This window comes from Dromaius novaehollandiae, chromosome 5 (assembly GCF_036370855.1).
Source record: "Dromaius novaehollandiae isolate bDroNov1 chromosome 5, bDroNov1.hap1, whole genome shotgun sequence".
NCBI classification, from domain to species: domain Eukaryota; kingdom Metazoa; phylum Chordata; class Aves; order Casuariiformes; family Dromaiidae; genus Dromaius; species Dromaius novaehollandiae.
The window spans coordinates 40,284,853-40,528,645 of NC_088102.1; the positions used below are offsets into that span (position 1 = coordinate 40,284,853).

Here is a 243,793-nt window from a genome sequence, read left to right on the forward strand (position 1 = left end):
CACTCAGCACATGACAAGAAAAAGACCAGCGATTCCAGCATGGAAAATCACTAGGACCAATCTTTCCCATACAAGAAATAGAAACCCTAGCTTGAATGCCTGAGATTACCACTCCAGAAAAATATCTCTAGACGCTACAAAAGTCAAGAGACTGACAAAAAACATTCTTTTGTGTGAGACATGCTGTTTTCCATGTGGCAATGAACAGCATCTCTTTCCTCATCAAACAGTGGAACATTTTGAGGCATTTCCATTGATACTGTTCATGGAAAATAAAGTGAGGGTGCCACTAAAGCAATAGACTTGTGTATGCTCTCAGCACTGGAATTTTGGGGGTTATTGCAGCTGCTATGGTTACCGGTCATGTGGTTGGCCACCTTCTGTAGTAGAAATGCAGAGTGATTATACTGTACACTGTGTGAAGAAGTCAGATAGACCTTGGGGGTGTGTGGTGGGTGTGAGTTTCCTACCCACTGCAGAAAGAGCAGGAACGTAAGTTCCTTGAAAGAAGTAAATTGCAATGCTAATACTGCCTAACTGCCTGTAAAGCAACTGTCTTTAACTTTTCCATTATTTCTTCTGGAGGAAAAAGTAGCAAACCAGATATCCACAAATAAGTGATTGCTCTTGTAATTTAAGGGAATTAATGCTGGTCTTTTTATGCTTTTGATGATACAATGACCTCACTGGAACTGACAGTATGTACATTTACCCTGCTATTCAGGCTACGTAAGTATTTCCCCTACCTGACAGTAGCCTCCTATAGGAGCTAAACACTGGAGAGACTTCATACAGTTTATAGGGAGTTCTTCATAGTCTTGTTTTCATGTATGTTCCCTCTCTCACCACAACCCACCTTTTGGTTAGGTCAGCTGTATCTCTCCAAAAGACCTATTAAAAAGCATGACAATGCAGAAAAGATACTACACAGTGTACCCAGGAAGAAGTACTTATCTACTTACGTATGCAGTTGATTCCCTACAGTGAGGTGTATGAAATCTGTGCTGTAAAAGACACTCATGGGTTAGCAGATGGTTACAGCTAGTAACTACTTAGCAATGGTCAGATAATCCTTCACTTTAATGTAGGAGAAGACCATATTTTCTGAAGTCAAGCCTGTTGGATAGCAGGTGCATGCTGCAGAACCACGAGACTGAGATGGTTGGGTCTTGAAACAAAAATTGTTCCTCAGAGAAAGGATGGAGTGAACTCTTTCACCACTCTGTTGGATTTCCTAATTTTGCTGTAAGTGTTTCTGCAGTCCTGAGAGCCTCACTGCAGAGGCTCTGGAGTTCCTGCAAAGTGCTTAGCATCTCAGTTTTGGGACCACCTCAGTGTGACATGACACTGCACCATCATAAAACAGATAAACTGGCACAGGTGTCCTTCTACCAGTCATTCAACAATTTCCCTTCTTTCCCTTACTTTTTCTCAGTGTAACTAGTCCAATACAGCCCTCTTTAATAGTTCTTTCTTGTTATAAATAAACTGCTGATTCGCTGCTTTGCTGACAAAGGTCTGCTTCTTCTCCGGGCCAGGACACTGCTGTCACCTTACTGACTCTATTACAGACATGAAAGCGTATTCAGGACTAGCCTCACGCAGTTTGCCAGCTCTGCAGAGGCAGGAGGTTCTACTTCGGCTGGCGCTTCTGCAGAAATGCAGTGACAGCTTCCACGGCGGCTGCTGGAACCACTTCTTTCTTCTGGGTTGACATAGTCTCTCCTGCCTTTGTACTGTGACACCCCCTCCCAGTTAACTGATTTGTCTCCCCATCTACTTCTGTTTTGGCAACCAGTCTCAGTTATATCTACAGGAACTTTGAGGCTAGGTGTTAACTAGATCTGTAAGAGACAACTAATGGGCTTGAATTACCTTTGATTATGTTAGCATCTCTTTGGGTGTGCCTTCCCTTAAAATGAAACTGTCTTTGATGGTGTCTTGTACCTCTGTGAAGATCTATTGCAGCTTTCTCCTCAGGAAGCAGCCAAGGACTTTTTGCTCAGGCATCATAGTTAAAATAGCTGTGTTAAAAGAGCTTTTCACTTTGCCTTCCCATGGATGTTCTTCCTGACCTTAAGCTGGCAGTACACAGTTGCTGATAGAAACTTGAATTTCTTCTTCTTGATGATATTGCAGCCATTTACAAGATAGGCTATTTCTAGACAGTTCAACATCCTGTCTTTTGTTGCCATGAACAAACGGTGCTGACACTTGTGCAGCATTGACTGAGCTTTCACAAAAGCTGTTATTTTGGATGACACTGCCTTTGACTACTTTCTTTGTCAGTGATACCTGCTTGTGGTTTTTGCCTCTGGCTCGTAGCATTTCCTTGGGTTGCAGTGGCCTTCACCCAAGTCTTACACCTTCCATAACCTAAGTTCAACTGCTAGTGATGGCTTCTGTGAGCCCTTTGCTGCCAGCAGACCCTCCAAGCCTCCTCACGTGTGATGACTTCCCTCATTCTTCCCAATTCACTCTTGCATTTCCCAGTCCTCTGCTGGTAAATTAACTGAGTTAAAATGGCTGTATTTATTAGACTGCATCACATATAAGATGGCAAACAGTAATGGCTTGAAACCTTTTAAAAGGTTTTTTGCTTTCTTACCCTACAGAGGATTATCCCCATGCACACACACCCACAAGGGTATGATTTTATTAACACTTCCATACCTGCCTGATAATTAAAGTCAGGAAACTTAAGGTAACCTTGCTAGTATGCATGTTATCTAGGGGCTTTATATTCTAAAGGAGATCAAGGCAAAAATGTAAAGTTATGTCAATACAAATTGGTCAGGCAATGGAGTAGCACAGAAAATGTTGAGAGGGAAATAGTAATAAATCCACAATAAATTCTTTCATTTGTGAAAAACTCTCGTATATTCATCTTGTCAGTTTCTTTCCCCCTCCATGAGGGTGAGAAAAATCCTTCTTTTTAAAAATTTCATTCTGCAAGTTTATTTTCAAAAAGGCTGCTGGCAGGTTGTCACAGAAGGGGAAGATTATGATTAACTGAAATGTCATCAGCCTGTTATTCTCCACAGAGGCGATATGAATGGGAATTAAGTAATGAACTTCTGCAAACAGATGATAGGAGAAGGAGCTCCAAGTAACAGGCTGATTTCTCAGTTAATGCAGGGCTTTGCTGAAGCAATGGAAACAGTGAGTTTTCCTTTTCTCTTCTTACACTTCATCAAATCTTATTACCAGAAGAAGACAAACCTCTCTCTTGTCCAAAAGAAATCTCTGATATCATATGAAAAGGGAAGGGTGAATTATTCTTTATTTAACCAAATTTCTTGCATTTCTCAGCTTTGGGTTTTATTTTAGTATTGCTGTGGTGTACATGCTGCTGATCCTTTTTTTTAATTTTGTGTGATTAGATCATTGCGGTGGTAACTGATGCATTTCTTTCCACAGCACCAGCAGAGTGCTGCTTAATTTTTTTTCCCATGGAAAGCTCATGCCTGATTCAGTCAGGCCTCCTTTCCTTTTCCCTTCCCATTTCCCTTTTCCCTTTCCTTTTTTTTTGGTTTCAAAGGAAAGATAGCACATTGTATGTTAGTCCATTATGTTATACGTTATAACTAGGGATGAGTCCAAGCCATGGAATTTAGATCTAAATTTCAAATGCCCCGTACAAAGAGAAAGGCCATTTTCATTATGCTGATCTGGATATATTATTGGAGTATGAAGTGTTTGGGTGTTTAAGATGTGAAGTCACAAGAATAGCCTGCCTCTCTTTATAGAGGAAGATACCCAAACTCAGCAGGTGCTGCAACAGACACAGTAATCCAAGCATGTAGCATATGATGGGGGAATAGTTCTCATCTTGAATGGCGGTAAAATTGCCTGCCCACCAGAGGTTAGCAGGTGTTTGCAAGTCATCGCGACAAGTCAGTGTTTACGTGAGGGAGTCAACTGCACTTCAGTACACTTCCAAAGCTCTGTGGTGTTGGGCGAAGGCTCAGTCTTTTGGTATGTGACAGACACAGGCCTGGGTCCCAACAGCAGTCTGCTAGGCAGAACAGCTCTATAGTCAAGAAGGAGCATTTTTTCTGGCTAGGCAATAGGGGTGAAAACCACTCCAGTGTGACAACGGAGTGCTGTGCTAATGAATTGGCTGCAAGATAAATACTGAAGGTTAGTATTGATTCTCATTCCAGTCCTTCTGGGGGAACCGGTTTTAATACATATACAGGATACGCCATCTGCAAGACCACTGATAGCATTTTCAAGGTTACAATGCAACACTCTGGGAGTGGAAAACTGATAGAGTTGATTCTTGTGACTCTCCCTGTTTTCCTGCCCTCGTAGGCAAGTACCTTGTGCATGCTATGTTTTTGACTGCATTCTTACTGCATTTTTGCACCAAACCCAATTAATGCATAGCCCTTTGGGAATCAGAGTTGATGAGTTTAATGCAGTGGGGACCCAGGTTTGCTTTGCCTTCCCTTGCTCCTTTTCTTGTGCTGCCTTGGTGATTCTGTGGGAAAAGCACTTCTCGAGCTGCAAGCAGAAGCAACTGGGTTTCTGTGTTGCTTTTCCTAAGTTTTTCTTACAGCAGCAGAGTGATCACTGCTGCTGTCCCCACCCCTGTGAAACACATATCGCGGCCAGCCGGGGCACAAGGAAGCAGCTATAGCACAAAATGGATAACCCCAGTGTGCAGCACTGCTGGGTTATACTTGAACTGCTCTGGATAAGCAAGGGGTGGCAGACCTTTATGAGGGCTTCCACACCTCCAGTATGTCACTGAAGTGACAGGCCTGGTTAAATCACTCATTTCTAAACCTTCTGGGCAGTATCCAAGGATGTATTGCAAATTTGTAATAAGAATGTAATATTTTTTCTCTCCAAGTTGAAAGTACAGATTTTTTCAAGATCACAAGTGGCCTGTCAGGTCAGAAGCAGGTCAGTAGTGACTTACGTTGACACAGTTAAGAGAATTTTGCCCTAACTGTTTAATATAAAACACTATTAATATTATTTTATATAATAAACTCATATAATAATGCTCTCAAACCTTAATGGATTTAAGTGCCCAAATTCCATAAAAGGTCATTTTTTCTCTGTTGGTTGCTTTCTTTTCTTCTAAGCTGTGGTAATTAGAATCTAAAGTAACTCTAAGCTGAATAGGGGAATGGAAATCTTACAGTTTCTCACAATCACATTTCTTAGTGCTTTGAATAAGCCAAATCAATTTCTGACAATGTTGTCTTTGTGATCTCTCCAAAATGCCTTCCCATCCTGCCTCCAACCCTAGCATAACTCTCTCCAAATATTTTCATTTTTTTGTCTGATAAGTAATTTTACATTCATTGCCATTGCTTGCTTGTAATCAGAGCCATTCCAGCAGCCAGCAGATGTTTAGAGCCAGTGTCTGCCTCCTGATTCAAACTGGGGAGGTTTGATTCCAGGAGATGTCCTGACAAAATCACTGGGACTGTCTGCTGTGAAAGAAAGGCTCAGTGATAAGATAGGTAACTCTGAGCTGCAGAGATTTCAAAGGAGTTAAGCAAGTATGGAGAACAAATTGGCACAAGCTGATTTCACAACAGTAACTTGCTCAATTGTATTGATGTGGGAAAGCATTTCAGATGTATCTTGGAATAAACAGATATTGGCAACATTCGTCTCTGCCTCCTTCTCGTATGCTGAAATGAGAGTAAGATAGCTTCTGGACAAAGAGCTCCAGTTTTCTATTTCTGTTTCAGGTCCTGTAATATGACAAAGGACAGCATACTGTAAAATAGTCTAGAGCAAGGTCAGGTGTGGGGTTTGTGGTAAATAGGGTTCCAACTCCGCAGAACACCCAAGAGGGATGTACTGTACTTTGATACCGTGCGTGGCAGTGTGCTCGGTAACAGGGCTCCTAGCTAGCTGGCAGTCGAAAAACTTCATTCCTGTGGTTAAAGTTTGTAATGTGCAGTGCATTACCAAGAGCTGCTTGTGTACTTTGATTGGTTGCTGAAATGCATGATGCCATAGAAAATTTTAATGATGACACCCATCAACATGAAATGAGGGATTATCACTCATACTAGTCTGGAAGGCTCAAAGAGCAGAGGAAATGAAATGCTATCTATCTCCTCTGCTGAACCTGCTGAGATATATTTAAAGCCTCCACTAATATGTTACACAGATGCCTGTTCCAATCATTTATAATCATCCCCTGTGGCTGATAGCATCACTTTTCAGGAATGTGATGCCCACAAGAGGTTTTCTTTGAGATGAATGGGATTTCTGTTAATCCAACTTCATATTAAAAAATGTTTCCTTTGTTGATGGCATCATACATGACAAAGATGCCAAATGAATAATCGCTACATAAATTTTACTATCACCAGGTTGCAATATACAGTTTCAAAAGCTGTTTATTCAGATTTACTTCTTCCTTATTTGCTTGTTGACATCTTTTATTGTGATAACCAGTCACCTCCTCGCCTTGCTGTCTCTCTCTCTTCTGAGGCTTTACTTGTCTAATTGAGGTCTTCTAAAATTTTCAAATCCCACTTTAGCGTCTTGTTTTAAGTCTAGGCATCAAATGCACATTTTGGGCATGCCTCCTGTAAACAATGAACCGCCCTTTTACAGCACTCTGGTAATATCACTTATTCCCACTTTTCAGGCTGTCAGGGCCACAAAGGTACCTTTGTGTAAATGAGAATCAGGTCCTGCAAATCCAAGCGTGAAATCCTTTTGGCTATGGCTGCGTTTTTAGCAGTATGATAACACTGATAACATTAAACAAAATGAGCAAACGTTGGCTCATCTAATGTCACATAAGCAGCTCTTTGGGCTGCTGTGCAGGAAAGCAGGATGTTGGGGAGACTGAATTTCAGAGTAGTGGGAAGCCAGGCTCATCAGGGAAGACAAGTGATTTAACATGGCCCTTCATGGTAAGTGCCTGCAGTTAACTGATTGCTAAAGCAGCATTAAGAGTATCTGTAGAGGAGATTACACAATCAACCAGGCCAGCTAGCAAAAAGTCTGCTGTGATGGCAACAGTGGTAGCAGTTTCCATTGGAAAACAGGCTGACTCCTGCTAGTAGTGCTGTTGGACCTCAAAAGATGACCTAGAGTAAGTATCGGTTTACCTTGTTCGGAAGCTTTCTCAGTTCGTTTTTCTGTCTGTCCAAAGAAAGCAGATTATTGCTACTTTACATGCCTCTGCCAGCAATCTTAAGATGAGACTTCACCTTTCAACTTCACAGAGTGACTTGAACTCTGAGCACCTGTGTTGTGAGTAGGACTGATATTAAATTCTGTGGGTCTACTCATTATTAAATTTAAGCAGGTGTCTATTTTTTTGGGAAAGGATATCCTTTCAGACGTATGAGAGCTCGTATTTGGTCAGCCAATAGAAGTAGCTGCAGAGTAGCTGTTCTTCAGGTAGCATTCTTAAAATCAAATAACTGAAATTGAACTTAGCTGTAGCTGTACAGAATGCCATCAGCAGACCAAGAGGCCAATCCATAAAAACAAAGTTAATGACAATATTTGATTTTTTTCAAACTTTTGTTTTAAACCTCCAGCCATAAAAGATAATAGTCTCAATAAAAAGGAAATACAGAATTTCTTGTTCTTGCCCTGTCCTGAGCTTTGATGTTGGAGTGACTAGCAAACAATGCTTTAGGGTTACAAATAATATAAAAGAAATATCCTGATAGAGTCAAGATTGGTTTATTGGAAGCTTCAACAGCAAGGTTACTTGTGCCATATAGCTTTACCATTTTACCTAAAAATCCTGCTACTGCCAATAAGAAATCAATGTAAATGGTAAAGGTGTGCCAAGAACCAAAGCACTCTGCAAACCTGATCCCATTCCTGTCAGGGCTTAGATGAGTAGTGACTCCCACAGAATTGACCTTTCATGTTCATTAAGCTGTGACAGTATGTGCATATTGACGCAAAAAGGGCCTAGATCAATATTGCCACCTCCAAAATGAAGGGTACAGCCCGATACAGAACATTATACAATGGAGGAAAGGAAATTTGAGCCAAATATGTTAGTGCAAACACTGAAGACAGTCAGAAGAGTTATGGGAAGTTTAATATCCACACAGAACACAGCACTACCATTCCAAAGGCCTGCCTGGAAGATAACATCAGGAATATTTCATTGGATGTACTTGCATTAATTGCATGTTTATGTTTTTAAAAAGGCAGCAGGGACCTATCTGAAAGCAGAGGGAAAAGAGTCTTCCTCTTGCAACCATATCTTACCTCTAACTAAATGTGTTTCTCTGCTGTTAGAGTAGGAGTCTGATTTCTGTTAAACCAGCATAAATCACAACAAACTTTGTCAGTCAAATTTTATGGTGGTAAGGGATTTCACTGAGTAACTTTTGTCCCTCTGTTTGTTAGAAGTGATAGAGGAAAAAAATTACTGGAGGATTTGCAACAGGAAACAAACCTGTGAAATTATTGCATGTGCATTTTCAGTTACTATCATCATGTACAATCATAAACTATTTGATTCCTTGCAAAAATATGCACAATGTTATTTGTTCCTTCTTCTATGTGTAATTGTGGTGTTTGTTGCATCAAGGCTTAAAATCATTAATGAATTTTCAAACCCTGACTGCTACTTTCAGTAGAACAATCATCAGTTTAAGAACCTGCTTTTTAGGCTATGTGTCAATAAATTATAATGAAGAGGTCATAAAGACAGGAAATAAAGGGGGGGGGGTAATAGAAAATGGAGTACATGACACTGATTTCTTGTCATTTTGAAAGTCCAGTCTCAGTAAAGGCCATGTTAGTATTTAGGGAAGAAATGCAAGCTAGGAAACAAGCGTTACAGTGTTTATAACCGTCCTGTTCAATTTGGAGGGCATTGCCAACTATGCCACTTACAGAAAACTTTAACCGGCTGATTTTCTAATGACTAACCCCCAGCAACTACCACAGAGAACAGCCACGTCTAGGACGTCTAGACATCTAACGCTTACCTCATTTTCACACTATGCTTACATTTCTATTGAGTCTGGAGATCACAGGAGGCCAGAATATAAATGTTACTAATCCATTAATGTTCCCTGTTTGTTTCATGCAAGGGCTGTGAATTGTTGCACTGTTGAAATACAGTGGCTTTAGGGGTTATCAACAGATGTCTCAGATTAATATGACTCATAGTTACCATGATTCAACTAAAGGTCTTTACTGAAAGGAGAAGAAATTAACTCCACCATACAATATCATACAAAAACAATTTAATTACTGCAAATTTAACAGAAATATTTGCCTAATAGGGCCAGAGTGGAACCCGTATGTGTATTCCAAGTAGAGAAATACACTGTAAAAAATAAAATTGTGAAGAAATGCAAAAAACTTTAAATTTGCAAGGAAAATGTCATGACAGGAAGTCACTTCATCCATATGCCTCATAAATAGATCAGCAAATCTATCTGTGTCATTAGATGCCTTGAGGGACACAACGACGGAGCCAACAAATATTATTCTGCTAAATGGCATATGAAATCATTTTTTTAAGCCAAAAAGCTTAAAATTTGTAAAAGAAGGATAATATTTTATTAAAACTTAAAATACCTATAAAACTTGCTGAAGGTATTTGGTGTCTCAGGCCATTCAAAGCAGGGGAAAATGTCTGGAGAAGGGGTGTGCAATAATGTCACTGGGATGTCTCATTAAGATAAACAAAAAAAAAAAAAAAAATCCCAGAAGGGTTTCAGAAAACTGAAAAAGAAACATAAGGATTTATTGACCAAAAACTGGGACAGAGAATTCTACAGTTATGACAACAGCCTGAAACACAAGTGTGTCAGTTGCTCTAGACCTGAGCTACTAAGAATATCATGCACTTTCTGAGAGTTTTAATGGAAGGGAATGTATACACACATATAAATTAGCCCCATTAATTTCTTAGATAAGTTTTGTTGGGCATTATTTAGAGCTTCTACCTTTTCTTTAGGTGAAAATTAAAGATAACCTTTCATTTAGTTTTAAAAAATTTTGACTCTTAAAATCAATTGTTTTCAATTTTTGAAAATGGAAAAAGATTGAAGTATTTTTCCTCTCTGTTTTCACTGAAATGCAATGCACATTTTGGCAGTCCAGGTTTGGCTGAAATTCTAAGATCTAGCTTAATAGTCCCCTGGCAATTGCAGAGGATTTTTTTTTTAAAGGTGGTCTCCAGGGATTTTTTTTTCCTCAGCTTTCTTTCCCAAATAATTGCCAGAAACCCAGTTTTACAAACCCTGGTGTATTTTTTCTGAACTTCTAATGTCACTGGGATCTGATAATCTTAAAATGTTGTCAGTATCTCAGGCTCTCAAAGCCCAAGCCTGGTATTCATGGTCAACAAGCTCTGTATCACATCCATCTAAGGTTTAGGAAAATATGCTTGGGCTTCCTCTTGTAAATAAATGTTTTATGACTATATAAACTAATTTTAAAACCATTCATCATTCAATGAACAGTTGTACCAACAGAACGGATTCTGTACTCTGAAACCACAATTTACGATAAAAAATTCTATTTTATTGATCCTACTTGTGAGACTTCTGTGAAAGTAGAATAAGGATGGATAGGCAAGATAAAATTTCTTACCCTTGAGAAGCAAAGGTTTATCAAGTAGCAAGAGGATCTCCCCAGAGAATATTGTTTTCAGGCTGACTAGGAGGAGCTCTGTGCTAGGTCAAACCTTTCTGTTTTCTTCTTTACCAGCAAAAATAAAGCTACATTGGTGCACTTGCATTATTGAAAAGTAATACATCATATATTCATTGATTTACTTTAAAGAACTTCTTAGTTTCTACCATTTCCCTGGCTGTAAGTATATGTTAATATAAATGTTCTCACATCATGACTAGTTAATAAAAACCTTGCTAGAATGATACTCATATTTGTAACCTTAAAGCATGTTGAAGAGTCCTGAGGTGAAGTTCTACGGCACAAGATAAAACTGCAATTCTCCCTCTTTCATTTATTTCCTAGGAAATATGAACTGCAAAGAAAAAAAGAAATGTGCACGTACCCTGCACTTTTTCTTTGAACATTACTTCATTTTCTAGATGTATTTCCTATTTGTTCTTAAATTGAATTCTTATTGCAGTTCTAAGCTGAATTCTAATTACAATTGAAGTTCTAATGTGCTCCTTTTTCCGTGAAAGTCTCCTTGGCAAAACATCTGGAAGACGACCTCAAATCAGCTGATGCATAATGTGCAGCAAGTCCCAAGTCAAGAGGAAAGTGGATACTGAGTTTGGACTGTGAAAAGTGATCTTACGAGATCCTAATTTATCATCAATCTGTTGCAGGTAAGGGTTGCCAGAACTTCTAAATGCTGTAACAATATTTTCAAGTCTCGTCAAGGCAGAAAGGCCAACTGGAACCTAACAATACAAGAGCGGTGGCTGAAGGCAAAGTCACCCTTTTTAGAGAAACCCTATGGAATGGCTACTGGGAGTGGGGAAATTCTTTTTTTTCAGAGTATCTGAGTGAAGTAGTTCTGCAGAGAACTTATGCTATTGCTAATGCTAGAAATCAGAACTCCAGAGTTTTATAGCTGTCTCTGCAACAGATGTGCATAATAATCTTGGGTAGATTACTTAATTTCTTCATGCATCAAACTCCTTTTTGGTAAAACAAGGAAAATAACATTAACTTATCTCATAGACATGCTATGATCTTTCTTTACATTTGTGTGGAAAAAGTACTTCACAATCCCTAGAACAAAAGTGCAACAGAAGTACCTAGTATTAATAACACTGCTGAAAAATACAGAAAATGGTTAGGCCTGTACCTTTGGTTCTGGTGTCCTCTTCTCCTTTCTGAAATATGGCTCAGTAAAAATGTTGCAATCAGTGGGATTATATGACCCAGACAAATTATCAGTTCAGAAGAAATATGCTTACATTTTTTCAAAGTTATATTTTTCTGCAATGAAAGATTTATAGGACGATATTGATAGGGAAAAGAAATGTTCACAAAATCCTAGTAATCACATTTCTATTCCTGAAACAACTTTATCTGGCTTATGGTCCTAGAAGGTCATAATTACCTGGTTGTGTATAACACACTCAAATTCATTCTTATCCACAGCATTCTCCAGCAATGGGCATCAATGGACTGATGTTGAATCAGCCAGATCTGGAGAGACTAAAACTGCTTTCAGCATCATTAAAGAATATATGAACAGAATTAGTAATCATGCTCAAAAAGGTTTTATTTTCTCTGTATTAAGAGGTAAGCTGCCTTAGGGAGAGGAAAGAACTAGTGAGATTTGCTTATAAGAACTGTCACTTTCAAAATGTAAAATACTTTTTTTCTATTTCTTTTTTTTTGTTCTGAATGCATTTGGCATTTCTAAGAAAATTAAGAATCTGCATTCCATAATGCTATGGTTTATTGTGCTAGGTATTCCCATGTACATCATGCTGATGCTGTAGGGGGACTATACGGTTGGATTCACAGTGTATCTAGTTCACTCTGTAATTATAACATTGATTTCAGAAAATGTCTGGGTTTTGATGAGGGCATGGATACTTTCAGCTCTGAGGAAAAGGAGCTGCGGTGAATAATTCCAGAGGCATGACATTTACACATTGGTATGTAGTATATTAACTGCCTTTGATAGGAAACTAAAGCATCAAGATAGAAGATTATTCTGAAAAACACTCCCTCTACTTGTATCTTTCATGTTATATTCTTTATTTTAAAAGGCTTTTCAGGTAAGCCACACACATCTTCATTTGTCGTGGAGATGCAATCACTTCTACTAGTGACCATAATGATACGATTCTAGCTACTGTTCCAGGTAATGGATTATAGGAATTCCCATGGGATTAGTAGGACTGCCTTGTACAGATTGCTTGATGTTTCTGGTACCCACACTTCAAAGAAACAATACTTGACCATTTCCGGCCGGAAGTGAAAATTCCATTGGAAAAGCAGAATCATTAAACCAGAATCATTATAGTCACAGTAACGAAGATGAAAACTGCAGCTGCTTGAACTAGTCTAGTCTATGGCAAGCAAAAATTGTGTAATAAATTAAACTGTTATGACCCAAGTTTCCTCTTGCAAGTTACAAGAAATGCTTGTTGATTTCAGTAATAGTTACCTGGATTTTGCTTGGTAAGAGGAGGTCACATATTTTGTTTGTTTTTAATCACGTGCCTTATAGCAAAATCTAAGATTCAGAAAGCTGAATTTGTTGAAAGGGCACCATCAACTTCAAATTTTAAGTTTACCTCTGTACAATTTTTCTAAGATAATGCAGTACTGAAAATATAAATTGCTGCTGCACCTATATAACTGATGCAGTTATAGTAAAATAGAAATATAGCCACTTAGCGTAACTTGCTTTGTTGAATTCACACACTCTGTCAGTATAAATATACTTATATAATACACACAATAACTATAGGGGGATTTTTAACTCTTTCAAAAAAGTGTGGAAAATAATTTCACATTTTAGCCATACTCCAGAATCTTTTTGTCAGTTTTTGGATTTCGAGAATCACAAAGTATTTTCCCTCTTCCTCTTGCTATATGAAATACTCAGACAAACAACATAATGACTAACACTCTTTGCTATGGAAAGAATGAAATTGAGAATTCAGAGATATGCCAAATGCAGAATAAACAAACTGATATAACCATTTCCTCCTCTCTATTATGGTGATCTTTAGTTTGAGTGTTAACATCAGTAAATAGAGAAATCCTCAGACAGAACAGATTTCCAAACCCATAACATCTCTTTAAATGTCATACTAGAAGAAAACTTATTTTGCTGAAAAGTCAAAGCCACTGATACCATAACATTACCTTCCCTAGGAAACAGTACCATCTTCTTTTCTACAAGGTAATTGTTCCTTCCATAACAATTTAAGCAATGGCAGTGACAGCAATTTGTGATTCTAAAAGAGCACTCGGAGTACCCAGAACCCAGGGTGATTGGCAGCTCTGTAAAAAAAGTGATAGCTAGCCCAACTATCCATCAAACAAATGAGTGGTAAGTCATTTGGAATTTCTCCCAATGTTATTCAGTTTTCTGTAGAATTTAATTCTGTGGTGTGTAGGAGAGATTTCCCAAAGGTTAATAACTGTGTCATTTTATATTTTGTTCAGAATACTGAGAGCTAGAAAACCATATTCCAGACTAATTGCATGCAAAATAGTTTAGAAAATAGTCATCTTGAATTATACACATTCAAAAATGAAATGTATCTGAAGGCTTTTTTATTTGATACTTTCTTTAGAATGTATCATTCAAGTTTGAGAATTCTGCTTAATGTAACTAGGCATCACTAAGGGTACTGGGTTTTGTTTTCCTCTCTTTTTAAATAAGTCAAGTATTAAAGTCTGAGATCAGACCAGGCAGTGCCTCCATTTCTTAGTATTCAGAGCCTGGAATTCCTTGCTGTAGATAGATGCGTATGACCTTCCTTTACAAGTAAAATGGAGAGGTCAATCTTTTATTCTGAGATGTCAGCAGACAGGGAGCTGCCCTTTTCTGCCATAGGGGACAGAAACTTGCCCAGGATACGGGACACTTGGATCACATTTCTTTCTGGACCAGATGAGACTCCAACTACAGTTCTGACCTCCCAGGCCCATGCCCTGAGCATGCTGTTGTGAGCTGTTCTTGGTGGGAACATCTCCACCACTTCTGCTGACATTCTGCCACTGCCTAGAAAAGGATACAGGATTTCTTGTGCCAGAAAAAGAGCAGAAAAGTCAGACCTGAGCTATCTTTTTTGGTCAGTTTCTGAATATCATCCAGAAAATGTTCTTTAGAAAAGACAAAAACAGCCCTTAGATCAAGGTCTAAAAAACACAACTTCTTTTCTGAGGATTATATAGCTGTCTATGTACTAAGTGGTTCCCATTAGCACAGTTTCTGAACCTGTCCTCATTATTCTAGCGGCTTGGCAATCCATTGAAATGCAAAAGAATGATGCAGATCCTTGCAAATTATGAGAAAGAGCCTACTGACTACAGGGCAGGACAGACAGGTTTGGCAAGAGAAAGCTGAAATGTGCATGTGTGCCTCCATGATCCCACTTACAGCTGATAAGTCACATTTTTTGCCTGTTGAACTTGACACTGATCATTTATTTTCATGCTTACTACTTAACAGCCCCTTTGCACCATCCTCCATGCTCACCCTCCCACTTTCTCCCATGCTGCTGCTTTGTTTTAAATGCCCCTGCATCTTATCTTGCTTTTCAAAACCTTTCTTGAGAGAAATCCTTCAATATTTATACGCAGAGCAACATGCCAAAGTCAGAAGCATTTCCTTGTATTCATTAAAATATCCTGACTTTTTTTCACTTCTAGATAATGTATATTTTTCATCTTGAGTTTTAATTACTTCAAATACTTTAAGCCCAGTTATTTATAACCCATGGCAATTAAATGAAGCAGATTTTTTTTCAGGGTGAATTTATTTAAGCTAGAGAGAGGGTTGCTTTAAAGTGTCTGTGATGTCCCTTAAAGAGTAGAGTTCAAAGTTGACAGTATTGGTTGCAAAGAGTTATAACTGGTGCAGTCAGACAGTGTTTCTATACTTCATGTCAGAGAAGGCCTGTTAGTGGAAAAAAAGAACATAGGAGTTACAGCTCATGAGATACTTACTGCCTTTCTGCCAAAACCATCTTAAGAAGTTGCTTCTCATTCCTCTCCCCTGCACTGTAGTCTATCTTTTGCTACAACAGCATAACTCTTTAGGTACTATAAACTGGATCACTGAAATGATCCATATTAAAAAGAACCCTCTAAAACCCCAAGCCGATAATGCTAGACAATACTCTTAAGACCCTAAAACCTTCACCAATTATACCGACCTCCTGGAATTATGAATGAGAAGATGGACCTTTTCTCTGTCCTGAAACTCATTGATCTTGGGTTCCTGCAAGTCCTCTACATGTGAATTACCTCATCTAGCGCTCTGGTGCATTGTATATATGTGTGCTATATACAAATTTTCACGTGTCCATTGTTCATGAGTGAATAAATAATGCATTCTCTTGCAGGGTGGTTCAGATTCTTAGTCAAATTTTCCCTGTGCTCCCAGGAGCTCTGGCCAGCCCTAATCAGAAATAGTCCTACTACTTACCCTTTCATAACTCCAAACCTTCAGAGAGCAACATAAATGTTAATTAATTAACTCTCACCTCACTCCTCTGAGGTAAATAACTGTATCATTTTCCCTTTCTGTTTAAATGAGAATATTAAAACAGAAATGAAGTGACTTGCCTAAGGTTACACAGAAAATTAGTGGCAGAAGAAAGATTAGTATTCAGAAATTCTTAGGGCTTTTAGGACTTGTCTACAGAGGGAAACCGACTGAAACCACTACTGTGCATCATTATCCTACAGCAGCTAGTCCAGGAGAGGCATCTGTGCGAGCATTCTATTAAAAGGAAGAAAAGTGCTTTTATTCCAGCATTAATTGTGCATTATTGAGGCAAGGTAATTATTTTGGAATAAACCCCCTCTTAACCCACAGTAAATGTCCACTCAGCGAGCTGTTCTAGACTAGTCGTTCTGACAATTTCCTTATATAGGCAAGCTGTAAATGCTAAACTCTTCTCAAAAAAGCAATACAACCCAAAATCTAGTTACTTATTACTTAATTGTAAAGGCACCAAAACGTTTGTACTTCCACATATGGAAAATAAATGAGTCTCGGATACGCTGAGGCCTGTGAGCACATGCATTGTTCCTGAGCGTTGCTACTCTCCTAACTGTGCTCCAGCCCCTGAGCGGGGCAGAGGCAGGTGAAGTGCCTCGCATGCTGGCAGCCCCACCAGGACCCTGTGCACTGCTGGATGTTGGCCTCTTTGACCCGTGATTCAGTGGAAGATTTCAGGGGCCCTGGAGCAGGAGCAGGTGGCAGCTGTACTGCAGCCAAGGGTGTGGGCCGCCACCAGGGCCCTCCGCACAGATAGCACATATGCCAGGCTGGCGCTTAGTGTCAGAGCCTCTCCCTCCCTCTGTGACCCTTGTGGATATCTCCCTTATCATGTGATCTGGCACATCAGACGTGTATGAAGAAAGATTATAGGAGAGGTCTGGGAATGTACTAGCCACTGAATCTCATTAAAGAGCTTGCAAGCCATAGCTTCACTATCTGAATTTATTTCAACCTGGTTCTTCTAATGGAGACAAATTCAGTAATCATGCAGCATGCTTCCTGATGCTGTAATCACATCTGACACTGTTGTATTCATGTACGTGAAGACCGTAAGCCTGTTTGGAGTGGGACCAAAGTTGCCATTTAAAAACTTTTTCTCTTCATTTATGTAAAACATGTTGAGCTTTTCAGATGGATAAGTGTATTCAGATACCTAAAATGTTCCCATTCATTCTTCTATATTGTTAATTCTCAATTTTTTCCACACCAGAGCAGCACTCAGATTGTTTCCTCATCCATCTAGAACATTCTTCCTGCTTCACAATATGAGACAGGGAGTGTTTTTGCAACCCCCATAACACCTGCTGGAGTCATGACCTCAAGCTGGAGACCCTATAAGATAGTGATTACTCTCTGGAAATCCATCCAGGTAATTTTAGAGTACCTAACACAATGGTATTAAACATCAGTGATAAAGATCCATCAGGAAGATCCTCAGAAGCTCGCACGCCATTTGGATACATACGTAAGTGTCGCTGGTAGGTCTTTACTGCCCAAACGTTCCTGGAAAGTGAACGTGGGTGAAACGAACGTCTCGGCAAGCCAGCAGCTGCTCGCCACAAGTCACTTGCTTCAGCTATCGCAGTGTTGCACGCTGCTGGAACGTGGCCAGCCCAAATCTGAGATGTTTTGAGGGAGTGTCCTAATTTCAGAGGGAGCTCGGGGGAGCTTCAGTTGTGTGAATTTTACTGACATTGTTAATGTTCTCAAGGCAGGGATGGTAATGACAGTCCCTGGAGGAGCCAGAAAGGGTCACCTACAGCTGACCACGTTCAAAGCTCTGGCCATATGAAATGGGAATAGCTTTCCTGCAGAAAAGGAGGTGACGCTGATGTACGTTGATTTTTCTCACACGCCCACCTGTGTCATTAACTCGTTACCTGAATCCTCCCACTAGATATTCAACACAATTTCATTTGAGTGGCAGCAAAAGAGCTTGACGTAATGCTGTCTGTATAGCGCTGGGAGGTTTTGTCTGTGGGTCCATCCCTGCTCCCTGCGTGCCCCAGAAGGCTGGAATGTGCTGTAATGATCAAAAAAAAAAGAGAGAAAGAAAAAGAAAATCGGGGTGGTGGGGGGGGGAAGCCTGAGATCTGAAATGAGCCCTTGCTGTTCTGGGACCTCTGTGACCTTGAGCCGGTCACCTTGCTTTCGGCTGCGGCCATGACAGAGGTGGCATCAAACCTCACCGAATAAACCGGCGGGTTGGAGGAGCCCAGCGCCAGCGCCACCAGCGCTCCAGCCCCGCGTGCGCGGCCGCGGCTCCCCGGGGGGCACCGGCTGCCGACACGCGCCTCAGCGCAGCCGCCTGGGGCAGCTCCGCGCCTGGAAACTCAGAGCGGCCCCAACGGGCCGGGCCGCGCCGCGCCGGAGGGCAGGGCAGGGGCCGAGGCGAGGCGGCTCCCGACCGCGGCGGACGCGTAGGCGGGCGAGCCCTGCGCTCGGCGCAGGCCGCGGCCGCCCGCTAGGCCCGGCGCTTGCCCGTTGCCAGAGCGACGCGCGGGGGCCGCTCCCCGCCCCCTCGGAGAGCGGGCGGGCGCGGGGCAGCCGCTCTCGCGAGAGCTGCGGCGGCGGCGGGCGGAGCGGGGCGGGCGGCGGGGTGAGCTCATCCCGGGCGCGGGCAGCAGCAGCGCCGCGTTTAGCCGAGCCGCGCCGCGGGCGGCCGCAACTTTGTTGGGTGAGTTGGGAGCGGGAGCGCCGAGCCGGGCGGGCGGGCGGACCAGCGGCCCACTCCTCCGCGCTGCCGCTGCCCGCGCGGGCGGGAGCGACCCACCCCCGCAGCCCCGGCGCTGCGCGGCGGCGGGGTCCGGCGGCCGCCCCGGGCGGCGGCGCAGCCCCGGGGCGAGGGGGGTTCCCCCTCCCGCCGCGGCGCCCCGCTCCGGAGAGCCGGCGGGGCGGGCAGGGCGCGGGGTCCGGCCGCCCGCAGCCGCCGGGCGCTGCGCTGCGCTGGGTGGGGTGGGGTGGGGTGGGATGTTCCGTATTTGCGTGTTTTGTCCCCAGAAAGGGCAGCGCGGGCGGCGCGGGCCGCCGCGGCTCGGAGCACCCTGCGGGTCCTCCGGGGCCGGGGACGCGCTGCCGCCCGCCCGGCAGCGGCGCGCTGCGTGACTTCGGGACTTAATGCATAACTTATTGGGCGCTGTGAGTTTGACTTCGCGTTCACTCATTTATTTGTTTGGCTCCTTTTGCAGCCAGCGGGGGTGCAGTCGTTTTGTGCGCGCCTCGAGCCGGTGCTGAGACCACGGCGGTGACACCGGTTGGGTCATGCCGAGGCAGCGGCGGCGGGGAGGCTCGGCGCTGGGCTCCTGAGGGGGAGCGAAATGCTCGGGGGTGGTTCGCTTCTTCCCTGGGAGTCTGGAAAAGTGAAGAACAGGGAATGCCTGAAGCTGGGTCTGAGGGAGAGGGAGGAGGAGGTGCTGGGGAGGGCGGAGGAGAAGAGATAACCTTCCTCAGCTGAGTTTGTTTGCTCTTCCCCCATTTTATATTTCATGAAGTCTTGGCGCTAGTTTTCTCGTGCTGTATTTAAAAATAAATGTAATATGTGCACGGAACGACTGCGATGCAGATTCAGCTCATTTAACGAGGAGTTCACCCGTTCGTGTCTGGTAAAGCAGTGAGACAAAATGGGAATTGCTCAACTTAAATGAAGATCTCCTTGTGTAACCTTGGCTACAGCATCAGTATGTTTTAGATGGAGGAGGCATGGTTCTTAATCCCGAAAATGTCTGTGTGTTCCTGTTCAGGAATGCTACTTACAAATTGTCTTTTAAAAATATCGCATGCATTTAACATTTTAGCAATACTGTTTTAGTGAGCCCTTTACCTCATGCTGAGCTAAGTGCATCTGCGAGCATGGAGCCTTCGCTGATAATACAATGCAAATTTGTTTCCAGGGTAAAGGTGTCAGATTGCATTAGGTTCCAGATTGGCACGGATGAACTAAGACTGGCACTTTCTTTAGAAAGCAGTCTTTTGGTGGTGGAGTTCTGATTGAGGTCCTTTTCTTTCCCCCCTTAATTGTGGGAATTAAGCATTAGCATCCTTAAAATTAAAGGCTTAAAGCAGTTTTATAGATGGGAAAACAGTTCCCCCCCCCCCCCCCCATGGTTCTTGCCTGTTGTCAGTGTAAGTGCTAACCAGATAATGTGCATCTGTATATTCTCTGATGGGAAGTCTAGCCACTATTTATGTGGAAGGTAGGGTTAAGCCAACCTCTGTCTCCCTTCAGATGGAGTGGTGGGAAAGAAAGGTGAAAGTGCTAAGGTAGAATTTAATGACAGCTGTAACAGATTGAGAAGTTGTGTTTCACTGCTAAGGCTTTTGTGCCTTAGGTTGTCAGATGTCATGCCAATCACTAATCCAGAAACACTGTGGGAATTTGAGGATTTTTTTTATACACTTACGAAAACATGTTGCATGTTCTACTTAGGTGAAGTTTAAAAACAACTTTCATGATTGAATGTTTTATGTAAATAGGCTGTCTCCTGTTTATTGGTGGGTAACTAGGAGCAGAAGAGCTCTTCCCTTTAGCAGGGCTGACTTGTGGCCAGTTGATTAAAGGATGTGCCCTGAGTTGCTCAACAGTGCACAAAGAAGGTGTTACTGCACTAATAAGGTGCTTAGTTCTAGCATAACTTCTTGGGATATGCACACTTTGCTCTCAGCTGTGGTTCAGAGAACTTTTTAGATCATAACATGAGAAGCAAAGTGGGGCGTCAACTGTGACTTTATTGTAAGGTTGCAAAAAGTTGGTTGACTAAGACTTGCAGGTGTGGAGGCAGGCTCTGATGCAGAACTGTAAAAGGGAAGAGCTGCAATAGGGAATCGAAATTCAGTATGGAAATATGTAACTCAAACTTCTTCTATAATGTTTGATTGACACTTCACTCATGCATGGTTCGTGCCAGCGTTTGAGTGTTTTTCCCCTCTGGTATTTATTTCACGTGCTTTGATGATTAAGGTTTGGGATTAACTTTTGGATAGCTGTTGTTCTAAAACTACATCCAAATGTGACTTCCCTTTTCAGGTTTTCAAAGTGCTTTTTTTAATCATCTTACAAGTGTTCTGCTACTACCTCAAAAACTTTGTGTGTAGCTCTTGTCTCCTCAGTTTTGTAAATGTGTCTCAAGCATGTTCCTTAAGTTTTTCCATTCGTGTTCAGAATTATTAATTCCACTCTTATAAACATTTTATTTCTAAGGTGAGAATATTTTATGTTCTTCAAACAGTTAATACAGGTTTTGTTCTCCTTTGAAAGCCTATTGGTTAGTTTAATTTTTAGTGAGATCACATTCTTCCAGTAAAGGAAGATAACTTTGGAAATACGTTGGGAAAATGAGCTAGGCTAGTCAGAGAAAGGGTTGAGGCCCATTTGAATTTCTTTTCTGTTCTGCTTTCTGTTTTGTCCTGTAGCATGCCTATTGTAGAGAAGAAAAAAAGAGCAGTTTTCTCCGTATCAGTAGCTTAATCCTTTCAGCAAGGGGCTGCTGCTAACTATTCAATTCTTACTACTACTGGTTAGAAATCCTGGATACCCTACTGGAGTGAAGAAGCAGTTATATTCTTGCCTCATCAAAATTTCGGTCACACAAGTTGGTTTCCCTAATGCTGACATTTTCAGAGGTTTAAATTTGTTCTCATTGAATCTACATGTTGGCTTGTTGGCAAGCTGTTTTGATCTGTTGGTTCCTTGATTTTTCTTAGTTTCCCCCCAGACTCCTTTTATTGCTCAGCAGCTCCTTAATTTCAATATTAAAAAGTTGATTATTAAAAAGTTGATAAAGTTTGATTTCATTATCTTTGAATATCTTTTGTATTTTGCTTTGTCTGCTTCTTTATCAGTCTTTAGATTGTTTTGTTCACTTTCATAGGAGTGGATTTTCTTCCAGTCCATAAGATACAGTATTTTTCATTGTTTTATAGATTGGACTTTTACTATTCTAGCATTTCTTTTGCTGAAGTGAGATTGCTTTCATGTAATTCCTTGGTATTAATATGCAATGAATTTTTAGGTTGTTTATGGGAAATTGTCTGTATTTTTTTTTCTCCTGGTTTTCTAAAAGATGGAAGATTCTGAAACCTGTTGGTTTAGCTTTTTGTTAGTAAGTCACCACATGCATGTGTCAATAATAAATGCAGTCAGTCACTTTTATCAGTGAATGTATGTATATTCTAAAATCTGTTAGGTCTGACTTATTAGTTTTATATGCCAAATCAGTTAATATGTTGAATATCTTTCTGTGAGCGAGGGCAGAAAGTGTTATATTGTTCTGTATTTTATGTTTCCAGAGAGATATGACTTCGGTGCCTTGATTTCAAGCATACCTCTCTAAATAGGAACTTTTAAATAGTCTAATCGTTAGATTTCACGGAGTACAGCTCAATATTTGAATGAGGGCTATCAAGCTGCATGGTTTTTAAAATGGCATTTTATGGCTGTGTAAGAGATGAGATAGTTTTTCATTAAGCAGAGACTGTCAATGTTCCCTGTGTCTGGAGCCTTACCAGGAGTGGTTAACTGAAGGCACAGTTGTGAAGCTGAGGAACATGGCCGTTGGTGAGGCTGAGTGGCAATAGCATAGTGTTTTTGACTTAATTCTGTTTTTCAGTCCTTTAACAGCTGGCAGTACAAGACTGCCATGGCCTGCAACAGCTTCAGTGTTTGATTTTGTTAGTGGTTTTGTACTCTGAGGTTTGGGAAACCCTTTAGGAGTTGCAGAGACACTAAAACTGCTTAGTTATTTTACTGTGTATTTGAACACAAGTGCACAGATAAAATGGTTAGCTGTCTGTCTTTTTACGTGGAAAGTTAAGTATGAGGTCTTGGTCTCTTTATCTTACATTTTTGGTAGGTGGGTTATCTGAACTCTGATTTGTACTCTACCATGTCTTTTATGTGTAAAGTGAGACTGAGCATTTACAAGCTTTTATTTTCTTACTGGTAGTCTTTAAAGAACACTTCACTTGAATGTGGCGACCTCACACTTTTTCGTAGTCTAGATAGCTGGTGAATTGTGTGGTCACTGATTGAGTATTCCTCAATATTGCTAGAAAGGTCTAAACCTGCAAGAGATGGTCCACTTACAAACCTGTGTTTGATTAGTAGGATCAGAATCAATCCTGATCAGAATCAGTTGTCTCTTTGTAGTACTTAATCTCATTTCAGATGCTGCAGTGCAGTCATGGTGTTTCGCATCAAGATCTTCTTGTTCCATGTGCGGTTTATGCATGTCTATTTTGAAGAGAGACCAAGTTCCCGAAATGTGCAGGATTTTATAGAACTGCTCTGAATGTGGGTTATTAAAAAAAGATAAATCCATACAGAAGAGCTGTAACTGCGGGTAGTGGTTAATGCTTAGGACTGAGCAGTCCCAAGCACCAGTAAGCTGGTAGTTTGAATTTTTTTGTTGAGGTGAATGCTCTTTTGCCTTTGGTCTCAGAGTCTGTAGAATGGGAAGAGTGTTTTCTTCAGATGGATGTTTTTTTAAATATTAGTGAAGTGTTCTTGAAGACTTTAATTTTTGACAGCTTGTGAAATAAAACTTAAATTCCACTAGCAAACTAGGTTTGTTTTAAAATCGGATTGTTCTTTGATTCCTTATGGCTTGCCTTCACTGCTCAGAAACATTTTGGTAGTTTTCATTTCATTTGTTGATTTTTGTTTGTTTGTTTACCTTTTGAGGTAACTTTTTTCAAAAACTTATTTAAAGCTTGTAGTGCCTCATTTTCTCTACAGTTTTCAGAGAAACTTGCTGATGTTGAACTGGTATGTTAATATGGGCTTTTATCTTAATAAAATCATTTCCAGGTGAGCCTGAAAGGTATCTTGTTTCTCCTAATTGTTGATGTTATAATGAATTAAAAAAAAAAAAACCAACTAACCACCAGCAAGCAGGCTTATTCCAGGCTGCAGTAAAGCACGGATCAGAAGTTGAGTGCAGCTTTGGGATAAGTTGCTTTTTGAATCTTCTTGGAAGCCCTTGGTTATGTTCAATATGCTTGGTTGGTATCATTTTGTCAATTTTAATGCTTACTTGGTACTTTCCTCCACCTAAAGAAGTATCTCCCTTTGCAGCTGCAGCCTGCTTTGCTGGCTGGCTCGGTGCAGCCTGTGGTGGGGTTCCAGGGGACGGTGAGGGCTGCTGTTGTAGCATGGCTCTACTCTCCAAATTTGTCTCAAGTCACAAGGCATTTTAAAGGCACTTTACAGCACCATCAGCTAAATCAATTGTCTTTTGACCTTTGAATTCAGATGACAGACTTACTGTATGCTGATGTAATGTGAAATAGGATTAATATGGAACTCTTTCTTTTATAGTTGCAGATAAATATCTGTAAAGTAACTGCTGCGGTAGCAGAACTTCTGATACGCCAGCTGTTCATGTCAGTAGCTCTGATATATATTTTAGGATTTTTTGTTAGTGTTAATGCAAACATCTCTAAGATTTAACAAGTATTTTTAAACATCTGTATATTGCTGATTTGATCAAAAGTTACATAATCCCAAGAATGTTTTTGCTACTCTTGAAACTTTTTGATGATAATTGAAATTGTATTTTCATATTATCTGTTTCTTTGTTTTGTAATAAACTGCTGGTCTTCATGTGCACTTGCAAAAATCACCCCTCTCTGTATATTTCACGCTGTCACCTGAAGTACTTAGTGCAGATCTGTGACAACTTGTATTTTAAGAGAGACTGTAGTTCTTTGTTTTATAGCTTTCTCTCTGTTTCAAAAAGTTAACCGAGTTTCAGAAGTGGTATCTGTGAGGCTTTGTCACTCGGCCTCTATGCTTGCAAATCATTTGGCAAACAGAATTGGATCTCTGGGTGAAGGGTTTGGTAGTAAGATCCCCAAATCTATGCTGCTAGAATTCCAGTAATACTGCTTCAGACAGAATTTAGTCTGGTCTCCTAAATAGGATGTTTCCCTCACAAATGTGATTTGTTGGTTTGGACCTTTATGACCACTAAGGATTGGATCACATTTGAAATTTCCAGTTTAGTTTCCTCCAGAAGAAATATAGCTTATGTACACCCAAATTACAACAAAAAAATCATTAGGAGAGTGATTAAGCATTGAGCAGGCTGCCCCAGAGAGACTGTGGAGTGTCCATCCTTGGAAGTTTTTAAAAGTTAACTGAACAAGGCCATGAGCAACTCGATTTGCTTGGAAGTTAGCTGTGATAGGAGCAGGAGATTGGACTCCCATCCTGTTCTTCACTTACTTGGTGATCCTGTGCTCTGTGTTAAGCGACAGTAGCTGGGGAACTTCTTCGGAGTGTGGTACTGTTCAAAATGTTGATGCAGTTTAAACTGTCCTTTAAAAATTAACGTCCTGGTAGCAGGATTTTTGTGACTGACTTGAAATGGTTTCTTGTTTGGTTTGCACTACCATCTGTGTCAATTTATCACAGTTCCCTAATTTTGGCTATCAGATTGCAAACCTGTAACAGGAAACCTGATTTCCTTTATCTGTGAGTACTCAAGAAAGGGAGGAAGCTTTTTCTTTTTTTCCTGTGAAAGGCCAGTGTAAGAGGAAGCGTGCACATCTTGAACATTTGTTTTTGAACAGGGCCACAACATGAATTTCTTCTTGCTGAAGAAATTGTTTGTGACAGAAGTCAGACTTTTTTTCAGTACTGAAGTGTGACATGACTTTGTCTATACCTCAGAAATGGACAATTAGTGGACAATGAAACTTAAATTGAAGGCTTAGCAAGCATGTTACTGTTGCACAAAACCACTGCAATTTTTATCTTTGAACCAGCTGAAAATCTTTTTATTCTTTTTTCTAGACAAGTCTTCTCATCTTCTGAATTACCAATCTGATTTCTTTAATGTTCTAAAAATGAATGTCTTGCCCAGTTAACAAGAAACATTGCCAAGATTAAATCTTTCCCTGTATGCCGTAGGCTTTACAAACCAATATTTTAATTAAAATGTTTGATGTTGTTGTGGAAGTATCATTGCATGTGCCTAATAGAAGGTGATACTAGACCCTACCAAATAAATCTTAAGAGAGCCTTTCCTGCTTCTGCTGGAGGCAGTCGAGGTTTCTACCAATGTATGTTGGTTTTGTGCAAATTGGGAAGACTGAAATGGTATTTTATACTTTCATCCACGTTGAATGACAGTGTGATTGTGCAAAAGAAAGTCATGTTTTAACATTCTCATACCTTGAAAATAAATTTTTATCTTTATGAATGACATGACACTGGCAAAGATTGTTTACTTTGCAAATGTATTTAACAGCTTGTTGCAGGAATCATGATAAAATAGCTTAGTAGACTGTACTGTATTGATCATACAGGAGCCTGAATAAAGACTGAAACCTGATGCTTTCTCTCAGCTTTTGCTAAAGCAAACATTTAGAAGTGAGAAAAGAAAAGAGGTATGTATGCAAAAGCTGTTTAGTTTGTCTTCAGCTTGGGTGCTTTTCTCATTACTCTTTCCCCTGCCCACCCTTTGCAGTCGTTGAAGAAGGCCATGCTGACAGGAAGGCAGTTCTTAAATGTCCCACTTGGATTTCTGCTTTGTCTTGCCCAGTTGCTAGTGACCTGTACTTGACATAACTCTGGAAATTCCTGTGATGTCCCCAATCTAGTATTATTTACTGCAGTACCATTCAGAGATACCACAGAAGAATCCTTGTTTGAATGCCTTTGTTAAATATCCATGAAAGTAAAATGCAAACATAGTCTTAAAACATGCTGTTCCTTCTAAAATGAAAAGCTTTTTTTGGAATTCTGAGTTATGTGTTTTTTTAGGGGAATTCTGTGCAATGAAATGAACTGCCATCCATACTCTAGAGTAGTTCCTGATAGAGAGACTTTCTCCCTGAGCTAGAAGCTTCATGGGATAATTTGGGAGCTGTGAATTAGTTCTTGCCTTGTTGTACAACTGCTCCCCTAACTAGACAAAGCCAGAACACCTGCAGAGTTACATTTTTATTATGTATTAAAATTGTCAGGACTTTCTGTTTTAATTCTGGACTACTGTAGTTTACTTCTAGCCAGAAAAACTTTAAGGTTAATTAATATGCTAAACAAAATTAGGAAATAGAAAAGAGGTTATTCTGTTCTCAAGTGGCAGTGTAAAAGATTTGGGTATGAACATGCAAGTGTGTTGTGTATTCCAAATTTTACTTGTATGCGTATTGTGCTTTAAATTATCAACAGATTTGAAAGTTGTTACTGTATCAACATCTCCAGTAAAACAAAGGTATGATAATAAACAGTAATTAAATATTGTGAAGGATTCTCATCAGTTGTATTTTTAGCAGAAGTTGGTCATTATAGGGTGATTGCTGGCATCGTTAAATCTCAGTTTTTTAGTATGCAAGTCAGTGCCTACATGCCTGAGCAGCTGAACTGAGGTGTGCCATCCTTGCATAGCTGAAGTATCTTTTTGTTCTTGAATCTTAAATACAGTGACTTACCTCAAACTGCCAACAACTTTATGCCTGCCAAGGGCAAGAGTGTAAATGCTGTGAATGTGCTCTTTAACTAAGTGATATAATACATCTCTTCTGGAAATTGGAAAACACAGTCAATGCAGTTCAGAACAACATAACAATTGTGCAGAACCAGCAACCGGAAAAATAATCATAAGCAAGGTAAACTGTCCTCTTGTACATGTTGGAGGAAAAAAAAGAAATGCCCAGAGATAGAAAACTGAAGTGCTGGGGGAGGGCGACTTTTGCTCTTCTTCAGTTTTTGCAAATCTACACTTTATTTAAAAACAGAAAACCCAAAGTTATATTTTGTAATTGCCTTATAGTCCCAATTTTGGTGCAGTCTAACTCTAGGTGACAGGTTTCCTCACGCTCTTGAGGCAGAGGATCAAGTGACTTGGGGAGTAAAAAAGACAGGCCTCACAAATTGATAAAAGGAGAGAGATTGCGGAGCAGAGAAGGGAATTTGTATTTTTAGATAAAATTCCCATTTCATCTTTCAGTTATGCATAATAGGAAGATGCGATCAGACTTATCAAGGACAGAACTTGAAGAAATAGTTGATGAAGTAGCGAGTTAATGTGTAGTTTTAAAACAAAGTAGTGCTTTGGTCAGTTTTTTGTTTGAAACAGATTGGAGGGTAGTGGCATGAACAGGGAGGAAACTGGAGAGGCTGATCACAGTAGGAGTTGTTAGATTACTGACCATTTAGAAAAGGTTGGTGTCAGATGAAGAGGAACTGTGAGTGATTGTAATGTTAATTCCTGTACAGTTGTCAGTTGCTCTGATGTGGAGAGGAGAGAGATTTTTGGCAGAAAGATGAGCTTTCTTTAAGACTGCGTTAAAACATCCAGGACAAGCAAGGCTGATGCTTAGATTTTGGTAGATAGTGCGGAAAAAATGTTTTGAGTTGTTTAAATATTGTAGCTGAGACTATGAACAGTGATTCATATCCTCTTTGTTTTACCCTCCCTTCTTCCCTTTTTCTGAGTGTTGTAATTTAGAAAAGAAGGGTCCACAGATGTCCGTGATTCTAACTTGGAAAGTGAGAGAAGAGCTGAAGATGTATTTGAAGAGAGGTGGGAGAAGAATCTGGACAACTCTTAAATGAGTCCGAGTTCATTAAATTTTGACTAGTTTCTTAAATTTGAATCCCAATTACCTCCAGAATGACTAGCTTCTCTCCAGGCATTATCAGAAGACACAGCTAAGATCTGGCTTTGTATTACAGCTACTTGCGACATCAGTGGGAGATGTCCTGTGAAAACTGTTAGTAAACAAAGACAGGTATTCACTTGAACACAGCTTAAAGGTTTTAATTAATTCTTGCTTGAAGCTTAGCTGGGAATTAGAGACACAACTTTACTGCCAGTGCCAGGTAAGTTTTATTAGGATAGTGTAGACAGTGTATCTTATTTTGCATGGTCTTTCGTACTTGCCTTTTACATGGAGAAAGAAAAAGGGTTTGTGGAGCAGTGCTGCACTGTTTCAGTAACATTTTACAGGTGGCAATAAAAAACTCATGGCTCTGCTCTAGTGTGTGGGTGTTACATGCATATGCTTGCAGCTAAAATACTTTAATGTTAGCTTTTAATAGTACTTTTGAAAATGAAGTAATTATGTATGCACTATAATGCAAAAAACCCTTAAATAGTGGTTGGTGTCTGCATTACACTGTTTTCTTCTTGCTGATAAAGGAGATACAAAAACCTTTCCATGTTAAAGGTTCAAAGCAATCTTGCCAGGTGGGAAAATCGTCTTGCTTTTTTTTTTGTTTTGTCTTAGTGCTGAGTGACTGTTCTTGCACTGTTTCTGGCTTAGGAATGACAATAGCAGTGGCTATCTTGCCATAACCCCTCTTTGGCATCACCTTTGAGCTGAGATGCCAAAAGCTTTTGAAACATACAGAAACCTCGGTTAGACTCATCACTTGAATACTGTACCCTGGGTCATCGAGGCAATATGTTATTTGAACATACTGTGTTCAGAAGTTGAACTGACTTGTTACGGAACTGTTGAATTACCACTGCTGCCTTCAGTTGATCACCATGTTAATTAGTCCTAATGTCATTAAAATGAGCAAATGCAGTGTTAGTAAAACTTCTTCTGAAGTTGAGCTGTCATCGGATCTTATTGAATAGTTGTACTGGAAAGTTGCTTGTCTTTTCCTGTGAAGAAAAGTAATTGTAGAGTGCTTAAACTGTGGCCATAAGCCATAGCTCTCCCTTTAGGATGGATCATCTGATCTGTCACCCTCTTCTCTGGGAGACGTATGATTAGTCAGAGATCTAGCTGCAGGCAGGGGAGACTGTTTTGGTAGAAGTATACAGCTCAAGAGCACTCTCTTCTCAGGCCCTTTTCTTGTCATGTGAATGAAAAACATTTGTCCCGATTTCGTGACTGTACGTGAGGAGGGAAAAGATGACGGGCTGCTGGATGGCTGGGGGCAGACTGGTGCTTCCAGGAAAGTTGGTATGGTCTGATCTGCACTCTTTCTGCATCTGAGAGGCTCCTGGGGGAAAAAGCTATGCAAATTGTTTCTGTTTGTAGCAGAAAGTGATTACTTTGGGGATGGAACTCGATTCCCCCCCCCCCCCCCCTTCTGCCTTACAATTTAGTATAAGAAAATAGTACCTAACTAGATTGGAGGAGGAAAAAAAAGTTATGGGAGATGAATTTAGCAGGATAATTACAACACTAACACTGGAAAAGTATTTTTATATTAGCATCTGTGCTTTCATGGCCTGAAAAGGGCCAGAGCCCTCATTTGGTGTCTTAGGCCACGATATGGAATCATCTGCAGAGCTAATGCAGTGCAGTGTGGACTCATGTTAATTGTGCTGTTCTTCATTGAGTGCACTCCACTTTGTCCATTTATGGGAACTAATGGCACTGTCATATCAGTGCCTTGCATTCATTTGTTAGTTTACTTCAGCAACTTTGTGAAATGAGGAAGGGCAGATGTCTTTGAGCAAGGCGTTTAACACAAATACGAGAAATCTGGGGTGGTGTTCAGAATAGAAGTCTTGAACTTTGGATTTTATCTCATTATGGGCTGATTTATACATGTTGTAGAAGTGTACTGGAGATTCTTGAGCCACCTCTGAAGCAATCTAGTGTCTACAGCCATACTTGCTGTCCACAGCCCACTATCGGCTCCGAAGAGTGGTGCTGCACAGCACAAACCCTTACTGCTTCCTGGGAGCAGTCTCTAGCCCCGTGGGGTCTCCTGCGCTGTGCCCGGCATTGTCCGAGGGCTTGTTAGCAAGCCTGGAACAAAACCAGGCCAGGGAATGTGCTGACAGCTTAGTAGCACGGAGGGTTACAGGTTAGTGCTCAAACCTGTGCCCTGGCCTTGTTTTATGTACTATTACAGCTGTAGCTCAATGTGCCTACGTGGCAAAATGCAGGACTATGCTGAGTTTGTAGCTTGCATCTGGATAGCGTTTAATAGCAGTAGCGCAGCCTTGCGTATGAGCTGTGTGTCCTTCCTGTCCAGTAGGACTATTAAGTTCAGAAGCAGCATTGTGCTAATGTGGCTGTAGTGTTTCTGGTTCTGGTGTTAGTCCGGTAGTCTCAGCATGAAGGTCAGAAGATTAATAGTCACAACATAATAGGTGGTGTGCAACAAATTAATAATGGAATAAATTGCTTTGGATTTTTGTTGCCTGCCTCGTTGTCTCTATCTTAGTAAACATGCATCTAGACCTGTAGCAATAAAATGAGAGAGATGGTCTGTAAAATTGCAAGAAGAATGAAATGGACTACACACAAAATGAGTTAATGCTTATTTTTAAGAAATTGTCAAATCTAAGGCCATTAGAAATAGAAGTTAAAGTATTACTTTAAATCTGGGTTAGTATCTAGTGTGGATTCTGAAGTTGTGCTTGGGAAGAATTGTATTTAAAGTTACATTTGAAGTACTGTCTGGCTGCACTGATATGTGCAGTCTGTTCTCAAATCTCTCTGCTGACAGTTTGTCTTGCTAGAAATGGTGAATGTGCCTCACATGGTTACTACAGCATTTTCCCCATTTTTAGTTTTATCCTAGTTCCAGCAAATGCCTGGATAGTGTTCTTTAGCTTAAAGCTAAAGACTACATCACTACTATGTGGCAACCACTGCTGAGATTGCACTGTAAATGTACCTTCACGTTCTGGTGATAGACCTAAGGCAAGATTGCCTCTCTTAAAATTTGGTTTCCTGTGTGGTTTTCTTTTCTGTTTTTGATAGGACAAATCACATTGTACCACGGAAATGTCTTTTCTTTTTCTGATGAAGTATAACTGTGTTGCTGTCAAAAAATGGAGTAGTGATTACCAGTACCTTTCTCGTAGTAGTTTCTCTTAAGAAAAATCTTGTCCGAGCAGAGACGTGTGAATGTTCTGAGGCCAGACTCACCCTGCAGACGCCTGGGTCTGTCAGAGGAATACGAGCACAATTCAGTTCCTGCTCACTTGACCCAACTCACCATCACCAAACGTGTATGCTTTCATCTCTGAAAGTAGGAGAGCAGTCTGGTGCTTACCGGGAAGTGTGTTCTCACAAGGCTTTGGTGAGAGGAGATGAGGTGATCAGCATGTGAAAGATTTTGTTCTTTCTTCTGCTTGTTTTACAAATTAAAGTTTCACCATTTTTTTCCTCATTGTTGAAGAAGGCTAGCGGGTTCGTTTGATGCTTACTCAAGGGATGCAGGAGCTAATTGCACTAAGTCTCACTGGATAAATGGTGGGGGAGACTTCTGTAGCATGAGGTCCATCAGAAGAGGACATGCTAAAGTAGCTTTCCTGACTTGGAAAAGATGTTGCATCTTCTGCACTTGTAATGCTTTTGAATGTTGGAGAATAAGGCTGCAGGTAAAGTGGGAATATTGATGATTTATTTTTAAATTTTGGATCGATAAGAGAGGTTTGCAGTGTGAGATCTACCCCTTTTTAGAGAGGCAAAGCAAGGTGTTTATCATCCATCTGAAGGGGAAAGTCTTTGAATAAGCTACATACTGACCTCAGTTGTCTCTGTGACAAAGGCCCAATAACTGAGTTAGACCTTTCCTCTCTGTTTTATCCTCCCCACCTAAGCAACCACCATATGTGTAGTCTGGGTGAAGCAAGTTGCTTCTTCCCTTCTTGTCACTGTTGAGCCTGGAGATCTTTGTTTCTTTTATCCTTTAAGAGTTGAGGAGGATACTGGTATCATTACCTGCACTGACTATTTCCAAGGCCTAATACGAGGCTGCAGTGATTCATGAATCTTCTGGGATAATAGCTTTTCTTTTTTGGCTGCCTTCATAATACAGTTCTGCAGTTCAAGTGACAGTCTGTCATAAAGTCGGCACCTTTGTCAGCTGCTCAGCACGAATCAGCACTGGAGTGTTGGGCTGTAGAGCTGCAACACATAATGCTTTTCTCTTCTCTGCTGTTTAAAAGAAGAGAGGAAAAATAGCACAGAGTTGTAATCATTTGGTGGGAAGAGTATCTAATAACATAGCCAAACCTTTGTTCATGTTACAAAGCCAAAACACTGTGGTTCAACGATGCTACAAGTAGGGCTTTAGGACTCCCAATGCGTGGTAAAAAGTGTAGTGGCCACATCATGCAAAGTATTGAGCCAGTATAAATTGTTCTTTTTTTGGGGGCGGGTACCAGCATGCTTTATTTGCATTAGACATTTTCTATTTAGACCACTATAATTTTATACTGGATTAGATATTATGCATCTTCCCACAACAGATACCAATTTGGTATCATTTTCTGGCACATTTGATAGAATGTGTCTAAGACTAATTTGGATCGAATTAATTATGCTGGGTGATGTGGTAGTACAGAGATTTGCTAGTAACTGTGAAACCATGATTTCAATCTAAAACTGACTTTCAGACAACTTTACAAGTGTTTGAAAAAGTTTAATTTTTAATTTTATGCATAACTTAAAATACTATTTGCTTTTGTTCAGAGCTTGAATGATTAAAATGTTATTTGGCATGCATTTTACAACCACTATTGTCTAAAGTTATGGAAGTATGTTTTTAGATGTGGTAAACGCTAATCTTCATTACATTTATCTTCATTTTGTTCATCATCTGTTCTTAATGCTATGCCAAAAACAAGTCCCATTTCTAATTCTGTAAAGGGAAAAAATGGTTCAATCCTAGTGAAGCAGATTTTTTTTCTTGAATTCTCTTTAAGCTTTTTGATTACAGACTTTTGGTTTTGTATACAGAGAATGTTTAGAAAAAAGGGGGGGCATAGGGGGAAAATATTTTAATTGCATCATAAAAAATGGTCTGTTTTCATCTGTCTTAGTACACATGGTTTGGAAATCGAATATGTAAACGGCTTCAGGAGGAGGTTCAAAGCTTCCAGTAGATGACCTCTCATTTTACCATAAGCTGCTATTTGTGTTTCAAGACATGAATTAGTCTTGTCTTTTAAAATCTTTTGACCCTTTATTAAAAATCTTTTGGAAAAGGGAGAAACATACTTTTTAGGGTTGTGACTGAGCTTTTTAATTTCACATAAAATTTGGGGATAGTTTTCAGCTGAATAGGAGATGCCAGTGGTTCCTACATAGTGTCCTGGATGCTGAAGAATATGTTCGACTTCGCTGTGTTGAAAAGTGCTGGGTGGGAAACTTAACAAAATACTTGAAAAGGATATGGCTTCAGATACAAGCTGCTGTTTTTTTCTTTTTAAAATTTTCTTATAAAAGCAGGTTTTTTTAGTTTTTCCCATGTGCAGTGCTCCTAAACAGGAGTGTCCTCTGTTTACATTTTCTACAAGCTGAGGAGTCCTTCCATGGCTTGATTATTGGGTTTCAGTACTTTCATCTATGTTTATGGTATGATAGTGCCTAGAGCCACATGCAAAAAACACAAAATACTATGCACATATAGCTGGGATTCTGCAGATGGATGTGAACATATAGACCCTCATGTTTTATGGAGGCTTACTACCTTCACTGACTTGGCACATTCTGTTACTGAGAACACAGAATCATTGAGGTGTGAGGAGACCTTTGGAGATTGTCTAGTCCAACCTCCCTGCTCAAAACAGGGTCAACTACAGCAGGTTTGCTCAGGACCTTGTCCAGGCAGGTTTTGAATATCTCCAAGGATGAAGATTACACAACCTCTCTAGCAACCTGTTCCAGTGTTCAGTCACCCTTTCAGATTTTTTTTCCTTGTGTTTAAGATGACTCTTATGTTTATAAGCTGTTTCTGATGTTTAACATGTTGCAATTTTAAGTTCTTTTGAACACTGCTTAAACACACTGCCTTTTGAGTCAGAGAGAAAGATTTTTCAGGATACTATTCAGAAATTGTCTTTCACTATTTGATTTTTCATCCTCTTTCTTTTTGTGAGCCGCCTAGCAAGTGAAAGCTAGAGCTCCTCAGTGGATATCGCCACTAGATAGTTAAACAGAATGACAAATTTATTTTTTGGTCTACTTCTCTGATGTTGCACTTTACCTAATACAGTGTGCTTTGTGAAAAGCTATTAAAGAACATCTTATCAATTGCGACTTGCTTGCCTGTAGAAGCAGGTGATGTAGTCCTTCTGAAGGTACACAGAGAAATGGCCAGTCTTTGTGGGACATGGACACGCACATCCTTTGTAAGAGGAGATGATCCTGATCTGTAATTTGCATTTGAAGAATTAATTTTCATGCATACTTTTTTTTTGAAATTGAACATCCCCTTTCCTATGAAAATTGGGAAAAATACATAGAAGGCAGTTACCTGCTTTGTCACTGCACTTCTGAAGAAGCTTAGTACCATAGTGTGAATGGTACTTCTCAAGGGAACTGTTCTGTGTGCCGCAGTGTTCATTAGTCTTCTCTTGACTACACTTTTAATGGTAGGTAAAGCGCAACTAGGAGTTACAGTAAAATTTACTACTTTATTTTAGATGGTGTTCTGTCAGCTATGAGGATGCAGAACTGGTTTAGAAAAACTCCCTCATTCCACACGAAGCAAGAGTTCTGTCGATACCCGTCTCTGTTGCGCTGTAGTAACGTGGCATGAGTTCCAGTAACTCCAATAACTAGAAAGCAGCATCAAAAATTGGGATGAAGATTTAGATGGCTGATCTCAGAGTCCTAAACTGATTTAGGTTGAAAGGAACCCCTGGAGGTCATCTGATCCAACCTCCTCAAAGCATGGCCAACCTAAGTCAGGTTGGCTACACCCTGATCTGCTGGAGTTTTGAATATCTCCAAGAGATTCATTAATTTCTTTGGGAAAACTTGTTCCAATATTTGACTACCTTCACTGAGGAAAATTTTATCTTAATATGTAGTTGCAGTTGCCCTCGTTGGGACTTCTGTTGCCTTTCTTTTCAGAGACGTTTAATGATAGGATGAGTTTAGCTTAGTCTTTGTCATGACCTTCCTTTAGGTAGGTGTAGACAGCAATAAGACAGCCGCCCTTCCCTCCCCCAAGCCTTCTCTGGGTAAAGGGTCCCTTCCTTCAAGGTAGGGTTGGACAAGCACTGACAAGCGCTGCAAGGCAGTTACTCAGTCATTGTTACTCAGTTTTTCCTACGGTTTGAGCTGGTGTATTTTAAAAATGGCTTTTTTTATTCCTAAATGCATAAGGCACCTTTGAATACTTTTTTTTAAAACCATATTGCTGTTTCCAGAAAGGATTATTTACATTGCCTAGCATGGTGTAGATTTTCTAATTTGCAACCAGACTTGAGCTTCATGCTGGAGGCATGAAACAAACATGTTCATGCCACAGATTTAATCAATATATTTCTCTGCACTTTGAAGTTTTTTTTTCCTTCAAAATTGAACTGGGGAATCGCACCTCATTTTAGTTACTGTGCTGATGTGTGTTTTTGCATTGTGTGACATGTTAAGTTGGTTTATATTGTATTTCTTCAACATAACCATCAAACAAACCATTGTGGTTGTCTGTGACTTTCAGTGGAAAAAATAATTTTCTGCCTACTTTATTCTTAGTATCAACTTTCAATTTATAAGTTACCATTTGTTTGATCTGCCTGCAAGGTTGCACTTCATGCCATATTTTAATGTGTTGTAGTTAAAATCAATAAAGCTTATGACAGAATAAATGTCCATGTGAGAAATGTGAAAGCAGCTATTCTCGGAGGTAGTGAATAGGGGAATGAGGTGGAGGGAGAAGAGATGATAAATAAATCTCTGTCCAGGGTGGTGACTCCATATGTATCAGTGAGAAAAGACTCTTTGTGCCTGGTGTGGTAAGGCTTCCAATTACAGGACTTTGATTTTTGCCAAAGACTGACTTCAGCTAAATTGCTGAAGGTTTAAAAAAAAAAAAAAAAAAAAAGGGGGGGGGGGGGAAAGCCTGCACAACAGTATTTTTGGCAACTGTACGACTTTTCCCAAGGGCTCCCTGCTGGTTGGGTTGCTAGCTTCATTTGTAAGATATTCTATAGTGTTTCAGAACATAAGGACAATTCGGCTTGTAGCTTATACTTGTCACATGGCCTTGCCTTTAACCTCATGAGAAAGGATTTATCTCGGGTAATTGTGTCTAACTGAGCCACTCTTGCTATCTTGCCAACCCTACCTGTTTCTGTTAAACTGATCCAGGGTGGACATCGATGAGCGAAGAAATATAAGCAGTATGTCTTTGAATGATTTCATGCTAATCAGATTATTATTATTATTATTATTATTTTTTAATCTGCCATTAGATTAAGTGGTGCATAACATGGAGCTTCAAATAACTCTGCTTTCCTACCTCCTGCAGTTTATTTTTCTAGCATGAGGAAGGTTGATTTGCCATCTGTATGGGATAAACTTACTTTTGTAGTGGACCTGCAGCTTGCTTTCTGTAGTTGCATATTACTTTTACAAGCTTTTGCTGAGTGGACTTTCTAAGCTAATGATCTGTCTTTTGAAACAACTCGTTTATAAGACTGGTCTGTGTTAATACTGCAGTCAAAGCTGTTTTTGGGCAATTTTTCTTTAAACCGTCAAAGCAGTGGTTGTCTACCCTTCTCTTTTTCCTCCTAGTTCATTCCTATGCCAGCTTCACACTAACGTAGATTTTCCTTGCTGTTTTCATGTTGTTGCCTGAAGAAAAAGATACTCCAGTGTGTTCATGATTACAGACTTTGAAAAGTCCGAAACTATTAAATGCATTTCTTACAGAAACTTCACTGTCCAGGAGCTTCTAAAATAACATTGGATATAAACAGGCTTGTCAGCTAAGATACTACTATAGCTAATGGTTGTGTAATCTGCTTTTTAAAAATGTATTCCATTTTTGTTGTTCAGACTCCTAGCCTTACTGCTGAAGTAATATTTATACTAGACTTGATTCAAGTAAAACTCAAACTCGTGGCAACCTACTTTTTTGATTGATATATATAATTCATGAACATTTCAGGAGAAAGCATTGCTGCGTATTTGGGTGGGGAATCTCCATCTGCCTTAATTTATATGTAATAAGTGTGGCTTTTATCTTGGAAGCTGCAAAGGCTTTTTTTTTCTGGTTGAAGATCTGATGTCCCAGATCTTGGATTACCAAATGTTATTCATATTTTGAGGACTGATGGATTGGAAGATGGAAATAAGAGGAAAGGAAATAATTTTTTACCTGTGAACTGTTTTACATGTGGAATTGCTCAGAAGACAGATAAGAACCTGATGAAAATTGCACTCTGGTAAACTTGAATTAATCTTTTTTTACCTGTAAGTGCATTGTTAAAAAATTTATTGGAAAAAGTAGATGTTCTTAGTGACAAAATATTAGAATGGATAGAAATATTTGACTTGTATCCTCAGTCAACTTTAGGATGAGAGAGAAGTTTGCCTGTGTGGGGGGAATGATTTGAAAGCTGCTTTCTATCATTTGACTTCTTCCTTCTAGGACTGGCCTACGCTAGATGAACATCTAGTATGTGTCTTGATTGGACTTCTTGTGTTAAGTTGGCTGATTTTTTGCTTTTGCTACGAAGGTTACTTCTAGAGATCTTGCTAGCTGTATTTGCATTTCATTATATATGAAATACAGGTTTAATTATAGAAATTAAACTTGCTTTAAAGGAACTGCAGCCAAAGTGAATTCAGACCTGGTTCTCTTTAGTCCCTTGTTTTCCAACTGGCAAATAATCACAAGTTTTTGGTAGGCTTTTAGATCTTAATGATAGAAGGTGTGATTTTTTTTTTTTTTTCCTTCCCCCAAGCAATATTCAGAGAAAAACAAACTTGCTACCTAGGTGGTAGGTTAGTTCTAATAATTACTTTAGTCTTCTAAGAGACCATTGGTTATTTCTGTTAATAAACATATGGATCCGGCCGGAGAGGTCTGCTGTTTCTTTGGTAGAGCTGAATAGTTCAGAGCCATGTTACTCCTGTGCTTGTTTAACTTACCCATTCTGATCCCCCAGGAAGAACAGTAACACTATAACCGGACAAGTGTACAAACTGGTTGTTCAGTGAAAGAAGGATCCTGCCAAGAGGGCTTTTTGTTTTGAATGAATTGCACTAATTAATTCTCTTTTTATAGCTGAAGGAATATTAAAGCATATGCTGCATCCATATTTAGACTTGTCATGTAGTTTTATTCAGTTAATCTCTTTGCGCTGTGATACACAGTGAATTGCTTGTATGTTACAACCGTGACTAAAAATTCCTTGGTAAGGTTTTTAGAAAAGGCGAAGAGAATAGGTTTAGAGTATTTATTTTGAAGAAAAAGGAACTTTCGTTTTGAAACTGTTGTAAAATTGGTTCTCCTACTTTTGATATATTTTAGGTGAAAAACTTTCTTTGGACTTGGCCAGAAATTAACTCTGATAGGAATGGAAATATGAAGATTTTCATGAACCTACAACTACCTAGAAGAATTGAGGAACAGGTAAGAATTCATGCTTCAGTTGTATAAACTTTACTTTTGTGGATATTTGGCTACTAAAGTACACAGTGTTTGACATTCCACAATGTGAGTGGAAAGAACAAAGGAAACTCTAAAACGTAACGGCAGGAACTGAATTGAGTCTTTCTCTGGTCCAGCACAGGGATGAGTAACATTGTTCATATATATTACATCTAGAAAATAAAAGTGTAGCAGATGTGAAATGCTTTCTACACTACAGGTATATGGCCACAGAACACTAAATTTATTGAAGGGAAAGTAGATGTACTTTCTGGCATCTTTTTATTTTCAAATCTGCTAATATGAAGTGCAGCACAATATTGGTTATGAAATCAGTTGGAAGCAGAGCATTTTTTTAAACTAGATTGAGTATATGGAGGTCATGATCATTAGTGTAAAAAGCAAAAACTTAAGGTAGTTGTCTCAGATTTAAAATATCCTGAAATGCATTTAACGTGAGTTCGAAAAGGTATTTTTTTTTTCTTGTGAGATATTAAAATATTTTGTCTGATAACTTTTTGACATGCTGTGGACAGCTCATACTGTAAAGAAGCTTGAGCAGAAGTGGAATTGAGAACAAAACCTCCTGCTTCTTCTGGAGACCTATTCCTCAGTTAAACCATGTCTGGGTTTTGTGTGATATTTCAGATAACTTCATTTGCTTCCATGATCATAGCTGTAGGTGACTCATTGTAGCCATTTCTGTTTTGTTCTTGTGGCACTGAGTTCAAGGCTTCAAAAGTAGAATAACTTTTTTCTTTCTAAATTCCTAAAATGTATTTTGAATGGTCTTGATGTGATAGAAACAACCATCCTAGGGCAAAATTGACTCAGTATAGTGACTTTAAAGCTCTTCTGTTTCTACCAAAGAAAATGTAATTACTGTAATGCAAAGAATCTAACTGCAGATGATAGCTTTACCTGCTAACATGGATTTGGCTTAATTTTTTTTAAATGTGAGGAGTTTCTATGCTTGACTTGGTGATGGAGCAGAGGAGAGTACATTGCCTGTATGCAGGTAGATTTTGTGTTTAGGCAGGTAGATTTTTGAATTACAGTTAAGCTAACAATAGTTGAGGTTCTCTTTGCTCTCATTGCTTGCCGTTTAGAAGACTATTAAAATGGTAATAAGCTCTTTTTCCTTAGTGCTGCCCTTTTGGGGAGTACTGAGAAAGGCTCTTCAGTGTATTGAATTTGGTCATGCTTCCCTAAAATGATTTATGCTTGTATTTAATTGTGGTCTGTGCTGTTCCAATAGAAGGGTATTTTGTGAATTTTCAAGACCTTTTAGGTAATTGCCACCTAAGCTAAACTACCTAGAAGTATCCTAATTAATTCCTAGCATGATGGGTGGTTGGCTTTCTGAGTGGTAGTGAGCCAATTTTATGTGCCCAAAGGAACAACACATGGGCAAGACAGAAAATTGTTTTTTGACTTGTAGCTCTAGCCTCACATAGGCACCTAAGGTTGCAAAACATGCTTACATGCAGGTTTTAAAGGTCAGGATTTCACTTGCTCCCTGTTGTATTTTTGGTGTTGGGAAATATGTCTCCCAAATCTACTTGCTGAGAGCCCAGGAAAGGGACCAGTGACTTGGTAAGTACACTTAGTGAGGAGCAGGGTGCCTTACTTGTCAAATCTATACCTAAAACTGCATTATCACTGGACTTTTTTGCTGATGGTGACAGATTAAGGAACACAGGCTTTCTCCCCACTGCTAGTTCTTGCTTCTGGGTGTCCCTCCCAGGCATGTCACTGCAACACAGGTCGCCGAGTCAGTTTGGCTCCCTGCCGTCCTCCCCTCGTCCGCGCTTGCACAATTGAAAGGCAGCAGACGGGCAAGAACCTACACCGAAAGAATTGCTCATCAAACCACATCCTGACAATAGCATGGCAACTTTAGCCGTTTCTGGGTCTGTGTATGTTGCCTTCTCTGAAAGACCAGCAAAACTAGTAAAATATCTTGAAGAGCAGCAAATCAAATGGGAAAAGGGACTCACCTAAAAGTCTGAAAACTAATACAACTTTTTGTCCATAAAACAAGCAGATCATAGGCTGTAACAATACCAGCTTTCCCAAGTGTAGTGCAGCTGTGCTCTCATTCTGAGAGAGTTCGGGGCTGTGGTAATTCTTCTGTAATTCTGTTGTTCTTTATATTGCATCTTCAAACGAGGTTGTTCACTGAGGCTGCTAGGGGTCGTGTGGGACACTAGGAATTGGTGTCAGACAGACTCTTCACACAATAAAAAGCTGTTGGATGAGAATAACCTACTTAAGTTTTAAGCAGCATTTAAAAATGAAATCTATAGGTGGCATTCTTTGGTTTTCCTTTTTGTTGAAATGCATCACTCATTTCATTTTGGAGTGAAATTCTTAACAGGGAGGTGAATCCGTACAATATCTGTAATCTGAGGGAGGGGTGTGTGTGTGTGTGTTTGCTGCTTTTTTCTTCCGTGACGAAATTTAATTCTGCTGTCTTCTCCTCTTTCAAAGCTATATTACAACTACATGGATATCACTGCCAGAGCTATATATGGCAGATTGCTTCTGTCAGTGCATTCCGACAGGTGTGTTGTTCTTGTTTTGTTTGCTATCCATTTTGCAATTTGGTATGAACACAATACTTTACATCTCTCTCTGTCTAGTTCCAACAAGTTTAACTCAAGTAGTGGTTGAGTTGAGGTTTTGATGGAATGATTGTTTGGCAGACTATGTCTGTAAACACTTTGGCACTTCCAGCATGTAATGTTTTTGGGCAGTCATAGTGCAATTGCATAATCTTAAATTATGTGCTTTATGAATGTGAGGTGATTATAAGGATTGAAATGCATGTGTGAGCAGTTGGAAATTTGGTGCATGAGAAATAATTAAATTTCTTGTCAATGTTCTAGGGCCTTATTTTAAAAAAAATGGGGAGGGTATTTACAAATGCTGCATGTACACTTCAACCTGATATGAAGTGAGTATGAAGTGAACTTCCTGCTGACAGAAGAGTGTGTGGACTGAACCTCAGATAGTTGTTCCAGATTTTGTAGGGTCCCCTTAATGAAGGACATTGTTCAACTTTGGTCACTAATCTGTAGTTTCAGATAATTCATTTCTGACCCTTGTGATTCCCTCCCCTCCCCCCCCTTTGATGTCTAGACAACTTTGATTTATTAGAAGAAACACAAGAGAGAGTTCTGATAGCATTCAGCAAACACTGAATAATATATATGCTTAAAGCAAGAGAGGAAAATTTTTTTTGATAATCTCTAACAGTGAGTTAATAGACAAAGTTGTTTGATTTAGATACTTTCTAGTTGAACCCTTCTTCATGTGTCAGTTTTAGAGGCTGTTAAATCTTAGCCTTAAATGATGTTAAAACTCTGATGAGCTGTTCTCCTTTTTCTCCACTCTTGAGAATCTGTGCTTCCCCTCCACCCACCTGTATGAACAAAAGCATCTTCCATTCTGAGCCAGAGGAAAGGTCTACCTAGCCCTATGTCTCATTTTCAGCGGTAGGAAGGTGTGGCTGCTTAAAATGGGGGGGGGGGGGGGGTTAGGGGGAGGGGGATAACAAATGCTCTATTACAAACAGGTTGTTTTATGATATTTATTGGATTTAGGACTGCCAGAGTTGGAGACTGTGTGGGGTGTTGCACTGAAAAGCACCTGATCTTCCATGAATTTGCCCCATCAATTCTTGAATCAAACTGATTTTTGGCTTCCGTGTTGTTCTGTGCCACACAACTGGTTTGGCTTTGTGGGGTGGGGATGGAGGAGTTCTCTTAAAACTTCGTTTTTCAACTCTAGTCATTTTATTGGGGTTTTCCAAGTGCTTGTGTTGTGTAATACTGTGGAGAATCATTTCCTGCTTGTGCTCTTCATGTTGTTCATGTTTTTAATGATCTTTCTTATCCTTCCAAGGCTACGGGTTTCCAGTAATTCCTTGTATGGAAGACATATTGTACCTCTGATCACTTGTCACTTTTCCCTCTCTCTTTTTGAGTAATGTGAGTAGTGACATACAGTAATCAAGAAGTATACATCGTGGTAGATCGTGCTATAATGATGATTTCTACTTTGTTTTCCTTTCTAAAATATCCCAATTCTTTTCATTTGCCTTTTGATTATGTGGAATTCTTATTTTCAGAGAACTGTCTGTGGTGGCTTCAAAGTGTTTTCTGAGGCATTAGCCTACATAATAACAGACTTCATATTTGTTATTTATCGTATTATTTTTCTCTCCTCGTGTTTCACTGTGTTTACTGACACTGGATTTTTTTTAATGACACTTTATTTCACAATCAGTCTGTCACTGAAAACTCTCTGTAGCTATCCACAGTGAGTTTCAGGCTAGATTATTCAGAGTAATTCTGAATATGAATAATCTGAAAAATTTTGTATCTTTGCAAGTTTTACAAAAGTGTATGCATCTGTTTTCCTCATTTTTACAGAGCAGTGATACACGTATTTACCAGCATAGGTCCAAGCATAGATCCTTGGGAAAGATTATCAGTGCATCATCTTCTGTCCTTTCTCTCTCCCATGCTTAGCATTTATGAAAGCTTATTGCTTCTGCTTATCTCCTGTTTCATATTTGTTGATGGGTTATAATTCCCTGAATGATTTTTCTCTCTAATCCTATGATAACTTGGTTTCTTTAAGACCCTTTGGGAGATCTTGCTAAAAGTTTCTCCTGAAGTTCTGTGTGTGTTATTGAACGTTCCAGGTGTGTTACACTGAGTAGTTTGTGTGCGCTCATTGTCCCCTTTAGCGAATCCTAGATGTTCAGACATCCCTCTCTGAAAATGTGAATGTTTCACTGTACTGTAAAGAAATGATGATGCTCATCTTTGAGCACGCAGGTAAGGTAAGATGAATAATAGAGTATCTTTAGTGGAGCCAAGAGGCACACCTTGTAGTTGTGGCAGTGGCATGAGATAACTCTGAATGCGTTTTAACCTGTTGTATTATGCTGCCCCAAGCCAAGCGGCTGCACGGTAGAACTGGAAATATTTGAAAGACTCGCGCTCTCTGCCAGTCGCGAGGCAACCACACCCTGGCTTGTGCGTGCTGCACCTAGGAAGGTGCATTTTCAATGTATTGTAAACAGTTCCTCATGGTTACTGTGTAATAAGAATCTGATTTAATGAAGTGTTTGAAAGGAACAAGTAGTGTAAATCTCAGCTTTACCTAACAGGTTCTTTTGTTTGAACACTTTAAATTGTTGAATAAAATACAGCAGAGGCAGCCTTCTGTGAACTAGGAGGCTGCCAGAGTGCCCTCCTCGCCCCCAGCAAAAGGCAGCTTGAAGTGATGGGGAAGTGTCCCTGCTGCGCCTGGAGGCGGGAGCCTCGCTGACCTGCCTTGCGCCTCTTCACCTGCCGGGTGCATGGGCCTTCTGCAAGTGCGGAGGGGTAGGTTAGGCCCGGCTGACGGGCAGAGTTGTGCGATGCAGAGACATGGCCACTGTGCCTGTCTTGAGAGCCAGAATACTGATGTGAAGTCTTCGTTTGCAGTAGTTCTCGAGAATAGCTGATAGGCACCGTGTTACACCTTAGCAAGGGAAGGATGCTCGGTATAATTCTAGTTTGTTTTCCCCTTTAAAAATACTTTTCTGAGGCTTCTGGATTACATTTGGAAAATCTTTGACTGGGCTCTGGGGTTTCAGATTGCCAAAATAACGCTTGTGAAACAGTACATGAATGAGTGATTTCTGATAGCATCCCAAATGCTCCAGCTTAATTCTAAAATAGTATTCTGAAAATTCACATGATATTTCTAGTATAATTGTGTCATGATATTCTGTATAAATTAATTTTGATTTTGAAAATTAATTGCAAATACAGATGAAGTACAGATGAAGGCATTAAGAATTTTTAAGCATCTCCCTTATAAACGCATAGGAAATGATAAAAAGCTTTTCAGCTCAGTTTGTCTATGGCAGAGTAACGTACTGTTACTACCTCTAATAGGACCACTGGCAGGGTATAGTAACATTAGATGAAACAATACATAAGACACATCCTGTTCTATTACTCAGTTCCTCACAAGCTGATTCCCTGAAAACCAGTATCTCCATACAGCTATAAATTTAACTCATAGCTTCCAGTGTTGTTCTTTATCGTTTTTTATGAACCAATCTCTATTTTTGCTCCAGATTTAAAAAAAAAAAAAAAAAAAAAGGAAAAAAAAGCACCGCTCATAGGGAGCAATGAGCAAAAATAGACTGAAGATTACAGTGTAAGCTGTCTCTCTCATGTCTTTCAAGTAGTTATTGCTTTCAAAGCTTTTTATCCATTTTTTGACATCAGACAGATGAGGAATTGTATTTTCTTCAGTCTCTAATAGTTTTTCTTTTCAGTTAAATTGAAGTGCAGGGTGATAGAAAGTCTGGAGGAAAAAAGAGTTACAAGACTTCTGAAGACTTGAGTTACTTATTAAGTGAAAAGAAATTTCAGAGTATGGGTTCTGATGCTTGCATACATTTTGTATATTAGGCTTCACTTTGGGCTAATATTTTACTGGCTTCAGTCACTGTGTAGCACAGAGACCAGCCTTGTGAGGAGCTCTGATTCCTTTGTAGCCTGCCAAAAAACCTATGTGGGTTGGCAGCATGAATGCCCTCCTTTGGATGAAATTTTTTGATGCCCAGGATTAAGCCACAAAAAGTGGAAGGAAAAATCCAACAATATTGAGTCTGTTGTTTAAAAAAGAAAAAAAATAGTTTTCAGTGTAGAAATATTGATACATAAAAAGCAGCAGAGATTGCTTGATGTTTCTTCACATTTAGTCTGTAACCTTTTTTTAAAAAATTTGTGGGGGGGGGTTAAGGGATGAAAGGAATTTAAACCTTTCAGTAATGTGCTGAATAAGCAGGAACATCTGAAAGTGAATATTATCTCATGAGCTTATATTCTTTGGCCACTATTTCTTTTTTCAGTAGCATTTTACAGAGTTACCAGATGCTTACTAATTCAGTGTTTGGTTTGCTGGCCCAAGAAGGAATAATATTGAAATCATTGTGTTCCTTGTCACAGAGTTTTGTGGTAGTTGTATAAGGTGCTTACTGCTTGTGAAGGGAAGAAAAAAAAAAAAAAAGGATGAAAGGTGAATCACTTAATTTATTTCACAAATGCAATGGGCTTTGTGGTATCAGAGAAAATAAAAAGTTTATTATATATCCCATTTCCTATTGAATATGTATTTCCACTATGGGAATTAAAATAAAACACATTAGTCTGAAACCATGAGCAAAAAAGTAATTTAGCTAGGATTTGGTTGAAGAGTCCTAGCGCCACCCCCCCCCCCCCCCCCCGAGAGGCTTAGTAAAGAGTTACTTGTGTTTAGGTTGTAGTACAAGAAAAGCAAAAATGAATGCAGCTCCTAAAAGCTAAATTTACAACCCCTGTTGAAATTGAGACTTCTACCTTTTGCAGTAGGTTGCAGAACTGATTGATTCTAAACCTTCTCTAAATGTGCATAATCTATACTCAGAAAACAGCTACTACGGTGTTCACAGATGAGAGAATGCCCTGTGTAGTTGAACTCAGGTTGCACCAAAGGTAAAACAGGATCCCCCTCGTAAGGTGAGGCTTCATGGTGGAGGCAACTGAAGATTGCACTGCTCTTAAATCAATGGTGTGATTTTTTTTTTTCTTTCTTCCAATGCTAAAGCATCGTGTTTTTCTTTGTAATAGTATTAAAAGCTGTATGTCTACACAACGAATTGGATCAGCTCATGGATCTGCAGAAACTTTCGGTTTTTGCCTTTTTTGTTTTTGACTGTCAGCCAAAGTGGCAAGGTGTCCAGCTTGCCACGTGCAAGGGAGGGTTGAGAGCGTGGCTGCGAGGAGGCAGCACAGCACCTTTTAGCAGCAGATGTAGTTTTGGATGGGCCTAATGCAATTGTGAAATCTCCGTATTTTACTGTTTGTAGTAGTACAGGACATAGCTTTTGAAAATGGTCCTAATTCATTAACATAATCTAGAAGGACTAGTTAGATTTAATGTTCATATAATTGTCTTCTGGAATGTTTTCTAGAAAAGCCGCTTTCCAACTCCAAATAACTCTTTTCCTTCCTTCCTCCTTCTCCTTTATAAAAATAATCTGAACTATATTCTGCAGTTTCATTGCATCAGCTTCCTTTCTGTGTCTGATCATTATTTCCAGAAAGTAGAGAACTGCAATAGGTGGGTGTATTTTTTAATTAAAAAAATTAATATACAAGAAAACAGTGATGTGTTGACTTGATAGGGCTTGTGTAACTAAAGTAAAAGCTTATTTTCCATCTTGAACTAGTGACAGTCACAGTATATCAGCAAGAATGAAATCCAGAATTTCATGCTGATGACAGTATATTTTTCAGTGATCATCTTCCAATTAAAGTCATGTTAGAGTTGTATGAAAATCTTAATCTCCTTTTGGAAGGCAGCTAGGTTTTTCTGCATATTTAATTTTTTTATACTCTTGTTTGGCATTTTGTTTTGCTTGATATACCCCTGTAAAAGATGACTGTATTATGCATTCACTAGACAGTAAATGTTGCTTTTTATAAATTGCATTGTGTAACATGTTTGTTCTTTGACTTCCTTATGGAAGGAACATCCTGTGTTTGTTTATATTTGTGGATTGCCATACTTTCTTGTAAATTTTGTGAATGCCATTGAATTTAATACTCTCATACCTATGTACAAGATAAGACTGGCTGTTGATTAGTGAATTATCAGATTGTCACTAAATGGTTTGAGGACAAGTCCAAGACTAGAAGCAAATGCGAAGATAAGTTCGCGGATGCTTCTGAAATGAGTAGTACGTTAGACTTGTGGGGTGTTTAGAATGTGTGTGTGTTTCCTGCGTAAAGAAAGAAAAGTGTAGAACAGACTAAAAGTCCTGTTTATAAAATAAATACTGTTAAGGGAACCTGGTGCATGCGTAGGGACCATGTGTGAAAAACCAAGGGGTGCAACAGTGCTATAATAATATTGGATGTGCATCCTTGTTCTTTGCTGTTTGTCCTTTTAAAAAAAAGTCATGTGGCCAGGCTCTTCAGTAGAGTTTCTTTTAGCCACTGAGTATGCTGATCTGGAAAGTAAGATTGAAAGAAGGCTGCAGTTTTGTGTCAGTTCCTGTGTCCCTCTCTTAAGGTGGTGATTATCAAGAAATCTTGAAGTCCTGTGCCTCTTAGAGATAAGACTAAACCATGAGTGCTAGCAGTTTACCTAAGGCTCTAATGTGAAATTTAATTTCAGGTTGTGCTTTACAAAAAACAGCCATATGCTGAAAAATGTCAACACATGTTCAAAGAAATGAGTAATTATGAAGTGGAACTTAATCGCTCTTAATGTTCAGATTATTTTTTAAAAAATATTACTTCTCAAGTAAACTGTCAAAATTTTTCATCCAGTACTTTACTAAGTTTTGCAATAGATACCGAATAGCACATTCTCAGATTATGAAATAGATAGGGATGTTTCCTAAATGAATATGATAAAAATCATTTTCTGGAGTATGGGCATGAGTGCTGTTGTGAAGATCATGCTGATAATTGGACTATTGAGCACAATGCATTTTTATCTTTTTTGTTAAAAAAAAAAAAGGGGGGGGGGGAGGGCAGTGACACTTGCTCCTTGCTCTGACACTAGTGTTGAAAGCACTGTTGCACCTGGAATTCACAGAAGATTTGTCTCATGATTTAGTAAGATCCAGGGCTTTAGTAGGTCACAGACCTACAGAGATTGAAGTGACTTTTGGATCGAGTGGGGCAGACAAGACTGTATCCAGGGTCGTGTGGCCTCTCTGGGGTATCTCGACCACACACTCTGTAGAAGGGTAACAACTGCTTTTTACGTCAAAGCATTTGTAATAGAGGATGGGTTTGGTGTCAAACCTACTGCCTGTTTTGGAACTGAGGCTTGCCTCTGCTTAGTAACTCACCTAAGCCTGAATACTTGGATTTTGTGTAGATAGTTTGAGTCTCCACCTGCAAACAGATAAGGAGCAGTGGTGAATGAAATAAGGATTTGGTGCTTAGGCTTCTTCATGAAGTGCTTGTGTTCATAACCATTTCTGTTTCCTGGAGTGGTACTCGTGTTTTAACTGCATTGTGTTTTATCATGGAAAGTATTTCTAAGCTCTGGGTAGGTATATTACATCTTCAGCTACAGTGCTAGCATTTAATTGCTCGGGCTTGGACTTCAATATAATGAATGGTATAAATTTCATTATGTGTTTTGAAGTTTTATTAATTTGTTTGCCCTCTCTGTCAGGTCACCATAAAGAAAAGGGTGTTTCCTTTCAATTTTAAGTTTAATACCTGGTAAATTACTCCTTAGCATGGGGTTCTTTTCACCATTCTGTAATGTTTTATGCTTTAAAAAAGGAGAGTTTGCTTGTCTATACAAAGCTTTACTAGAGACTGCTTTTTGCCTGTCTTGTGAAAATCTTATGAAGATGGGAGGGATGATGCCAAGTGGTTCAAAGTGTTGGGTACTTTCATTAGAGTTATACTACAAATCTCGATCTTGTTCCTTTGTGCGAGTGAGGAGGGTGTTTACACCTGTTGATGCATGCTGTTGCAGTATTACTTCTCAGCGAAAAGCATAACCACTGCAGGAAGTCAGACCAAAGGTCTCTGACAACTGTCCTTTGCTTATTTCCTCCCCCCACCCCAAATAGCTCTTCCTCGCTATCCTTGCAGTTGTAGCAAGGTCTGTGCGAGCCCTCTCTGTCCATGATGCACAGAATTAGCTGGGCAGCCGTTTGCCTGAGCTGCCCGGCTGATTCTGCCTGAAGTTAGGTCTCGCTCATGTGGTCCTTGGTTGTGAGCAACTGGTTTGGGATGTTTGTAACTCCAGCTGACCTGACTGTGTGCAAAACCACAGTTTGCCCAGGATCTGAGTTTGTACAGTAAGATTTGCTTAGGCTTTTCCTTTCCATATATGCCTTGAATAGATCCTCCTTTAACTGCCTGCCCTAGCTCTGTAGGGCACTTTCATACAGCACAGCTAAATTAGCTTTTATTATATGCAGAGGTGATGGTAGCATTTCTGGGGAAGACAGCAAAGTACCTTATTCTTGGGATATAACATCTGCCTGCAACTGTTTTCAAATTCAGAGGATGGATTTAATACTCCCGGTTATTCATTTTTATGTAAAAAAAAAAAAAAAAAATGTGTTAATTGATTAATCTTCATCAGAATATTGCTGAAACCTGGAGCCCAGTTTTATGTTTCCTTTACAGGCGTATTTTCATTGTTGTAAGCCTTCAAGAAGAGGAAGGGGCTGAAATCTTAACTTTTATTTTCAAATGAAGTTTAGTATCTTTTTCAGCATGTTGAGTTCCTACAAGTCTTAGATGCCTTCCTGAGCTCAAAAGCTTGTTCTAGCTAGGCTGTTTTTTAACATTTTTCTGCACAGTTAACTAGAATGTTTTATGTATTGTGCCTTGGTGCAAATGCAAAGAAAAACCTGCAGCTGATTTTTAAAAACATGTTATCTGCAGTTATATTGGTCTGCCAAACACTTTTAAAGTGGTATAAGTGTACCTAACACTATGTTTAAATGCGTATGGTAAGCAGTTTTAGACGTAGCTAAGAGAGACGGGAAAGAACATCCAAGTGTGCAACTGGCAACACAGCGGGGAGGAATGGATTTGGGACATAATATTTGTCCTGTATCAGGTCACTGTCTGTGAATGTTCTTCATTTATAAAGATGTGAAACTACTGTATCTTTTATGGGAGAATTATAAGACCAAACTAGACACTTGTTTAAAAAAAAAAAAAAAAAAAAAAAAAAAAAAAAAAAGCTTGGAGACGCTTTTGATTAATGACTGTATGTAATATGTGATTATATCAGCACAGAATAATAGAGGGTAGGAAGAGAAAAATTGCCGATGTGATGCTTGCAGCATTGTGAAACTAAGGCTTTGTTCTTTTCAAATGCTGTCTTACACTTAAATGTGTTTTTTTCTTTTTTTTTTCTTACTTCTCCCTAATCTTTAGCTCCTCCAAATCAATAACAGAACAAGGAAGAGGCATATCCACCTTCAATAAATAATAACGTATGGGTTATCTGTATGCACTTTTGGCTAATTCATTTTGAGATATATATATATAAAAACTATATATTCGTACAATATTTTGCTTTCACCAACATTTGGGTTTTGTGTAGCAACTTGGTCAATAGCTGTCAGTAACTGCTGAAGTTGCTTGCAAGCTTTTTAATATCGGTTTCTCAACTTCATGCTATTGTACAACCACACTCTACCCCTCTAAATTTAAAATTGAGTGGGTATGTTTTTTGAACCTTAGACACTGATTTTCCCCTTGTTTTTCAGCTCCTCTTTTGCCATGGTAACCACTTGGCTAGAATTTTTTTGTCGCAAGACTGCTGTTGCCTTTAATGTGCGTCCAGCTTTTCGCAATAGAAAAGGAGCTGCTGAGCAGGTTCATCTGAAGAGGCTTCAGTGGCAGCTGTGATGGACAGACCCTAGGCGGGGATTTGGTGGGAGACTTCTTGGGAGCATGATGGAAAGACCCGCTGAGGGGCTGGGAAGCCTGCGCTGCAGCAGGCTGCCAGTGGGAAGGCAGCAGACGGATGGAGATGCTACCTCTGCTGTCCGTCACAGGCCACAGAGAGATGCCTGGGCGCTGAAGCGGATGTGGTAAATGTGTCACCTGAAGTAAGAGCGCTAGGTGGAATTTGTCCTAATGCCGGTCAGTGCCATTCAGAATGTTTTCCAGTTTTGCTGAGGAACCAGGGATGTTTTTTCACTTGTAATGCAACTGCAGAATTTAGTTTTGCTCTGGAGTGGTGCAGTTGCTTCACTGAAGAGCATTCAGCCTTTTCTGGTCCTTGTCCTAAACGCTGAGTTAAAGCCATGAGCTCCGGCGCGTTGCAGGCTTGTTCTGCAGGCCTGGCTCTCGTGGGGTGCTCAGGCTCCCCCTGCCCCGTGGCTTTTGCTTTCCTGAGGATGCACGAACAGTTTCTGTCAGTCTGATTGCAGCACTTTAAGATTCCCTTCTTTAAAAGCATAACTTTTGCTTTCAATTGTTTGAAATTAAAGCTAGGATCTAAGTAGCTGCAAATATGTACTGGAGGTAGAAGCTAGTGAAAAGTCTGGAACTTATCTAGGGAGATACAGACCCTGTACTACTTCCCTAGGCGGTTCTGCCAGGGAATAACACGTGGTTTGTCAAGCAAACGTAGATGGCTAACAAGCTTTCAACGTGCGCGTTGGTTTTGTTAGCAGCGATGCTGGAACGTCGTGAGGAAGGAGGCGGAGGGAAAGCAGGCTCGCTGTGCGGGCGGTGACTAACAGCACGCTTTTCTCCTCAGGAGATGGATCTGCCGCTTTGCTAGAAACATTAGGTTATTCCCCAAAGGCCCTGTGTTCAATTGCTTTTAAAATCCTGGTTTAGTTCCACCAAACAAATTTTTGCTTCCTCCAAGAAATCTGGTGCATTGTTTTGAGGAAAAACTGCCATGTGAGTTTTCAGAATGTATTTAGAAGACACCTTTGTAGCGGGTGGGAAAAATGAAGCCGCTTAAGTAGATGACCCTATTCTTTAAGAAACAACCAGCCTCCCCCCAGCCCCTAGCTCTTTCTCCATAGCTCACTAAAACTTGCTTTGCCTGAGATGAAATGTGCTTTGGTTTAGCTGTTTAACACTGAGCTTCATTAAGTTTCACAGGCTGTTGTGAGAGGGGGCTGGAGAAGGGTAGAAATCCTGTAAGCTGAAGATGTGGTGCGGTGGCGACCAGTAGATAATTTCAGGTTTTGTTTTGTTCATGTGATTGATTTCAGGAAAATCTAAATTATAGGATCAATCTTCCGTACGTGTGAAAACATACATTTCTTCAGTCTTTTAGGTTTGCCTGCTCCGTCTTTCCTCAGAATCTTAATAGCACTGAAGTTAAGAGTAGTTGCTTTAGCATGCAAGAGCAGTTAAACTGGAGATCTCAGTGTTCTTTTTTTCAGAAGTTATGACTCCATTATAGTGTATGCATCTGGCAGTACTTCTGCAGGGTTTTATAGAATGAAAATATGTGAGGCACCTGTCCCAGCTAGTTGGAAGATGTGAATTCCAATGCGTAGGATGTGGAATAGGCATTTCTCATAATGAGGAAAATATGGTGAGTGGCAGGACAAGATTTTTACAGTAACTACAGAAAAAGAAAATTAAATAAGTATAAGGAAAGGGGAGGTAAACTATAAAGCAAAGATGGGGCTTGAACTGTTCTAGAGCAACCCTTATGTTCAGAATCTCTTTATTTCAGGTTGTGATGACAATAGCCTTTTTTAATCTCTTGAATGAACTCCAAATGTTCATTAAAACCTATCCGTTATATTAGTAACAGACTGCTGAGATCTGCTGTTTCTACTATCCGATCATTCTTATTGCCTGCACAGTTAGCAGATTAAAAGAGGGTTATGGATTTCTTACAGATGGAAATGAAACGAGATTCCAGGGTAGATTCACATTTTAATCCATTTAAAATTTATTCTTTGTTGCAGTAGGACATTGACTGCTTTTTCATAATGATCGATACATTCAGCTGTAATGAACTGTATTTGTGGTAGAACTGAAAAACAGAATTCTCTGCTGTGCAAATACGTTTAAATGTGTTTTCTATAGTAAGGAAATTTTGGTCAGTGGCAGGACAATATGTTTACAGTAATTACAGAAAACAAATGGCATATGCATTCTCGATGAAAGAACCAGTGTCTCTTCAGATGTGTTGGAATTTTTAAATACAGAGAGCAACAGTAATTGCCAACCCCTTTTTCAAGTAATTGTGTAGCTGTCAATGCTGCCAAAGTTTAAAGGCTGGTGGCCAAGAGACAATTGGGAATTTATCACTAACCATTTGATTGGGTTAGCTTCCTTCCTAAATCCTGACTCTTATCTATTTTTTTAATTATAGCAGTTATCAAATTCCATTAAACTATCTTATCAACCTGTTCATTTACATAGCAATTTTTGGCTTCATTGCTCTGTGCTTTTTTTCCTTTTCTTGAAAACAAACAGAAGCAAAAAACAGTTTTCATCTGAGCTTTATTTAATTAAGTAACATAGATACGGTGCTGTAATTTAAGTGTTCAGTTTCAGTTAATTGAAATGGTCATTCTTGCTTAAGTCTAGCTGATGTTATGTAACAAAATGGTTGTGTACGGCACTAAAAACATAATGAATGTCCATTCCTTTTTGAGATATCTCCAGGTTAAGTAGAATCCAGAAAATTAACTGGGACTAAATCTCATGTGATATTATATTTTCTGAGTCTTAGCAACCTTAAAATAGAATTCTCTTTAGAATAATGGCTCCCCCCGCCCCCGAAGTCTATCAGAAGCAATGTTGCGTCAAATGTTAGGGTGAAATCCACTCTACTACTATGAGGAGGTGTGATGTAACCTGCTCCATTGCTGAAACTCTGGATGTGCACCAGTTACATGATTAAAAAAGGCATGTCAGTTGTCAGTTCAGATTGTAATAATGTATTAGGGCAATGTTATACAACTGGGGGGGGGGGGAAGGGTAAGATGCAGCATAAGTTATAAAACTTTATGACTTTTCATCATTACACAGGAAGTGTTATAATTGTTTATACTGAAATGCATGCTTTCTTGTAAATTTGAGCAGTTTTATAGGCTGAAATTCAATGCAACAAATAACATCAAGTAAGCTGTTTTTAATGAAAACTTTGCTACATGTGAACAGAGAAAGATCAGCTTTTCATCATGAACAACATGGGTATTATTGATCGAGTTTAATGCACCGATTTTTTTCTTTGCTGCTAAAGATTTTCTGAGGCCAACTTGAAAAATTTCATTATATCATTTTATTTCATCCTGTAGTCTCCAGCCATTTTTTGAATTGGAAAGATAATATAGTCACTTTTTAATGAACCGTGTTTCTGTTTCAAAATCAAAATCCTAAGTGTTTTTCTGTTGAAGCTTTTGTCCAAACAAAAGCCTATGATGCAATGGAGCCTTGGAAACACTGCATTTGCACACTTTGAAAGTAAATCAGAAAATTTCTGATTTTTAAAGGTGATCTACAAAAAAAGAGCCATAAAAACTGGACTTCTGCACTTTTAACTTGCTCTTTTAAAAACCCTCTTGGCTTTTTTTATAAAGCCTTTTAATGATACGAGGGTCAGCGTTGTGTGTTCTGGTTTCTTTTTTATTTGGGGATTATGTGCTTCATGTAGTCAGTCAGGTTTTACTTGTGACAGAGAGGGCAATGTACATTTCCCCAGAAAATATAGATAACAAAAGATGTGTAAATTTCCAATATTAGAAAGCAACAAGCCCCATTTTAAAAGAATTTGAAAAATCTTCCGTAACTACTTGTCCAACAGTTCTCTTTCCCTCCTTAACTTGTTCCTCCCTTCTGACAGCTTTAGCATATACTTTACTCTAGGCTGAACAGATTCAAATCAGAAAGCTAATCTAGGGCAGGGACATACATTTTCTGTCGGGTTACCAAGTTACTACTCATGGTAATAGCTAACTGTTGTGTAATACAGCTTCAATTTAACTTCACCGTCAGTTTGTGGCTTTTATGAGTTTAACAGGTTATTTTTTTATTCAAACTGATTTGAATGTCTTATCGAAGAGAAGAGGATGGTAGAAATGACTGCTCAAGCCATTATCAGAGAATTGCACTTTTCTGTCATTACAAGCATTTGAAAAGTCAAGATTGTAGCGTTATCTTTATTTACATCATTTATTTGCATCATTTATTATGGTTTGATGGCAAAAATATCTGCACATCTTTATAAACCTAGCAAGGTTTATCAATGTGCCATAATTTCAGGGAAATGCCACCTGCCTTCAAATAGTCCTGTCAGAAAAATCTTGGCCAGAGCTGCAGAAAAGCCTGTTTAGCATGTGCATTCGATATTGTTGATGGTAGTATCAGATAATGAAAAGACCAGTTGAATTTCCTTCATAGGTATGATAAAATATTTGATGGAAAAAAGAGGCTGTGCAACACTGTAATATAATTTTAGAAGAAGATATTTTTGCAGCTTGCTCTATTTTATATTGCCACTTTAAAATCACTTCACCTATTAGAATTCAAAGTAGCAATTAAATAATCTCATCTTTCTAAATTATTTTTTAAAAATTACAGCAATTGGAATTTGTCATTAAGTCTCATGTTTCCAGGTGAGGGAGCTCTGTGTTGCTGTTCTTAGGTGCCAGTTGTCCAACAAGATTGAAAGTAAGTTCTTTCAGATCTTTGCTAGGGGGTAATACAACATCCGTAAATCTTCCTGGCCTTTAGAAGTGTACTTGAAGTAAGTGGCACCAGGGCCAGAAGAGTATTTTAAGGAGCTCTGAGACTGCATGTGGAATTACATTGTAGCAGAATAACTGTTAGAAGTATTTCACTAGTTGTTTTGATTGCATATTGTTTCATGCACTGTGACTTGGTCAAACAATGCTGTTTGTGCATTACTTTGTCATCTTTGCCAGGTAATAGAGCCTTACAGAGAGTGTGTGTGTGAGAGAGATGGGGTGGAGGGGGAGGGAAAGAATCTCTGTAGAGGTGAAGTATATCCTAAAAAGTTCAAAGAATCCCTTTTGTAAGCATAGGTTAATCTGTTGTTTTCCCAGAGGGTAATGTGACTCTGTCTAGTTGAATGGCATTAGCCAACAGTGTTTATAGGACTCAGAACAGTATAAAAATTATAAAGCTCTTCTAAAAGGTTATTTTCCGATGCTTATCGAAAAGTGTCGAAGCACATGAAGTCTTCGCAAGCTTTTTTTGACCCTCTTAAAAAATATATTCTCCCACTTCTGTCAAGGTTGGTATATAAGCAGTCCCACCATGGAGTGAATAGTCTGAAAGATAAGTAGGACAGCTGCTACTTACAGTAGAGGAAAAACTGTGCTTTATAATTCTTGCATACATTTAAGAATTGGTTCATTGGGTTTTTTCCCTAATTAGTATTCTGAAGTGATTTGGCCCTTGGGATAATTTTAGGGGGTTTTAAATACTCAGAATATTTGAGTTGAAAGAGTATTTTTCATTTGTTTGCAGAACTAATTCATTAAATGTTCTCCTGACAGTTAATTTTTCACATTGTGGATGGTGGCTGTAATCAGTGTCTTGCCTTTTAGAACTACTGCACTGCACCCCTTTTGGAAGAAAACTCTGACTGAGTTGAAATAATAGCGTTCAACTGAGGAAGCCTCACTGAAAATTATATTGTTTGTTACAAAATAAATCTCCTTTTTTGCCTTTTTAGAAAAAAAATAGTTCTTTTAATTTGAATGACAAAAGAACAATTTTTTTTTCTTGGAAAAAAGGCTCTAACTTTGAATATTAGAAGCCAGCTTGAATAGGAGGTCTGTAGTAACCCATTAAAGGTGAGATTCATGCATCAAAACAAAATAGACTTCAGTAAAGGTTTTTTTTTTAGGGACTTCAGAAGGAGTCTGTGGTACTCAAGTGTGATGCTTTCCAACAAAGATGCATCCGAATCATCTAACCATTTTTTTGTTTCTCTTTCACCTTCTATTTTTAAACTATGTGGAAATAGGTGCTGCCAGTTTAAGAGAAACAGATTTGGATTTATTGAATGTATTGCAGTTCTAATGGATCTTTTTACTTTTTCAGGGAAATGTTAGCTTTGAAGCTCACCTAGCAACATCAGGAAGTGTGTGACATCTGAGCTCATGCTGTTCTTGTACTGATTCTCTCCTCCCCCTATATATATATGTGTGTGTGTGTGTGTGTATATATATATACACATATATTTATATACACACACACATACATACACTTTTTTATATATATGTGTCTATATGTATGTTTATATATTAAAAAAAAATCAGTCAAGGGGACTGTCTGTTAACATATTAAGATGTAGTCAGGGGACACTAACAGCTTTAATGTCCTGCCTGTATGTTAGCAGCAGTACTTTTAGGTATTTATTCAGAGGTGGCCCTCAAAGGGGGAGTTGAGGGTCTGTTCCTGCTGCCATAGTGAGAATTGGGCTCCAAACTGGAACTGCAGTATTACTTAACAGGCAAGACAGTGTGGTACTGTGGTGTAATGTGTTCGATTCAGGCAGGGTACTGGAGAAATCAGGTGTGATGATGTAGCCTTCAGGTATGCCCCTGAGTTACCTAGAGCTAAATTCCTCTGTAATAGACCGCTCTTTGATGTGATAATATGTAGGTTTGATTTTTGTTTTTTTTACCATCATCACCACCCTCAAGCCAAGATGGATATAGTAGTTTGACTACCTTAAGTTGGTGGAAAATGCTTCCGGTCATCGCTGGAGTGGAGAGTGCTTAAAAACCTGAGGCTGTGAATTTAGTTGTTTGGAGCAATTTCCTTCACAGATGGGCAAGGTTGTTTCTCAGTCACTTTTGTAAATGGCTTTTGCCTGCCTACGTTGCTGTGCTTGAGTCCAAATCCTTTCTAGACCAGGTATGTGTTACTAGGGAGACAACGAATTCTTGTGCTCTGGCTGCAACAGCTTAAACCGATTGAAATATACGGTTTTGCATACCGTATAATTAAATACTAACTTTACAGAATTTGTGCAGATCACATAGCAACAAGCAATCCAAAGAAGGAATTGCACAATAGAAAATGTAGTTGTATATCCTTAACTATATGTCATCTTTCTCTCTGGTTGAGACAATGCAGTGTCAATATTAATTGCCTAATGCTCAGAGTACACTGACTACTTCAGGTAATTATCTCAGGAACTGGCTTTGTATTTGATGTATCTAATGCAAAGTAGCCTCTAGTCTTGATTTAATTTGTTATGTGCTATGGTAATATAAATATTTAATAGTGTCTAATTCTTACTGTGTGTGTCTTAAAATCACAATTACAGGGATTTCTGTCCTTTGAAGAACATTTTAATACTTATTCCTGATGTCTGAATGCTATATTTCGTGATAAAACTAAGCACTTTATGCTACAACCTGTATTCCATGTAGCTATTGTTCAAATATGGTATTTATAGTCCTTAATTGTTCTGTTGTTATTCAGATACAACTCTTGTACCTTTTGCTCTCTAAATCATCTTGAGCTTGGAGGTTTTGTGGGTTTTTTTTGTTGGTTGTTTTTTTTGGTGGAATTCTGTATGATGTGGTATGTCAGAGCATTAATTTATCATCTGACCATCCTGAGACAGTAAGTTGGTCCAACTTGTCACATTAGACTTTATAGTTCCTCAGAAGAGAAAAATCATGGTGCGCTGTATTTACGCGCACACACATCCTTCTAGTATTTGCCACTGTGGTTTTATAGTAAGCTTCTTGAATTTTATTTGCACATTGATGTGGAGTTGGGTACTTCATTGCAGCCAGTTGGATTTAAGTAATAGCCAAGCCTTTCTAGGGTAGGGACCTGCAAGCTAAACTGTTCAGCAGTTGAAAGCAAATCTTTCCTCTTACTCCTTTTAGAGACTAGTTCAAAAATAAGAGTAGCTGGAACTTCAGCATTTTTCAGAGATTTTAAAAATAGAATGAAGAAAGGAAATCTCTCCTTGATCCAAAAGCTACATAAAAAGATTCTTCTCAAATAACATGTTATTCTTGACCTCTTTATTCAATGTATTAATGGTCAACATGAAAGATAAAAACACTGGATGAAATGGCCATTTAATTTATTTTGTATCTCATGACCATCAGAACAAGAACTAAATATAGTAAAATTTACTTCAGTATTTTCTCAAATAAGGTATTCATTGATTTCACTGAATCATTCAAAATTGGAAAATAGCTATATATTTTAAAAGGGGAGCCAGCCGTATTGGCTGGTGCTTGGTGCTCACAGGAAATGAAATCATGCTTAAGGCTTCATATAAACTTTCTCCCATGAGCTTTCACTAGAAGTGCCTTTTAAATAGATGTATGCGCAACTTTCAGGCAGCAAATGGTTGTGCCTTGGGAACAGAGAACTGGTAACTGGACACTAGCAGTTGGTGATACAAGAAATGCAAGCTGAAATTTAGTGTAGCTCCTGATGGCTCGAAGCATTGATTGTACTATGAATTTTGTGCTTTAAGATGACTGTTCTTTCCTCCTGCTATAAAGGAGGACCCCTAAGAGAGTGCTTTTTACTTCTGTTTTGTAAAGCCTAGAGAGCTTAGTTCTCCAGGCTAACTATTGTGAAGAGAAATGAGAAATACAAAAGAATGCCACAAGCTAATATGCTGGGAATCACTGTTGGGGAACACTTCAGATTAGCTCTGAAATCCCCCCTATACTTCCCAAGTTCTGAAAGCATTGTTATTTCTAAATTCTTACTATGGCCATCGTGCCTCACTTCTGGCCTTCCCTTCCTACTTATAGAAATAACATCACAGTAGTGCTCTTAATAATCCTTAGAGCTGATGCCCTCTTCCAAACCTCACAAGGCTTTACTTTCCTTTGTGCTCTTTTAGGAGGTCATGAAACTTATTCCCATCATAAAGGTCTTGCATAATACTCCTAGGGTTGGTTGGTTTGTTCTAGTGTCTAAAGCTTTGATTCTGGGTGTGCGGGGGCGGGGGGGGGGGGGGGGGGAAGATTGCACAGATTTGCATGAAGCCTGCAGCAATCCAGACGGAGATGAGTGACGCCAGTACAAGTTTCATTAATGCAGTGATTCTTTTAAAAGGCTAGGTCTTCTCTTGGTTTGTAAGCATCTATGCTTGATTTTTTTTAGATGTAAAACTCAAGATAGTGGTTACAGTTTTTGTGCATTTGTGAGATTTGTACAATAATCAGGTTGAGATGGCCTCATCAAAAACCTGTTGCTGAACATGTTGTCAAGTAATTCTCAAGTTTAGCCTTCTGCTGAAATTTCCATCTGAATCATCTATTTACACTTCCATGTCTAGAACCTAAACTGGAGCACAAGCCCTTGTTACCCTTAGTTAGAGAGGGGGATGGTGAAGTCAGTCTGGCTTCTAGAGCTGAATAAATGTGACAGTGTCAATGATACTGACCAAGATATGTTTCAAAGGAAAGGAAGCTGTTAAGCTGGAGAGCAATATTTAACTTGGCAATAAATGTTATGCTGGTATTTCAAGGGAACTATTAGCCAGTATTATGAAAACAGAAAAATGAAAGCAGTCCAGGAAACACATGGAACTTAGATCCTAAAACTTTGGAACTTAGGTGATAAGTATAATGCTAAGACAGACAAAATAACCTGTGTCATGAGACATGGGTGCCCAAGTCTAGATCCAGAGCGTGGTTACAAGATGAAAGAAGTTGTCTATCAATAACTCTGAAAGTTCAGTCATTTCTGTAAGTCACTTCTGGAACGTATCTCTTTAGCAGGTGACTGAGCCAAAGCGCTCATGTGTTCTGTTTTGAACTAAATATTGCAAAGATATTTCAATAATGCAAATTATATAGATTTATGGATACGTGTTAAACTTGTAATACTGGACATTACATACAATTTTAAAGAGCTTTGGCTTGCAACTAAATCTTTAAATGTTAATCTAATGTTAAAGCAGTAGATAAAATTGTATGTTTGAAACATTTTTTTTTCATAAAACAGTATGTTAAAACAGTGTATGTCTGGCCTTTAAAACAATCCCCAGTTTGGTGTGTGTGTATGTATATATATGTGTATATTATACACATATAAAAATAATAAGAGATGTTTTCTGTCACTATCCAAATGTGGCAACTCTCAAACTGTCAGTTCCTCCCTCTTTTTCAACGGGAGCCTTACTCTCAAGGCTTCTTGCAGTCATTCTTTTTGGTGTCAAATATGCTATTGAAACAGAAATGTGTAACTTTCATTTCTTCCGCTCCTCCTCCCCGCTTCAGAAAATGTTTGTTAGTTCCAGGCTATCTAATCTGTTTTTAGAGGAAGATGCACCTTATAATGAAGATGCTTCACTGTATTTCCTGCTTTGGCTGAAATTCTTTTTAATAAATATTCAGTTTAAGTTTATGCAAGTTTAAGGTTCTGAAATGAAAATGAAAGCAATTACAAATTAAAATTTTAGGTCTCTGGTAAGGCGCTGTCTTGTGGTGTCCAAACTGCACTATGCCTCAGTGTCTCATCAAAATATATCTTATACAGTACATTTTCTTGGTATACTTAATTTCAAAACTTTTTTTATGAATGGGTTGAATGTTTGGTCTGCAGATGAAAATTTGTGGGCTGAAGTTCGATATCATTTAAACATTATAAACATTTAAACATATGCTAAAAAGGGTTTGGGGTAGACTGAACCTACTGGTGGTTTGGTAATTTTGTGAAATCACTGATTCAAACAACTGAAAGCGATATCATATTTAAGTTCTTCATGGACAAAGCACAAAAAGAACTTTTTTCTTTGACATCTTTAAAGCAAGTTTGTCTGTATGCCCTAACAGTTGGCCTTATTGTAGCTCCTTTTTAAAGTGAGTTCTGTCAGTTTTAAATTTTCCTTCAATTTTTCAGTAAAAGGCATAACTTGCTGGTTACTCAGTCTGCGTGTGCTTTCCTCCCTCCCCCTGTGTGTTCTTATTTACTAATCATCATAAGCAAATCTTCTCAAGAATCTGCTTATCAGTAAAAATGCAGTACTGAAGGCAGGTGCACGTGCCAATTTGTATGGGTTTCTTCAGAGGGAGGTGGAAATACCTGCACTTGCATGGAAGGATGAAATCTGCCACAGTGTAGTAGAATGGCCATAGTAATGTCTGTGCGAGCAGGGTAAGTCCATATTTTAGGTCATTCCTACTGAATAGGTGAGAGCAGAATTTCTCAAACTTGAGGACAAAGTCCTTGGTAAGGCCAAAGTTAAAATGGTCTGTAGTATCGTGCATGGAAAGAATCTGAAATTGGTGGAGTTGTCAGGCTAGTTTTCTGCACTAATTAGTCTGCTTCTTGGGTATCACAATCAAAATGTGTTGGCTTACTTCACTTACCTGCATGTTTGTACTTTGAGCACTAGAATTCTTACGTAGATACTGATTTAAGTATTTTATTGTAAGGGATATTAAGAGGGCCACAGCAGGCACCTTGTTAAAAGTGTTTAAATCTCCATTCTGAAAAGTACGTGTTTCCTTTCAAAGTGAGACTGCAGTACTACTACACAGGCAGTTGATACCTAGGGCTTGGATTTATTTGTAGTCAAAAAGTTATATTTATTCATCTCTCTGCCCTGTTTGCTTTTTCTCATGAACAGGAAGGGAATTTGAAATGCACAACAATCTCAAGGAACATGGTGATTTGAGTGACTCATTTGTTTACTTTAAAATGTGCTGTGAATAGGTTCCTTGCTAATTGACAAGGTAGGACCTTAGTGAGATTCCGGCTATTTGAAAATCAAGGCCTGCATATCCAAAAATGATTAATTTGAGGTCTGCTTTTGAGTTTGCCTTGCATGCTCCACTTGTGGGGTGCACTGGGGGAACTTTCCCCAGTGCTGTGAGAGCACTCATGCTCCACTTCCTACCTCTCCCTCTCTCTGTTCCAAAATTTTCGAAGGGTGAGGCTACAAAAACGACTGTGGTAGTCTCTGTTGCCTCATTTCTGTCCAACCACAACGGTTCTGCTCTCAGATTTCAGATCCGAACGGCAACCAGAGGGAGTGCCAGATCTGACTGATGCGATGGACCCACCCAGGGTGGATGCTAAGGGAGTATCAGGAGTTTATAACTCTTACTCAGGATGTTTCATGAGTTTATCTTAAAATGGAAGAATAACTCCTAGCTCATCTGTTTTTACCCTTAGCTGCCTGTGCTGTAGGACTCAAACCTGCAGTTACTTTCTAGAAGTGTAAAATTTAGAATCAGTTCTCTGAAAAAACCTAACTAAAAATGGTATTAACTGCAGTGGCATTCAGCTGAATCTTATTTGTACAGGGTTGGGTGTAGCCGCCAGCTAGGGGAGAAGGTGGGATGAGGGGAGAGGTGCAGCTGTGCAGACATGAGCCAGAGGAAACAGCTGCCCTGTTGATCCCTGTGGGGCTGGCTGCATTAGCCCTCCTTTCTGCCACACTAGTGGACCTATCCTTATCTCTGAGAATACACCTGGGACCAATAGCAGCATGTTATCATGGAAAATAAGCTTTTTTTAATGATAAAGTTAATCTTATTTGAGAGGCTTGCCAAAGTGTTCTTGAGCAATAATGTGCTGCTTGTTTGGTCTGGTTGATGTTTCAGCTGCACTGGGGGAGGCATGAGAGATTTGGATGGGGAAGTGATGTTCCTTGCTTCATTTTTCAGTTAACAGTCACTGTAAAAGAGCTCTTTTATATTGGCTAAACAAGTCAGGAGCCTCTCATGAAAGACCCACCATTCAGTGCTTTCTCACAGGGTGATGTTTTCCTTGGACCACACCCTAAACTCTTCATTTGCAATTTGTTTACTGACTAATCTCTTTTTTGAAAACTTCATGCCTGAAAAAGAAAAACTAGGCAACATACTTCAGATGCTAAAAAAGTGTCAGACAAATTTATTTGGCCAGAACACAACTCAGTTTCTCAGACTGTTTGGACCTCATGCCAATAGCGAAGAAGTCGGTGGCTTTGTCCAATCACTGTCCAAGTGGGTTGGATATCAGTTTTTCCCTGCTCCAGGAATCTCAGTTCACTTGGTCCGTCTTTACAGCATCTCTTTATGCATCACTTGGTACATTCATCAAGGGTGGTATTGAGGTAGTATTTCAAGGGTTAAGTAGCATTGTTACTTAAAACTATTCCAGGTAGAAAATAATTGAAATTTTTAGAAGCCAAAGTTTGAATGAGAACTATTAACACTTTCTGTATTGTGTGCTGGTTTTGAGACAGTAGGACTGTGAAAAACAGCAGGCAAGCTTCAGTGGGCCCCTGGCTTCCCTAGTTGTGAGGTAGGGAGGATATAATCTACCAGAAGTTTTTATTTAATTTCAAGCTGGCATAAGCTGAGTGACCAGTTCTTCCAGCTGCAAGAGCCAAAAACCTGCAACAACCTTTAATCTATATTCACACATCAAAGCTATGGGTTGGGTTTTTTGTTTGTTTTGTGTTTTCTCCTATTTCAGAAGTTTGGTGCAAAGCTTTCTTGTCCTTTTCTCCTAAGATCTAGGAAATCCAACCTTTTATGAAGGTCATATGTTAAAAGTTAATGATCACTTCTTGGGTTGTACCTTTTATGAGTGCTCTCTTAAAAGCAGGAAGCTACCTATGATTTAGTTTTCGTACTGATGTAGCAAGTAGATTTGTCTATGTACTATTCTATAACTTGCTCCAATTTAACCTGCTTTTTTCAGGCCTGTCACCTTTTTGCTGCCCTCTGTGCACATCTTAACATGCTGCATGCTGGTTTTCTTTGAGTTACAGAGAGAAAGAAAAATCAGATATTTTGTTTGAATGGTATTTCTAGAGATATTGCAACATAAAAAAGTCTCCAAACTCTAGCAATCCCCTTTAGACTGAATCACATCTTTCCTTAAGCTTGGTTTGCAAAATGTTCCTTTGCAGTTCCTGTCTTTTCCCTGTTATGTGTAAGGTGTTTTTAAATTTCTGCTCAGATGACTGTGTTATTCGCACCAACAGGTTATTTTGTAATGGCAAGATCAGCATGTGGTAGGCATAAGTCTTCAGAGGCGTTGATATCTGTATTGTACAACTATATGTAATTTTGCTAAGCACAAATTTTGTCTACCTGGCTGCAGATATGTAAAACCAGGCAGGGTTGCATTAACTCTGATATCCTGTATAACAGATTGCCTAGATCATTCTAATTACACTAGATAAAATGTGTAAAGTTGCATATAACTCTATCTTTTAGCTACTGTTGTCTCTCTGAGTTCTTGGAGAGGTTTAAACTCCCTGATTTTTCTCAGCATTATTGGAAAGAATATTCTTGTTGCTTGTTCTGTCCAGACTCCACAGGCTTTGATTTACTTTCTCGTCTCATACCTTCACTTCTTGTAGTCTCTGTAGCCTGGACATCAAACTATGGCTTTTGCTAAATTCACCAAATCCAGTATTTGCTGCTATGATTTTATTATTTTGTTTTAGTTCTAAGATTGTACTGTTTAGCTTATTGAAGAGATGCATGGAAAACCATGATCAGCTAGTGTGATGCCTTTTGGTCTGGAGGTTGAGATGATGGCCTCTGCATGGCAAAAGTATACATTGTGAATAGCCACTGTTTTTAGATTTCCAACTAAAGGCTAGAATGACAGAGTCTAAGGCTAAAATCATCATGGGAGGTTTAACTTTTTGTTGATATTTAGCCTTGTTCTCTCCAGTGACAGTAACACGCCCATTAACGCAAATGCTTGACTTTGAGTAAGATTGGTTGGAGGGCATGAGAATTCACGTGACTATATTGATCCACCTTCCCCTCCCCCACAGATGGGGAGAAAGTCAATATAAATGAGCCACAAGTATCCTCCAGCGCTCTCCAAAAATTGTTATGAATTTGATTGAATGTGTCTATTTTATATGGCTAATTCTGTAGGTAAAAAGGAAGATGGCACTGTGCTTATCTATACTGCAAGAAATTGACTACAGCTAGAAGTAAGTATGGATTTAAATCAATATAATACAGTTTTTGGTTATATGAAAAAGCTGTAAAAAAAACCAAAAAACCCAAACTCTTTACTTAAATATATTTATTTTTGAATGTGAGAAACTAAAATAGTGTAGGAAGAAACTTATTTTTGTCAGTAGTTAACTCAAGTGATAGGTGACCAAGTGATGCTTTGTATTAAAAATGTGACCCAAGTTCATAGGTGTTTTTATTTCTATAATCAAAGCTCCTCAAGTGCAGCAAAGTTCTTCAGATCCTGCAGTTATGTCTAATAAATTAGAGTATTTGGACTTTTTTAAGATGGTTCTTTAATTGGGGTGGGTATTGCAAGGAGGGAATGTTCCAAACACCAGAAAAAGAAGTCTGAGAAGCAGAAAAAGAAGTCCGAGAAGCCCTCCTTTGGTTTACTTGCTGACAGTTTTATTTGTGAATGTGCTAATATTTCATTTTGTTGAATTTTTAAGTCTGTAATGGTAGTTTTCTCCTACTTTTTGGGAGGGCCTTTCTGTGATCCAAAATTTTTGTAAGAACTGTTTTTAATTACTGACTAGCCTTTGTTTTCATCTGAATTTTCAGAAATATATGTAGTAAACAGCAGGCTGCAATTTTAACCACCAAATGCAAAAAAATGGTTCATTTCCCCAGCATTTCAACATCTAATACATAGGAACGGACTCCAGCATTTGGGATACACCACTTTTTTAATTCAGATGGTGACTTGATTGAGAGAAGGACCTTGCATCTTTGCCCCTTATTTTCTAAGGTGCAGGGGTTACCGGCCTAAACATTTTTTAATTTATTACTGAGTAGCAGATACAGAAGTAGCTATACTAATTTCGGAAAGACAGCATTGATGTAGTCGAATTTAGTTGACTCTGTAGGCAAGGGCTGTTCTCAATCCTGTGACTGGCTGGCCTCTATTCCTGTGCAGTAAGAAAAGGCTGAGAGATTTCCTTGTCTTCTCAAAAAATCTAGTAATGTGATGTCTTGTCTTTTGACAAATCCTTCTCCTCCCTTACCTTTCTGGGATAAAGGGGAGTCCTAACTGATCCTATAGAGAATCAAATATCGAGTAGAAGCGCTCCCCTCAAACATCTGAAAAAGGTTGTCAGGGTGGCTTGGTTACTATAAATGACTCGGACAGCAGCGGTCACATGCAGTGTAATCAATTCCAAATGAGAGCTGCAAACAAAATGACTAGTGCATCTGAATCGAAAACTAATATCCACCACCTCTGGACTGACTTGTCAGCACCTTATATAAAAATATATGCAGGTTTGTGAATGTGAGCAAAAGGTATCTGAAAGAAACCTAATAATTGTTCCAGAACAGTGAAACTGGATATCTCCCTTTCCGTAAGATGAATGCTTCACCTCCTGAAAGAAATGAGAATACAGCTGAGCTGCAGCTTCTGTCTCACCACGAAGCCCAGACATTCTTAAGCCCAGACATTCTTGGCTGCTGCGTGCAACCAGCAGATCGTACATGTGACTCTCTGGTAAAATTTACATTTGAATTTACAAAGCTCATCTGGTATCTTCTTGTGCCCGGTACAGGTCCTTAATGCTAACTCCCCAGATTTGTTGTCTTGAAAGCAAAACAAAGCATCTGCTGTTTCATTATCAAATGTTGGATGTGAAACATCTGGAAAAGGATGTTAAAGCATACAGAACAAAATAGGAAAAACAAAGATTTGGGAGGGGTGACATCTGTTTTGTATATGCTGTAGCCTTTTTGGTGGGGGTGGGGTTTTTTTGTTTTAAGCAGTTCTCATCTTTGTAATAGGGCCCCCAAAGTGCCGCCTTTATCTGAATGAATTGCAATCGCTGTCTCTTGCCTGGAATCCAGCTGGGACCGTCTCGCTGACTCTCCTGCTTCATCCTTGCATGCGTCCTCTGTTCTGGCCAGGCCAGCTGCAGTAGGATGGCGTGACCTTTGAATGTTGGAGCAAGGCAGTGCAGGAATCTGAAGGGGCTTTGCTGAGATCTGGTAGTTTGCCTAGAAGACAACTTCCCAAAGAATAGCTTACTGTGGAAGCTACCCTTCCAGCTTTTTTTTGTATGACTGCATCTAGTGATGAAGTATGGCGTTTTCTTCATTCGCATGGTGTCTGTGGTGTTCCGGTATGTCTCTTGTCCTTCTGAAGCACTAGTAATTCACTTAACTAAACCTATCGTGCTCACTACTGATATACATGACGGTCAAGTTCTTTAAAATACAGGTCACTTCTTAGTGACTATCATTCTTTGCTAGAATAAACCTTTAGCTGAACATACTTACAGAATACTTTCTTAACTACTCTCCTATATTGTTATAACTTCGAAATATGAAAATACTGCTTTTTTGTTAAATGCTTTTTTCCTTTAGTTTTCCACATAGCTGATTTTCTTTCTCGTAAGGAGCACAGATGAATATAGGATTATATGTATGTATATGTATATGTTTTGATCCATGGGGAAAAATCCAGACCTTTGGTGCCCTGATGAAATAAACATATGTTCTGCTTAGATGGTCTTCCTCATCTCTACTGCAGCAGCAGTGCTCTCAATGGCTTATGTTGCAAGGTGTAAAATTTACAGATTAATTTCCTTCCCTTTGTTAAGCCAAGTGAATCTTTAAAAGAGTTAACTTTAGGGCTAATGATGTCTTCCAGATACTAGGGGGTTGACGTGATGTGACTTGCATGGAAACTTTCTCTTTTCTTACAACCCGTGTATTTTCAAGCAGGAGCCTGCATGTCACTTACCTATTTCATATGTCTATTGTTGGTGAAATCAGTGATAACATATTAAACTGTTACAAAGCAAATTGTGGTTCATTGACATGGTATTGCATTCTACCACTCCTCCCCCAAAATGGTATCACATCACTCTGCACCGTTAATAATTTGTGACCTCTTCAGGGCATAGTAGTCATTTGATAAGATCTGCTTTGGTCTACAGGGAAATTACTGGTATTTCCATCAGTAAAAGTTGTACCCAGCGAGAAGTGTACTAGTTATCCTTGCTAGGTCACAGAAAATTAAAATTCTTAATGTTATTTTCATTTCCCTTGTTTTAAAAACATGAAATTGTTCCCAGCAGTAAAATGTTAAATGTTTATAGTTAGTATGCTGTATATATGTGACAATTATGCTTATAGTCCAGATGAAGCCTCTTTTGGACCGGTTGCTGAAGTAGAGTCTTAGAACTGAAAACATAATCAAAGTTGAATTTAAAAATACTTTAAAAATTGCTGAACATATCACCTACATAGTTATCTTCATGGCTTTCTATATATGGTATTATTTTCTAGGGTTTCTTTTTATAAGTATATTATTATGACTTCAAAATGAAACAATTTTATGAATGAATACTGATTTTAAGGATCTCAGAAATAGCTTAACTTTTTTTTAAAGCAAAAAGTCTTTAGTAGAAGGTTTTGTGAGTAGTCACTTTATAGATGATCAAATCAAATAATCTCAGTTCATCATATATTGTAGGACTGGAAGCTACTGATTTAAAAAATATGCAAGGAAAAAATGAGTTCCACTGTCTCAAATCTGATAAAGGCCCTGCTCACCCTTTGCAGCCCAGGCTGCCACTACCTCCTTAAGTTTTTGACTAGAAGCGTCTGTGTTAACTGTGTTTCACATGGATCGTAGTCCTCTCGATCTGTGCTTGAGGTACTTGGATTGGGCTCTGGTTTAAATGGTTGTGTGGTGGATGTTTTGGGACAGGCCCTGGTGTAACTTTGGAAGAGGATCCTATTTGAAAATCTAAACCCAGTTACCTTGTTTAGGGATTGCTGGGCATCAAGATAATAACAGTTCTCAACAGGAACAGAAGCTCAGGAAAATTAACTTGTGGAAATGTAGGTGATTAATATTGTAGCTCCTTGGGTAATTTCAAACCAGCATAAATTAACTCAATTACTACAGAAACTTGTGGTCTTGGACTCCCCTGCACTTTCCCATGTCTCCTCCTGCTGCCATAAGCATTCTGGTAGCTCTGCAGTGAACTTGCCTGGAAATTGCTTTTGGTTAAAGCTAACCTGCAAAAGAAGTTTCAGCTTCCGGATGAGTTGGCTCTCTTGGTCAGGTTCACCACATCACCAACTAGCTGCTGGTGACAGCACATGAAAGGGTTCAGAGGCTGGGAAGGGATGAGACCATTTTCTTCAGCAGCTCCTAGTTGTTCCAGACTAAAATATTAGTGGAATTATGCCATAAGAGTTTAACCCTGAAGGGCAGAACTAGGGTTTAGTGGGTCAATCTTGGATGCACATGTCCAAGCTTTTTCTTTAAGCATATGAATTCTTTTGGGGATCCAGGCTTTAGCATGCTGGGTAGGGTTTTTGTTTTTCTTTTATTGTTTAAGGTGGTTCCTTTCTGGTAGTGAGTAATTGGAAGACTAGCTTAAACCTCATTAAAATGGAGTAGCACAAAATAAAGTGCGACTGAATAACAATGACAGTTAAGTGTGTGTATGTATGTATATACACATGCATATGTATGACGAAAACCCAAACCACTCTGAAGAGTAGTTGCAGGGTCAGCAGCATAGAAGACACAGAATTAGGCAGGGTTAGTCCTTACCACCCTCCGGGTAGCTTATACTCTCCCATTCGCATGCTTTGTACTTTTCCGCTGTGATGATATAAACTTTGCCTGCACGCAATACGTATGGCTTGTTATGCGTGCTTGCGTTTTTTTAATTAAGTGTATGGAACTGGGCTGTGGGCTGAGTGCCCTGGGAGTGCCTGAGGGGCTGGGCTGTGCCCGCTGAGAGACCCTTTGACTCTCAACTCTGTCTACCGCAGCTGTCTCTGTAAAATGAAATAATTTTACTTGTTTCACAACGGTGTGGTAAGAAGAAACGTTTGAAGACTGCAATAAGGAAATTACAAGTGAAACATGGATTAATCCTGGACTTTCATGTTGAACAGTGTCTTGTGTAACCCATGGATATCCAATATGCTAGTATATCTTTTGTTTTTCTGTCATTAGAATCATAAAGTTTATGCCAGTCTGCCTATGACTCGGTTAATAACAACTTAAAAAGCTTTCACTTTGTCTTAAAAAGAATATTTACCTTCAAAAGGGCAATATGAAGATAACCAGTTACTCTTAAGTAATTTTGTTCCCAAACTTTTAAGTCCTTGGTGACTGTTTACTCCAAGAGTGTTGTTGAGAATTACTATGCGTTGAAGTAACACTTAAATGTAACGGAGGTTAAATCAAGATTGTGTTTGGGGATTTAGACATAGATATATGTAAGAAGACACCTTTGCAGATGTGATTACAGGATCAGTATTTTGTAATGTATTCTAATAATTCTAATTAAAGTTCAGTATTTTGATTGCTAAAAGGCATTGTCAAATGTTTTTATTAAGGTACCAGCATCTCAGAATTTAGCCTATGAAGACTGATAAACATCCTTTATTATTGTAAACATCCTCTTGACTCTCTGCCAACTACTGTCTGAAAGGAAGGAAGAGCAAGGTAGAACCATTTGCTTGAGAGCTTGTTTTAAGGCAGATATCTCATTGTACTTTTTTTTTTTTTTTTTTTTTTACTGAGAAACGGAAGATTTTCAAAATCAGCTTAATAAAAATGCAGCAGCAAAAAAAATCCCTCTGTGAATTCTACAATGCTGTATTTGTTCTGTGAATGTAAGGATGTATAAAAAGAATACTAACAACTATAGTTAAGGGTAGTTTTGTTTGAAAGCCTTAATTTGTATTTTTCAAATTTTTTAGAATGTGTTCATAAACTTTTTGAAGTCCACGAAAACTTTTGTAAAAGAGAGTAGACTTTAACCAGTAATCTCTTCACCAAGGCTTGTGGCATCTTGCTGTTTTCCCTTTTCCTGCCCCCTTCTTCCAGAATTGCACATGGATACAGTTTTTGTTGGGGAATTAATGAATGTGAATCATAATCTGAGTTGATGATATTCGGACATAATGACCACAACACATATACAAGTAGACAGTTTCTAAGAGGAATGTTCCTATAATATTCTCCTGATAACCAGGTTTATTTTGTGTTCATTATTATACAGCCAAATTAGTCTTCCATTTCACTGAGCACAGTCTGTCTTGAGGCAGTGGCTGACTTAGAATAATGCAGCTCGCATTTATCTTGCGTAGGTGATAAGGTCTCCTCAGGCTCTGACAGGTGTGCCTGGTGCTTCCCTTTTCTGCAGCCAGTCAACATGGGACAGAAAGGTTTTAAGATAGGTTACATTCAGGACTTGTTGAGTGTTGACATCGCTGATCTGATGTTTTCTTTTTAATCTTCATTTTAAAGAGGTGTTTTGGTTGGTTAACACTGACATCCTTTATTTCCCTCTGGTGTTCGCGTTACAGCTAGTCTTTTTCCTGATACAGTCATTTTGCATGGACTCTAATAGATGTGTAGTCAGTTAAGACTGGATTTGCAACATATTAAGACTTATTTTCAGTAACTTGTATAACACAAAATTAAGAGACATGCTTGAGTGAGGAAAAGCAGCAGAATGCTAAATCTGAGCACACGTTATTCTGGGTGGAATAGTCTGGTGTAGTTAGTTTGCATTCTGAACGTTTTGCTGTGTTTATATTCCAGTCCTCTTCTAAGGGAAATAACATTCCTAAACTGCTGTCAGGTGCAGGGATCAGAAATAACGCTTACTGTGCATATGAGGATTCTTTTGGGTAAGTAAAGTCTTCCCTTCTGAGAAGAGCATTTAAACAAACACTGGGTTTTGAAGGCAGCTCGGTAGGAGGAGAGAGAGTTTGTTACAATCGTATTGAGTCCACATATGATGGAAAGAATCCTTCCTTTTGCTTGACTGATACCAAAATGTTTCAAAATGCCAGGGAATTGTGAGAAATACAGGGAATTGTGCGGAATACAGGAAATGCCAGGGAATTGTGAGCTTGAGGTAGTTCAGTGTTTGAAAACAACCTGACACTATAAATCAAGATCCTGTTAGAATGTAAGGGCAAGAATTGTGAGCAGTGCGGTGGAAGTACCTTCTCTCTCTGAAGTAGACTGTGTTCAAACCTGTTATTGACAGCTTTTCTGGGTACTTTGCATGCCATTTTGGGTAAATATCCAATCTCTGGATAGATTGCTTGCACTATAGTGTTTTTAAAATTCATGCAATACACTAAAAATCCATCTATCTATCTAGGGCTATTTAAACATGACGATTGCAGTCCTGTGACTCTTCCCTATGTGGTGGAGTGTCGTCTTGTGAATATTTCTGCTTTATGTGACCACAGTGGTTGTAACCCTAGTGATGGGAAGTCCTTTTAGGTCATTATCGTCCCAAGTATGTGCTACCCTCAGAAATCTCATGAAAATGCCCATTTTTAAATTTAAAACTTCCTTTGCCATGAAGAAACATTTCTGTTTATTCACTTAATCAAAACTTCAACTGCTGACTATTCTGTACCATAATATTTAAGTGATATGTAGGATGATGGATCACTTTATTGTGGATTCTAAATACCTTTCAGTAGATCATACTGATAATGCTATAATGCCCAAGTATTTGAAACCAGACAGCCAGTTGTTTTTGTATGTAATTGCTAGATTTCACCTTTCTAAAAGCTAGTTTAGCAGATCAGTTTTACGTTTGAATTACTTGCCACAGATCAGGAGAAGATGTATTTACAGAGTGCACCAGTCTGGACTCAACGCTCTCTCTTGGCAACTGCCATTTTAGCAATACTGGATTGGAAATTGTTGGGGTTTTTTAGACCTTTACTAGGAAACCCTAGCAAAATTATGATGTTTTCTTCATGAAACTGCAGTGTGTGGCTAGTGGCTGCTTCAGTCTGGCATGAATTCATGTGGCCCCTGGAAGGGATCATCTTGTTCTTCATCTTCCCACCCCAAATCAACTACCCCTTCCTTCTGACCCCTCACAGATGGTATTTTGTGTGTGGCTCACAGTGGGCTGAAGCAAGGAAGCAATCCTGCTGAACATGAATGCATCCAAAGAGAGGAGAGAGCTCCCCCACGACCAAGCACATGGTTTATACTGGATTTGAGGGACTCTGCATGTCCTTAGTAAGATGTTTCAGAAATCAGCTGTTATGTATGGCACATCTGCTTACTTATGCAGAGTTTGTTCAAGTTCTGTTTGTGCTCCAAGTTCCTGCTCTAGGTTATTTGAATTTCATCTGAATCAATTGCTTATGTTTTCTTTCTCATGCTCTGCCTAATCCCACCAGAAGCTAACCATCATGCATTTGTAGTAATGGCACTGTCATGTTGTTATAATTACCTAAAATCATTTAAGACCTGCCTTAGGCTGTTGATGGGCACTGTCAATGGAGGTTAAGAATCATGTCATAACCTTACAGATTTTCAGAATAGGTCTCCAAACGTATGAAAAAAATCTGTTGCGTTGTTGATTCAAATGGCTACAATGCAGCTGAGACAGTCTTTGTTCTTTGAAGTATTTTCCTATTTCAGAAACACTGTTTGAAGCTTTGTTTGCATGTTCCCAACACACTGCTTTTTAAAGTCAGTCTTACAATTGTAAAATAATTTTAATAATGCTTACATTGTTTCACTCCAGGCCAGCTTCTTTTTAGATAGACATAATGTGGACAGTATCTCGAACAGAATGATTACTTGTCACCAGGTTTGTTTTTGTTTAATGTAAGAGACTAACCATCTTTTTTTTAAAGACGTGTATCTATATCTAGGTATTCAAGGTACCTAATTGTCATGTGGAGTCCATAGCTTCTACTGAATAACACTAATTTGTAGCACTTCTGTTAGTATAGTTCAGTGAGGGAACTTTTTGTTGTCTGATACCCTTTTAGACAAATGTTTTTAATGGAAAAACTAAGGAATAACAGGTTAATTTTTGCCAAGATTGATAGTCACTTTTTTTATATCTACCAAGTTCAGCCGATGGAATGTAAACCTTTTCTGGCATGTTTATTTAAATGAATCACTAGAACAGGCTTTTCTCAAGGCTTTTATTTAGAAGAAGAGTTGTGTCCTGCCCTAAGGCTATAGGAAAGCAAATGAAGATTTATTTCTCTGTATTCTTGACTGTGATGGACAATAACTTAAATAGACAAGAGAGTAAGATGCTATATGGATTGTGCCATTTCTTGAAAAGTCTTCATTTGTAATGGGTACAATTTTTGTGCTAACTTATTCTCTTTTTACATTTGAACACTTTAGCCTGTCATAAGATTAGTGAAATTTCTCCTCTTTAGTGGAAATACCTAATCTACAGAGTGTATTTGATGAAGGAACTGACCTAAATGATGTGTAAGGGTAGTGTGCTCCTGCAGTTACTTTGAAGCTTAGCTACTGAGAACACTTTACTTGCTGCTGCAGGCTGGATATGAAGTATCTAAGCTTCTATGACTTTGGAAGATGCTTCAAAATCACTTTATTTTTAATACAAGAAAAAAGGCTGTGGACTAGATGGACTAGATTCTTAGCTATGTACAGTCAGTCTGGGCATAAATAGTCCTATAATAGTGAGACCAACTTAAAAATAGTATTTCAGTAATTATGTAATACATGGAAGGGAGCTGGATAGTTTTGATAGCCTTACGTTGAACAGTTAAAGCTAGGAATAGACTTTCATGAATCTTTAGTAGTTAACTGTTTTAATAGTCTGTGGATTCATGAGGTACTTTCTTACATTTCTCTTTTGGTTTGGGTTTATTAAAAGTAGTATGTTCAGAGTATTCTGTAACTTTCTTCTGTTCTTCTCATGGATAAGTGAGGACCAAATTCTCAAAATGTTACAGCTCATTTTATTAGTAAAAGCTGCTGCGACGTCAGAATGGACAAGAATCAAGAGAGATTCCAAAACTTGTCTGTTCAGATAAAAATCTGTGTTGAAGAGTCTGCTGCTGCTCATGGCTACGCATGTAGTTTTAGAGAAATTATATTAGCATTAAGTTTTCTTTACTTTGTATAATTTTGGTAATACTCTTGGAAATGCAAAAGATTTTTTTTTTTTAGGTTCAAGCTCTTGATGGAAATTAATCATTCTGACTCCTGTTGAAGTAAATATTATTTTCAGTAATGGGAAAATTACAGAACAGACAAGTAAAATTGCTTGTCTGAATTATGCAGAGGTCTTTGACTTGTGGTCAAATTGCTAGACTATGTCCATTTTCAATAAGTTCTTTACAGATTTTTTCATGTACAGTAACCTGCAATTATATTGATGCTGTTTAAGCAGAGATGCAGATGCTTTCTGTTCACTGATCAGTGAAGTGACCATGAGGATAACTGAAATGTTTAATGCTGATAAATGGGCTGCCTACTGAGAAGAGTACACAATGGTTTGTGATTTTCCCGGGAAACCAGGCAAAGAACCCTCTTAAATTTTTTCTTAGGCTGGCAAAGAGCAGGAAAGTCCTTAAATGAACAGAGGAAGAACCCACCCTAATTGAAACCAAGTCTGCCAAGTAAGTCCCATGGGTATGGAAATGTAAGACACTTGTGATTTATGGAATAACATATTGACTGTTCCTGTCTAATGCAAGTGTTAAAAGATGCATCTTCACTGAAAATGAGAAATCTTGGATATGGCCAGAGAGAGTCTTGAATTATTTCTATTCATCTGACTTAGTAGGATGGAAATAATGAATTCTACTTTGTCTTATAGATAGCATGGGTGAATGTCTTTCAGTTTTTCTTGATGGAAGGTTTGTAACACAGGAAAGCAGAAATTTTGTTACATGTATGAAAAACGTTGCAGCTAAAGAATTGTCACATCTGTCTTTTATAGCTTAATTTTGAATTAAGGAGAGAAAAAGAAATGATTTCTGAAGTGTGAAACTCTCTTAGAGGTTCTTAGAGGATTTCTTCTTCAGTTTGAGTCACTTTTCAAGCTTTTGAAGATTGGATAACTTCTGTTCAACAAAAAATACTCTTTTTTCATATTCTTTTGCTTATTTTGAAATAATAGCAAAGTAGTGTTTTTAACGAATTTTACAGGCAATAGACGTTTATATCGATTTTTACTGTGAAACTTCCTTTTGATACAGATGTGTGGTACATATTTCTGGTGTGCTCTGAAGGGTGTTGATGGAAACTTATAGAAGTAATGGGGGTTTATAGAAATGATGTTTACATAAATAATTTAAATCTGTTTGGATGTTCTTGGCTTAAACTTTTTTTGTGCTGAAAGGTCAAATAATGGAGCTTCCACAGTATGCCTGTGTATTTTGAAAACTGGAAAAGTTTCATTCCATGGGTTTTTTGTTTACAAATGTTGTTTCATTTCAGTGGAAACATATTGGTTGATCAGTCTGCATTGATGCCATTTAGGAAGGCGCTTCGTAGCTTGTAATTTAACTGTTAAGCAGTTCTCTGCATTCTTGTTTTGGGTGTCTGCTTTGCCTGGCTGGTGCATTGTTGCTTAAATTGTGTGTGTTATTGGTTCATCAAAGTGCTGATGGAAGTCTTCATATGAAGAGGAGTCACGGTTCTGCGCCACGAGTGCTAGATGTTGGAAGACTATTATAATTCTGGCTCTGCTGGTTGACTTTGAACAACTTTTTTCTTTCTCTTGCCTTAATTGCCCTTTGTGTTTGGTTTAATGATATTTACCTTATCGTCAAAGCCCTTTGAACTCTATCAGTAAAAAGCTTTCTAAGAGTGGTGTGTTTTCCACTGTGCTTCCTCTGTTCTGATTGTCAACACAACTTAAAAATTCCAGATACCTAAGTCAGAAGAGATGCCACTTCAGTTCATTTGTTTTAACAGAAGCCAAATGACTTAGTCACACATGAGAGAGAAGAAATAATAAAAGCAAATTGGAAGAAGAGTGAGCTTTCAAATCATGAATTTGCAAATATTTGCTGAACTCGCTACTTCCCCTCCTTCCAGCATGTTCTTCCATAGATTCAGTTCTGTGACGCACGGTTAGGCTAAAAATAGCAGGACAACTTTTCTGACAAGAAAAACCTGGCTTGTAAAGAGGGCATGTTGGACAGCAAAAAGGAGGGCTCAGTGCTCCAGGGGGTGGTGGGAGGGTGGGGGTGGACTCTGTTTGCATTTCTTGCTGTTTTTCTCCATTTCAGACTTCTAAGTATTTGCATTCATATAATTACTTTAAGGTGCTTACTGCTAATTTGTCTGTAGTAACTCTAGAGTCCGTATTTCCATGGTTGTGTTCTGTGAATTCCTTGGCATTTCAGTTCAGTATTGGACAAAAGTATTACTTCATAGATGAGAAACTCTTTCAAGTGAGCAGTATCTTCTTGGTACAGCTATTTTTACTTGGAGCATGTGAAATTGTATTCATGGTAAATGTAAAGCTGTTTATGCTCTAATACATCCTGTGGCTAGAAAAACTGGATTCAATGTGAAAGTATGTAAGCCTCGGTGGTTGTGAGTAATCAGGAAAGGGTACAGCTTTCTGCACTAAAAGGAGGTTGTGGAAATTATGTCTTTAGAATAAGGTTTTTGAGGTAAAATGAAATTAGATGCGACTTTGTTCCATGCCTGCTGTTGAGAGAAACTTTAAGAATGTCAAGAATTAAAGTGACTGACTGCTGTTGACAGGGCAGCAAAGTAACTAAGGAATTGAATGCAATGTTACTAATTTTGATTGCTACTGCAATTATGCCAATGATATTTTTGTATAAATCTGTATTAGACTTATAACCCCCCCGCTATGGATCTCCCTTCATTCCAAATTGATCTGTAATGCAGTTTCACATCTTTTTTTTTTTTTTTTTTCCTATACTGCTGTTATACAGAAAGTAAATGAGAAAGTAAAAAGTTTCACTAGTTCAGCATTCTTCATTAGCAGCGTCTCCCTGAGAAATTTTGTAGGGTTCTCAGTGTCCGAAAAGCAAAAAGTAAATATTCTCTCTCTGCATTTTGACGCTGTCCTCCGACAGTCATCAGTGCTGTTGTAGGGTTTTTCATTCCTTTTTCTTCAGGTTCTGATGCTGGGGAGTTTTATATGTTCTTCTGACACTCCGTCCTTCCCTTCCTGTCTGACCTGATAGGACTTGTGCCTCAGCGACTGGAGGAGCAACTGCCTTGTGTTTTAGGCGTAATCTTAAGAGCTGAGCTGTGACCTCGGAGTGCGCTGCTTTTGCTTGCCGAATAGGTTTGTGCAAGTCTGGCCTTGTGCTTTTTAACATTGTCTTACCCATGTTTCTGGCATGTGTGAGGAATAGCCATTGGTGCTTAGAGATCGAGTAGTTGAAAGATGTATAAAACTGGCGTATACTTTAGTAACGTTATCTGTGATTGTCAGTCTCTGGCACTGAGCTCTGTAGCTGGAGCGGGTGCTTGGCTGGAGACGAGCCTTAGGGCGCTGCAGGAGCTGTAGCTGGCTGTGGCTTCTCGGGGCGCCGAGGTGCCGCCCCGCTCGGCTCGGCGGTGGCTGCGCCCTGTGGGCGGCAGTTCGCTCACCTGCTCGCAGGGGCCTTCGCAAAGAGCAGCCCAGCCGTGCGGGGGGCTACGTGCTGAGCTCTGAGCTCCCTGCACCTGGGATCCTTGACATAGGTTGTAAGCTGGTACCCAAAGGCATGGGAGCAGCAGGGCTCCTCCCCCTTCTTTCCCCCTTCTTCTTTCTTTCTTTCCCCCTTCTTCTTTCTTTCTTTCCCCCTTCTTCTTTCTTTCTTTCCCCCTTCTTCTTTCTTTCTTTCCCCCTTCTTCTTTCTTTCTTTCCCCCTTCTTCTTTCTTTCTTTCCCCCTTCTTCTTTCTTTCTTTCCCCCTTCTTCTTTCTTTCTTTCCCCCTTCTTCTTTCTTTCTTTCCCCCTTCTTCTTTCTTTCTTTCCCCCTTCTTCTTTCTTTCTTTCCCCCTTCTTCTTTCTTTCTTTCCCCCTTCTTCTTTCTTTCTTTCCCCCTTCTTCTTTCTTTCTTTCCCCCTTCTTCTTTCTTTCTTTCCCCCTTCTTCTTTCTTTCTTTCCCCCCCATGGATGAAACTTGTCCTGGCTGCCTTAATGGCTGTCTTCGTTCCTGCGATAGTAATTAAAGTAATAATCAGCTAACGCACTTGCGTCAAAAGCCTTTTGTTTTTATTATGAAGGGAAAGACAGAGCTATTAAAAATATTTTCATAGCTTTGTGATGGCACGCGAACACTTTGTGTTGAGGTCTTCGTTTACAAATTCTGGTGCGTGTAGTTGTTGTCTTCGTAAAGAAAATGCCGAAGGATATTCTTCACAGAGGCTTGAGAGGCCTGTTTGCTTTTCTTGGGAGATGAATAGTCTGGAGGCTGTGTAGGCTAGAGAAGAAAATTTATTTTTTGAATGTATGTCTTTCAGAAATCTCTAATAACATCTTACAGCTTGTTTTTCAGGAGTTTTGAGTTCTGTTAGATTCCAATGAGAACGAATGCTACAGATTCTTAGTTTCTAGAAATAAGATTTTTGGCATGATCTAGATGGAATATTCTCCCCCCCCCCCTTTTTTTTGAAGGCTTTAAATATAATTTCAACACTTCCTAATGTTGTTAATTATAAAAGGCTTCTAAAGCTTCGAACTGTTATTCCACAGGTGAATTGCTGCTCTGAGAGCAGCTTTCGCAAGATACTGCAGAAAGATGGGGAAATGGACTCTTCCTTGTTCAGGTTGGAGGTTCTGAGCTCCAGGAGATAAACGTGCAAGGATTCTTCAGATTGCTTGTAGTGCTCTATTGACATCTGCTTCTAAGTGAAAAACAATCCTTTGAATTCTCCCCAAGTAATGCATTTTAGTTCTTTCAAGGGTGATGTAGGAAAACAGCCCTTTTCAGTAGAAACAAGTTCGTTCTTCCCTCCCCCCTTATGTACGCCTACACCAATGTGTTTTCAGCTCTGCAAGTGTGTGTGGTTTTTTCTCTTCCCTCACCCTCTCTGCTGTGTAGGCGGCCTTCCCAATCACAATTGAGCTTCACAGGCAAGCTTTAGAAAAAAAAAAAAAAGTCTTTACACAGCAGGTCTGTAATTTAACACCAAAGAAAAAGAAAATGGAGAGTCCTGATTTAGAATTATGATGCATCTCAGTAGTGGTTGAATAGGCAAAGAATTTAGCCCTAATGAAAACGAGCAAAACTTTTCTTGAGCAAAAGGCCACCACCTGTGGAAATTATTTATTCACCTGCTGCCCAAATGACTGTTTCCAAAAAGCAAGTAGGGCAATCACAGAAGTGTTGAAAATATTTTTAAACCTTCTACCTTCTTCATTACACTGAGCTGGAATCAAACTTTTTTTACCACAAAATTAGAACATCTTTCAACCTGAAAGAGACAGGCTCAGTTTATTGGTAATGCGAAGGTTAAAATGCAACTCTTCCTAGAATACTGTATTATTTTAGGAATGAGTTTAGTTTTCTCTACCTTTTGGGAGCTGCTTTTGTTGTACTTGCTCAGTTTTTTTCAAATGCAGCTCTTTTGATGATGCTACTATTTTTTTTCCAAAGGTCTTAATTTCACATCTTTTTGTAAACAAGCCTAAATCTACCTCGCAATAAGAAAACCCTGAAGACTATATTAATTGCTTAAATGAAGAAAGACTATAAATACTTACTTGAGCTTTATTGATAATGCTGTCTGTCACTTGTTAAAGAAGTTTCAAAAGCTGGTGGCAAAAACATTAGTATTAACTGAACTTTCCTAAACTCTTTCTGGTAATATTGTTGGGAGGGTAGCAATGAGCCAACTCTTGGTGTTGGAGAACTACAAATTATTTGTATAGCAACCTATCAAATGTCAGAGGTAGTTAGAATAAAAGAAACAGCAATTTGGGCCATGGTTCAGTACTGCAGCCGAAAGCAGCCATCCTTGCTTCGTCTGCCCTGTGCCTTCTCAGCCTTATGGCAGCACAGGTGCTTGTGTTGCTGGTAGTGAACTGCAACGGGGAAAACCAGGTTGGAGAAATGATCTAGGTCTCCTCCTTGTTTGTTCCCTTTATTTTAATTTGGGTGTTAACGTGGCTCTTTGGGGAGATGTGCTGTGAATGACGTCAAACCTTTGAGCTGGCCAAGAAAAGGCTTGGTGGGTGTTGGTGAGGACAGGTGCTCGGTGGCGGTGCATGGTGTAGCTGCAGCGTGTGTCAGTGTGCGCACACACGGGGAATGTAGTGTGAATCTCCATGGTTACATCTGTCTGCCCAGTCTAATTTTAGAGGGCTCCTGTCATCTCTGGATGCAAGCCTTTTGTGGTGATAGACGGAGGTCAGATGTTACGGCTAATGCTGAAACAACAGATTTGATTACAAAACATGGTAAAGTAGGAAATGCCAGCTTTGAAACTTTTTTTTTCCTGCTACTCTTGGAGGCTTCTTAGCAGACTGCAGTTGGTGACTTAGATAAATTCACTCCTGCTGTCCCTTGTGTTTGACGTGCATGATTAGCTTTCTGCTGATTAGTGAGGAAAAAATGGGCCACAGTGCTGCAAAGTATCTTTGGGGGGGGTGGTGCAGGTGTAACTGAGATGTCTCTAATCCCCAAATGTTTGGCAGAATGTGTTCTGGAGGAAAATCTGTTGCTTGAGAGAAAGGAGGATAAAAGAAAGGTTACTGTAAGAACCTCCTCATGTAGGAGCTCAGAGATGAGTAAGTCTTAGCTGCAAAAATTCAATAGGTTCAAGCTTTTATAAATCTTCGGTTTTGCTCCTGCCCTCTTACAAGCACAGTTTCCATAATATTTTCACTGTACAAAAAAAGATTTCACCCTTTCATTTCCAATTCAAATTTCATTCCTGTTCTTGGTCTTTCCGCTTCTAGGTTTCACTGTGCCATGATTCATCTGCAGCTGATAGTGGCAGCCACTGGGAGTTTTAGCTGAAGCTTCAGTGTCCGGCCTTCTCAGGAATTTGGCTAGGGAAGAGTGCACACTCTGTTTTTTGTGCTGTCTGACAGTCATCCTTTGGCGTAGTGCTAGTTGCCAACAAATCGGTATTGATTTTGTGACTAGTGATGATGTATTGCATTTCAAACAATGCCGAAGGTATGGTGTCTACCAAAATGGCTTACTCTGTTAGGCTGGCTACCTCTGAGTGCCAGACGGTATCGGAGTCTGTAGCTGAGTGCATCCTGGCCACGTGAGAGCTCTTTTCGGGAAGGAGGCATGAGGGGACCAGGTGGCCCTTCCATCTCCTTGGTGTGCATCTCATAAGCGTGCCTAGAAGCGGGTTGCACTCAGGATGCTCCAGAGTGCCAGGGTTTGTCCCCTTTACAACAGCACAGTGGTTCTTGTAGGCCATTTCTTTTTAATCTACTTGTTAAGCAAAACTTGTGTTGTAAGGAAGAAAGGGATGATTATTCAGCATGTGCCTGATTCTTGGTAGGGACTGGCTTTCAGTATGTGATACATCCTTTTACTAAGAACTGTGGTATACTTCCCGGGAACTTGTGAAAAGATGGTAAGGATGAAGTAAGTGTGAGATGCCTCAGTGCTGCCCATGCAGTGCTGCTGCCTGGCTTCTATCAGTTTGAGTCCTTTGCAGGTGTGTAATGATCCTGGTTCAAGAAGACAGATCAATTATTTCATTTTTTCCCCTCTCCTCTCCCCAGGGACGGGCAGAGGCAGATTAATTTTCAGGTGGATCAGCTCCCTGAAACTACATCACAACATAGTCACACAAGTCCTAGCTGTGTGAAGAGAGATGACTAGAGTACTTGCTACCCTAAAATACTAGAATACTTTGCAACCCTAAAAACTTGTTTGTCAGAAGTGCAGGCAGAGCCCCTCCACTGAAATTTTTAATCCATTTGTTGATAAACGTTGAAAATTACAGCTGGAGGATATGCAAAGAAGTCCAGATTTGGGAATGACAAACAACATAATAAACACTAATGAAGGAAGTCCCCCCCCCCCCTTTTTTAACATCACTGCATCAATTTGTGAGATATTTAAAGGAAAAAAAAAGCCTTCCTTTTTGAGAGAATTTTTTCTGTAATTGGTTGAAGTTGTGTTGAGTAATATTGTTTGTATTGAAAGTGTCAGAGTTTAAATCTGTTCTTCAGAAATGCTGTTTGCAAAGCTGCATTGTATTGGCAGTGGACTGCTTAGCCTCTGAGATTTGGTTTACTTCAGCAACAAAAACTCTCCTTCAGAGGATGTTTATACTGGAAGGAAAAAAAAATCTGGTATATTTGTTCCATGATCTAGAGAAACCCTTGAAAAAGGCTGTTTTAATTATTTTTTCTTTCCCTTAAATTATTTTATCTTTTCCCTTGACACTGTCTCTAGCCTTACGTGCAATCATTATTGTGATTTTCTTTGGTAGGTAGCCCTCAAAGTTACAGACAGAGGAGGAAGTTTTTGGTGATATTGTGTCTGTCTTTTCCACTGCACCATACAAAAGTATTTTTTGAAGTTTGTGATTCTGAGACACAAATTTTGATCCTAAATACTGTGTAGTAGGGCATGGAACTGACAGTGAGTTAGGGTTGTCTTGAGTGAGGAAATGAAAGCAGCTTCTTAGCCGTTAATCTAACTTGGTAGTGGAAAGTAAAGGAATAGCTTTTTTTTCCCTGTGACTTTTGGACCCTGCAGTTCAGCTTTGTCGTATATTTTTCCATCAACAATTGCATGATGTCCATGTAGTTAACCTAATTTTGCCAGTGACAGTGTCACCAAGCTATACCACTGACATACATGCAGTTCTTGTTCATCAGTTGAAATTGTTTCCCAGTGGAGGAGGTTTTTTTTACATGATCTTTGAATTCAAGCTTTTAGCAAATCTCTCTATACAACATTAATTTCAAACTGAATTTTTTTCATGAGTAGTTCCTCTAAGTTGTTTATGAGCTATGTTCCTTTAGACTCAGTCTTGTTTATTGAAATTAGTGCACAGGCTTTATGGACAGGGGTTAAACTTTCTAGTAAAGCGCAACCACATTAGCAGGTAATATTTTTTAGAAATAATGTGCTGCAGTAAAGCTAACTTTTGTTTGTTTCAAACAGAGAATCTAATCAGATATGTAAAGTTATTTAGGCACAAGATATTCAATAGCATTAACTTAAAATTTTGTTAGATTCTCCACATTCTTTTTTTAATATTGACAAAATAAAATTTTGCATACAACTTACTGGGAGACTGCTTATTTTTTCTTGACCTGCCCTTAAAAAGGGCTGGAGGGAGGGAAGAAGAAGGGGATGGTCAGTGTGGTTAAGTGGCTAATGCTGACCTTAAAGTTGTATTTTGTAGGAAAGTGCTTAAAGTTCCTGGTTTATCTGTACTATTCTTTCCCTGTTGACAGGTTGAAGCCCCATGGTTTCATTCATGCCTGAGGTCGTAAAGCCTAGTTGTCTGGGGTGAAGGGGGGCAGGTTTTGCCTCAGAGATTGTTGTTCTTTCATAGGGGTATATTTAAGAGTATATAGTGCTGTATTGCCTAAAATGGGAGACAGCAGCTGTGTGGGAAACATTTCTTTGTGAAATGACAATAGATGATGTACAGAATTATGTTCACTTTTTTATTTTGCAGTTGTTGGGTTTTCTCCCTCCTAGGAATTCTCCCAAGGTTTAGTTGGTGATTGTACAAAGTTTCTGTTGTTGGTATTGTACGTGTCTGTACTTTAACCTGTTTCCACTGAGGAGTCCAAAGAAAGTTAGAAATAACCTCTGCAATTACTGTTTCCAGAGCTACCCTTAAACAGAAAGGAAGGATGTTACTTGGGGAGCGTGTGTATGTACCGCTGTGCACGTATGTGTGCCTGTGTATGCATGCATGCATGCACCTGCAGAGAAGAGAGAGGGGATAGGAGTATTAGATGCTTTCGTTGATATATAATTCCCCCAAGTTAGTGATTGTCTTCCATAATGATTTTTCTATCCTAATGCTGAAATGATAACCACAGTTATCTTTAAATGGAGAAGAAATAGAAAGCACTTAGTGTATTTTTACCTTCTTTTACGTTTAAAAACGGTGCAGTGAATTACCGGTAGTTAATATGTAACAGGGAGATTTAATGTACTCCAGAACTTGAGAAATTGTAATTGCAGCCTTTGATTCAACAAAGCCTGGATCATGTTCTTAATAGTGAAATATGGCCATTATAATAGGAAGTAGGTGGTCATGAGGTCTCAGCCTCATTTCATTGCACATGAGACTGAAAGAATTACATGCTTATTCAGGAATGAAGTATATAGGACTGAATGAAAAGAAGGCCAAGATCATGTTAGATTTTGGTTATCTCTTTGTTGGTGAGGGTTTTGTACTTTGATCACTGTTTTATCTTAGTCTGGAGTGACTGAAGACTTTAGCCGTCTGGATAGTAGTGATTCACTTTCTTTGCTCTTGTGGGTTGAGTAGGCAGGCTAAGAATGAGGATGCCTATGCTATGTCCGCACACTTCCCAATTTCAAAATGGTGAGACACATCCAAGTTAGCATTAATCTAGCTAGCCTGAGGTTTAAAAACAAACAAACAAACAAAAAAACCCAGCCCAATGAGCGCTTAACAGCATGGATTTTAGCAAGGCCTGTTTGACACTGACAGGGAGCCCTGGGTGCTTAATCACTGCAGTCCTGTGCCCTCATTTCTTTATTGTTAGTATGTCTGTAAGCTAGTTTAGATCATAACTACACCAGAACTTTTATCACTTTGTGTCTGCAGTGTGGCCATAGGCCCTGTTGCTATTTGTATCGCTTCTTAACTGGTAAGAGTTATATTATCAGGTGGTATTGATTTTGTTCCCAAATACAGTGAGGAAATTGAGTTTTGTAAAACTTATCTTACATTTTACATTCCGTAGCTCGTGTATATGTAGAGAGCTACTGGTAGATGAAATACATGCATTGTACTATGTTTGAATTTTTCCTAGTTTTATTTTTAAAATGTGCTATGTAGTATAACTTAGAACTACTGAATATGATTACAAATGTACATTGATTAACAAATGTGGTTTTCTGTAATTGATATTGGTATATTAACGTTTTGTGGGACTGGTTGGCAATATATTGGCAACCCTGATATGTCGAGTTTCTACATGGTTCAGCTTGCGTATTGCTGAAGTGTATCATGCCGTGCTGCTTAAACTTCAATAGCAATAAATTTCTGCAGCTAAAATATTTCTCATTTTTGCAGGTTTTTAATGAGAATTTACTACTAAATCTGTGAGACACCAAACAGAAGTGGGATGCCCAAAACAGCAAAAACGTAAGTTCATGGACTGATGCATGTTTTTGAAGCCAGAAGGGACCACAGAGTAACATAATTGGAACTAGGAACTGTGAACTTCATTACTGTGCTGCCTTTGACTCTGCTTCTGGGATCATATTTGGCTGTTACTGCTATAACTCCATTGACCATTAGATTTTCTGAATTGATGTCTCAGGGCAGATACCCTGAGCTGAAATACAGCATTTATTTGGAAAATGTCCAGTTTCAATAAAAACACTTCTCTGACTTTGGAAATGAGCAATTCTTAAAAGATTCCGACTCTCTAAAAACAAGAAGCCTCATTTCTCATCTGAATTTGTTTAGGTGTAGTTTCCAGTCATTGACTCATTTATATATCTGCTAGATTAAAGATCAGATTCCTTCCTATGCTGTACAAATAGCTTCATCATACCTTCTCTTACTCTCTGTTAGTTCTATAGATGTGTGAATCATATTTTTTCCCCAGTTTTTCAGCATCCTTCTTGAACTGCAAAAGCAAGAACTGATCACAGTTTCTCTGTGCCAAGCAGAGGAGTAATGTAACTGCTTTGCTCTCTTATTTGATATTCTTCCTTGTTGAAATGTCAGTGTACTGCATAAGATTAGCCACCACTGTGTGTTGTGATCTCTTTATTGCATACACAGGTTCAAGGAAGGTAACTAGTAATTTGAAGTGATGCACAAAGCTGTCACCTCTGAAGATCAGAGTTCACACTTTTCACTTGAGATCAGAGAAGATCAGCTTGCTTTTCAGTCTAATTGTATTCACTGCTTATGCATAATGCAAGACCACAACCTAACTCTGCTCCTTTTGATGAAAGATAAAGATCTGAGTCTACCAGACAGTTATAGATCCCATCAGCATGAGGCATTAGTCATGTCTTTTTATGTATATAACATAGCATACATATACACAACATAAAGTACATTGTGAATGTTGCTGTATAGTTTTAGAATTAGTAGTAACACAACAAATAATGTTTCTTCTTCATCTTAACTCATATACTTTCTTCACATGTTGGCCTCTTTACTCTTACGGTTCTTGTGTATAATGTTAGGTAAATTTATGCCATCTGTCATAATTTATTCCCTCAATTCCATATTTGAGGGCTTAATACTAAGACAATATTTTTCTGTACCTTGGAGCTATGTTGTTTATTGCATTGACCTTTAATAGCAGCATCTTAATATTTTGTTTGTCTTTGAATTTTTTTAGAGGTATATAAGTAACGATAAATTTTAAATGAACTCTATAACTTGCAGAAGTTGCAAACAATTTTCTCGACCATCGGGATAGCTGAAAACTCAGCTTTGGTGCTTACGTATGGTATTTTTACAGGAATAAGTGGAATGTCTTGACATTTGCTAAGCTCCAAGCTCTCCCATGTCTGTACATCTCCAAAGGGAGTAGAAAGAGGGGAGGAGGAAGACGTCTCGCTAAATTCTTGTTTTTTGTGTCTGTGTATATTGGAAAATACGCAAGAGGAGAATTTCTTCCAGATTGTCAAACTTAGGGTGGCAGTGCTGGGAAATGGGTTGAATAGAATGAAATGCCATTTTGAGGTGTGCTGTGGTGCAGTTTTTGTTTTGATGATGATTGTTCGTGTATGTGTGTGTATGCACAGACCTTCCCAGGTGAGGATGGCCCCCTCCTTCATCCCTGTCAGTGTCCTGTCACTTGTGGGGCTGAGCGGCTGGGTATGCTCAGCTGCTGGAGGCATGTCCAGAACAGCGCTGGCCAGGCCAACCTTTACTTCCTCTGCCCTATATGCACACAATCAGGGCAGGAAAGCTGTTTCCTCATCTGCTTGTTAGCTCACCTGGTTTGCTTGGTCCTGGGCTGCTGGAGTTGTTTGGGAGCCCTGTTGGTTGGCTTCTGGTTGGACTGCTTTGCTGTACAAAATTCAGAAGAGGAGGAGGTCTCGTTCTTACTAGCCTCGTCTGCGCTGGTGGAGCGTGGCTCCTGAAGAGCTCCGCTTCCTGCTGTGACAATCGTCGCTTAGGGGGAGAGCGCCTGCTCGCCTCGCTTCCTCCCGCGGCCGTGCTGCCCGTGGCATGTGCAACGCGTGCGGTTCCTCTTGCAGGGAGATGCAGCAAGTCGTTTAGACAACTTCCTATTTGGCAGGTATGTGCAAGTAAGCTGTAGTCAAATTTACAAGGTTTTTTGCTCTCCTTACCTCCCACTGGCTTGAGGAGGCTGTGCCAGAGACATCTGGTTACAGCGTGAATTGAGTGAGTGTGTGCGAGAAGGGAGTGCAAGAGAGTAACTGAAGGTGTGGGGCAGAGACTGTTGAGGGAAAGAGAGGGAGAAGGAGGAGAAGGGGTGGAAGAGGAGAAACCACAAATGAACTGGCATGCAGATGCAGTTTTGTCACTAACTGTTACACTCTGTATAGAGCTAGGTGCTAGCTACCTCCAAATTATTCAGAAGATTATATGTACATATATGTGTGTATATAGAATAGGGAATAATGATCAAACTGGAATTTCTCAAATGACTATATATATCAGTATTTGATTGTATTGTCTTGAACCTTTTATATTTGTAAATACACAGGGAGCATAGAGTGCTGCTGCTGTTTAGGAGAGCTTTGTATTTGCTTCATACAGGTGTAAAAAAGAAATAGTTTTACGGGATGTGAAGAAGCAGTGGGCAGCAATTGTTTGAACTCCAAATTCTGCTTAATACCGTTCCTCTGTGTGCCCTTTCTTCTTTCATTTTCTTATTCTGTTTTTTCCCTTCATTTTCTTTACTCCTTTTAGGCATTTATTTTCTTCTCCTTTTATTCTTTTCCCTCTCCTAGCACCTGTGCTAGAGCTATTTGCAGAGGCTAGCTGAGAAGAGTTGAGAAACAGCTCATCCTTCCTCCTTCAGAGAAGGAACGGTTGCTGCTCTAGCCTGCCTCTTCTGAAAAGGATTGGCTGGTGCGAGGGGATTGTTTGGAAAGAGGATGAGCTGCAAAATGACTGGGGACTGAGTGCTTTCCTGGCTGGGATTAATTTAGAATCAGAAGTTCACAGCATTCCTTAAACATTTACGTGCTAGACAGCGAGGGAGTGAGGAGGGACAGACATACATTCCTTACAAATCTCTGCTCCTTACATCTGTCCTTGACTATAATAGGGAAGTAGGGATAGATTTGGTAGGATGAAAAATTTGAGAGAAAAGAGCAGGTAAAGGCTGTAGCTATTTAATAGTTTTGTCCTAAAGGAAATAGAGCTGTGGGCTGGGCAGTCGCTTCACTCCTGGGTTGCTCTGCAAAGCAGTTGTCATTTTTTCATTAGGTAAGGCCATCCAGGCTTTTTAGCTTTGCTTTTAGTAAAATGACTTGGTCATGAAAAAGAAATTAGAGATTCATCACCATCTTTATAAATACTTAAAACATGTTCAGAAGAGCAGGTTAAATATTTGGATGAGTTGGAAGCATTTTCTTGGGTATTAAAATACTAACTGTTGTCTTTCAGCCAGAAGTCAAATGTTACAGTTAGCTTACTGTACATCTGGTCAAATGAAAGCTTCATCTAGCCCAGCGGTGCTGCCTCTGACAGAGCCTAGCAAGACGTTCATATGGAGGAATATAGGACAAGTTTATAGCTGTAGGCTTTCTTCTACATATAGGTGGTGACCTGCAGCTCAGGCCTTCAGTGGTGGTATCATTACAGATAGTAGTTCCTGATGGCTTTATATTTATCTTCTTCTGGCACCCACCATAGCCTATGACAAGGAGTTTCATAACTTCAGTTAAATGCTGGATGAAAATCCGTCATCTTCTGTTTGTGTTTGGGGTTTGTTTGGTTTTGTTTTTTATGTGACAAATCACAAGCTAGCTTAATTTGCTGGCCTCTTAAGTCTTGTACGGGAAGAAACATGATGCAATTGCTCTAATTCACCCTCACAGCACCACGCATGATTTTATAAACCCCTGACATCTCCTTCTCAGTTCTTGGGTTTCCAGTATAAAAAGTTCCATTTTATCTTTGATCCTATGCCCTTTGCTCCTTCTTGTTGCCTTTCTCTTACCCTTTCTAACCCTGCTATAATATTTTTAGCTGAGAAGACCAGAACTGAATGTGGTACTCAGCACTGAAATTTCATATAGTGGCATAACAGAGGACCACTGTTCTTTTTGTAGTAATTCGTGATGTTCAGTGTAGTTTTTTGTTTTGTTATTTTTTTGCCACAGGGTTGGAATGTAAATAAATAGATGCAGATATCTCCATACTCTTCACTGTAATGAACTCCGCAAGGCATTGATAAATGTGATATAGTATTGGTATAATTGGGTCTGTGTATCATATTTGATTATCTGTTTGGCTATGGGTGCTTCAGAACTGTGAGTCGTTACCGTATGTAAAATTCCCCAGGATTTGGGCCCGTATATCCATGGTTCGGGTTTAACCTTTCCAGTGCTTACCCTGGATGAGTATCTCTACTAATATGTTCAAAGCTATGCCTGCTCCATTTTGATTACCCTGTTGTCACTTTTACCCCATACATATATATAAAATATATGCATATTATTACCCCGTGTATAATATATATATATATATATATGCATTATAGGTATGCAATTGCACAGCTATCCTAGAGCAATGCTGGCCAGTATATATAATAGTGTATGTGCAAAGGGAGTGCAAGAGAATCAAAGATGGCTCTGTCAAAATAGTGATGCTCTTGGTGGTAGAGGGGCATACATGCCTAGATACGGTTTCTTCGCAGTTTTATAGTAACAAAACTGTAAAGTATATTAAAGCACAGAGGACACAGAGATGTTTTTTTATATCTTGTGTTCCTAAAATGTTATACTGTATATTACGCAAAGAGGAGGTGTCTGGAAAAGTTTTGTTCCTGGTTTGAGCAACTGATAAATTCATTTTTCCCCCTAATTTTTGCTGCCTTCCAAAATGGAAGAATCTGCTAGCATTTTGAAATAATCATGAAAATACTGGAGGTAGTGTGCTGTTATGTAAGTTTAAGCATGCTCAATTAATTTATTTATTGTATAACATGTTTTTCAAGCTTTTATTCCTGTGGCTCACTTTCATTCTGAATCAACTAATTTCTAAAATAACAACAAAGAATTGCTTTCTGCAAGGCAATGTTTCTTAAAGAAGAAAAAGATGAGTATCTATTTTAATTGGAAAAAACAAGAGGGATCTTCGAGATGCTGTTTGGGAAGCAATGGGATGAGGGTGATGTTTGTGTGAGAGTGTCCTCTTAGCACGAGCTGCAGGGTGGTAGTTCAGAGGTGCCAGTGCTTGTGAAAGTCTGTACTACTGCTAGTACTTTTCTACTGATGGATTTCAGTTATTGCCTGGCACAGCTTGCTGCTTCTCTCTTTGCATTGTGAAGAGAGATGTTGCACTCAGTCTCTTGGCTTTACGATAGGTGTTCATTTGTATGCTGAAGGAAACAACAAGCTCCTATCCCTCCATTTTTTTCTCAGACTTTATCATGAAAGTATTCAGCTGCCATGCTGCTAACTTTATGCATATTTCATTAAACTACTTTAACCTTTTAATTGATGAGAAATAATTCTGTAAAATGTTTTTGCTGCAAAACAAGTGACTGTACACATAGAAATGTATCTGTGTCTGGTATGCAAAGAAAATATACAATTCAAATCAGAAGAAAATAATTGGAAGATGTTTGCCTTTTGTAGCTCCAGGGTGCATGGGTGTATTTGTTTGCAGTTTTACGGCATGTTACACAGGTAAACAAATCATCTTTGTTTGTGGGTCTTTTGTCTGATTGAGATATTTTTGGTAGGAGACATTAAAAAGTGAATGCTAATCTTTTGTGCTGAACAGAAATACCCTATTTTGTATGTCCATACTGCTTTTTAGACTTGTGTTAGTGATGTCTAGCCTTTCCTAACAGGTTTCAAACCTGCTGATTTCTGTCCAGTTTGATGGATGGGCCTAAGTCCCAGTGATACGAAGTTCTAAATAGTTTGTGCAGAGTGGTGGCTTGATGGGAGAGAGATCCAATTTATTGCCCTGATGGACAGTGTGGTATGAACCATTCTCAGTAAATGCACCTAAAAGTATTACGTTGAGGAGATGGAAGGTGTTTTGGAGCATAGGGCACAAATCAGTAAAACTGAGTTTTGCTAGTTTTTTGTTACTCCTGATGCGCTCTCTTATTTTCAATAATCTGAAAGTAAGGGGAGTGACATTGTTCTGTATGCAGCATGATGACTGAAATCCTAATTACAGTGAAATGTAGGTATATGGTTTCATATAAATTGAGTAGTAATTTCCTGTATTTGAGCAGGTACTGATTTCTAAATCCAGTAATTAACTTTTAATTGCCAGAATGGGGTCTAATCTAAAAGCATCTTTAGTCTAACAAAATACTTTGAAAGAAGCTTTTTAACTAACTAAAAAAAAAAAAAAAATCCCTTCGAGGAAGTTTTATTGATGATACTGTGAGTCTATATATTCAAGACTGAAATCCCTTGTGGTGATGTAGTACTTCTCTTCTGGACTGAAATGGATGTTAACACAGCTGTTTGTTCTCTTCTGTAGTGTGATTTTTTTTTAATTTATTTTTTATTTTTTATTTTTTGTGCGCTGTGGTTAACAGGATGGATTTTCTAAAGATTTACCTGATATGGAGACAAGACTCTTGTCTAAAAATGGAAATGTTGGACCTCAGGAGTCAGGAGCTTTGAATTACGTTACTGACTTTGCCACATTGATACTACTACTGTCTCGTTTAATCTTCAGTCTCTCCGTATAAGAGGTTTCCTGCCTTAAAAGTGTTGAGACTTGATGAATTTCTTTTTCATACTCGGAAATTGGTGGTTGCGAAGACCTATTGAGGAATTAGATTTGTGTTGCGATATTTATGAGCTCCCCACTGTTTGCTATGCAGACTCATAAGCACCCAAACGGTAACAAAATAATGTGGGAGACAAATACTTAGGGGAATGTTTTCTGACCAAAAATGCTATGTTAGGAGAGAGAGAGGTCTTCTAGAGGATGATGATAACATCAGTATTTCACATTTTAAATAGTACTTGTATCTTATTTCAGGTATAATGCTGGCTACACTGTTCAGTTGGCTGCTGGTCATTTGTTTTCTTTTATTATGTTTATCTCCAACTTTTTCCCTAGATTTCTGATGTTATTTCTGCTAATGCAAGAGTAATACAGATAGAAAAGATATTAAAAGAGGGTTTATTTTTAAAGACTTACAAAATAAATTATACACACCAAAAAGGTAATTGGAATGTTTTAAATTCTGTTGCTGAAAATGGGTGCTACTACGTAACTGAAAACACTGCATGCTGTCCGTAGGGTCAGGAAAACTGCTTTTTTTGTCCCTGTGTCAGTGGCAGCATTCTTTTTGCTTAGAGCACTGCAAGTGCTGTACCTCTAAGTCAGCTAGTTCTGCATTCCTGCAGGTTGGTGTGTGTTAGACCCAGAATTATTGTTCCAGTTTCACAGATAATTGAGAATAGTCCTGGAGATGTAATCAAGGGTTGTGTGGTTTTTTTCTTCTCCTGTCCTTCAGCAGACTTTCACATGATATATCAAGAGTCTGGAGTTTTCAGACTAGTTTGTGCGTTGTTCTGGTTTTTAGATCTCTGAACTATTAAAATGCATACACCTATTTGTAAAGGAAAAGGAGAATATGGTCTCTAGATTTTGGCCGTTATGAGCATGTTTGCCACTTTGTTTCCATCTTCTGGTTCATAGGAAGCTAACCTGTGTCCATGAATAACTTACTATTAAATCTCTAGCAGAAAGAAGTGTTGGCAAAAGAATCTGTGGGAGGTTAAAATCTAAACAAGAGTTACTGAAAGTCTGAGTTTTTTTAAATGGCTGCAAGATGGTGTCATACTTTGGTATATGCTATTAATGCTTCAGCCATGATAGATGCTCTGAATATCATTGCACTGATGTAAAGATAGGTCAGCTTTTGGCTACGTATGAGTTGGAATATTATTGCTATTTCATATGAAAGTTGACAAAATCAGAGCTAAAATACATGTATACACACACATACTTAGGTAAAGTCAAACTGTATTTTAAAGGTGTGAATACAGCATACACGTAACTTAGTGTCAGAATGTAAACCGTCTGCTTTATAAAAGGGAATAACCCTCTCATGGTTTTAAACTGGGTTTAAAATTGTCACTGCGTAGAGATGAATTGTCAAATGTGGAAAAAGCAGTAGAATTTGTAGAGATACCAGTGTTAGTATACTGTCTAACTTTTTTTAGCTGCACTGATTAATTCTGGTAAGTATTTCATGTCAGTGTTACAAGAAGAGCAAGAAAAGAGGAAACTGAAGTTAAGTTTCCTATTTGAGAAGGGGAGGTGAAGAGGAAGAGAAATCAGTTTACGTACTTTGTCACTTATATGTGGCAAAAGTATGTTTATACATAAAGACCGCTTCTTTTTTTTCCCATTTACTTTAAACACTTCTTAGAAAATTCAGATATATGTAACCATATGTGTTAACAAGATGAGCTGCTTTTTTCTGTTGCTGTCAGTCTGTTTTTAGTAACTTTAGAAACATATTTTAGTATATGTTCTTCAGAATATAGAAACATGGTTTACATAGTATTTCAAGACTTCGTGTTTTTGAGTACACTGAAATACTTACATGCTCACCTATTACGCTCAGTAGTCTGAATGCCTTCCAGAATGATTTTTGCCTTTCTGGACTCTTATTCAGTCTGTGATCCAATACGGCCCCCAAACTTCTTTTCTGCTTTACTGCTTTATTACTCTTTAGCCTGCTAATTTTATTGTTTTCGGTTGTTTAATTATTTCTTTTTAGATTTATAGTGTTTTGGTTTTGTCCGTATGGCATTTCACCTGCTTGGCTTTAGAATCTCTGATGTGTCGAGCTCACTTGGAATTTGGATCGTCTCCTTCAAAGTGCTTGTGACCCCTCCCATTTTGGTGGCATTAGACTGTATGAATGGACTCCTATTTGGTCACCCAAATCATTAATGAAAATACTGAATGAAACTGCCTACAAGAAAAGTTCTAGTTGTACCTACTTGTGTTTTCTTCTTCTTCATACATACATACATACATATATATATATATATATATATATATATATATATATGAAAAATATATAAATATATATATAAATAAAATACTGAGTCATTGTTTCCACTCTCTGCAAGCAATTTTTTAAAGTAGTTATCTTTGCCTATAGTGATTATTTCTGATCTACAATTTGCAGGTCATGTTGGACAGTGTCAGAAGCACCTTCAAATTTAATTAAAAAAAAATCCTTTTGAGGGGTTTTGATTTTGTTGTTTGTGAGTGCAGTTTGTAGCCCACTGCCTCCAAAACTATTTTGAAGAGCCTCGTCAGACTGGAATTCTACTCAGGGAAATTCAGAGGGAATTCTTGAAAAATAATTTTGTTGTTAATCTTGCTAAGCACCTATTGCATATATGATGTTTGTTTCTGCTGTTTCTGTCTGGGCAAGACTCCAGCTGACTAAAGATCTTTTTGCCTGAGTCTGAACAGCGTTAAAGAGAAGAGAAGGGGATTCTTAGCTTGCAATGAAATAAAAGGCCTGAAAAATGAGTGGTCTATGTGAATATTTTTGTTTACTACCTCTGTCATTTGAGCAGGCTTTTTATTATGTTGGGAACATAGAGTATTGCTAAGTATCTTGCAAAGGCACAGTAAAACACAGATCTTGGGACTGGCTGGCTGATGGGCTTCCCTGTGGTAACTGCAACCACTTAGCAAAGTACCACAGTGGGAAAATGCTACTAAAACAGCCATAGCACAGTTTCATGTGCTGAAAGCTGAAGCCATTGTGACAGGATGCTATCCAGAAATCTCTAATGTCTCTTTTTCCTAAATGTTTGCTCTTTGGCAGATACTACTTCTGTGAATTACTGAGTGTTGAGCATCCCTTTACAAGTCCTGCCAATTATACTAGTTAAAAAGTAGGTAATGTAAAAATTGTAATGGCACTTGATCAGCACACTGAAAACCCTTAGTCCAAAAAGATACTGTATCTCTTTAATATATTTCATCCAATGAAATAAACTATACTAGTGAAATCAGGACATTAAAGAGCAGCAGAAAGAGTAAACAGATGCAAATTCAACCTGGTTTAGTAGACCTTTCAGTGTATGTTTTCTGGTTATTTCTACTCAAAGAATGCACTTGTGTTGTAGCTGCAATGATTTAATCTCTCATGTTTGGGAAAGTATTGTAAGTGCAAAACAAGCAGAAAATTATTAAAAATTGCTGAAGGACTGAAAATGTAGTTGCACAATGAGTAGTGTTTATGTTACTTGGCCTTTTTTCTAAAAATCAAAGAAATTAAGGATATGTGCAGAAAATAAAAGTTGCAAGACCTAAAGCAATAGAATTGTTACAGACATTAGGAAAATACTACATTTTTGAGTTAAGGGTTTTTTTTTTTTCCATCTACCTCTCTCTCAGCCCCTCCTCCCCCTGAAATCATCAGTGGAATTAATCTCACTTGTGGACAGCTGTTAAAATAGTAAATCCTGCTGCTAAAATTGTGGGTACAGTTATTCTGCTTTTGTGAAAGTCCCAAACAGATTTAATAACTAGTGGTTTGGGGGGTGTGTGTGTTTCATTTCTTTTTCCCATCACAGTACAAAGTGGGGAGTTGATACAAGTTATAAATGGAAAATTTTTTAAGTTACCTAGAATATCCCTGAGCTTGGCGTATGTCATGGTTCACTGAACGCTTGCCAGCAGGTGCTGCCCCTGAGGGTGGTGGTGGCTGGGGCGCTCTGATGTGGTCGCTGATGGAGGTGGTTCAACCGAGAACGAGAGAAGGGAGGTGCGAAGCCTGAAGCAGCGCGTAATCCCTGCAGCCACGCGAGGCACGTGGTGCGTATCTCGTGTCTTCAGTTTGGTAACTCAAAGTTTGTTTGGGTTGTGTTACAGCACAGATTTTGGTGCCTATAGTTAGATTGTCTTGCACTTCCCGTTGCAAAACTACAGCTGAGCTGTTGAAACTCTCGTATCGGGGTTTGCGCAGATTTTGTCCTTAAGTGTATCCCCTTGTAAGAGACTGGCGATGGATGAGGGTGGCACCTCTTCGGCGGGCTGCCTGGAGCTGCCCGTGCTGCGCGGCGCTGCCAAACCGCCTGCCCGGCAGTCAGCGCCGGCTGTGCAGAGCTCATGTGGCTGGGAGAGTCTGCCCTGGGGGTGGCCTGCCCCAAGCTCCCCTCCGTACGTGTGCGTGCTCCTGAGGCATCAGTCAGAGCTCCAGGACTAGGTGGGAGGAAAAAAAAACAAATTATTTTGTTTAGCTTAATCTGCAGTTACTTAAATGAGTAATCGTTTGAGATTGAGGGGGACTGTTGTATTGCGGAAAAGCCTGTCCCATTTAAAGCCTTTTTTGTCCAAGCCTTGGGACGGAGTTCACACGCAGGTTAGGTTTACGTAGGGTTACTGGGGGTGAAGCTCCCTGAAGAGCACTCGTTTTGCTTCGGGGATGCTGCGCTGGCCCGCAGAGCCCCCAGCGTGCGCTGGGGGCTGCCTGGGGTGAGCCTGCTGCCTCCTCCCCTCGCTTCTCTGGGGCAAAGCAGGCGGCTGCGCGAGCCATGGTCGCGGGCGCGGGACTGCAGAGGCGGCCTGTTCTGTAGGCGTAGGGCTTGCCGTGCTGGCAACCAGCGTGGAGCGGAGGGAGGAGAGGACTGTGATTTAAATACCAGAGGCTTGAGGAGCTGAAAGGAAGGAAAGATGCTGTGCTGGGAGACTGAGGGCCAGGCATGCGGAGCGGAGGAAGGAAAAATATGAGAAGGATACTCTCTGAGAGAAAAGGGGAGGGAGAAACAGAGGTGGAAAAAGGAGGAAGGAATAGGAGCAAAGGAGAGCACAAGGTGTGAGTGGTTGACTTACAAGCAGCCGGCAGGAGCAAGTCACAAAAGGAGGATTCTCCTGTGAAAATACTGCTGTTTGATACCGCTGCAAATGCAGCATTCGGCGATTTTGGCGGGCGCTTTCAGTGGGAAGTTGTCTTTTCAGGAATGCCCTTCTCCAACCCATTGTGAACTGCCTGGGTCTTGAAGTTAGTTAACTCTGAACCAAAGTATTTTATCTGTGTTTTTTGTTTAGTTTTGTCTCTATTTTTCCAGCTGCTGCTACTTTGAAGAGAGATTCCCTGTGCCCTTCTTCAAATATCTGTGATATTTGCAAGAGGAACCTCCTTTGTGTAAGTGGAACACTTACGTGAATGTCAAATTCGTAATATGAGTTAGTTTGCATTAATGTGAATGTGTATGTGCAGAGAAGTTTGAACCGTTTAAAAAGTGAACATTTTTAGTACATAAAATCATTTGCCTGATATCCCTATTGTCTTAAAGAGAAATTATGTATGTTTTTTAATTGAGGATAATGATACATGCTCATAGGAAGCTCCTTTTTTTGGCTTTTGATCCTTTGAAGTGAATAGTATATTTCTAGTCTAAGCTTAGTGATAAAAGCAGTACTTGTCTCTGTCAAAATTTATTAAAAAAAAAAAAGTCTCTGGAGACTTCTTCTGAATGTTTTATTTAATGTTGAGAATAGCAAATCTGTCCTGTGCGGTGTCTGAGTGAGCTGTCTTATATCCAAACATTATTAATTGATTTTATACTTTACAACTGTGTTTTGGGAATAACTACTGGAATGAAAGCCAAATGCTTCCCTCTGGATTGCAAGAATCATATTAGAGAAGTGAGGGATTGACTTTCAGTTCAGAAATTTTGAGCAGGAGGGAAAGGGGAAACTTGGGTTGTCTCTTTAACCTGGTTTTCCAGCTGTCTTAGGACTAGTTTGAACGTCACAGGAGGATGGCTAATCAGGTATGCGTAAGTATCTAAGTGCGTAAAGATGAAGATAAGCATCAAGTGAGAACTTCATTTGCACTTAGATCCATTATTAATACCAAATGGTGAAAGTAGGTATTTACTGGGATTGTCAAAGAATTGTACATTCATTTCTGTAGGTACGAGTACTGTGAAAGATGGTCTTTAAAGCTTCTGTATTTTAGAAATACTGATTTTTACACTCTGGATTATATGTTCACTGTATACGTTCATCAGTGCCTTAAAAACATTCAATCTTTTGTCCGTTCTTTTTTTTTTTAAACTCCGTTAGCGTAAGGTCAGCACTAGTGAGGTTACTGAAATGGTGTCTGCAGTAAGGTTATAAAAGAATGTTTGCATCAACTTGAGGAAGAAGAATCGTGAGAGTTTTCACATGTTCCAGTTAGGAAAAAAGCATTTCCAGGGTAATAAGCAGCTCTACAAATAGCTGTGCGATAGAAACTTGGTTAAGTTGACATTTAAATGTACTTTGCCTTCACAGGGAAGGAATTCCTTTTAGTGTTTTAATGAAAGCTGATTTCAATTTATTTGAGCTGTGAGTTTTATATATAAGTGTGTGTGTGAGGTTTTGCTTTTCCTCGTCAAACTTGGAAGTCATACACACCTCCTCATAATTTTGGGGTGTAGTAGTTTCCTGAAAGTGTCTGTAAACTTAAATTAAAGGCTGACAGTTTCATATTAGGGCTGAGCGACATTCTGAAAGATTGAGGTCTTGCTTCTGCTCTCCTCTCTCTTTGCTCTTGCTTCTCTCCCTAGCTCTGGCATTTGTCTTACCATAAGCTGATCTAATGCACCATCCCAGCAAAAAGAGGTGGTTTTGTTTTTTCGTTACTGGGTTAGTTTTGTATTGGTTTGGAAGCTGAATGGGTTTGTAATGTGAGGAGATGAATCTAGGCCAGAAGTAGAGAAGGGAGGAATGGAACAGGAGATGAGCAAATTCAGTCTCCTGGTTTTGACAGTGGCAGGCTGTCAATTTGGCTCAAGTTTTAACATTAAATTGCAGCCTTGGGCTCCACGTAGGCCCATAGTTCAGTCCTTCTGGTCCTAGTAGATGTCAGTATGTCTTTTTTCCCCAGTATAGATTGGACCGATCGGTGTGGTGGCATTTAGAAAGCTCTAGATGACAGAATGCACACGTACAACAGGTGTTGTTTTGCAGCACAGAAAAATGTGAAAGTCTAGGAGGATATAGCTACATTTTTTTCCTTAAAAAATAATTCTGAGGTATTGTGCAGTAGCACTTTTTGGAAGACTGAAAGGCTGAATTCTCTGGAATCATAAGCCGCTAGAGGTTAAGACTGCATGTAGGTACTATAATTATTTCCTTTTGTGTGTGTGTATTATGATGTAGATGTGCTACGTTTTTCCCAGTCGCCATATGCTCATGAGAAAGTCTTCCTGATAGGATCCATAAAGCTGCTATGTTGTAGGTCCTTGAAAAAGAACCTAGTGCTCCTCAGATAAAGCAGCGGTTCTTTTACAGCAAGATGAGCCTATGTAGGACACGTAGAATGTGTTGGAGTAAGTGGATAAGAGATTTTTTTTCTCCTCTTGTCTTCAGCCCTTAATTTTTCTCCTCCCTGGAAGCCATGTGAAACATGTCATGTTACTCTGAGCCCGGAGAGCAGGAGACAGAGGGCCAAAAATTGGTGCTGCGACTGGTGGGGTTAGGTTAAGCAGAACCAGAGCTACTTTGGCTGGAATTACAGGGATTGGAATGGGCAACAGAAAAAGGTACAGAAGGCTTATATGGATTGTTACACTAAAATTGGAGGGGGTTGGGTGACTGGAGGTTATAAAGGTTTGGGGCAAGCCAGAGATAGCCCTGCTTTTCCATCCTCCGCAGCGTGAGGAGAAAGGTCTGAATGGAAAAGTCCTAGGAACTGGATGGCAGGTATTAAGCTACTACTGACTTGATGTTGTGCTGCTTCTGATTCGGATTCTAACATCTGCAGTTATGTGTACTGTATTTTTGTTCTTACCTTTTTCTAAAATCTACCCAATGTGTTTCTGCATATGTGCTAATGCTTGGAAATACTTGTTTGAATGGGTGGTTCTTTATCTAAATGAGTAATGGCTGTTCTTTATACAAAGATTTTCACATGAAAAAGAACAGAACACTGTTTGTTTGTCTTGTACTAAAAACAGGCTCTTGTATTCAACTATTAACTAGAAAAAGCTTTCATTCAACATAATGTCAATAAGCAGCATGAACAGCTGAAGTGAAGAGTTCATGCCACACCCAAAGCAGAAAAGTGCATCCAAATTGTCTAGAGAATAAGTATAAAATAGAATTTGAATCTCTAAAAATCAGTCAGCTTGCAGATCTTTCAAAACAGGAGAGGAGGAGGACCAACTGTAATAGCTATGCTTTGCTGAAAGGGGCTTAGCCCATGATAATGAAAGCAAGCTCAAAAATTCAGTAGTCAAATGGTATCATAAAAATGACAGTTGTGAACTCTTGCTCATTACATAATCCAAGTTTAAAAATTCTCATCAGTTTTATTTTCGTATGAATGACATGAATTGAGATTGATATAGTAAACCATCTAATACGATGGTTAAAAAACAGCAAATGATAGCAAAATTACTGAGCTCTACAACACAACTGCTAATCTATCTTTCCTCCAAGAAAAAAACCACCCCTTTTTAATCTGCCCTTATTTATGTCATTAGTGACAAAAAATAATTGACACCTTACTTATTGCCTTGATTAACATGATGTTGATCATAAGCCATTTAACATTGGCTTAATATTTAACAAGAAAGGATTTCGCAGTTTTAGAACACACAAGTGATCTGATTTTTAGATGTAGAAATATAGGATATAATTTGTGTGAAGAAGCTTGACCTAGGAGAGGATTTGGCAAAAGGTTTGCTTATAGTGCATCCAACAAATTGCAGACCTTGCTTTTCCCTACACCTGCTTTATGTAGACATTTGGTACTTGTTCCATTACTGTATTTTGCTTTCACAAGTATAATAGCCTTGCTTGCCTGGAATTTTATCTAATCATCAGTGTTACTTTTAGGTTAAAAAATGCACTAAATCTGTTTTTAAAAATTCAGACTCTTGTGAACATGAAGACATCGAAGGAGTAAATCAGTAATTGTGGAAACAGCCATACACAGTGCAAAATGTGGAATAACAAGAGAATAGGTAAGCATCTGTACTGTCACATTTCGGTTTAAAATGACTGGAGACATAAGAAAGCAAGCAAGTTATTTGATGGGTTAGCAGTGAGCTTTGCTGGAGCAAGTTGAAGAAAAGCAAGGACAGCCAACAGTTTGTCAGTTTGATGAATTACACCCCAAATTTACTTAAAAAGAAATAATTCATGGAAATCTATTGCTTTCATATGGCTTACCAGTGTTTTTGTTCTCAGTTTCTGGTCTGTACACCACCAGTGGAATGCCAAGCCTGTCTGTCATTTGCAAAGCAAAGTATTTTTGATAGCCATGCAATTGAGCAAGAGTGTAGGAATAAATCAATGTCTGTCTTACAAAATGCTGAACAAAATAATTAGAAAGAAAATGGAAAGCCTGGAGGTCAGTGAGAAGCATCTGATAGTCTTTTTGGCAGACCCCAGACTAGGCAGCATGACACTTGCTCTCCAATTTCTGTCTATAGGGACTGGCTCTCTGACCTTACTCATGAGCCTCCTTCCGTGTTTGTTCCTGCATCGTATTGTGCTGAACTCAGCTTGTGATCTCTGAGGTTTGCATGCTTTTCTGGTGTTCTGGCTGCAGAAGGTGTGCATATGATTGCAAATATTCCCCAAACCCCTTCCCCAAACTGCTTAAATCACTCTGGTGCTTTTCAGAAGTTTTACCTTAGACATTTGTGCATGATTAATGACAGAGATTTCAAAGCATCATGGCCGCTTTGAAAAGTTGTCTTGAAAGAAGGCAAGTAGATATTCATGAGCTGGTGCTAACTACCTATTTCCTCCCAAAATTTTCCTAGGAAAGTGGAACGTAACCTTCTGAAGTCAGACAGTAAAACAGTTTTTCAGAAATTGAGTAGCTGAATGAACAAAGCTTTAGGAATTTGTGACAGTCTTGAGAAAACTTTTCCTGCTGTTAAGCTCATGAAGATGTTAATGGAAACTGCCTTGCATACCAAGATACAAGTGACTTCATTTCTTTCTTTTTTTTTTTTTAATATGAATTGTAGGTATTGGTAATTCAGCTTTCCAGTTAGTGTTAGCTGTAATTTGCATCATCAAATACATGTTAAGGTTATGTAAAATTGCTGCCTGTTTAAGAATATGTAAACAAACTTTTCCCAGTGGGAGAGTCCTGGCAGGTACAGGAATCTGAAGACTTTTCATGACAAATAATATACAAATACCATTCTGAAACAACAGCAGTGAGAATCACTTCTGTGAAATTTATTCTGATGACTTTTTTCCCATCAGCCTGCCATTTAGTTTTGAAATTTTTTGAAAACTATGTAGTGGGTCTCTGCCATTAAAATTTCCAGTGTTTAGTATTTGGAGAAGTTGGGCATGATAGCCTTATATCAAACTGTCAAAGCACGGTTTAGAAAGAACATTTGCACCTCAAGTCCTTCTTTAGTGCTTAGCAGCAGCATTTTAAATTGCCTTGGAAAATGAAAACAGCTTCAGCGTTGTATTTTGACAATCAGGTTTACCATGATTCTGTGTGTAATTAGGTATAACCAAATACACTTGTTGTGTGGGTATTTCATTTGATCATTGTAAAATATTTTCTTCTTTACAAAGGTCTACTGGCTGTCAAAATGTTTTTCAGATTGCTGTCAGGGTATTGTCATAGCTCTTTTCATGTGTGCACATTAAAAATTGTTGTAGTAATAGGGAAAATATTTTAATTGGAGAATTATGTGCAGTTAATAAGTAGCCTCCTCTGTCCCTAAAAAGAGTGGATACAATAAGATATAGCTAAAGCAAAAATGTAGACTTGTTTCACCTAGACGTCCAGTCTCAATATTTATGTGCTGTAAAGTGTTACAGAATTTCTTTTGTGGATAATACAAATTTGAGAAATAGAACTTTTACATACTGTGCTGATGATTTCCATAGTGCTCACTTGCTTTTCTGTCTTATGGGCCACTATTACGAATGGTAGGGTTTTTTTTCCATACCTGTTCTCTGGATCCTACTTGGAATAGTATAGAATACTGTTGCGACAATTCCTTTCCTTACACTTTTGAGCAAAAGAAGTAATTACCAATAAATTTTTGGTAAATTACAGCTGTGCATAAATATTTGATATATTTTCTCATATGGCATAAATTCTATGAACTTGTATTAAAATACTCTGTATACAGCTATTTCCAAAATAGTAATAACTGTTTTTTTTTAGTTCAGAAAACTTTCTGTTAGGTAGCTGGCTAACAACAGCCATAAGAGCACTCACTGGGCCAGGCCGTGTGTCCAGCTACCTCAGCATCCGTTTTGAGATCATTGCTCACTCAGTATCAGATGTTTAAAGTCTAGAAGAACAGGGCAAGTATGCAATGATCTTGACACGCTCCCCCCCCCCCCCCCCCTTACTTCCTCTGGCTTTCAACAGCTTTAGGCTCCTGAAACAGAGGTGGCATCTTGTGCATAATTTGCTTTAATGAATTTCTCTTTTGTTAGTTCATGTAGTAGGTGATTTCTTTTCTTTTCTTTTTTTTGTGCCCACTAGTATCTTCTCACAGAGATCCATATTTTATGTGGTTTGTAAAGTTCCTGTCATCATTTTAAATGTTACCTGATTATTTTATTTGCCCTCCAACTTTAATATTTTGAGAAAAAGCAGATGATCATTTCCTGTTCATCTCTTCTGTGTTTTGCATGATTTTATAGACCTTCTGTTTGCTATCAGCTACCTTTTTCCATAATAAAGTGTTCCAGGGTGCACTTTTTGTGTGTATTTAAGCCAGGGCTGACACTGAAAACTACTTCTTTCTTTGTTCTTGCTTCCTTTGCTGACATAAAAAATTTATGCAGTCACAAAAAAATAGAGACTGAAGGACTGATCTAGGTGAAAAATGACTGTCTCCCCACCCGTAGGTACTTTCGCAGTTCAGTTCAGCCAGTCCATCTTGTTGTGCGGATGTGTGACTGTAGGATGGCAGGAACAGGAATAAACAGCAGGAGAAAGGGAGGAGAGAGAGCAGTGCGTGCTTAAGCACTGCTGCTGGATGTCTGACCGTGACTCTGCCCTGCGTGATCTCCCCTCGTCATCTGACTTCATCTAACATCATCTAACTTTTCTACTTTTGCCTCAGTACAAGGATGGGAAGGGTGAAATAGCCAAGAACTGCATGTACTATTCAAGATGCGAGTACATGATTTTAAAAAAGTGGCTTTTCTTCTTCCTTTTCTAATAATTCTGTTCTGCGTTTCCTAAAGGCTCCCTCTTGCTACTGAGAAGAGGGAGATTTAAGGCTCTAAGAAAGCCATGTTCTATTAGCATAGAATCTACTGATTTCTCCTATATGGAAAGCAATATTCTAGGAAACTACAAGTTTACTGAGTCTTTTTAAAAATAGATATCATATTTGTCATCTTTAGTTTCTCTGAAAAAATGAGGTAGCTTTAAGTAATTGATTTAAAATGCAGTTAATAGCTTAGCAGTTTTATAAATTTGGCAACTTAATGAGCTTAATTAATTTTAGAATTAGGTAAATATCCTCTGATCTTGCTGATTTTTTTGTTTCTATTAATTTTATAGTTTGTTTGTTTTGTAAAACCTATTGGCACTTAAGTTTGAAGGGAATTCTTCTGGCTTGTCCCTTAAAAAATTCCCAACATGGGAACCTCCTCAGACTACTGTTTTGTTTTGAATGCTTTTGAAAGTAAACATTATTTTGGATTTTTCTTTCTTGAGCAAGGGCAGTGAATCATATGGTGAACAAAATAATGTTACAGGAATGTTAGAGTCAATTCTGCAAGCTTATCAGTTGTGGTTTTTTTAAGATGGAGAATTCTAGATGCTGCTTTTTGATATTCTGCATCCTTAATTTGTTCACTTTGTACACAGTTTGTTTCATTTAATTGTTAAAGATCTTTTTTTCAGACCCTGTGTTTTGATCATTGCATGAGATGAATGGTGTTCTGTGGCTGGGGGTCTTTTTGCAGAGTAAGAAACCATTGTTCAAAGGATCCCTGTGGCGTTCCTTGTAAATTTGAAAGGAGCGTCAGAGGTAGGCAACCTCTGGAAGAAAGGGAATGGTCTCATGGTTTGGGAGGATAAATACTTCTCTGTGGATGTAGATTTTATTTTTGTCTTTGTCACAATTTTCATATGATTACTAGTCAAATGGCTAAAACCATAGCAGTGGTCAAAGCATACTCTTCATCTGGTACTCGATGTGGAATTTAACTGAAGAAAAAGCTATGCTGTGTTTTTTAAATGCATACAATGTTATGTAATGCTAACTGTTCTGAAGTGTCAGGCCATGAGCATAATAAAATGGGCACTAAATATGAAGATACTTTCAGAACTGTAATGAAAAGAGTTTCTGTACTATTCTGACCCTGTGCTAATGAGCACCAAGGAAAAATACATCTGAAAACAAATGATTTTGTATTCAAAGTTGTATTTAGCTAGGATGCAATACTTAATTTTTGTGATAAAACAATATTGAAAAAACACTTAACCTTTTAACAGCTGAGGATTAGATATGATACCATTGTATCAGTTGTATTTTTTTTTTTTCCTCCTCCTAAAGAGAAGTTTGAGTGAACATCGTTCATGGAGTTCTACGTTCAGAGAATTAGCTGTAAAGTTTGACATATTTTCTTGTGTTCAGGTCCAGGGACTTTTTTTAGTTACTTTCCTCACTGTTTGCGCAATCCAGGAGGGAAACATTAGGCCTGTGCTGGCAGGCGGTTCAGTGGGAGGCCTATGCTGATCACAGTCAAGTTTTTCTCTCTTAAGCAGCAGAGCTGGCTGCCCTTTTGAGGGCCTGTTATACTCATCTTCAAACTATGAAGTCATGAGGCTTCAGGGGCATTTGTAGGAGAACTTGTTCTTCAGCAATCTTGGATCTGTGGGATTTGACTGCGTGCAATCTACTCTAAAAACTTCTTGGACAGGTACTCTCACTGTTAAATGGGAGCCCGCTTGCTCTGCCATTTTTTGTGCTTTAAGGACATGCACAGAGGAACAGTTAAAGCAATAAATTTCAGAATTATGTTCTCTGACCGTTAAGGTCAAGAAGCTGAGTATAGGTAACTCACCATCCAGCAGTAAATGAGACCGCGATAGCTGACCAGTTGCCACAGCGAGCCTTCTTGGGAAGGAGTGAAGGCGCTAGAGGCACGTGTGCGCCGATGAGGTCCCCAGCCAGGCAGTGGCTGTGGGCAGGGCTGGCCGGAGCGCCCGGCCGCCGGGGTGGCGGGGACCTGCGCGTGGAGATGCTTGTGTGGTTCTGGCCAGTAGCTGGGTCTCGTGTAGCTCATGAGGTCCGTCTCCACACCGGTGCATCCAGAGCAATGCTGGCAAGATGAGAAGATGGGAGCGTGACAGTCTTTTGGAGGGGTGGGGAGGCAGGCATGGTGTAAAGGCAGTATTTGGAGGAGGGTAGGAGTGAGGCTATTGGACCAAGGGGTACACAAACATTGCCTTTTTTTGGTCGAGTGGGGTTTGACTATTTAAAAAAACGAGCTTGCAGTCCAACAGAATTCTGAGACAAAAGTTTGTCAGCATCACTTTGATGGGAAGCACCTTTGGAGCTATGTATAACTTTTGTCTTTAACCATATCCATCTCATTACATTTTATGGTCAGTCAGCCATGCTTCCCATCATCATACTTTCATACTCAGATCAGCCAAAGAAATACTGTGCTCCTGAAAAGCTGCCAATGGGATCATCATCTATTTAGACCTTTTGCTTTCTGTCTCTTTTTGCCCCTCTCCACTTACCTTCTGAACTATTTTGCCTTCTTTATTGTGTTCAGTAAAGAGCATGAGGAGCTTCCTTCCCCCTTAGTTGGCCATTTGGAGTGTATTTGCCATTTTTTTGCAGGCCTGATTTTCCATCACTTTTTCATCACTTTTTTTTTTTTTTTTTTTAAACGTAGAGTGCTAAGATAATTCCCTCAGTACTGTAATTAGCAAAATCTGGATTGCTGAGATTTATATCATATTTCTCCACCATCCCTCTACTAGTACAGTAATCTGCCCATGTGCAGTATAATGCCTGCGATCCATCAACATCTTTAGTTTTCTTTCAGTTTCCTCTTACCCCAATACCTGTATTCTTTCGTATATTCCTGAACTACCAAATGGTAAGATATATATGCTGTGGCTTCTTCCGAGGTGCATGTGCTGGCTGGCTAGCGAACAGACCAAACCAAGAGCCATCAATCTTATGCTACAACTTTCTCCTCACTGGTGACACTAATTTGGTCCTTTCTCATCTATCAAACTACCAATTTTCATTAAATTTGTAAGAATGCAGTATTTTTGAGACCCCACACCTTTGTTGTACTTGATCAGAATTGATATATGAAGGAAGGAAGGGTGGCAATACTGATTGCAGAAGTCTGATTTGCTTAGGAAAACAGAGAAGGAAAAAAGCTGAATTCTTTATTCAAAGTCACACTGCTTTTTTTCAGGGAACCCTTGCATGTTTTTTATTTTCTTTCCCTGTCTGTGCTGTTTTCTTCATTTCTCTTACCAGGCAGTGTCATGACCTCATCAAAAGGTACTATTGAAAATGGCCTCTAGCTTTTATCTGAACATGCTGATTTCTTCCAGTTTTCTTCTATAAATTTCGCTGTGCATCTGCAATAGCTTTGCTTCACAAGCTTAACATGAAACAAGGAGTCATTTTAGCTTGATAATCGATGTTTCTGGAGTTTAGTCATACTTGCATTTGGAGGACTTTTTAGAAGCCTCCTTTTGTCAGTATAGAGATGATGGAAGGCACAATATTCAGGACTATTATTTTCAGTAAGTGTGTCATATACCCGATAGCTTAAAAACCTGTTTAGCTCTCTGTTTTTGTTAATCTTGCTTTGCTTCCTTGAGGCCTCAAAACTTATTTATCAGCAGGTGGGGAAATTATAGGGTCATAGGAATTGCCATATTGGGTCAGACCATCTGTTCTTTAATTAGAACTAGTAACAGATGCTTTGGATGGTGGTGCAAAAAACCCTACAATAAGCAGTTACGATAAAAATCTGCCCCAGGGACTGTCTCTTTAGGTTCCTGGTCTTTAGGTTTGTGTCATAAAGCATGAAGACACTTGCATCTTTTCCAGCTTTTTATTTTTAAGTATTTTCTATTATAAGGTAATTTTGTTCCCCGCCCCAACCTTTAAACTTTAGGAAGCATATGGCTCTGCAATCTTGTAGCAGAGTTCCCTGCATAGTCATATGAAGAAGTATCCTGTTGTGTTAATAGTGGACTTTCCAGCTTCCAGTTTAATTGGATACCTTATCTTGCTCTAGTAGTATTCCAGGAAGGAAATTCTTGGTTTACCTTTCCTGTACCATTCTCTGTTCTATATTCTTTTCTTGGGATAAAATCGTAGTCTTCCTGATCCCTATTCGTACTGATGTTTCCATGCCTCTTGTTGGTTTTGGTGCTTGTGTCTGAAAAGCTTTCAGCTCAATTGCAGTAATTGGATGATTTAAAATTCCCACCATGCTTCAGCTGAGAAAACACCATTAGTTTCTAAAAAAGAGAATTTTTCTCATCTTACATTGCTGTAGATGTGTAATTCATAGGATGCACCTTCAGAATGCAAAGCTTTTAATCAAGCAAGATATGTTGTGTTGTAATAGTGAAAGTGGCATTGCAAAGGGAGTGTTGAGTAAATCTCAACATTGAGTGCTGCAACAAAATGTTTAATTTTTTTTCAAGGCTGCTTTGAGAACATGTGCCAAAGGTAAAATCACAAGAGTTAGCAACTGTTGCTCTTTGGAACAGATAGCAAAGGCAAATGCTTGTGTTACTTAGCAGAAAAAAGTACAGAATTAAAGGTTGGGAGAGACTCTTTCCAGGGTAGAGGTGTGCCTGTGTCTCCCCTGGACAGTCCTAAATCCAGAACAAGAGGTAGCATTTTTTTCTATTGCAACTGGAGTGGTGTTTACAGAGCTCTTGAACAGGGGGACAAACACTGTTTGCTGATAGTAGCAGTAGTATCATGCCTGAACAGCAATCCTCAAACTAAGGATTATGGTTGCTACAAGTGGGCATGGAACCCAAAGTAACTTATTCTGCTGTGTGGTGTGTGTGTGTGATTTTTTGGTTTTTTGTTTTTTGTTTTGTTTTTTGCTTATGTGATGCTGTGCTGATCTGAAATAAACTTGAGAGCAATTGGTCTGGGAACCAGGTGATCACAGATTGAGATTAGTGTGACATTTGTGTAAAAGGGACCTTAGCTCTCTATTCTTCCCTGACAGTGTTTTTTATGGGGCCTTATTTCTCAGTGGATTATTGCTTGGGTAGTGCCAGTCTCCTCCAATCACTCACGTTTTTCTGCATAGGTGCTTAGAGAACTAATTAAACCTCAAGGTGAGTGAAAGTTAGTTGAAGGAGAGAGCACGATTTCATAGAAAGGATGTAAAAGCAGGTAGGAAAATCATGGTGGGGCAGGGGAGAGAGAGATTATTGTTAGATACAGTAATAAAGAGAATTGAAGTGCTGAAATCCTATCCTGACTAGAAAAGGGAATGCAGTTCTCTTTCTAACCTGCTTCTAAGTATTAGAGCTAGAGGTTTTTGTTGCGTTGTATTCAGGTTTCCAAGGAGATGTGAGATATTTTTGTGAAACTGAAAAGTCATAGGAGGATGTTTTAAATTGCATGTCAAACCACAAAATGCAGTGGCAGGGAAGATTTGTAATATGAAGTACTTTAAGGGTAGATCTGAAATGCCATACAAGTGAAATTGCCTTTTGCACCAGTGGTAATGATTAGTGGTTAACTGAGAGCTATTTTAGGATGATAAACAACATTCTTTTCATTTTTTAACTGCTTGGAGGGAAGAATAAGTGCCAAGTAATAGATCCTATTTATCCCAAAGTCTGCAAGGATTTTTTTATTCAAGATTAAAAAAAACCTAAAAAATTACTGAGAAATTAAGAAGGCTTAAAAATATTGGAGATGTAATTCTTGAAATACCATTTCAGTTGAAAGTGTTTAAAGAATAGAAAATTCTTGGATTTCTCAACCTGCAATATCTATGTCTAGGAAGATAAAAGCTAGATATAAGTATATGAATTGCTTTAATCAACTTCTTGAGGAGGTTTGAAGTTTTCAGTTGACAAGAGCATGTGTGTAGGGTCCAACTTTATCTTGTGTGCAGAAGATAAGGCACTGTGGTACAAGTACGCGAACATTGGCTTCTGTTTAGGAGGAGTTCTGGCTGGTTGTTCCGAGTGCCATGAAGCTGGGAGTGTGTTAATTTTGCTAGTTATGAACCCATGCCATGTTTCTTTTGTGAAAGATCTCATTACTAATCAAGAGATGGACTCCTCTGAATGGGTAGTGGAGTGAAAATTAGTATGTTTTAGAATATTTTAGTGTGGCACGTTAAGATTGAATAAAATTTTGGCTACAGCACACATCAACAGAGACTGAGTAGCATCTATGGTTACCTAATGCAAGGTACATACTCTCTGCTGTATGGCCTGTGTCTTAAGATCATTCTGATCATACCTAGCTGTAGATTTGCTGTGGTTCCAGCTATATTTCTATTTCATCTTTTTAATTCTCTTGGGGTTTCACTTCTGCACCTATGCTATCACTGTACGTATATAAGAGGGAAAATGTGCTTTCTGCTGGAGTAGCGATCAGTGCAGCCCATCAGAAGTGAACATTTCCAATTCAGTTTCCTGAGCAAATGAGGTTTATGTGACCGTGGTCTGTGCATGTGTGTTTCTAAAGCGTGTCTGTTAGACTCCCATAATAAGTTCTGGATTTTTGCATCAAATATGGCGGAAATTAATATTTTTGTTTCTACTTCAGGTCAAAGGTATTAATTTACTGTAGATGTGCGCAATGTAAGCCTAGCGTGTTATGTATCTTCTGAAGTGATTTTTGGGCGTCCATTAGCTAAGTCACAATTTGTCTCTGACACCTTAGGGACAGTGTTTGGCTGCTGGGTTTGAAAGCCTTTAGCTGACTGATCAGCATCTGTGTCAGTCCGGCTCAGATGCTCTTCATGTGCCTCCTGTATGTCTGGCAGGCTGGACAGATAGGTAGGGTACGTAGGAGGGAATCGTAGGGAGCGTTCAGTAGAAGACTCAGTGGAAACTGAAGATGCTGCCATGTGGACTAGTAGTAGCTGGAAGCCTGGGGATATTGTAGTAGGGACTCTAGGTAGTATTGATGGGCAGAAAAGAGGAGGTTTAATGGTTATGGGAGCAACTTTGGCTCCAATTTAAGTGTGGTTAAGGTAGTGAATGAATTAACAATGAGCTACGTGTCTGCTAGAAATTAGTCCTTCTCAATGCTATTGTGCACAGAACTACTTGTTTGGGGGAGTCAGCAGCATAGCACTGTTGGATCAACAGCCTGTACACTTATGCTTCTTGTTTATTCCATAGGTTAATGAAAATTTTCTTTTCAAACAGACATTAATGTGTTTTTTAAACATACATGGAGTGCCTGATATTAGAAATTGTTTTTAGTGTGCATTTTTAGTACCTCACTATGTAAGATGGAAAACAAAATGCAAAGCATTGTCTTAACCTTCTTGGTAGAAGTAAAGAATCCTGTTCTACATTTTTATGTTTAATATCTCTGTTCTGCAAAATGTTTTTTGTTGGCATATTTCTTTATGATGGTATAATGGTGATTTTACTTTTAAGATTTCAGGCTTTGTTTAACTGAATATTCTAGAAAGAAATGTTCACCCACATTCACTTTGTAATGTGTCAAACTTTAATTTCATCCTGTCACTCACTGAGACATTTGGATGTAGATACAAACAAGCAGAAAACCTATAGAGTTTGTGTTAATGACACTATTTGTAATATTACATTTGCAAATACTGTTCTTTTGGAAAATTACTCAAAGATCAACCACAAAATCAGAAGAAAACATAATAAATTGCAGAAGCAGAAGTTTTTGAAGATTATGAAACTGTTAAAGGATGTTTTGTTGATGCGGAAAGGAAGACATCTTTACTAGCTGCGCCTTCGGTTTTCACTTATGCATTCTGCTTTTGAAATTAGCAGGCCTCTGAACTACAAAAAAGGAGTTTTGGCTTTCTTTGAATACCATGACGTATGTTTGAAACTAAGATAATAGAAAAAAGTGAGATTACTGGTTTAACAGTTAAAGGTTAAATAACTTAAAAGATGGAAAATGCAGAAGCTTTGGGGAAAAGTAACAGATATTACTGAAGATTACATTGCCTAGGCTATAAGGGCAATTACTCAGTTGTTTCTCACAACTGCATTTCCTGTTTGTGCTCATAAATTAGTTCATGAGTTTAGCTGTCTGTATGTGTGTAAATGGTGAAAGTGGGGGAAATTAAACAGGGGTCAACTGGTGAGAAGAATCAATCTCTCTCTCTTTCTCTCTTTTATGTGTTTTATATTTACACACATGTAAATATATATGTGTGTATATACACACACGTGCACTTTGGCACCCACATTACCTACTGCAGAGCTATTTCTAATGTCTCTGGGCAGCACTTTAAGTTGTGTAGACATGATTTCAGAGCTTTACTGTAGACAACAAAGTGGAGATTTTTCAGTATGTGAGGTGCCAGTGAAACCTCAAAGTCGAAAGGAATTTCAAAATGAAAATAAAACGCTCATCTGTCAGGAGGGACTCATTGGCTTCTCTTCAGAATGGAAAACTGGAAGAATGCTTGTGGCCAGCTAAATGAATATGAATGTGGTACACTAAATTATTTTGATTCATGCATGTTCCATTATGCATGGAAGAAAAAAAAAAAAAGATAAACATGACCACTGTTGACTAATGCCCACTTTATGTTTTGGAACTTTCCTGAAAGAAAAGGTATGCTTTTTAAAAATAGGTTTTTATGTCGCAGTTGTGAACTCAGTTTCTTTTAAGTAGATGATGAATTCTTGTCTCCCATACAAAACTTGCATCAAGTTTCATTAAAAGTATACTTCACTGCCTTCAAATATTTCGTTTGTGATTGCACAGGGGCGATAGCCCTTTCTAGGTGTAGTTCTTCAGTAAGTTTATCCCTGATGACCAGTGAAGCAGGGCATGTCAAATAGCATACGTATTGTCCAAGGAAAGGTCTTGACTATGCTATGTGTTTTGATGTAAAGACAGAAGAACTACATTCTGCATTAGATTTAGTGATGATAATAGTAAATATAATTCTGCCAAATGCTTTTATTCACTGCAAAAATCATGTGGTAAGTAAGACAGATTTTTGTAGGAAAAAAGTGCCATTTGAAGAATTATTTGAAAACTGTGTGTAATAATCTATGTATACGAGAGTAAAAATTGTCTAAGTAGCAGTGCAACAACTTTTCCAGATTTCTTTGTTTTATGATTGTGATGTCTTAAAGTTATACTTTATCATTTGCTTAAAGAGAACTGAAAGTGGATCGCAGCTTAGGCAGCAGCGAAATGCTGTGTTGTCATTCATAAAGAAGGAAACCTCCTGACATCCACTCTTTTTTCTACAGGAGATCTGAACAGTCTCTGCCTCTTGCCTACGTTCTGTAGGTGAATGGAAATTGGTATTCAGAATAAATAATGCCATTTCTATACTAACATATCACCTGCCCCGAAATCTGACAATTTCCCTGTTACTGTGTTCTCCTTTCGGCATGCATAAATGAACACATCCCCTCTGGTGACAGAGCTATATCCCAGAAAGTTCAGGGGAATGCAACAAATTTGAAAAATAAAGGCTTGACCTCTTAACTTATGAAAGTTATTACGCACTCCCCCTCTAAATAGAGCCCCAAAGCAGGCCTGTGTGAAATCTTAATTTGCACTGTAACTGGAAAACCTTTGAGTAGTGTAGGCTTAACACTGTTCACGTCTGTTATTTCTTGAAGCTATTGTGTGCCTTCATGCAAGCTTTCATCTTTTTGCTTGAGAAGTGACAGAAGGTGATTTGCTTTTCACCTAATTACATATGATACTTTATACAGTGACTCTGACTTCACATGGTATTTCCATGAGCATTTTAGAGGTGCATTGTGGCTAGCAATGCTGTTACAGGGTCATTTACTCTCACCTATCTTCTGTCTTCTCCTCTAAACTGGTGCCTGTGTTTGGGTGAATTGGATGAAGAAATGAGCCTAAACTTATCTTTAATTAGGCCATTAATTAAACCCATACTTTTAATCTGGATCAGTTTTTCAGTCCAGCAGTTCTTGTGGCTGATGGTAAGGGAGAGGTGATGCCTATTATTTGTCCTGTTCCTTTTGATGGTAATGCTAGTTTGTGCTAGTTGAAAGGGCGCTTATGGAGCGGCAGCACAAAGATCTCATATTTCCTCATTGATGGTGCTTGCTGAAATACAATACTGCGATGACCCTGGGAGATGGGAGAGGGATATTCACTAATCACCACACTGTGGAGTTGTTCAGCAGGTACAGCTTATATGCTACAACACCACACGAAGCTGCGAAAGGAATTGCAATAGGCAAAGGGTAGTTACTAGTGTTAAGGTTTGGCCAGGGCCCTGGAAAACGTCAAGTGGTTCTGAGCTTTTTGATGTTTTGTTGCCTTCAGAGCCTGTGGATGCGTACGCCTTGGAGGGGGTGTGAGCCTTTGTTCGGGATGCCTAGATTTTTGGTTTCATCTCCACTTACTGGGATTTGGGGATTACAGCTGTGCTGAGTGGGGATCACTTTCAGTCACTTTCTTTGTGTCAGCAAAAGCCTCCTTTTCCCTTCCTAGCTGTTAAAAATTTATTGCAGCAAGTGTCATACCTGTTTCTTCAGACCAGGATTTCGTTCTAAATTCTGATCAGCTGTAGAAACGTGATCGAGGGCTGGTATTCTGAAAAGCCCTGTACTGGGCTAAGTATAACTCCTCGTCTTTACTCCCAATTCCTTTTCTTTGTTGCTGTCCTTTCCATGTGAATCTTGACGTATTATGTTAAGGCTTTGACATCCAGACAAACAAGTCACTGTTTTTCAGAAATCACTCTATAGTTACTTTTTATTTGAAAGAGCAAGAGTTATGAGAAGGTGCCAAGGACTGACTAAGAACAGTATCAGTCCTCTCTCACACTTCTGATGGATGCTATGATTTTTGTATGTGTGTTTCTGAAGAAAGATTTGACCCTTATCCATCTAATGATTCTCTGTGTGCGTTTCCATCCCTGATAGAGGTGGCATTGCTGAAATTGTTTGTTATCTGAGGGAATTCTAGTTAGAAATGTCTGTGAATTTGGACTTGACACTTGATACATGTTAACATGCGTGCAGTTTGTCACTGGGGAAAAGAAATACTCACAGCTCTGCATAAACTTTCCTATTTCCAGTAAGATTTTCCTTAAGGCTGGACTTCACTAGATATTGGCTTTAATAAGAAAAAGCTGATGGATAATGAGCAAAAAGCAGAGAAACTTACCTGCCAACACAAGAAATATCATATGAAGTAATATGATAGTGTACTAGGGAATAGATGGAAAATGCAGTGGTGTGAGTTAATGCATGTAAAAATATTGGTAAGGCAATATTGCTTTCTTAATAGCACATTGGCCCTTTGAGATCTGAAAGGTGGACCTAACTATGCTGGCACAGCATCTGTATCTATTTTTTCCTTCTAATTCTCCTTGAGGCTTTTCATTACTATGCAGTTAAAAAGTCACCTTTATGGTGCTCCTTGTATAACATTACCAGTAACGTTTGCATTATTATTCACTTTGTAAAATGAGTACCTCATGGAAGTCTTTGGAGCTAATTAAATGTTTTTTTTTCTCAGGAAGCAATCCTCTGTAAGCAGAAACAACAGAAGCATGGTGCTGTGCTGAGTCCCAGAGAGGATGCACCATATCTCTAACTGCTATTTCTGCCTTGGCTAACAAGTTGTATCCATTTTATCAGTCATATTTGCATGTGAGAGCTCTAAGCAGAAACCTCAGGGTATAGTAGTGCTTGATGTATAATAAATACTATTGGTATTTGTTTAAAGGCTAAATGAAATGTGCATTTTAAGCTTTTAATAAGACACTTTATACATCTTTAGAACTCACCTCATCTTTAGTGTGTTTCTTAAGAGATCTGGTTAATAAAATGTATTTTCTAGCTAATGCTGTCACCCACAGATTTAGAAGGAAATCTGCTGCAGTTGAAAGCTGTTTAGCAGTTTTGTAATGGAGTGATGACAATAATAAAACAAGTATTCTAGCAGTACAGATCATTGACAGTTTTGGAAGGGAAGGGAAAATTAATCAGTGTTGCCAAATCCAGAAGATGGCTATATGCAACTTAGGACTGAGACATACTGGTGGGCCTTTGAGAGCACCTCGCACCGTTTGTTCGCTTGTTCCAACCCTCTCTGTTTCCTATTGTGTTACTCTGATGCTTACGACTTTGTGCAGCTGTCTGACCTGTAAAGGACTAACTTTAGCTGCTTTGTGGTATACGAAGAGCATGCCGCATACTACTTTCATTGTTTTTTCTTGTTTTATTTTATAACAAAATTGAGGAAGTATTTGACTAGCTCTTAACTAACTACTCAAATCTTTACATCAAAATGTTACTCACTGAACAAAAAGGAAGCAAGACTTTGGTCTAAAACTTTTCACTTGCCTATTCTGCTTGCACTGGTGTCTTGTTTGCCATAGGTCCTCCATTTGAAAGGGTATCTTTCAGCTAATAATATCCCGGTTGCTAATGTGAATAGACTGTGGAGTAAACATCATCTCCATCAATCTTCATCTATTCCTTTCTTTAAATGAAGAGAATTCTTAAGATCTGTATATTTCATGACGTTTTAAAAAATCCATACCATTTTTTTTCTTCCACACAGAAGTGACATTATCCTTTTCTGCTTTTAGTTCAGTCTCGTGCCCCTCGTTGCAGTCTTTGTAGGTGGCTCTGGTGGAAGTGTTTGTAGGACAGACCCTGGAACTTCAGTGGGTCCAGAAAGCATCTGAGAGCATGTTTCAGTTCTCTTTCAAAGCTATCAAGTGCTTCGTTCAGAAGTGTTTTTAGTGTTTGAACCTATGGGTTCTAGCAAACAAAATGTAATTCCTCTATTAAGTGAATAATCTCTATAATGAATGGCACGTGTTATGTCACAGTGTTGGGGAAAGCGATTCCACCAGATGCTCAGCTGTCTCCTGGCCTCCAGCTGCTGCTTCCCTTATGGTTCACACCCAAATTGCTTGGAAAGTATTTGTGGTAAAGGGAAGGTGGACTTTGTATTTCAGGCATTTTGGACTAAATAAAGAATTTATAGATTTCTTGCCAGGCTGTTTTGGTCCAGAATAGTTCAGTCTGAGCTTTACAGTTTTTAAAATGGATAATATTAAAAGAAAGACAGCAATAATAATGAAAAAGTCCATTTCTTTCTGATCTATTACAGAATTTCTTCTGACACATCTTATGGGATAATCCATTGTTTTTTCACATGGTTCTTCTGATTGCTACAAAAAAATCAGAGGTTAACTGTCTTTGGGTTTGGCTGTGTGCACAGTTTCAGTGTGGCATCTAGAGCTTTCTAAAATTTGCTTTTATTTTAGGGAATTTATGCTAACCTTCTTCTTTACTAAATTTCTTTACTGCTGTGAAAGTTTTGCTGTCAAGTGATGATTCTGCTTTCTTCTGACTCCAATTTTTTTGATATCTAATGAGCTGCTAGTTAAAATAAAGTTGTCTTTAAGAAAAAGTATATTGATTCTCTGTTACTCTCATTCTCATTTGTTATGTGGAGTGTTGGAGTAAACAGTTTAATCCCTGAAGATACATATACTATTAATAAATTCAGTGATGACTTTAATGATAGTACTGAATAGGCAAGCCTTTTGCAAGGAAATTCGGTTCAGTAGTACCAGTACTATAACTTTGTATTTTTTCCAGCTGTCTTTATGCACAGTACAATTCACAGCATGTTAGAAAAACTGAAAAGTGACGATAACTTGTTCCAGTGTAAATGGTGTAACAAAAAATTATGGTCCATGCCAAAATTTTTAATTTATTTCTTCTAAATATAAGTGTAAATAATTATTCTAAAATATGGCCAAAATGAAAGGAAATATGAATGAAATTACTTCAATTTTTAGTTAAACCTATAAACTTATTTCTTAGAAGTTCAGATGATCCTAAACTTTGGTAAATTCAGAGAGTTAACTTACTTGATTAAATGACTCTATGGTTTTGAGATTCAGCTTTTGAAAGTATCTATGTTTTAACAGATCTACCTAATTTTCTCTTCTGCTGCTGCCCTGATCATTTTTGGAGCTTTGTAGTTAAGCTGAATCTGCTTCTATTTCAGATCTCTGCTGCTACTGTTGTTCTAATACATATGGAATTGGTAGTTTTTATTACATGGAAAAGCCTTGGAAGGCAGCTACAGACGGGGTGAAGTATTTCATGTTGGCATGAAAGTAATACTGTATCTTCTAAATAAATCACCACCCAGCTCATTTCTCATTTTCTGGTGTGGTATTGCCATCCTGACTAGAGCAGAATGGATATTCTGGGTTAATAAGTTTGCTGCTTGATTGGAGTCCTGCCCTATTTTTCGTGTTACCATGTCAGTCTCCTATTTCCTTTACCACTATTTTCTGGATTTCTGTCTTTGAAATGCTAAGCTTAATCGTTTCTGTCCTTTTGATGATGATTACTTTTATTGCTCGTTTCTTGAGCAACAATGTCTGTCCATAAATATAGCATGTAGAATTGATGATTTTTGTACTTCAGCTCTTGCTGCTGCTCAGTGCTTTTGTAGAGTGTAGAATTACTAGGGCAGGCACTTGCCGTTTGGATGAATTCAGCTGCTTACTTAAAACATCAACTATCTGAGTTGATTTTTGAGTTTTCCAGAAGGGGTTGTTCTGTACTATGTTTGCATCTGTACACATTTTGAAAATCATTAGAGTACAGTATAGTATACTATTACTGTATTTCACGTTTAAGTGGGTAGTTCCTATTTTGTGTTCAGATCTTTTGCTTGAAAAAAAGTTAATTCTTCTGTAAACTGTCGGTAATTTGGCATCAGATTTAAAAGCAATTTCTGTTCCAGCCTTGCTGTGCTAAACTCGATCATTATTCTAAAAATGTGTTGTCTTTTTTGGAACATTAAAGATGATTAGGTGTTTGTATGTAACTATGGGTTGAAAAAGAAGATTGCTTTGCTTTTCAAATCTGTACAAAGTTATTTCAGCAAATTAAGAAAACTCGGGAATAACCTAGGAGCTTTGGCTCAGGTGTCTCTCATAATGCTATACTGTATAAGAGTCCTGTGGGGTTTTATTTGAGTGGTTTGGGGTTTTTTCTGCCTTGGATAAATGTCTGCTCACACTAAAGTTTTACGTCCTGTTCCTCATTTCAGGGTCGTCTTAGAGTTGTCTTGTTTTCTTAGTCACTTAATGGGATGAAGATTCACCGAGATTAGCACTGTTTTCATTCTGAACCCAGCTCCCCTTAGATGGTGTGGGTTTTAGTAACTGTATATTACAGAGTTTAAGAGGCTTACTCCTTTTCTCCTTATGGTTGGTTGTGTTGAAGTAGGTAACTGAGCAATGAGGCTGTTATATCACTCTTCTCTTTTTGGAAGTGGTGTTTACTATAAATGCTTTGCTTAAGAAAAAAATTAAATGGTGAGCAGAGTAAGGATTCTTATTTGGAATCCTTTAAATGAAAAATTCTATCACTTTACAAGTGATGGGAAAGTAGTAAAATACTTAAATAGAGTGTGGAACTGCATTGACTGAAAATGACTAGTCATAAAGGATTCTTTTCTAACCTAAATGGTGGACAGAAACCATATTATTGACTTTTTATATAACTGATTCTGGCCTTTCAGAGCTTTGAGAAACACCTTCATTCTTTCAAAGCAGTGGTTTTGTAAGATCGTGTCTTTGGGGAGCTTGGGTCAGTAGTAGTGACTCGAGAGAATATTAAGATTACCCAGTAACAGTTTAATGGATTGAGTTAAAACTTTAACAGACAGTGGGTTTTGCTTAATTTCCCTTGTGTAATTTAGTGTGTGTATAACGGTCTGGACCACTGAACAGGTGTCAAGTTATTAAACACTTGCTTCCCCCATCCTTCACTTAATACACTGTTTGAAATCCAGCTATGTGCTACAATGAAACTTAAAATTTTAGATTTTCAAAGATCTAGAAGGCCCTATTTAGCAGATGTAAAAGGGTTTCCAGAACGCTCTCATCTGTAATTTATTTAACAAAATTTGAGACAGATATTGATAATAGCTGTATTTCAATGGTCAAAGAATTTGTCCGCTTTTACAGCTGATGCAACATTCATAATCTTGTGAGTCCAGGAGATGGAAAATATCCGATGCTTTCTGTTCTTCAGTTTTGGGTTTGGTAATGCAGCATCTCAGCCAAAAGTTTGACTTCAGTCAAAAATATTTATAAATATATTCTTCAATAACAAGGCCAAGCTCTCGACACCTGTGTTATTACTCACTCCTGCGTCATTATCCTTTTCCTCAAGTATTTTATATAACCTGGGGCAAAATAAAGTGTGTAATAGTGAATGTAAAGCGTGAATGTATTTGTATCCTCGGTGAGTTTTGCACAATAGCTGTTTCTATAGAATTCTTAAATTGTGATTAGGATTATGGTCACATTGTGCTAGATGTTACTCTGCCATAAGGATGGAAGTCTTATATTTTCACTTCAGTCTCCAGAAAGAAAGGAGAAGAAAAAAACCCCAAACCTATATTCGTTTAAGGAATGATCAGGAGAAACTCCCTTCTGGTAATATCAAATTACCATTAAATGCTGCTTTCAAGTTCCTGAAGAATAAAGTCTTCTAGATACAAAGTGCTTGAAAAATATTCAGAATTTGTCATGCTCATCATCAATCTAGATAAAGCTTTGAATATATTGTTGATGTAAGTGGACTTTTACTTTACCGTTATTCTGTGTATTATGTAAACTGAGGTTTTAGATTAGCCTTCTATTAATAATTGTCTCATATTTTGAGGTTATATTTTTTATAAGCATTTTCCATTCTGAGCTCTAATTGCTAGAGTACTCTAGAAGGGTCACAATTAGGGATTTGGTCTTGTCTTTCTCATTTTGTAGTATATTTAGTACTGTGGCACACTTTATTTATAGTATGTGACGTTATAGAAAGTGTTTTAGAAAAAGCTGGTTTGTAAAGCATATGCTCGGTACTAGGTTAAGCAGTTAAACCTGTTTTACAGTAAAAAATGATTTACCAGTGCATTTTTTACAAAGTCAGTAATTTTGCTTGTTATAACGAGGTGTGTGTGTTGAAAAAAATATATGTGCCGTTCTTTAAACTGGAGACTATAATTGTTTATTATCTGAAGTTGGAGCTTAACATTAGGAAGAAGCTACTAGGGATTTGATGTTGTTATTTTCTCAATGAAAGTTTTCCAGAAATGTGGTCATCTTCGTAAGTCTTCAAAAAAAAAAAAAAAAAAAAAAAAAAAAAAAAAAAGAGAATGCTTGCATTTATTTACTCAGAGAGCCTCTTGAGCTGAAACAATACTGCAGCAGCTGCCATCTCCACAGATTGTTTTTGATTCCTCGTGTTGACCATACTGTTCATCTCATACCCTGTCCCCCGCACGCGGGGGAACTGGGGAAAACTTTCTTGATACATGCTGTGCAGATACATTTTCCAGTCATTTTGTAATGAGACATTTTCTGAAACTTACTTTAGAGATACCAAACTTAAAACCTAAGGCTTCCAATACCAAAAAGGACTCCTCCTCCTCCTCACAATCTTCGTAAACACTCAAAATGGTTTTGGATTGGCTAAAACCAGTATTTGAACCTATGCTTACTGCTTAAAACCATCAATTCCTCTCCCTATCCATAAGCAGTTGCTAAATATATATTGAAATAAACATCCTTGACTCTTTATCTCAATTCTTGCAAAGCAGATTCTTCCTTTGCTGCTCCTTTTGTTCCTCAGGTTTTCTTGGACTATCAGTATAATTTCCTCGTAACTTTTGGAAGCAGGGACATGGAGGATGCAAAGAGAGGTCTTGGCTTGTCCCTCTTTCCTCTGTGGAGTATCTGCAAGAGAATAGTTTTGCTTCCTTTCAGCCATGCTGAGTTTTTTGGCATTTTCCAGCTGTGGGTCCAGGGAAACTGCATGAGGAGGAGGAGATTCCTTGGGAGCCCCTTGGAGGGCACCATGGTGTCATGGAGCTGCCAGTGTCCTTGTAGAGGAATCAGATTTTGCTTTAGCTTTGCACTTCAGCGTCTCCATTGGTGTCTTAAAAAGTTTACCAGCATCTCAGGGGGGTGGCAATGCTTAGAGTGATACTTCCATCCATTCATTTATATCTACGGTGGAGGAGAAAAATATATCTGCAGAACTTGCAGAAGGATTTGCTGCTGTTTTTTCCCTTTTGTTCTTGCTTCTCCATACTGATTTAGTTACCATAACAACACCAGGTAATTGTTAAATGCATGCTGAGGGTTTTTTTTAGTTTCTTTGCTTATGTTTAAAAGCCCATAATATGTAGAATAAGACCTCCTCAGTGACTCAGGAACAATGTGATAATTCTGTTAATGGATTTTATTCTGAAACTAAAATATTGAAATGATAAACATGGTGAAATATTTAAGAATAGCATCTTCCTTTTTTCTTTATACTCAAACTAGCCTGTGATGTAGCACTTATTAATTTGTAAATCTGGATTGAGGCCAAGAAAGGACGTAGGAAGTCTCATGGTTTGGTGTCTGATGTCAGTCTTTCAGAAAAGTAAATTCCTAATCCATCTGAGATGCTACTAGAATTTACATAACCGTAACATTATCATATATTGCACCTTGAATGCTTAGCTCTGACTGCTCTTTTCAGCAGTGAAGATTACCATTCTTAAATACCTTTCCAAAAGAAGTGGTGAAGCAGCTTTCTAAGTATATGCCGTTTTCCATTGCATGTTACTATTTCCTGTGCCTTTTAGTGTGTTAGGGTAGAAACTGTAAGTAATTGTCTTTTACAACAGTAGACCTATTGTTGCTGGTCAGCAAACAATTGTGTTTACATGTTGAACTCTGTGTTTGGCACTGCCTTGTGAAAGCGAGGGGGAGCACAAATGTTTACCAGGTTTAACTTAATAGTGGTTTGTTCCAACTACTGTTGAATGGAGCACAGTATCATGGTGGGAAATAAATCTGTTTTCCTTTGTATGACTTTGTAGTGGATAGAGTGCTGTATTGGCTTCACTTCAGACTTGCACAAAGGACATAGCGTTTTGGCTTGAATTCTAACTAGCTAAGTTATTTCCCTATAAAAGAAAGAAAATGTTGTACTCTGATTAATGCAGAGTGCTGAAGCTGAGGAGCAGACATTTCAGCAGCAGAGTGATGTCTTCATAAATATGATGAATATGGGCTGAGTCATGTAATTTTCAGCTTCAAAAATTAAAATTAATCTGCTGTACATAAAGTTTGCCATTGCTGCCAACCCCTTCTGAGACTTAGTTATGCCATGTTTGGCAGTGGAATTGCAGTAGTTCTGGAAGTACAAGTTTCCCTTCCGTTTCTTATGTTAAATCACCCTTGCAAGTTGCATGCACCATTTTGTTTGTTTGAGAAAGGTTTACATGGGGGGTTTTTTGGCAGCTGGCAAATGGTTTGCATTTAAACCATCACAATGTCACCTTTCTCAGTTTACTATGCTAGCCCTTTAGAAGCTTCAGGCTTTTCCTCTTAGCATCCAAAAAGTTTGACTGATACTGAAGTTCATCAATTATAGTCACTTTGAGGGTTAACCGTAATGTGGATTTTTTTTTCCTTTTCATTCGGGGATATTTTTTTTTTTGACTTCTAAGCAAGCTTGCTTTGCTCAAAACATTGTATTTTGTTACAGTTCAGTTTTAGAAGGTGAATTTAAGTTGTAGCCTTAACAACCCCATCTATAAATGGATAATCAGTTTGGGAAGAGGAGGGGAAAACCTTGTTCTCTGAGCCAAGTTACTGGCTTTCCTGCGAGTGCTACTAGAGGAACACCCATGACATGGTATGGAACTGTATGGACTATTCCTGTAATCTGCATGGCAGAGGGAGACACAGAAAAGATGATTTGATGGTTTGAGATTTGGAATATCTGGTATAGGAAGCTACCTGTTGTGTTCCCATTGTTCTTTTCCTGAATTTGTCTTTAATCTTAAAAACCATAGTCTGGAGGAAATGTTAGCCTTAAGGATCAAGGTGAATTTATCTTTTTGCTTGCTCTTAAATTCTTTTGGCTCTGTCAACATTTTGGTTTATTTCATGTTCCACTTACTAGAATGATTCTGTTTTCATCTCGAAGTATTGAGAGGTCTTAAATTATTTAATATAATCTCTGATGATGCCACATTTGCCTAATCTATACAGTTGCAACATGGCTGGTAGAAGCAATGATGCATTCAAGTTCAAACTTTAACTTTTTAATTGAATTCTTAGCTATCAGCGGTAAATTTTCTTTTTAATTTTGCTATGAATTTCATTTCAGAATATAACCCATAGCTGAATGCGTGTCACATCTTACATAAGCCTTTCTGGTGCTAAGAGTCTGCACAAACCACTTGCACAGTGAAAATGTTAGAAGTAATTACTGTGTGTGTGTCTGTCATATTTCCCATGGTGTTCAATGTTAACTGCCAGTCAGTCTATAATCATAGAAAAGGTCTGATCGGAAGGGATCTGAGGAGGTCTCTAGTCCAGCCCTCCTGTTCAAGGCAGGGTCAGCTGTGAGATCAGGTCTAGATCTGTCTGGATCACCTTTGAGTGTATCAGCTAGATTTCCCCCCTGCCCCCCATTTGATGTCATTTGCAAACTTGACAAGCGCACACCTTGCTTTCTCCAGGTTATTGATGGAGCTGTTAAACAGGATGGGTCCCACGCTAGACCTGGCCATCCTCCCAGTTATATACTCGTGTCCACCCATCCAGACCATAACACGTCAGCTTGGATACAAGAGTATTGCAAGAGACTGTTGAAAGCCTTGCTGAAGTTGAGAGAAAAGGCATCTGGTGTGCTCTCCTTATTCACAAACCCAGTCATACCACAGAAGGCAATCAGGTTGGTCAGGCATGATTTAGCCTTGGAAAATTCATGCTGACTGTTCCTAACTGCCTTCTCCTTCACATGTCTGGAAAGGTGTTCCAGGATGACTTGCTTCACGATGTTGCCGGGGAGCAAAGTGAAGTTGACCAGCCTGTAGTTACCTGGGTTGACCTTTTGGCCCTTTCAGAGGTTGAGTGCAATATTTCTTATTCTCCAGTTGTCTGGGATCTCCCCCAATCTACACAGCCTTTCAAAGATGATAGACAACAGCCTTGCAAGGACACTGGTGAGTTGTCTCAGTGCTTGTGGATGCAGCCTGTTAGGGCCCATGAACTTCTAAGAGACAAGTTCTCTCAAGTAAGCTCAGACTTGATCCGCATCCACTGCTGGGGGAGACTGCTTTTGACTGTTGTAAAGTAGGACACCCATGATCTCAGTGCCAGGATGCACATGATATCAGTATTTTCCCAAGGCAGAGGCAGATTAGCTGGAATTAGTACAAGCTTTAGAATCAACAAATTATTTTTCATGTGTACTAAATAAATGTGTGGGAGCCATTCACTGCTAACAGGTTGGTAATATTCCCCTACACACACACACACGCACACGCACGCACGCAATTCTGGAAAGAAATTTCTATGGTAATAGGAGCGAAGCTCATCAATTTGGACTTGAATTACTTCTTCCTGTCACCTAAAATCTTGTCTGTCTTATTAGGGATTACAGAGTTATTCTATAGAGGATTTATTTTTATAGAGATATGAATAGTGGCCTTACAGGCCACGTACCTTGTGTTTTCCTGTTGTTCTGTGGATTCCATGTTATTTTTTTTTACTGTGCTTGAAGTGTAGAACTTAGCTTTAAAGCTTGATTGTTCTGTCACTTCAGTTGCATATAATTTGTACAGGAATTGTGTGTAATCTGTGGCTTATACTTCCAACTGTAGCCTCTACAATGATTTTTAATCAAGGCTGAAGAGATCAATAAACTGCTTACTGCCAAGAGGCATTAGTATGATACTAATGCAGATCATTTGGTTGTGCTTGCCTAAGTGTAAATGCTGAGGTACAAATAAATAACCCAGTAGTTTCTGTGGGATTGAAAACCTGCAGAGGTTAAATATCCTTCTTGTGCAATACCTTCATCTTTCATTTGAGGCTTGTCCCTAAGGAAAGATCCTCTTTCCATGATGTATTAATGATAAATATTCATTATTTTGTTTCTTATTATTTTTTAACAGTTTTCCATTTTATAATGATCTATAGTAGAGAGAGATCTAAAAGTAGTATTTGTTAGCTATCGGATTAAATAAAAGGCACTAGACAAAATGTGATATGAAAAATATTAGTATTCCTTTGTGTTTTAACTTACTGATTTCCACACCCCCCCCCCCCCCCCAAGCAACAATTATTAAATCAAATAGAGATGTGATACTATAGGGAAAGTTTCTTCAATCTGATGTTGTGCATCACACTTCAAGGCTGGTAGGGGGAGAACTGTGAAATGCTATAGTACCTCTTATTTAGCCTACACCTGCCCTGTTGGGGATAAATGGATGGCAGCAGTGAGCCTGAGTAACAGAAGCAGCAGCTGATCACCTCTTAGGCTTGAAGTCCTGTGAACTGTGCTTCTGACACCGGCTGGGATAGCTGGCGACGGGTTTCCTGCTCCCTGTGCTCCTGCCTGCGATAGCCTCTGCTGCAGTGCTCTGCCATCCCTGCGCGGAGCTGGCTCCGTGTTCACACGCGGTAGCAGGGTAGTGCTCTCTGGGAGCTGAACATCAATATGCAGTATTTGGAGTGTAGTCATCTTAGTGTTAGCTGCTCAAAGGCAAGTCTGTAGTAGTCAAGAACAATTCTACAGTATTTCATTACTACTTTATATTTTCTGTCTAAAACTTTTGATGGAGATGTGTGAAAAGCAGAATAATAATGAATTTTCAAACACATTTCAGTGTTATACTCGGTATGAATTTCTTGCCTACAAAGTGCTTTTGAAAAATCCTCAACCCTCACATGGTTTTGAAATGAATTATTTTTTTTCTTCTGAGGAAAATTCCTGTTTTATAGCATTATCAGTGTAATACAACAGAATTCCAGCTGCACGGAGATAAGTGGTAACATTTCTATTTTTAGTCAGGTGAATTATAAATTTTACTGTCTTTTCAACCCCCAGCACTTCATACTTTCTTCTACAGTAGGCGGTCTGTGCCACCCCCCAACCTACAGCTTTTTGTGTTCCCTTCTCCTTCCAGTGGTAACAGGCTTCTAAAATACCTGCAGGTCTCTTGCCCCATTCAAGCCCCTGACAGACTAACCTTCTTTTGTGAAATCTCTAGCGTTTTCCTCAAATATTCTGTCTGCTCTCATATTCCAACAAAGACACCAACAGTCTGTTGTATGCTAGGTGCACAGTTGGGTGTATTCATTGCTAATTGTGTCAAGCGTCTCAGTGGATATCCATGATGATGTCTCTTTTACTTTTTAAAACTTAAATTTATCTTTTCTTAATCTTAACCCACTTGCCTGGGTCGGACAGTAATCACTTTGTATGATGGGCACCATATTTTAAGACTAACTGTCTTGTGAAGCGTTTCTTCTGTGTGACATAGTTAAGCTATCTTGTAGATTGGAAGCAGAGAGTTCATTTGGCTTGCCTCCATGAAACAAAGTCAAGGTCGTGTTTTCGTATAAAGCATCTTGCTCATCGCATGGGACCATTTTTTTCTCTGTAGCTGAGAAAAGATAAGTTTTCTCTGTGTGTTTGTTTCCTTTTGTTAGGGTTTAATGTAAGGCAGAACCTTAGAAAAACCTGTATAAAATTGTTATCTTAAAGTTAGACTTTTTGTATCAGAAATGATTAACTGCATTATTTTTAAAAGTAGTTTCTCTTGTATATTGGTTGCTTTTATGGTCTGCTACAGTTATTTAAAGACTGTTCAGCTTTGATATAAAAATGATTATACTTCCCTTGGAAGACTGATCTGTCTTACAAATCTGTATCCTACATACAAGATACCAACTGAAGCTTTTGACAACTGTATTATCTTCAGAACATTTTAGAAAGTTATTTTCTACTCTTCCCCATCTTCCTCCCTCCCTCCCCTCCCCCCCCCCCAGCATCTTCGCAAGTCTTTGGATGCTAAAGGTGAGGTTCGCATAGTGATAAAAACGTTGTGAATTGTTGGCATTTGTTTTGTCTTCTGTTTTGTCATCTTGTGTCTCTTGACTACTTTAGCCTTTAGCTGTTGCTGAACAGAGAAGACTTGATGTTGGTACTGAACTATTCCACTATATAAAGCATAGTCATCACTATTATATGCTTAGACGCATAAAATAGTGAAATGCATACACACGAAAAATCATATCCTACCATTTTAGCTAGACTTCCAGCACTCTGGATATAAAAGGAAATCCATTTGAAGTAAAATCTGGACATCAGCACACCACGAGGTTGATTAATATCACCTTCTGTCAAATAGTGTGCATCTCAGGCAGTTCACTGTAAATGCTGATCTCCATTTTATTTTTAGCAAACTATTAGTCTCTCACAGGGGAGCGTGGGAGTAATTGTCAAAGCTAGCAAAGGACTGCTATTAAACCAAATTGCTGAAGCAGTTGTTGGGTGGGATCCCTTTCACTCTTATCGGTTGGCAACCAGTGGCTTTACATTTTAAAGATGTGTGAAAAGCAGTCCTGTCTTGAAAAGAGTTCAGAGTCTTCCTTTTGGCATTGCTAGACTGTGGTTTTTTAACACGATTTTTTTGTTCTTCGTCAACATACATGAATTTATACTATGTGAATCCTTTTCCCTGTTTTCTGCCTCACTTTTCAGGGGATATTTGGTAGGAATCTACCCCTAGCCTGAGATTCCTGAGGAAGTGAAGGCAATGTGATCAGACTTGCCTACCCATCAATCTCTCTTTACCCCTTTCCCCTCACCCCGAAAGAAAAAAGCCCCCAACATTTGGAGTGGTAACTAGCTGCCGGTTTTCATCAGTTTTGACAGGGGAGTAAAGTTCTCAAGATACTGTAAATTCTGGCAAGAACTGGTGGTTAAGTGGAGGAGGGGAAGGTTCAAACGTTCACCAGGAGGCAGCTAAGTAAAATCTAGTCCTTCTCTATGCTGAGTGGCCACAGTGGGAAGAGGAGGGCACGCACGGGGACTCTGCAGGTACATTGGGTCTATTCGTTTCAGCACCAGTCCGTAATGCAAGATAGCTCTGTAGGGAATGAGGTGGCAGCTTAGTTTCTTTCCATCCCTGTAAGTTCTCTTCTTACTTATGGTTGCTTTCTTCCTCCCTCTTTCCTTTCAGTTCATTTCACTTTACTGAACCAATGGTGTCTGAGGAGTTTGTCACTTCAGTTATTTTAAAAGTTGAAGTCTACAGCTTTCTATGTTTAAAAAAAAAAACAAAAAAAAACTGTTGCACAGAAACTCATCAAGTATCTTTGATTTATCATTAGTCACATTTAAAAAAAAAAATCACTGGATTTAAGAAAGAAAAGATGGCAGAACAAAGCAGAACATGGGCCTCACCTTAATTCCAGCTCCTTAATTTGCACATATCTATTTGTAGTCCTGTAGTTTATCCAAACTTCAACTACTTTTGTGGATACCCTGACTGTGGCCAATTATATTTGGCAGGAGACTTTATCAGTTCCATTATTCCTACCTCCTCCAAGACGAATGTTACACAGAAACAGATCAATACGTGTGGATACTGAGAAAGTTTATAGCAACACAAGACAAACCTCAAAATAACTAAAACAACGACAAAAAAAAAAAAAAAAAAAAAAAAAAAAACCTCTAAGTTCCTGCAGGGGAGCTCTTAATCAGAAGGGAAGTGAAGAAATCTTCTTGCTGTAGATGACTATGTGATGATCCAGCCTGCTCTTGGCAGTGGAATCAGAGCTAATTGGAATTAATGCTCTCCTGCAGAGCAGAACTGTCTCAACTTCTATAACTGAAAAGCAGCTGTTGCAGCACCATAAACGTTTGTTAAATAGTTGGCTTGCTGAGCAGTCCAGCTCCAGGACCTTGCGAAACAATGCAGTCCCATAAGTTTACAGTTTGTAAGAAAATGGAGAAACAGGGTATCAGACATGGGTATCAGACACAAATGTGGTTCACAAGTTTATTAGTGTGATGTAAACTTGGGTGTTACTTGGATGGCCAGCACCAGGGCTGTGCATTGGTTGAGTTTCATACTCATGTTCTTTGAATAGGGTTTCAAGGGTGCGTGGGACTTGTTTTGAATCTCTTGAATCTCTGTAGTAAATTTTCCTCTTGATTACTAACCCAGAGCAAATCATATTTTTCTCTACCTTTTGCAGAAGTATTTTGGTTTCATGCTGCTCTTCATTTTCCGTGTGGTTCCCCCTTCCTTCCCCCCACTGCAAATTCCTCATCCACTTATCCATGAATCTATTTTAAATATCACTATTTAAGAGCTTTCTTGTCTACTGTCACTTAAATAGCAGATACACTGTGAGAAAAATATAGTACAGAAGTAATAAAAAAGGAGCCTACAAATAACAAAGATGGCATGATATTTAAGAGCAGTAATGTGTCTGTTGTTGTAATACGATTCTTATTTTTATTTTAATTCTAGTAACGTATTAAAGTTGAAAAATCTACGTTTTCATATGGAATTGTTTTTCTGAAACAGGTTACAAGTTTTGAATCTTGTCAGGTTTATCAAATATGAGTAGTCACATGTTGATATGAATATTCACAATGTGTGCTTATCTATTGCAATATATAAAAAAATACCTGATTTTATAGCTGGAGACAGATTTGTCATTCTTGGGATTTCTTTATCCAGTTTATTCTGAGGTTACTAGGCTTATCTTTTTTTTTTTTCTTTTTTTTTTTTTTTTTTCTTCTCTCCTTGTGGGCTATTTTCTTGCGGGCCATTTTATAAAGGTTTTTTTGTTTGTTCGGGCTGTTTTAGACCAACAGAAAAGCATTCCTAAATCCTAATAATCTGGTGCTAGTGTATCCCAATATCTTTAGTGAAATAAAAAACATTCATCTTGTAAATAATAGAGGAGGAGGTTACACTTGGAATTAATTGCTCTGTTTTCGGTCAGCTACATAGTTGTCATGTGTCTGTTTTCATTTTTGGCTTCATAAATGAAATGGAGTAATTTTCTGTCTATTGCAAAGAGCTTTGATGTCCTCCGCTGTGCATTTCTTTTCGCTGGAGAAGCAGCATGCTAAGGAATACTGGTAGCTGTGCAGTTCCTCAGAGCCACTGACTAAACTTTCTGTCTCTTTTACTAGAATTGAATAAACCCCGAAGGTAGTCTTGTTTTATTAATGCTCTGTGCACACTGGGGTCTGCTAATTGCGTTTCCAGGCCATGATTATCCTATTTCTTCTACTGAGGATTAAGGCTAACTTCATAAAATATTTTATGGATATAGAGATTGACTTTGGCCTTTTATTTTGGGAAAGGAGAAGTACAGTGTTTTGAGGTAATGGGAAGACTTGAAAATAAATTTGTGTAAATATGGTGAAACATACCTGCATGCTTGTTTCTTAGTTGAAAGATAAACTTGCTAATCAGTTTGCACTAGATGTTCAGTCTTGTATGAATGGTTCAGTGTGCCTTCTGCACTTCCTGTTCATAAAGTAAAAAGAAAGGCAGAAAGGACATCAAACTTAGAGAAAGCCATCCTGGTAAGAAGCCTAGTTTTATTTTAGCTGGTGATTTCATCAGAGAAGCAATGCATAGCTTGCTGCATGCCATAGTAGCGTGTTCTCTGGCCAAAAACATAGCCTGTTGATCACATCAGCTTTGTAGTGATTAACATTTCTTGATCTGCTTAAAGAGTGTAATACTTATGTACAGCATTTTGTCATGGCAGAATCTGTATCAGATGGGGTCTAATGATGTACACGTAGCAGTCTGTACTGTTCGGTTTGGTTGTGTACAAAGTGGTTATTTCAGATGGGAATTTTGTTTGGCTTGAAATTCATCTTTGTCGTGCTAAAAGTTAGCTTAAAACTTTTTTTAACAATAGAAGACCTGTCATCTTCATCCAGTCCTCACATTTATATGTTAAGCGTTTAAAAAGTTGGAAAATAAATTGTATTTGTTCAAGCTCTGCCAATAAAGATTTTTTTTAATGCTGAAGAGTAGTGTGAGTATGGGTTGAAAACAAAGCAGTTCACTTTAAAGCCAAGTGCTTATGCGCCTAAAATTTTATTTGGACTTCTTAACCCATAAATTCCTAGACTCTTTGCATGATGATCTGCTCTCAAAAAGACATTCCTGTTTCTTGGGAATATATGATAACTAAGGTGGTTGAAAAAGACCACTGAGTCACAAGGCAGTTCTAAATATAAACAGAAGGAAAAAAGAGTCTTTATCTCTTTTCCTTCTCTTACCCTAAATCAAGGCTTTCAAAGCCACTTGTAGAAACTCTGCATTTTTGTGGTGTTCCACAGTTTTGTGGTCATCACCCTTCAACTTGCAAGCATGGGAGTAGTTGAGGGGGGAAAAAAGACTTAAAACAATTTCTCAAAACTTCTAAGGGGGCAGATGAGTCTTCTGAAGAAGCTTCCACACTGTATGTGAACTGAAGAAGCTTCCACACTGTATGTGAACTGAAGAAGCTTCCACACTGTATGTGAACTGATTTGCAACTACAAAATATTGAAGTTATGTACTGTCTGCTTGCTTACATTCTGGTTTGAATAGTGATATGGATAACAGTTTTAAACTATTTACATCTCTAGATTATGCATTTTTTTTTAAATTGTTGTCTCTGTGCCTTTTGTTTAATGCAAGCATGTTTTATTATGCGTAAGTATTTCAAGATCTGTGGTATTTCTCTATAGGCCCTAAAGGCTTCCCTCTGCTTATTTTCTCCTCTGCTGATTAACTATTGATCATTAGCTGCAGGAATTATGTGCTAGTACAGCTTCTCTGCGGGAGAGGGAGGCTTTGGGTCTAAAATAATATTTTATCCATATCCTAGAAAGATAGCACTTTACCTCTGTCACTTCCTCTGAATATCAGTCAGCATCTGTTTAGGCTACTTGTCAGGTTGTTATACCATTATATATTATTAGCAACTCAAAAAACAATGTAGTAATTCCTCACCCACTGATTCTGTGCTTTTCACAAATACGGATATAGTTCTTTGGGCATAGCTCCTTCCTGTATAGGAATGATGATAAGGTATTTTTGTGGTAGTTCAGCTACATCCATTTCAGCTGCTGGATTGTTTCAGCATATAACTATTTCAGTTAAAAAGAAAAAAAAGCAAAACCCATCTTTTTTATTTAGGAACATGGCTTTTCATGCTAGATTTGAAAAATGAAGCTGTTCTTTTTAGGTACTCACGTTCCTTCACTGTTTATATTGTGCAATAGATTATGAAATGGTATAGGTAAAAGAAAAAAAAAATAACCCCCAAACTCTAAAACTGTAGTTAGTTTACTTGTGTGAGGTTTTTCTTTACTGTTTGTTTTTTCTCAGTGACTATCTAGATAATATTGCATTCATTTATATGCCTGTACAGTAAATTATTGTATGTAGACCTTAGTGTGTTTCTTTGTAGATAAAGTGTATATTGTGGCAGTCTCTTGTGAAAGCTGCTGAAACACCATTACCATAGGCCTTTTTGCCAAGGTTATTTTGCTACTAGTAAGTTAATCGGCTGGAAGATGCTTAGTTACTGCATACTTCATGCTGCAGACAATACACATGGTATTGACAGGGCAATTGAGGACGCTTTTCAAATGTGTGTGCATTAAACTGCTTCATCAGGCTGAAAATGTCAATTTGTATTTGAACATACTCAAGTGTCAGACCTGCAGTATTGATAGATGTTCAAAATATCCTGCCAATGGCTGTACTATTTGAAAAGCTGCTGTAAGGGTGAGGCCTGGACTCCCAGCAGGGACAGATGCACAAACACAAGGCATACGATGATCGATGTGGAGCATTTATTACCTCTGCATCTGAATGGGGGTTCCCTGGCGTTTTCCCGATCGAGGCAATAATGGAGCAGGGGATCCCTGGCACCGCTGAGCGTCAGTCCAGGGTGAGGAACACCGTGGAGGGGGACACTAGATGAAGTTTTTATGTACCAAACACATGTGCAGTAAGCCTGTTGAGCTCATTGTAATTCTCGATTCAAAGCCCAGGTGCAGCGCCACCCTGGCACAGGCTCAACTACGTGACTATGGGTCAACATGCCCTGTTGATGCTCCTTTTCCCATGGAATGGTCTGGCTAGCTTCCATCATCTATCTCCTCGACATTCTTCCACACTTTCCCATACACCTGCATTTCTTTTAGAGGTCGGAATTTGAGACAATGGCACCATTCGAGACTAAGAAATGGCAAGTGATCCATTTGGAAGTTTGGAAAGTTCACATTCTTGAATCGGGATTCTCTTAATTTACTTGGGATGTATAATGTCAATGAAAACACAAGGACTGTCAGTGCTGAGTAAGAACTGAAGAATGAAAATAATAATGTTCTTGAAGAAAAGTTTTGCATCTGTACTGGGAGCATGGATATTTCACACAAACTTCACGTGTAACCAGGTTGAATCAAATGTAATTCTCGGAGGAGTAACAATTGTCCCATTTAGTCTATGAAATGGAATAAAACAGAAAACATTAACATCATATCACTGAGTGCATTGCATATTTTCAAGGTTATAGTCTTCCATGGTTCCCAGATGTGGTAATCTCTCATTGCAGCAATCATTTGCAGGAGCATTCCAAGGAGATCTGTTGACTATGCTTTCGTATTTGTTAGGGCTGATGCAACATCCTTTCCATGTGTTTTTTATCCAGCTTAGTGTCTTCCGTTTTTTCCCCCCCTCTCACCAAGCTTTCTTCCCTTGTTCACATTCTACATATAGCTGCAATTAAAATATTTTCTCATTCCATACTTAGAACTGTGGACTTCTTTTTTTTGCCTTTAGGTTAAATAGTTAGTGGGGGTTAATGCACTGACTTTAACAGTGGGAAGTTATCATGATATTGGAAAGTTTTCAAACAATTTTGTTTTGCAGAATGGCAAGATCAGTCTGTTCCAGGTGCACTGTTCATACACTTCATTTATAACACTTCAGTATCACTGCTTTTTAGGGGTTTTTTTTGGTTTTGTTTTGTTTTTAACTTATGCAGTGTTCTGGAATAGTAGCAATACACAGCTGTGTAGCGTCTCCTGCCTATTTAATACATGCTGATTTTTCTATTTTCAAGAGAGATACTGTTGATGATGTAGCTTTGTATGTAACATACTTTTTACCTAGAATCCAAAGCTTTCCTTTCTGTTTTAGAAGGGAAACTTTGTAGTAGCTTCACTATTTGCTACAGTGGATAAATGTTTCTTATCTTTAAAAGAAAGCTATTATGTTTCAGTCTTCCCCATCCTTTTTATACTTTATTTTCTCCTTATTCAGATCATCTCATAATTTTTGTCTAAGGAATTTTGTACCTTTCCTCTGTTCTGTTTCTGGTTTAGATTTCTTATTATCCCCTGCGGCTTTTCAGAAAGGTCTTCTGTTTGGGAGCAGCGGACGGAAGGTGCTATTCAGGACAGCTAGCCGTTAGCTGGGTGAGAGTGATTTCGGTAAGGCTTCCTCTGTAAGCAGTGAGGAGAGAGTCCATCTCCTTCAGCAGGCAGTTTGGAGCAGACCTAGTGGACCTCAGCACCTGCTAGTCCCTTAGGTTCAGCGAAGTACGGACAGACAAAGTTTTCTGGGAAAAAGGGGTTTTATTAGAATGGTTGCTGTCATAAGCAAAATCTTCCAACTAGCCATTTTCATCTCCTGTTAGATATATTCCTGTTATTGTGATTGCCTACATTTGCAGGTTGCCAAGATGTGAAAATCTCCTGTGATTTGACAGACAGTACTGTGTATAGGTGCTATCTGAGTAATAGGCATTAAAAGGGTATTTTGAAGTCAGCTTAGTGGTGAAAGTAAATTGGTTTCAGGGAGTATGGGTGAGCAGGAATTGCCATAAAAGCTTTACACTGAAGAAAACTTTGGCATTTTAATAGCTAATGCTTTGAAGCACTTCTGTGATCCTAGAAACCAGTGCTCACCAAGCAGTCTTAAAGGTTTTTTTTATTATTTTATTTTATTCCTCCCATCTCTTGCTACTCAAATCAATTTTTTGGCTCACTGGATTTGGAAGAGGAATGACTGCATGGTTAGTGTATAAGACAAAGTATTAAAAATGTATCTGTAGAGCTAGCCATACTATTCTTAGGTGTAACAGCTTTTTGCTGTGTTTGACCTACTCCAAATAGATTCATCTGCTGCAATCACGTTGCTGTGCTCAGGGCAGGCTTGAGGATTAGAGGAGGTTTAGTGAGAATTACAACCCAAATTGAACCAACAGGGTCTGATTTCTCTCCCCCCCCCCGCTCCCCTCCTTTGCCCTGCCACGGCCACATACACATTTGAGCTTAGTTATACTGGCATGTTTCTGTAAAATCCTAGAGACTTAAACTTATGTAGGTATTGAAGAGGATTTCCTTCAATGACAGGATAAATTATGTTTAAAAGCTCTGATTTCCCTATCTGCTTGGGCTCTTCGTGTGTTGAAAATCTTTATTTTTGTTGAGCCTGGGGAATTCTGCAGGTTCCTCCCCTTGAAAGTGAAGGTCGTCTTTCTAAGTTTGATGCCACAAGGATTGTTTTCATATTTCTGTCTAGATTCAAAGGTAAGCTTGACGTTCTGCGGCATACTGATGAAATAATGGCAGCAAAAAGCAATTCTGAAAATTGTGTAGAAACAGAATTCCAGAAGTCTGCAGGGTTGTACTTTCACAAAACGTTGATTTACATGTGACACTTACATATTTGCTTCTGTTCAGAACAGACGGGACCATGTTTTGGGGGTAAGTTTTGCTAGAGGATGTTTGTCAAAATATACTTTGCACTGCCGTTTCCTTAACCAACAGAAAATGTTGCTCTTATGGTGAAGAATTAACAGTGCTAATATATTACAGCTACTAAAATTGTCATAATTGGCACAGACGAGCATTTTTTCTTTTAAGATTGTCACCAGAAAAACTGTTTAAAGCAGTGCTGAATCTCAAACAAATCCGTTCATTTCAGCTGTTGTGGTGCCACTGAGCATAGTTTCCCTTAATGTGAAGAGACACAAAATCATTTCAATCTTTATAGGGTGAAATGAAGACCTGATTTATGCTTGAAATGTAACAAGCAGATTATGGAGCACAGATGCAATGGCTCTTCTGTCAGAAACATGTCTAAAATCATTTGCAATGCTATGCAATTGCTGGCATTTTCAGGTAGTTTTTAGATACTAATCTGCTGAATAATATGTGATACTGACAATATTCCAGTTTCAAGTAATAGCATATATAAAAACTAAGACAAGTAATATAAAAAAGCCTAAGAAAATGTAGGCTTTCCAACTGAAGAACAGTCATTTGGGTTCAAAGTGCTGTTTGTGTTACTAAAAGCTCCTGAGAATCCTGGCAAGACTTTCGATGGGGAGCAGGAGGTGGCTCTCCAGCTCGTGGAGCAGGAATCACTTCCATTTGTGTGAATGCACGGGGAGGGGACAAGGTGCATCAGCCTTCAAGGTCGTCTTTCCATGGAGTCTCCACAAGGAATCGTGGGTTTCACTAGCAAACTGAGTTCAGGAGGATTTGGCAAGTAGTTGCAGTCAGTGGAGCAGTGAGGCAGAGCCTTCGTATTTGTGGCCCGGGCCAGTCCCATGGCTTCAAGTTGGCTGTTGAAGTTTTTGGGGCACATGCCCACCTCTGGGGGAAAGCTGGTGCAAGAAGTATGCTTGCCTTTTTCAGAAGGGGTTAAGTTACTGAGCTGTTACCAGCATGATTTTATGTAATGAGCCATAATCAGAAATAGTATGCAGGGCTGATTAAAGCTGTTGATGCCGTGAAACAGGAATACACCCACACGTGTACTTTTTGTAGGTAATTTGCTTGTGAAGATTTAGTGTTGGAATCTAAATGACTTCAAATCTGTTTTCATTTTATGAAATGTTGTGCATGCATGTAAACCAGCAACAGATGTAGATATTTCCTTTTACTGACCATAGCTGGAGAAAATCACACAAGACAAATAGGTTTTTGCATGATACTTTGTAAGCTTTTAATGAAATAAACCCAAGTTGACATGCTGGACTGTATTTGGAACTCAGGAAGCAGTAGGTGCATCTTTCTTGTTTCTGCCAGAGTTTGTAGCCCAATTTACAAAAGAAAAAAAAAAAGCCAATAAATCTTCTAAACAATAAATTCCCTGGTTTTGGTGTAGAAGGGCAGCTGGAAAGAAATTTCTAGTGTGTTATAAAACCCCAGGTGTATCTGCATGTTCAGGTGGGCAGGTCAGAGCGCCCTAAGTTGCTCTGGTTTTGCTTTGAGGTCACTAGCAGTGTTCATTCACAGATTTGCTCTTTTGCGTTTCAAGATGCCTGGGTGAAGCGCCAGTGATGTTGGCCTTTGTGTGCGCTTAAAATAGACTGATTTTTATTTGAATTGTGCAGTGCGTTTCATAGGTGTCAGTGTCACCTTACACTTTCTTTTCGGTTTTACTTTATCAGCTTGACTGGCTGGATTCCTAGCTAGTGTTCCTTAGGCTGCTTCACCCTGAAAATACAGGGGGGAGTTAGGTAGCTCTGCCCAGTGGTTTTTACACAAATTCTCACAATCAGTCTTTAGGGGTTGATGTATGTGGCTAGGTAGATATAGAGCCCCGCTGTAATTTCCAGAGGTAAGTTTGTGCCTTCAGTGGGTGCTTCGGTAGGTATCTTAGAAACCTAAGGACCGTCCAACTCAGATGTTTTCAGCTGCTTTTATTCTATAGTGTATATTAGACCTATCGAATGTAATGCAGCTACGTAGACAGATCAAAGGGTGGCATCTTCTTGTTGATCATTGCTGAGGAATTTATGCAAGAGAGTACTTCTAATTAATGAAAAACCATTTCATGGTTTTCATTATGTTAAAGAACTATTACTCTGTTTAGGTCTACTGAGTACAACCTGAACACCCACTCCTAGTGCAGTGAAATGAATCAATGAAAATATTTACATCTAGCTTTTATTGTTTTCTAAACCATAAATGTTGCAATCCTGCAGCACACAGATTTCTGCTGAGTAACTGTATATTTTAGTAGGGCTTTTTCTCCTTCCTAATTATTTTATTCACCTTTCATAGGACTTGAGACACTTTAGATTTAGAATAATAATTTGATACGTACAAACAGTCTACCATGTATTCCCCACGTACATTCCCACATGGAAAGAAGAGTACAATCAGAATATTCATTAATTTAGTGAAATACAGGGCTTGCATAAATGTACTCTGTCACCTATGAGCTTTTTAGAGCTATTAATTGGTTTATCTGTCTGTCTTTCGATTTTTACATTGAAAGCTTCAGGCTACCCTTTCAGTTTTTAAGGTGATGTCATTCACAAATGTAGTATATTCAACTTTATCACTGGATGTCTGGTGCTCAGAAATTAGTTTCAGTTGTTTACAAATCACAGGCGTACTTTTTGCTAGAATTTCTTATCCAAAATTTTCTGAATGCTTATTTAAAAGCATGTTTGTATTAGTCTTAAAGACGTTGGAAGCATCTACAAGAAAATTAACAAGAAAAGTTATATAGGAGTCCTACATGGAGGTTGGGCTATTTATTCCTTTACTGTTGTAAAGATGGTGTTTTAGAAAATGAATGCTTAATATGGGTGGTTGTCAGAGGACAAAAAGCTTTATATGTGTTTTCTCAAAAATAGCTAACTGAATTCTCCCCAGGGATCTGTGCTGTCATGCTTGTTTATGTTGTATAAGAGCTGGAAGCCTAAAAGCTTTTTCTGGTGGATTTATGGTGCATCTTAAGTTTAGATATATACAGTATGGGTGTCAAATTGTAGCCTAAGATAGTTTTTCTTTTTGGTCTGTGGGATGATCCCCATGGTTGGTTCTGAGTGGAACTAACCATAACAAAAAAATATGTGTGTATATATATATTCTTCTAATAAAGATCACAAGCTTTTCAATTTTGGGATACCCGTTATTACTGGAGGACTGAGAGGGTTTCCACAAGCACTACTTACAGAATGTGTGTTGCCTTGCTGAATCGGTTGCTCTGTGAAAGGGTCGCCATGCCTTCTACATGAACAATTAAGTGAATTGTCTGAATGTAAACACTATTCCATCTGTTTATAGTTTTTATTTGCATATATGCATGAAGCAGGCTTAAGAAAACATAAAACTTGGTTTCAGAAAGAAGTTTACATGCAGTGCTGAGTTTCCAGAATGAGGAGGAGTGTATCAGAGAGAGCACTCTTCAGAGAAACTCGGCCTTCAGTGAATCCACCAACATCAGTCAAAACTGGTCTAAGTATTTGTTGGTCGTAAGAGACAATTAATTAGGGTCCCTTGCAAATTAATACTTAACTGGTTTTGAAGCTTGTTGGCTTAGTAATTTTCATTTTAATCTTTTAAGATTACTATTTAAATAAGCATACAGTGACCACTCTTTTACTTCAAACCTTCTAATTTAATGTAATTTATCATTAAGGTTTTTTTTTCCATCCATTCAACCCATTTAAATCAAATTCTTTGCTCTTGTATGCCAGGTTTTTGTTTGTTAGTTTTTTTGGGGGCTCAAAAGTAAAATAAGGTCAGTCTTGTCATTTAAAAGAGTAAATTGTCTTTGGCATGTTGTTCAAGAATGTTACTGAATTTTCAGGGTTTTTTAAATGGATTTGTAGTGGAAGACTGGAGGGCTCAGCACATTTCATTTTGAATGTTCCAGTTTGTCCGCAATAATTATTAAAAAACTCTTTCCAAAATATTATCAAAATTTTGTTTACAAGTCTGTATCTTCCTCTAAGATTGACTTCCTTTCTCAGTGTTGCACACTTGACTGTATATGGCAGTCTCTTGAAACAGAAAATGCTGTACTTCTTGCAAGGATTATGTGAGGATTATGTGCTTCCATATCTGTTTGAACAAGTAAGCTGTTTTAAAACAAACAAACAAATGGAAAAACCTACAAACACACCCTGTCTATTACTCTGTAACTCTTGTGTTACTTTATGGTCTGGATTATGATTTTTTTGTTCTTTTTATTCTGTCTTTATTTGACCAAAGTTTGACTAATACTAAGATTTCATACCTATACATATATTCCTATTGTAGAATCTATCCTAGGCTGTTAGGTTTGTAATTCAATATTTGCTTTAGAAGTGTAGAATGAAAATTTGGTGCTGTTTGGTTTAAATTTGATATTTTCATGCAATAGGAGGTGATTGCATATTCATTAAAAAGTAAATCTTTTGTAGTTGCAACAGAAACAATTGTTAAATGACATCAAGATTACTTTAAAAGTTCACTTACGTTGCAAACATGTACTCTTGTCTGTAGTATTCTCAAAACTTGTATGCAAAAATAAAATATACAATATAAAAATACTTATACCTGTACACAAAAATAAAATGCCTTTTTCAGGGCAAAGTATATTTTAACTTTGTGTGAGATACCATAGAAAATTACCATTTAGATAGATTAATAGTGTTTTAATAGGGTGACTGAGATTTTGACTATGCAGGCGATCAAGGGTCTTTCATTAGCTGCTTTTCCAAATGCAAGTAATTCTGTGGTATATTCAAAGCCTGTAGCCAGAAGGTAGGTCGTTGCTATATTTGAAAATCACCAAGGGAGAGCCTAGCTGTGAAAACTGTCTGGTTTCATGCTGCATTACGAGCTGGGCATTAGGCATCAGCAGAGGCTACTCTCTACAAATCATCAGTGGTCACTTATTTCCCAGTGCACATTCTAAAAGGAAAAAAGCTTTGCTATTTTGGTTGTCTGCCTTCAAAATATTACGCTTGAAGAATAACTTGGACTTGTTTTTTCACTTTTTAAATAGAACTTGATTTCTACCTGTATAACTTCCAATTGCTTTCTGTGGGTTTTTCTAATGTGCAAGGACTGTATGTAGAGTGCAATTATAATGTAATTTGTATTTTCAAAACAGGGATGTGTTGAATGTGTATTAGTTAACTGAAAGCTCCAAAAATGATATTTTCATTGATAAGATGCTCAGTTGTCTTTCGAGTAGCTTTTGCCGAGTGAGCAAAGGGAGGTCTGTAACTCAGATTGATGCCATTCATCCTGCTCTGTCAGGGGCTGCAGCCTGATTTGCTGCACGGCAAAATTGTCTGTCGATGTGGAAGGAAGGCATGGAGAGGGTGGTAGTGGAGAGAGCAAGCAGCTGGGGTTGGAATGAACTGGTGACGTGTGCTGGGGCGCTTGGGAGACCTGGAGGAAGGAGAAGGTGAAGTGGGGACTAGGAGAACCACTAAGGGCAGGGTCTTTGTGTTTGAGGAAAAACATGGGCACCTTAGGGAAGTGAGGGATGTGGAGTGATGGTCGTGCAGGAGTTGGGAACACGTCATGTGAGGATCTAGGGGTGCAGATGAGAGAGCAGGATCTGGGTGGCTGGGCTGAACAGAGATGAGAAATCACTGATCCTCTCTCTGTTGTTCATGGCTTCATTGCTTTGTAACGTAGTGAAATGTTTTACATTTGAAAGAGTTAACTAAGAAAAGTTGAGTTCCGTGAAGAGAAGTGATCTGCTAGTAATGACAAGAGATGGCATTTTTTCATCTTATCTTTAAAAGAAAATTGTTCAACCAGCAAGTTACAAAAAATGCTGTACAAAACTATGAATGTTTATAAAATGAAATATTGAAGCATTATTGTACAGAATACTTTATTTGCTGAGTGTAAGGTTTTGGAGACTTTCTTCATATAAGCTAAAATGCTAGTTGAAGTTTGGAAATTATTCCCAAATTGTGTATTACGAACTGCTCAGGATTTAGAATTACTTGTTTTCTAACAGTGTTGTAACGAGGCTTTGTTACGTCAGGAATATCATCTGAATTGCTCAGCTTTATCTCTGTCCTGTTCAGCCTAAAATGCCTAGGACAGTGGCTTGTCAGCCAGCATTTTTCATGCAAAACTTTTCAACTCCAGCTGTAGGTTAGGTGTAAAATTCTCAGATTTGGAGGTTGAAGTCCAAATAATAGAGGTTCTGAGGCTAGCAATTGCAATTTTTAAGGCTTCAAAGTTGGTGAGTTAAATCATAAAGCCTTGGAAAAAGTGTTGAAGCAGGTAGTGGAAAGGAGAGAGGAGGTTTATTTGAGGTGGTAAGGTCTTCATGATTTTGAACTGAAAGGCTATTACCCTCATGGTGATGAGCATATGTCTGGGCACGACAACCAGGTACAAGACTGAATCTGTTGTGGCTTGAGAAAGCTTAAGAGAGTAAAGCCAAAAGCCAATAGATTGTCATCCAGTGTGGCAGGCTGGGATGCACAAGATCACTTCATCAGTGTTGTAATAATAAACACTGGAAGTTCTTAATCCTTTGTGTACAGTCCCAAATCCAGCTTTTTAGAAACTTGGAAAATTTCATTAAATGTCAGTATAAATTTAACACTGAACATAGAAGATTTTCACCGTGAACAAATACTGAAACAAGCTGCTCTAACATATGTTAGAGTTCTGCCAAAAGACACCATGAGCAACCTGGTCTAATTTTGAGATTGGCCTTGCTTTGCACAGGGGGATTAAACTAGGTATCTTCCAGATGTACCTTCCAGTTTAAATTATTCTGTGATTCTCAGCTGTGAATCAAAGAATCAAAAGCCATTCTCTGAGCCTGTGAAGTGTATTTAACTTGCAAAGTACCAGAAAGCATCAGGCTCCAGGTATCTTAAATAGGACACCAATATTCTGGAATTCACTACATTTTCATCTCTCTGCCTTATTTTCTTAATTGTCAAAATCATGTTTTGGCACCAAAAAACAATCTCACCTCTCTTCCTGCCTCTCCACCCCCAAAATAAAGCCTTTGATGAAATTAACAATACTGAGTTGAATGTAGACTTGAATGAGTCAATAAATGAGATAGTGTTGTTTTAAAAAAGAAAATACTCAGTTTTCCTTTTTATTTCACTTCCATAGACTTCTCTTGCTCTGTTCCCAATATGCTTCAATTCTGCCATTTACATTCCTGCATTTAAAATATGCTGCTTCCTTCTCCCTCTGCAGTAACTGGGGGTTGTAGACCCTTAGGAGCAGTCTCCCTGCTCCTGATTTCTGATCTTCTGCACTGCAACAGTCTCTTTAAATCAGGAGCCATCGTTGCAGGAGCAGGTTCAGGAATGTGTGTGAATATGAACACTCTCCAGATGGTTATTATGAAGGTGGTTTGAAATAAAGCCTGTTAACTTTAGGTAAGATTTAACTTTGACTTCTGAAAAGCTGCTCTTGGTTTTCCCCTAGACACATGACTGTATAATCAATCAACCTATAGAGAAACATTAGTCTGCAAAGATTTGGAAATTAGATGACTTTTCATGGAGACAGCAAAACAACTATTTGCAGTTCTTCTGGCAAATCTTGAGTTTAGGGAGAAGCAACTGCAGTGACAGAAAAAAGGAATAAAATCGTTTTGGGAAAATATTCTAAATAGTAGAACAATGTTTTTATTCTTTTAGTAATCCTATTTTCTAAGTTAGAAAGACTTGGGCAAACACCCCTCATAGAAAAACTGAGCTTTAAGGATTGTGCTCTGTGATACTTGAAAGCAACTGAAAGTTTTAAGGTAGCAGGTTAGCACCTCTGTCCCCCTGTTCCAAACTGAGGTTTTTCAGTTAACTCTGGTGTTGAGGTGGAATGTCTTATAAATGTCACGTGGAGGTGACTGAGCACCAGAAAGCCAAGTCTGACCCCCAGGAATGTAGCCACTGGTGCAGCACAGAGCCCACCGGCTCAGCTCTGTCTCCGTGTTGATAGCAACGGTATGCTGGAAGCAAGCTTGGGCCAGGTTGAGGGTGGGGAAGTCCCTGGTGGCTTTGTGGAACGCGATGTATGAGCAAGGATAGAGAGAAGTACTCCTGTAGTACTCACTGTCGTATATGGCAATTACGTTGACCTGCCATGTGAAACACAGTACCCGTACCACCAGCTATCAGCCTATTTCCCTTTTTTGGAGCGGGAGGTGGGGTTATTCTGTGTGGCTTTGGCTTGTGACTGTTCATAGGTCAGTCTTGCAGTATCAGAAGTTATTGTCAGTGATTAACGGAGCCACTTTACAGATAAGTAACTCTTGTAAGAGTCCACACAGCAGAGAAGTCTGTTTCTGGACCCGTTACTGAGGAATGCAAGATACCATCATTATCAAAACAAATCAAGGAATTGGAAGAGAAATGCATAAGGGAAACATCTTAAAAAAAAAAAAAAAAAGTATCAGGAAGAGATAGTGGAACTCACCTGTGTAGTTGCTGGAAAAAACTTTACTTTCTGAAGAGATGGCTTCTGAGAGTTGGAATATTTTGCTATCGCATTTTAGCTGTGTTTTAAAGTTGCATCCTAGAGACCAAGCACTAGTGTCAATACTAGTTCATAAAAAATAAACCACTGCTGTTAACTGTCTTATTCCAGGACTGGTGTATTCCTAGTAAGAAAGAATGTATTATGCACAGAATACAGGAAGGTATCTCAGCATCTCTTTTTTCTGGTCCTGTAAATTAGCTTCCAGTAAAGGAATTCTGCTTTTACTTAACTAAGGAGGGATACTGCTACCAAAACAGAAAATGAGTGCTGAAGTTGGAATAACCACATAGTGTTTTCTCTCTTTCTGACTCGATTAAAAGGATACCTAACAGGGTATGCTTCAGCAACAGTTATCTGTGCCTCGAGTATTGTGATAGCCTCCTCTGAATTACTAGATTACAAAATTGATATAACAACATGGGACGTAATTCTGGCTTGAGATATTCTAGTGTTTAAGTCAAGAATAATGGAATTATGAGTGGAAGATCATAACTAAGCAAAATGTGCTCACAGGATTACCACCTCTGCCGCCTTACGTGTTTCAATTGCAAACATTTGCAATGTCTTATTTACCGTCCTGTTATGCCATACGCACTGTACCGCTGACTGACAGTGAGTATGACTATACAGTTGTGACTACGTTGGCTTTTCAGGCAGAGGTGAGCTGGCTTAAAGAGCCCTGAGCTGATCGGTGGTTTATGACCATGCCTAGTATGGCCCAAAATCTGAGCTAGCAAATTCTGCCGAGTGACTCAGTGCATTAGCTCAGCATAGGTGCTCTAAGAGGTCGCTGTTACAGTGACCACACGCTTTCCACTTGTTTCATAGTGTGGGCAGAGCAACCTTGTATTTGCCTGCAGAAGGCATATTGCAAGGCTGCAAAAGCTGACAGTAGCATCTATTTAGTAATTTCAAATTAATTACTACTATGTCTTAAGATCAGTTTAACCTTGCGTAGGTTAAATAAAACATTCATATGTTTTAAAATGTGAACCACAGCAGGGAACAAAGTTACGAATGAAGTGCTGGTAAAGCTCAGCAGATCAGCGCAGGTAATCATTCTGTATGTGGCAACAGATAGCACTGTATCTCCCAAGTACAAATGTTTTCTTCCTAGGATTAGGGCACAGTGAATTGTTCAGAGAAAAAGGTAGAAATTTAGAGTCACATCTAAGTTGGTGGCAAATTGCACAGAGCAGCATAAATCTGGGTGGAAGGAGACAAAGTTACCGTGGTAAAACACTCAGGGGAATCTATCTTGCACTCTATGCAGCTCTGACAATTTTCACAAATTCCGTTAACATAAACAAAAACCATCAATTCCTCCAAGTATAACAAAAGTAAAGCTGAGAAGCTAATAAAATATCAAACATTCAAATACCCTTTCAGTTCATGAAAACTTCGTCCGAGTGATGAACCTTTTAACTTGCCTTTGATTATAATGATGAAAATGTCAGAAAGAAAAAGATTGAGTTAATAATAGCTAACCGTATGAAGCCAAGTAGTTCTAATGATTAAATTGAATTTTTCTCCTCTGAGAAATTCTTTTTATGAAATTAGACATTATTTTCTACATACAATAACTTAATTGGCTGATCAGTGAATATTTTCCTCCTAGGATTTTGTTCTGTGTTATAATTCGGGTAAGAATTTGTGATACAAATAGTTGAAGCTTTCATATATGCAATATTTTTCATTGCTCTCATTTGTTTTTCTGTTGTCAGAGAAGCTGCTAGTTTTCAACTTTTATGGTTGGGCAAATTCTTCTACTAGGAAAAGTTAACAAGGATTACTGACATAACTTGTGTGTGTTGCACTGAGTTTCCCAAGTTGACTAAATTTCAGTAAACACTATGGAATAGAGGTGATTTTACTTAATGCTTAAAAATTACTTGATGTAAAATGCTATTCTGGACCTCCTATCCTGAAATAATGAATATTTTAAAATAAACCTGATAATGGAGTTACCATCATCTACTATATTTTACTGTTTGGTTTTGGGGGGGGGGTGGGGAGGAAGGTTGTAGAGGTTTGACAAAAGTGGGGCTTTTCTGGAATTCAAAAACAGATTCCCTTATTCCCAAACTTCTAATTATGAAATGACATTTGTTAATGAGGACTGATGATGAAATATGAAGTCCTTCCTCTGGAACATTATGAATCATAAATAATTTGGTGCTGAAAAATTAATCTCTGCCAACAGCAGAAAATTAGAATTGTTAGGATTCGTGATCTGACACTCTAAAATCCCAGCTGGCCCCAGCAGGTAACGGAGTACCTAGTAAATCTTTGCAGGTAAGACTAGGATTTGAAACTAAACAAAAACTTAATTGAACGTTGTATGGGAAATATCTAAGCAGGGTAGAATTGAAGTAGCAAAGTTAAACCAGATTAAAAAACAATTATTAAAGAGAAAATAGAAATACCAAATGAGAGAACAAAGACCATTCAGAATTTTTTTATTGGAATAGTAGGCTTGCAAAAATGGTATACCTTTATACATGAAGCTTTCAGGGACCACCTGTGATAGGGATTTGGAGGAAAAGGATGGAAAGGAGAACAGGTAACGAGGTGTGTTTATTTTATTTTTTTTTTTATTTTAATAGATTTCAGGATTTGTTATATAGACATACTTAGTACCATGTAAAACAGCCTGCTGTGTGTGCACAGCAGACCTCCAGAGCCACTCTAGTTTGCCAAATGTAGTTTGTACACTTACCATGCATTTTTGACAGTTCCGTGTAACTGCTACCTGTGCAGCAGATGTGTGATGCAGTTCACACGCGTGTGTGAACTGTATTTGTTTTGCCCCTGTGTGGTTGGTCTGGTGTGTAGAATCACAGAATAATTTTGGTGTGGTCTAACCTCTGCCTAAAGCAGTGCCAACCTTAAAATTAGGTTGAACTTTGAAGTTAGGTCAGATTGTTCAGGGCCTTGTGCAGCTGAGATTTGAGTATCTCCAGTGATGAAGATTTCAGTCTCTCTGGGTGACTAGTACCAGTGTTTGGCCACCATCATTGTGATCTTTTTTTTTTTTTCCACCTAATTTCTAATTGGAATTTCTCTATTTTTAACTTGGGCCAGTTGGCCCTCATCTTCTCACTGTGCACCTCTATAATATCTCTTTAAAATGGTTCTTGGAGCGTCTGCTCCAGCCACCTATCCATCTTAGCGGCTGCTTCTGCGTGTCAATCTCTCTCTCTCTCTCTCTCTCTCTCTCTCTCTCTCTCTCTCTCTCTCTCTCTCTCTCTCTCTCTCTCTCTTTTTTTATTTTTTATTTTTTTTTAACTGGGGGACCCAAAACTGGGCATAGTTTCAGATTCAGCCTCACAAGTGAGGAATTATGACTTCTCCTGAGCTGCTGGCTACGCTACTGCTAGTGCAAGGGTGCTCTGCTGATACCAGGACACCCATGTCCCTTTCTGCAGTGCTTTTTTTAACTAGTTGGTTCCCAGCTTCTGCTGTTGCATATACATCCCAGGTGCAGTACTTTGCATTTGCCTTTCCTGTACCTCAGGAGGTTGCTCTCAAGCATTTCTCTAGTCTGCTGAGGTCTTGCTCAGTGGCAGTCCTGCTCTCTAGTTTGGCGTCATCAGTGAACTTGCTAAGGGTGCGTTCTGCCCCACCATACAAATGCTCCAGAAGCTTTGGATCACCACAGTGTGTTAGAGGGGCAGCCGTCTGCCCAAGTATGGGAGACAGTGAGTCGTTTTGTTTATGACTCCCCCACACAGCATAAAAGTCATGACAAGCATCATTTAAGTTCTTTTGCATTAGGAAGACCAAAAAACTTGGTTGTGGGTAAAGTCACTGCTTGCTTGGTAGGGAAAAAGAACATGATCCGATATAAACCGGATATAGTGAATGAAGGTGTGTGGATTGATGCACTGAGTTTCACTTACTGAAATCAAAATTTGATCTGTTTTTCCATTCATCTGAATAAGTAGATTTTTAATTATCATATTTGGCTACCTGAATCCAAGATAAAGACTAATTATAGTGGGGGTTTTTTGACTATAGAGAGCTAATTTAGGCCAGACACTTCTTTCTGAAGTACTTGCATTTGCTTTTTTGTCATGAAACGTTTATATAGTTTTCTCAAAGTCTTGGAAGGCTCTTTTTTATTCAAAGGCTTCTGGATGAAATCTTGAATGGCAGGTTGTCATCTTTTTCCTGATGTCTAATTCCAATCACAAAGAATAAAGAATCAAGAACTCTTGGCTTATCTGCCTTTTCTAAAGAATGATGTAGGACTGCAAACTATCTTGGGATTCCTTTCCAAGGACTTTTTAAGTTTGACCCGAATGTCCTAGTGATTCGACTCCAGTTTTGGAGAAGGGAGCAAAATGAAGATAGGGGAATATATAGAAAGGGAAACAATGAAAATATGTTTCTTTGCAACTTGGAATGATCTGTAACAACTAGATGCAAAATATTCTGGTGCTGGGTACAAAGTAATGAATGTATTTCATCCTAGGGATTTGAGACTTAGAGCAGATCCTTGGCCTGCTTTACTATTTATTTGTCTGCCATTTGACAAGTCGATCATTTGTTTTCACGCTGTCCTCTCTTTATTGGTTTTTAATTGATATAATCAGTACTACATTTTAATGTCCCTCTTCTTGTAGTCTTTATGTGTGGTTTTCATTTAAGGCTTTCTATGTGTAGCTGAGTAACTTGTTGGCCTCCTCAAAAAAATGCAGATAGATGTTTTGGAGGAACATACACTTCCTTGCATATGTTAGTTTGTCCTCACCATATTATGTTCATATAGCTATTTATAGCACTACCTTGAATTACATTTTTTTTGGCAGGTTGAAATAGTAACAAAATAGGAATTGTTACTTTTCAGAATTACTGCTGTGATCTTTAGAAGTAGGTACAATGCTGTCTATTTTCTAGTTGTCACTAATTTTAATAATTGACTACATATTTTTTTACTAGCGGTTCCACTACTTCATTTTCTTCATCTTTCTTCAGCATAATATCATCTGGTCATTAATCAAATAACTGCTCGTCAATTAAATCCAGCTTGTTTCACCTTGTGTTTGCTATCATGTTTTGCAAGTAACAAGGATGAGAAACTATCTGAGTATAGATTGCTGCTATTGTTCCTTTTCCATTAAATCTGGTGTCCAGTATATCCAGTACGTATACTTCCAGTGTTTAATATTATAGAAAATAATGTTTTATTAGCAAAGTTTCCCTATATTTTGGGTGGAGCTACTCAATATTTATGCAGATCAGACTTTTGTGTCCCGAATTGGACACCGGGGCAGAAGCGGCTCTAGAGGAACAACAGCAGACAGCTAGTTACTATCTCAAAACCCCTTCGTTTAGGTGATTTGATTCATATCAGCTAGGCACAGGCAAGGGAAGAATTCAGTTCTTCAGAGTAAAATATTAACTATTACTTTAATCATTTAGTATCTGTGTTCCAGCTGCTACAGCAGATGAAGCAGCATGCTTGTAGAAGACTGCAGAACATGAAATAGCTGGTCCTCAGAGTAATACATCCTTGGTGCTGAGGAACAGGAAAAATATTTCCTTTGGAAAATGTACTGTGCGGCTGTATAACTAATGGCTGTACCATATACACAGCAGGGCAGGAATAAGTTCCAGAGAGTCCTTACATATATCGTTAATTATTAGGGAGGTTGTCTCCAAAATTTAAAGGAATTAAAAAAGAAAAGTAAATAAAAAAAAGACTGATATCATTGGGATGTTTATATGCTTAACACCAAGTTTGGGAATCTTTAAAAGAACTGTGTGAACTTCTGCCCTTGAGTTAATGAGTACCTAGCAGTAGTAGGTTATCAGTTTCTGTAAGGACTAGCACTTGAGGGGGAGGAGGTGCATGCTTTACTTTCACAAATACTGGTGGTGGAGAAGGAATGATGATGGACAGAAATCTCGGGCTTTGTTACAGGCTATGAGGAGGAGTGTGTGGTAGTAGACATTTGTTCTTCTGCCTGTTTTGTATTCCATTCAAAGCTTGGCTCTTTCTTCCCTATTTCTTTTAGCCTGTTTTTTCTCCTGCCCTAGATCTTTGAGTTTTCATTCTCTTGTTTTCCTTCCATTCTCCCTGCAAAAGTAAATCTATATAGCTCTTTGGAAATGACTACACAGTGTTCCCATCTCATAGAGCTTACTACATAAAAGTTATTTGCTATGCCGTGGCTGAAAAGTGCAGATAAAACTTTAGGTTATGTGAAGGTGTGTAGGGTTTGCATTTTTCCATCCCTGATCTGATTTGTACACAAAAGTTCATCAGCTTGATTAGTTGTTAACCAGAATAGTGTTTGAATTGCATGCAAAGTTAAAAATAATAATTGATACAACTTAAAATTCAGGAGTTTTTGCAACAGTTAAATAGTTGGACAGCCTTTTAAAATTATTCAAATTCTTTAGGGAGGAAAAAAATATTTATTGTTTCAACAGTATTGTTGTAGCAGACTTACAAGGAAAATAAATGCATTTATGTAAACAGCTGTACAAATACAGAAACCATAGATTGTACTGTTTTTGTCATCTATCTATAAGGCACTCAGCTTACATTTTAAGTATTCCTTAAGTGTTCAGCTCTATATAAATAGCAACTGCTATTTCAAAGCAGTGCTATTATGGCAAGTGAAGTTAAACTTGCTGCCTTTGGAGGCAGAAAGTATTTAATTACTGTGGAGGAAGGTATTCTATAGTTTTGAGAAGAGATTGCAGAAAGTAACAGTTTTCCTATAAGCATTAGAAAGCCTTGATTCATAGACAATACTGAACTGTCAACGTGGTGCTGGTTCAGCAGCATCTCTCCGCACGCGTTTGGCAAGTATTTAAAGGCCACATTTTGTGTAATCAGTTCAGCCTTTGAAAATTGTTAACTCCTTTGTGCTAGAGATTGTACACAGCAATGCAAGATTTTATCTTGACAGTCTCATGTTTTTTGTCTTCTACCAGCCAGAGTATATCTGTAGGAATTTTTTATTTTATTTTTTCTTAGCTCTTCAAAGGATATTATAAGGCTTTGGTACTGATGAGGTATGGCAAAGCATTTAATTTCCATGGCTTTGTGAAGAGGAATTACAGAGAAGCTGTACTTTCTTAACAAGGGAAATAAATGGAACATTTCATATCAAGTTATTTTAAAAGTGTGTGATGCCATTTAGTTTGTGTTTATTTACAGTGTGAAATCTGTGCTGAGGGAATGCATGCTTTCTGGAGTATTCAGCTGATCTGCAAATAAGGCTGTGTAAAATGTAGAATAAATACTATTGACAGCCATGATCTCTGCTATCACTTTGTAATCTTTCTGCCAGTTAGCTTCCTCCCCTTTTTGGTTAGCATTTCAGTTATTTACATTAATGGACTACTTGAATAGGCATTGTTAATACCTAACTGCAACCAAGGATGCATGCTAGTATTGCTTTAAAACCCTTTAAAGAATTTTGGGCTCCTGATTTGGCTCATCTGTTGATGTTATGGTAAATTACTTGTATGTGTCCTTCAGCTGAGGAAATGTGCTCCGTGCTTCTGATTTGTAAAACTCTCCACTAAGCAAACTAAAAAATGGCACTAGTCAGTTCATAAGGAAAAGTTTGTATGTAGGTGTGGAATCCAAATGTAAAAATATTCTTTCAGAAGGCAAATCAACAAATATAGTATCAAGAAATTCTTCACCACCATTACACTGTATTTTTGAGATATTGGCCAATGAGATTTAAAAGCATGTTTGTTAGAAATCTTAATTACTTTGATAGCATCAATTATGAAAGAAGTTATATAAAATGATTAATACTTTTTATCTCCCTTTTTCTCTATTCTAGATTTAAAAGAAGCATAAATGACTGGTTTATAATAACTCCGATGTTCTGGAGTGCAAGTGATGCTTAAACAATTTGAAGATATTGGAGCATGGCCACCTCTTAAAATGCGAAACTTAAAGGAAATTACTGCTTATCAAATCCTACTGAATATCTGAATTCTCTAGATACCTTGCATTTAACTGTGTCCTTAAATGTCCACTATTAAGATCTCATGCAACCATTGCATATTTTGGAGACTATTCTCCAAAAGAGAACTGTGCATTTAAAAAGCAGAAATGACTGTATTTTCTTTTGGAACTTACTAAGGCTGAACACACTGAAAGATCATGACCAGTTTGAAGCGGTCCCAGACTGAAAGGGCTGTTGCCACTGGGGTATCAGCTGGAGCAGATGGCACCTCAAAAGTCCACTCGGATGACTTTTATATGAGGCGCTTTAGGTCACAGAATGGTAGCTTAGGATCTGCAGTCATGGCTCCAGTTGGACCTCCTCGCAATGAAAGTTCCCATCACCTTACCTCTACTCCTGGAGTCCCTAAAATGGGGGTCAGGGCAAGGATTGCTGATTGGCCCCCGAGGAAGGACAACATCAAGGAAACGAGCAGATCTAGTCAAGATATTGATGCATCAAGTTGCCTTGACAGCATGTCTTCTAAAAGCAGTCCTGGGAGTCAGGGAAGCTCTGTTAACCTGAATGCTAGTGATTCTGTCATGTTAAAGAGCATCCAGAACACACTTAAAAGCAAGACCAGACAATCTGAAAATCTCGACTCGAGGTTTCTTACACCAGATGGCTACCCCAGTTCACCTAGGAAAGCTCTTCGCAGAATAAGACAGCGCAGTAACAGTGACATTACCATAAGTGAGCTTGATGTGGATAGTTTTGATGAATGTATCTCACCTACTTTTAAATCTGGACCGTCCCTGCACAGGGAGTATGGCAGTACATCTTCAATAGATAAGCAGGGAACTTCAGGGGAAAGTTTTTTTGACTTACTGAAGGGCTATAAAGATGAAAAGTCCGATCAGAGAAGCCCAGCCACGACTAAGCTCAGTGAACTCCTGATTGCCAGCGGAAGCAAGGGTTCAGGATTCTCTCTAGATGTGATAGATGGGCCTATTACTCAAAGGGAGAACCTGAGACTCTTTAAGGAAAGGGAGAAACCACTCAAGAGACGCTCAAAATCTGAGACAGGAGATTCATCCATTTTTCGTAAGTTGCGCAATGCTAAAGGTGAAGGAGAGCTTGGGAAGTCTTCAGATCTTGAAGATAACAGGTCAGAAGATAGTGTCAAGCCTTGGACTTGCCCAAAGTGTTTTGCTCACTATGATGTACAGAGCATATTATTTGATTTAAACGAAGCAGCAATCAACAGGCATAATGTTATTAAAAGAAGGAACACAACGACAGGAGCATCTGCTGCTGCTGTAGCATCACTTGTGTCTGGACCCTTGTCCCATTCTGCAAGTTTCAATTCTCCAATGGGCAGCACTGAAGATCTGAATTCAAAAGGAAGTCTGAACATGGACCAGGGGGATGATAAAAGCAATGAACTTGTGATGAGTTGTCCTTATTTTCGTAATGAGATTGGTGGGGAAGGGGAGAGGAAGATCAGCCTTTCCAAATCTAATTCAGGTTCCTTCAGTGGATGTGAAAGTGCCTCATTTGAGTCAACTCTGAGTTCCCATTGCACAAATGCAGGAGTAGCAGTTCTAGAAGTTCCCAAGGAGAATCTGATTTTACATCTAGACAGAGTGAAAAGATACATTGTTGAACATGTAGACCTTGGTGCATATTATTATCGAAAATTCTTCTATCAGAAGGGTAAGTAGATCTGTTTCTCCCAATGTTAGTGATCTTCTGTTTAATCAAAATATAAATATAGTTGACATATAATAGTAATATTTGCATGAATTATAGGTTTCTTACTATCAGTGCTTAACCACATTGTCTTATCCATTTGCTTCTTTAACCAATACATTTTTTAATAGAACTTGTCACTGTCTTAGGGAGGGAAAAAAGCTATTGTGGTATCATTATATCACGACTGGTTAGCAAAGACTACAAATTGTGTGTGTCTTGAAATGCAGCTTTGGTATCCATTTTGGGGAAAGAGGGGGAGGTTTTGATACTTGAAAGTTTTGTGGTTTTTTTGTTTGTTTGTCAAACATTAAACTAAAACTAAAATGTGACAGCTTTCTTCCCTCTACAAAAAGAGCTGATGCACTAAGGGTTTAGTGGGAATGTGCAGCTTGGAAACTTAAATGTCACTTGCAATATTCTTCAAACTTTTTAGTATCTTAAAAATAAACTACCCCTCTTAAAAATAAACATGTAAGACTCTTTTCCTGACTTACGTCTTTCATCACAGCCATCATTCTAGAAAGAAAATTCTAAATTGTCAGTTCATGAAAAATTTCATGTATAGGTATTTTTCATATTGGTAGTTTCATATTGATATAGGTAACTTTTTATATTGGTAGTTTTAAAGAGTATGAATAGATCAAAAATGAGATGTTGCAGCTGATTTTAGGGCTGTTTGTTAACCTAAAGGGCTATTTTAGATAGGCAGAATGAAATTTCTGTAGAACCAATAAGGAAGGGGGGAAAAAAATGAGTTTCACATGTTTCTTCAGGGAGATTTAGTATTTTAAATAAGCAATATATTTCAGGCACGTAAGTGGGAAGTTGAATATAAAATTGTATTTACATGAGTTTGCAGGTATATACTTCTCTAAAATTTAGTAGTACTTCTACAATCTGTCATCTGTACCTGGCTCTGAATGGAATGCCCAAGAAAAATTAGGCTTGTGCATGAAGGTCTCGGGGGTAGGGGGTGGGGGGGAATTTCCATGTTGCTTTTTGAAGCACAGCATTAAAGATATGCATATACTTAACAACGTAGAATGTAGTCAGTAAAAACAATTGCAGGCACCTTAGCTTTAGGTTTGGAGTTTTCAGCAGAATTTAAAGGAAAACACAAATTATTTCAGTCAGTATAGTAATTGGAATTGAAAAAAAGGAGGGGGGAAGGAAAAGAAGGAAAACCCATAACCGCTACCTTATCTATCTGTATTATAAAGACAACAATGTATCTGAAAATAAAGAACACACTTATCACATGGTTTTACTGAAACCAAGGAATTTCATTTTTATTGGATATATGGGGGGGGGGGGAAATCAGATCAGTTTTTTGATCTACAGAAATGAGCAAAACCCAAACATTATTCAGGTATGCCTCTCATTACAGTCATTCTAGCAACATGAGACGCAAATCTCACTTTTCATGATCCTGAAAGGGAGCAAAAAGAATTACAATCCAAATTTCTGTGAAGTTTTAAAAAAAAAGTTCTGTGTGCAGCATCATGTCGCTTGCTCTTCTACCTCCTGGTAGATGGAGCTGGTTTAATGACTGGCCTGAAGCATGTTTGTTCCTTGGGTGCCAGTGATCAGGACTGTTTATCTACTTAGTGAAAGCAGTTCAAAAGAGCTTGTTTCTGTTAATAAAATAATAAGGGCTTAAAGTAACAGGGCTGCCTAGCTAAAATGAATGGATGGTCAGGCCGGAAAAACTTCAGCTCATGAGCTCTGACCCTCATCTCCTCTCTTTCCCTACAGTGTCTTCCCTCAAAATGTCTCTTTCCTCTTCCTGCATCGTCCCTTGGTTGGGTGGCTCTTGTCACACCTCCCATAATCTCCTCTTTTGTGATCTTTTAGGGCTGAAAGGTAGCCCGTGCTGCAGGGCTTGTAAGTGGTTGATCCATGTAGTTTAGAGAGAGAAATGCGGGGAAAAAAACTGAATTCTTCTGCACAGTATACAGTGAGGTAAGTTTGGAGGAGAGAGCCTGAGATTAGAGAGCTCTGGCTGCAATTACCTTCCTCTCTGTCACCCTTTGGAAGGATTCGATTCCTTATTGCCCTGCTGACTTTTGCAACCAGCAACTAAAGCTTCAATTTCATGTTCCAGCTGACCTGATTTAACAGCATTTCTGCATCAAAAGGGGGAAGACCGTATTCCTCCTCCTTCCTTGTACCAATTCTATTGCTTTCTGGTCACATGGTAGGCCAGTTCAGCTTACTAACCAAGCAGAAATCTTGTCATCACAATTCATTTCCTTATTTATTGCTTGGTTATTTTTCTCCAATTTTAGTAAGTCACAGCAGCTTCCATTGCAATCAGAGGAGTGCCGAAGTCTAGTGCCAGGTGAGCAATGAAAGCACCCAGTGGAGCAGGAAAAAGGTGCGAGGAGGATTTTAGTCCCTAGGCAGTAGCAATTCATCTGTTTGGCTTAACTCACCTCAGGGGAAACTGCACCCTCATGCTAGTACAATTGCAATCCCAATTTATATCTCCATTTCTTTCTAATAGCAATTAAGTTGAATTAGATAAAATCTGTGTAATCTAGTCCGAAGGCTATTGGTGAGAGGTAACCAGATAAAAGGTGTCAGTATATGCAGGGGGTGGGGTTGGAGGAGAGGAGGAGCAATGTCTGTCTTAAGCCCTGAGACCCATTTTAAAATTCACTGTACTCATTCATGAATGAATGAATATGAATTCATTCTAGAGGGCATAACCCAGGAGCACTGTTGTTGCTAGAGTTTTTGTTAAGGAGGCTTCTGAAAAGGGATGAACTTCAGAAGCCTTATTAGATATGCCAAATCCCCCACAGTGCTACAAATATACAAATGTTTTGTCAAACCACACTCCATACCACCTTTCCTTGGAAACCTCAGAATAATCTGAAAGAAACATGATCTTAGTGATAAAACATGAAGCAGTGTATTTAAAAAAAAAAAAAAAAAAAGTCAGTTGTAATTTATGATTTTTTAAAACATTTGGGTATTGGCTAATGAAATGAACAGGCCTGGATAATTTGATAGTCTTAAAGATACAAAGCAAAGAATTCAGATTTAACAGTGATAATTTTTAAAGATCTCAGAAAAATGTGAAAACTTTACAGGACTTGAAACTCCCAGTTTGTGTTTCAAAGAATGAAAAAGTGAAAAATATTGGCAGTGAAAAATATTAATGTGCCAGTCAGCATGATTTCATGAAAAGTCTTAAAAAAAAAAAAAAAAAAAAGGCAAAAAAAGCTTGTCTTTGGGGGAAAAAAAAAGTTTAATGAATGAAAACAATTGCATTGACATAATGCACTTGAATTTCTCCAGGTTATTCTGTTTAGATGTTTGATAATGACTTAATTCCACGTAAGTAAAGATTCCAATCATTATGTCACTCTGTAAATGTGTTGTTTCTGTAAATGTGTTGTTACTTGGATGGTTGATACATCTCAAATTTTACCAGTGTACAGGCGAGGTATCAGTGAGCAGTAATGTTACTAACAAGGTCCAAATTATAAAAAAATATCGAACAATCTAGATAACATGAAATATTTGCCTGTAACATTTATGGATGAGACTCAGATTTGTGGGATAGCAAATAATGATGGCAAGTTGTTAGCTATAGGAACTGTGATCATATTTAAACAAAATGGGTTTTTTAGCAGCCGAAAGGCAAGGTATGCTGCGTGTTGGATTGAAAAAAATCTGGTCAAGAGAGTGGGAGTATGTCTTGGAAAGCACTAGCTGGGAAAGGAAGGGTTATGAGTGTTAGCTACACTATGAGTTTTGAATCACTTTGTGAATGAACAATAATGCTTGTATGTAAAGGAAATACCAAGGTGAAGTTAAGATGTTATTTGACCCTTTACAGGACACTGGTAAGACTATTACTAAAATAATGTCCAAGTCTGGTGTCCGGACTTCTAATTGTGAAAATAGCAGTGGAGACAGTTTGGAGGTTACAAAAAAGGTACAGATATTGGCTTTTATGGCTGGATTCAGCTCCTCTGCCTTGTATCTGAACTAATGGTCCAGACTCCCTTTAATCGGTGGAGAGAACTGAACATTACAGGAGGATATGAATTACAATCTTATTTTCCTCCATTCAGTATACAGGGATCCTAGATAATGTTAACTTGGATGTGGATGTTTACATTTGCATGAGATGAATGTTGTTTTTGCATTGTAAAGATGTATTTGTGAGGTGACTGTCTAAGGATATATTAAGAAAGATCTATTTGATGAGGGACTTCTGATTAGAATTAGAACTGTAAATCTAGACTTTTTCAAGAACTGAGATCTGTGGTAACAAGGTTTAAAAAAAAAAAAAAAGCTATCACAAGAACAAATTTGTAAAATTTACACAAATTTGACCTTGAAATAAGATTAGCCTCTTAACAGAGAGGATAACTGAACATGGGAAAAGCTTAGTAAAGGAAGTTGACTGTTCTTTAGGATTCATTTGGATTTTACAAGGCTGTAAGACATTATGACAATATGACATTTTCCCTTCCTCTCCTTTTCTTAACCCTAAGTTCTGAAAAGACAATTTTTGACCTGTTATGTTTTGTGATAACAGGGTCTCCTGTGGCATTTTGTCTTAATTTAATAGTTTTTTAAGATACTTTCTCTTTATTGGGGAAGTTTGCTGTACTTGCAGGTTGCAATAGTTAGTGTGAAAAGAGTAAAGTTAGCTTCAGTTCAGTGTCAGCATGATTTCTCATCTGCACCACAATGAATATGCACTTTCAGCTCATGCTGCTTAGTGTAATGTCCAAGGGACATGTTTCTGGGCCCTCTGGAATGAAATTGGAATACTTGCCAAAATAGGTGAAATTAAGATAATTATTAATAAGAATGTTTAAGTGTGCTGATGCTGATCAAAGTGTAACTCAGAAAAACCCCTGTAATTACTTAAATAAAAGATTTACTCCCTAAATATGGTATTTCTAGAATCAAGCAGAATGACAGCAGGTTGGAAGTTTTTTCCTCTTTTCTGTACAATGGCAGTGAATGTAGGAAGTCAGTATTGCAAATGATGAAAATTTCAACGAGCTACCTTTCTGCTGACTGTACTGAGGTTTTGTAATTAATATCCTGAGAAAACACATGTTAAGCCCTCTGACCAACTTTAGTTTTGATAAAAAGTATTTCCTGACACAGAGGAGGAACATCAGCTTGTTCAGCCCTTTTTACTGAAGTGTAAGAAGAGAGGTCTTAGTGCGTGGGAGTGTGAGACTCTTACCCAAACACACAGCTTTCCAGTCCCCCCTAATTAATGCCATGGTATTAACTGCAACACTTAAATATAAAAGAAAAAAAAATTGGAGTGACTGCTTCTGGACATAAAATCACACATACAGTTCCCAAAGAACAGAGGAGTCCTCTTTAGTCAACTCAGAACTTTGTCTAGTCCTGTCTTGTGGCAGCGGTCAGCAGCAGATGCTCCAGGAAGAGTAAGAATAGGACAGAAGTGTACCAATACCTCCTTGGTGTACTTCCCCAGCCTGCAGAGAGTTGCAGCTAACGGACTCCCGAAGCTAGGCATAGTACCATTTATATTTAGTAGTCTTTGGACTTACCTTCTGTGTATCCAGTTGTGTGTTGCCCCATGTAAACTGTTAGCATTCGGGGCACTCCTGCGGCGAGGAGTTCTGCTACTCAATTATGTGTTGGCTGTAAAGAGCTATTTGCTTTGTTTGCTCTATTCTAGGGTGACAGATAGGATAAGCAGATGAAACACTGCTAATTTAAAAAATGCCTTTGTTTTTTTCCTTCTTACCTCTCCTTGCTGTTTGTTATTTTTGTAAGCCTCAACCATGTTATCCCCCTTCATCATGTTCTGTTATTCCTGTCCGAACCTTTTCCAGTTCCAGCTGAGACTGGGGAGCAGTGCATAGTGTTCAGGATACAGACACATCGCAGACTTGCACTGTGGCTTAACAATGTTCTTAGTCTTAATAATTCCTGGTGTTTGGCCATACCTTATCATCAAGACACTGTTTTTATTTTGTACCCCTCTGTGTTTGGTTGTTGGCCTGGTTGCTTCCCTAGTTATAAATAATGCAGAGAAAAGAAGCATATGAAGATAAAAAGAAAATATGAACTATGGTGTAAAGTTTAAAATCTTTTGGAAAAGGAGAACAGGAATGAAGGTGTCTAGAGCACATGGATTTTAAAAAGATTGTTTTTAATTTTTTCTTAGCTGACCACTTGAGTTAAATGTTTATAGCTGGCACATTTTTATAATGCAACTTTTGACAGAGTCTTGACAATGTGTCACAGTAAAGACAAATTTTTTTAGGCCAAAAGTTCTACAGGGACTTAAAAATGAATCCCATTTCCTCAGATCTTTGCTTCCAAGATGAAGAAAAGCCCGAGAGAAGGGGCTCAATTTTCAAGTGAAAAATTTTTGATTTTCTTAATTTGTTTTTTATTATTTTCTGCGGCAGACTGCTATTAGAAATATCTGATATTGATTCAGGGCTGGATTTTGCTATAACCGACAGGATCTTTCATTAAAACCTGAGAAGTTTTCTTTCTATAGCATTTTTGCTGTAGAGAAGACCTAGCAATGCATGCTTATTAACAACAAGAAAATAATCTTCAATGCTTAAAAAGTCTCTTTTTAAATTATTTATTGAATTTTTATGCATGTTTTTATTTGTATAGAAGCTGTATTCATTTAAGATATCAACATTGCAGATTAGATGCAGCAGTTGTTAAGCATATACAAATTATGTTTTTATTTAAAAATCATCTTGTGATGTTCATCTGTTCAGCTCTGTGCTGCTAATGCTTTGGAAATCGGGCAGCCTTTTCCTTTACTTTACGTAATGGAATTATTTTTCTTCTGCAGTAGCTATTTACTGTCTCTGGAAAGTATTCAAGTCCTGATACCTATGGTGATTATTTGACCTTCAGGTTGTTACATTGGGATGTGATCAGTAGCTGCTGCCTGAATAATTTTTAACCTAATCACCCAAGTGGCACATCACATACAAAAGAAAAATCTGTACAGTTAGCTACACTGAAAATAGCTTGGTTCAGCACTCTAGTTTGCATGAGTATATGCAAATGTGTGTACAGAAAAAGCTTTGCATTCATCTATAACTAGTTTTTGCTTTATGGAAGGAAACAGATGAATGGTTACTATAACCAAAAAAAAGTGCAAACTAAGGCTGAAGTGCAGTTTTGGTATAGTAGAAGTGAGACTTCACTGAGGTGCTTGAGGAGATAGGTTCCTTTCAGTCTCTTTGCACAAATATACTTTTTTGCTGATATTAAGAATACATCAGCTTAATTTTCCTGGAGGTTTCACTAGTGACTTAGTTCAGATGGTAATAATTGACATTAAAAGAGGAATCTGTGTACAGTATTTTGATATGACTGTATTTCACAGTACAGTTTTGCGTAGTCTTGACCACTTAAGGTTTGGTTCATAGGTCTTATCAAGCTATCTAGAGGTGCAGGAGCCTACGCACAGTGTCCAAGGAAGTCCTTCCCAATCTGTGCTGTCACAGGAAGCTTCATCATTTAATCCCCTTCATAAAATGCTCAAGGTGCATTTTTAAAAGCAGTTACGTCACTTCTCAGTGCTACTACTGTAAAGCTATTTCAGAGCTTAATTTTCTTTGATAATTAGATACTGTCTTGTTTCCAGCCTAGATGTATTCATGGCTGATTTATCTCTGTTTGTTCTTTGACAATGCTGTTCTTAAATCTGAACAAATTTCCTGCTGCTTTATCTACCTGTCTCCAGAACAATCATATTTCAATAAACCTTCGTTTTGCTTGGCTAGGCAAGGCAAGCTCCCTTGAGTCTCTTCTTATATTATGATCTTTTCACTTCTTGTGTGATCATTGCAGGCTTTCCCTGCTGCAGCTTCTGGGTTGAATTTCTTTCCTCAACATGGGTACCAGATTTGTACATATATTCTGGATGAAGTCTTGTAAATGTTTGTACAGTTGCATTAGTACCGCCCTCTCAGAGTCTTCAACGGCTTGATCAGGGAATCATTCTTCTGTTTTTTTAAGTCTGCATTACATTATTTTCTTATAGTCATCCTAGGGCTAATTTTGTATATCCATATCCCATCTCTGTCTGTTGAAGAATTTCTTTATATTAGTCTCTAAGTACATGATGTGATTGTATGTTTCCTTCACTCTTGTCGTCCTTGGCCATCCGTCGTTTTTCTATGATAAGCCTGTCATCCCGTTTTGCCAGTGACTCCTGGCTTTGGCATCAGCACATTCCTCCTTCTCATGCTAAGGATATCAAAAAAGGTATTCAGCAAGATCAGTTCCAAGACCAGGCCCTGATCTCCATCAGCATTTCTTCTTTACTAAAGCTTTTCCTGTTAGCCAGTTCCGTAACTTCCCTTGTAGTACTCATTTTAATCATCATCTTCCTCCACTTTAAGTGATACGTAAATTGCATGCAATATTCTGATTTTTGGTAGTCCTGACTCATACCATAATTGATTGACTTTTAAATCAGGAAGTACAGTAGGCTTAATGTAAGACTGATATGGGGCAATTCAGGCATGATCTAGCTATCCTTTGGTACCCCACATTGCATTTTATTCTTTCCTGCCTAAATATATCTCCTCTCTATTTTAGATTGCCTTAACTTCTCTAGCAGCGCTTCTACATCCCTTGTGGTCATTTTTGTGTCCATATCCTCACCTTTGCTCTCCTTCCTGTGTGTTTTGGTTTTGGGGGTTTTGTTTTGTTTTGTTTTTTGTTGGAGGTACCAAGCACATATCCAGTGTTCGTGGATTAAGTTATGTGAAGTTACATGAAATGCATCAAGAAATGCATCTTATGCTGCATCCATGTTGTAAAGGTGGGCTGATTTAAGGCATATATTTTCCTAGTAGTGGGTGCATTTCAGTTCAAAAATATTCTCGCTGGATAATGAATTATTACTAATATATTAAGCATTTTTTCAAGGAGATCCATATTCATTAGCCTATTTATAAATTCAAATGAAAGACAATTTATCAACGACAAAACCATATGGATGGAAAAATTCACTTCTATCAGCTTGCCTAAATGTTTCTTAGAAAAGACGGCTTGTAGGTCCAGAAGAACAGACTGAACAGTCTTTGCCAATCCAGCTCTTTGAGTCTGGGAATTACAGTTTCCATGGACTGAACTAAGAGCATCAGTTTAGTTTAGGTCACCATCAAGCAGTAGTCACTAACTTTGTTACCCCTTAGGACAAATTTGAGTTGGTGATCTAGAATGAATGACTTCACTGAGAAATAAATAGTTTCCCAAGCTGCTTTTATAATGAAAATGAGTTGTATGTTAGCTTTGCTTTAACTGTTGGCAAATAATGCACAATATTATGCTTTAGTCCTTTAAATAGCTGCATATTCTATCCTCAAATCAGTACCTTTTAAGTTTGTGACTAATATAAAATTCCCTCAGAAGCATGCTTTAGTGCTTTTTTTGTTCAAGATTAGACTGTTGAAGGCATTATAGGACTGAGCTTTAATATGCTATCCTCTTGTTTCCTGAGAACTACTGAGCTTATTGTACTTATAGATTTAATATCCAGGACAAAATTTTCTAATTTGTGTGCCTACATTTATGCTGTAGGCATTATTTTTCTTTTATTTTAAATATAATTAAAAAAAAAATTAGTTGAAATGCCTGAAAATTTGAGTCTTTTTAAATGCAGAAAGTAAATGCTGTGGGTAGGATTTGAAGAAAATGTTTTCATAGTTTCATTCTAAATGTTTTGGATTTTTACTTCTAGTTCAGCTGCATAAAATACCTCAATAGGAAAAGGTCTCCATAGGTAAATAAGGCATCTGAAAAGCATAAAAGCTTACTTGCCCAAAATCAAATATATTTAACTGAATTTCTCTACAAGGGAAACTTACATATTTTGGCCAGAAAAGTTAGTATTTTCACTTAGGCTCTTTCATTGGAATTGTCCTTTTAATTTTACAATAAATATTTCCTTTTTAAAGAGGTATGTATAATCTGTGTTTTAATGATCAGTGAGCTCAGTCAGACTAGGAAAGCAGGCTTTGGTGGCCCGTGGCTTTGCACTTTCCTTAGTGGGAGATCATCCAAGGCGTTACACAGCAACCACTGGCATGAGTGGAAGCATTATCGTAGCCTGTACAAGATGCAAGCAATGAAGTACTTCATTTTAGTTTAGAATTATAAATTAATTTATAACTATTGCTGGTTATCTCCTGAATGTCTTTGAATTACATATTTTTTTTCAAAGGTAGTTTAAATGAAATAATCTGAAGCCTTAGAAGTGTTGCCTTCAATGCGTTTTTTGTGAGATAAAAGAAAAAGCTTTCTTTGTGCTTTATTTTTGGAATAAAATTCTTGAATTGCAGTTGTGAAATAGCCCTTGTTTTTTAAATAAAACAACTAATTTATTACCCTTAGTATGGATATTCAGTTTTGTGCACCTTATTTTTCCACTTCTGCTGCTACCTGAGCCAAAAGGTATTATTCAAAACCTGTGTATATATTCTTTGCAAATACCTATAAATTGCTTTGTCTGTAGATGTGAGGTGTAGATCTGCACAAAATTTGGCAATTGCTACCAAAACTGCTTTTACTACTTACATTTTTGTAGATGTTTTTTGAAAAGCGGCATTTTTTAAAGAAGAATTGCTGTATCTTTTTGGACTTTCTGCATTTAATTCAGAAATATGAGGATCCTCTACCTTCCCTCGAAATATCTGTTATGTTACTTGGAGATAGGGCACAGGGGTAGTGATACTGAGAATTAGCTTAGATGATTAAGGACAACATTGTAGAAAGTGCTGTTAAATTGCTTCAAAATTCATTATCAGCAGCTGGTAAAGGTGCAAGTAACAGGACAAAGTTCAAACTGAGAACGAACACCACAAACAAAGCAGGATCCAATGACGTTATCCTGAAGTTACCACTCTCGTGCAATGTTCAACATTAGAGAGATGAATTCTCACGTTGGGCTAATGAGTTTCCCAATTTTAAACTAGCTGTCGGTAGCTTCTCATCATCATCTTCAGTAGGATTCATTTCCTCTAACTTTAGATGTTTGTGCTGTATTCTTTACCTCATTACTCATCGCCTTAGGCTGCATTTATACTCAGTGGGAAGCACAAAGTGCTTTTAGGGTTCAACTCATCTGCCCAAGGGCAGATGGCTCTTACTTCAGGGCACAGTTCATCTCATCCTAGAGTTCAGTGACTGTTGAGTTGATCTCTGCTGGCTGTAAAGGAAGCTAGAAGGGAATAGCTCAGAGGTGATTTTTTTAGGGTACATAGATGAAAGAAATCTGATCTTTCATGTGTGGAAGTAATCTTCTGAATTGTACTCATTCACAGAGGCCACCTGCTTTCATTGCTTTCAATAGAGTTGAAGTTCCTAGGTGGCCTGCACTGAGATGGCTGCAGTCATTTTAGCCTGTGCAGGTGCCACGAGCACTGGCTTGAGGGAAATCACCAGGCATGCAGCGTATGGAAAGTGATGATGTGGAAGGACTTACTTTCCTTGTAAGATGCTTGACTTTTGTTTATTGACAGTTCCTCTTAGGTTTTCCTTTCAGGTATTGCATTTTTGAATTCAGTTATTGTCACGAGATATGTACAACTTCGTTCATGTGTTGCTGCCTTTGTGGTGCTGTCCTTCTATCCTCAGACAGAATAGTCCAGACCAGATGTTTCAGAAGTAGTCTTTAACACCAATCTCTTAAATAGCCAACCTTTAATTTTTGTATGCACTTGTCCAACGTAATTTTTTGACATAAAATTTGGCTTTGTGTGTGTGCGTATGTATATGTAGTTAAACAAATATAAGCTTTATCACAAATAATCTTCTATTCAACTAGTGAGCAATTTCTCCAGCCCTCTGTCTCTCTGCCACCTCCACAACTTAGCTAATTTTAAACTCAACTCATCATTTTAAATTTGTCTTAGCGTTATTGTTCAGCACTTCGCTGTTAAATAATTAAGCAATTCAGTTTGTTTCTTGCCCCCCACCTCCCCACTACCACCACCATGATAGTTACAATTTCAGGTTTGCTATAAACAAGTTTTCATCATCTTTTTCAACTTCCTGATTTTTTGCTACCTATTACAATTGAGTGACAAACATCTGACTTGTCAGTACATTGCTTTTTCCATAACAAAATTAATTTATGTCCTTTGTTTAGTACAGTTGTCTGTTGTTCAAATTTTAATATCCAGGTTGCTGAATTTCTCACTTAGGTGTGTTTGGCTTCCTCATTTTTAATGAGGGGAAATTGGCTGTGTTTAGCTCAACGTAAGTGGAATTGATTTCATTGTAAGGGGCAAAGAAAGAGGTGTATCTTATTTTTGTCCTATAAAAGCAGAGGTGCAATGTTGAATTTCAGCCTTCTTCTATAAATGGATCTCATTAGAGATGAAGAACAAGAACAAAGTTCTGGTACCACTGAAGACATACCTCCTCTTGACTCTAGTGGAGCCAGCAATTCATTTCCAATATAACAAGTAAGCATGAAAATATAGTTGCTGTGCCAAGAGTAAGATGGACTCTTTTGTTTTTCTTTTTATGTACAAGAACACTGGAACTATTTTGGGGCAGATGAGAACCTGGGTCCAGTAGCAGTGAGCATAAGAAGAGAAAAACCAGAAGAAATCAAAGAAAACGGACCTCAGTACAACTACCGGATCATATTCAGAACCAGCGAGGTAAGCACTGCAGGAAAGGTAGTAAAAGAAACTAGTAGCGAGCAGGGAAAATCAAGTGCCGTGTGTGGAGTTTGTGGGCTTTTCAATGTCAACAGATTCCCATTTCCTCTACATAAATACTATCCAGGAATCTCCTGACCAAGAAATGCAATATATTTACGTTATATGTACTACAGGCAAGTATATCAGTAAGTGAGTTATTCCATAACATCCAACACAGAAGGAAAGTGTTTGTGGGGATTGTTTTTGTTAAAGTTTGAGAAATTTCCTGGAGCTTTATTAACTAGAAGCAAGCAAAAGAGGTGGAAAATTACTTCACCCAGTTTCATGTGAGACAGTGGGTAGACTGGAGAGAAGTACTTTGGAGTACTGCACTAGAAATGGCAGAAAGTAGGGCCTCTAGTCACAGGCAGAGTCTGGGCTTTATGGTTTCCTCCAAGCAGTAGATGTGTGAGAAATTGCAAGTACAAGCCTTTTCATCCAGCTTTAATTTTTGCTATTCTTTTTTTTCTCTTCAGGTACTAGAGGGATCATGTGTCTCTTTTATTTTTAAAAGTGAAATAAAACGGATGTATGCTTTCTACCTTCAAGTTCGGAAAATTTCACATGCACTTTTTTTTCTTATGCTCTTCAAGGTGCTATTCCAAATATTAGTGCTGCTTTTAGCAAAGTTACCTCATGAGTTTCTGCTTATTTTCATTTCTCCTGAGGATAACTTTACAGCCACTGTAGTGAAAATGTCCAGACTCTTGTAAAATTAAGACTGTTGGTTTGCAAATCTAACTATCAGAAAGTACGGATATTCAACAGCTGTTAAGAATATTGTCTGCGCTTGTGTTCATATGGGTGCTGCTGTCTTCAAACTTCTCTTACTGGTAAAATTCTGGAGAAATGAAGATACAACCTGAAATAAGTGGCTGGCTTCACATATGTCAGTGAAGCAATACTGATCTCCTCTAAATATTTCTTTCTCAAATAAATGGCTTTTCAAAGAGTTTCATCAATTACAAACAGAGGGTAATATTTTTAAAGGGCATTTATCCATCCCTGCAGATGTAGTTTAAACTGTTTCTGGTTGAGATTTAGCCAACATGTAGTAAGTATAAGTTACTAGGTGAGAGCTGTTCTTTTACCTTCCATGCGCAAAGTGGTTAGGTTGACTTCTGACCAGGTTGTAATGAACAGTATGTCTCAGTCACAAAATAATCATCAGAAAGGGAAAGGAGAATAAACTCTTCTTGTATTGCTAGAAATCATACCTCTAGATCAGAACTAAGATATATATTTGCCAGATATATGGCAATGATTTAACCACAAACTCATTTTGTGAATAAATACAGATCTTTGTTCTCCAGAGTGGTAAGCCCATATAAATGAAGATAATGCATTCTGGTGGGGTTATCTCTAGTGATGCGGGGGAATGTCGAGTTTTAGTAGAAACAGGAGAATAAAGAAGTCATTAGAAAAAGTTAAAAAAAAAAAAAAAAAAACCAAAAATAAATACATATGTTTCCTGCTGTTTCTTTCAGCAGCTTGCTTAGTTGGCATTTTTACACACAATCTGAAAAGCCATTGAAACTTTTCTTCTCACCATGACCTCTGGTATAATTATTTAATAGGCTAACAAGTTTTTTTCTTAAGGATATTCAGATGGATACCAAGCTAAATTTATTATATAAGTATTTGAGTTAAATGCAGTTCAGTGGACAACCGGACTCTGCTTCAACAAAAACTCTGCTAAACAAAAATTGAAATTAAGTTTACAGACTACCTTGAGCTTCAATGAAAAGTAGGCACTTTTTATGTGTAGTAAAGTAGAAGCCTACTTCTGAAGTCTTTTTCATTCTAACATGTTTGGTTTTTTATTGTGAGCAAAAATCTCTTGTCGTGGTTTAGTTTTGATCACTAACAAAGAATATAGTCTGTCTATGTTTGGAAAAATGTCTTTTTGAAAATTTTTTTGTATTGATGTGTGTCAATTGCATAGACTCCTTGGGAAAAAAAAATGGACGGATGAGCTTTTGAACATTATGGCTAATTTAAATCTAGCCAGTTTCTATTGCAAAAGCTGTTCTATTACCTCCCATATGCAAACTGCCTTTTTTTGGCTACTGTCCAGTTTCTAGCAAGGAATGTCCAGATCACCAAATCAAATTCGGGAGGGATGGCTGAATAAATTCTTCCCCTTTTCCTCATTGTATTATGTCTAGGCTAGAACCGAGGTATGTTAGCTATGAAATGTGAAGAACTCTGAATTACAAACCCTTTCTACGAATAGATACAAAGTTTGGTCTCCATTGCAATAAGCCTGCGACTGACTTGTCACATTTTCACTTAGATTCAATTAAAAATAAAATCCAAGATTTTAGCAACTCCTAGAGGACATTTCTGGGAGTATATGCTGTCTGTATTGACCTAGAAGTGAAACACCAGTTGTTTGTGATATTTTTCTGCTTTAGGTAGTGTCTAACTTGCTGATTTTGTTTTGTCTTTCCTGAAGGAAAATAGTGCAGGAGCTGACAAGAACTTTAAAATGTAAAAATGTCTATTTGCTGGCTTTGTTTTTGCATGCTGTGTTTGGTGGAAATAGCCCTACTAGGTCTTCTTCATTCCGTTGTTCTTGGTTCATTGAAACCTAAATTGAGTTGCTTAGGTGAGAATATTTACTAACTGATCTATAGATTCAAAGTACTCATTTGAGGTTTGAGTAAACTGAGAAATACAGTAATTTGTTTCTTGTTCGAATTACTGTTTATCATTTGTAATACAGCTATTAGCTAATATTCCTTAGGAGAAAGGAACAAATACTGGTATTGTAGAGATGGTGAATACATTCTTTTATTGGCCTCCTTTAAAAAAATTATTTTCTTTGTGCATAGTAATACTCATACTGAAGAAGTTGAATGTGTTTGATAATCATTTTTTGCATGATTTATGTATAAACATGGCTATTGCCATATGCTAAAGATTGAGTTTGCAGTGCCCAGTGAATGCCATATTAGAGCCTACTCATATTGACACACAGTACTATAGAGGGAGAATAAAAAATTCTAAAAAGATACTTAGAATGATTTTATGGATTTACTATATACAAGATACTGTTTGTGGTAGCAGTGTTCCCAATAAATAATGCTTCCGGTGTTTGATATTTGGTAGGAGGGAGAGGATCATGCTTGGTTGCATAAAGTTCTACTTGCTGGTTGTTAAACACACAAACTCTTTCTGCCTTTGCTTATACTTAAACTTTTGCTGAACTGAAGGAGTCGTGGGAAGCTAAGATGTTGGGGGGGAAAAAATGTGTATTGCTCTCAAGTGTATAAAAATTAAAAATATTCTCAGTTGTAACTATTCCTAATTGCTATTGTTGTAATTTCATAGTAAAATAACCTGGGTTTTGCTTGTGAATTAACCTTTTGTAAAATTCTCTGACATTGTTCTTTTTTGTTTTTATCTTAAAATACTTGAGGAAAGTGTCATTTAAATGATGGAAATTAGTCTATTTCCATAGAAGAATAACTATTAATGGTAAATTCAAATCAGTTTGCCCTCAAAGGTTCATTCTCACCCATGTTACAAGGACCTTTGATCTCACAGTTGAAGTCTCATAGCCTAAGGAAATGCCCATTCTAACTCCTCACAGCTACCAGCCCATTTGGGACTTTCCACTGAATGCGTCACCTTTCAAATATGGTTCAAATACCGTTGTTAAGTATGTGCAGTACTGTTCAATATTGTTCATATTTCAGTCATTAGTTCTACTTTGACCTGCTACATGGAATCATGTAGGACAGTTGAAAACTCCTCTTAATCATCTTCAAGTATTAGTTTCCTATAAAACCTAAATCTATGAAGTCATTTGAATCATTTGAAGTATTCTGTTTACTGTTAACTGTCAGGATGAGTGACATCTTGCATGTCAATATCTGTTTCACATAATGTGAGTTACTTAATGTCCTCAGACTCTATGGAGAATTGGAAAGATGGTATATTTTGCTCCATGACTATTGCTAAACAACCTTTTCACAGAATTCAGAATAGTTGGGGTTGGGAGGGACCTCTGGAAATCTGGTGCAACCTTACTGCTCCAGCAAGGTTGGCGACAGCAGGTTGCCTATAGGACAATGTCCAGTTTTTAGTATCTCCAAGGACAGGGACTTCTCAACCTCTTTGGGCAATCTGCTGCTCCAGTCTTCAACCACCCTTACAGAAAGGAGGTGTTTTCTGATTTTCAGATGGAATTTCCTGTTTTTCAGTTAGTGCCTGTTGCCTGTCGTCCTGTCACCGGGAACCACTGTGAAGAGTCTGTGTCTCTTCTTTACATTCTCCCATCAGATATTTGTAGACATTGATAAGGTCTCCCTGAGCCTTCTCTTCTTTCTCTGTGTGTCAATATATAAATTATTTTTGTTCCTTTAGCTTATGACATTAAGAGGCTCTGTGCTGGAAGATGCTATCCCTTCAACTGCAAAGCATTGCACAGCCAGAGGACTTCCCCTAAAAGAAGTGCTCGAGTATGTTGTTCCTGAGCTGAATATCCATTGCCTCAGACTGGCCTTCAACACTCCTAAAGTTACAGAACAGCTTATGAAGTTGGATGAACAAGGGGTAAGTGCAAAGTCATAGGATAAGACAAATTGTCTTAAACTGGCAGATTACTGCTCGTCATATAAAATTATCCTTTAATTTTATGTGATTGGAGTCAGTCTAGTAAATTCCCCATTTAAACTAAAGCTTGTCATCTGTAGGGAGGCCTGTATGGCATGTCTTTCCCCAAAATTTTGCAGAATATTTGCTATGTATAAGGTCAAGCTTGCTGCACTGAGTAGTCTAAACAGTGATTGAAATAGATCTTGCTTGCAGCTTTTTAAAATCATAGTTATATAAAATCTGGATTTCAACCATCTTATCGCTGATGGGAAGGGTTCCCGTCATTAATATGAACCTTGTATAGTTTGATAATAAGGACATTGTATAAATACTTTTATCTGCAGTTGTCCATGCATTGTGGAAAATACTGCCAACAAAAGAAGATTTAAGTGCTTGGATTAATGTTATGGCAATTGTCCATTTTAATTTACTTTAAAAGAGATTAAGTGATTGTTTTCAAGGCTGTGGTGTTTTTTGGATTGTTCTGGTTTTCTTATTACTATTATACCATTATATTATATAAAATCTATCTATTATATATGTAAATATCCCAAGTTTCTGTCTGTTTTGCTGTAATAGTTAAGCCATACTGAGTATTTGTATTTGGCACAACAGATACTGGGGCGCTGCCTGTCTTGTCTTTTTCTTATTTCTTCCCTTCCGTCCCCCCGCTTTCTCTGAAACAAGATACATTGCAAAATATTCTAAGCCTAAAGTCACTTTCAATTACATGGTAGTTATCAATCTTGTAAAAATGGGACAAGGTTTGTTAGCAATATTAGGGGGTTGTTGGGAGAAAGAACAATTCCATAGTTCAGACTTAGCAAAACGAAAGATCATGAGTGAAGTGAATTTTATGATTAACAACTTTGACAGTGACATTTAAGTGCTCTGTTTTGAGTGCTGGAACTATCCCTTTCTTCTAGTCTTTCTGCTGCTCATGATCAGCTTTTCCTGTGCAGAACTAAAATCTTTGTTGTTATTTATTCTAGCTGTCTAATGCTGAAATATAGACATCATAAAAATGAAAAAGATCTAATTGCTACCCATCCAAAAAGGGAGAAAGCATAGATATTCTAAACAAATATATCAATGAATATCTTTCATAAGGGTATTGTTAGCCTTCTTGTTAGTAGTTTAGTATACTAACGCGTGGAAAACCACTGTCTTTTGTTTTGTTCCTGCCATGAGCTAAGTTACTTAATATCCCTTCAATTTTTTCAGTTCTCAGACTGTGAACAGTCATTCCATAGGCACTTTCTCACTTAAGCTTTTATAGGACTCTTTGCCCTTTCCCTATGCTTTATGAGCTTGATGAGTCCTAATTTACTTAGTCTTCATGTAGAAGTTAAGTTGTTCTATACTTCTGATCACCCTTTTCCCTTTCTTTTTCCAGTTTTCTTGCAGTCTCCTTTTCCTCTTCCTCCTCAGCATCTATCTTAAAACAGCACACTGTTTTGAAATGGGGAAAAACTCATTTTAATAGTTTTGTTGTTGTTTTCTCTTCCCTTAATTATTCCTTATGTTTTGTTTGCTTTATAGTTGTTACTGAGTGTTGAAGCCATCTTTTCGTGAAAGTCTAAGATCCTGTTCCTTAAAGGTCATTGCTATAGATACAAAGTTAGGTTCTTTTGTACCATAGGCATCAAACTTACTTGCACTGAGTTTCAGCTATCATTCTTTTGTCCAGTTATTCACTGTCATAAGTTTCTTTAACTGGACTCTGTCTCTCTAATAACTTAGTGACATCAGCAAACTTAGTCACCTCTCTATTCCTCACGTTTATCAGTTTGCTAAAGTTTGCTTTCAATACTGTATGTCAATGCTCAGATCCCCGCCTCCCTCTACTGATCATTTTATTCCATTGCTTTCTGCCTTCTAGCCAGTTATTTCTCAAAGTGAGAGCCTTTGTTTTTCCTTAGCCTGGCTATTTAGGATTTTTAGGACTGTTTGAAAAAGGGCTCGGTTAAATGTCCTTTGGAAATTCAAATATGTTCTGTATTAGTTGCATCTCCCATAGGTGTTTGTCTGATGTGAGTCAACAAACACATAAGGTGAGGGGAGGTATGATTACCTTATAGCCTGCTAAAAGAGAGAAGAGGTTTTTAGACATTTGTGTGCTTCAGTATAGCTTTTTTCTTTCATGTGATCACCTTATAGGTTGGAGGCCTGAATGTCGTTCTCCTTAAACGATGACAACAGTGTTTGAAAACACCTATTTAGTATTTATGGTCTGTTATCTGAGGCTAAATCTAACCTGCCCTTCATCCAGAATCAAGTTTCTGTCAGGCACTTTAGCAGTCAAGGATATCTTGACTTGGCTATCAATGTCTTCCCATTGTCCTCTGTTTCAGTAATGGAGATAATGGAATTTAATCTAGCATGGCTCCGTAAACGAGCCTTCACATTCAGAGGACAGTACATTCTGGATATGCCCGCCAAGAACTTGGAGTCTGAATAGCATTGTTTGAAAAAATTTCACAGGAGAAAATAATCTATCAGAAAATTCTATTTAAATATCTTTTTCTGGAATTATTTCAATTAAATATGTAGTTGGGTATGCATAATTTTCATAAGAATTTGGTAATGTCTGAAAAATTAGGAAATTATTCTTATTTCGTATCCTGCATGTCATTAATATCCCACAATATGGTATTGTATGTTTTTTCATTGCTACTTATGTGGTACTTCTGAAAATCATTAAGGGCAATAGATAGTTAAACTATATTTTCTACATCAAAGTATTTTTCTGTTTTTGTGGTAATGAAACAGTTTGACACTTTAAACAGAAAAAGATAAGCACACTGTACTAATTAGGAGCTGCATTCTTTATCGGTTCTAAGCTAACACAAAAATTTGGATAACAGCTGCTCCTCTAATTAGGTACACAGAATGTTTATCGCTTTTTCTTTTTGAGTGTCACACTGTTTCATTGCAGCAGGAACAGGTGCCTGTTTGATATAGCAAATAGGATGCTTTGTAAATTTAAGATTTTAGGAATATACAGTGACCTTAGCTTGACTGCTGTCTATCACAAACTGTTATATTTCACCCTGCAACACCTTCCTTGAGTCAAATACACATGCTTTAATAAGACTTTTTTTCCAGGAAGTCACCAGTTTCAACTAAGGTAGACTAGGTGTTTTTTTATTAATTATTGAGTGAGATTATAAAGCAATTGATTGTTTTCATGTTTTTAAAAATTGCATTTGTTTATCTGGTTTCACCTTTCAGACTTTTTCTTCTATTCTCTTTCTCTGCTACATCTTTAGTCCTTTTATGAGACTCATTTCCTGTAAAGGTTTTGTATGCTGTGACTAAATCATCTGTCGGTCTTGTTTATGATAAGCTAAACAGATTGCACTTTTCAAGTCTCACTGCAAAATATTTTCTGCGTTTTGTATCATTTTTGTGGCTGGGCTTTGTCTATTTAATTTTTCAATATCTTCAGAACATAGACACCTGAACTGCATATGATATTCTGATATCAGCAGTGCAGAAGGAGGTGACGGCTTCTTGTTAAAGTCATGGTTGCCAGCATCTGCTGTTCTGTGCTTATGGCCCACATGGCTTCTACCTAGCTGTACTTTTTAACTGGCTTTATTAAAATGCCTTCATATGAATGGTTCTGTGGTCAAAAAGCAATCCAGGCTTCTGTAGAGCTGTGCTAGCTTTGTAGTTAATTACCATCTCCCAGTCTTTGTCTTGAACGCAGAATTCATTGATAACTTTTATTTTAGGTTTACTTCAGTATGTGATTTTAAAATTTGAATATCACAGGGCAGTTACTGATTTATCCCAGTAGAAGTTTATCTTGATGGTGATTCCTCGTTCACAGAAATACTGTGAAATGTCAGCCAACTTTTAATATAGCTTTATATTTATAATATAAAATTGCTGACTAGTTAAGTCCAAGATACGCTTTGCATGGTCTGTCACTGAGTGCTAGGCAAATACTTGAAGTGCGCTTCTCCCACATCTATAATTATGTAAAGACTTTTTATCATTAAAATGAGGCTACTTTGAGAGTTTTACCTCAGCATAATTCATCCTTCAGCCCCTTCTTTCTCTCTTCCTTTGAATTATACACTTTAAAGGATCTTAGGTGTAGCAGAAGGAAGTGAATTGGAACTGCGTGCCTTTCTCCCCTTGGATCTGCTTCCTTAATTCAGAAGTAATGGGTCATTGCCCTCAAACTTTTTTCCTCTTGAAGTTCAGCAAAAGTAAGAACATAGGTAGAAGACATCTTTTCTTTGCATAGTCTTTGCAGTTCCTCAGGCTGACGTTTTCGAAGGTATAAGGAACAATCAGGTGGTTGCTCGTGGAAGTTGCAACTCACATTCCTGTTTATGCCCTGGAAAAATCCTTCCTTCACCTGAAATGGAAGCTTAAACAGTGTGTAGGTGTGCTCGGTGAGGATGGTTTTCTTTGTCCTCAAATGTCTGAGGTAATACTTGTTTAAGTGAAGTTACTAGAAATTGTTGTAATTAGCAGTGCAGTTAGGACACTGTGGTTCCACGAGACACTTTCATCCATCATATTTCCCTTGGAATAAGTAGAGAGCATATCTGGGCAGTCAGTGTTGCCTGAACAGTCCAAGATGGGACCTGCAACTGATAATATGGAAAGTGATGGTAGCAGGTCTGGAAGAAACAGCAGCAGCAGCAATGCTGCCTCTCACCACCCTTGCTCTCTCCCGTCCTCTCTTTTTGGTCTTCCCAAATACCAGTAGTAGCTGGTCCAGGTTCTCTGCAGGACCTAATAGCTCTGTCGGCGAGCTCTCTGGCCACTTTGGCTGCTGGGAGGTAACAGCTTGCAGTGAATGGGATCATGCAGTTCAGCGGTTAAGAGGCTATCACGGAAATGTACTCCCAAACCCATATCTGGCTCCTATGATTCCTGAAAAAATTTAAATCTTAAGGAAAATTCCTCACTCAGCATGTCTTATGGGGGAGGGGGAAACAAAAAACAAAAATCAAAAGCGTGCTATCCAAATGTATCTGGAGTGTTTTGAGCATTGTGTGTACTGATAGTTGTTCCGAAACTTTTCTTTTTTAAGCAAATGAGTTCAAATACATTATCATAATATTAAGAAATTGCAATGTTAATTTGCACATATTCCCTATTTGTTTGTCAATTAATCTTTGTTGTATCAAGTCCAACTACTTTGGTGTCCAAAGTACGCTGCAACTGTGCTTAAAGGTGAACATTGTTGGTTGGCTCTCTAATGTTTGAAGAGCATGTTTTCTTTATAGTTGAATGTGGAAAGCATTTTAAATAACCAGTAATGACAAATGAGAGAGAAAAGAAAATAGCATTACTTCAAGGCACAAAATAGATTTTTTTGTTGGTGTTTTGGGGAGGGTTGTTTTTTTTCCTGTATTCAGTTGCAGTTTTGGAAGTAGGCCTAGATTTTTCATTCATAAGAAGTAGACTTTATTGCTGTACTTGGTCAGATTCATAAGCTACAAGACAGGCATTGTGTCAGAGGATGAAATTAAAATGTTTTGGGGTGGGGTTGGGGAAAAGAAACAGCTTAGAACTGCAAATCATTACATATGCTTAACTCCATGAACAGGAGTAACTAAGCCAGATTGATCCTTTCCTTTTTCCTCCCTTATTTTCTTTACTCCTAATAACTTATCCCTGTCAGCATCCATCTTACCATATATTAAAAGCAGAATGCAATAAAATTGCCATTTCCAAAGTGTTTTTTTTAACCTGGGCCCAAGATTTCACTGGGAGTCAAAGTAGAACCATTTCTGAGACCTTTTAAATAGCCCATTGTAAACATTAATTTTAGCTTATTATAAATTTCAATTTAATTATGTCTGCCCACATCATCCCAGCAGGTGCTGAAGCTTTCTGTATCATGAAGTATGTATGAACTGTTGTCCTTTCAAGACCAGTCACAGTGTGTTTGGATGACTTTGCTTTCAGAACCCTTGCAAATATGTTTCCACTTCATACTAATCTTTAGCCCAAACTTTTAAATCTCATGTCAGTTTTGATAGTCTTTTTCATTATTATCCACTGACAAAATGGAGCCTATGCAGAAAATCACATGGAGAGATTATTCACGCTGCAATAAGTACACCTTTTTTTCTAGATGAGCTACCTACAGAAACCCCAAGACTCCTTTGCACCCTACCAGTCAGAGTTTCTACTTGTGAAACTGTTTTTGGAAATGGTATTAAATGGCTGTTGGGTCCTGCTTTCCTTCCTTTTGTGTCTTCAATCTCTGTAGTGTGGCATAGAGGGTGCAGATGCAGCCGCTTTTGCAGGTGCATCCATTTGGAATGTGTGGGAACAGTTTGTTTTGAAGAATCACAGTTAAGGTCAGGTAAAAAAGGATTTTTTTTAATCCGTCTTTCACTTCTGCTATATTAAGAACATTAAAGCATGTATCAAATTAAAGCAAAATCAGAAGTAAAACCCACAAGTATATTTGAATTTCTATGTTAACAAACAATATATTCTAAACTGTTTTTTTTGCTGCTGCATTTTTTAAGTCAGAGAAGGAGAACGGAATGCCATTGACTCAGCATTGCTGATGGTTGAATGCATTATTAGTAGGTGAATAGCTTCTATCTTCTTTTTAAAATGAGGAAATGTTAATTTTGTGAATAGTTATAGAAATGAGTGAATGCTGTGCCCTACCATTCTGCGTGGAAGGTTTAGCATAGTATAGTAACCATGGTACCGACTTAAGAGCAAGAGAGTCAAGTTCCTAAATTTTCTTAGCCTACACTTGCAGTGTGATTCACTGCAAGACACTCACCATTTCCATGCTGCAACATCTTCTTCCAGAAAATAAGAACATTAATGTTTATTTCACTTTGGAAAACAATTTGACATCTTCAGATGAAATATGCCATAGGGAATATGGTGGAACACTGAGAGTATTTGGAACAATTAATTACACTGATACTTAGGTATCTTTCATTTCTGAATTAAGGGTTTAATAAAAATATGAAGTGAGTTGAATAAATAGGCTGTTCTATCACTGTACATATAAGATGTACATATAAGAGTCTTTATCTCTTTCCTTTTGCAGTTAAGTTACCAACTTAAGGTGGGTATCATGTATTGCAAAGCTGGACAAAGCACAGAAGAGGAAATGTATAATAATGAATCAGCAGGTCCAGCCTTTGAAGAGTTTCTTCAGCTCCTGGGAGAACGAGTTCGACTCAAGGGATTTGAAAAGTATCGTGCTCAGCTGGACACAAAGAGTAAGGCATTTTCATCTTTTTCCCTAAATGAGCAAAATGTAGCACATGGTTGCTAATTGACTTTTTGCTCAGAGTTCTTAAAAAAAAAAAAAAAAAAACCCAAAAAACAAAAAAAACCCTCTTTGCTATATAAAGTTGCTCAATATTAGAAGTTCAAGTAGAGCAAATATGTAATTTGACCCATACCATATGGTCTTTCCTAATTTTGATGATTACTGGATTTCAATGCTAATTTGGTATGAAATTTTCACCAAAGCTCCAACAAGACTCTGCAATCACTATCAGCATTGCAAAATCATCATCAGTATATTGAGTAATAAATAATCAATAGAGTTGACATGTTAATGGACTGTCACCAAAAAAAAGTTTGAGAACCCATCTTTATAAATCCACCTTGGCAAGTTCATCTGTGGCTTTTAGGCTGTGGCTGATGCCACATGATGTAGTTTTTCTTCTAGGCAGTTTTGTATTACTCCTGCTACCAAATGTATTCCTCCCTGTTTGATTTTTCTTTAGAGTTATGTTTTTGACAGTTGTATTATCAGCTTTGACCATAAAACATACTGTAACAAAAAAAAAAAAAAAAGCAGTGAAAAGATGATCTTAGATGGCAGTATCTGTAAAAGTAGTATTCTGTTTTTGGGAGTCAAGCTTGTGAAACAGCAGTTTATCAGCTTGTGCATGCTTTATGTAAATTCAATTTGTAGATGTATTTAAAAATTCTCAGGAGACAATTTTGGCCTGTCTTCCTTGTCTTTGAGTATTGGAACTAACCTATTCCTGTGGAAATCTTTTGTTATTTTGCTCACTTACAGCAAAGGAAATTAAATAAAGAGTTGAGTCATGAAAGCAGAAAAGCATTCATCAACTTCAGTGCATCAAAAACTGTCCTCTTGTGATTGTTCTCCCATCACAAATGTAGTAACATACTTAGCTTTACTACCCCAATAGTCCACCTTGTGTCCTGGATTCTTGCAGGAATCAAATTGCCATCCCCTCAAGCTGTTCTTGATCAGACTGGTGGTCATTCCTACCATCACACTTCTAATCATCGCTCCTTTGAGGAATAAAAAACTTGCTTCAGTTAGAAACCTAAATATATTGATGAACCTGACTATTTCACAAACATTTATTGCTGAGCCAACGTCATCTTTTAGTTTCAGCAATTATATTCCCTCTGTTGCATTTACTCACTTAAGTGCATTTACACATTGCAGTCGTGTCCCATCTATGCTTTTGTGATGTTAACCTTAAGCCCAGTCTCTTTGTTTGGAATTCCCTGTTTCTCCCCAAAATGTGCAGTATTACCTAGTAACTGTCCTCTGCACCAGTCCCAGTTTGAGTTCAGTCTCCCTAATACTCTTGACTTGGGACTATACACTGTTCCAGATGGGATCCAGACAGTTGCTTTCTGTAACGTATTCTTGTCTTTACTGCAAATAAATTATGCAGTATATTCCAGGGTTGGGTTTTCCTATTTTGCAGTTCCAATGCATTGCTTTATCAGTTACAAAAATAAGCTATGTCAAAAATCAAAGGATATGACAAATAGAAAATATTATTATTACTTTTCATAGTTTCTGGTTTGATACTTACGTCCTCCCTGTTGCTTTCAATAGTTACGGCAAAATACTATGTTCCCTTCTCCTGGTTTAGTTACATAAAACATCTGAAAAAAACCTTTTCTTTGTGACAGTCCACGCCTGCTTGGTTTCTATTACATGTAATGCCTTGTGCTTGAGACTTGATACATCTGATCAGATAAACCTATGAAAGCTGTAACTGTGTCATAGGTACTTGTTTGAAATTTTCTCCTGAACAGTAGAATTGTCTGGTAATTTGTAGTTCCTTCATGTTGCTTCTGACTTCCGGAAAGAATTTTTTCAGGTTGTGGTGTTCTCATGTGCTAAAATCTGATGCCTGTTGAACGGACATATATGTAAACTTTTATCTGGTTCCAAGGTTTGTCCTCTTGTGATGAAGCTGTGTTGAGAGCTGGCATGTCTTTTTTTTACTTCAAGCTGGGTATGCGCCCAGTACACCTACCAGCTCCATTATATATCTAAAAGAATACGAAATCAAGGGAGGCTTGACATGAGGTGTTTGTTGTGATCAGAAAGAAAGGGGGATGCTCTAGGCAGGAGCTGCTTGTTACCATGAAGTGCTTGCTGAGTTTTGTTCAGTCAAGGTTTACAAGCTCGTATCTATGGGAACTCCTCAGGTAGAGCTGCAGGAACGCCTAGGTTGCCCCACATCTGTAGGGATGTGGTGTCTGCAGGATCACTGGGGAAACTCGCAGAGCGCGCAGCAAACATGAGTTCTTAAGGAAACAAAAGCAAAACTCTTTGGCTATGGGGTTTGTTAAATGACAGCCTCAAAAGCCTGTCTCTGAAAGCTGTGAGAGGCGTACCAGACAGCATAAGGACACCTATGAAGTATGCAGGAATGTACATAAAATTAGGTTTATCCCGGAGCAACGTTTTACTAGGTAAAAAATCTTTACTTGGATGCGTAACTGAAGTTTATGGTGAAATGTAACTAGCAGTGGTGTGAGCCCTTCGCTGGTTCACGGTCCCAGCTGGGGCCTTAGTATCCTGCAGTCCTGAGCAAGCACAGCCTCCTGCTCAGCGTGGGGCAGCCGGAGCCTCAGCGCAGGTGCTGTACGCACGTGCGGACAGCGCTCACGCAACTGAAGAGTTGTGTTTTACCACGTGCTCCTGAGTAGCAGTGTGTTGAGAAGCATTTAGCCCATGTTTGCTCCAAACCTCTTCAGTTTTTCCTACTGCTGTTGTGTCTCAGGACATCTGCATTCTGTGCTGGGGAAGAGACTGAAGGGGGGTTGTTCCTGCTGTACTTGGTCCTGAAAGTAAAAAAATAAAATAAAAAGCCACATTTTCGTAGGCAAAATGCTAAAGATCAGAGATGGCTATGAGATCTGGGTCTCAGGTATGGGGAATACATGAGCAGCAGAGTACATACAGGCAATACATATGCAGTAGTTAGGCTGAGTAAGTAACCAGTCCTTTCTGCCCCTGTCCTCACGCAGAAAGGCCTGGGCCGTGGGGAAGTTGTGGTTTTCATCAAGATTCAGGTTTATTGGATTTTGTTTAGGTAGCTAAGGTATGTACAGGTCTGCAGCTAGGAAACTGTCTTCTCCCTTTTGCAGCTGTGTGCTCTTCTGTTGCTAGAGACCACCATCGTGAAATAGCTTTTTTGGTCTCATTACTCAGGAAACTGTTTCCTGAGTGAAAATGCTGTTTAATGTCAGCAGAGCTGAATGCAAAGATGCTCTTAAAACAAATGCCTGTTCATTAACTTGCACGAAAGGTCAAAGCTATGATGTAGGCTAATTTGCTAGCTTTCCATACCTTTGACAATATTTTACAGGCAACAAAAAGCAGATGCGTGAGTTAGACAGGATGAAAGATTTTCTCAATGGGGAAGGAAGGTGATTTGTATATACTCTGTGCAGATTTTCACAAGATTAGATGTTTGTATTTTATGCTAACTTGGAAAAGTAAAATTATTATAGCAGAGGAGTGTTTCAGAACAGTTATTGTTCCTAGGAGTTATTGGAATTAGGGGCCTAATTGGTAAGTATCTATAACAGAGCTGGTTTTTAGAAGAGGGAATCTGATGCATCTTATTAGCTGGAGGCCTGTTTAACTGCATTGGAATGGTAATCCTTCAGGGACTTCAGCTTGGGATCTCTGCCACCGCAACTGTTGGAAAGAACTGCTACTTTTTAAGTTCTGCTTGTGTATTTGTAGAATTACCACAGGGGGAGCAGTCCCTCTCCTGGCAGCCTGCAGTCTTTGGATAGGAAATAGAGTTTGAAAATGTCATCTCTCTCTCGGTTGCTAGGAATTTTATGGGCATCACTTTAAAGAAATAACCATCAGTTATCTCTAGAATTGTAACTTTGGTCATTTTCCTTTATTTTTCAGTTGTACCACTGGCTTTATTTTCCTTCCGCTCACTCAGTTGTATTTCTTGGTATTTTAAATTTGTAAATGAGATCAGTTGCATAATGCTAAGCCTAGCAGCCTGACATAGATGTCCAGCAAAGTGATAGAACGGTTGGTGCTGGAAATAAAGGAGATAAAATAATGTTAAACATAGGAGGGTTTTTGGAGAATCTATTTGAAATTACAAGCTTAGGTTGTAATGGTATGTTTCTGGATAGGTTTTTTATACTGCATGGCTTTCTGGTTAAGACATTACAAGAATATAAAAACAACATGATATATTAAATAGATTAAAAATCTAGTGTATAACAGCAAAAGGAAGCAGGTTTGATGGATGCTGAAGTTTGGCAAATAACTTGGAGAAACTAGAAATAAGCCACATTTTTTTAACAGGGAAGGTAAATTGGAACAACATTAGGGTTTTTGTTACTGCACCTTTTAGCTGTGAACACTACTTCAATTTGTACTAGTGGCTAGTCTTTCTCCCACCCAGTGTTATTTATTTTTGTTTTCCTATACAATTCGTTGCAACATGCTTTCTTTATAAACACTGCTTGAGTTGAATTTTCTACTCTTACAGCTTTTGGGCATTTTCTATTTCACAGTTGTTAAAAGCTGCTATAGGTACATGCTTGCAAAGCTATTTGGCTTCAGTAAAGTTCTGCTTTAATTTATCAACAGTATATTGTTTATGTCAATAACAATTTTGAGCTGATGTTAAAAGAAGGTTTAAATGGGAGTCTTAAATGGGAGCTAAGACAGTCTTTATGACAGTAGCTGAGAACATGTTAGGAGGACAGAAGAATTTGATGGATTTTTAAAGGCAAATAGTGATGGAAGGAAAAAAAAATCAGATTATAGTCTTCAGCTAAATAAACAAATTCAGTAATTGGACAAGACCGAGAAGACAACAACGGGTAGGCAATGAATTGATGGTAGCAAGGGATGTCTTCAGTGTAAAAAGGTACTAATGAATTTGTAGAGCCCTCAGGCCTCTGTTAAATACAAGGAGACCTAATCAAATTTCAGTGCTGGTTCTGACCTTGTAATGACGGATACAGTTCCAATACGCAGTCTTGGATTTTGCTGGAATAGCAGCAATTTGATGTAGGCAAGCATCTGTAGTTATTTGACTTCAGTAAAAGTATTCTGGACTTAGAAGAAACCTGAATGGCGAAAAGATGTGTAGTTTGTATTGGATGTGGGCTTCTGTTTGTATCTAGATTTGAATAGCAGGGACTTAAGCTATCAAAACCTTGTTAAATAATTGAAATAATTAAAGATATCATTAGGAATGTAGCCTTGTTACTTAATTTGCAGAATTATTACTGTTATGGGAATAATGTGCACCGTAAGGGGGGAGGAAGAGGAAAAACCCCTTTTTTTTGCCTGAAAGTAAGTCCATTCAGGAAAGTTGAAAGTTTGACTTGAATGTGTAGCCGTTTTCCTGGTAGCAGGATTTGTCATGAATCAGTTTTGTTACTCTTTTTCTCTCCCTCCCCCTCTCTTTTTGGGGGCCCCATCTTCTTCCCACCCCCTTCTTTTCCAGCTGCTTGTAATATTCATATGCTCTATTTGTCAAGGATGATGTACAAATTAGCATGTTTGCAGCTGGACAAAAGAAGCCCGTAAGGAGTTATGTTGATGTTTAGGTGACTTCCAAGTGCCTCTGCCTCCTTCAGCGTTCATTATAATGATCAGGCAGATGATAGAAGCTTCTGTGAACAGAGTGCAAAATAAAATGATTTCACTTCAGCTTTTGCACTGTTGTAATTAGCATTAAAAAGAACGTACTTAGCATTTAGCTAGTTTTTCATAATGGAGATGTTGAGCATTGGAAAAAAGGACCTAATCTCTTTTGAAAAATTTACCGAGATTGTTTTCATAAAATTCTAGGAAAGTGTTTTCTCCTCCCTCCCCTTCCCTTTTTATTAGGTAGAGGTGATCTGAAAATGCAATATCTCTTTACACTTGCAATGTAGAAGCTACTATGTTTCATTTTATGGATGATGTTGCAGTTCTCATTGATTGCAGCATTAGCCTTATTTTATTATTCCAAGTCTAACAGAAAACTAAAATCTTTTGTCATAGCTATACTTAAATTTTAGGTAAATAAACATTATACATTTATGGTACTGTGAATGTCTCACAAATTTCAGGGCCATTATCTCATTTGTAACTTGGTATCTCTGCTGATAAATTATGCTAAGGTATAATATTTAACAGGTCTGTAAAGAATATTGATAAAAATATTTGGGATTATATAATAAAGTATCATGCTTATAAAACCGTAAATAACCAGAATGCTTTTTGCCATATCTAGTTACTTTCAGTTCTCTTTGAAAACTGGCTTCTTGAACTGAGGACAGCAGTAAAGTTTAATGGAATATATTTACTATTTCAGCTTTAAACATGTTGCTTCTTAATTTAGTGGAACATTTTTCAAGGTCTTTTTTGAGAGACAAAGAGTAAAAACAAGTTCCCAGTTTGTCTGTAATCAAGTGTTGTCTTCAACCAACACTTTGTAAACTTTAATAATATCCCCTCTTCTTTTTTTCCTTTTTAAACTTCATAATCCTAGTTTTTATCATTTTCTCTCCACTTGGAAGTCTCGCCATCCACGTATAATTATTTTTGTGGCCTGTTTCTGGATCCCTTCTATTTCTTCTATAACTTTTAAAATAGGGTGACCAGAACACAAAACAGGTGAGAGTACCTTTGATTAATATACCAGCATTGTAATGTCATTGTTCTGGGGTTTTTCCATCGTAATCTGTAAGCATGCTAACATCCCGTTTGGGTTTTTGATTGCTCCTTTCCATTAAGCACGAGTTTAGTGAAGGTTTTATCTGACTTCATTATGGTTAATTTAGAGTCCTGGTATTTATGTTTAAAGGAACCCATTCTTTTCTTTCATAAATTGTGTATTATATGTGCATCAGTTTTTAATTATGTGTGAAATCATGATATTCATTCACGGTGTCTGTCTGCCCTCCTTTCTGAAGTCCTTTCCCCCTTCCTTACACTGCAGTTTCATTACGATTAGCCTAAGATATTGGATGGTGCCTGAAAACTATGTCATCTTGCTACTCACCCACTTTTTCCAGAAGATCAATAAGTCAATTCAATGCTGTTTCCAAAGAAACAATCCTTTCGAGTGCACCGTGTATTATATTTGAGTTTCGTTGCAGGTTGACAGTTGGTTCCTTCCCTTTGTTGAAGCTTCCTGCTCTGTGAACCTGCTTTTCCATTCCTATAATGACTTTGAATTCTGATATCTTTTTTGTGATAGATTTTGTCAGAGATGGATTTGATCCCTCCCCACGCCCCAAACAAAAGAACAAAGAAACATTTTTAGCAGTAGAAATTAAGCAGTAAAGGTTAAAAAAGTAGAGATGAACTAATGGGCATGGACCTTCTTAACCACGCAAGCCCTCGCTGGTGTGCAAAGTGAAGTCAGGCTCTTCTATTGCTTTAACACAAAGCAGTAACATACAGTTAGGAAACTTTTACTTAACTGTGTCATGTCAGCTGATATGTCTACTGTGTGGAGTACTTTTTTCTATTTTATTACGTTACTGTAGATCTTAATATTATGTACATGCAAATGTGTGTGTGTGTGTATATATATATTTACACCATACATATATATATATATGTTTGTGTGTGTGTAAATTTTTGCTTCTTTGCTGTGTTTGACATTTTTCATGCTCAAATAGTCTTTCCTCAGGATGTTCTAGTAGAAATTCCATATCACTAGCAAGTTCATCATTGACAAAAGTTTCTTTCCAAAATATACATGCCCTCTGTGCGAGTCATTTGTTTTTGCAGGTGAATGAACTCTGGGTAAGTGTTTACTTACTGTCATTTAAGCTAGGATCAATGATGAGTTGGAATTATCATCTTACCTAATGTTTGTCTTTGATAAAAATGAAACATCATTTTTTAAACTATTTAAAAAATAACAATGTTGTTATATCTTTTTTTTCCTCTTTAACTGAAGCTGATTCAACTGGTACTCACTCTCTATATACAACATACAAGGACTATGAAATCATGTTCCACGTTTCTACTATGTTGCCATATACTCCAAACAACAAGCAACAGGTAAGATGGACCACGTCTATTTAGAATTATTTTTTCTTCCTCTCACAAGTAGTTAAACTGTTGAATGTTTACTACAACTTTCATTTGTTACTAGCAGAAAAACACTTGAAGAATCAAAACTAAAACTGCAGCCATCTCTGTGCCAGGAAGATGAGCTAAGCAGGTTGTTATAAGAACATCATAGCTAGATTTTTTTTTTGTTTAGAACTGTCTTCTATTTAATTACGAATTATTTACTGAAGCTTTCATTGAAATATTACATACTAATTTCAGCAGCACAGGTATGTATGTATCTGAGAGATCATACCTTACATGAAAAGGACCTTAATGTACATAACAACTTTCAAACTTCTGCAGCAAAGTCCATGATATTTTAAGCATCGTATTCAGCAACTTGTAATATGCACAGAATTGGAGGTGACGAGTGGATGGTCCAGCGCACTAGACAGCCATTTACAGGAAGGCATTAGAAAAAATCCTTTTTGTGAAAGCTGAAGAACAGTGCAGGCTGAACTGCTGAAGTATGCATTCGCTAAAAGGAGGGAGAAACCAAACAACTAATTGTTGGGGGCTGGGGTGGAAGTCATCTGTACTTTACTTGGACTACTGCAGAGTTTAATCTGAGACTGTAATGTTATTTATGGAGAAGATGAGAGAGATTGCCCTTTGCCTGAGATATAAAATGAAGATCAGTAAAGATCTCATGATGTCTCTATAAGAATAGAGATGTTAATGCATGTGTCCTGACTCAGATGATTATGTTCTACCTACATAAATTCCCCTTCTGATACATTTGAACAAAATTCATTATATTTTTCTTGTGCAATACTATGTCATGTTGTTGTGCATGGTGTGTGTGAGTTTTACTCTAGAAATGATGCTAGTTTGTGTTTCTACAAACAAAATTGAAATTCCTGTAGCAATAAAAGATAGCATAGCATGCTTTTTAGCTTGCTCTGGTAACATAAATCTTACAGCATTTCTTAGTTTATCTTTCTCTTCTACTGTAATCTTGGATTTACTGAAAGAAAGCTGTAAGAAATTTATTATAGGACAATGACTAGTTTCAACTTAAAATAAAACTTGCCTCTGGCTTGTAAAAATGTGCAAAATGGTAAATGTTTTCCAGCTTCGTGTATCACCGAATGATGACTGATTACATACCAGCAGGGTTTGGGGTGTTTTTGCTGTTGTTTTTGAGATAAAATCTTTTCCTAACAAATTCATTAGGTAACTAACATTCTGCTACTTATCATATAAATCCTCATCTGTTTTGGCTTTCAGCTTGGAAGTATCATTTAGAATAAGAGATTGAACAAAATTTCATAATAGTGAGAGAAAAATATTTGAAATAAAAGTGAAAAATAGTGAAAGGATTGTAAAAGATTGTATTTTAACCTATGCATTCCCCTCCTTTCCCCTCCCCCTTTTTTCTTTTTTTCTGTTAAAGCTTCTGAGAAAACGACATATTGGAAATGATATTGTGACCATAGTTTTCCAGGAGCCTGGAGCACAACCATTCAGCCCAAAGAACATTCGGTCCCACTTCCAGCATGTCTTTGTCATTGTAAGAGTGCACAACCCCTGTACTGACAGCGTCTGCTACAGGTAGTTATCGCTACTTTAACAGAAAGCTCGGAGTCGCACACAAATGCAGGTGTAATCCCTTCTTTTTTCAGTTCTCAGGAGGGAAACGAGGAAAGACTGTGGTGGAGGGGATCTTGGGACACGTGAATTTAGAACGTTCTTTTGGAGGAAAAAAACAAAACACATGAGCATGTAAAGTAAAAAGAGCAGTGATGAAGTTAATGCTTTTAGTATCTATAATCAAGCATTCTGGAATGATTTTAAAATTCTATTCTCACTTTCCTTTCTATTCTCTTCATAACAATATTCTAGAAAAGCGTTTGTATTTTGATTTAATGAATTCATTTTTTGTTCAAATAATTTGGGAATATAAGTTTATGAAGTGAAGACACTTTTTGAAATTAAGACCAGGAATAAGTATGGCTAACTCTTTAGAAAGAAAAAACTTCTCTGAAATAAGTTTCTTGAAATATTTTATGTCCAAAAAAATCTTTATTTCTTATTTTATTTCTGTATAAAAATGAATATTCCAGAGCACCATACGGTAAAAAATCTTAGTGTGACCTTAAAGTTAGTAAGCTAATAATAGAAAATACTAACTGATAGTAAGATACAATGAAGAATTACAGAACTGCAAAATGGAATTCCTAATTAACGTATATTTTATAAAAAATTGAAAGTGTGGGGGGTTAGCATTTTTGTGAGTTACACTTTTTTAAGATAAAACATTTTACCTTAGTTATATTATGAACTCGTAGTGTGTTTTTGTTTTAAAATATTTACTGATCACTTAAACTTTTAAAAAGTTTTATTTAGAATATGAAATGACAGTATAATGGATTTGCAGTAATCATCTTGAATTGAAGTAGCTTTAGAATTAAATTGTCCTAACTGAAATGCAAACATTCCACATAGTGTTTAATTCAGCACTTATTTAGAAGATTCCAGCCTCCTCAAGATGATATATTCTTGTTTTGCAAATAGCTAGGTAAGGTGTGCCTTTTTTTCCTGGTAGAACTCCCTCACACTGTACTTTCTGTACCAGTCAATGTTAAACTTTACCTGTATTAAAATTTCCTGGAGCAGGCAGTGTTTACGTTGCTGTTCACTTTAAGGGCTTCTGGACATTATATAGCCTAGCTAGGGTTTTTTTTTAATCTTCAGAGTATGTTCCTGCACCCTTTGGGCTAAAAATACAGAAATCAGGAGCCATAAGCTAGTTTCAATATTTGAGAGGTTGTTTAGAGTTTCTTAAGTTTGCTTATATGTCTCATGTTGTACTTCTAAAAGCAAATTCTACTACTGCTTGTTTAAGCTGTGTCCAGATAAACTTTTTAGGCATATGTTTCAGCTCTTACTCTGTAGAGAAACTGAATTTGAAGGGAAAGGAAAGTAGGAAATATTCCAGCAGGAATACAAATGCATTTTCCATTTGAATTTGTACATTGTTAACCCAGAAAAATCTGTTTTCAGTTATTATTTTAAATTATTTGACTCCATATTAAATCTCTTCCTTTTAAAAAGCATGGTAGAGGTTTATACTTATGACTAAAATTTAAACAAATGCAACATCTCAGAGTTCTACTTCTTGCCTTCAGGCTTCTGCATCTTTTCTTTTTATCTTTCAAGATTTCTGTCACAAGTATGAGCCTTACTGATTCTTATTTGTGGAAAAAAAAAGTATTTGAGAATTTAAACTTTGGTGACCCTACAGGCTTAGATTTTTAAGGAAGGGTGAGCAGGAAGGAAAAAAAAGAATTGCAGAAGTGGCAATATTCATGTCAGAAGTGGCTAGGTGCTAGGTCCCAATCCTGCAGCTGTATCCATACAGATCGGCCTCTGGAGCCTGCCGGGACATTGTGTGCTCTGTGTACTGTCTTTAAGCTTAGAATCCTCCTCACCCTCTTTCCCCCTCCCTCTCAGTCCAAACACTTGCTTTAAATTTATAGAATTCCATTTTAAGAAGTTTTTCTAGGAGACTTTTCAAAGTAAGTTTGACCTTTTTTCTTCACTGCATTATTTGGAACAGTTTCATAGATTCATAATTCTAGACAAAACAGGAAGCCATATAGCATAAAATCGTACTGGAATTTATATTGAAAGCTACATAAAAGGAAGAAAATCAAGCACTGTCTTGGCCAGTGATTCTCCCTCCCATCTAAGATAAACAGTCTTTCAGATGTCTGGCTTCTCTGTCCTCATCATTCACTTTTTAAACTTCTTTAGCATATGTTAAAGATTAAATTCTTATCCCCATGGTTCATGATGTTGAAAACCTAATCAAACAAAATTTCACCAGTATTTTTTCATTGTAATTGTGTTTAACTCTGACACTTCTATCTCTTAATACAGAGACTCTCCAGGGCCACTAACAGTGATCAAGAGATGGGTGGTTGCATCATGAGCACCCTCTGTTGCAAAATTATAGCTATATTGGCATTTGAAGAAAACATGACACTATCTGAAATCAGGTGCTAGAAAATAAAATTAAAAAAAAAAACAGCAGAGGTGGTTAAGGATTTATGTGGCTTTATTTTTGTTTTTTCCCCCCAGAGCTTTACTAGTGTTTCTGCAATATCAAGTAATGATTGTAGTGGATTTCTCTAATTAGGGTTAAGGAGTCAGGTTAGAATAAAATATAAAAATAGTACCAACTAACATTCCAGTTGAACCACCACATACATTTCCAGTGTATTGAGGTATTTCCATCTTATTTTTCTTTATAAAACTCCATTGTCATGAAGTTTTGTCCAAAATAAATTAATGTTTTTTCTCACCTTTTTACAAGATCTAGTTATAGATATGTGGTAAATCAAATTTGAACAATATCAGTGGCAGTTCTTGTCACAAAACTGTTGCAGTACAGTTGGTGAGCTCGGCTTATGACAGACTACAGAGTGAATAGTAGAGGACTGGAGTGCTTGATTTTCAGTGATGCCAAGCAGTTCTCAGGAATTGGCTGGGGAGAACAGCTAGGCTTGTCAGCAATGCCTAAGGACAATCTGTGGTCAGTCCTTTACTTTGTATGAAAACCAAAAGAAAGAGTTGAAAAAGCATCTATTTCTAGTATATATCTCCAAACTTCTAAGAATTTTATTATTTCTAAAATTTTTGGAGCAGCTTCTGGTACCTAATTTTGCCCAGCAAGGAAGTAAATACATTCCTTGAATTGCTTCTATTAGTGGCGTGCAGTATCGGGTAGTGCAGCTTTTGATCCAGAAATTTAAAATGTGATGAGTAGTGTGATGTATTTGTGTTCAGTCACCAGAAGCTGACCCTCACAATGAAGCTAGCCTTGTAAGGTGACTTTAATGTCTTTATCTTTTTAATGTGTCCATTTTGTCTTCATCTCTTGTATTTTTTGTTTCATATACTTGGCATTGCTTTCAGATGAGCCTTTCAGCATTAGGTAGCTAACTTATATGCTAGCCTTTGTGTAACGGAATGCATCAGAAAGGTTCTGGTTATAATAAAAACCAAAAAAAAAAAAAAAAAAAAAAATCAGAACTACCCTATGGGAATGATTACTTTACCAAAAGCCAGGATTTTGCATTTGAAGTTCTCTTTAACCTGTGCTACTGAGGATGGCTCAGAAAATTCTCAGATGCAGAAGTAATAGGCCTTTTGTTCATACAGTACAAAGAACACAGTCTCCACCCTGGCAAGATTAAAAAAGCATTTTGCTGAGGAAAGGAGAGGAAAAATTGAGGGGAAGAAGGGAAAAGAAAATATATTTTTATTCAAAAACTGTTACATTCACATGCAGTGAAACACTCTGCTTTTTCCTTACTCCTGTATTTCTTTTAGTGTTGCTGTGACAAGATCCAGAGATGTACCATCCTTTGGACCACCTATCCCAAAAGGTGTCACCTTTCCCAAATCAAATGTGTTCAGGGACTTTTTACTAGCCAAAGTCATTAATGCAGAGAATGCTGCTCATAAATCAGAAAAGTTCCGTGCAATGGCCACCAGGACCCGTCAAGAATATTTAAAAGACTTGGCAGAGAAGAATGTCACCAACACACCGATTGACCCTTCTGGCAAGTTCCCCTTCATCTCCCTCGCTTCAAAAAAGAAAGAAAAGTCCAAGCCTTATCCGGGAGCAGAGATCTATAGTTCTGGTGCTATTGTATGGAGTGTCCACGCAAAAGACTACAGCAAGGGTATGGAAATAGACTGTCTCCTTGGCATCTCTAATGAGTTTGTAGTCCTCATTGAGCAGGACACAAAAAGCGTGGTGTTCAATTGTTCCTGCCGAGATGTGATAGGGTGGACTTCAACGGATACAAATATCAAAATATTCTATGAGAGGGGTGAATGTGTTTCTTTGGAGAGCTTCATCAGCAACATCGACGATATCAAAGAGATCGTCAAAAGGCTGGAGGTTAGAATGTCTTCTCTTGTTTGGGTCCCTTTCTTTGCTTTCTCCTCCCACCCCATCCCCAATTAAGGCTTCAGTAAAGCTCAGGGTGCCTACAACTGTTCTGATTATGTATCATTAAATCCATAAGGACTTTCCTGCCCCTACTTCTCAAAAGTCAGTATTGCTTTGATGTTTATAAGATGTCAGCCAAACTCAGCTGGTCATGTATGCATCAAAGATGTCTTAATAACAAAGACAGTGCAGTGCCTTCAAATGCATAAATTGCTCCCACAATAAATACTGTAGTATCACCTTACTTGTTTTGATGTGTTTACAGTTTATATGTTTGTTGCGTCTTGTTTCAAATGAGGCTGTGATATCTTTGAGACTGGCTTATCATTTTGTCAGCAGGGTGCAATTGCAATCCCTATTGCAGCCTTTAGATATTCTCTCACTGTGTATGATGAAAAGAAATAAAAGTGCAGTGAATCATAATATCTATCTATAAGACATCTGCCTGTGTTCATTTTTTTATCCAATTAATCATGAAGGAATGTGTTATGTCTCACTGTCTTTCCTCTAATTTCGCAACAGTAGTTGTATAATGAATGAGCAGGAAAAGGGGTAAAATATGTTCTGTTAAGCCACTTTTGACTGTATTCATGCTCATGGTACACAGAAGAGTTGGCATAGACTCCAGTCTCCTGAGTTGAGTACCTGCATGCCACCGGATTATTCTTCTGACTGGAAGTAATGTTGCAGTTTACTGAAATAAGTAGAAATCTAGTGTAGCTGGTTTATTACTGAAGGGTAAACTGAAGATTGAATAGATATGTTTGTGTAACTCCCTTGTGCTTATCTGTTGTGTGCTGCCATGTTTCTTCTAAAATTCCTGTGGATTCAGTAAAAAGTGTAAGGCAAAATTTGTCTAGCCAGACACTAACTCAAAATACTAGTTTGAGTGAAGGGATTCATTTCAGCAGATTGTGTACCCAGAACTGGGATATATTTTCCTTGGTCTTGTCCCACCCTTGTCTTGGGGGCTGGTTTGTTTGGTGTGGGGGTTTGTTTGTTTGTTTGTTTGTTTTGTACAAGTGTGTAGTCCTCAAACCTTTATTGCCACTATATGTGTGTCGGTGCATTAAACTCTCTCTTCGTTTCAATTCTCAGCTTGTGACTAAAGGCTGTGAAACAGTGGAGATGACTCTGCGCAGGAATGGACTGGGTCAGCTTGGTTTCCACGTAAACTATGAAGGCATTGTGGCAGACGTCGAACCCTACGGCTACGCGTGGCAGGCAGGACTACGACAAGGTAGCCGGCTGGTGGAGATCTGCAAGGTGGCTGTAGCCACTCTGAGCCATGAACAAATGATTGACCTCCTGAGAACATCAGTAACGGTGAAGGTTGTCATCATCCCTCCATATGAAGACTGCACACCACGCAGGTATTGCATAGTAGTTACCTTTGGTCAGAAATTCTATCTTGATTTTAAAAAACAAAAACAAACAACTCCCCCTTACCACCACCAGAATAAATGTGGACTTCCCCCCAAAACATGGCATAATTACAATATAGCATCCAGTATTGTTAGTAAAAGGAGAGGGCAGCACAAACTTTTATTTGAGAAGTGTGCGTTTATGATGTGTCAGAAATAATTGTACATTTTCTTCCCTGCTTTCCCACTTGTTGTTAATTCGTAATGTCTGTAGATGATAATTCCTGAAAGCTATGAGTAGACACATGCTCTTCTCTTTTTGTAAATGAATAGACTCTATCAACGGTATGTATCTGTCCAGGAAAATTGCTGCAAATTACAGTTCTTTGCTCTGTAGTAGATTTCATCACCTCCCTATCACTTCCCATCCTTGTTAAGCCTGAGGATTGCCTCAACTGTATTATTGCTTTTATAGCTTTTTAAATGTAGCTTGATCACAACTAAACATTAATATGCCTTTTTTTTGTTTTGCTAAATTGAACGTTAAGTCCCTGCATTTTTCCTGAGCTCATACTATCTAAAGCTCTTTATAATTTTTACTGCTCCCCTCTGAACTCTCTGCATTTCTCTGTAGCATTCAGCCACATCACTGAATCCGATTCCTGTATCCCCAACATCTTCTATTTATTTCTCAAAAATGGTATATGAATAAAATGGAATGATCTTTAATAGAATAAATTTGCCTAGGGGCTAGCTCAAGGTTTATACTAGATTTGCCAAGAAGAAGCAAGTACAGTTATCAAAGTTCAATATGTTCTTTGCAACGAGAGACCGAGAGGGTTTTGCACTACTGTTTTCCAATCATGCAATATCTTCATAGGAATAGAAGATAACTTTGTGTAGTTAAGGTTGGAGCTAAACTCAAATGTATATTTATCATGTTGATATGAAATCATCTCCAAGCAAAGACCTTTTACTTGCATAAAACTTAGAAATCTCTGTATTTTTACTTCTACTTGTTTTTACTGTTTTATTAACCCTTTTTATAACTAGCAGCAAAACATAGGAGCAGAGAGAAAAGGGGTTTCAATTGTCCCTCAGTTGTCAGTGGAAAGTTGAATACGTGTCAGGGATTAAAATGAGCAGTGGTGTAAGGTCATCCATGAGGTATTTGGAAAGCTTTTGTACAGTATTTAGCAGCCTAAGCAAATGGAAAGTTCAGCTGCAATCATAGCAAAAGGATTAGAACACAAAAATCTGTGTGGAAAGCACAGATCCTATTATTTCTGAACTAAATTAAGTACAGCCAAAGGCAGGCTTAGCTTTAGTCTCTCCAGATTCACAGCAGGAAGAGAAATCACTGCATTTTTTTGAAATACAGTATTCAGCATCAGTGGGTTTTGTTGTTGTCCTGTAGCAAGCTAACGTTCATAGTAGTTTATTGCCCAATTATAAAATTTCTTAAAGCAACAGTTTATTCTGCCTGCTGTATTCAAAATCATTAGGGTTTAGAAACTGTGTCTTGAATTTGTTGCAGTCCTATGTATATTACTAAAGACTTGGCTTAAATCTTTGCACAAAGCAATTTCCCTTTGTACAAAACAATTTCTCTTTCGGCAATTAATTTTCCAAAATTGGAGTCTCTTAACTGTGTTCTCAGGAGGTTATTTAGTATTTATGTTGCATCAACTTTGGGAGACTCTGACTAAGATGAAAATCTGTTCTGCTCAGTGCAGTGCACTCATGAGAAGCAGTTCCTATCCTAATAAGCTGATTGACATAAAGTAGGAGAAAATTAGAGGTGCATTTAGATAAAATGACATGCAAACAGTCATATACAAGGTCAGTAGCAGATACAAAATAAATCCAAATACCCTGAATCGCAATCTAGTGCCCTATGCAGAGGCAGGCCTCCTTAAGGTGTAATGTCTTTTAAAAGATAGTCATTAAAGCATTCTAACTGCATTCATTGCATGGACTGATTGCTGACCTTGAAATTAAGGACACAGAAAAAAGGGAATTGTGTATTCTTGATTCTTAAACTGTAACCATGCCTACAAAAAAAAGGGAAACCCAAACTACCAAATATCTAATGACTGGGGAAAGAATAGTAGAGACATAAAATAAGGAGAACAGAGAAAAGAGGTTGCATCTGTAGATCAATGTAGATCATTTTAGATCACAAGAGGACTTCAGAAAAATCTGATCATCCGCATTTACCCTGCAGTGGTTCACGTAAGAGTTTGGGGCACACAAAATGATTTCTTTTCAGATGAAGCTAACCCAGAAGATGTGCTTCGGAAGCACACTTAATATATTCCAGCTGTTAATTTAATCCACTGGACAAGACTAGAGTTGGGCCAAAGTTAAACCCCAAAATGTGTATGGTGCAGACAGCAAAACCTCCTTACCAACTGTTTTTGTTCTATGTTTTTACTCCTGTTAGACTTCACAATTTACTCACTTCAGAATAGCAAGATAACAATGTTTTGTTTTGTATTTTAACTGGAAAAAGATATTGATAATTCTCAACCCTTATTATGCAATTGCTTAGAAAAAGAGTTGAAAGTAGAAAATTTTGCACTAGTTACTTACAGGGCATGGCATTCTTTCCCTTCCTGTTAGATAATGATGTGTGTGGATGAACAAAGTAACCACAATAGAATTTTCATTCAAAAAAGTATCTACGTTTTTCAAGAGAAATACCAAACTTGTCATTTCCACAGCTGAAGGCCACATCTACTTTTAAAATGATATAACTTGGTAGGTTTGCGTAAGTTCTCCCTGCATCTTACGTGGACGGCATTAGCTTATGTCCAGCTTAAACTGGCCAGTTTTTATGCTGACCTATTCCTGCACATCTTCAGGAAGCAGAAGGCAACTCTTGGGTTTGGCATTTGCAATTTCTAGCTAGTCTTTAATTTTCATAAAGTAAGGATTTATCAAGCAAGATGCTCCAGAAGTCTAAGATGTTTGAAAATGAAGCATGATGATAAAATTTTCAGTTAATTTGAACTTGAGTCCTGTATTAGTTCATATTTTTCATCTATTTGGTTAAATTTTGTAGCATTTCCCTTCTATTTGCTTCACACAATAGTACAAGAATAGCCATTTTGGAGCTGATTCACTCCAGTGTTCATTGAATATACTGTCTAGCACAGAATTACGGGATGCCTTATGTTTGAATTCCTGGAGGTCACTTTAATTTTTACTGCTTTTGAATATATAAAGTAGTCTTCTGATTGGGTTTTTGGGGGCATTTTGCTTCTTTTTATGATAGAATTGTAGAAGGTAGCTCATCTAGTCTATTATAGCCTCATAAGACGACTTTATTGACTTTGTTACTGTTTATATGTTCATTGCCCCAAAATGGAGGCAGCAGGATGTGTTAAATGGGATTAGAAACTCATGTTTAGCTATATCCTAGAGCACTGCTTGCCAGTGCCTTCCAGTATATTTTGCTTTGTATAGCAACACGTTAATTTTTTCCTTTCCAGAAGTTCTTCAGAAAACTACCGCATGCCAGTGATGGAATACAAAGTGAATGAAGGAGTGCCGTATGAATTCAAATTTCCCTTCAGAAATAACAACAAATGGCAACGAAATGCAAACAAAGGACAGGGACCTCATGTGGCACAGGTACCATCCCAAATACAGAGTCCAGTTACATCTAGGATTGGCTCGGGGAAAGGAGAAGGGAAAATGCCGCCACCGGAACGAGCAGCCAACATCCCTCGAAGCATCTCTAGTGATGGGCGTCCATTGGAGAGCCGAAGGTTTGTATGTTCTTCACAAATCACTTTTCATCACTTCTCAGAATCTTCCCTAGAACAAAGCACAATAGATTTTTTTAGGCACCTGAAGACTGCTTTTTATCTTGTTTTATTTGGGCAAAAGGTGCTATGAATATGAGTGAAACATAAACCAAAAGGAAATAACTTACCTGGCATGATTAACCACAAAATGAAGTATTATTGGATTGTTAGGATATGTTTCACTGTGTTGGATGATACTCTAAAATTGCTGTATTGTTACTGAAGTTTTAAATGAGTTTAAATTAAAAGCTCCTGAGGCAGAAGTAGTGTGTAACAGTGTGTTTAGCAAAGGATTCTGACCAGCACAGAAAGCAGACTTATTCTTTCAAAGTTTTCAGGCTAGAGAACAGATAGCTTAAAGCTTGCATTTCTCCTTTTTTTTTTAATGAAAGAGTAATAATTATTAAAATAAAGGTATCAGGCATATCCTGTCACAGTATTTTCATTCTCTATTGAAAAAGATGTGTGTGTTAGTGCTGAAGTGCATTGTCATTGTTTTGATTATCTATACAAATCTGTCAGTGTCTCTAGGTTTACAAAGAGATGTGTGTGGGGAAACAAGCTAGGACAATAGCTCTTGTTTTGGGTAATTTCTTAAAATAAAAGCTGTAGGCAGATTCTGAGCATGCTTTATGTTCCTGAAAAATGCAAGGCAGTGGAAATAAGATACATATATATTATAGAAAATTTAGAGTCATAATGAATTAAGTCAAAGCATTTTTCATATTCCAGAGAACTGGGGGTGAGGGTGAGGAGGTAAAAGTCAGTACAGCCAAGACCAGAAGATTACCAAGATGAAATTGAAACTTCTATGTAGGCCACCTTGTTAACAAATAGTAATTAGATGGTAATGACCCAGTTTTCTTACTACTTTTCCATGGCCGTTGGACGGTATCTACTTCTGCACTTAAGCTGATCAGAGCTGTGTTTTGGCTCAAAGCATGCAGCTTCTCATGAAATTCAGGACACACCAGCAACTCTCAGGGATTACAGTAGATTCAGTGCCGCAGCTCTGCCACTCCTCGAGTTTGTATCACTGGGGTAGCTCAAGTGCTGTGCAGTTGAAACTCCCATTAACAGAAAATTTGCAACACTGAAAGTGCTGATAAGGTTTTTTCTGACAAGGCCTTCTGTGAAGAAGGCTGCAGAAGTCAGTGAGTCATGGCATGTGGTTAGCTCTCTAATGGTATATTTGGACCTAGCTCCAATGGCTTGGACCAATTCTAATGGTATATTTGGACCAAAATAAAAATTACCTGGCTTTAGGCCATGTCTGCCTGTTACAGTCGAAGACAGGCAAATGCTGAGTTTGAAGGAACTGGAGCTGATTTTTGCTCTCTGCAGTGCTGTAGAACCTCACTCTAATTATAGGAAGCCTTAGCAGTACCTGAGCAAAGCTTTGGGGAGAGGTGGAAAATCAGATTCAATTCAGTTGCTGTGTTTTCCATACACTTCTGTCTCTCCCTTGTTTGAACAAAGCAGCTTTGTCTGGAGTCCTGGGTTGTCATTGTCCCATTGTTCATGCTGCGGAGACTGAGCCTTAGACTCTACTGTGGGATGTGATATTCTTTACTGTGTTTTCCTTGTGCATAGAAATTAATGTGGGCAACATAACACAACTAAAGCATGCAAGATTTATCCAGTCACTGGATGCTTCTGGAGGGAGGTTATGGCATGACAGATGTTTTGCAAAGTGAAAATTACGTTTCCATATACTCAATGTTTGTTTTCAAAAAGTGAAACTTTGACTTTCCATTTCCTTCAAAGCATTTAACTGTTCGTTTCCTCTAGACATTCTTTTAAATATTTTTTGTAATTGAAAAAGGTTTCTATTGAGTCTTTTCATCCTCAACAGTGTATTATCATACTAGCTTTTCAGTTTGTTGGGGAATTTTTTTTTGGATGCCTGAAAAATGTCTGTCGTCTTTCTTATCTTTTTAGTCTGCCAAACATGTTAGTCTTGGCTGGATCAAGTTTAAATAGAACAGCAGCTGCAGAAGGTGAACGTTTTCCAGTTACAATGAAGAAAAATATATTTCTTTCATTTTAAAGAAATTTTTAGAAAGGCAGTTAGCCCACTCCAAGGCTATGATTTGTCTTTTCTCTGCATGATAAAGGAAAGATTTGCATTTTAGGAAGCTCAGATACTTCCATTCATACTGTGCAAAAGTTCTGAAGTCAACAAAGCTGAGATTTATTTTTTTAGCCCTTTAACAACTGTCTTGTTTAATTTTTCACCACTGACTTTCCTACTTTCCAAAGAGTAAAGATCATGTATCAGATATTTGCACGTTCTTTGTATTTTTTCTAGTTTAAGTAGCAGAGGCAGTACTCAATTTTATTTCATTTCCTATGATTTGCTCTTTGGTCAACTCAATTATTTGGACAAATGAAGGGCAAGGGATGCCTTGATAATATGGGTACCAGGATCTCTCCTGGTGGTCCCTGTGATCCAGTAAAGGCTTATTAGTTAGCACAGTTGTATTGGTGGCCCTGGTGTATCTGAAATGGCTACGTTCTGTAGTGCAATTTTGAAGGGCTTTGGGAAAAAAACGTAATTGAAAAAGAAGATTGAGTGAGAACTTTTTTTTTAGTGGAGTGTGTGATTTGCTTTGAATCTTCTAGTGCTGGTGAAGGTATGAGAGGAGGGAACAGAGTTATCAAGAGGGTCTGTCTTAGCTGTGGACAAGCAGCTGTCACGTGACCTGAATGGGAATGTGAGCAGGATCTAAAATGGCAGGATGTATAGTTCTAGAGCAGAAAGTATGATTTGAGGTATACCTGTGTAGCTCAAAATATGCAAGTTCTTCATGGATCACTGGAAGACCCTTAGTTTTAGTGACATTAGTCCAGCACAGATTTGCATTTTCTTTAGCTTTCAACGTAGCAATTCACCATTTGCCATTGTGAACTTTCCTGTCCTCTTCTACATTATGCTTTCAAAACGTTTTATTATTTCAATTGAAATTTGTTCATGTCCCATGGACGGTGATTTGTCAGGAGTGCCCCTTCCTCCCCCCCGTAAGATCCTTCCCTAGCACTGCTCTGTGGGGTGTGCTGTGTCCTGTGAGCTGTGTCCAGCACTGCCTCCCTCCTCTTGCCATCCCCATTTGCACTTGTCCAGCCCTACCTAGCTCCAGCACCAGAGCTGGTTCATTTTCCTTCTTAACCAAAGTAGTAATGCCTTACTAGTGAGAATCCAAATTCTCACTAGATTTACAAGCAGTAGGTTTGTTTCCATAGAAAACAGCATATCATTCTACTGGTTTTGACGTATTTCTGTCAAGAGAACCAGGAGAAGAATCACTGGAGTGTTACAGGCTGTAATTATGGCTCTTTAGGAAAGCTGGATACAGAACCTGTATTTGCTTAGTGCCATTTGTCCTTCCCTTTCAAAACGAAGGTACTGCCTAACTTGTCAGTGGGGCTGGAAATTTAACTGTGAAGATCAACATCAGTAATTAATTTCAGTACTATAATATAGCTGTAATTTGCATTTTAATCTTTGGTCGTGGTCTAGCCATCGTTACCTTTCGTTTGTGTTTCCTCAGTGCCTAGCCCCAGTTAAGACCTGCTGGTTGTTCGACTGATTTTAATGCTTTATTGCTTTGAGGTTGAAGCTGACTTTTGTCATTCTATACTTTTGCCTTTTGACCGCATGTTTTTTGTTAATTTAGCAAGAAGCCGTGATACTGATAGCTGATGTCATCCACTACTAAAGAACAAATAGCAGGATAGTTCATGATATATGTTTTAAAGGACCTGGCAGCTGAGAAACTTGCACGTAGTAAGTTGATCCAGGTGGCCCTTTGAGCTTTGAATCTGACATGATTTGTGGAACTAGCACTAATATCTGTTAAACAGAATCCAAGAGAGGTAATACCATCGTTAACTGTAACTCAAGCAGGTAAAACTTTTAAGAATGAAATAGAGAAATATTAGAAATATTTCTTACAGCTTAACAGAAGAGTGTTTCTCTAACCCTTTTTGGATTACCTACTAGTGATATTTGACCAGTAATCTCTTTGTAATGCTAAAGTCTCTAAATGTGGATACTGAGTCAAATAAATTAAAAGTTAGATTTTTGCCCTATTGGTATTTTCACTTTAGCTCATTTAACCATATTAAAAAACAAAAAACAAAAACAAACAAACAAAAAAAAACCCTACTTTACCAGTCCTGAAAACTGAAATAGTTCACTTTTGTATCATATAAATAAAAACATCTTACCTTCCTAAAGAGGTATTGCATGTTACTGTATGTAGGAGAGTAGCTTGCTGGCAGTTTCTGATTCTGAGGACACCAGTTCCTATGCCTAACCAGCAGAGCGCACTTAAATTTGCCTTCATTGAATTATCTCCATATATCCCACTCAGTAGCTTATACTCTAATTCTCTCTATTCCTCATAGTATCCTGGGTAATTGAATATATTCATGATTTACATGCAAGCTTGTAGTAGCTGGAAAAATAATCAAAAAGTCTATATATCTAAAAATAAATCTCTAATATGACTACAGCATTAAGATTGAAAAATGTAATAATCTAAATGCAATAAATTCCAAGTTACGGCTTCTTTCACAACATTAATTAGTCCACATGGAACCCTATATATTTTATAGCCTAGACTAAATATCAGGCAGTAGTACATGAAGGAAAAAAACAATAAAAAATATATATGAGAAGTGCCAGAGTTAGTGTTACTAGAGAAGATGTAATTTTGGAACTTCTCGATTTTTTTTTTTTAGCCTATTTTTATGAATTTTAGTTTTGTACACTTGATTTCCAGACTTCATTTTTAAGAAAAAAATATGCGTGGGGAAGGAGGTGAGATAATGTTAGATCATAATCTGTTCTTTATTCATTTATAGTAAACTTGAATCATTCTTAACTAAAACTTGAGTCAACAAACATTTGAAAAGTGTGAAAACAAGTGAGCCAAGCATCCTGTTGTACTTGTGTACTTGATTATGTAGTTGAGTACTTTGCCTAACGTAAGCCTAAGGCTCTAGCTAAAGCATTTCTGAGCATGATCAATATTTTAAACTGAATGAAAAAGTAAAATAATGGCTTAGCTACAGTCAAGCATTGGATATAAAATTCCACAATGTAAAAGTACTAGAGCAATGTTTATTAAAACTAGCTTTAAGTCTTACTGAGGACCACAGAGCAGAGTCTTGCCCTGAAATCTCATACTCTTCTGAATAATGCTGCATGTAGTCAGCGGCAGTAATTTTAGCTTAAATTGTTTCTATGTTGTATAAAAATCCTAATTTGCTACTGATTAGCTTGAATTGGTAACATTTTTTCCCAGTATAAAAAAACAGGCCTCTGTGATCATATCACCACCTGTCAAATGATCATTATTGTATTTGCACTACCTACCTCACGGGATTTGGTGATTTGTTGTTTTAAAGTTTTTATAATATTCTTCATATATGAATATAAGGTCATATGTTGTGCATTTTCTACTGGCACTGGGATCTAGATCTCGGTGTAGCTGTGGAAAATCAGGTTTGTTGTTACAACTGGCTCTATGGCCAAACTCTCATGGTCAAAAAACATCTGAGAACCACCACGCCCTGTTGGATGGATCAAGAATTGGTTTCGTTGGACAGTGACTATCAGCAGGGACCAGAGAAAAGCATAAGAGATAGGACATATTTACAAGTATACTGATATCACTAGTACAAAGACACCTATTCCTTATCTGCTCTGACAATCTTCTGGTCAAGAACATTTGGAGTTGGAGATTGCATCTGTAGCGTTGTGTTTAAAAGCTCTGGATGGTAACTATCCCTCCAGGTGCGTGCTAGCTGGTCTTCTGATAGTTACAGGTCTCCTGATAGTTCTTTTGTGTGAAAAATAATGAATAATCCTTCCATTTGCATGCTGCAATATAATTCATGTTTGGACAGATTGAAGGTAGATATGATAAGTCTCTCTAACCTGTGGAGCTGTAGCCTATTTAATGTCCCTTAATATAAAAGTCATTCCATGCCTCTGGTCATCCTGTTGCCTGTCTGTATCTTTTTTTGTTCTATTACATACTTTCTGAAATTTGTTGATCTAATTGAAGAAAAATATCCAAGAAGGTACACAGTGTGATATGAGAAGGTATAACATGACGACATAATTTGGTTCATTCTCTATCCCCTTCCCGAAAATTGCTGATGTTCTTTTTTCCTTTTTGAATGGTTTGTTTTCCTTTTTTGACATGAGAACATTGGATCAGTGTTTTCAGAGAACTATCACAACTTTCAGATTTATTAGGATTGCAAAATCAAACACTTCAAGGGTCAGCATGCCAGAACTGAAGGTTTGCTTTGCAATTTTATTCAGGCCCTTTGTGTAACCATATTTTCTGATGTTTCTTTTAATTAAATTATGAGAATTTTTTTTAACAGAGGACATCTGTCTCATTCAGTGCACACAGTAGATGCAGCTCATTAAAGAACAGCTATTTAATATTTTTTCTTCTGCATTTACTCAATGTGCAGCTCTATCCCTTATTTACTGGATGGTATTGAAATCCTGCTGTAAAGGTGCATTTATTAATTCCCTTCTAAGCTTTAGAGAGGTGCCTGTTACTAAAGTTTCTCAATGCTTCATAGGTATTAATTAAATTTAATTTTCAAAACTCTTCTGTGAGAAGAGATGTCTTTGGACTTTTTCAGATGAAGAACAAAGTAGAGAAATTATGTTGTTATCACTTGCTGTTTCTTATTTTGGGCACCTCAAATTTGGAAGTGTGCCCAGCATTGTTAATATTTTATTTATTCAAATTACGGCTTCTGTTGACTTCAGCTGCCTTGGTAAGTTTTCGGCATATAAGTAAATCAGGCCTTGGAATCAAATTAGGCCTTTGAGAAACTTGTAATTAGTGACAATGAATGAAAAATTTTCTTTAACAGATTTGCCAGTGATCATGCTGCAGCATGTGCAAGATAGGAATTCGGTTTGCAAAGTCAGCATGCAGCTGCCTTAAGTGTAAGGCCACCCGTGCTCTCCTCTCAGGCTGTTCCTCATTCGCTTCTGAATTGTGCAACTTGTGCAGAAGTGCTATGACAAAATAGGACTGCAAACGGCAGAGAGGTCTTAAGGGAGAAGGACCAGCTTGCGATGATATAATTAAGGGTTGTCTTAGACTGTGTGCTAGACAAAGCATGGTAGACTGATGTATTTCATATGATGTATATGTTGCGTACAAGTGCATACCAGAAACATGGAGAAAATTACAGCAAATGGCATAGAAATTAATTTACTAAGAGCAAGATGGAATGCTTTCAATGTCCATGTTTTCCTAATAAAATAAGCATGTGCTGATCTTCCCCTTCTCCCTTGTTGTTAGTTTTCACAAAAGATGGTTTTCTTCCTATACTTGGCTGTACTCAAACCAGTCCTTTCAGGATGGTCTAGATCTGTTAGAACTAAATCATGCGTGATGTAATCCCAATTCAGTTGGCTGCGATGTAATTGTATCTTTTTAATGCTATGGACACTTGGCCTATTTTTAAATTCAATTATGGAACTCATGCACTTAAGCATTTTGGAATTTCTTCTCAAAGCAGTCTTTTGAAATAGGTAATAGCTTGCCTCAGTTTGGGTTTTAATTATAAATAAAAGACAAACACAGAATATCTTAACTGTAGAGGCATACTGCTAACAATACTCCTTCTGTCTCAGGCGGTACCTTTCATCAATAGGTTTCAAAGCAGCTTTAAAAAGTCAACTCCAACTAATTTATTCTAAAGTTCTTTTGTCTTACTTATATGTTCAGCATAAAATGAAACATCTTTCCCTATTAATGGGTTCTTTAGTGCTATTGTCAGCTGTACCAGTAATGTGTGTTGCCGCTTTGCATAATAGGATGTCCTACCTAACCAGTTGTTCAATGCAGACCAGATTTATAATAGTATTTTGTTTGCCCTTGAGGTCTTCCATCTTAGTAAAGGAGTTATAAGTCCATGACATAGTTCTGAAATCTTGACATTCCATCTGAATGGTGCTGTCACTTTTTCGTACTGCATAGGAATTAAATAAAAGACATAACTGAGTCTGAAGTGAAAATGTAAGCATTTTCCAACAGAAAATCATTTTACACAAATTATTCAAGAAGTAATTGGTTTCCTTGCCATAATTTACTACTAGGAAAAAGGTCATGCTTCTAAACTGTGTATTGCTCAGCAAGCATAACTTAGTTTAAATGTGTGTGTTTATATAGATGTGTGAATCCTATTGAAAGCACACATTTTTGTTGGCTGGACTGTTTTTTTTCTTTTTTCCTTTACAAGAATGCCAGTGGGAAAATGAGGAATGGCTTGACTCACTGCTCCCAAAATTTCCAACTCTTGAACTGTTTTCTGTGCAATCAAATATTTTAGGATTGTTGCTTGCATAGATAAATGTAAGATAAGTTAAATTCAGTTCAGTAGATGAGAAAGGAATTACTGGGTTTGGTGTTGTACTTCAGAAGGTCAGGAGCTGGATCATTGCTTTCTTGTCTGGGAAAGAGTTATTACTTACTTTGACATTCCAGATGACCAAGATGTTTGGTTAAGTCCTATTTTTTCTCTTTCCCCTTTTGAGATTTATTTATTATACAGCTTTTTGGCAAAATATTGAGAGGGACAAATGCATGTTTGTTATGAAAGAGTATAGTTGGGTATGTAACATTTTGATAATCTTTTCTCACAGTAATCAGTGCAATGCTTTTTTCATTTTCAGGAGAGTTTTTGAACTTTAATAGATCTTATGCTACTGTGGTGAGAGCTGATTTAAATCTGTCACTGCTTTACAGGGAAAACTGAAGCATATAGATTAAGTGGCTAGGTTAAGATTTTGCAAATCCCTGGACCCAAATCCTGTACTTAAACAACCATCAAAATTGATATGTGGTTTTTAGATGTTAAAAATTAAATAGTTAATTTTTAGTGTTCTGTCTTATTTTTCCTAGTTAAAATGAGTAAAAAAAAGTGCATTCAGAAGTTGAATTCTTTTAATTAATGGATGACAATTCAAAGTCCATTTAAATCACTACAGAAGTTCTCCAATGGCTCCAGTCATTGCTGAGTAGAATGAAAAGCTAGCAGCATTGAATTCAGTTGGTGTTTGGGAAATAAAATGCACAAAGCAGAAAATGATCTAAAAAGCCCCTTCAATAGTGTATACAAGTTGATTAATATAAGCATGTTGCTTCCCAACATTGTGCCCAGATGTGTGTGCTGGAATTTTGTCCCATTTATCTGCAGTACAGTTATTCTGACAGGAGAGGACTCCATATGACTCAAATCTGTATTTTCAAGCAGAGCTCTGATCCGTTGAAATAATTTTATACAATTGGAAATGTGGGGGTTTTTTTAAGATATTTATAAATAACATTAAACTTTCAGTTCTTGTGCTTTAATGAAGACAAATTTCCTAGCATAGAATAAGCTTGATATTCTTGGAAGAGTTTGTGTAGACCAGTCACTGCTGTTTGTTTAAAACCCAGGGAAGAGTTTGTTTTAAGAAGTAGAAATAAATCACTCTGGTATTTGGGTAAAGAATGTCATGCTTCAGTATTCCTTACAATCAATCTATAAGAACAAATGAGGACCTTAGAAAACGGGATGTTCTACTGTGTGCTGTTTTTTCTGTCCCCCCACCACTTGCGCCTCTCCATTTACTCCCCTGCTCCCCACCTTTGTGTAATTGATTTTTCACAGTTTTCATGGGAAATAAATTAATGGGGAAAAAATGTCGGATCTTTCAACTGACTTTATTTCTGCTGCCTTCACGATGCCATGTTGACTGCTGATGTGGCAATGTGCCTCATGTAGTCCATCATGCTTTGCACTATATTGCTGTTCAGACTCCCTGACTTTGACTGCTTTGTTTGCTCTAAATAGGTTGTCTCCTGGTTCTGATGTCTATGTCACGGTTTCATCCATTGCCTTAGCAAGATCTCAACAGTGCCGTAATTCTCCAAGCAACTTATCTTCCTCAAGTGAGACTGGCTCTGGTGGGGGCACATACAGACAAAAATCTATGCCAGAAGGGTAGGCACTAGATTTTTTTCATATTCTTTTTAGGCAGTGTATTTGTTCTCTGTTCTGTTTGTTGTAATGTATGTTAAACTACAAAGAGTGCTCATAGCCTCTTGCCACCTGTTCTTTATGTGCATTAAAAAATGTTTGTTTTCAAATCTCACTGTCATGCTTCTTGAAAAAAATCAAGTGGAAAAATCCCTTGCTTTCACCTCCTTGGTTTGCACCCTAACCTCTCTCTTTGATGCTAGTCTGTGACAGAGCTCAGGTTACTATACAAAGGGACCTCGATGTATTTAAAAATCTTCTTTAAAGGTATTGGTTTCACATGGTAAATTGCTTCATTTTGCAGGTTTGGATTCTAAAATAAAATCAGTAATAGGTTTTGGGCTTTGCAGTCTGTGCTGGTAGTTGAAGTAAAAAAGTGGTGAGTGCAACTAAGATGTGAATCGTGCAGGCACAGTCGTGCTAAGTAATCCACAGATTACTCAGCTAGCATCTCTATCGCATATTCCCCGTCACCCTGATTTAAAGCTCTGTCTCCCAACTTTCCAGAAATCTTTAAACTGTCTGAAATGATCCACTGTTCAACATATAAGGGGCAACTTACAGAGAAAGAAATTAAATCTGTATCATTTTCAGAGAACACTGAAAGTAGCATATATCAAATATTTCTAAGTAGGAAAAGAAGAATAACTGGCAGCAAGAGAGCCATCTACCACATTCCAAAATACTCCCTACAGAGAAGGGAAAGAGAGGAAAGCTGCTGATAGTTCACATTGCAAAGCTTCCCTCTGAAGCCTTCTCGAATACTTTGCAGGTCATTGTGTGTAATCCACTCCATTTTCTGTAAAGTTGAAACATCTTTTCTCTATTAAAAAAAAAAAAAATCATTAGCAAGTGTTAAATACTGCTGTCAGGAGCTACTTAGCATAAAACACTGTTTTTGCCTGTTTAGATTCCAGCAAAGGGACACTGCCCTGGGTCAAGTCCAGACAATGCTACGCTGAGCCTAGAGTTTTTCCTTGCTCCAGGGCACTGAAGATTTGTCCTCCATGTGTCCTCTTTCACTGAGTTTAAGGTTTGCTGAAGAGACTGTCTTCTCTGCAGCACACCTTCATGAAGGCCTTGATTCATGAGACTGTCTCTTTTCAGGCCATTACTTAAACTTGTGCTTAGGTCCTAGTAATGCTAAGAGATTTGCTCTAAACCTATTAAACCATGCTTTAAGGAAACTAGACAGAAGAGTGCCCAGAGCTCTGCATCTGGGAAAAAGCACTTAACCTCATTATAGATTGCACACTTCTCAGGCTCATTCCTGCTAGGAGCACTCATGTGTTGTTTTGAATTCTGAAGAGCTACTTGTGCTCCCACAAATCTTCTCTGCTCCTCTCCAGCTATGTCATTTGGTCTAAAAAAGATACTACCACCATATGTCCTTAGACTTTCACAACAATAACTGCTTGACTAGGAAGGGATTTTCATGCACGTTGGGGTTTTTGTTTTGAATTGGCCTCAGAGCACACCAGCACCCTTCCCCAGCCCTTTTCCATCTTTAAAGTTAATTATGCACATATGTTCAATATAGCATTTTTCACTGAGCACTTTGCAAGTTCAGCAAAGAACATCCTAGAAAACTTTCATACACAGTTTTTGTTTTTGAAGATTAGTATTTCAGTCCAGTAAAAGACTGTTTTAGTGGAATAATGAAAGAGTTAATACATGATCTTGTTTGGTCATTACTGATTTGAGGAAAAAAAAAACTATTCCAATTATTTAGCTGTAACATTATTCAAGTAGGAAGAATGCTTTGCCTCCCATACTGTTCTCATACACATAAATCATATTTTATTAAAACTTTCCAAATATTTTCTACCAAGCTAGAGGGAAAGCATGAAAAATGTAATTATGAAAGAAACTTTCCCTTGCCTTAGTATGCATAGAAGTTCACATGGCTAAGATGATCATTACAGTTGGCATGTGCATCTTGGGATTCATCTGAGACCTAGTTCAGGGAAGCTCTTTGTAGCGCCTCTTGTGGTGTCTGATGTACCAGATAGAGCTGGTTGATGATTAACCCATACATATTGTTAAAATAGGGGAGAGATTGTAGCATTCAGTTGCTGAGATGCAGCCCTAGCTGCAGGGAAGGATGTGGCTGGAGTCGGTACCTGGCCGAGGGGGCACCATGGTCCTGAAGGTAATCTTCCCGAGGTGAGGCTCCAGTGTGCTCTGGGTATGCCGATCCCTGAGATGTCCCAAATGCAGGAAACTCAACTGCATAATTTGTGTGTACATTTCTTTCTTGTTGCATGATGTGACAGATCTGGAAAGTCTGTGAAACTTAAATGACTGGAAGCATGGCTGTGAGTCCAACCTTATCAGACATCAATAAGAGCAGTTACTGCTGCTGCTTCTAGATTATTGGTCCATATCCTCAGCTGGGCATAGGCAAAAACTTCACTGACTTCAAGAGTATCCACATTGGTCTTGATGTATATATGTGTATTTCGTATACTCATCCTGTATTTACCTAAAGGTATGTATATGTAGTAAGTGTTAATAGAATGTAGAAGCGAAATTAGAAAACATCGAAATAATTAGTTTCTTCTTATGGTCATATACCTAAAACATCTTTAATTTTTTTTTTTTTAATGAAACTGATCTCCTCTTTGAATTTGCTGGGTTCCTCCCCACACTCCCTGAAGGCCTCTATATTTAAGCAGCGTAGAATATAGCACCACATGTACTGATTATTCACACTTTTAAATAGCCTACTTAATGTAAAGAAAAAAAAAAGAAATTCCATGTTTCCCAATTAGTAGAGCAGTGATTAGAATGAACAAGACTGAAAACTCACAGGCTTAAAAAAAACAATACCAAACAATACCTCCACACTATAAAATGAGCCTCGTATGAAAAATTGACTGTTTTCATAAATATGCACATTATGGATTTAGGTAGAAGGATAATGCATAGAAAGTAAAATATTCGTGCAGCACAACTTAATCACACCAAGTTTTCTTTGATTTTGCTTTTTTCTTTGAAATACCAACTTTTAATTATTTTATCATGGAAAGATAGTCTTCCCAATATACTTTACAAGTGGTTAAAGCTTGAAAACTATCTCAAATCAGTGTTTAAGGAATCAGTCAGCTTTTAAAAATGTATATGCTTATTCTTTTTTGTACACCTATTGAATTGGTATTGATTGTGTTTAATTTAGGTATTTGATTAAATGAAATTCTAGCTATAGTCTGTGGGAAACATGGATTGAAAAGGAAGGACCTTATTCACGTATGCAATTTCCATTTGGAGTGTTTGTATTCAGAGGGCAGGTATATCCAGGTGATGTTCTCTTCACTTCTTTTGTTCATCAGATAGTATCTGTCAGCTATACCGGGGAGCAGTGGGCAAAGGGCAAGAAGGGTCATATTTGTGTGAAATTTAGAAGGCCAGAGTTCAAAATTTTGTTATTTTGGATCTGTGCTGCCTGTACACACACATTCCAGCTGCTTTTCTTTAAAGATGGGAGAGTAATTTTGTTCTTCTGGATCTTTGGTGGATTCATTTCAGTTAGTAAGTATGTGAACTTACAAATGGGGTGACCGTATTGAGCTAGTTCTGATGGTTTGGCAGGTGTCCGTTTCACACTAGAGCACATGAGGGAGGCCTGTAGTTAGTAGAGTGAGCAGAAAGCATGGTTCAGCTTTTATTCCCCCCACCCCACCCCCACCTACCCCCCATTTATAACTTTAGGTACTTAGAGCTAGAGAAACTCCTTCAGATACACAGAACATATTAGCGTGTTGGAATTCTTTTGAGGATTACTCTGTGCATGTATAGGGTTTTCTTTTTTCTTCCCTCAGAGCATACCAGATAAATATAGTTAGAAATGTGTTGTTCTTTAAGGATTCTTAATGTTTAGTCTCTTAATTCTGGACCCAACTAAAATTCTGATAGACTTATGAGGCATTCGTATGCAATACAGAATTACAGATGTAATTCTTACAAATTTAGGCATATAATTCAGGTAGACTTCAGAGTGGCACAGCGACATTGTGCCTCTCCTTTGTTGATTCTCTGATAATGCATAGAAAGTTTAGTTTGAATTTACTTTGTTGTTGTTCTCCTTGAGTTTAGTTTACTTTTACTGAGCTTTCCAAAATACATCTGAGGACAGAATAATCTAGCAAAGTCTATCCAGCCCAGTTTTCTTTTGCTCTGTATGCTTTTTTCTACAGGAACAAGTGTACATGTCTCACTGCTTTCCTACGACTGTATTTAGTTTGCATTAGTTAATTCCACTCAAATTGTAAAACAATCCCATAACTTCAAAATTTACAGAATTTATACCTCCCAGGTTTTGGGAATGCTTAGCCAATATAGTCAACTTTATAAAGTCTTAATTAAAATATTTGGCAATGTAATATTTCCCCAAATGCATTTTTGTGGTGTTTACCCATGTGTCTGCATCACCTAGATCAGATCTAATAGTAGCAGTCTTGTGTTTAGAACCTGGGAAGGTGGCTAGGATCCATGGATTGTCCTCACCAACCTTCTGATGCTCTCTTTGACTAGATTGGGATAGTAAAAAAAAGATCCATCCTTGAAATCCTCTCCTTGTGAATATGCGAGAATATGCCTTATTCCGCTCTGTGACTTTTATCCAAACTTTTAAGTTTTGCTCATTTGGGTCAATTTTCTGTAACCATTTAACTCTCTGATCACCTTTCTATTTAAACATCTGTGTAAATGAAAACTAAAAACTTTATATCTGGATGGTTGGGTCTGCTTTTTGAGTTATATTTACTGTAACCAGATGTTCCTGAACAGAGATGCTCAGTAGATTGATGTGCTGTGCATCTTCTGCATTAAAGTTATAAAATGGGTCATGAGAACTTGCACAAATACCAGAAGGAAAAGCATTATAAATCCCTCAAGCAGTTGTGCTGTGTGTTACTCTGCCATATTATTTGATATAGGTAGCTTTCTTAAAAGTGCTCTTTTCCCCTTATGTGAGATTCATGCATATTTAAAACCATTATCTGCTTTGTTTTTGGGGTGTTACAACAGGTTTGGAATGAGCCGTAGATCCCCCGCTTCCATTGACAGGCAGAGCACGCAAACAGATACGGGTGGTAGCGGCAAATCCACACCCAGCTGGCAAAGAAGTGAGGATAGTATCGCTGACCAGATGGGTAGGTAATTAATTTTTTACAATGAGCAAGTGGTGGTAACGACAAGGTGACTTTGGCAATACATTTTTCCAGGCAGAGGGAGAACCCTCTCAAGCACTGTTTTCAGTGTCTGTGAAAGTTGACCTTGTTCATCAGGATGAATAATTAGATCCTGAGTAAATACGAGCTTCTGTGTCCTTGAGACCCGTGGATATCACCTGTGGAAGAACTGACATGATTGTGGGACTAAATCTACCTTAATGCTCTTACCCTGGCACACTCTGTCCTTTTTAGAAGTGGTTGGGTAGACACACTTATTAATTTCTCTTGCTATTGAGGGCTTGTTTGACCTCACATGCACTCCCCAGTTGCTTGGCTTAGTTTAATTTTTTCCTTAGTTTGTCTGAAGTGCCTGTGATGCTCCCTTTCAAAAGGTGCTATATAAATGCAAATTGATTGTTTGATCGTCGAAGCTGTAAAAATACCATGTGCAAAATGGAAAAAATGCAATTAAAGTTTAAATAGTGAAATAAATCTATAGCTTGGTAGAATCGCTTTCCACCAGTGTATACATTTTCATTGCACTTGGCAATTAAGTTGTCAGCTGAGGGAATGTATTAACTACATAAAACAGCTGGGTACTGAGGATTTGCATTGTTAAGCCTTCATTTGGAGTTTCTGCACATAGACCTTTTCCCTACAGCCATGACTTGACTTAAGTGTATATCACTCAGTAGACACCAGTAGAAATTTTGTCCTGTCCACGAACAGTGCTGATCCAACACGATGAGCATGGTCAAGATTGCTAGATTTTTTGCCCCGAACTTTGTTACCGTAACTTAAACAGTACTGTGTTTTTCCATTCTTGCCTCTATACACGATGGTTTTACTGTGTCACAGCTCTTTACTTTTTCTATGTAAATGGACTAATATTGAATGCAGAATAGCATTCAGTGAGTTCAGCAAGAGTTTGGTAAGAGAAAATGAGATCTTTAGATTCTGGAGATGTACTTTGCTCCAGGACCGTCAGGACATCACTGAGCTGTGCCTCCTTATTGAAGCCATCTGTCAGTCCCTCCCTCACAACTCCCCATTCACTATTTCTCACATAAAAAGCTGTGATTATACTGATCTGCAGTTCTCATTTTGACAGAATGATTTTTAATCGCATATGTTTTGATACTGTTGTGATGGTAACGACACATGTAAAACTGATCTTTTGCTCAGCATTACTTTTGCAGACCAACAGTTGTGTGTTGGTGCTGGCACTGAACAGACCTGCCAGCAAATTCTGTTCTGGAATGTCAGATGTCACCATATTAGCAAAATAAATAAATAAGCCTAAAAAGAGCAGGAAAAATTGTGTGGCAGAAAAGATGGCTCCAACTTTTGTCAAAGGCAGAGAAATGCATACTGACATATAATCCTGTATTTTATCTCTTGTGTATTGTCCTGCATTCAGAGAGTCCCAGCTGGAAGCAACGTCTCTGACTGGAGACTTTATTGCCAGTCTGGTGAATCTAGGTAAAAGGTTGGTTCACTGCCAAATAAGCACATTTCCATTTGAGATATTCTGTCTCAAGGTAAATAAGTAAGTAGGGCACGAGGTGCAGTCAGTCCACACGCACGCAATTCTTCCTGGCCCAGGCCTAGCTACAGAAGACTTATGTAGTTTGTGCACCTACACTGCTTGTTATCACTTGCCAAGGGGAATCAAGGGAGTTTGGTTAAGAAGCGAGTTATGCTGCAGATCAAGATTAACAAACCATAGCTGTGTTGGGGAAAGTTTTTACAGAACGGCTGGCTACCATGGGTATTATTGACTATTTGATGTTCATAAGCACATATACCACTCAAAAGCTGCATTTTAGAAGTGCAGAATATTCCATACCTTAGGAGAGAAGATCCATGTAAAGAAATACAACTAAGAAAGATTCTTTTTAAATACTGACTTTTGGCTCTGAGAAGGCAAATAACTACTTGAGAGGCTCTGTCTGAACATCTTCTAAACCTCCATAGTTATGTCCTAGGAAAAAAATGAGCTTAATTGGCATAGAGCACTCTTAGGGGTGTCCACATAAGATGGCTGACTGGTTGGAACTCAGTCCACCAGTACCTGGTTTGGTTTAATAAGTCCTCCTTTCTTTTGTAGAGCTATGCAGTCTCCACATTCACAGCCATCAATTTGTAAGGGAATGTTGTGTTTTCTACAGATATTTCCTCTATTTCTTCAATTAAAAAGTATATACTTAGCTTACCTCAAGAAAATGTATGATACTTGTATTGGAGAAAAATGTATGCATTTAAGTGATCACTGTAGACTTTTGCTCTTAATGTCCTGCCTTGCGTAGAGTACTACTTAAGGAAGGCTGGATCTTAAGAATTTTTTAAATCTCTTATCCTCAGACAATGTGCATATAGAGATACCATGTCTACATGTCTATATACTGTGATAGCAAATATTCCTCTGTTTTAATGTTGTGATCCAGCCCTTTTAGACAATTAGGGCATGATGCTTTTCAGGTTGTTCTGATAAAAGCCAGGGTGGTGTCTGCTGATTTTTCATGAAGTGTTACTGATTTACGCCAGGCAGGAATGAGCCCTCACTTACTCACCTGTGTTTTGTCATGATAAACGTTTTTCATTTGGAATGAATTTCTTGCTAGGTACCCAAAGTTCTTGGCTTATAGTAGTAGTAGGGACAAATTGCAGTGTAAATTTAGTTTACACATTTTCTTAGTTTGTTACACCGCATACACTCTTCAGTATTTGTATGCTATATTGCAGAACCAACATGTCATCTCCCAGCAGTATCAAAAGTACTGCCATCCTTCAGAGAAAGTCCCAGTGGAAGACTGATGAGACAGGATCCTGTGGTTCACTTATCTCCAAATAAGCAGGGTCATGTAAGTTACTTTAAAAAAAAAAAAAATTATTTGATGTTTTACTCCTGCTCCTGGGAAAATAAGCCTGTCAGCTCTTGATACAGAAAGTGTTGTTCAAAGTTATATTTGGAGTGTCAGTTAAAAAACAACAAAAACCAAACAAAAAACCCCCACAAAACTCAAACATTCCCTACTTAGAATATGGAGGAAGCAGCAGAGCAGATCTGTTATTTTCTGCATCATACAGAAGCTAAGCACAGCCTTTTAAAGTATTTCTTAGTTAACAAATTTTTGTTGCCAGTCGAACAGCAATTTTTCATCTGTTATCTTGTTATAAATAGAGGGTTTCTAGGAGTTTTGGTTACACTTACAATAAGTTTCCTTTGCAAATCCATAGCTATTCTTAGACCTCACGTGTGAAACTTTACAAATATATATGGCAAGACTCAGAAAGCTGCTGCTTTGAAATAGGATCATGATCATCTTGCTTTCACTTTTGCTTTTGTATTTTCTCAACTTTCCTCATCTAGTGTAACTTTCATTTCCTTTAAGTATAACCTATCTTGCACCCTTTTGGAAGAGTTTTTCTGAAAGGTCTGCTGGAATCCTGCTGAAGAGAATCTTTCTTGCTTTATTTGTACATTTAATTTCTACATGGAAAACTGTGTCTGTCTTTTTCCACAGAGTTAGATACGCACACCTTTTTGGTGACTGCCAGTTCCTGATTCATGCAGTAACGTTCATTAAGTTAGAAATGTCTTGAAAATCATTTAAGTCACTAGAATTAAAAAAAAAAAAAAAAAAAACACACACACACACCTCAGACTGTTGTCCACTATACCAAATCATTTGTTTCTTTATTAAATTGTACAACTAGCTAAAATAGAGTTGTGCTGCCTGATTATGCTGAGAGTATCAATTGCATTTATTTAGGTGCAAGAAATAGTCTTTCATTGTTTGCTGTTTGTTCTTTGCTCCTGCTTACGAGCATTTTTTTTCAAAACAATTGGCCCTCTTGCTTTTAGGTTATTAGTTCATAACAACACACCTTTTTATTAAAAAAAATATAAAAATAAAGTCATACTCTTGGGAGCACAGACTATTTTTTTATTTGGCTTGACCTCTTTTCCAGAACACATAGCAGTGTAATATAAGTCATTAACTTGCATTCAAAATGTCACACTGGAAGTCCTCATGCTTGTGTTCTTCTCACTTAGTCATTGTTAATGTTCATTATGTAGACAGATGGATGGGGGAGTGATACAGTCCCTAGTGAAGAACAGTAGCTCTTTGACTGGAGATACCTAGGAGTTCAGATCAGCTTATTTAATATTCCCACTGTTTTTCTGTCAATTCTTGCTCTAGTATATTGAGAAATCTAGGATGACAAGGTTTTTTACTCTGGGTATATCCATTCTCTATTTTCCCACTTTTCCAATGAAAATGGAAGCTATCAGACAGAATACCTCATCTTTGATATTTGGCCTGGATCTCTGCCCCTATCTGAGTTGTGTTTGCTTAACCTCCTTGTGCAAACATTACAGATTATATAGATGATCAGCACATCAATAAATTGTTCAGATGGGAACTAAAGTCAAGAAATTCAGAGGGATATAAATACTTCAAAGGTAGATCACAAAATAATGATGGGTGAATGGCAAGAATTTCTCTCTGTAATGAGTTATTCCACAAATGGCCCCTTTAGAATTGAAGACTCAGTTTTTTCAGTTTCTTCATAGCAGCTGGCTCTCACCAATGACAGAATGCATAGGTCAGCTAGACACTGGGATGCTCTGATGGGACAATTTCAGAGCATTACATTAAAGCTTCTTTTCTTGCAATTCTGTTGTCTTAGAAGATGATTTCAGCAGTTAAATGATATTTCAGTAGTCATTTGCAAAGGACGCTTCTGTTGAGGAGGAAATGCACATAATACAAAAGAGTAAGAAGAACAGTTGGTGTTTTACTCTGCTTTAAACTTTTGATAGGTGTTTGGATTCTTAAAATAACATACACTTTCTGTGCATTAGTTGAGTTTCATGTTCTAAATGTTGGTCTCTTAAAAATTGGAATGTATCAAGTATACTGGTTATAAACCAAGTTGAAGCCTGCACAACTCATGTTGAAATAGAAACAGCTGATTTCCTTTGGGCTGTGCTGAGCAGAACTGTACTTGAAAGCAAATGGTGTAAAATATTTGGGGACAAAATGTGAATAACTCTAGCTTTCTCTGAATAGTTAAGACATGGCTTCCAAATCCTTATGAAAGTGTTTTTATGTGGACCCAGAACAGTGCACTGAATTGGGATGAAAATTTTGGAGTTTAAGGTAGTCTCCTCAAAGTGTCCATCCTGTACCTCAAAGTAGAGATCCTATTGCGCAGTGGTGACTTTTGTCACCCTTTTCTCCTCTTCTTCCTACCCCCATTGCTATAATTCTGAAATAAACCTACAGGTGTGTTTTTGGATTTTTTTTTTTTTCTGTAGTCTGACAGCCACTACTCCAGCCATTCCAGCAGCAATACTCTCTCCAGCAATGCCTCCAGTGCTCACAGTGATGAGAAGTGGTATGACAGTGGAGAGCGCACTGAATCGGAGCTGAACAGCTACAACTACCTTCAAGGAACTTCTGCTGACAGTGGCATAGATACCACTTCCTACGGACCTAGCCATGGCAGCACTGCCTCTCTGGGAACAGCAACATCTCCCCGGACAGGGCTAACAAAGGAGAAAGTGGCGCCACTGTGGCACAGCTCCAGTGAAGTGGTCTCCATTGCAGACAGGACATTAGAAAAAGAGAGCCACATAGACCGAAAGGCTGAGTCTTCGCTGAGTCTGGATATTCACAGCAAGAGTCAACCAGCCTCTAGTCCTCTAACAAGAGAGAACAGTGCTTATAGTCTTAGTGATGCTGTCTCACACACAAGGTAAGTTGGACCTGTTAGGAGATTGACCCCTCTGCACTGATTTTCCCTTTCTCGCTTTTTAGCCTATCAAAAGTGACAAGTGGGTGTTGAGGAAAGGTTTATACGTGTTTTAACCAGTGGTTTGAAAGATCTCAGTATGTAGCATGCTTGAAAATTAAGGCTACCTTCGGTCTTTCCATCTACTGCTGCATATAATGCTGAAGATCTTCAAGGACAACATTTCCTTCTACTGCTATTAAACTAACATAAGCCTTTTGTATGTTGTGTTTATAAGGAATAACTTGCAAGTACTGCTGTTCATAGACTGATCTCCTTTCTGATAAGCCTATTTTAATTACACTGTTTGATGCAGGATTCTTTATTAATCTTAGAAGTAGGTGTGTAAGATGTTTCGCATTCCCCTTCCTCCCGCCCCATCTTTTTGTTTAGAAATCTGCTAGGAATCGGTATGATCAAATACTGAGAGCAAGCTGCTGGGAGTAGAAGTTGTCGGGAGTGCTGGCATATACATTTCAATACATACTCTGCAGTCTGTGGGTATGACATATTAGTCACCTTCCCTCTTTCCCTTCATTTTGCCATTTGTAAAAATGCAGATAGCAAGTACGGATATAAATATCTATAAATACTTGAACACCTTAGACAAAAGATACTCACTCACTTTCACTTATATATATATTATATAGATGATCAGCACATCAATAAATTGTTCGGATGGGAACTAAAGTCAAGAAATTCAGAGGGATATAAATACTTCAAAGGTAGATCACAAAATAATGATGGGTGAATGGCAAGAATTTCTCTCTGTAATGAGTTATTCCACAAATGCCTCCTTTAGAATATAGAAATACTTGAACACCTTAGACAAAAGATACTCACTCACTTTCACTTACTTTGCAAGTTAAGCAGAGTTGTTAGATGCAGAAAATATTTTAGACCATTTTCCTAATCCGTTTTCCAAAATGTATTCAGTATGCTTTTCGAAAAGTACTCATACCATATCATAGTTTAAAAAAAAAACAAAAAAAACAAACCTCTTAAACCTCTTTTAGGAAGCTATGTGACCACCTTAATTTAGTGGCCTTGCAGAGGCCGACTTTTGCATTTTTATTGCTAAGACATCTGTTTTGAGTGTGCAGCTACAATACCTACAGGCTGAAAGTCTGAAGCATTTTTTGCTCAACTTTTTGAGCAGAGCTACATCTAGGCAAGGCTAGATGTTTATCAGTCAGCTTAACAGCTCCTGATACAGTAGCTGCAAATAGAGGTTGTCATAGAGACTGTAATGCAGTGAACTGTCTCCTTGTGCTTTGTCATGATAATTTTATCTAAGATTCTGTTATTGGTGGTCTAGTTCTGGTTTTCTGTCTCTTTAGGCCATTTTAGGCACGAAAGTTAGTATTCAGTTGCTTGGAGTCTGGTGTTTCTGGTAGGTATGGATACGTCAAGAACTCGAGCAAGTCTATAGAAAATGCTATGCACAAGAATTTGGTTAGAATTTAGGCTACCTTGATATATATGCCCCATTATTGGAGGTAAAAATCCATGTGGTGGTGATCTACAGTGCTATAGCTTTTATTTTAAGACAGGCATGTTTATATGCATTTTTTTTGGTATTCATTAGAATTCCCCAAATGCCCTGCAGTACTTGTCTGAATGAAATGTTGTCTCATGTAACTGGCAGCTGTTGTAAATGTGAGAATCTTGCAAAAAATGCTGATTGTGATGAAGTCAATAGCATTTCAATTTGGAAGGATTTTTTTGGAAAGGACTAAAAGAAGCTTGGAGAAATTGTGTATAACTATTGGAAGCTTTATTTCAGAGGTGTGCCTAATGGGAATGATATGTGTGTACATTTGAGGTTCCGGTTTCCACTTTTCTGGTCACCAAATTAGGGTTAATTCATCTGCAAGAGCAAAAAAGCCAGGAAAACTTAGTAAAAAGAAACATGGTATCTTCACAGGGCAGATGCACTCTGGCACCTCTCATCTTTATCCTTCAGGAATGTACTTTGCAACTTGGTTGCAGGCTTAGTCTAAGATGTTGTCTTATTAATAATTTATTATATGATAACATTATGTCTCCAAACATGGTTTGTTCTCTGGTTTATTTGGCTTACTCTAAGTGTTACTTCTCTAATGATACTGAAATGGTTTATTTCTCTACATGTTTTTTCAGACTGTTGTTGAACTTTCCAGATAAAGGTTCTCTAGGTTTTCTGCTAAATACAACAGTTTTGTTCTGTTTCATTTGAAAATAGATTTAAAAAAAGCAGTTCTTTACAAAGAAGAGCAGTAGTAGCAATCTGTAGAACACATGGGACATGGTACTTGGGGAAAACTGCGATCTTTGCACCCACATCACTTATTCTGGAGGAGAAAAGACAGACTGAATTGTATTCCTTCTCTGTAATTTTTGAATACTAGAGGATGTGTCTGATACCTCAGAATAATGGAAAGGCACAGTTGAGGCTAAAAAGCTTTCACTGTTTCTCATGTCATTCTCAATTGGTGGTTGCACACTCAACAGCCTGGCTGACCTGAGGAGAGCCTAGCTCCAGCCCTCTGCGCCCAGCTCTCCATCACTCTTTCTGTTATGTAGGCACAAGAGCTGGTTCAGGGAGCTGATCAAGCTGGAAAATGAAGCTTAAAAAAAAGTTGTTGGTGGTTTGGGGTTTTTTTGTTTTTGCTTTTTCCCTCCAGTTAATCAGTCCCCCTGTCCCATTGACTTTGCAGCCTCCCAAATAGTTAGGCTGACCCAACAGGAGGGGCAGCAGGGGGCAAGGGAAGGAGGCGAGGGCAGGTTAAACTGACACTTCAAAAATGTAACCACAGCTTTATGTTTCAAAAAAAGTGACAGAGGGGAGAGTAAAAGATGACTCTGAACAAGCTGCTTTTAGTGAGAAATGAACAGCTTAATTGTTGTGTTTCTCCATCAGTTTCTAAATTGTTATCCTTCATTACTTCTCACTTTTTACCTTTTGCCTGTGGATGCCACAACGTCTGTAACATCTTTAGAGTTGGGATTTTAAGCAAGAAGAAAAGCAGTTTAGCCCTAAAAAGAACTTAGTGACAAAAGAAAAGAAAATAACCACAAATTAGAGTGTTTGTGTCTTTAGAAGACAGTAGCAATAATTAGTGTTCGGATCATTTGATGGTGCATAAAAGAACTTGTACCTGAGAATTGGTAGCACAGTGTAAATTATAGTGATTAACTTTTACAGCAGTGCTTCTGGCTGGGTTTTATTTTTCTTCTCCACCCCCATTCCCAAAGTCCTTCCTGATGATTGTGCAGATTTCTCATAGCATCCCAAAAGAATTGCATTATGTAGGGCAGTAATTATACAGAATCATTATAGCTGAATATCATTAAATGAAGCCATATGCGCTGACGGCATGAATTTCCTAGGGAAAAAAAATCAAACTTTCATTTCCACCTTAACAACAATATGGTTTCTTATGGTCCTCTCTTATCAAAACCTAAAGGAAAAGCACTGATATTTCCAATCTAATATATTTTTAATTACTTGTAATATTTTTAATATACTTAATGATTGTGAAATACTTTTATGAATGGCTCATATGAAATTCTTCTTGTAGATTGTCATGTAGTATCTGGGGGTTTTTTTATTCTTCTTGTAGATTTGGGGGGGGGGGATCGGGGGGGTTGATTTTTTTGTTTTGTTTTGTAATTTATTCTTTGCTGTCTCCATAATCAAACTGGGAGGTGGGGGACCAACAGTGGCAAAAAAGCTCTCTCTATCCTGAGAACGTGAGGACTGAATTCCTTTCAGATGCAATCAAGCTAGTCTAGGAGTCTGTTGTAGTAGCAGGAATCCTCTCCCTCCTTCCTGGGGTTGAATCCTGCAGTACCTTGCCATTGCTACCATAGTGCTGCAGCTCCTGCTTAGTTTACCTAGCATTTATCCAAAGCCTTTTGCTCTCCAAAAATACTCCCAGTTAACAAGAGTATCTCTTTATCTGTCAGTGTGGTATTGACTTGCTTATGTTAATCTGTAGGGTAAAAAAGCGTCAGTCATATCCACAGTTCAGCACGTAGTTCCTGGAGCAGCAGAATATCCTCCCAAAATACTATATTGGAAAACTACAGCTCAATATACCCGATATGCTTTAATAAAAGCACATTAAAAACTGTATGCTAATTTTCTTGCCCATCTGCCCTGGCTGCCCTTGGCATATATTATACATAATATATATTACAATAAATAGCATAATATGTAATGTTCATATAATAAAATATGTATAATATGCAATATATAATATGCAATACAATAAATATTGCAATAAATATATATTACCTATCATTTATATTATTATAATATGTGTAATAATAATAATAATGGTGAGAGAGAAAGCGATTCATTTTATACATTCGTTTTATCTAGAGCACTCTGAACATTGTTTGTTGCCCTCTTTCCTATAGCACCTGTGTGGTAATACTGAGGATCAAACACTTTCAACCTATCTAGGAATTATTAGTTTCTATCAAGAAATTATTCCTCAAAAATAGCAATTCCTTGAGAACTAACTGAATGGTATTAAAGAATTTTGGAATATACACCAAAACAAAAGACCTCTCCAGTGCTGGCATGTATTTGGGGGGAGGAGTAATTGAAGAAAATGTGTGGGGTTCTTTTCTTTTTAAGATGTACATCTTCCCCAGATCTTGGTGTGTTAATTTTGCAATAATGATGCCTCACAGATGGGCTGGTTTACTCAGCATGTGTAGGAGTTTTCTTTCTGCATTTAAAAAGAAGGGGGGTAGGGAGTTCCTCCCTCCTCCTAGATATTTTTTTTCTCTGCTTCCTTGGTATGAAATGTGTTTGCATCTATCACAAATAAAAAGGTTGTAATGTGTAGTGTCAGATATGTGAGACTGATGGAATCAACTGTAGGGGTCAGACTGGGAAAATATACTTTCATTATTTGCAGAGTAGGAGTAATGCTGCCTTTTTTACTAAAAGGCCTTTCAAATTTACATATTAAAGAAAAAAATCTTTAAAATCTGTATTATTGTGATTTGAGTTGTATACATCTGGGGAGATGCATCTTTCCTCTAATGTGAGGGACTGCACAGCCATTCCCATGTACATTACACGGAAATGTGGCCTGCAGGAGCCTGTGCTACTTGAGGTGGGAAGACTACAGTCCGCTTCAACGCCTCATTAAATCCACAGCACTTTGTTGTTGGGATTCATGGTGCTTAACTTTAGCCATCTGAAAATTAAAAACATCTAGTTGAAGATAATTTTTGAAGCTCCGTCTGTTGTCAATGGAGAGCAGGTCATAATTCTCCCTGTCTGAGACATCTAATTCAGCAGAAGGAGAATCACCTCCTAGCGATATTTTTCTCCCCACTGACTACAGCAGGAGCTAGACAAGTGGCATAGATTAGATAACTGACTTCTCATCTACATTTAGTCTTATAGCTTATTTTCACAGGTGGTGGCGTACATTTAACCTTAAATGCTTTCTGTAATTATTTCAGTAACAGAAAGAGACATGAAAATGCATTGTCTTATTAAAATATGAAAAGAGGATTGAAGAATTTGCTCTTAAACTAAGAATGAAGAGCTCATTCACTGACTTTATTCAGCTTTCCAGCTAATTTCTATTTCTCTGTCAGAAACTACTCTTTACCACAAAACTATCTTGAAACCATCTGTTTGAAATGCTTTCTTTGCAGCGTTGGATATAGGGAAAAATGTGTGTAAGTTCTATAGAGAACTGATAGAAAACTAGTCTCAAAAGATATGATATTTCAGTACTAAGTCTGTACATGAAGTTTTGCTGTAACTGTAGTTAGAGAAGCCGGACCTTTTAATGTGTGACAGTAGATATTGTCTTAAACCCTAATGTTCCTGGTATTATGCAAGTCACGAGAGATTTTCATATCAGCATAAATAAAAACGAGCTCCCTTCTAAAGCCCCCCTCCTTCTTCCATGCAATAAGCTGCAGTGAGTCACCCTGACTCTTAGCATTTTCTATCTAGGCAAATTATGGTACATATTGGAAACCTCAAAAATATCTCTCTTTCTGCAAGAGCCCATTTTGCAAATGGTAGCTCCTTTCAGGCAAAGTCCAAGAAGTCCTCTTCCCAAAGATGTATGGGTTTCTTCTTTGATTTGTTGTGACATCTTGAAGAGATGTTCCCTGTTGCTTAACTTCCTTCAAAATATATTGATTGCATGTTGTACAGCCAGGAATTCCAATGAGAAATTGGGCTTAAGTTCTTCTGTTAATTCAGCTGTAACCTCTTCTATTTCTTTTAAGCTGCTTAACCACTATATACCTTAGATTTCATGTCTGTAAAGGAAGAAGGTGATGTGTTCAGTCCTTAGAGGTTGCTTATGAATGTTTCATTATTTTATGAGAAGTTTTTAATAAAAGGAAGACCATTAAGATCAAAGTGGTTTTCTACTGTACATGCTATTGATAAGAGTAACATTTTGTGTTTCAGAGTTCTGCTTTAAAAATGGTTACGCAAGATGCCTACATATACATTTAAGGCAAGCTTTGTCTCTATGCTTCTTTCGCAGTACCATGAGCTCACGACACTCTGCCAGCCCTGTTGTTTTCACCAGTGCCAGAAGTTCACCTAAAGAGGAGCTTCATTCTGCTACTTCTCCACAGCTCGCACCTTCTTTCTCCTCCTCCTCCTCCTCATCTGGTCCTAGGACTTTCTACCCTCGCCAGGGTGCTACCAGCAAGTATCTGATTGGATGGAAAAAACCTGAAGGGACAATAAACTCAGTGGGGTTTATGGATACAAGAAAGTAAGAATGCATTTTGTTTTTCTTGTTTGGTTATTACCTTACGTGTAAAGAAACATTGAAATCTGTGACACTTCCCAGTATAGAAAAGCTCCAGGCTTTAATAGAATGCTTATTCTTCTGTAGGACTTAATCCCTAATCTAGAATTCTATAGTTAGGCTTAAATATTTGATAGATGACTAACCTTACTCTCCAATAATTTATCTAAGTTTTTCCAGAGAGCTGTACGGATTTCAACGCTATTAAATTTTATAGAATCTTTCTGTGGGAATTCTTAAATGTGACTCAAAATGTTATTTGAGCAAACATAAAAAATCTTCTTAACACAGAGGGCACGTTTTTCCTTAGGCCTCTTATCTGTGTATTGGTACTGTGCATGCTGTAAATGAGCTCTGTGTCACAGTGTTGCCTCAGCTAGATTGCTGCCAGTGTCCAGCCAAATGAAATTAAAGCAAGCTAAGGTATCTCTGCATTACACTGGGTAACCATCTCTTCTGGAACGGAAATAGAGCAAACACTTTTTAGTAAAACTATTGTGCCTGTAAGTCTAGCATGACTTTGGAAAGGAGGTGGTTGGGAGAGTCCATTTCGAAATAATTTCTTCAACTGTTCATGGCTTTTATTGGGTTAAATATGGTTTTCCTAGATGATGCCAATAACTGATCATCAAAAGGAGGTGCTGAATATTTGTGAAAGCTGCATTTAAAAAAAAAAAAAGAAAAGACAGCTAAAAGAATTGGGAAACTTGGTGATTTGTTCCTTTGGGGTTCATTTAAGAAGTTTGTTCTTTTGGTTTTGTACTGAACATACATTAATAGATTCAGTCTTTTATTAGGAACAACTTTTACGTGTATTGCAAGTAGATGCTTTTAACAAATGTATTCCTTCAACAAGTATTCATTAACATGAGTGTCTGCTGTATTATGCAAGACTCTTTCCCTCTCTATGCCCCCACCTCAGTTTCCTCTAAGAAAATCTTGAGGATGCCATAATTCTTGTTTCATTCATGCCTCCTGCCCCAGGGCTTTTGAGACCTGAATGTGTCTGTTCCGTTTCATTTAAGACGTCACCAGAGTGATGGCAGTGAAATGGCCCACCCTCGGCTGCGTGCCTCAGCGAGAGATCTACGAGCATCACCAAAACGAGCATCTAAGCCCACTGTTGAAGAGGAGCTGAAGAAATTGATAGATCTTGATAGCCCAACACCTGAATCCCAAAAGAATTTTAAGGTATGTTGAAGAGAGAGTCTGTCGTCCGGGTAGCTCTTGTCACAGTGAAAACTGAGAACACCCAAAGAGCAATGGACAGATCCTCTTCTGATATAAGTCACGCTTCTGTTGGTACAAAGTAGAACTATGTAAACCTATACTTTACGAGAAATTGACTCCTCTGATTTTGTTGCTGCCCAGGCATATCACTAATACAGCAGAGGGCTTCACAATTTGGAAAAGGGTGAAAGCTATGAAGTTTTAAGATTTCTATGTAGAAAATACTGAATTCTTTCAAAGCAGTCAAAGCTGAAGTTTTCTTTCTTAATCAACTTTCTCAATAGTTTACATTGTTGGACAAAGTGTTTCTCAGAGTGTATTTTTTCCATTCCCATACATTACAGGAAGATAAAATGCAAGACATGAGCGTTCTCTGAATGCTCATCATGGACAAAAAGTCATGTGTTTGCCATAAATATATCTGCTGGAGGAATATATTTAGGGAACAGCTTCATTATTCCAGGCACTGCAATATTATGGCAGTTTTGTGTGCAAATTTGTAGAGACTAACATACCTAATTGCAAAGAACATTTAGGACTGCTGGCTTATGGGGGAAAAAAATGAGATTGTCTTATGCATTTGAATTGTTCTGCCTCTCTGATTACAGCACTAAACAGTGATGTGTTGACAGAATTGAACCTCCTTGTAATAAGCCTGCCTTCATGCCTCTCTGATTGTGTTACTGCACAAGGGTCAAGAATGCTTCCTGAACTTAAACAGATATTTATTCTGTATAAATATCAGTTTAAAAGCATTTCCTAAGGTTTTATCATGTGTATAAAAATTTAAAAGTTTATATAAAAATTTAAAAAAACCCATCATTTTCAAGAGAATGTCTTGATTTGTGTAGTCACTGTGTACCAAGTCAGTGCTTAACAGCTCAGACTCATCACCTGGAGCCCAAACAGTTTCCACAGCAACCACACAGAAGAGAGAGCTTGCAACTTGTTTCTCTGCTTGTGAAAATCCAAAGAGGCTTATTAAAACTTGTAAGTGCTAGGTTCCATATACAGATTATTTTAGATACTACCTTTGAGGCTGGAGGAAAAAAAATATTGTCCATGGCAATAGGTTCTTTGGAATTTTTTTTGTTTGGGGGTCTGAGGGTTGGGTTTGGGGGGTGGGGGGGTTGGTTGGTTGCGGTTCTTTTGCTTGTAGTGGTTCTGTGAGAGGAGTGAGACATGGGTGATGGGAACATCTCCTGTGGGTTATTTCATGCAAGACAGTTGTTCTCATTCCAAAAAATTCTGTCCCATACTCTGTCCCATTTAAAGAGTTGACCTGAAGACCATGAACAGTGTGTATTTTCCCATTTGTTGTTGTTCTGCTTTGGGGACAGTCAGTGACTCTAACAAGTATGTTGGCTCAGGCTATGCTCTGATAAATCTCAGCAAGTTACTACCATCCTATCACACCAATAAATCAAATATTGTTCTGACGTTCTAGGCTGCAGTTTTATGTGCCTTTTTATCATCTTTTCTGTGTTCCTGTCTCTTTACCTGCTTCTAACGCATTATATCTTACCAGATAAGTCACTCTTCTTGTTCTCTCCTCTCTGATTGCTGTGTATCAGAAGGCAATTCCTGCTCATATTGCCTCTCCTCCGTCAGATGTTCGTATCTGTGCTGCCTTTTAGTTGAAAGGTCTGGTATTAATTGCTGGTTCCAGTTCTTAATTCTTGGATAGACTTTGAATTCTTTAAGTAAACTATAGGGCCCTCAAGTAAACAGTGCATGGCTTGGTAGCTTTCTTTTCCTTCTCCTGTGTCAAGATGACTACTGTGAGTTTCTAGTGGGTCATGACGTGAACCTGCTGGCTAAGCTTTTAAATTTCACAAGAAAAAGGTAGCTTGATTCTTAGTGTAATGTAGTGACAGCTGTGTTCCTAAAGTTGTTGTTTCTCTAGTGTTGAGCGTGTATGCAAGGTTCGTATTGTGATAGGCATAAGTTCTATCATGAGGGAGTAGTTGACATAATAGAAAGTTAGCGTGGAACATGGTTTCCCTTTCCTTCGTTGCTTTTGGTGATAGCAGTTTTTTTTTTTTTTTAATAATCTTAATTGTTTCTGATCATTAATCCATAAAAAGCAAAACCTGCAGCAAATTTTATTAAAGGTTTTAATGGTTTTGGCAAAAAATATTCTGGCAGATTGTCTTCTGCTGTAGGGTACCAATAGTCCCTCCTCCACACTCTTCTCCCACCTTCTTATGTGGGTTTTGATCACAGGAATAGAATACCGTCTGTTTAAACTTTTTTCCCCTTTTTCTGAGAAGAGAGAAGTATTTTTCCATGCAAATGAGCGACTCTTTATGATGCTTAATCACTCTTTCTCTGGAAATTGAATTATCTCTTTAAGTTTGCTTATGGAGCAAATAAGGTTGATGAGGTCTGTCTTTCTGTTGGACAGTATTCAGTAGAAGCTTTCAGACCAGATTTCAACCAAACTGGAAATGTAGGTGTCTCAAAGATGGTTATATTGCCACAGGTTTCAAGACAGTTAGTGGCTGGTAGAGGAAAGAATGGGTTCATCTGCTGATGGGAGTATCCCTGCTGATATGCCTTGTTGGTAGCAACTCAGTGGCACAAGACAGAGTGCACATAGTTCTGGATTAAACACAGCATTGCTTTCTCTCCTGTGGGTCATGGAGGAAGCTGGGACTATGATGGATATAGAATGCAAGTTCTCTTAGTCATGGCACAAGTTGTTTAATTTTTATTCAGAACATTCTGAAGAATTCAAGGGGTAGTGGCAGTTCCTAGTGGTTCAGTGATAGGAGACTCTTAGTTGGCATTTGCTGGTGCTCTGCCTGTGGGAAGACAGTCTCCCCAGGCAAGAGGGAGACCTCCACTTTAAGTAGCATTCAGTTTGTTTTTGACAACTTTATCTGTGTTATCTAGTTCTAATGTCTTTTTTTAGTTTCTTTCTCTTTCTGAAAAAAATACAATGTTAACACCTGCTTTCTTATGAAAAAATGGTTTTAAGAAACCAGTTCAACACAGACTTCAAAAGTTGCTGTATTGATTTTTTTTGTTTTTGTTTTTTGTTTTTCGTTTGAATGTGTAGTCACACACTCTGTCCTGTCAGTCTCCATTTCCTAGCACTCCTACCACAAGGCGTGCCTTGCAAAGGACTTTGTCAGATGAGAGTATTTACAGTGGTCAAAGGGACCACTTCTTCACCTCACGAGCCTCGCTCTTGGACCAAGCCATGCCAAATGATGTCCTATTCACCAGCACATACCCTTCTCTCCCAAAGTCGCTGCCCTTACGGAGACCATCGTATACTTTAGGAATGAAATCACTACATGGTAAGTGTATTTCCAGTGTCATTCCCATTTTCAGAGGACTTCATAGTGATTATTTTAAGGGAAAATGTTTGTTACAGCAATTAGTACTTCCATCTTGATTTTGCTAAAATAAGAGGAATCAAGTCATCTGAAAATAGAAAATAAAAAAGGACTTTTTTTCTTTCCCCCCCTCGCTTCAGTGGGTTTAAGATAGCATGATTTATCATGCAGTTACCTTATGGAGGGAGCACAAAAATTTGCCTCACTAGTTGTTAGTTTTCACCACTCCCTCCAGGAGTCATCAGGGCTAGCTGGACCAAAGGGAAAATAATGTATGCCTGGTCATGAACCACTGACTACTTCAGGTGTCAGTTGCTTTAACCTGGGTTTATGGGAACAAAATACTATTAAAAAAAGAATGGTATAAAAGTGGATAAATGCAAGTGGACATTTGGATGTACAGCTGTGCTAGATACAGCCTCTATTGCACCAACAGTTTTTAAATTCAGTTCCTTACCTTATCCATCACGATACTTGAGGTTTTTTTTTTAAATTTAATCACATGCAACTCCACAAGGAAAAATTACATGGTAAATTTGTCAAGAAGGCACTCAGACTGACCCCATTAGTTTACTGAAAAGTCTCAATAAGAATATCCGATAGGTTGTGTATTACTGCATGTGAATTTCTCAATTGGTAAGAATGGGGAGTTTCGCAGTTTCCCACTGTGCCTCAAAATTGAATGCGTACTGTATGCTTTCCAAAAATGGAACTAGATGTCACAGTGTGAGACTGATCAGTCAGATGCTTTCTGGAGAAGTACCTATCGGTTCTGGTCCATTCACATTTTAAGAAGAAAATGCGACACTGTCAGTAGGTTCAGCTCATTATGGTAGGCCCTAAGCATTGTCTGTACTTAAATACATAGGACACATCTTCCCGTGCTGAAGTGTGCTGAAGAAATCTATTGTAGATTGTCTTCATCTGCGTGTGATCACTGGACATCAGTTATCAGTGTTGAACTTGATATTGTCATGAGCAGTTGTTCTATGTAAAATGTCTTTTGCTAAGAATTAGAAAATCAAGATCACGTCAGTCCTTCTTTCCATAGGTAGAAGAATAATTTTGCAGACTCAGTTACACTTGTAACTGACTGGTGGATTTGACTTCTGAGGGTTTTGGGTCAGAAGATTAATGATATCATCTGAGTAGAAAAGAAGAAAGCAGCACTCGGTCTCTTTTTGTTTAGAAGCTCGTATTTCCCCCAAAAAAAGAAAAGAAAAAAAAAGCTTGCTTTTGTCATATTCTCTTCCACACCAAACCGACTACTCTTTCTAGTGCATAAGCTTTATACATTTGTCAACAAAATAGGATTTTCAATTTTCTGTAAAATGTAGGCCTCTGTGATAAAAGGACCAGCTATTTGAGTGACACATGAATTGTCTGCCATCTACTTGCCTTTGCTGAGAGGAGGTTTAAGTAGAACTGGGTATTTAATACTGCAAGTATTTGTTGACTTCCAGCTATTCAGAATTCTTTGAACACAAAGATCTTAATAAAGAGCTGCCCTTCCAGAGCACCTTCATTTGGTGTGAGCAAGCAAAACATTGCGCTAAAAGCATTCTTATTTACTAATCTGTCTTAATTAACAGTCCAACTTACACTTCTCAGATATAACTTTTCAAATGGTTGGTTCTTTTTATTTTAATTCTGCGTATAACTTCAATAATGGTAAGTGTCTTTATATTAAGGCCTTCCCAAATACCTGTTTGGGGGAGGGGAAGGCCTGTGTTTTCCATAATGCAGGAATCCGCAGTGCTTCAGATTCAGCTCGACTTAGGTTTAGAAGAGCCAAACTCAAAAAATAAAAAAATTAGAAAAAAATAAATCCAAGATTTTTTGGCAAAGCAAGTGAATGTAGTGTAGGTTTTCAAATTTTTGTTTCCCAGGCAGAAATATTATTTAGCTAGAGTTACTGGAAAGAAATTATCAGTGACTTTAATGTCAGTTCCAGTACTCTTGCAGGGCTGTTATCAAAAATTGAATATTTAAGAAAAGGACATTCAAAATGGTTGTTCTAAGAAATGCACAAAAAGTATTGTTAAATGGAACAGGCTAGCAAAAGAGAAGTAAAAACAAGCAATGCAAGTAGCAACGTTTGCCTTACAGTGGGCTTGTCCTGCCCCCATGCACTTTTCACATTCACCATAACCTCCTTCTTTCCCTCTTGCCCACTTGTATTCTTCGCTGTACCCTTCCTCTGTGCAGCTTCCTCCCATGCGCCCAGCCCATCTTCTCACTCTTACAGCTGTAGTTCTTCTAACTACGAGTGTTTCACTATTCCTTTATCCCCGACTACTAGAAGGCAAGAGGAAGCAGGTTGTTATTGCTGCTGAGCTTTCATGTGCGCTGACTGATCAGGCACTACATGTTTGTTCATTGTCCAGCCAATAAACTGAATAAAGTAGATAACCATTGTGCTCAGTTTGCCCTTTCCCCTTCCCTTTCAGTAGTAGCAATAATTTAAATGTTTCACTTTCCTAAGAGCTATTTTTTTCAAAAATTAAAGGAACTTTATATTTTTATATTCTTCTCTCAAATTTGCCAATGTTTTTTCCATCGGATGCCATGTACCAGTTTATGAATGGGTGTGGTATTTTTCAGTGAAGGTTAAGAGGCTTAGTTAAACTGCTGGGGGATGTGCAACGGTGTTGGAAGTAGTTTGAGAAGAATCATCTTGTTCTAGTTTATCTTAGTAGGCCTAAATCTGCTCCCATTGGTTTAGGAGGCTGTAAAGAGAGAAAGAACCACAATCTTGAATTTGTCACGTGGGCAAGTAAGTACCATGCAGAACCCTGCAAAGTCTCTTCAGCTTGTGAAAGGGCTGGAGTCATTGGATATAAGAGTTTACCCAGTCCTGAGGAGAGGCAGATGTTGGTTTTTGTAGTGTTAAGCTGCAAAGGTTCAGGCAGATTAGGAAGGACCTGAATGTCCTGGTGAGATGCACTATATTGGAAAACTGGCTTGTAACATAGTGTATCTGGTCAACTCCAGCTGATCAAACATCTCACTGAGTTGTTCTGCTTCCAAAAATCCTACCCTAGAAAAATTAAAAATAGGAATGCTTTAGTATTAAGAAAGGAACATTTTCTTTGCACCTTATTATTTGTTCTGCATTATTCTAGGAGAGTTCTCTGCCTCAGACAGCTCCCTCACAGACATCCAGGAGCAAAGACGGCAGCCCATGCCAGACCCTGGTCTTATGCCCTTGCCTGATTCTGCCTCTGATCTGGACTGGTCAAACTTGGTGGATGCTGCCAAAGCCTTTGAAGGTGAGTTTTCAGAAAATAATGCTTGGAAAGCTGGTCTTTCTGTATGGTCTTTCGCTAAGGATTGTTTTTTAATTCTGTCTCCTGCCTTTGTTTTTACTGCTGTTATTTCTGCTTGGTGTGAAGCTTAAGCTATTTTAAAGCAGCAACTCAAGTCTCAACAGCCTAGTACTTTGTTTGCATTTAATATTCAGATGCCATTTCTTCATACTAGAATCACTGTGCTACATTTTGGCCAAATCCCTGTGAAACTGGCTACTTCCATTTAATGTAAACCAGTCACAGAGATCACAGCTAGCATGGAAAAACATCTGGCACAAAAGTGCAAAGCGAAGCCAAGTAGCAGGGGAAAAAGCATATGAACACGCTAATGGCTGCTTATTGCACTAGCAAGAAGTTTCTATGCTGCAGCCGAAGTGTACTGCCAAGGTAATTTGGAAAATATGCCTTGTTGGCATGTACTTTTCCATTGCTGTTCCTTCCCCTTCCATATCCAAATACATCGGCTTGCCCATAAGTGTCATTTCATCCTATGGCACTTTCCATCTCTTTGACACTTAATAAACTAAAGAGAACTGTAAACCACTTAGATGCATTTGAATTTAAAATAAAATACTCTTCAGCCCAAAGGGAGCTTACCTTACAGTTATTATAATCTGATGGAAAATTCTTCTAGGTGCATTAAACAGAAGTGCATTTTCCTAATATCTGCATAAGTGTTGTACTACCTTCATAAAGTTTTTTCCACTGATCCTTGCTCTTTTGGATATTTATTCTACATGGTACAGGAAGGCTGTGAAGTAACTTGCTGTCTGTTGCTTCCTTGGCTGTTCTCTGGTGGTAGCTATATGAGTCAAGACAGTGCATGTCTAAGCTAGTGTTCAAGACGTGTATACTCTGCTCTATTGCTGTAGGAGTTTGTAGGGTCAGCACGAACAGCATTTCTGTTTCAAAGGTCTCCCTCTTTTTTTGCTGGATTTATTTGACTCTCCTCATCAACCTGAATTCTTCACTTTTGCAGGCCCCAAACTCACTTGTGTTTCTCTTCAAAAGTGGGAACAAAGTCAGTGTATAGAAAGTAACAAACTGACAGCTCAGATCAAGAAAAGCTGCAGCAATGTGTTGGCAGCTTCATCTCACTGCTGCAAAAATTTCTTCAAATTTGCCTCAGAAGAGAACAGCTATATGATGTCAGTGTAATTCCAGTCTGTAGCCTCTGCCTGGGTGCCAGCAGGAGCAGACAGCTACCAAGCAATGTAAATAATTCTAAATAATTCTGGCTTGTGATTCTGGAGACCTCTCCTCTACACAGTTGGTTGGTGTCTTCAGCACAAGCCTCTGGAGTTATAACCAGCTGCAAACAGCTGGCACAAAACTTGCCTAGATTTCTGAGCTGCCCCAACCTCTGGTATTCTGCTTCAAAGAAAGAGAGGAGCAGGAAAGATTCCATCACAACTAAGGCATGTTAATTTTAGCTATAGTGAAAGCACAGAATAAAACATTTGCCAAGCAGGAAAAGACAATATTGTTCTATTTCCAGTGAATGGCCAGCAGCTGCTGAGGAAAAGAGATGTTAATTTATTAATGTAAAAATGTTTATGTTGCTGTTTGCACTATGAAACTCCAGAGGTGGTGGGGTGGGGGTCAGCTACAGTCACTCTATATGTAATAGTGATTTAGAGGTGTGTTAAAGCATAAATGAGCAGTTGTAAGACCAAAAAAAAAAAAAAGTATAGACACAAGGCACAGAAGAAATTTCACATCTCAATCTGAAAACATGTTGTATAAATGCACAAGGAAAAATTTCTGGTTCTGAAAAATGACACTGGTCAGTTCACTTTCCACATGTAAATTGTGCACAGTGAACTTTTCTTTCCTCAAGATAAAGAGATGCTTTATGGAGTGAAGGAAGCTAAGTACAGATACTGAGTTATTGGGTAGTGTCACGCAGTGGTACCCAGGGAGTTCTGCACAGCACTTGTTGATCCAGCTTGGTTTCTTGCCTGTCTTGGAACCGTCCTTGGGTCAACGCTGCTGACACTGCTGCTGTATCTCTGCTTTGCGCGCTCTAGCTTCTCCCTTCCAGGAGAGCTTGTTAGCCTGTGGGTGACACAGGATCTGCATGATCATGCAGTGCTCTACCACAGCTAATACGTACACATTGAATCCAATACAGTGGACAACCTGATACAAATACTTTGTATGCCAGTTTACTTCTGTCAAATGTCATAATCTTATGTTGAGACAGAATGCTTAGATTGCTTTGAGATCCTGCGGTGTAGCTATTATGCTGTCCATGAACAAATCATCATTACAGTTTTTATTGCTTTTCTGTGTATGTGTGTCTCCAGTTCAGCGAGCTTCATTCTTTGCTGCTACTGATGAAAACCACAGACCTGTGAGCGCTGCCTCCTGTAGCGATCAGGCTGAGGACCAGCTTACTGCACAGATAAAGCCTTATACAGGGTACGTAAATGTATCAGATAGGTAGGTTTTCTCAACTAGAAATTGGAGAAAAGAGCAGAAACATCTTTCTTTCAAAGCCATCCCTAGCCCTCACAGGAGACCCCTTTTCACAAATTTTCTTGAAGAACCTGGGAAATGAAAACAGAAGAGTCATAAGTACTGTTTAACCTCTGTGCAAGTTTTTTTTTGTTTGTCAGAGATGTTTGAGTGTGTCCAAGGCTATGGTATTACAGGCACATATAATAAGCAGAAGTAGAGAGAAACCAAGTGATGGCATGACCCCAATTACTAATGTGTTACATTCGTTCTGTTGATTAATCTGCTGCACTTGTTACATGTTCTGTTCTTCTTAGGTATTTTTTGTCAGGGTTGTGAATTCATAATATTCCTTAGCACGCACGTACACAAAGCTATTTGGTATAGATAAGGCTGTTAGATATGCTATTTGAAGACAGCAAATCCTGTCAATACCTACTTTTGTTTCCTGCTCTCAACAGTAAAGAATCTCCTCCAACTCTCGCCTCTAAAGTGGACCAACTGGAAGGTTTACTGAAGATGCTGCAAGAGGATTTAAGGAAGGTAAACATTCAATCTACGGAAATTCTGTAAGGCATATATTTTTAGTGCTGACAATTGATACTAATTGTGTAATCCTGGTTTGCCATGCCTGAGTGTATAACAGTCTCATCCTTCTGTGAGGAAAAAACATTTCTTTACTACTTTTATCAGGCCGTAGCTTCAATTATGCAAGGCTAGGGTGGAGTGTCTAAATTTTAGGCCTCTGACTCCTGCTTAGATTGGGAGAGTGATTCAGAGCACTTCCACTCCTAATTCAGGCAACTGTGTGAGAAACCTGAAGTTGCATATGAATATTTCCTGCTGATGTCGAAAGGTCTGCAGTATCATCTAAAGGTACGATTTCTACTATGGAAACTTTCTCTACTAGGCTGATGCCTGCTTGATGCAGGGAAGATCTGCTGTGGTCAAATGAAAAATCTCTTGTGTGGCGAAACATTTACAGAAAAGTTTCCTATCTCCATTTAGTTAACTATCAGCCATTGAACATACAGAAGACACCATGAATAGTTTTATTTCATCCCTTGGGGAGCCAGCTTCTGTGTGAGAATTTAATACAGAGAAATCCTATTCATTCAAGCCAAAAATAGGGGATGAAATGTCACAAATGTCCCAATAGTATAAAATGTGTGTTAATGCACATAAAAATCTTATAAAGGATGAGGCTTATAGTCTGTAAGAGATTCTTACCTATTGGTATAGGTAGGATGCGTCGTCTAGAATTATAACTAAGATCTGTATTTTTTCTTCATGCCTAAGGAAAAAGAGGACAAAGCCAGTCTTCAGGCTGAAGTACAACATTTGCGGGAAGACAACTTGCGGTTACAGGAGGAATCCCAGAATGCAACTGAGAAACTGAAGAAATTCACCGAATGGGTTTTCAACACAATTGATATGAACTGACAACAGTGTATGGGGAAGCAAACTATCCGTTATGAATATTATTAGTGGGACTTAAGCTTTAATGCCACCTTAATCATGACATGTGAAAGTATAGTCAGAGCACTTCCCTGTCCTTCATCCTCCAATAACTCTTTTTTGCATCTCTGCGTGCACTCAGAACAATTGCAGATCAACAATCAATGTCTGCCTTTTGTAGAAAAACAAAAAGTAAATAATTTTAAAAAGGTAAAATAAAAGTTTAACTGCTAAAATGTGAATGTCTATTTTTTGCACATTGTCTCTTTACCTGTTATGTACAAATTGATTTGGAGGCTGGATCAGGTTTGCTGTTCCATCTGCCTCTACTTCCATTAATCCTTTTCTCTCTTTTTCAGGTAATCTGCTTTTCCTTGCAGCTTTGGCAAATATTATGACATCTAGAAAATTAGAAAGAAATGTTTATTTTACTGCTTTTCTTACATTGTTTTCTGAAGTATGCCACAGACAAGGGGATGTAATGCAATGTTTTAGGTGTCTCTTTAGCAATTTGCGCTTGATTGCTAGTGCTACCTTCCCATACGTTACAGAGAACATGTGTCCATAGTGTATGGTACAGTACAACCAGCATCATAATATTTGGAGAGAGACTAGAGACTTGAGCCGTGGGTAAGGCATATTATTACACATGTATTGCATTAGCATTTCTGGTTGCCGTTGTTTCCTGTGGAAACAATGGCTGCAAGTAAGTTTACGAACAACAAAACTAGGCATGCTGCAGTTCATACCGTATCAGGCTGGCTGAGAGATACTGAGTACTGTTGCTGTACTGCTTCAGTACAGTCCCCTACCCTTCCAGGGGAATCTGTTACTTGCATATATGCAGAAGACTTTGGCTGAAGTTGTAAAGAGAAAGATTTTTTTTTTTTCCCCGTCGAACCCTGTGTTTCCTGGAAAATCTACATAAACCATCTCAGTGCGCCTGCCTTCCCATTTCATTTCTCTGGACTTCTCAGATCATAACAGATTTGAGAAATGTTTATTAATCTTGTGTTTTGTTGTGTGAGAGGTCTTATAAATCCTTTAGTGTCACAAACAGAGGAATAGATAAAGGTGAAACTAGAGAAATTTATTTTTTTTCAAAGTAATGGAATAGGATTGGAGCTCTGAAATCCCAAATTCCCAGTGACATTGTCTAGCATGAGATTTCCCAACCTGCCAGGTACCAGGAAAGTTAATTTCTTCTTCTTTGAAGGAAAAACTAACTTGCCGCAACATATCACCTCTCCAGAACACCTCCTGGTGTCAGAACGCAACTGTTGGGCACTGCAGCCTGCACAGGCATCCAACCATGCAGCATGCTGAGAAAGCTTTCCTGCTCACTTCTTAGTATGCAGTCACTACCTTAATAAACATTGCCTTGCATAAGGTGCAGTATATTTGGGGGTTAATTTCAAGAGCATCCTCTCCCTCCCTTTTGCCATGCTCTCAAATAAACAAAATAAAATCATCAGGCATGGTCTTGCCACAGAAACTTCAAATCAATCTCTTCAAATCCCTTTTTCATGCTCTCTAATCGTGCTCCACCCAAGTACACACTACACTTCAAGCTCAACTTCATTTGTGATGCTAATCCCCATGGAATTCTTCTCTGATGTTTTGTCATGGAAATGGATCTCTTTGGGACTATTTCTGGAGTGCTTTTGTAAAGGTTTAGAATGTTCTGGGTTTTTTAATGACTTGTATGAAGGAGATTTATATAATGCCTGATATTATTTGTAAATGGGAAATATTGCTAACATCTCTGAGCATCCTGAAGTCTTGCTTATTCTCTTTTATTTTTAAGTTTGTTTTGGTTTTTATTTTATTTCAAAAAAATATTTTGGGACTTGGGGCAGACTATTTATTAGAGTTTTGCAACAGAGTTCTTGTATGATGCCGCTCAAGGCTACTTGTAAAATTCTGACAATAAAACTCATTTTAAAGGCTCTTCTAAACCATTTTCTTGTGGTTTTATTGAGTTTGTTGTTTAAAACTTTCCACTGTTCCCATTTCTTCTCATTTTCTCCCTGTATCACTTTCCTCAGTGCTTTGCGATTGAAGAGCTTCAGTCTCTTAGTTTTCTTCTTTTTATCCCTTTGAAGGCCATCGCTTGGTGTTTACATACACGCTACATCCCTTGACACTTTTGCTTGTGTCAGTGCACAAGTCTATTCTTCCCCCATTTACACTACTCCT

At 38.2% G+C, this 243,793-nt stretch overlaps 1 protein-coding gene across 10 annotated transcripts; it reads left to right on the forward strand.

Annotated features, from left to right (window-relative positions):
* Positions 1-18,711: 18,711 nt before the first annotated feature.
* On the forward strand, positions 18,712-243,552 carry SIPA1L1 (signal induced proliferation associated 1 like 1). 10 transcript variants are annotated; one of them, XM_064512535.1, is made up of 26 exons: positions 18,712-18,848; positions 39,372-39,473; positions 87,976-88,047; positions 98,779-98,913; positions 100,167-100,243; positions 103,967-104,057; positions 156,244-158,067; positions 170,653-170,783; positions 175,200-175,388; positions 182,488-182,662; positions 190,634-190,737; positions 192,188-192,345; positions 196,132-196,708; positions 197,858-198,132; positions 201,621-201,899; positions 211,827-211,976; positions 217,041-217,165; positions 219,932-220,050; positions 222,516-222,955; positions 229,516-229,752; positions 230,814-230,979; positions 234,083-234,326; positions 237,491-237,637; positions 239,986-240,100; positions 240,598-240,679; positions 241,436-243,552. In XM_064512535.1, the coding sequence occupies exons 7-26, from the start codon at positions 156,570-156,572 to the stop codon at positions 241,577-241,579; spliced, it is 5,355 nt and encodes a 1,784-aa protein (XP_064368605.1). In that variant the 5' UTR covers positions 18,712-18,848; positions 39,372-39,473; positions 87,976-88,047; positions 98,779-98,913; positions 100,167-100,243; positions 103,967-104,057; positions 156,244-156,569; the 3' UTR covers positions 241,580-243,552. The 10 variants fall into 10 exon arrangements, with proteins under 10 accessions (XP_064368605.1, XP_064368606.1, XP_064368602.1 ...); XM_064512536.1 differs by lacking the exon at positions 103,967-104,057; XM_064512532.1 differs by lacking the exon at positions 98,779-98,913.
* Positions 243,553-243,793: the final 241 nt, after the last annotated feature.

Excerpts from the sequence above, each read along its gene's own strand:
- SIPA1L1 (XM_064512535.1), top strand. The coding sequence starts at position 156,570 with ATGACCAGTTTGAAGCGGTCCCAGACTGAAAGGGCTGTTGCCACTGGG. Across the intron at positions 229,753-230,813 it reads GGGTTTATGGATACAAGAAA|ACGTCACCAGAGTGATGGCA; the intron begins GTAAGAATGCAT and ends GTTTCATTTAAG. Across the intron at positions 240,680-241,435 it reads TGCAAGAGGATTTAAGGAAG|GAAAAAGAGGACAAAGCCAG; the intron begins GTAAACATTCAA and ends TTCATGCCTAAG.